Source organism: Hesperophylax consimilis, chromosome 29 (assembly GCF_061612785.1).
Source record: "Hesperophylax consimilis isolate HC1 chromosome 29, BYU_Hcon_1.0, whole genome shotgun sequence".
NCBI lineage: Eukaryota > Metazoa > Arthropoda > Insecta > Trichoptera > Limnephilidae > Hesperophylax > Hesperophylax consimilis.
This window is the reverse complement of record NC_142864.1, coordinates 382,002-655,380: the sequence shown is the minus strand read 5'-3', so window position 1 is coordinate 655,380 and position 273,379 is coordinate 382,002. Positions and strand designations below refer to the sequence as shown.

Genomic DNA, 273,379 nt, shown 5'->3' with positions numbered 1-273,379 from the left:
TGATGGTTTTCTCGCGGAAAAGTGCTATTTCGGATTTACGAGCTAAAAAATGAGTCCGCTTCTAAGTTTAAAAAAGAAGAATGGGTAGTAAAACTTGCATATATAATGAGCTCAACAGAACAATGCAAGCCAGGAATTCTTATGTTTTAACGTCTTTGGACAAAATTGAAAGTTTTCGCGCTAAGTTGGTATTATGGATCAGCCACGCTTTCAATGGTAGTAATGAATTGTTTCCAACTGTCACGGCTGTCGATTCAGAAAAAAGTGCAGGCTTTGATAGTGAAACACTTGGAGCTGTTAGCAGAAAAAATGAACTGTTCTTTTCGTAAGTGTGACCTACAACCTATGGACTGGGTACGAAATCCACTCTCGGGTAATATTTCTCTTGGACACTTGCTGATAAACGAGCAGGAAGAATTCATGGAGTTAAAAACTGATCGGACATTAAAACTAAAATGTTCCAAAGTAGAGCTAGCACATTTTTGGCTGCATAAAAAAATGAGTATCTACTGCTTTCAAAGCGTGCTGTTGAAAATATTATACCATTTGCCAAAACCTACTTCTGCGAATTGGTATTTTCAACTCTCACTACTATTAAATCGAAAAAAAGGGAACGCCCGAGGATGATCAATGAAGAGATGAGAGTAGCCTTATCAACGATTTCTTCAAATTTCGATCGCCTGTGCTCAGTTAAACAGGCTCACATTTCTCACTAAACATCTTTTCATATTAGGTATTTTGATTTTAGTAATAAATAAATATTGCTTTTTTCTTTGGTGTACCTCTAAAATTTCTTGATGGGATAGGTGTACCTTGAATACAAAAAGTTTGCGGAACACTGGGATAAACAATGAAATCAATGTGGATTTATTGGCTTTAAAGCGCAGTAAGCAGTTTGTACGTTTCTGTATTAATATGTTGAGGAAGGATATTAATTAAATCTGTTGCAAAGGTTGAAGACGTGTTGGATGTTGAAATTAAACTACGTAATATTTATAATAGATTTATTTAATTTTGATAATATTTTATATTTCACACAAGTAATTAATCATAGAAATAAACAGACACAGCAAGGATTATTTAAGTAATTGGGGCGTGAAAGGATTAAGTTGTTTTGATTAGCGCGTTAAAGATATGTAAGTAGTAGACTAACGCTGTCGCTTATATAAGATGCGAATGCATCGAGAATCATTCATTGGGTAGGTAGATGGACAGTACATATAGTGTTCGCTAGTAGGTTCCAATGCGATTCAAGTTGCACCTAAGAACCTTTCCGAACATTCTAGTTACTATCGCAAGTTTTTATTTATTTATTTATTATTATTACATTTATTACATACAAGATATACAAATATAAAAGGAAGCTTTGACTGTCCAACTAGGAAGTTTCCCGTTTTAGGACAGTCAAATTGGCAGGTTGCGTGTACATAATTCCAGGTAGGTACATGTAAAATATAACATATAAATGTAAGAAAGAAAAATAGAAAGAAAATATTTTTTTTAGGAAAATACAATTTAGCAGTAATAAACAATAAAATCCAGATAGGTACATGTAAAATATAAAATAAAAATATAATATATCAATGTAAGAAAGAAAAATAAAAAAATATTTTTTAGGTAAATACAAAATACAAAATCGAAGAAATCAACTCAGACTACGTTTTTTAATATTTTTTCGGAATCTGTCCTACCTAAGTCTAATAACCATTTAGTAATTTTAGTACCGAAGGCTGATAATTCACACAGTTTAAATTGATGGGGGATTTTGTTGTATATTTTTGGTCCCAGGTATGAGAAAACTTTTTGATAAGCCGCAGTATTACTAGTTGGAATAGAAAGGTCGTTTCTGCTCTTACTTCTGGTTTGATGATTATGATCGACTGTTATCGTTTTGTTTTTATTTTTGTGGACGCAGATTGTTATTTTTTTTATGTAACACTGTCGAACATCAAGCACATTAAACTCCTTGAAGAGAGCGTCGCTCGAGTATCTGAAGGGTTTCTTCATAATGACGCGTAGAATGGATTTCTGTGCCTTCAGTAGCGGGTATAATATTGTTAATCCTGTTCCACCCCATCCAATGCAACCGTAGGTTATGACGGAGTTACAGAGCCCGTAGTATATTTTTTTAATGTCTTGATTTTTTATAATTTCCCGCAATGCTATAAATATATAAATAAGCTTGCGCACTTTATTAGCTGTGTTTTCAATTTGTTGTTTCCATTTAAGATGGTTATCCACTATTATACCTAAATATTTAATAGATTTAACACATTCAAGGGTTTCGCATTTACAAGTATGGTTATTATTTCCAAGGCTACACTCAGAGGCGGATTTGCCCTTAGGCCTATGTAGGCCCGGGCCTAGGGCGGCCAGATATTAGGGGCGGCCAATCGTGACAAAAAAGTCACAGATGATAACAAGAAATTACTTCCTAAGTACCTAAATATTCTACGTACAAAATAGCGATATGCAAGAGCGTGTTCACACACAGCACACAGCGCGCCCCCACGCCCCGCAGCCGCCCTCGCCACACCTATCATGCTCCGTCGCTCGCCCGCTCGCGTATTTCCAATCCATTCAGTTGCGCTAGTGTGCTAGTGAACCGCGTTAGGTATTGTTATGCATAATAGCGTGATCACACACAGAGCTATAATATGCGTGGGATGGCGTATTTCAGCATATTGTAACTGCCAGATTTTTGTTTTGAGTTCAGTTTTATTTTTATGTTAGATAATGCTTTACGTAAATTTTTTTACCAACGTTTTAATTTGTATTTTAAGTTTAGTTATTATATTCGAATGTGTACCTTAAGTAGATTTTTATTTAAAAGAGGTGCTGATTTCTTTTATTTGTTTGGAGACTTAATAATAACTTTTTATCCAGCCCGTATGTGGCAACCCTAATTGTAACTGTGAAACACTTATATATTATTGTATGAGAATAAACCTGAAACTAGTTAAATAAATTAAACCTAAAATTGTTTTAAATGTTTTATTCAAATCCTTGAAACCTTAGAAAGTATAACAAACTAGCAGCTATTATAGATACCTAAATTTCTGAATCGATTTCGATAAAAGTTGTTAATAAAGTAAATTCATTATGTAGTCTATAGTCTATATCAGGGGTCTCCAAACAACGGCCCGCCAATGTCATCAATCCGGCCTGCGACAATCGACAATTATACAGTAATTGAACTAGCGAATTTAGCAAGCGTATTTTTTTACATTAATTCCACACAGGAGGCTTTGAGGAAAATATTTTCCCTCACGACCTATGTCATCTTAGGTGATGCTGTGTGGAAGGTCTTTTTAAGGAAGGGAAGGATAGGAAGTTCTGAAAAGGAAAATGTATGAGGGGTGGGTAGGAATCTGGGGATTGGTGTGTCTAGGAGTGACATACGTATGAATACATCCCTCCAACAGCAGTGCAAGGCGATGGGTCAAGATAGTCCGGCTGGAAAGGTCAAAAGGCCTCCCTCACCCAGTCTCTCTCGATCTGGCCCGCCACGCAGCAGGTGGGCAGACGTATCCGCCGCCAAGACCTGGACAAATCTCACCCCATGAACCATGAATGATAATGGCAGGAAAATTAAAACGGTTTTGACCCTAGGAACTTACTGAAAAGTTTGGATACTCCTGGTCAATATGATGGGTACTGAGAAAGGGGCGGCTACATGGTCTGGGGCCTTAGGGCCTAGGGCGGCCAAGACTGCAAATCCGCCTCTGGCTACACTTAATATTATGTATTGTGAGGTGATGAGGTGTTTTGGGTTGACCTGCAAGGGTAGCGCTAAATGTGAGATATTTTGTTTTTTGTATGTTTAGTGTAAGCAAATTACTGTCCAGCCACTGTTTTACTCTGTTTATACCTGTGTTCGCAAGGTGGTGTGTTTCTTTCCAATCATCTCCTTCAAACAAAATAACTGTATCGTCAGCGAACGTGATAATTTTGCCATCAATGTGTTGGTTACAAAGTTCGTTTATGTATATAATAAAGAGAAGGGGCGCAAGTGTACTTCCTTGTGGTACCCCAAAAGTGTATTTTAGTGAAGTGCTAATAGCCTCGTTAATTCTGGTTTGTTGAAATCTATTAGATATATAACTTTCTATCCATTGAAAAGCTTTTCCCTTTATTCCTATATTTCTAAGTCTCTGTAAAAGAATTTTATGAGATATTGTGTCAAATGCCTTGGCCAGGTCCAGGAAAAGGGCAATAGTTTTCTTGCCATGGTTCATATTCCCTGCAATAGTTTCAGTGAGACATGCGATGGCATCATCCGTTCCCTTACCCAACCTATTGGTTAGGACTTAGATGTTATGTTTCTCCACATATTCGTTTAACCTAGTTTTGAAAAGCTTTTCAATGATTTTGGATATCGCGCTTAATAGTGATATTGGCCTATAGTTTTCTACAAGAGATTTAGGTCCACTTTTGTGAATTGGGACAAGTTGCACCTAAGAACCTTTCCGAACATTCTAGTTACTATCGCTACAGTAGTTCTGTTATTATATCTATAGGCTAGTTGCTTGACAGAACTGATTAAAAACAGAACTTGAAAAAATCTTTCACAGAACTTGAAAATGAATGTTGAAATTTGATGAATTGTTCAAATTCTCCGAAACTGAATAAACATTGAATTTCGGAAAACAATGCGTAAAGCTCGGGCAACGCCAGGGACTTCACCTAGTTATTTTATATTAATAGTGAATTATTGTGAAATAACACAACTCACATCTGGGCGTGTCCGGCTGTGAAAAGTAAGCTTTATTTTTCCTTACTTCCGGTGAAATTGATGAAATTTAATCAAATATCCCAATTCTTTCGAGAACAGAAGATACTCAATTTCATTGACTTGTCAAAGTAATAAGCCCGCGTATATTTGATTGAGCATAGCGGAGTTATGTTTTAACTCAACGGTTTTGCATTTTGTCGCTCTGTAAATTCGTTTGTACATTCTGTTTCCGTTTCAAGATGGTGACAAATTTAATTGTTCAGTAAAGATTTAATGGTTCAGTAAGGATTTTTAATATTATGTTGTACCTACCTGCCTGAAGAATGTTTGAACAAAGAATTGTCATTATGATAGTGACTTTCTTTGGGAAAAAATTATAATTCCTTATTTGAAATTGAAAAATGTTATGTATGTTTTATAAGTAGGTTGGTATTTAAGTACCTACACAAATCTTACGATTTCAGAGGAGATTTTGGTTTGGATTTATTAAATAACAACCGGACAATGATAATTCAACACAGCGTTGGAGGGTTCTGCTATAATATAGCAGCTATATAATCAATTTACACCGTGATCGCTCGGAAATTTCAAGTGTTTGATTTGGAAATTTCCCGCCCTCTTTAAAAAAATTATATCTCCGAATTTTAATACAAAGACATATAAACTGCTTATAGTGCTAGAGAGCCATTGAATGCTCCTACATTTGATCATTTATCCCATATTTTTATGATTCATGAACAAAAGATTAAAAAATAGTTAAATGTATAAAACGTGAATTCTTCTTAGTAATTACTTTAAAATTGCTATTTGTGGTACCTACTTGGAGCAATATTAAATATTATGACTTCTGAGTGTTGTCTATGGCCTAGGTGATAAGCACTACTATAAATTTAAATTCTAACATGCATTTTTATTATGTAAGCACATGATCAATGATTTGTAAAAAAAAATATTTCATTAATTTCGGTTCATGAAATTTCAATAACAAATAATCTGGTAGTGTTGCGAGACATCTTTTGTTAGAGTGTGAAACTACTAAGTTAGTTTTATGATTAATCGAAGATTCCAACGCGCTGGAGCTTATGAAAGAATTCCAATAAATGTTTTAAAATATCTCTTCAAATTGCCCGCATTTTGGCTAGCGTGAGTTAGCGGGAGTTGAAAAATTGACCAAAATGTGGCCAAACAATGTCCGGTGGATAAAGGCATGAAAAGTAATGAAACAAAAAAAACTAGGTTCAATAGGTGACATAAATTGGGTTTATAGATTAGTTTTTTCATTGCTCTTGATGACTTTATATCAATTTTGAATGGTGTGTTGAATTGTCACTGTGTTACTCGTTCACATAACTACTGGTTTATGTCGAGATTTTGTACTGCCATCTATACTCCAGCTGTATAAGCTTTCACATTATATTATACCACGATCATAGCAGATCTGATCCTCGCTATTTACTCAATTAGTTAATCATTATTTCCGATAGATGGCGTTGTTCCACGAAAAACAAAAAAAGACAATATTATTTTAACTGTATTTTTAGGATTTATGACATACACGTGAAACAGGGCCGTTCTACTAACTAACAATCCAAAACGGCGCGGCGCTTTCGAATAAAAAGCTGGCAATATTTGAATTCCTCCTATTACCATCGTTATAGTGGGAAATTGTTGCTTGTATGATTGAATTGTTGATGGAGGACATATCTAGCATCACTTTTCATGACTTTAAATCACGTTTTAAGAGGAAGTTATAAGTCAAAAGTGTGTATATTCTTGGTATACCTTTTTTCGAAGGTAAAAAAAGGCATTAAAATCGCTTGACAAACGGAGTCAAGAAACGTTCGTTTTCAAGCAAAAAACTGGTTTTTACTTATTTTGTAAATAATTTTATAAGAAAGCAATCAAGTTAATCAAGTGAAACTGTCACAGATAATCTTAGCTATAATTCCGTATTTTTTTTAGTTGTTTTCTTTACGCGTTCATAAATTTCTATTAAAAAAATATTTTTTGTGGTAGTTTGCATTTATATTTTTTATTGAGTAATTTATTTTTTATTTGTATTCTACTCAAGCGAAACGATAGGAAAACCTTCAATTTATCTAAAGCATATTTTTGGTATTCATAATGTACACCAATTCGTTATAAAGATTAATTAAAATAGTGATTTGGAATTAAGCTTCGCCTTAAATGTATATTGTATTGTCACTATGATGAGTTATCCGGTTACTATCCCCGACGCACGCCTGGGTGGGAACCTGAAGCATTTGTCTATCCAGCTTTCGGTTAAATTAATCGAAAGTTAAACAAATAAATTGTTTTCGTTCTCCATTTTTATTTATATTAGCTCCACACAGAAGGCCTTCAGGCCCTATGTCATGGAAAGGAATGGGGGGAAGATCTGGGAAGAAAAAGCTCCCATTGCTGTGCAAGGCGAGGGTTAAGAGAGTCCTGTCAAGCAGTACAGTAGATGGGTGAATACATACGCCTCCAAGACCGAGACAATCCTTATCCCATGAACCCGGGCACCAAACGCAGCGAAACACTTGGGGTGACATATGGCAGAGCTTTGGTTATCCAATGTATGATACCCATGCCCGCCCCCCAAAGCGCATATCTAGATAATCTCTGTTCAGTGGTTGTCACTATACCTACTGGTACATGTATGAAGTGAAATTCACCTGGGAACTGAGAAAGCCGCTTTATCAGCTAAATCGGTTCTGTCAAATACAATTCTTGGCCACCTTTCCTATTTCAATGACAAGTCGTCAAATGACATTTGACCTTATTATCACGACTGCAACTTTTGCAGCAGGATTTACTGCATTGCGATCACTCTAATACATAGACGTGTCATGATATTATTATAATTTCAATTTAAAAATATTATATTACATCGGTATTTTTATTTACTCTTTTTATAAGCCCATAGTGCTTTTACATTGGGTATATTGAAATGTTTTACATTGGGTATATTCAAATGTTTGACATTGGGTGTAATCAAATGTTTTACCATAAACAATAGTTGCAAAAAATAATTACATTAAAGTGGTTTTATATTTTATAATTAAAAATAAATTATAAAAAAAAAAATTATTTTAAGAATTTTTGAATGTGAATACAGTACAAGAGTCCCAACTGCTCCCAACCGTCTGGAGCCAGTGAGTCCATGGCTTCTCCAATTGGGGATGTTGTGAGGCTGAACGTAGTTGACGGCCGGCGTGGTCTAGTGGTATACGCTTTCGACTACAGATCCGAAGGTCGCGGGTTCGAACCCGGCGTGCGCAAATAAATTTTATTTGATTAATTTGTGTTATTTCACAATTAATTCATTTAAAATAATATATAGTATATTTGCGGCACGTTCCAGAGTGGAAGATACTCTCAGTATCGCCCTGGTGTAAGACCACCATTCAGAATTGAAACGTTGCTTGAAATGGCTTTAGCCGTGTTTGGTGACGAGATCTGAATAGCCAGGTACTTCCCCACCTTCCTCTTCCCCATCTCCCTCCCCTCCCCAATACCCTCAGCCTCACAACATACCCCAATTGGGGATGCCATAGTCTCACTGGCTCCAGACGGGAGCAGTTGGGACTCTTGTGCGGTAATACTGTAAAAAAAAAAAAAAAAAAAAAAAAGTGGGGAGGGGAATATTCAGATCTGGCCACCAAACACGGCTAAATCCATTTCAAGCAACTTTTAATACTGAATGGTGGTCTCACACCTGCCTCACACACACACACATCTTCCACTCACTAATAAAATAAATTGTGAAATAACGCAAATTAATCAAATAAAATTTACTCGCGCACGCCAGGATTTGAACCCGCGACCTCCAGCAAAATAAATTGAATTTAAAAATGACACTTAAATTTAAAGCAAATCCGAATTCTATATAACCATAGTTACAGCTTGGCGATACGAAATTAGTATTTTTGATATCACATAAGTCTTAACTGTCCGAATTCAGCCCGGACTACGGCATCCCAGGTTGCAAAGGAATGAGATAGGGAAGATGAAGGTTGCAAAGTTCCTGGCAGATCTGTCACTAAACATAAGCATTCATAATGGTTATGGCCGTGTTTCTTAACCAGATATTGTTATCGTCTCAAATTATCTAGGTAGGTACTTTTTCAAATCTATCTCTTCTCCCTAAGTTTCACGAATCCCTGGTCACGCCTGTACCCCCACTTCAACACCTAATATTAAATTCACCATAGACATTGGATGTCTGTTGGATAATGTTCACCCATAATTTTGTAATATTATTCAAGTTTAGTTGGTATATATTTAGCCCTGATGAAAGAACGGTATTTCCCAAACCGGTCGACTTTTAAAAAAGTAGTTTAAGGTTTAACGCGACGCTCGTTATAATCTACGTGTTCATAGATGGCGTTAATTAATTTATTTATACGTTTTTTTCTAGGTATTGCTTTAAAATAGGAGAGGAGCAACAAACTCGGCTATAGATTACATAGAAATCGCACAGAAAACGATCTTAAGAGGAAACTACAAGCCAAAAATGTGTAAATTATTGGTATACCTTATGTTGTAGGTAATAGACATTAAAATCCGCTTGATAAACGGAGTCTAGAAACGTTCGATTTCAAGCACAGAACTGGTTTTTATTTATTTTGTAAATAATTTCATAAGAAAGCAAAAAAGTTAATCAAGTGAAACTGTCACAGATAATCTTAGCTATAATAGTGTATTTTTTTGAAGTTGTTTCGTTTACGCGTTCATACATTTCTATTTAAATAAAAAATTTTAGTAGTTTACATTTAAATTTTTTATTGAGTAAATTATTGTTTTATTTGTATTCTACTCAAGCAAAGCGATAGGAAAACCTTCAATTTATCTAAAGCATATTTTTTGGTTTTCATAATGTAGACCAATTCGTTATAAAGATTAATCAAAATAGTGATTTGGCATTAAGCTTCGCCTTAAAGGTAATACTAAAAAAACATAGACTGACTGATACAGACCAAATATTCAACAGTTTTGACGTACTAGATATACTCTAATTATACGTTAAAACACTACTAAACTACATTTTTTACTATAAAAACAAATTTAAACATACACAAAATATCACTAACAGACCAGTTAGACAAGCGTACAAAGAAAACATAAAAACTCCGACGGTAAATACAAGCTTTGGACAAAGACACTATCAATACCATGCTATAAAAGCATTCAACAGTCTAACACTTGAAAATAAAATTGAGGAAAACAAAAATAAGTTCAGACACAAAATTACAAAATGGATTAAGGAGCAAAAAAGACAATATTACCAAAATGGCATAACATAAAATAATAAAACCTACACGTAACACACAAAACCAATAAAAAAGCACAGATCACTCACAAACACACAACATATTAGAGTATATAAACAAACCGATTTTAACATTATTTCATTTTTAAAATAATTTTATTTTACTTTAATTTTAAAACTATATTTAAAAAAATATATACATATTAAGACAAATTATTTGTTCGCGCTCGTACATACGCAATATGAATATGAATAAATAGTTTTGTCCGTATAAAAAGTCAATTCTTCAAGAATGGCGTACAAATACAATATTGTACTGCTGATTCAATCCAATATTGTATTAGTATATGCCTTTCTTGAAAGAATTGAGTTTTTATACGGACCAAACTCTTTATTAATATTCGCATTATAATTCATCTTAATATATATGCATAACTTGCAAAAAGTGTTTTTTCCTTAAATAATTACATCACATTATGAAAGCGTAGATTATTTTAAGTATACCCTTAAAGAAAGTTATAGGTTATCCGGGGGTAAAGTGCAACACAACACAACTTTGATGTGATTCTACATGATAGTACAAGTAAAAAAGATAAATAACTTTTTTAGGTAAAAAAAGTTGAATTGTTAGAATGAGAAAATAAATATTTTTTTATGGAAAAACATTTTTGTATGGGAAAATAAATATACTTTAATGGAAAAATATTTTTGTATGGGAAAAATAAATATTATTTTACGGAAAAATATTTTTGTTTGGGAAAAATTGGAATTTTGAAACAAGTTATTTATCTTTTTTACTTCTATCATCATGTAGAATCGCCTCCCGAAGTTAACGCACTTTACCCCCGGACACCCTGTTTTAGATTGTCAAGGCAATTTAAAGTATTATGGTCATTTATTTGTGGGGTATTATGCCGTGTTGCGCTTCCTTCTTTAGCTAACGTTTCGGCCAGCATTACAGTGCCCATCATCAGGTACACATCAGCACACATCTGACACACACACATCTGTAATGCTGTCCGAAACGTTCGATAAAGAAGGAGGTAGCGTAACACGGCATGATACCTCAACAATAAATCACTATAAAAGTTATATTGCTTCATTTAATTATAAAGGCTAGCCACAAAGCGATAGTATATAAAATTTGAAACGATTCAACATACCCCAATTGGGGAAGCCATAATCCCAATTGCTCGAGGCAGTTGGGACTATTGTGCGGTAAAACTCAATAAGTTTGAGTGTTTAGAAGATACGATATTCTTTTGAAAAGTCAGATAGCTCTAGATCTCGCGGTGCAAAGCTTTGTCCCAGAGTTCTTAGAATGCCCCTTCTGGCCGCGCCGTTATCTCAAAATCTCTTCCAATTATAGTACACATCCAAGAGAGGGGCGCTCTAGTAATTCAGCGATATTCTGTGCTTCTCGGGATTCAAACAGTCTAATGTCGCATTACTGCTAATGGCTTATAATAGGCTTCTGAACTGTTTAGTATCAATACCAGACATCCTGGCTAAAATAGGATTCCATGTCCTGCGCGAGGTGCAGAACTAACTTAAGGCGAAGCTTAATGCCAAATCACTATTTTGATTAATCTTTATAACGAATTGGTGTACATTATGAATACCAAATATGCTTTAGTTAAATTGAAGGTTTTACTATCGCTTCGCTTGAGTAGAATACAAATAAATAAATAAATTACTCAGTAAAAAATATAAATGCAAACTACTAAAAAAAATATTTTTTCTACAGAAATGTATGAACGCGTAAAGGAAAAAACTTTAAAAAATACAGTATTATAGCTAAGATTATCAGTGACAGTTTCACTAGATTATTTTTTTTGCTTTCTTACAAAATAAATAAAAAAACAGTTTTTTTGCTTGAAATCGACGATTTCTTGACTCCGTTTGTCATGCGATTTTATTGCCTATTACCTTCAATAGAATATACACATTTTTGGCTTGTAGCTTCCTCTTAACAATAGTGATGCCCCTGGGAAGACTGACCAGGTTAATTAACTGCCTCGCTGGAATCCTTGTGTCCTTCAACAACTAAGAACGAAGTATCCTTTATGTTTTAATTATGTGTACCAAGAAAGAAATTAAACTTTTTTCCTACATTATCTATGTTAACCATAGACTAACATCAATGATGTTAACTATATATGTTTTGTAATTTTTAACCGCTTTTGCAATGTGTTGGTTTTGTCTCTAATAATATTATAAATGCGAAATTCTGTTTGTTTATTTGTCCTTCTTTCACATCCCAAGGGATAGAAATAGGTGGAGGACTGAGAATTGACATAAACTTTCTCGGAAAACATTTAATTCCCGTGGAAAAATTCTTAGTATTGTAATTTACAATTTCAATTAGGGGGCGGGTATGGGTAGCGCCGCCCCGGGAATCAAAGGGGATAAGGTAAGGTGTTGGTTATCATATATTGGATAACATATATTGTTAACATATCTTTTTCCGACCTTATGTCCGGGTCAAATCTTCTCCACAGGAAAAACTAAACCCTTCCACACACTTTTCACACCGTCAATCCACATTATGCAAGTGCATTATATAAGCATATTAAATACAAAAACAACACGTCAACTCACCAGAGATCAAATGGGAAAATAATTCACCGACTCCAGATATTTTCATATCAGAGGGTTCGGCTCGGTAGAACTTCTAACTGGACCTATAAATCCCACTGATCCCTCAATATAAATATTAAAAAAATCTTTCGTAATCCTACATGTATTAAAATGACTGATTTTTGCATTTTTATATATAAATTCTTTGATAGATCTAATACGCCTAAATTTTGAAAGAGAGAGCTAGGTATAATGCCAGTGGCCGAAATAAATAATTGTTTTTATTATTGATAACATATATTTTTATTATCCAACATATGATAAGGTATTGGTTATCATATATTGGAAAAGGTGATGGTTATCATATTATATTGGATAACCAACACCTCTGCCAGATTACCCCGAGTGGTTTGCCACGTTTGTGACTTAGCAGGAGTGCCTGGGTTCATGGGGTGAGGTTTGTCTAGGTCTTGCCCGCGGATACGTTTGCCCACCTACTTGTGACGGGCCAGATAGGGATAGACTGGCTGATGGAGACATATTAACCTCTCCAACCGGACTCTCTCGACCCATCGTCTTGCATAACGTTGGGTGGGATGGATTCATACGTCCGTCACTCCTGGATACATTGACCCCCCGATTCCTATTCACCCCATCATACGGGTTATGAGAAACCGCAAACTATAACTTTGCATTTCTATTTGTTATTTATATATAAATATTTAAAGAAAAACAAATATTCCCGGGTTACGAATAACCTGACAATATTTGAAAATCTCCTACTACCACCACGCTAAGCGGAAAATGTTGCTTGTGTTGTGATGGAGGACTTAGCCAGCCGAGGAATTGAACACACTACGCCTGGGTGGGACCGAAACGCGATGTCAACTCAGCCACCGACCCATATTATTATTTTCTATTGTTATTTTTATTTACTTACGTAATTTGTAAACAAATTTACAATGTACAGACTTATAGTTATAGTTGACAGACTGTGTGATGTTTGGTAATAAGTTGGGTATTCAAGCGGTAGATGGCACTAGTCATAAAGCTTACTCCAGAGTCCGACAGATGTCGCTAGAGTGTAGCAATTGCCTGTGGGATATTATTGACAGACAACAAGCTTCTAGAAACAGTGAATTACCTCCGGTAATGAACAGTGTAGCTAAATCCAGACTTATTTATTGTTACGTGAATAAACACAATTTATAGTAAAATAACCTTTTACTTTATCAAAGAGTTCCCAACACAGAAATCTGCAAGTAAGCAGAGATATAGCAAATGTGTATTAATATTATATTATTATAATAATATTATTATAAAAAAACATATAATTTGTTTTATATTTTCCTTAAATATGTTTATTTTTTTTCTTCTATATTATGTTTTATTTTTTTCTTATTACAACATATGATTTTATTGTAATTTATAGCATTATGACTACCACAACACGGGCATAAGCCTAGTGTGGGAGTTATTAAGTACACAAAAATTGTAATTCATAAAATTCACTGAATAAAAAAAAAAAAATCATTACTATATATTTTTCCTTCCCAGAACATCCTCTCTTCCTTTCTCTGAAAAGATACCCCACACAGCATTCCCAAAGATGATTCAGGGCATCCTGTGTGGAGCTAATGTAAAAAAGTCTTTCTAATTCCACGCAAGCGAAACTGCGGGTAAAAATCTGGAAGTTATATACATTTTTAAAATGCCTTGAATCTATTCGCAAAGCCTACGTTTGAGCCAATCGCCTCTGGGATCTTCCCTCTCCACCGAATTAACCTCCGAGGATGCTCCCGCTCCCTCGACAGAGGAGGGGGTGGGGGTGAGATGGGGAAGAGGAAGAACGTGATCAAGTACCGGAAAGCTGTAGCCGATGCCGCACAGGCGTGTGAATCCACCTTGCCTAGGAACCTCTGCGGCTTGCTCACCTAATGGCGGAGGATGCAGACTAACTATCAAAAGACATAGCACTCTCTTTAGGGTGAATTGCCTAATACAAAAAAAAAAACTATCAAAAGTCACATCAAATAGTCATATGTTGTCATTGAGGTTATAACTACACGCAAGTTATATAGTACACGCATGATACAAATGTATTTATTGTACAATAATTAATACTCATCTTCAAACAGAAGACAAAATAACACAGAACAGAAGCAACTGGCTGTTAGGAGGCTTTGTAGGTGCACGCACAGATGGCGGTGCATGGAGCTTGCGGGGAGGTCCGCAAGATGGAGCCAGTGGTCGGTTGTCGCCATGGACAGTGCGAGGGTTCTCGGACAATCTCACTGGCTCAGATTCCAATTAGCAGGCTTATAGTGAGGTCGACTAACGAGTCACCAATATAATACGCGGGTTATTAATACATCGCTGATGATTAAAGAACCTATTATTTATAAAACTCCTTCCAAGACGAGTTGGAGACTGTTTGTGCGAACACAACACTGGCAGAACGCTTTTTTACTGTAATAATGTTGAGGTACGTTAGACTGGACCGATAACTCAACAATATGGGAACACTGACGAGTTTTTAACACATTCGTGGACGTAATCAACGTTCAATCTTCAAAAGTGGTTTTTCATTATTTCTGACATATTGCGTTGTTCGTCAGAGTTGAACAAAAAGCAGCCTTAGCTATTTGCTATGTTTGCCGCGATGTGTTTCTTAAATACATCTATTTAGAATTTTAGTTTTGTTTTTTTGTAATGAATAAATGCAAATCTTGGAAGCGGAAATTAACCCACTTCCCGACATCCAATCGAGCTGATACTCGGCAGATAGACTCGTTGCCGATGAAAAGGCACGCGGACATATATGAATTTCTCTGAAATTGGTTGACATTACAGCGGTTACTACCCGATCGACATTTGGCGAGGTTGGTGGAGTCGTCGACTCCAATTTCTGGGTGGGAATGTTCGATTCTCAGTCAAAACAAATGTTTTTTCTTCTTAAATTTAAAAAAAAGCATTTAAAAATAGATGTATTAAAGTTAAAAAAAACTTTTTCTTTTGAGGGTGAGCGTTGATTTATGTGTACGCTTGTCTAGCTGGTCAATTCATGATAGTTTGTATGCTTTACTACCTTTACTACTGATAAAATCATGATAGTTTGTATGCTTGTCTAATTGGTCAATTCATGATAGTTTGTATGCTTGTCTAATTGGTCAATTCATAATAGTTTGTATGCTTGTCTAACTAGTCAATTCATGATAGTTTTTATGCTTGTCTAACTGTTCAATTCATGATAGTTTGTATGCTTGTCTAACTGGTCAAATCATGATAGTTTGTGTTTGTTTGACATGGTACGATCATTTAAATCAGATACTTGAGTCGGGCCATGTCAAGAGCCAGAATAATAGAAGAGTATGTATGATACGATGTAAAAATGTGAATGAGGCAAGGAGTGTGTGCCAAGCCCAAGTTTTCTCTGCCCACCCCTGCGGGGAAACGGCGTGATAGTTAGTTAGTGTTTTTTTTCATATTGTCATAGTTAATAATGATAATAATCAACACGTCCTCTTAAGTTTCTGCCCCCCACTTCTTTTCTCCGTGACGCTAGAGATATTAGTTGACAAGCTGCCAATAAATTGAGCCGGCCGAAAGGTGAAAGGTTTAATGCACTATTACTTGCTCTATCACTCCTCTGCAGTTTGCACATTAGCCCACAATGCAGCTTATAACATGAAGGTGGCGTACATGACGTCATACTGGCCTTTTGAACTTCTTGAAAACTCAAGGGATTGTCGCTAGTACCTGCTTGACCAGAGAAAAGATTTTTTAATGAAAGTTTTGATAATAGACTACCAATGGCAGATTCTAGCTTCTTGGCTCCGAGCTCGCGGGCTCAAAACCCATCACGTGGAATTTAGGCCCAGGCAAACTAATGAAATTGATTATCTGCTCAACGGACTCTTCGCCAAACAGACATGTTGTCACTTTGTAGTCCTAAAGATTACTGTGGCAGTTGGATGACTTTCGCATTCTACAAACCAAAGCCATATATTTATTTAAATACAAACACATTAACATAATTGCAGGGTTTTCCAACAAGAGGTGTTATTTTGAATAGCCCGCTATTTCGGTAGACGTTACTTTTAAAGCTGTAATTTTTTGATATTTGACAAGTAGAAACTACGTCATTAATAAAAATGGAACAATACACGCTTCAACAACGCATTAAAATTATTAAAATTCACTTGAGTGAATCAAATGCAAATCATCTTGAGTGATGAGGCCCATTTCCACCTCGGTGGCTTCGTCAACAAGCAAAATTGTCGCATCTGGGGCTCGGAAAACCCAAGAATTATTGTTGAAAAGCCTCTCTATCCTCAAGGTGTGACTGTTTGGTGCGGTTTATGGTCCGGCGGAGTCATTGGACCTTACTTTTTCGAAAATGAGGCTGGAGCAACAGTTACGGTGAATGGATTGCGCTATCGAGAGATGATTAATGATTTTTTATGGCCGGAATTGGATGGTATTGATTTGGAAAACGTTTAATTTCAACAAAACGGCGCTACGTGCCACACAAGCAACGAAACCATTGATCTTTTACGATTGAATATCAAAATAACACCTCTTATTTGAAAACCCTGTATAAAGTGTAAGGTTAAATAAGTCCATGTAATTATAAGCAATAAATTATAAAAAAAACAAGTATAAAAGGTATGAAAAAAAAAATCCTTTGACTTGGAAGAATTATTTGTCAACTATGCCAAACATCAATGATTGTCAATTAACAAAGTAACGATAGTGTAAAAAATAATGTATGCTTAATTACTTATCTTTTGATTCTTGCGAATGTAAAAATATATTTTTATGCATCTTATAACAGACTTCCTTCATCATTGATATCATCGTAGCATTCATTTCCTAATCTATGCAGGCGATATATATCTATTTATAACATTATTAAGGCGATGCCACACGTAGTAATGCAAAATCATGTGTTTTTGGTTTGAAAATTTGGTCGCCTAGAAATGTTCCAGATGCTTTAATTAAATACTGCAAGTAGAATACATCTTGACCTTTGAAATAATCGAGTATTTTTTTGTATAAGTCTTTTTATAAGCCCAGAAAAAAATAATGTATAGGCCTATGACAACTGCTTTAAAGTTCAAAATTTCCTACTTACGAACCCATTTTCGGTTATGATTTTATTGTATAATGTGGTAAATTAAGTTATTTATAAAATGATCGGAAAAAAATTGAATATTTATGCCTGAACATCCACAAATTAAAATAAAGGCACTTTTTGGCCATATTTTTTTCTTGCATAAATTAAAACAGGCGGATGGTGTTAAGCGGGAATTTAAACCTTATCGCCATCTACGTAAGGGTTGTTATTGATAGCAGCTCAATTTAAGATATTTCACGACGTAGTGCATCGCCTTAAAGCATTTTGTTCTGCATATACTCGTATATACCTAATTGAGCGTAGCGATCGTTTTGCAATTCGTCTGTCCATTTTCGTTTTAGAAAGTTTGAAACATCCACTTTATTATCCAAGAAAGCCTTGCTTTGACTCGGTGGTTCAGGTGGATTTGATTCAGTAAAGATTATTTTTCCAAAATGTGAAATTTTCGTGTTTATTTGATTTTTCTTGCCATTTTTTACCTGCCTGAGGAAAGTTTGAAAAAAGAATTGACATTGAGATAGTGAAGTTTCTTTGAACAAATTATTATATATCCTCAGTATGGAAGATTACAGTGCGGATATCATATCAGGGCTGGCTTTGTGCAACTGCAATTGGCGCAGTCCACTCCGGGCGCCGACTTGCCAAGGCGCCACTGAGCCATGGGGCCCAAGGCACTGATAATACATGGGAATAAAGCAACGATACATGGGAATTCGATAAACTAAAAGCAACAGAAGACATAAACAGTCTTAAATACTGGTTTGACATAAACTTACTATCTCTAAATAACCAAAAAAACTCACGTTATACCATTTGCAATAAAATCAAATGACGTCCCACAAAATTTTGACATAATTATACATGACAAAAACATATTAATATAAATTGTCCAATAAACTGTTCCATATTGAAAATTTCAACCAAACCGTCAACAAAATAAGAAAATTAATTTATATATTTTTGAAAATTCGATATTTTCTCTCATTGGAAATTCTAACATCAGTCTACCACGCTTTAGTACAATCAAATCTCCAAAACGCTGTAATCAGCTGGGGAGCTGCATACAAAACAAATCTACTCCCTGTTGAAATAACCAAGAGATTATCCAACACACCTAATTTTTGAAGAATTAAAAGGATTAAAATTTAATGATCTTGTCCGAAAGAACATAATAATTCAAATAATAAAAGAAAAACAAAATCACAGCTTTTTAACTGAAAGTCGTACTCGTCAAAAATACATATTTCCAACACAAAAATGTAACTCCACTTTTGGTCAACATCATTACATATATCTAGGGAAAAAATACTTCAACAGCCTACCTGAAAATATCTGAACAATAGAAAACGATAAACACCTACTAAAAGCAATTAAAGAGAAGTTCAATGTAAAAATACCAAAATGATGAAACTATCTTTTTAATTAATTATAAATTTTAATATTCATAATTACAAACACTAAGGACGGGTTGTTTCGGAGAATTTGAACAATTCATCAAATTTCAACGCTCATTTTCAAGTTCTGTGAATGATTTTTTCAAGTTCTGTTTTTATTTCAGTTTTGTCAAGCAACTAGCCTATAATGATATAATACCAGAACTTGAATAGGACTTTCACAGAACCCGAAAAAGAACGTTGAAATTTGTTGAATTGTTCAAATTCTCCGAAACAACCCGTCCTTAATATTCTTCATCTTGATGCTCACACTCTTCTAGACACAAGCGCCAGCTTCTATAGAAGAGGAACATTACAAAATCAAAAGCAGTGAAAACTAATTGTATGAAGTATTTTAGTTAAAATTAATGATAATAGTCTGTAAATTGATTAATTATTTAATTATTTTATTTTAATTATTTATTTTATTCCAAACTTGACGATAAACAAAATATTATTTCGAATAATAATATTCCGTTGCCACCTGAATCAGATATGCGCGATTTTTGGACTAAAATTTGGAGTAAAGATATAAAACATAACGAGTCAAGTCCCTGGATATAAAATGAAGAACTCAATTTTTCAGGCATTGAACAAATGAGTTTTTCTAATATATCGGTTGAATTGTTAACCAAAATTATTAAAAATACTCATAATTGGAAAGCCACGGGTTGCGATTGGATACATAATTTTTGGTACAAACGTCTAACTACTTTATATCCTCTTTTGGCAAAAAATCTTTCAAAATTTGTCAGTCAACCACAAAATTTTCCAAATTTTCTAACTAAGGGCATTACTTATATGTTGCCCAAAAGCGAAAATATTAATAATCCCTCTCAGTACAGACTAATTACATGTTTACCGACAATATACAAAATATTAACCTCTTGCTTGACAGATTTAATATATACTCATTTAGATGAAAAAAATATTTTATCTGAACAACAAAAAGGTTGTCGCAGAAAACATATGGGATGTAAAGAACAATTAGTTATTGATTCTGTAATTCTAAAACAAATTCAAACTCGAAAACGTAATTTACATAATTGCTATATAGACTACCAAAAGGCTTTCGATAGTGTCCCGCACTCGTGGCTGATCAAAGTATTGAATATATATAAAATTAACCTCATTATTATTAGCTTTCTGGAAAATATTATGTCCTTTTGGAATACCAATTTACTTATCAATTTAAAAGGTAAGAAATTAGTAATACCGGGCATTTCAATTAAAAGAGGAATTTTTCAAGGAGACTCATTGAGTCCTCTTTGGTTTTGTTTAGCATTGAATCCTCTATCTAAAATGTTAATTAAAAGCAAGTTTGGAATAAAAGTTAAGGGTAATACAAGGGAGAGTAGTACAATTTCGCATTTATTATATATGGATGACATAAAATTATTTTCGAATTCTGAACAAAATTTAGAGAAAATGATCGAGGTAGTTAAAAACTTTTCAGATGATATCAAAATGACTTGTGGTTTAGATAAATGTAGAACGATCCATATAGAGAAAGGCAAAATTGTAGATGGGGACGAGAGTATATTTAGAAATTTCCAAATTACTAGTATGAAAAGGGATGAGGTTTATAAGTATTTAGGATACCCACAATCAAATAGATTAGACCATAGTAGTATTAAAAATGATATTAGGATTAAATTTCAAACTAGGATCAGGAAAATTTTAAAATGCAATCTATCTGCTAAAAATTTAGTAAAAGCAATAAATACTTGGGCAATACCTCTATTAACGTACTCATTTGGCATAATTAAATGGTCTAATACAGATTTAGATAACTTAGAAAGATTAATTAGAACTACGCTAACAAAGTTTAATTGCCATCATCCAAATTCAGCTATAGAACGAGTTAATTTACCTAGAAATTTAGGAGGTAGAGGTATAGTCAAAATAACTTCTTTGAAACATAATCAGGTAGAAATGCTAAGAACTTTTTTCCATAGGAAAGCTCATAGCTCAGAAATGCACAAAATAATTTGCAAGGCAGATAGAAATATTACACCTTTAAATTTATACGATGAGAATGCCAACATTTTTATAAATCCCAACCAGGAATTATTAGATTCCTGGTCAAATAAAATTTTACACACAAAACACTTCAATTATCTCAACCAAACGTATGTTGAGAAAATTTCGTCAAACAAATGGTTGAGTATTGGAGAGTTGAGCGCAGAAATAGAAGGATTTATGCTTGCCATTCAGGATAGAGTCATTAATACTAAAAATTATAGAAAGCATATAATCAAAGATACAAATCAAATTGATGATTTGTGTAGAAAATGTTTGACTTTTCCGGAAACTATAGAACATATTATATCGGGATGTTCTATATTAGCACAGTCCGAGTATACATTTAGGCACAATCAAGTTTTAAAAATAATTCACCAAAATTTGGTAATTAAACATAACTTGATTGACTGCCGTAATGTAGTACCATATTATGAATACGAACCAAATTCATTTTTAGAAAACGAATTTTATAAAATATATTATGATAAAACTATACTAACAGACCGAGCGATTAGTCATAATAGACCCGATATAGTTTTACATGACAAAATTAAAAAAAATAACTTATATCATTGATGTCGCTATTCCAAATTCCTGTAATATTCAAAAATCTGTTAGTGAAAAAATAAGAAAATACACAGATTTAGGAAATGAAATAAAAAGAATTTGGCATTCTCAGACTATAAAAATATTACCATTCGTTATTTCGGCTACTGGCATTATACCTAGCTCTCTAATTAAAAATTTAGGCGTATTAGATCTATCAAAAAAATTATATATAAAGATGCAAAAGTCGGTCATTTTGAATACATGTAGGATAACAAAAGATTTTTTAAATATTTATGTTGAGGGATCAGTAGGATTTATAGGCCCTGTTAGAAGTTCTACCGAGCCGAACCCTCTGATATGAAAATATCTGGAGACGGTGAATTATTTTCCCATTTGATCTCTGGTGATTTGACATGTTGTTCTTGTATTGTTTTGTATTTATTTTGCTTATATAATGCACTTACATAATGTTGATTGACTAGATGATCATTTGTGGAAAAGTGAGTGGAAGGGTTAAGTTTTTCCTTTGGGGAAGATTTAACCCGGACCACTAAATCGGAAGTTTAAAAAAAATAATATATATTAAAAAAATACCTGATAACACCTAACACAGCGCCCTTGAAGATTTTACTAGCGCCAGGCGCAGTTTGGCTCAGGGACGGCCCAGAATATCATTATATCTACTTGTAACAAAAAAGAACATAATAAAACGATTATTATTTTTAATTTTCCGACTTTATGTCCGGGTTAAATCTTCCCCATAGGAAAAACTAAACCCTTCCACACACTTTTCCACAAATGATCATCTAGTCAATCAACATTATGCAAGTGCATTATATAAGCATAATAAATACAAGAACAACACATCAAATCACCAGAGATCAAATGGGAAAATAATTCACCGACTCCACATATTTACATATCAGGGGGTTCGGCTTGGTAGAACTTCTAATTGGACCTATAAATCTTACTGATCCCTGAATATAAATATTTAAAAAATCTTTCGTAATCTTACATGTATTTAAAACGACTGATTTTTGCATTTATATATATAATTTTTTTGATAGATTTAATACGCCTAAATTTTGAATAAGAGAGCTAGGTATAATGCCAGTAGCCGAAATAACAAATGGTAATATTTTTATAGTCTGAGAATGCCAAATTCTTTTTATCTCATTTCCTAAATCTGTGTATTTTCTTAATTTTTCATTAACAGATTTTTGAATATTACTAATTATCTATCAAATACACTTCAGTTCAGTGGAAAAACGCAGTTGTTTCGAGGTATATTATCTGCCTACCACCGCGGGCGGGGTTAGTAGGTCCGGCACTGGCCACATTACAGATTATATATTATAGAATGCTAATCTACCATCGAGAGGCCTTTTCTTCATTAAAATACGCGCCTTTACCGAATAATCGATTCTCGACTTCAATAATCGGGTACTAAACAAAGGAAGAAATGTTGTCGAATAGGATAACTAAAGACTCCTTCCCAGGAAGTGAGGATAATTTATTGAGTTCCATGCAAATGCATTTAAAATAGAAACATATAATAATAAATCTTTAATTTTGTAAGCGGGTTTGGGTACCGCCGCCTCGGGAACCATTTATTGGATAACCGACACCTCTGACATAGGTATATGATTTAGCGGGGGTGCCCGGGTTCATCAGGTGAGGTGTGTTTGCTTATTTGGAATTGTAGAATTATTGCAGTAACAAACGATCGATATAATTATGCTTACATCGAATATACATATAATGAGAAAATATAGCATGCATGTAACAATTAATTAGTAGTTTGACGGCCGGCATAGTCCAGTGGTAACGCATTGGACTGCCATTCCGATGGTCGCGGGTTCGAACCCGGCGTGCGCAAATAAATTTTATTTGATTAATTTGTGTTATTTCACAATTAATTAATTAAAATAATATAAAGTATATTTGCGGCACGTTCCAGAGTGGAAGATACTACCAGTATCGCCCTGGTGTAAGACCACCATTCAGAATTGAAACGTTGCTCCAAATGGCTTTAGCCGTGTTTAGTGACTAGATCTGAATAGCCAGGTACTTCCCCACCTTCTTTCCCTTCCCCACTTACCTTCAGCCTCACAACATCTCCCAATTGGGGATGCCATAGTCTCACTGGCTCCAGACGGGAGCAGTTGGGACTCTTGTGAGGTATTCACTATAAAAAAAAAAAAAAAAAGTAATTTGAAACCTTAAATATACAAATTACTAAAATAAAATTAATAAATTAAATAAATACATGTATACATTATTTGGTCGAATACCGTAACTATATAAAATGCAAATAATAACTAAAGAAATCGTTCCCACTCTCGCCAAGCGACTATTAATTACAAGAACTATCGAAGCGGCTATTCATATGTATATATTTTTTTTGTTTTTTTTTTTTGTTTTCACGGTGAAATATTCCTCTCCAAGAATTGGCTTTTAACTTCGTGAACTTTTGAAATGTCTTTTAAAACCTTTTTTTGGTTTGACTGAGGATTGAACCTTCTTCCCCAGGGGCTGGAGTCAACCGTATTAACTACTGAGCCAAATCTTGATTAGGTACTTTGAAGGTACACCCACCCTGTCCCACCCCGGTATAGGTGACTTATGGTCACCCCTTCGGAGCTCTCGCATGAATCTAATTTTTTTGAATAAAAGGCTCTACAATTTATATAAATGAAGCTAGGCCTTCAAAGTCCCCGCATACGGTGTTATGAAGCGGTATGCAAGCGCTTACAAGTACTAAACTAAGGACAACACAGAAAAATAAACAACAAAAAAATCAAGATTAAGTGTCAGGCAGATAGTTGGTGGAGGGGACCCACACTCCAGTACCTGTAAACACATAAAAGTAAAATAAACAAAAGAGTGAAGGGGGAGTTTCGCCGAACCACGACTGGCAGTCCTGTTGAGAAATTGGTGGTGGTTGGGGCGACTGGTGCAGGTCAGGACTTCCACACCCCTTAGCCGACCACCCGGTGGTGCCCTGAAGATAAGTATTGGAAAAAGAGGGATAAAACCCTAAAAAACCTAGGGGAAAGAAGCGTCAGGAGGTCGGAGGCAGGGTGGAGGTTACCCCAGCCCGCACAGTCACCCCTCTGACCACCAACGCTCATCAGGGGTGGCGCAGGTGATTGGCGGAGTCCCCCGGTAAGAAAGAATAATAAGAAGCTCCAGTCGTGCATGCGGGGACGAGGCCCGTTATCCAACCCCTAATGGGGAAAATAAACAAAACAAAATAGACAACGGAGTTCAGTTCTCGCCTGTAAACTCGTTGCTGTTACTAAAAAAAAAAGAAAAGAGAACCGGAAAAAATACATGTAAAAAGAAGAGAAAATAAGAGGAAAAATGAGAAACAATAATCAATCCAAAAAGTGCCACATAAGGGCAACGGTAAATAAGTAAAAACAAAAGTAAAGGTGTAAAAATAAGATCTGCATGGTCTGTAAAGAGGACAGTAAGTATTGAATAAGATAACAAAATAAAGTAAGAGAGATAATTAGTAAACACAGATATATAAGAGTGCTTACAGTGTCTGTAAAAAGAAAAACAGTGTGTTAACCTTAGACAGGGAAAAAGAAACATATGAAAAGAAAACAGAAAATAAGAATTAAAAAGTACAAGACAAGTTAATTAAAAAAAAAAAAACAAAATATAAACGAATGGAAATCATCTGCAACAGCTGGTACAGTAAAAAAAAAGAAATAAGATAAGAATAATAAAATAAGAAAAACAGAATAGCATATACAATAATGAAAGAGTTGTAAAATAATAAGTCATGGAGCAGGAGCAGTACACCGGGGGTTCCCAATTATTACACTAGTCAACGACTCTAAGCACAGGCCATCTCTCAACCCAGATCCTAGTAAACTTCCTCAAACATTCGAAATTCACACTGTTAGAAACAAGATCGGTGTTCCACACCGGTCTAATGGGGACATTCAGACCGTCTATCATTTCGTCTCTGGCATCCTTCAAAATCTCACAGTGCCACAGAATGTGCTCGGCCGACTGGTAATTATTGCCACAAGCGCAATTGGGGTGGGTGGACAGGGCAAGGCTGTGAAGCCTTCCCCTGAATTCCCCATGTCCTGAAAGGAGCTGCGTAACGTGATGGTCCAGTTTGAGGAAGGCCCCTTCCATTCTGAGTTTAACTGAAGGGAAGAAGGAGAAGGTCCATCTTCCCTTGCTCGACCTATCCCAACGGACCTGCCACTCTTTGAGCGACAGGTCCCTCATCGTTCGGAGCAGTCCTGGGAGAGTTCCTGATCCACCCGGTGTCAGGACGACACCAAGGTGGTTGGCCGGGGATCCACGGATTAATCGCTGCTTCGTTAACACCTCCCTAATTTCTAGATCGATTGGTAATATACCAGCCAAAATTGGCAAAGCGTCCGAAGCAACGGTTCGATATGCCCCAGATAGTGCCAGCAGGGGAGTGCGCTGACCCCTAGTGAGAGCAAGAAGTATTAAACAGTTATCCAGGCGATGCTCCCAAACAGAGGCGGCATATGCGACTTGCGCAACATATACCCCCTTGTAGAGAGCGTGCAAAGCCGGTCTGCGAAGTCCCCACTCTGCCGTGGAGATTCTTCGAAGCTTCAGAAACAGCGACTGAGCCCTGCAGGATACATCTTTGACATGAGCCAGAAAGGAGGACGATCGATCTAGAGTGACACCTAAATATTTAACGTTATCCACAAATTTGATATTAGTGTCTCCCATACGGATGGTAGGGTTTCTTGTCTTATTGAAAGAACCCTTCATCAGGAGGCCCATAGTCTTCTGGGGAGCGAAGGTCATTTTATTCCTCTCCCCCCATTTAAGGAGGGTGTCCAAACCTTCACCAGCCTTACATTCGACTTCTCTTCTACTGTCCCCAGAGACAAGATACATTTTATCATCCGCATAGTCGATCATGATACATCCTTCAGGTAAGGGTAACCTAGAGGAGTCATCGAAGGTTATATTCCAAAATTTAGGAGCTAGGACGGAGCCTTGAGGACACCCCACATCGGTCTCGCGTTCAATAACAGTGTCACCATGAGAAATAATGACAGTTCGGCCCGATAAATAGTTGTCTACTGATTTAAATAGGGTTTTTGGGCAGTTCCTATTTTTAACCTTGATACGTATCATGTCCCACCATGCGTAGTCGAAGGCACCAGTAATATCGAGGAAGATTGCAACTACATACCTCTTTGTACAAACCTTCACCCAGTTAAGCGCAAACGAAATGGCGTGCACGGTGGATCTACCGGAGACGAAGCCAAATTGGAGATCACTAGACGGGGAGAGTGATTGTTGTAGCCTATGCCGGATAAGTTTTTCCAGGATCTTGCCAAGCACTGGAAGTAAGGTGATGGGCCGATAGGCCTTGACATCAGTTAGTGGCTTACCATTCCCCTTTGGTATGACCCTGAGCACGCCTCTCTTCCATTCAGAAGGGAAAATTCCTCTTCTCAAACACGTTTCCATCACTTGGAAGAGCTCCTCCCTAGCGTGGATCCAGACTTGCTTCGCTATCACGCCATTAAGTCTGTCATGCCCTGGTGCCTTCTTAGGACCCAAACCCTTAATTATTAGGTCGATTTCTGCTCTAGTGACTGGAATGACTCTATCCTCTTGGGCGAGGTCTCTAGGTGGAAGCCGTGCCAGGAGTCTAACCTGTTTATGGTGGTCACTTTCCCCAATTACTGATTCTACAGGAACTAACTTGCCCAAAAGTGTATTGAGAGTAGAGGCCACATCTATCGTCTCAGCATTCCTACCTTCTGTGATCCCAATGAGACTAGACAAAAACCGATCCGATCCTTTCCCGGATTTTTCAATTGCGCTGTGGATTTCCCACGGGTTGGCGTTTCCCACATTATTAACCCAGTCATGCCAAGCAGCTCGTTTCGCAAGGAGAACCGCCTGTTTGAAAGTTGCCCTGGATCTCCTGAGAGCTGCCTGAAGGGTAGCTGTCTCCTCCTCCGTACAGCATCCCCTCCTGGACAGTCCCAAGGCCCTATAGGCTCCTTTATAGGCCCCCTTTAGCGAAGTCAGCTCAGGTGACCACCACGGCGTTCTAATTTTCGTCTTTGGGATTAGGTACTATCAACGTTTATTGCGTACATTAACTACTGTAATGTAATCCAATTTCAGAGAAATGCGTACGTGTCCGAGTGCATATGCGTGATAGCCACCAAAAGTTGAATGCACTATCATTGACAACAAGTCAATTTGCCGAGTTTCAGCCCAATCCGATGTCGTAAAGTGGGTTAATTTCCACTTCCAAGAATTGCGTCAATTCATTCACGAAAACAAATTCGAAATTCAAATCAATGTATTTTAAAACGTCCTGTAAAAAGAATTTTCAACGGCCCTGTTTCGTGGGACGTAGTGTAAAGGTTATACTCCAACTAATAAGGGTTATGAAACCTTTTTGTAAAATGTAGGTCAGTTTAAAACATACCTCCAAAAGGGCTCAGAAGTTTTGGGTTCAGAAAGATTTAAGTCCACGATAATGACTTTGAAAATAATATTTTCAGCTTCACAACAATTTGATGTTTCCCTTGTTCACTTTTGAAATAATCAGTATAACCCACACCCATTTTATTGAGAATAAAAGTTATTTATGAATTTTAGTACAGCATTAAAAAAATCTAATCCTAGTTCAACCAAAACCACCTCGAGCCAGGCCAGGACATTTATATATTTTTTTTATTCGATGCCATAACTTTACATATTTTTTACATTGTTTGATAATTTGAGCTTCACTGGGTTTTGTACATATTGTGCTAGAATTTTATTATCAGAAGGTGCGCGTTTAATTCCCGTCGGCAGCATTTATTTTTACTCTGGAGATATTTTCAATTTATGAGTCAGGCGAGTAATTATTGCTTATAAAAATTTGTTTAAAAACTTTATGTGTTATTTGTATCATTAAGGCGAAGCTTAATGCGAAATCGCTATTTTGATTAATCTTTATAACGAATCGGTGTACGTGTACATTATGAATACCAAAAAATATGCTTTAGGTAAATTGAAGGTTTTCATATCGTTTCGCTTGAGTAGAATACAAATAAATTACTCAATAAAAAATAAAATGTAAACTAGTAAAATTTTTTTTTCAATATAAATGTATGAACGCGTAAAGGAAACAACTTTTAAAAATACAATACTATAGCTAAGATTATCTGTGACAGTTTCACTTGATTATCTTTTTTGCTTTCTAATAAAATTATTTACAAAATAAATAAAAACCAGTTTTGTGCTTGAAATGGAACGTTTCTAGACTCCGTTTGTCAAGAGATTTGAATGCCTATTACCTAAAATATAAGGTATACCAAGAATATACCCATTTTTGGCTTGTAGCTTCCTCTTAAGGTCAATAAAACAATTAAAATATATATATTTATTACGGTGACCGCATCACAATGATAATTCATCACATCTTTAAAAAGTTATATAAAGTCATGGAAAGTGATGAAACTAAAACTTTATTAACTGGGTTAAGTAGGTTAGGTTAGGTTAAAAAAAAATTTCATCGTTTCTAATGACTTTATATCACTTTTTAAAAATGTGTTGAATTGTCACTGTGTTGAGTTATCATGGAACCATTTATTATTATTCCATTCATAAAAAAACAGTATAAACAAGTTCGGCTGTACAATTATTAGTACGCATAACAGCTGTTTCGCCTTTTTAAGTCATTATCAATCGGTCAAAGGAACTATCTTTTTTATAAATAGTATTACTGAATGCATAAACAAAAAATCCTAAAATCACATAGAGAACCTGCTGCTTTAGGGTCATGAAACTAAAAAGCCCTGGACGGAGCAATTCAATAACAATTGAAGTCGCGGCTGAAGGGGAAGATGTATGAAAAATGCTGAAACCTAATTAAGTTTTTTAATGACGTATCACATTACTTGTCTAATCGAAAACCTTAAAAAATCCTTAGCCTGATGATGGACACTGTAATGATGTCCGAAACGTTGGCTAAGGAAGTAGGTAGCGCAACACGGCATAATACCCCAAAAATAAATCTCTATAAAATTTCAATGTATTTGAAAGAGATAGTATGTAAAAAGAGTGCAATATAGCTGTGAAAGAGGAATACTTGGAGCAGGTGGATGAGTTTGTGTATTTAGGAAGTATGTTCTAGAGCAGGGGTTCCCAACCTTTTGGTACTCTACTTTTGTAGAGCACATTCTAAAATATCGGTAGGGTTGCAACCACCTCCTATTTTTAATCGATAAACTCCTTCCATAACTTCTCATTTTCCAATCATTTATTTTCTTATATTCATAATTTATTAATAAATAATTAACAAACATGTTTCAAAATAGTAAAATTATAATTCAAATTGCATACACACAGATAAATGTAATTACAAAACGTAAACAAAAAACACAAATTCAAAGAAAACATTTTATAAAAAAATATAATATCAATATGTAAATGTGATCTTTGGCATTGCATATCATTGGCCAGTGCCTCATAATAAGGAGAGTACATACGACGATAATCCTGTTAGCAAACAATTATAAAGATGCTCATCGGTGAGTCGAGATCTTTATTTTTTATTTATTTATTATTTTTTTTTATTTAGTAAAAGATTATAAATTTATATACATTCTTTAAGAAATGTTTTGACTGCCCAACTAGGAGGATTCCCGTTTTAGGACTATATCTTAATTTTATTAAGTTCATGTTTGAAAACAATGATTCACATAAATATGTCGAACTGAAAAAAGATTCAATTTTACATGCCGTTTTTTTCTAAAATGGTAATTTTTCTTTGTCCACTGTATTCCAAAAGTCCTCTGATAGTAAGGATTTTAGCGAAATATCATTCTTAAGGTCCAAAATTTCTAACTCTAGTTCTTCTGTCTTACCACGAACAAAATCTGCTATGCATGCGGCCATTTCCATTACATTTATTTGACAAGTAAAAGGATTGATACAGAAGGAAAAAATTGGCTCGATATGAAAGAGAGAAATTTTGAAAGAAGCAATGGTGGCCTTTTTAGAATATTCCACATGTCTAGTCTGTCAGTTAGATTTGATTTTAGGTGACTTTTTTTTTTCTTTCTTACCTCAGATTTAAGTCGATAATTCACATCAAAAGTGGCATTAATTTTCTGAAAGTATCGTTCAACATTATGTTTTTTCGGCACTGCAATACTACTACCACACAACACACAAACGTATTTATTTTTCAAATTAACGAAACAATATGATTCTCCCCAGTCAGTGTTAAAATTATAGGTTCGTTATCTTTTACTCGGTCCACTCATTTTAGGACTAAAAAAGTAAAAAATAAATAGTAATTGAACTACAATATAATATCAATGTTATAGCGCAAGTCTGTTCTACATTATATGCATAAATGTATTACAACAAGGACTATAACTAGCGATTATCGCTTATTAATATAATAATTATAATAGATTACGCACCTCGCTTTTAGCACGTTAAAAATTTTCAGAAGGAATATCAAAACTCCTAATTCGTGTTTCGTCAGACGAAGATGTCTGGAGTGGATGTCCTCTAGCTATGGAGCAGCAATCGCAATCACAACGACAACAACGCGGTTCCATGCGGGGAATGCTATTTGCACATCACTCATGTGAGCACGTGACTACTGTCAGTTTGGCTGTCGGGGCTATGCTTATTGCTTTCACTGACAGAAAAAGCTGTCATGTGCCATGTGTTTTGCGCCTTCGGCGTTCATCGGCTCAGTTCATGGCGTTCGTTCACTTCGGGTTTTCTGCGTGTACAAGGAGTGATATGCAAATAGAACTTCCCGTTCCAGGCTAGCGTGAAGAGTGCACTCTGGCTCGCCGCTAGACAAATTGCGACAGTTACTATCAGCAAAGGAACCACTCATACATACAGTATCGCAAACATACGAAAGTATTTAAAAAACCTAGGCACTCAAAAAAATTAAAACTCTAACCAATAAATAAAAATAATTCACATTTTTTATTAATTTTAATGAAAAAATTCTTTCACTGTCGAATAGTGGCGGGCACATACGAATTGTTGTAGTGGCGGGTACAGGGCACCATGGTGCCCGCGGGCACTGGGTTGGGAACCCCTGTTCTAGAGAGATGGGAAGGCTGACAGAGGTATTGAAAGAAGGGTAAATGCAGGTAAATCCATTCGTTTACGCCAATAATGGCTAATTGTTTATTCATAGAGAATTATTTTACTGGCAATGAATTTTGTTCCAGAACCCCGTTTTCCTCTCCTTCATACCTCTCCCCTGTGTCCGGGATTCAGTCTAGAACCAACAGCCGTGACGCGAAGTGAACATCATTACTTATAAAGCATCGCATACCAATCCGAAAATCATCACAAACGCATCGCAATAAAGAAAATTAGCTTAACCAAAACTATAGTGAAATTAGCTTCCCAACAAGTGAATGTTCCTCCACCTCTGTAAGTACCTTCTACCTTTATAAAACTCATTGCCAAAGTAATATATTAACATAGAATAATTGATTTGTTTATTAAATGGTCCACAGCTTAAACACCATTAATGAACAAAATACTGTTCAAAGAAGCGAAGCTAGCTGTCCACGATAGAATACTAGTACCTACCCTGGTGAATGGCAGTGAGGCATGGACATGGATGGTGAGGGATGGATGGAGGAAGGATGGAAGAATGTAGACTGAATGCTGTAGAAGCGATATCCCTGAGGCGTATGTGTGGTAAATGTGAGAAATGTGGAGATCCGCAGGACGTGCAGAGCGAATGAACTATGAAAAGAGTGTAAGGAGAATATATAACTCAAATGTGAATGGTGAAAGAAGTTGGGAAAAGAAGCCATGTCTTGACATGGCCCGACTCAGAATATCCCCGAGTCAGAATAACAGAAGACTATGTATAAATGTGAATGAGGCAAGGAGTGTGTGCTAAGATATCCGTCCTCTGTGTTTATCCTTGCGGGGAGTTATTGTTAGATGGTTAGTTAGTTATTACATCAATAGTATGTATATAGGAGGATCTTGTAGATATAAAAGGCTGATTTGATTCAGTGTCCTGGCCTGGGTTAAGGTGGTTTTGGTTAAATCCGAGTTGCCGAACATTTAACAACAAAGTTTATCTTGGTAGTACTAATATTCGAAACTAAGTTGTAATTTTGTACAGGGCGTATTAGAACGTAAAAATATCTTTAAAATCCAGGTTCGCTTCCCTTTTCCCCAAAAACACTAAAACCCAACTCCACACAGCACCTCCAAAAATGGCCGATGTGTCCAATTAACATTGAAAAAACCGCACTCTTGAACCAACTGCTCCCAACCAATGAGACTGCAGTATCCCCAATTGGGGTATTTTGTGAGGCTGAATGTAACGGGGAGGGGAAGCACATGGGAAAGAAGAAGGTGGGAAAGTGCCTGGCTATTCAGATCTGGTCACCAAACACGGCCAAAGCCATTTCAAGCAACGTTTCAATTCTGAATGGCGATATTGAGAGTATCTTGACACTCTGGAACTAGGGCTGCCACCTTTCAAAAACAGTAGACCCGGAGATTTTAGAAATATAGTTTTTTTTTATAAAATATTTTTTTAGTATGAATTATTTAATTAAGGCTAAATGTCATGGTAAATTACCATTGGTAATGTTTTTTAAAAATATAAATGACCTAGCTAGTGCTAAGCTGACTTGGATCAGCTTGACACTTAAAACTATATTTTTAATTCTGAAGGGATTGTTTAAGCATCTTTTCTTGCTCAGGTTTCTTCAAAAACTTCAAAAATTCTAGGCAATTCATTTTGTAATTAATCTTCACAATTAACTCTGCCTTCACCATGTCCACTGACAAGCAGTTTCGCTCGTCTGTCCACAAATTTCCCATTAAAGAAAAGACGCGTTCAACAAAAAAATTGCTTATAGGGATTAAAAAAAATTTCCAATTATTTTTGGCAGTTCGGTGAAGGTTGAGGTGACTTTGAATAACTGAACCCATCGTAAATCAACAGGCAATGTTGAATCACTAGATTGTACGAACTGAGGAAATACTTGGTTTAATTTTCGGATCTCGTCATAAAGTTTATCTTCGTCGACATTTTTCAAACCAAGTGATTTGACAGCTTCCACAGTATCTTCGTAACTTACTGCACTTGTTAGATCGAATTTGGAAAAATTTTTGAATACAGAATCCTCAAAATCATAATATTTCTGTATGTATTCAAGAGTTCTCCTGTAAACCTTCTTTTTTATTTGATCCTTGACAGAAGGCCTCAAAAACTTTATGTTTCTCATTATTTTGGCACCGAAACATTCATCATGCGGTCGGCTTTCAACCTTGTCTTTTATGTTTCTCATAATTGGGTTCAACTCAACAGCTGTCACGGAGTTTTTTTCTAGCAATAGTATGGCTTCTGTCAGCATATTCATGTAATGATGAATGAAATATAAATAACATTCCTATAGTGTGATCTTGTAGATAAAGTTCTAGCGTCATTGGATTCGCCTTCGCCACACTCTTTTACGAATTCCCATATTATTTTATGGCATGCTGCTTCACCACGACTTTTAAAATACGCTGATACAGCAGGCCACGACAATATTAATCCCTTAACAGCTCTCCCAAACTTAACCATCTAGTTGGCCCATGTCGTAAAACTTTTCTGTATTCAATTTAGAACTCCTCAAAAAATGTTTGTAATTCTCTTGTGCGTTTTGCACTGTTCGAAAATTCCGCATACACTCCTTCTTTAGCCCACGTTTCGGAAAACGTTACAGAGTCCATAACATAAAGGATAGAGGAATCTATCAAACGGACCGCCCGTTTATGGACAAAGTGAAGGGTTTTTCAAGTATTTTGGAGCTCTAGACCAGAGGTGGCTGCCAAATTCAACAGTGAGCGCAGTTGCGTACTGTCTACAGGATCTGAGGACCCTATAGTACAGTCGGTCCAGCAGTTGTGTAGGTACTGTCTGCAGTATCTTAGAGCCCCATAGTACAGTACGTCCAGCAGTTGTGTACTGTCTGCAGTATCTTAGAGCCCCATAGTACAGTACGTCCAGCAGTTGTTTACTGTCTGCAGTATCTGAGGGCCCTATAGTACAGTACGTCCAGCAGTTGTTTACTGTCTGCAGTATCTGAGGGCCTTTAGTACAGTACGTACAGCAGTTGTGTACTGTCTGCAGTATCTGAGGGCCCTATAGTATACCATGAGGGCCTCTGGTTTCGACGGAGCCCCCGAGCTTTACAATAAGAACAGTCAGTTATTAACTGTTTATAATTTAAAGGAAAATGATATTTCACTCCCGTTGTACACAGTTGGAAGGTGGATAAGGAAAATTACTTTAAGAATGGTCAATGTATCACAGATCATCTTATTTATGACAGGAAGGTTGGCTGACAAACAGTCAATTGCTGTTATGTTTCAATTATAGTACTAGAATATACAAATTGGCTTGACAATTGGCTTCGGGCAGAGTCGAGAGCGAACATATGCCAACTTATAGATAAACAAAATGTTTTGTACTATAGTGATTTGTTTTTGGGGTATTATGCCGTGTTGCGCTACCTCCTTCTTTAGCCAACGTTTCGGACAGCATTACAGTGTCCTTCATCAGGGCAGATGTGTTATCTAAGGTTGTGATGAAATCTCCCTGATGATGAACACTGTAATGCTGTCCGAAACGTTGGCCAAAGAAGGAGGTAGCGCAACACGGCATAATACCCCAAAAACAAATCACTATAATACTTTTGACCGTGAAAATCTCAAATCATACCTAAATGTTTAGTACGTTCATATAATTATTTAATATTACCTAAAATTCCCACCACACTTTAAAATTTCAAATAATACTCTTATGTATTATACTCGTAAACAAGTCTTAATTCAGTTAAAATAATAATTCTTACACATGCATTACACATATAATTACACATCATAGAAACAATGAAAAAAATTAAGATGTTTCCTAACTTATCTTTTATATTGTAAACATGAGAGTAATTTCCACAATGTTTTTAATTTAATATGATGTAAAAAGTAATTTCCACAATGTTATTAATTTAATATGATGTAAAAAGTAATTTCCACAATGTTATTAATTTAATATGATGTAAAAAGTAATTTCCACAATGTCATTAATTTAATATGATGTAAAAAGTAATTTCCACAATATTATTAATTTAATATGATGTAACAAGTAATTTCCACAATGTTATTAATTTAATATGATGTAATTTATAAAGTAATTTCGTCAATGACATGAATTTATTGTAATATATTTGTATTACATTACCTACTTCATATGAACTAAAACTATCAATTCAATTGTACTGAAACTGGAAACCTTCCCAGTTGGACAGTCAAAGGTTCATTATTCTGTAATTAATTTTTTTTAGCATCTAATAATTTAATAAAAGATACTCTCAGTATTTTCCTGGTGTAAGACCACCAATCAGAATTCAAACGATGCGTGAAATAGCTTTAGACGTGTTTAGTGTCTAGATCTGACTAGCCAAGTACCTCCCACCTTCCTCTTCCCCACCTCCGTCCCCTCCCTAATACCTTCAGCCTCATAACATACCCCAATGGGGGATGCCAGAGTCGCACTGGCTCCAGATGTAAGAGAGCAGTAAGGACTCTTGTGCGGTGAAAAAGCCACTACCAGATATTACAACTGCATGATATTATATTATTAAACTATAATAACATTATAATTGTCGATTGCCACGAACAAGACAAGAACGTTTCGAGTTTTGACGTTTTAAAAATCAGTAATTGCGAATTGAAATTACAAATTTTTAGTAAAATAATCATTATCAGAAAAATAAACTTTAAATCTTCCACATGTTTTTAATGGCATTCCTAGACCGTTAATAAATAAAATAAAATAATAATGTCTCCCTGGGGCGTCCCCGACTCCTTCTACCATCTTCTGACGCTGCCATTCTCCGTTCAACCGCTCTGCGTCAAAGTTAACAGATTAAAAATAATTGACTCCTCTCAATAGTATTTTATTTTTATAAATGTGAATGCCACACAAGATATCCAACTGCTCCCCACTAACCAGAGCAGGTGGGATTATGGCATCCTCAAATGGTGTTGAGATGCTGAAGGGATTGGGAAAGGGAACGAGATGGGGAAAAGGGATTTAGGAAGTAGTTCTCTTCAGAACTAGTTAATAACACGTGTAAAGCTATCTCACCGGGGTAATATTGAGAGAATCTACCACTCTGAGATAATAGACTAATGTATTATATTTCTTACGAGTTGAAGTCCCGGCGTTGTACGGGCTTCACACAGATGTTTTCGAAATCAGATGTAGATAGTAATTTTCCATTATTTTCCGAAGAAAATTTATTCTGAAAGCTTATCACTTTGCGATGACATTATTTATTGTATTAAAACACAAATAACTTTGTTTACATCACTTTGATATATAATATTGTAATTCCTGATTCCTGATAATTCTGAAAAACTCCGCCTACTCTTACCCCTCCCCACTCCTTTTACTGTTCAATTGTAATCTATATTTAATTTTTGACTTTAGTATATACTTACTCCTGATGAGGTGAACTTTGTTCATGAAACATGTAGAGGTTTATATTAAATGGATGTAAACAAAGTTATTTGTGTTTTAACACTATATGGTCGGGCATTTTACCGCCAAATTGGGGGAGAAGCGCGTGTGTTTTTTTTAAATTTTAGCGCCAAAATTAGACTTTCCGCAAAATATTCATATCTTATGATCTATTTGATATTTTCCGATGAAACTTTCAGTGTTTTGCTTTATTTATTTACTTAGCAATGTATGTATAATTACTTTTTTTTATGAACAAAAACTTTCTACTTTCTTGGGAATCATAGAAAAAACAGTATTTCACAATCGATATAACATATCGAAATTTATTCATACAAAATTACAAGATTATTTAGAAATTTTCAATTCATATAAAAAAAAATATATAACCTAATAGTGCTTCAATGTGTTCGAAACACTTTCCTTTATGCAGGGGCACATTGCAAAACTTGCACATGTACCGCGTTTCACTGCGTAGTTTGCGAGCGGAACATACGCGACAGCGATTTTATTTTTTGTTGTGTTTCAAACTCATTGTATTGACAGGTAGATAGATCGGGTACCGCCGACAATAGAAAACACATGACCCCGCACCCATTTAGAACCCCTTGTTTACAAGTTTCCCGCTCCTTACCGCTTTGCGCAACAAAACGAGTAAACTCGTCTCCCGCGTCTTACTGTAAAAAGGCGTATGACGAGTTTTCTCGTTTCCCGCAAAGAATGTGTTAATATACATATGCGTAATTTTCCTCTAATTTCAGCAAAAAGTATCAAAATTCTGGATGTGAAAGGGAGATTGGTGTGGTTTTTTGAAATCTTATATAGGCAGTGAGTTTCCTCTGATTTTTAAGGTGAAATGTGTAAAATTTCATCAATGGCGTAATAAAACTGCAGATTCATAAATAGATTTGCTTGTACTACGAGTTTCTAGACACCGTGTATAGATAAGTACATACTTAGATAGATATTAATTTGCTCATTACTTCACATACACATTTGTTAAATAAATACAAGTATCTCTCAATATAAAGCACCCCTCCCTATGGTACCACTCCCACCCTCTCTTTAAACCCCCCCACATTACTTGAGCTCCGCAGAATCTTTCTTAGGGATGATTTCAGCAAACCGCTCCAGTAAGGGCCTGGACATCAACCCTGTTGTACCCTGCCGCCAACCCCTAAATTATTACACGAATGTTTCAAAACCCTTAACAGGATTTACCTGCTAACTTAAATATTCTTACCTTGCAAATTCAGCGTTCAGTACTTTAATAATAATATTTATTTTTCAACAATTTTTTAACGAGTGAAAATTATATCTGGAGTTTTCCTAAGGATTTATAAGAAACTGTAAGTCATTTTTAATTAATAATTGTATAAAAATCATGCTTTAATACTTTGTTTGTGGAAGGAAGCCAGTAGAATTTTATGCTGGAATATAAATAACTTGTAGCAAACACTTTGTGGGTAAACATAATTATAATAATTAAAATAAAATAACTTTGTTTGAATAACACTTTATTATACATGTCTAACCAAGCGGTTTCAGTTCAGTCCGAACCTTCATCAGGGTTTATAAATACAGACTAGTATGGTATACATTCTATTATGTACACCATACTAGTGTAAATAACTAATTAATTAACATGGCAGGACAGAGATGAGATCCTGGGGTCGATTTCCAGTTGAGACCGTTAAACTTTGTATTTGTATGCGTCTTGTTCTACATCATGTTTCTTTTAGATTCGTAAGTAATATCTTCTTTATTTATTTATTCGAGACACAAACAGGATATTTATAAAAATATTAATTATGGATTACAAAATAATAAAAAAATACAATTATAAATATCCCTAGACTAATGTGTCTGCAGCTTCAATGATATATTATCTTCTTCAATGATATATTACTTTGATGGGTATAAAAGGAAACAGCTAGGAAACAAATACTACGATGTTGTTGATATATTTAGTACTTACATCAATTTCAATATATAAGCATACCCTATTGAAGTTTTTTTCATCAAGTAGTGGAATATTTAAATAAAGGTATTTAATTTGACTAACACATAATAATTTTGTCAACTGAAACAGAAAAGAATATTATGGATTTTTTATGTTTTGTGCCTGCATGCTGTGTAGATCAAGTTCAGTGTTATTTTGACTTTTCTGCAATTATTTTAAATAGTCGTTTCCTGCACTATTTTCGTGTATAATTTCGTAAATATTTTTTATATATGTATGTATGTAAAAGCCTTAATAGGCGTGAAATAAATAAATAAATAAATTTAAACGCAGGCGAAGAGGATAGACCGCCATACAACTGTATCTTGGCACAAACTCCTTGCTTAATTTACATTCTTGCTATGACTCGAGTCATGTACAATGGATAATAATTGACAAGTAATTAAAACACTATACCTAGCTTTGTTTTATTCGTCTTTTAGCCTTGATGAAGGCACGTTTGTGTCCGAAACTGTTTCTTCATTATATGCATCCGCTAAAACTGCCAAAGCAGTTTGTCAGTAGGCCATATTCACAATATTAATTAAACGCTAAAACACACATAGCGAGAAGCAACAACATAGATACAAAAGAATAACATTTAAAGTGACTACAATTCAAAGACAGCTAAATATAATTATAACTACATTAAATAATTAAATTGCAATGTATTTATATTTTTTTTCAAAAATTAAAATCCCAGCGTGCGCTTGTAAATTTTATTTGATTTATGTGTTATTTCACAATTTACTCATTTAAAATAATATATAGTATATTTGCGGCTCGTGTAAGACGCCCTGAGGTAAGACCACCATTCGGAATTTAAACTTTGCTTGAAATAGCTTTGGTGACCATATCTGAATTGCCAGGTACTTCCACACCTTCCTCTTCCCTATCTCCTCCCCCTGAGCCTCACAACATACCCCAATTGAGGATGCTACTCACTGGCTTCAGACGATCGGGAGAGGTTTCACTTTAAAAAAAAATACCGGTCGAGTCGAAAATTTTTCAGAAAATAACAAAATATACCAGGGATCTACTGGAAAATTTAGTCCTCAAAGGAAAGGAAGATTTTTTTGTGTATTACAGATTGATTCAATCCTATTACAATACACATGAAATATACAAAGCTTTAAATAAAGATTTTAAAATAATCGATATTTTAAATTCTTGCCTAAAATTACTTTTGAAATCTTCAAGGCCAATGTTGAAAATGTCAAGAGACCTAGAGGTATCATTTAGCAGCACCATACCTCTTGTCATGCTATGCTGGGCCATAATGTCCGTTCAGCCGTGTGGAATAGAGAGCAAATCGTGGCGTCGACACTAACGGTAGTTGTTTGGTACAAAAAAATTATAGCATTCCTGGAGGTATGAGCTGTCAATGTAATAGTTCATGATTTTAAAAGCTGTTACTTGAAAGGTCCCATTTCTCCTAGATTGGAGACTTTCGTAGTGCGTTTCGGAGAGCAAATCTATTTGATGCATAAAAATATGAATTAATATATTAAATGTTATTTAATTGGAGAATTTAAAAATAATATGGATGATTGGAGTCGAATTCAAGCTTCGAAGAGATGCAATGTTGAATGGAGGGGAGGTATTTTTAGATAAGGCTTGATAGAAAAGAGGATATTTGTTTAGATTGGGGTTAACTAAAAAAATTGTGATCTAAAGTTCCCAGTTCTTGATCACAGAAAGTACAACATGGGGAAGTCAAGCACGTGAATTTTATAAATGTAGAAGGAACGGAACAATGTCCAATTCTCATTCGAATAATGGAATTGATGTTTTTATGGAATAGTTCTTTGTATCGAGGCATAGCAGACTCCTTTCGATTGTGCACCAGTGGAAGTTGAAATATTTATATTCTCAGCACACTTTTTTGTGAACAAAGAGAAATGTTCATTTTTTTTTAAAAGTGAAACCGAGTAAGATTTAAAACTGCTCCCAACCGTCTGAAATCTGTGAGATTTTGCCATCCCAAATTGGGGTATGTTGTGAGGCTAAAGATAGTGGGAATGGGAAGGAGATGGGAAAGAGGAAGGTGGGAAAGTACATGGCTATTCAGATCTGATCACTAAACACGGTCAAAACCATTTCGAGTGGTGGTCTTACAGAGTAATACTGAGAGTAACTTCCACTCCGGAACGTGTGGCAAATAAAACACATATAATATTATTTTAAATGAATAAATTGTGAAATATTACTTATTTATTTATATATTGTATATCAACGGTATAAATATACCATACATCATAATTCATGTCACAGAATAACAATTGTCTGTGGCATTTGATCACAAAATTCAACAGAAAGAATAAATAAAATACAAGAAGGAGATACAAGTACATACACAATATTATTAAAAAGTATGAGTAGACTTACATTTTATTGGTCATGATTTAAAAGATATGATATTAAAGCCTTTTTGTACCTAGCTTCTGTGCAGTTAAACAGATCCGCTACATCTGCATACCTATTAATAATAATAATGATTTATTGTCTTCTTTTCTTAGTAACATATAGAGATAATGATCCCGTGCTGAGGATGTCATTTACATATTATAATTTAATTGTAAGAAATTATAAGAAATTAATATTACAACAAAGTAACATATGAATTTAATTATGAACATAAATCAGGTAGTATAATTTTTTTTTAAAAATAATTTTAAAATAAGTAAGATAGTGTTTTTTTATGAGATCTAGTGTTTCTATTGTACGTGTTTGTTGTTATTTCTGGGGTTTTGTACTTATGAATGTAAATGAGTATAGTTTTAGAATATAGTTGTTTAATTGACATGATGTTAAGATTGGTAAAAATTTCGTCAGTGCTAGTTCTTACAGGAACTTTCAGTATAATTTTCATTATGGCTTTTTGAGTTTTAATTAGTGGATTTAGTATATTTTTTATTTGCACTGCTCCATCCGATAATACCGTATTCTAACAGTGATTGGCAGAGAGCCATGTAAATTTTGATTAAGTCTTTTTTAATGATCACATTCCTGATAGTTTTGAAAAAATAACTTAGTTTTTTAATTTTATTATCTAAATAGCTAATGTGTTTGGTCATATTATGGGTCATATATAGGTTATATTATACTAACTTCATGTAATCTAGGTACAAACGGGTGTTTGAAATGCTCAGTCTTGGAATTGTTACAAAATAATCACATAAAATTAGCTTGATTTGAACCCGCGACCTCCGCCTTGCTAGTCGAGAGCCTTACCGTTCGACTACGAAGGCCGTCAGTATGTTTGAATAACCAAAACATATTTTATTCACGCAGTAAAAATATTTTAGGAGTGGATTTATTCGTAAGTTAATATTCAATACTAGTTTGCCAGGGACTTGTACCTAACAACTGGGTGCATTGTATTGTAATAAGTATTTTTAAAGTTTCACTTGATCGTGGCATGTCTTCCTCTTTAACCATTCGCTTCCAAGTCATACATTCTCCTTAGACCTTTTTCTTCGTTCATCATGTACGCATTTTACCACAAATAATTATTTGATTCGGGTCTTCCTCAGGCATCCACGACTTTTTGTACTATTCACTTCATGTAAACGACAAAAAAACAAACATTAAATTTTATATACATAGATTAAATATAGTATACGGACCGTAAACTCAACGATGGGCATTTTTGAATTACGTTTGAGACGAAATTCACATTAAAAGCATTCATTAAATAAATATTTAATTTGTAAAATTCAATGAAAATGTATTAGACTCAAAATGATTTAAAAAAACTAACTAACTAACCATCACGCGCCGTTTCGCGTAGGGTTAGGCAGAGAGGATGGACCGTCACATAATTCTGTCTCGGTTCATATTAGGTCTACCGGTGGCTCGTGTATTGGGTGTACCAGAGTGCTAATATAACTAAAAATGACACTATTGATGTTGTAACTGAAAAATTTTTTTTTTAGTTTTTATCAAGATTTTCAGGAAATTTCAGTTTCACGGATTTCCTGAAACCGACTGTCGTGACACTATTTTTCTACCATTTGTGCACATTAAACTAATTTTGTTTCTTCTTTCCTAGAAAAAAGAAGACAAAGCTTAATGCCAAATCAATATTTTGATTAATCTTTATGACGAATTGGTGTACATTATGAATACCACAAAATATGCTTTAGATAAGTTGAAGGTTTTCCTATCGTTTCGCTTGAGTAGAATACAAATAAAAATATAAATGCAAACTACTAAAACAAATATTAAATCAATAGAAATATACGAACGCATAAAGGAAACAACTTTTTAAAAACACAGTATTATAGCTAAGATTATCTGTGACAGTTTCACTTGATTAAATTTTTTGCTTTCTTATAAAATTATTTACAAAATAAATAAAAAACAGTTTTTTGCTTGAAATCGAACGTTTCTAGACTCCGTTTCTCAAGCGATTTGAATGCCTATTACCTACGATATAAGGTATACCAAAAATATACACATTTTTGTTTGTAGCTTCCTCTTAATATCCTCACTTAATCATTGAAGACAATATTAGCGACTCTCAAATTAAAGATGTATAACAGAAAATGATTCGGTTACCTCTGGGAATTGAACCCAGGACCACAGCACGAAGATCATGAAGATCATGTTGGTAGTTCTTAGTTCAAGAATGATACGGTTAAGGATACCGAAGGGAATATGGTCGAATTAGCTCAGTGGTAGAGCATAGCCCCGGAAAAGCTGAAGTCCTGGGTTTAATTCCTAAATGCGGCCGAATCTTTTCCTGATTTGTCTGTTTCACATCTTTCGTTTGAGAGATGTTAATATAGTATTCAATGATTAATACAATTTGATTTTTTACTCATTGAGTTATTAGAAAAATAAAAATAAAGATATTATTATGCTTGAAAGTTCACACATGATGCAATCTCTGTGAACAAGAATTGTACTTAAAATTTGTGCGCGAAGCAACTACATGAAATGGTGCATGGAACATGGAGTACAAATACAATAAATGGTAGCAGGTCTGCAATTTTCAATTTATGGCGATTATAGCTTAGATTTTTCATTGAATCAGATTTAGCAATTCTTTTATGTGATTTTCGTCATAAAAGCTGCGTAGAAAGCGTCCGAAAATAAGAAGGAGATGATTTAAAAGGGAGATATATAAATACGAATGTTAGAGGGAACGCGCTAATATTAAACGAAAAAATTAAATTAAGATGACTTTTAAAATAGAGCAAAAAATCTTTTGACAAAAGTCTTATGTAGCAAGTATTTTTTCTATACATAACAACATGTTAAATAACAGAATCAGATGTGTTTTTTATAATTTTCGTAGTATACTTTGTGATATTTTACTATCGAGGGATTTTCAGATATTTACTTTTTCAACCCGGCCGATGTATAGAGAATATCTTCTAAAATAATACATATATTTTTAAAAGCTTAAAAACTCAAAGTGTCCAAGGAAAGTATGTTATAAATCGGTAGAAATTCGGAAATTAGAGTCTTAAAAGAAGCAATATATTTTAATACAATTATTGATTTTTTCCACAGAACCACAATTCTTGACTCCTAACTACTAGTCCCAACACAATTATCATTAAAAATGTATTAATTTTTAATGCAGTTACAGTAACAGATCTAAAAAACATTTGCTTTGATGTGGCTGGAAAATTGCGGAAAAATGAGGAGAAAGGAAAAATAATATTGAAGGCACATTAACACTCATCGCTACCTGCTGCTAATGAACAACTTTCAAAGGCGAAACTTTTATTTCATCGAGGAAAAACCTGATTTATTTTTTGCAAATTCCTAAACGTTTAACCGCAAAAGTTTTATTTTAAATTCGGAAGTTTTATTTTTCCTTCTTTTAACCCTTCATGCCTCTGGCATATTGCCCGTTACATTTCTTCAAGATGCTGTCAGAAAGTCGGAGATTTTTTGTGTATATCCGCTTCTGATTGAATTTGTGTGTATATCCGCTTCTCAATAAATTTGTGTGTATATCCTCTTCCAATGATATCCAAATAATTGCGATGTAATAAATAAAAAAAAACTGTTTTTGAAAGATGATGAAGATTGCCTTCAAATTTTATTATTAGAAATGAAGATATATTTTTTTGGGTGTATTTTATATGTCCATTCTCTAATTACTCGGCGCATACTTATGAGTGTGCTTTATCACTATGTTTTGTATCTAGCTTTTTATTTGAGATTTATACATATAACATATTTTAACATTTAAATCTCATTATATATAATAGATAATATAATGACACCAAATATAGACTGAAAAAGAAACCAATCATTATATCTATTTGTTACAAAAAAACAAGATAACAAAACACTTATTATAAGTGATACGACTAATTGATAAGTATAAGTGATAAGGCTATGTGAAACGTCTAAGTGATAAGTTAAAGTGATAAGACTAAGGGATACGGCTAAATGATAAGTCTAAGTAATAAGTCTAATTGATAACTATAAGTGATAAGTCTAAGTGGTAAGTATAAGTGATAAGTCTAAGTGATGAGTCTAAGTGATAAGGTTAAGTGATATGTCTAAGTGATGAGTCTATGTGATACGTATAAGTGACAAGTATATGTGATGAGTCTAAGTGATAAGGCTAACTTATAAGTCAAAGTGAAAAGTTATAGTATTAGTATGTCTTCTAATATTATATTACATTGCTTTCGAACATATATATATATCTCATCTATTGCGAAAATACATAAAGACATTCCAATAGCATTTAAAACTCATAAACAATCTTATTGCAAAATCATATGCATCTTTTCATTCGCATTGTGGTATGTTTCGCTTGTTAATTTAGTTGCATCCTCGATGATAAATTATTTTCCTCACCAAACTAGGTCCAACAAAAACAAAAATATTTACCTTACTATTATTCAGTATATTGTTTATATATATATTTTAATATTGTTAATTCTGTAAACATAACTTTTTTCTCTGATTCTTCCATGAGCCATACCACGAATTTCGACAAACTAACACATTCTCAAAATAGTCTACTCTCCTTCTTCTTAGTATTATTATTATTTAAATCGATTGTTTTTTGTTTTTGTTTTATGAATCACACCACCACCAGGATACCCTACATGAGATATAATGGATTTTTCTTTAATCTATCAAGCTCATCCATTTTTAACACAATTAGTGAGTTTATATTATGTAATCCCATTCTTACAGAAAAACTATATCTAACCAATATAAAACATATTATCATCCAGCTTACTTATGTTGTAATTAGTATATATAACATCACTAGTGCTCTACTTATCACCAACAATTTTTTTTTTTGTAACTTTTAACAAAAAGAAATTGAAGTATATTTACTTTAAATATTTCCATCAATATACTAACTATTCTAATTATTGCTCTCCTAGCTCTATCATAAAAACAACTAAAATATGTATTAAATATCTTATCTTACAGCTAAACCATTCTGAAACACACACAATTACTACCATCCTTATTCCAATCTCAAGTCTTTTAATATCTTTTGAGAATCAAGTATATAATCTAATTATCACTACTTTCCTGGCAACTTTTTATATGAGTCATAGCAATAATAATTATATGTGTACTCAATATAAATTCTTACACTCCGAACTAGATTCCTCTGCTTCTATCATAATAGCCTTAAAAAATGTCTTATTTCATATTGTATTACTCAATATTATCACCATACAAAAAAATAAGAAAACAATTTTTGTCATAAAAAATGAGTGATATTAATATACAAATCGAAAACCATGGTAACATAATAACCTCTGATACCAATGTTGCATCAAATTGTATAGATATATTAAAGCCATATACACGATTAAAATTACTTTCTACAAACATTCGCAGCATAGATAAAAACTTTAATAATCTACTTATAACGCTTGCCGGTTTGAATAATATGTTTGACATAATAATTTTAACTGAATGTTGGATCAAATCAAATTACACTCACAAACAAATTGCAGGATTTACAGTTTCCAATACACTAAATAACAAGACACAGTCGGATGGAGTAATCGTCTATGTTAAAACCGAGTTAGACCCGACTATATCTGAACTATCCATCGAAAATGCCAACTGCCTTAAAATTAAAATAAACCAAACCACCATTCTTGCACTATACAGGTCACCTAAACAACAAAATATTTCAACCTTCCTAAAATCTTTAGACGTGGCCTTATTGAACTGTACATCAAATGAAGAACTAATGGTAATCGGTGACATTAACATAGACTTACTCAAGCCCATGTCAATACAGACACTCGATTATATAAACCTGATGACTCAGCACGGGCTTGTTTCTCACATTAATGCCCCAACTAGAGTAACCGACATGACTAAATCATGTATTGACCACATATTCCTAAGAACGAAAGGAATTGTATATCAATCAACCATAACTGACCACTTCTCAATAGTAATTGGCCTCATGAATAAAAAAACCATTTCCATTTCCTCATGTGAAAATATAATAAAGACTAAGATCAATTTCGAGGAATTCACCTCCAAAATTAAATTGGAAAATTGGCTCTCTACCCTTAATTCGTCAGACGTAAATGTTGCATTTAATACATTTTCTGAAACACTATTGAAACATATTGAGGCTGTTACAGTTGAATCCCCTTTGAATAACTTAAATAATAAAAAACTGAAACCATGGATCACAGATGGCCTAATTTTTTGTATTAAAAAACGGGACAAGCTCCACAAAAATTTACTTAAAAATCCAGATACACAAGCTCAAATATTTTATAAAAAATACAGAAACATATGTAACAATCTCATTAAAATCACCAAAGAAAACTATTATAAACAAAATTGTTCAGAGCCGGCAATAACAATAAAAAAATTTGGCAAATTATTAAAGAAATATCTGACACTAACCAATCAATACCACCAATCAATAAATTAAATATCAACGGACTAGACACCTCCCTAAAAGACGACCCTGACACTGTGACAAATCATATAAATGAATATTTTTGTAATATCGGAAAAAATTTAGCATCACAAATCTTAAATAAGACATCAACCGATGAAAATTCTCTTGCCGACAAAATCAAAAACTCTGCTTGTGAAACAAATAATTCACTCACACTTAACCCCACCAACTCTACTGAAATTATGCAAACTATCAAACAATTAAAGCCCTCCCATTCATGTAATCATGACAAAATATCCTCAAACATACTCAAAATTATTGAACCTTTTATAAATCAACCACTAGTACATATCATTAACCTCAGTCTCAATAAAGGCGTATTTCCGAATAAACTCAAACTTGCTCTGGTTCAACCAATTTTTAAGGCTGGAACTCCAACTGATATTTCAAACTATAGACCTATCTCCATTTTATCATCACTGTCCAAAATTATAGAAAAAATTGTAAAAAAAAGACTTATCAACCATCTTACAAAATACAACATTCTCTCGCCAAACCAGCATGGGTTCAGAGAAGGGCTAAGCACAGACTCAGCTATTCTAGAATTAACATCACACATAACACAAGCCCTAGATAAAGGTGATAAATGTCTGGCAATATTTCTGGACTTGGCTAAGGCATTTGACACAGTCTCTCGTCCAATCCTTCTAGCTAAACTACAGAAAATCGGAATAAAGAATAAGGCATTTGAATGGTTCAAATCATACCTGACAGACAGAAAGCAATGTATTAAGCTACCATCACAAAAATCGTCTCAACCTACCAGAATTAATTTTGGTGTACCACAGGGCAGCGTACTCGGTCCTATACTTTTTCTCATATACATAAATGACTTATGTAGATTACAAATTGATGGCAATATAATCACTTTTGCCGATGATACTGCCTTAGTAATAAAAAGTCAAACATGGGAAGAAACTTTTCATAGAGCAGAACTAATTTTGAAAATTACTAAACAATGGCTGGATAATAATTTACTCACATTAAATATAAGTAAAACAAAATACCTAACATTTAGCACAAATAATCCAAATCAACCCTCAATTAATCATGTACTAAAAATACATTCCTGTAGGGATATATCTAGCTGTCTATGCAACGCACTGGAACGAGTAGATTCAATTAGATACTTGGGCGTAATAATCGACAATAAACTTCGATGGGAAGATCATGTAATTAATGCCACGAGCCGTATAAGGAAACTGGCATATATTTTCAGAGCATTGCGAAATATACTAAACAAAAACACACTAAAAACAGTATACTTTTCCCTGTGTCAATCAATTCTATCGTACGGTATAATTGTCTGGGGAGGATGCTCTAAAACTGTACTAGATCCACTAATAAAAGCCCAAAAATTGATAATACGGACTATCTACAAAGCACATTATATACAACCCACGAAGGACTTATTTAAAGACTTTAAAGTTCTTAATATAAAATCCATATATGTAAAAAATTTTACCTCTTATTTTAAATTCAAATTTACAAAAAAATATATATCCGATTCAAATTATAACACAAGATACTCGAACCAATACAACTATATTATTCCGGCAACAAAAACTTCAATGGCACAGTCCCAGTTTAACTTTCTTGCCCCTAAAATATTTAACAATTTATCAATTGAAATAAAGTCAATAACCAAATATCTCACTTTCAAAAAGGCGCTTGATGACTTTTTGATTAATGATTGTGACAGTGTTAATCACTTGTTTCTCATTCTCAGATAGTGAATAAACAACTATGTACAAGTAGGCATGTGTATATGTGTGTATGTATGTATGCATACATATATATGTGTATGTATGTATGTATACATATATATTTGTATATCTTTGTATGAATATGTATGCATCTATAAATATGAATAAGTGTGTGTGTGGATGTATGCGTGTACACGCGTATTTACGCGCTCATACATGCATGTACACTTACACAACCAGAAAAGAGAGTTATGTATTTGATCTTTTCCTGCATAATAGCATGTCTTAGACTTCTAATTTTTTTATTTTTTTGTTTTTCTTTTATTTTTATTTCTTCTTTATTCTTTTTATTTTCCTTTTTTTGTCTTCTGCTTTCTACTTTAACATTTTTATATTTTCTATTTCCATTATAATTCATTCTATTATAATCTTTCATACTTTAAACATGTATAAATATTTAATTCATATGTTAACACTAGACCTCACATACTAACTATATACCATTGGTCGCCACGAGACAGGCAGTCGCCTAGTGTGGTGATTTAATGTATCACATGTAAGAAAATGTATTATTGTATTATCATGTATTCTATAAATAAATAGAAAAAATAGTGAGAAGACTATAATAATAATAAATAAATAAATAAATGATCGAGTAATAAGTTGTAGAATAATAAATTAAGTTATAAATCACCCTTAAGGTGATTTTACCCAGAAAGTAGCATCGTAGAAGAAAAAACAAACGTTTATAAGTATCAATGATTGATAATTATTTGTTGTGTATTGCAATAGGATTAATATAACCGCAATATACAATACATAATAATAGAAAAATAACAACAACGTAAAGTTATGGTCGTACTGCAATAATTATTGTCAGTTCTACGAACTACAGGGGGCAGCAAAAGAAATAGTGCAGTTTTGAAGGGCCGGTCTCACTTTTTCGGGACCGTTTTCAGTCATTACCATGGTTTGGTCGGAACAACACCAGGGATTCGCCGATTTTTGAAAATGGCCGCTCTTTCGTCAACAACCACCGGGCCTTCCGGCTACAATTTGCGACTTCTTCCTGTCGGGCCTTCTTCTTCTTCTTCAATGGCGCTACAGCCCGTTTCGAGCCTTGGCCTCCTTTAACATGAGCCTCCACCGCCCTCTGTCCTCGGCCGTCGTCTTCCAATCTGCAACATGGAGTAGTCCTCTGGCATCTTTCCTGACATCGTCCTCCCATCTCAGCCTAGGTCTGCCCGCCTTTCGTTTGCCTCCCGGGTGTCCTGTTAGAACCTTCTTTGGTACACGTGTGCTTGGCATTCGGTGCACATGTCCGGCCCATCTTAGTCTTTGGAGCCGTAAATGAGTAGAGAGTCTGGGAGCTTGGTAGATGTCATATAGCTCCTTATCGTGGCGGATTCTCCATGCCTCTCCCTCTCGCACCGCTCCTAAGATTCTTCCAAGTACCTTTCTTTCGAAGGTGTCCAGCTGTTCCGCAGACTTTGCTGTCAGTGTTCCCGCCTCACATCCATAGGCCAAGACCGTTCTAATAATTGTTTTATACAGGGTTATTTTGGTTTTCCTATGGACGTTTCGGGATTTGAACACTGGCAGCAACGCGAAGTAAGTGTTGTTAGCGGCTGTGATGCGCTTTCTTACTTCTACTGGGTCTTCGTTGTCCTGCGTTATGATGGAGCCCAGGTAGGCAAACTCTTCGACCACTTCAAAGTTATAGGAGTTTTTAAAATTCACTTTATCTTTTATTCTGCGGTGTGGGCTTCTGGTTTGCATCATGATTTTAGTTTTGTTCTCATTTATTTGCGCGCCCACCTCTCTTGCTGCAGTCTCCAAAGGGTCAAACACCTCTCTTACAGCCTGTAAGGATCTTCCGACAATGTTAAGGTCGTCTGCATATCCAACTATTTGATTGCTTTTGTAGCAAATGTTTGAGTCGGTAGCAATCATTGTCTTCCTCACGACGTGCTCCAGAACAATATTGAAAAGAGTGGGAGCTAAGCCATCACCTTGTTTCAGCCCCTGGGAGACGTTAAAATCCTCCGTTGTTTCACCTCCTATCCTTACTCGACATCGTGAACCAACCATCGTTGCTTTTACAAGCTTGACTATTTTGGGCGGTATACCAAAATTTAGGAGTATCTCATATATTTTCTCCCTATCTATACTGTCATATGCCTGTTTGAAGTCAACAAATAGTTGATATATGTCTATATCGAATTCCCAGCATTTTGTCAGGATTTGTCGAGTAGTAAAGAGTTGATCAGTGGTGGATCTCCCCTCATTTTCCTGTCGGGCCTACCCGAAGGAAAATGTTTTAAAACATCGGTCTCACACTTTGGAAGAACTCTAGGATTGAATTCGAGAGGAAATCGCCTCTATACCCATCGCTGAATGAATCGCTGCTGGCGGCCATCATCTGTCTGATGTCATCTTCAGGACTTGATTCATAAAACGGCATGATCAGATGATATACCGAATAAAATAAAATATTATTACTCATTTCTATAAGTTGCGCGGTTTTTTTTAATAGCCCTTCAAAACTGCACTGTCTGTTTTGCTGCACCCTGTATTTGAACGCCTTTACGTTCGGCAACAACGATGCAGTGCAGAATTTTGCAATATCTTTGCAATGTAAAATCTCATACTTACGAATCTTTTTTCGCTTAGTTTTTATAATAAAATAAAAGATACTTTTTGGCAATACTATACATGACTAATTTTTATAACCAAATCATAATAATTTCGGTTGTGGGTCTGCCTGCATCATCAGCATATACGTAATTTTTAACAAAGGTGAATCTTTTATTCATGAGTGAAACTAATATTATGTATAATGTTGACCCGATAACTGACCCCTGTGGGACTCCCTTTGACATGTATTTAGCTTTGACGTAAGTTTGGTAGAGTTTCACATTAATTTATCGATTTTTTCAATAGTTATAGTAATTTTCCCCTAATTTCTATCGCCTCTAAAATCTGTAATAGTTTCTCCGGATCAGTAGTATCAAACGCTGTAGAGTTCATTCGGTAAAACTGTTTGAGACAAGATTTTATTAATTAAATCGATAATTACCGGACATAAAATAGTTATATTTTTTAATGTCAAACATTCGAATATTGTCAATCCCTGGGGACTTGGAATTGTTTAGTTGACTAACAATCCTGCGTATATCTTCACAGGTAGCTCAGGCAGGTAGATGCTGAGATTAGATGAGATGAGAAGTACTCAGCGAAACTATTTACAACGGTTTCTTCTATTTGCCCATTACTATCCGTATAACCATTATTATGTTAAATACATACACTTTAAAATAATTTCATCTCAGTTCGTTTTTGCTTTACACCCGAATAATTGGTTTATTTGATCCCACGTTTTTTTAGAATTGCTAAAATAGTTTTTAAATGTTTCACTAAAATACGTGGTTTTATTTTTTACGATTAGTTTGAAAACAGTATTTCGGAATAATTTGTATTTTCCTTCTGTACAAGGAGTCTTTTATTTTATTTTTTTCTAAAATATCATCCGTTATCCATAATTTCAATGCAGATGCTCTTTTTTTGGGTTTTAGTCAGAAAGTGATATTACTTTTTTTTTAAATTTTAAAATTAAAAATGTTTTTAAATTTATTATAATTGTCAACGAAATTTTGTTCCGCAAGCAGATCGTTCCAATTATAGCTACATAGGTTTTTATCAATACGGTTTTATTGAAATACTTTTTCAAAATTTGTTTGTTTTTGTAATTGCAGTACTGTAATGTTAAGTGCTGTCGCAAAGTGATCCGCTATAGTGAAATCACAAATACAAAATGAAAGTACGTCAGCTTGATGCTGTCTGCTGTTAAACCTTATAAAAATGTGATCTATGCATGCGCGTGTGACATTACCGGTTATTAATGCTTCCCTTGTCACACCGTTCATACAAGTTATAAAATAATGGCTAGATAGCATATTTTCGTGTGACATAATAACTGAATTTCGAGGGATTAATAAATCTAAATTAAAATGTCCAAAAAATAACATATTTTCCATCGAGTTAGTACATTTGATAAGATGGATGAGAGTTCATCCAGAAACAACTAAGGTTTGGAGGTCGGTACTTTGCTAAAATGTTTATTGCTATATTATTGGGTATAGTCATGATACCAACATACACGTTCAAAATATTGTTTTCCTAGTGATTTTTGTAAAAAAGTGATTACGTCTCTAACATATTGTAATCCACCACCTCCTGTTTTTTGTTTGTTTCGGTATTAGGAGAGATCGTTATGTCCAGCGGACGTTTTTTTGTGCGATGCATTAAAAAAGTTTTTTTTTAACACTCGTGGAATTATTTATTTACTATTTGATAATGGTTAATTTTATAAGTTTAAAATTTATATTTATTTTGTTTAAATTTCGTAGAGTTAAAGTCAGATTTGTTGATTATTCAAGGGTCTGCGTTTTTTTCCATTTTCAAGAAAGTTTTATTTACTAACAAACTAGATTTACTAAAAACATTCCAAAGGTTAATTTTCAAAAAAAAATTATAATTGTATTTACAAAGAAAATTGTGAATGTTTGTTTTTGTAAGTAATGGGTCCTGAGGCAAATATTTTAAAATCCTACAATAATATTATAATTCCCCGTAATTTTTCACAAGTCTACGCTATTAATGTAATATTTACCACAAATGTATTTAGTGTTGTAAAGCACTAGCCGCCGGTTTATTTATCCAAGAAAAAACATTGCGAAGCTCAGGCACATGTTTTACGATAATTTTGTAAAGAACTTAATTTGCCACATTACACTTTGGAGATGTGGTTAGGACACGAATGAAAGAGGTTGTGAGGTCACAGCGTTTATTGAGTCAGTTTAGTTGCGAGAGATGAATCACGTGGTGGATGTGATCGACGGTGAATTCCCAGGGCTGAAGATCGACACCAGATGTAAGCAGCGATGATGGTGGTGAAGTGGTCGAGGCTATGAAGTCGGCGGCTCGACACCGCGTTGGGGGAGACTGGACTTGTAGATGGTGTTCAGCACTGAGGAAGACTAGTCTTCCTAGTGTAGTAAGAGAGAAGGCAGGGTTGACTTGGTTGGCACATGATGCGAGCGCGGACGAGCTCGCTGCGTGGGAGATGCAAGCCAGCGAAGATTTCGCAGTACATAAGCGCGTAGGGGGAGCAGGCCAAGGATGATATCACAAGGCCAAGGTGCTATTGTAATCCCGCGGAGTTGTTGATATTTGTAGCCTCTCAATTAAGGTCGGGTGACGCCGGGCATAGTAGGTCCGTGGCCCATGGTGGCGCAGTGATGTAAAAGCGGGTAGCTGCGTTGGGGGTCAGCCAAAGCAACCTTGTACAATTATTGACTTAAGTACCTTGACGTAGCCGCTTATATAGGCGTAAATGCGTTCAAGAACAAACCAGCAAATCGCAAGTAGGTAGATGCGCCGCACGCGATATTTGACTAGTTCTAAGGCGATGTGGGTTGCACCTATGAACGTTCCCGAACCTTCTAGTAGCTACCGCTAAAACGTAACCGAAAAGGGGTTCATAAGTAGGAATTTTGAACTTTAAAGCAGTTTTCATAGGCCTGCCTTATTTTTTCTAGACTTATAAAAAGATTCGTAAAACAATTCTCGATCATTTCAAAGGCCAAGATGTGTTCTACTTTCAAAATTTATTAATTAAACAACTCAAATATTTCTAAGCGATCAAATTTTCAAACTAAAAACATATGATTTTGCAATACCTACTACGAAGTGCTATGTCTTAGCTTCGTGTAATCTTACATCATACTATAAAACCTATCATCTTATGGCTTTGATCGTCTTCCATTGTTTTGTTAACGCCTGATCTAACCCTCATTTCCGACTCAAGTTATTGCAGTTGAGTAACTTCGGGAAATTGCCTTTACAATCACTGAAGACTAAACACGATAGAAGCATATTTTAAGCGTTGTGCCTGAAGTAAGGGCGATTTTCCCTTACATTGTGTGAAATTGGAGACAATAGTTTTCTTTCAAATCGGTATAGATCAGAATAATAAATATCTACTCTCAGTATCGCTCTAGTGAAAGACAAACATTCGGTGCAGAAACATTCGTTGAAATGGCTTTAAACGAGCTTGGTGACTAGGTGTCCTAATTATCTAGATATTTCCAAGCTCTTCTCGCCAATCTCCTTTTCCTCCACTGGCTAGGGTTAGTGGGGAGTAGTTGGGACTCTTGTGTGGTATTCACATATCAAAATCCTAGATTTAAATTTTGATTGAAAAATTTATATAATAAATTGAAAAGTATGTTTTACAAATCACGACTGATGACTAATGACTAATGATTAATGACCAAAGATATTAGAAGAACGAGATATGCTATGTTGGCCGCCGGAACGTAGCCGGAGTACTACCTAATTAGGGTACTTTGAACGGTATCGGGACGTGTACGCACAGAAATCTGTTGTATGTATTAGTGCGGATACCTTAGCGCAAGCGAAGGTGTGCAGTAGTATTGGTGAACAAATCCGGCGACACTCGGCAAAACAATTCCACTCAGTACGAACTGCGCATAGCACATCTCGTTCTTCTAATATCTTTGTTAATGACTGATGACGGCTGATGACTAATGACAAATATTAGAACTATGTATATAAAACGGAATGATTCTTTGTTTGGCCCTGTCCGTGTTCCTATAACATGTCAAAGTTTGTTCTTATTGGTGCCAGGAGTGTTTAGATGGTGGTTTAAATGGTAGGAAAAGTCGGGGATGCTCGAGAAAGACTTAACGCATAATCTCCGCACTGGAATGAGATACGGAGTCGAATAAATGTCGACGTAATGTACTTTTTTAACAGTAACAACGTGGATTTCATAATATCACATGAAGTGAATCCTAGAAAAAGTCGAGGATGCCCGAGGAAGATAAGCATTACCTAAATAATTATTTGTGGTAAAATGAGATGTAAGTGATGATCGAAGAAATGAAACGATGAAAGAATGATTGAAGAGGTCGAGCCCGAGGAAGATATGGCACGAACAAGTGAAAAAAATACTTAATACAATAAAATATTATTTTCACCTTAAAATACACCCAGTTGTGAATACACTCTAGAAAAGTCCAAATTCGGCAAAAAAAATCGGTTCTATTTTCAGAGTCGAATATTTCGTTTAAGTATTTAGTTAAGACACTTTTATAAATGTTCATAATTTACTTCCCAGCAACCAACCAGCTTTGTGTTTCGCGTCCAGACGATTCTCGATGTGATAGTATATGTTTCTAAAACTGATCTATATTATACGATGTGAATATGCTTAAAATAAAGTAAAATAATGCTTATATATGGAATGTAATACGATAATTGGGTTTAATCTCTTTTTCACATCTATTTTTACAAGTTTTCATAGTACAAGTCAACATTTTGCCGTGTTATTTCGTAAAATGAACCGATGATGCCTCGACCATAGTTCGCACAAGAATGATGACGTCACGTTTTCAAATTTCACTTGAGGCCATACGCGAGCACAGCCGGCTCCAATGGAACCGGTATGGGGAGTGGGGATAATACGCTTTTAATCACTTAGGGCAGGTCTACTAATATTCATATGTCTATGGGTATTATATATAAATATATATTTAAAATATAAATCATATTTGCAATGAAGATTCTTAAAAGCCTATCTTTTTTATTTAAACAAAAAATCCTTTCGGCTTTATTATTTAAAAAATTTAAATGTAATAAATAAGTATTTAATGTTTTAGATACATTGCAAATATTAATGTCTAGACGTGCCTTTGAGAACCAAGACAAATGTATTATGGAAGCTTTTTACAAATTATATATTAATTTAAAAAAACTTTAACTTTACAATCTTTATTAAAAATGTAATTATTCAGTCACAGTAATTGCAAAACCTACTGACGAGATAAACTGAGATTCTAAAGAATGATACTTGACGAGTAATAACTCAATAGTTTACTTAGAGGTGTTGAAATAACCCATAATTAATTTCACAGTTTTTTTTAAATATCTGGCTTTCCGAATTTCTACCGATTTATAAAATACTTCCCTTAAACACTTTCAGTCTTACTAATAAGAAAACAATTCCCAACCGTTAAACGGTGTTGTTGTTACACATTGTACAAAGAGTGTACAATTTCTATTTAGAATTATTACTAATCAAAATATCTTTGACTGGCTGCAAAAGAACTGGCAACATTGCATTTTCCGGCAAAATGACAATTTCGATTTGTGATTTAAATGATGTTCAAATAATTCAGTGTATTTACTATTATTTTAGTTTTTTTTCGTTAGTTTTAATACATTAATAATGGTATGGTGTTTCTTGTTGTCGCGAATACGAGGTTATTTCAGAATTTTTGTTTTTTTTTTTTACACTGTTACCAATTTTATTTTATTTTATAAAAATTTTATAAAAATTCCATAAATACATCATGCAAGTGTAGGTAAATGTAATTATAAGAAATCAACGTTCATATTCTCCAAAAATGAATCCAAAAGGCAATAAAAACAGCATAAAAAGAGCTTTTTTTTGCAATAACATGCCAGGTCAGTGTGGTATATTTTTTACAGTCAAGAGTCAAAATTAGATTATTTTTAAAAATATATCTTTTTCCAAAGTGTTTTTTTTCAAACTTACTGCTATCAATAGAAGCATTATTCAGGATTGGTTGACAGAAATTAGAATTGTAAAATATAGCAATTTATAGTTGTGGCATTAAAAAACTGACCAAAGGTGTAGATTTTCCCTATTTTCGTAAAAGTGCGAATATCTCGAAAACTAGTGACTTATTATGGAGGATATTTTTAGATATTTTGATTAGTAGTGAGCTAGCCTGTTATGTTATATGTTGAATTTTAGGAAATGTTGTATGAAATTCCTTCGGTAGAAAAAAATCGCAAAGCATGCACCGAAAATTATACAAAATTACCAAGCCGTTCAATGTTTTAATGACACAAGCATTTCCCTGGTTACGAATAAGCTGACAATGTTTGAAAATCTACCTGCTACCACCACAGTAAGCGCAAAATGGTGCTTGTGTTGTAATAGAGGACTTAGCCAGCCGAGGAATTGAACACACAACGCCTGGGTGGAACCCAAACGCCATGTCAACTCAGCCACCGACCCAATCTGGTTCTGTTATTTACATAACGTCATGTTATAGGTATGAAAAAATTCATAGTGTTTCTTTAAATGGTACTTAAGACATTTTTCTAGAGATTTTTGATATTCTTTTTAACATTATCGCGCTCCCTCTAAAATTCGTATTTACATATACGCCTTTCAAAACATCTACTTCTTCTTTTTAAACGCTTACTACGAAGTCTTAAGAATCTCTCATCAGGTTCTGTTCCGTCTTTTTCTCATTATTTCACATTATTGTTGTAATTTACCCTACTTACAAGGAAACTCGCTGAAAATAACAAATAACGTCCTGTATTTGACGTGTAGAATTGTGAGGATCAAAGGAAACAGTCCAAGGTTCCTTCATCTCAAGTAAGATGAATAATTTAGTGAAACGCTCCAAAAGTTAGTACAAATGTTGTCCAAATCATTTAATGTTTGTTGCGATGATTTAAGTTTCGTAATGTATAAAGGACTACAATGGAGGAACAGTCAACAAAAATATAATTATAGTCAAACATCGCTGTTTATATTTTGTTATTTCGCATGTAAGCGCTTTATTTATGAATATGACAAGACTATTGCGGATTTCTTTAGAAATTTATACATTTTATATGTCTACAATTTTTAAGGTATGTAAGCTGATTAGGAGTTTATATGACATAGCATAATAATCCGAGTACGGAAATATAAGCAGGTACAATACAAGTTATCGTTGAGTTTTGTTGTACATTCAAGTTATAGTTGTTGAATAAATAAAATACAAAGAAAAATGTAGTACAAGATAGATACATAAAGTAATATTTAGTAACATTGTTGATGTTAGTTAAATAAATATGAAATGTTTATTGTTAAGCTTGTTAGTATTTAGCAAACCTTTATAATGCCAGATTGGGTATTATACATAACATAGCTTAACATTAGTGTACCGGACAGCAGGTGGATGTACCTAAATAATTAAGGAAATGAATATTTATTTGATATTAAACATTTTAAGATGCCGAATCCTTTGAGGCTTATCACAGGACGCGTATCATGTGTCAAATGGGATTAACCTTAGTAATTAAATTTCGGTTATTTTTCTTGGTTCCTTAATGCTCCTTAATGCATCCTGTTATATATAGATAAGAATAATTGCTGTACATTAACACATGCAGAAAGTGTTGAATTTTAACCCAATAAATATGCAAACAACTGGCCCAATCAGTCAGTTGTCCGAAGACATTCGCGAAGTTGTGTTTCATTGCAAATCCTTCCCTAAGGTACCCCCGAGAGGAAACCGGCATTTTACAGTCAATGGCACTAGCGTAGGTGTCCAGTACAATTAGCATACGCATAAATAAGAAAGGTTTATCGTAAAGCAAATTTGTAATCAACAAAAAATTATTGCGCCCGATTGGGTGTTTTATGGAACACATTGAAAAATTCTGTAAAAGTAAAGTGTGCATGTACGACAAAAGAAAGTTTGTAGATCAGTTACAAATATTCTAATATATTGATTTTTAGTTTGGTCACTCAGTGGTAGCGGTAAGCATCGATTGAACTATAATTATTACCTAGTCTGTGTAGCCTCTGGAAGCGAATTTTCTAAATAATTACTTGTAGACTTTGGAACATTATAAAGAACAGTCTGTCTTGTCTTACGAGTCATGCAAAGTAATAAGGTTCGATCTGTCATTCGCTGTTTTGAAAAGACAATCTAAATCAGTAATTGTGCGCCTTGATAATATCGGTCAAGCTTAGTAAGTCCATTAAATAGGTGTAATTAAGATCTTCAACTTGAATTCCTAATTTATAGTAAATAAATCTCAGAAATGTATTTATTTTTATTTATTTATTTGTTAAGACATACACAGTACAATAAGATACAGTTAGATATTTTTAGTTATTACATAGTTGTAGTACCTATTACGTATGTCCATAAAGTATCATTACGTAATTTCGCCTGAGATTGTAATAAAAGGAAGGAAGTGTGTGGATATATAATAATAAATGAATTGAAAACAAGAATTATAATAAGCTCACGAATTGTAATTGACTGTTAATACATAGGAGTTTTGAAAAATGATGTGAAATTATTTTTGAAATATGTCATGCTAAGAAATTTAATAAGTTAGTTTTGTATGTTAGAAAGGAATCATGAAATATGTCTAAATGTAGTAATTTTTCGTAATGGGTGTATGTTGTGATTGCTCGAGTAATTACTGAGTTGTTTGCTGCATTGGTATTGTTGGCTTCAATGTGAAATAGTGTAGTGTGCCTGGTACGCCTCGTTGGAACATTTAAACCAATGACGGATAGCAATTCGGGACTATCAATTTTATTATTTAGCAGATTATGTAGAAACAACAGGTCTGACAATGTGCGTCTTTTTTGTAAAGTTAACATATTATTTGTAGTTTTGTTGTATTTCTTAAGTAAATGTTTCGAAAATTTATTCTGTATACTTTCTACTAAATCTATGTATACCTTATATTGAGGATTCCATACTGTGGAAGCATACTCCAGTGGACTTCTGACCAATGAACAAAACAAAATTTTCAGAGTCTTAGGACTTTTGAAAACTTTGCATATTCTTAATAAGAAACCTAGCATTCTGTAGGATTTTGAAATAATGTGTTCAATGTGCTTCTCAAAAATTAATTTGCTATCTAAGTAAACACCTAGATCTTTACACGTAGACATAGGTTGTAGAGGTTTGTTATTCAAGTTGTATGGATAGATGATTTTGTTTTTATTTCTAGTAAATGTAATCGAGTGACACTTAGATATGTTTAAGGACAATAAATTTGATTCACAATATACGCACAAATTATCAAGATCGCTTTGCAATTCCATACAATCGGGTAAACACTGTATAGCTTTATAAATTTTCATGTCATCCGCGTATAAAACAAAGTAACTATTTTTAAAGCATACGTAAATGTCATTTATATAAATATTAAATAAGAGTGGTCCAAGATGCGACCCCTGGGGCACACCTGAGACGATTTCCGTTAAACAAGATGCAAAACCATTGACAACCGTGATTTGGTGCCGATTATTGACGTATGATGCGATCCATCTATAGAGGTCACCGTGAATTCCTAGACCTAATAACTTTTGTAAAAGAATATAATGATTAACACGGTCAAATGCTTTAGAATAATCCGTATAAATGGCATCTACCTGGCATCGCATATCCATCTGAGCATGAAGAAAATTTGTAAAAAATGCAAGATTTGAGGTTGTAGAGCGATTTTTCATGAAGCCGTGTTGATTATTTAAGAGTGAGGGTGAGATAGTAGAATATAATTGATCATAAACAATTTTTTCCAATACTTTACTTAGTATCGGTAATTTGGATATAGGTCGATAGTTCGAGACATCATTTTTGGTGCCATTTTTATATATTGGGGTAATCAAGGCTGTTTTCCACTTGTCGGGAAATGTTCCTTCAGATAACGATAGTTTGAAAATAGCAAAAATGGGGGGTGTCAATTGTTTACTACAATAATTTATGAAGATCCCTGGAAGTTGATCATCCCCTGGTCCCTTTTTGATATCAATGGACTTAATGTATTTGAATGTGATGTCTTCATTGATCTCGATTGAGTTGATTATGCTATTTGAATTAGAGCAAAAACTGGCATTGCTTGTATGTGCAGGTTGAGCATTCGAAAATACAGACCCAAAATACTCAGAAAATAAGTTGGCTACTCCTCTACTGTCATTAGCAGTTTTTTCACCGTAAATCATATGATCAGGGATGGCAGGAGATTTTCTTTGAGAATTGACGTAGGACCATATTTTTTTAACATTATGCTGTATTCTCTCGATTTTTATTTGATGAATCTTATACAGTGGAGGCCAGATAGTCGAATTATTCTCTAGATTGCTTCTCACCAACCAAATGAAAGGTAATTTAAATGAATTAATTAATTTAAAATCTTTCGCCGTCCTCAAAGTAAACCTTAAACATTTCATGGCCTTGGTCGTTATTACATTTATATGAAGAAAAAATTTAATTTACTATCACAAAAGGTCCTTAATTTGCTCTTTGACTCTAATTGACTCTTTTTAGATTAATGTTTTTGATGGTATACCATTGAGGTATGGTATACCACCAAAAACATTAATCTAAAAAGAGTCATGATAGGATTTTTGATACGGGCTAATGTTAACGTTTAACATTTTTCAATATTTAGTACATTACTCTTGTAATCTCGCAAGGTTTGATTGTAAAGCAGGGTACTCACTTAGAGTGTAGCATGTAATGTATCTGATACTGTATCAATCTGCAAGTGGGTACGGCTCGTCCACGGTAACCGCGTATCCAGCTACGACCTCCCGGATCCGCCTTTAGTGCTCGCTATGGTGCTCGCAGTGAAACAGGGTCACTGCGAGCACACTGCGCTCCACCCGCGAGCGGCTCGCAGTAGGCTCGTGCCTACGTACTCACTTGATACAGTATCAGATACGTTACAGGTTACACGGTTAGGTGAGTACCCTGCTTAATAAATAACAGTCATTGAGATCAGTCATAGTTTTGTAAATATTAATATCATTATTACTCCTTCCATCAAAAACCATAGTTATGCCGTAGAAAAACAAGGAAAATAAAATTGGTCTCAAATAAGACCCCTGTGGAACACCGGCGAAGACTTCAAACTGGTGTGAAAAGTGTGAATTGAGTTTAGCTGATATTTTTCTTTGGTGCAGATAACTTTCAAACCATCTGAAAATACTAGTCGTCATTCCAAGGGTTCTTTATTTATTAATTAAAATTTTATGTGAGACTTTGTCAAAAGCTTTACTAAAGTCGGTGTAACACTACGTCTGTTTAAAAACGTTTGTTCATAATATTAAATAAATATTCCTGATAAATCATTACGTTTGTTAGATTTATTTGCCATGAAACCATGTTGAAGGTGCGAAATTATTTTATTGATCTCAGGCGAGAGCAGAGCAGATTCAAATAATTTCGGGATTGACTTCTGCATACATATAGGTCTATAGTAATTTTATAGATCCCCGATTTATTACCTTTCTTAAAGATTGGATACAATTTTTTTGTCGGATAGGTGCTGATTTTTAGAGATAAAAAGTTGAGTAAGAGGATAAGACGTCAAGACTGATAAACATTTTGATTGAAGAGGATTGGAGGAATGACATCAGGACCAGCCGATTTGTTAAGATCAAGGGATTTTAATTTAGTTCTAATATCACTTTCTTCGAATATTCATTGATGGAGTGTCTGACAATGGAGAGTCGTTTGTAGTTTCATAGGCTTTACTGAAGAATTCGGCGAAGAGATCAACAACTTTTGGGGATTATCGACCACGGTTCCCAAGTATGTATTATTGTGACATTACGACGGCTTCAGGCTACAATCCTGTTAAAAATAGATTTCACACCACTGGTAACCCTTATGATATATTCGCTGATGTTTTTAACATGCCTTTAATATGTTTTTGTTTCTTCATCATTTTTTCCATTAACTTTGTATTTTTCAATATTGTTTTTATTTTGTCTTGTTTACTAATATAACCTCATAATTTTTAATTTATTTATTCTTTCTGTATTGCATTGTGACTGTCAATAAGTATCATGCATGGAAATGGTTAGTTACAAATCAATAAATAAATGGTCAAACTGCGGCTTTGAGACCCCCGAGAGAATGATTCCTACCTATTTTAGTATTTGCGGCGAAAACCTTTTTCAAAATCACGTAACTCCAACTTGACACCCAAGATCAAAATACAAAGCATTCGGTTCAGACTCGAAACCAATCGAACGCCTTAATATTTTCTGAAAAGTCCAAAACTACAGAATTCTTCATAAAGCACAAGGCATTTCCGGGCGACAATTCCCCGATAATAACTACTGATATACCTTCACAAGTTACAACATAGTACCTAAAATCTTTTTCTTTCGGTGGTTTACGATGAAAATGTTTTGTTGATCTATCCATTTATAGAAATTAAAATAAATTAGAAGTAGGTGGTGGGTGCGGGGGCGGGCGGCGTGGAATCTGTATATATATATATTAATATAAACAAGAAGTAGGTGGCGGGTCTATCTATATATAATAATATCAATGAATTAGCGAATGAAAGAGATGGAATCTTGGGATAGGAAATTAACCCACTTCGATCGAGCTGAAACCTGACAGATAGACTTGTCGTCAATGACAATGCGTTCTATCAACTTTTGGTGCCAATCAAAATATACGAATTGTTTTGAAATTGGATTACATTGAAATAAATGTCCTTCCTACCCATTCAGGGTTTCAGTCTCCGGGAGAAAGGTTAAATCCTCAGTCAAATTAAAACAAATCTTTAATAAAAATAGACGCATTATAGTAAAAAAAAATTGTTTTTAAATTGAAGAATAATAATATTGAATACACAAAAGAAAAACTTGAAACATATTTTGTGTTCCCGAAAATTTTCTCCGTTTTTACTTTTTGTTTTAGGGAAGTTTAAATTCTTTAGGTAATGAGTAAGCAAAGCTATGTCTTGATAAATTGTTTTCAACGCCAACTTTAAAAGTAAAGTTTCAAACCGAAACCAACTTCGTAAACAACCGAGGTTCAAATAAGTTGGCTAAACTCAAATAACCATCGTCACAAGTACTCGTAAGTCGAATAGTCGTACAAATATATTTTATAGCACCACTATTTGTTGGTGTTGCCCCGGTGTTGGCCGAGCTTCATACACTTATTGTTCTCATTTTGTACGTCAAGTGTTGAAGTGTACATAAAGTATAAAAATTCACGTTAGGTTGGCTTTTTGGCATCTCATATGGACAAAACCTTCCCCTGTTTTTATTTTTTTTTTATTATTTATTCTTTAACATATTTGCTAAACAATGGTATTGTATATTGTTAAGAGGAAGCTACAAGCCAAAAATGTGTATATTCTTGGTATACTTATATTTTAGGTATTGGCATTACAATCGCTCGACAAACTGAGTCTAGAAACGTTCGATTTCAAGCCCAAAACTGGTTTTTATTTATTTGTAAATAATTTTATAAGAATACAAAAAAGTTGATCAAGTGAAACTGTCACAGATAATCTTAGCTATAATAATGTATTTTTTGAAAGTTGTTTCCTTTACGCGTTCATAAATTCTATTGAAAAAATATATTTTGTAGTAGTTTACAGTTATATTTTTTATTGAGTAATTTATTTTTTTTATTTGTATTCTACTCAAGCGAAGCGATAGGAAAACCTTCAATTTATCTAAAGCATATTTTTTGATATTCATAATGTACACCAATTTGTTATAAAGATTAATCAAAATAGTGATTTAGCAATAAACTTCGCCTTAAAGGTCAGGTGTGCAAATTTATGTCAATCTTTGAATAAAACTGTAGATTTGTTTAAAAAAATACCACCTCCGTGGTCGATTAATTTGTGTTCTTTCACAAATTGCTCTTTCAAAATAATATACTCCGTAGTCGAAGATACTCTCAGTATCGCCCTGATGTAAGACCACCATTCAGGAATGAAACGTTGTTTGAAATGGCTTTGGTCGTGTTTGGTGACCAGATCTGAGTAGTTAGGTACTTCTCCATCTCCTTCCCCTCCCCACTACCTTCAGCCTCACAAAGGCCATAGTGTCACTGGCTCAAGACGGTTGGGGCAGTTGGGACTTCTCTCTATATTTATAGAGATATTTTATAAGTCATAACAAAATTTTCCTCAGAAATCAAAAGATTCGTAAGTAGGTACTTAAGTACTTCTTATAAACCATATACCTAATGTTAAAATATTCCTAGTGAATTACACAATTTTTCCAAAAAAACCTCACTACCTAAATTACAATTTTTTTCCAAATTTTCATACGGATGGTAGGCATCATTAAAGGCAATATTAAAAAAAGATGCAAATTAGAAAGATGAAATAAACGACCGGACCATCAAGAGATAAACTAACCACCTTTTTTCGATTAGTACCTACTTTGTACTAACGAAGGTCGACTAATCACCGATAAAGTTGATAAAACCTTTATCGTGACAATGTTGACACTTTAAAGACGCCCATGCAAAGGATCATTAGAGAGGTGATTCGGGTTCTTAACCTTAAAATTAAGGAATTGTTCTTAACCTTGAAATTTACAACTTTTTCATTAACTGGAGACAATTATATTCTACTTAAGGATAAGGAATTGTCCCTAACATCATCAAAAAGTCGTTAATTTTAAGGTTAAAGACAATTCCTTATCCTTGTAGAACAGGAATCGCCTCTAAAGATGATTGTTGTATTTTTCATTCACTACCAAATTTCGACTACCCATGGACCGTATGGGCAGGTGAATATTATTTCTCTGTGGGTTTTTACCTTATATTTACCGTAAATTTTGAAGATACGATCACGTAACTTGAAGGTAGCATTGCACTAACCATAGATAGTAGAAACAATGGTAGAAATGGCATGGGAGCCTTCTGACTATCTGCTAATTAGGACCAAACTGGTCGGACTACGCCTTGTGCGTTTAGTGTGTAGCAGAAACAAAGGCTGGGCGCCACTGTCCATAGTCGCGATTTGCATTAGCACGAGTTAACGACACTTGGTTTCATACTAATTTATTTATTTATTTACGCCCTTGTAGGCTTTTATATAAAGTTAGTTGAACACATTCGTATAAACCTTAAATAAACTCGAATATAACCTTTACAGAACTTGTTTTTTCCGCAGGGGTAGGCAGAGAGGACGGTCAAACAATTTGGTCTAATAGTCTCATACCTCGGTTATCTCGAGAGTATTTCCTTCTGGGGTAAAAATAATCTCGTCGAATTTAATGTTTCAAAGACCCAATCCTGTCTGATTACGTCTAAAAGGGATCTAAATGATAATCTAGTCTCCTTCGACGGAAGCAATTTTCCGAACAGGCCTTCCATTGATATGCTTGGTGTAACTATAAGTGACCAGCTCAGGTACGGGGGCTCCATCGAAGCCAGAGTAAAGTTGGCCTCTCAGAAGCTGGGCGTACTGTACAGGGCCCGCAGATACTTTAATAGTACACAACTGCTGACCCTGTACAAATCGCAAGTGCACCCTACTGTCGAATTTGGCAGCCATCTCTGGTCCGGAGCCCCTAAATACCTGAAAAAAACCCTTGACTCTGTGCAAAAACGGGCGGTCCGTTTGATAGATTCCCCAATCTTAACAAACGGACTGCAATCTTTAGAGCACAGGCGTCAGGTAGGTATGCTGTCCTTGTTCTATCGGTATTACAATGGAAGATGCTCTGAGGAACTAGCGTCATTGATCCCTTCGGCACCGGTGCGTAGTCGGGATACACGCCAAACGCGCGCCCAACATTTGTACACGTTTGACATTTGTCACATGAGAACGGGTCGCTTCTACGATTCGTTCTTAAGTTCAACAGCTCGGCTGTGGAACAGGAGATGTGAGATGAGAGACTTCATCTTTGGAGATGCTATGTAAAGGTTTTTTTTAAGGAAATGAATCAAAGGAAGATCTGGAGAGTAAAATGTATGAAGAGTGGGTAGGAATTCGGGGGTCAGTGTGTCCAGGAGTAACGGACGTTTGAATTCATCCTTCCCACTGTGGTCTAAAGCGATGGAGTCCTGCTGAAGAGGTAAAAAGACTTCCCTCAGGATCGCCGCCAAGTCCTAGACAATCCTCCCCTCATGATACCGGGCACCAAACCTAGCGAACCACTTATTGTGACTTATAGCGGAGATATTTTTTTTCCGCAAGTTTTCAGGATTACGTTTCGTTAGGTAAATTTAATATTTAAAAAAAAACTTTACAAATCCTACGATTATAATATCCCATGATTTAGTATTTAAATTATGCTACTTCATTCTGAAATCTGTTACCAAGATAATGCCGTCGATTTGTATATGTGTGAGCCTGATAATTTGTTTTGAAATTGTCGCAGAAAAAGGTAGCATTTTGTCCACAATGGTTCACAGCCCTTGTACGTGTTATCTATGGTACTAACATTTGAACTTATTTCGATAAGGTTCCAGTTCACCTCTGAAATCCTCAATGGGGGGGGGGGCATGTTTGAACCTTTTTAAACGCCTCCAACCCCCCTCCCGTATAATATCTTTGTCCGAGCCCCGCTACAAAGCGCGGTGCGGCGGTGAAACGAAGAACGAGTGGACCTGTAAATAAAGCGAAGTGGTCCGGTAAAAAGTGGCGATTATGGCTGTGAACCGGTGGCCATTGTACCATTGTATGTAGGTACCCATAATTCCATACCCTGACTGAGGCTTGCGACCCCAACTAAAGTCAATATACTAGAGAACTAGAGACTAGAGGCCAGAGTATCTGTAGAAGGGTGAAGAGTGCATTACACTTTGCACCCTTTTGCTAAATATCGTTAAAAATATTTAATAATATATATTACAAAAGAAAATTGGAAAGAAGTTAAGTTAAGTTAAGTTAAAGAAAAAAATTTCTAGAAATACTACAATCACTATTTTCAACTCCATTATTGCTCCACTTTTTAAATTAAGGTTCAACGACTCTTTTCTTAAAACAGAATACAAAGCAAGTTGCAAATTCTCCAAAAAGAGCTATTATAATAATACTTTTTATGTATCGAAATAGATTTTAGGAACTAAATTGGCTGGCAGTGAAACAGATGCTTGACCTTTAACGCGATGATATTTATGCATAAAATAATAAATAACCTATTAACAAAATTATATTCAATAAGAACATTCACAGACATATCACAAGAATGTGCAATGGAATTGAGCTACCAATTGGACAAAGCCAATTCAAAAATAAGTTTACTTACAAACGGATGCAATAAATTCTGCACCAATTGATAGATTCATGCTGGATTGTAGGAGCCATATTAATCAAAAGAAATTGTAATAAATTATACAGATGTATGCAATTTTAAAGGATATTGTAAGGAGACGAATGGATGATGGACGTGCGTGGTATCCTAGCAGCGGCTTTATTGAAGTAGTCGAATTACACAGTCCAAATAAAGTAGTCACAATTGTTGCTGACGACGAACGATGATGCCGTCATCATAGAAGTTGTTGTGCAACACAATGGGATGCTTTAAGGTCAATCACGGTGGGATGTGAATCCGTGGTCCATGAGTCGGCGTCTCGACACTGCGTCGATGGAGACCGGACTTGCAGGTGGTGTTCACCACTGGTACTTCCTGGTACTCCAGTGTGAAGTAAGCCGAAGGTACGGTGGAGCTGGTTGGCTGATGATTGTGAGCTCGAACCGCGGGCGAAGTCGGATACGCTTGTAGGTACCTGCGGTGCGCGTGCACGGCGAAGCGGCCACCTATCGTCGGTTGCAGTTGGGCACTTGCACAAGGCTGATCGACTAAAGACTGACTTCTAGGTACCACGATGTGATATTTGTAAATTTGTGAAACTCACTTTAGGACGAGAGAAACTTACAATACATAGGTGGGAGTTAATAGGTTCAATTTTACATTGGTATTTTGATATCAAAATTATAAGTTTCACATACGAAACAGTACAAAAATAGAATTCCTTTTGTTATTAAGGTCAAGTGTGCAAAATTTCATCATCATCAGAATAAAACTGTAGATTTGTATACAAACCAAATCCGTAAAGTATTTTCACTGGAAAATTCTATAAAAGTGCAACCAATTATAATTGTATGAAATGAGCTGAGTTTGGTGACTAGATCTGAATAAGAGAGATCCCTCAAATATCCCTAAATACCCATAACCAATTTGGGGATGTCATAGTTCCTCTTGGGCTATATCGAAAAAATAAAATCGTATTTCACGATTTTATTTGAAAATTTCTTATTTTTCCTGGAAAAATCTCTAAAAAGAGCAACCAAGGGTAAATGCAGCCAGAAGGCTGAATGAAGTTCAAATGTTAATTATTTTTAATGGAAGCCTTTTGGAACATCAAAACAAGACGGTCTTACAATTTACAATAGTGTCCCCTTTAAGGTTTCGACATGTAGGTCAAAAATAAAATTGACCTTGTGCAAATCTTTTCGAAACATTATTTTTGTTTTTTTATCTGCTTTTTTAACAACTCCCAACTGCTCGCAACCGTCTGGAGCCAGTGAGACTATGGCATCCCCAATTAGGGTATGGTGCGAGGCTGAAGGTTGTGGGGTAGGAGGGATGGAGGTGGGAAAGAGGAAGGTGGGGGAGTACCTGGCTATTACAGATCTGGTCACCAAACACGGCATTTCAAGCAACGTTTCAATTTTGAATTTTGGTCTTACACCAGGGCGATACTGATAGGTATCTTTCACTCTGTAACGTGCCTCAAATATATTATTTTAAATTAATAAATTCTGTGTTTCCTCCTTCCTACAACATTTGGAATAAACCTTAACAGCGTGTTTTTACAAAGGTTCTATTTAAATATATATTTTAAAATTTGAATTCTGTAGAAGACCAGTGACTAGATTTGAATAGCCCGGTACTTCCTAGCCTTCTTCTACACGGACATCCGTACAAGCGACTTGAGTTTTGTGCGCGTAGCATACGCGCCGCTCGCGAGTATCGGCTATACCGGCTATACTATTCTGCTAGTGTTCGTACACGGCGCGACGCGGCGACTACGGGTTTGACGTCAGTTGCACGCTACTGACAATAGTACACGTTTATGTAACTATAATTTACTGGAATATGTTAGAAAGATTTAGCGCAAAAGGCGTCGATTGAGGTTGGACAGAAAAGTCAATTTGACATCATTCTCATGTAGTTCTTTGACGGCGACGAATGCCTTACAATTAACATTTATTTCGTTGTATGAGTGAACCCTTAAAGCGATGCCATACGTAGTAATGCAAAATCATGTGTTTTTGGTTTGAAAATTTGGTCGCCTAGAAATGTTTCAGATGCTTTAATTAAATAATGCGAGTAGAATACATCTTGGCCTTTGAAATAATCTACTATTTTTTAGATAAGTCTTTTTATAATCCCAGAAAAAAATAATGTATAAGGCCTATGAAAACTGCTATAAAGTTCAAAATTTCCTACTTACGAACCAACTTTCGGTTATAATTTTATTGTATAATGTGGCAAATTAAGTTATTTATAAGATGATTGGAAAAAAATTAAATATTTATGCCTGAACATCCACAAAATAAAATAAAAGGCACTTTTTGGCCATGTTTTTTTCTTGCATAAATCAATACAGGCGGATGGTGTTAAGCGTGAATTTAAACCTTATCGCCATCTACGTAAGGGTTGTTATTGATTGCGGCTCAATTTTAAATATTACACGACGTAGTGCATCGCCTTATCTTAATCTTAGATCGTTTTCCACGCTTGTAAATATAAAGAACAATATTATTATCTTCGTCGTTAGAGTCACTTGACATCGCATTAATTCCACGGCTGCACTTGAAAACATTATCAAGTCAGTTAGTATTCGGGTAGCGCGCTACGGAAACCAGCATTAAAAAGTAGTATATCGGTAGGCTACTTGTGGTTACGTCACAGCCACGTGGCTTGTAAGTATCTCTGTATGCGAAGGGCCTAACTCGTCCCCACAGATACTGTCTTTTTTAACCTTTTTATCCTCATTTTTGTTTCATCCATTGTTATTTGGAATTTTTAAAATCAGGATTGTTTAAATACAAAATAATAAATAAATAATTCTTACTAACCTAGTCCCTATTATTTCCATTGTATTTGGTTTTATGTTTTTCATTGTATTCTTACAGAGTCATTAGTAACTAAATTGACAGCCCTGCTATCGTTGCTACTATTAAATTCGATGTGCCGACTAGAAACACAATACAAAATGTAATATTCTTCTGCAATACATACACAACCAACTATCAGACACACTCACTAACCAATAGGATGCATGATCTGGGCAACAGGCTTGGGGGTACTATTGACATATTTACTGACTCTGCGACATTTATAGAACTAAGCGTAATCTATACCAGCACTTTGTTGAATCCTTTGTCCTGTATGTAGTATTGTTCCAGTTTCTATATTATTTTATGTTACTGTTACATGTTTTAATAATATTTTTTCATATTTCGTCAGTTTAACGTTATTTCATGTTTTAAAAACAATGTGTATAATATTCGATATCTCATTAGGTATATTATTAAATCTTATCTTAAAATCCATGTAAAAGCCCGGCAGGGCTTAAAACCAAATAAAATAAATACTTTTTAACTGCACCTATATTCATTTTTATTATTTCATATATAATAATTATATCTTACTGTGTAAACTGTACAATTATATTTCTACTATTTCATGATTCACCGTTATGCGTATAATTAAATAAAATTTCTCAAAAAAATAAGAAATTGAAAAGATGAACTTACCATAAGAATATGGGACACTCGCAAATAATGTCTCTCGACATTTTCATATACGAGTATGTATAATACTCATGTCTGTGAAGATGTAAACAGATACGTGGATACTATTGTACAGGGCCGAACTATATCGGAATCTTGTGCGCCCTCTGCAGTAATTTATACTATCTAACTAGTGCAGACTTGATTTAATTTCAATTTTTAATATAAGTTTTATTTATTTATTTATTTAAACGTCATAAAATGGCTTTTACAATACAGTGATAATCGAATTACAAGCGTACAGTGGTAAACAGGATAAAAAATAGCAATAAATTAAAGAAAAATTAGTGTATACACAAAACACTATTGCAAGTGATGCAGTTATATAAGTGCAGTGAGACAATGCATAATTCATACAGAAATATATACCAGTGTAACAATAGTTGAACTAATTTATCCTAGGCTTGTATGAGACCTGTCGTAAGTCGAAGTATGAGGTGTCTATGATAATAGTCAGTAGTGAGGTTATTTTAATAATAATTTAACTATTTATGATGTATTGTATATACAGATTGTTAAGGGACGTACTCGATACCAACAATTCCTGACATTATATAGAGTAAAATAAAATAACGAAATTTTAATCTCTGGTGACTTTTTTGTTTTTTATTTGGCAATGAAACGGTCCAACCCCTTACATCGACCATAGCTGTCCAATACCTATTGATTTCCAATATTTTATTTATGTCACCAGTTTCTATGTTTTTAGGCATAAATTTCACCGGAGACAAAAATATTATTTCCATTTTATTTTCCAAATAATGTCAGGAATCACTGATTAAAGTACATGAAAACTAGCTGCATTCTGGGTCCGGAATATACAGCTGTGTAGTGACCTTCTTGTCAATCTTGTAAAGCAAAGTATTACGTAGAAATTTGTTATTATAGGAAATTAAATGTTTTCGGCACAATATTCTTTCAATATACGATTTTAAATTTGATTATTTTTCTCTTAAGATTAGTGAGCCAAATTAAAATATACTTACCTAAAAAGAATATGTGACCTGCGAAAAAATTTAAAAATAGTAAAATTTTTGAAAAACCAAAACATATGTATTTTAAAGAGTATTTTGTTCACTTGATACTATGTCTTCCTCGACTTATTCAAGTATTCACAACATTTGTATATATATTAATATATTCTCCTTACACTCCTATCTTCGTTCATTCGCTCTACATGCCCTATTCATCTAAGCGTCTCTTTATTTATCTTACTCATTATGCTTACATTGCCTTTGCATTATTTGCGAATCTCCACTTCTCACACGGTACCTACTTTTTACTGCATTCAGTCTACTTTCATCCTTCCTCTGCCATTTCCATGCCTTAAGTGCCATAAATCAGGGTTGGTACCAGCACTCAATTATGGACTGCCTCGCCTCTTTGAAATTTTTATTTATTAGTGCCAACCTCGTTCAGTCCTTTTCCTGCATTTACCCTTCCTTCAATATCTCTGTCAGCCTTCCAATCTCTCTAGCTAGAACATACTTCTCAAATTCACAAACTCATCCATCTGCTCCAAGTGTTCATATGTAATTCACAACTATATTGCAAACTGTTTTCTGACTTTCTCTTTCAAACACCACGACTCACTTTCATTAATCATTAACTAACTTTTATTTATTTACTAAACGCCATAAAAGGCTTTTACAGTAATGTGAAACATGGGATTATAAGTACACAGTTCAGGGCTGTCAGAGACTTGACAATTAGAAATAGCATTTTTCATTAAAATAATACATCCACAAGCAGTTTTTATTGATGCTATACATATACATTTCACATATATGTATATATGTGGAATGTATATGTATAGAACACCATATATATGTTACACATAAAGAAGAACACAACAGTCAGTATGATGCAGTACAAACAGACATTTAACATTTCACAAACATATCAATTACATTCATAACCAAGTATTTTTGCCTTGATGCAAGACGGTGAGGTTTTGAAAATATCAAAAAGGTCTGTATACGTGTTGGCAGTGCGGTGAAAACGCGCCAACGGTGAATGATACAAATAGTTAGTGCTATGATTGTCACTGTGGAAAAGATGGTGGAGTCGAGTTGATTTAACAGGGACACGAAAATTTATAACACTTAACATTTGAGGGCAGTCTATGAGATTGTTCAGTAATTTAAAAAGTATAATAATGTCATTAATAGTTCGCCGGGTAGAAAGAAGTGGTAGATTTAGACCAGACATTAATGTATTATAGCATATATCAATTACAGGCTGTCTCAATTTGAATTGAACGTATCGAAGAAATTTTCTTTGTACTTTCTCCAAGCGGTGTAAATTACAGGTATAAATCGGAGACCATACAGGAGATGCATATTCTAGGTGCGATCTCACAAGAGAGCAGTAGAGTAATTTAATTGACTCAATGTTTTGAAAAGTCCTTGTGTTACGCATTACAAAACCTAGAATTTGCATGGCCTTATTGGAAATTGTTTCACAGTGACGATCAAAGGTAAGTTTTCTGTCAAAAATAACACCAAGGTCTTTGATAAATGGTACTAATGCAATTTCATTATTGTTAATTGAATACGATATGGTTATTGGAGTCCGTGAACGGTAAAAACACATGTGGAAACACTTTTTTACGTTTAGGAATAATTTGTTTATTTCACACCAGCTAGCAAGTCTATCTATATTATGCTGAAGGATAAGTGTATCATTTAAACATTTTATAATCTTAAAAAGCTTTAGGTCATCTGCAAATAGAATGAATTTGACATTTTCGAAACATAAAGATAAATCATTTATAAACAATACGAAGAGAAGTGGGCCCAGATGAGAGCCTTGAGGAACTCCAGATGTTACTTTAAATTTATATGAGACTTTATTATTTAATTTTACCATCAGTTCGCGGTTACAGAGGTAACTATTCAACCATTTTAGGAATGATCCATGTATACCAAGGGCTTGCAGTTTCGCGAGAAGGATATTAATATTTAACTTATCAAAGGCTTTTGAAAAGTCAGTATATATTGAATCTACTTGTGCACGAGACGTGAAAGCTTCACAGATATAGTGTTCATACAATAGAAGATTGGTTGTGGTAGACCGACCGGTCACAAAACCATGCTGTTCTGGAGTAATAATATGCCTAAACTTAACAGCAATTTTATCTAAGACAATACTTTCAAACATTTTCGGGGTGGTAGACAGTATGCAAATTGGTCTATAATTTAAAACACAATTTTTATCACCTGATTTAAATACAGGTGTCAAGTGATTAAGTTTCCAAGGATCAGGATATATTCCAGTTTGAAGTGACAGATTGAATATGTGTTGAAGTGGAGCTGCTATAAACTGAGCGCATTCCTTTATGAATACCGGTGGAATTTTGTCAGAACCTGACCCCTTCTTACAATCTAGAGATCTGATCTTTGTATAAACATCATCCAGAGAAATGTGGCATGTTGATATGTCAGTTACATTGGTGTATTTAAATTCAGGTATAGTTACATTATCATTTTTCTGTTCATAAACACTTGAGAAATGATCAGCAAAGAGGTCAACTATTTCTTGATCACTGTCAGCATGTTTTCGCCCTGAATACATTGATCGAGGACAGCCGTTGTTGTCTTTAAGAGAATTCACATAATTCCAAAAATGTTTTGGATTTGACTTGATAGTCTGCTCTACATCTGTAATATAATCTGAATAGCATTTTTTAGATAGACTTTTACATTTATTTCGTAAAACAGAAAAAATTTTATAGCAGTCAGTGGAGTTATCGGATTTAAAGTTAATGTGGGCAATTTTTTTACATTGAATGAGTTTTTTTAGTTCAGTACTAACCCATTTTGGGTAACAGTCGTTACGTTTTACAATAGAAGTTGGTATGCAATTTTCAATAGTATCATAAAGGTTTGAGTTGAACACATTTGTTGCTTCTTCTACGTTTGTAGACATAAAAATGCGGGACCAATTGAGCGAAGAAAGATATAACCGCACTTGATTATAATCGGCTTTCTTGTAGTTTAGTTCGTGAACGGGAGGTTGGGGACTAAGGAGTTCAATGGGTGCCAAATAAATGGTCGCTTGTAAAGGGGGATGATGAGAGTCAATGGATACTATTGATTCACGCGATTCGCTGACATTACTATTATTTATGTTTGATATGACAAGGTCAAGAATTCTGTCATTTATATTTTTAACATGATTTAATTGTTTAAGGTTGAGAAAGTTGATGATATCAATGATTAATTGGGCTTTAGCAGAGATGGGATTTGAAGACTCGGTGGGTTGTACCCAGTTTACATTTGGGAGATTAAAATCCCCAAAAATTATTAATTTTGCATCAGGATATTTCAATTTCAAAGATTCAATTTCATCACAATGTTTACAATACACATCAGCACTAACTTGGGGGGGGATATACACACACACAATTATTATTTTTGTTGCTTTGAGTTTCACTAATATAGCTATTTGTTCAATGTTTTTATTTTTTAGTTTTAATAGTTTTGAATGGAACATCTTTCTGATCGATATTAAAACCCCGCCGCCAATAATATTTTCACGATCCAGCCGGTAAATATCGTAGTTGGTGAAGCCTAATTCAGGGGAAGATATATTTTCATGAAGCCAGGTTTCTGTTAGGCAGTACACATCGTTATTTATCGTTGGAATATTACACCTTAGGGTGTTGAGCTTGGTACGCAAACCTCTAACATTTTGGTAGTAAAATGTTAGTTTCGTGGGGAGTTTTTTGTATTTACAATAACAGGTTTATTGTTCTTATATTTGATTGTGAGACCTATTTCACCGTCTCGGGTTCTTTGGTCTAGGGTTAATCGTAAATTGGCGAGATAATTTCTTTGGGCTGGAGTTTGGTCGGAATAAATTTTAATGCCAGGGTACTCTGTTATGCTATTTTTTTTTCGCAAAATATCAATGGCTTGGGTGGGATTGTCAAGCATCACTTTTAGAGGTCTGGGTTTGTCCGTTTTTTTTATCCCCAGACGAAAGGTTGTGATGTTGGCCTTGGTGATGGTTGAGTTTATGGCCGTTAGTGTATTTGATATTTTTGTCGTGTCATCTGTAATTTTGTCAATTTGAGAGCAGGCCAAGCTTTCAGGAAAGTTGAAAATAATAATGTTTTTCGAACGTTTTTTCCTCTCCTCGAGCTCGTCAGCAGCTTCGCACATTGTTAAATTTGGTAAATATGAAGATTCATGTTGTGAGGTTGATTCTATCAATTTTGAGGAGACCATGTGTTCATATGACTTAACCTGTCCCTCGAGGATTCCAACTTTGACACCAACATCCAGCATGGTGCCAGAGAGGTTGGAAAGTTTGTTTAGTAATTTAGTCATCTGATCTTTAGTTAGTTTAAGTGCCGGATCAGTAATATTACTATATAAAGCACTAATTTCCTCCTTAGCCTTGTTGATATATGATAGTGCATCAGTGGTACTCATCTTGCAATTGGATTTTGTATATTAATAATTTATATAAGATGCAGTGACAACCCTGTTCATGCGTTGTCTATGACGAGAAGTGGGTGGGCGTTTCACTTGTACTCTTCGAAACTTTGATTGTATTAGTATTCTTCCTTCTAATCGGCTTTGTATGTGTGTGTCTAATGGAATCCAGTGACAGTTGAAATTTTAATTAATAATAAAGAATTACCGGTTAGGCAGCTGCAACTGTTGGTACACAATGTTAATTTTTGATTATGGTAAAGTACTCGTGGGTGAAAAACACTACTTTAAGCTCTTAATTTTAATATAATTATTAATTTGTGTGGAGCAAAAATTTACGTGTTGACTGTGACACTTAGTATTGTTTTTCATACATACTTTTCATACATACTTGGTTCATCCTAGACACGAGAAACAGATCTTCCAGATGCAGATCTTTCATACGGTTAGAAATCAGTACCACAATGTTCAACATACTTTCGGCACGTCGTTAAAACCTAAATGTATCGGCAATCAATTGCGTAATCATTGTAAATTATTGTAACGATTCACTCCAGGTACCCTAGCGTGAGAGCCACGATAAAAGTCTTAAATCAACAATATTGATTATTAGTCGACACGAGCGAGCATGTTCATTACATTTGAGAGTTGTATACCGTGATCATTCACTCCATAGATATTCAGCGATGTTTGCATGTCAAAAACTTCATGTGTTTGAATAATATTTAACTTGCACTGAATTCGGACAAAAGTTGGACTCGGGGAAACTGAATTTTGATAGTTTTCCGATAGTTAGTCAAATGCCATCGACTATTGGCAAAAAACAATTCGCTATAATCTAACTAAGAGTTTTATCGATTCGTCCGTGTTGTTAGTTGTATTTTACAAATATATTTATTATTTAATAATTGAAGATAATATTAGCACTTCTCAATCAAAAATTTGAAACCGGCGAATCAGAAAAATATATGCTGCTCTACCAACTACGCTAATCCGACCATATATCGTGCTTCGATTAAGAACTTCAAATAAGAATAATAAATAATTTTTCGTTTGAGTATCGCTAATATTTAATAATTAAATTAGAATAATACACAAATAACTTTGTTTACATCACTTCAATATATATAACCTCTACATGTTTCATGAACAATGTTCACCTCATCAGGAGCAAGTATATACTGTATTTTCACCTCATCAGGAGCAAGCGATGAGGTGAACATTGTTCATGAAACATGTAGAGGTTATATATATTAAAGTGATGTAAACAAAGTTATTTGTGTATTATTCTAATAAATAATGACATCACAAAGTGATAAGCATTCATAAGAAATTTTCTTCAAAAAATTAATAATTAAATATTACAATTTGAGGTTGTACTCATTGAGTTATTCCAAAAATATATTTTTATTATTTATTATTGCGCCAATGACCGATCCGGCCCTGCCGCCATACATATATAAAATGGCATTCATAACTGGGTGTGTATATATGTGTTTGGCAGTATTTTGCTCGGATATGTCCTGGCACAATGAATCTTTGTTTCCAGCATACGTTCTGTCGATATGAAGACTATTTTAGCTTGACAACAAAACTACGCCATTTTACCCACCTCATTTTTAATATTAGTTTTCCAGAGATTGTTCGTTAAATGGAACGGCTGCGCGGACTGTTTCATACAAAACTTAAATTTAGGATTGAGGCCAAAATATCCGACTAATAACAAATAATAATAAGCAATAATTAGTCCCACGAAATATTAATACAAATTGAAAATATCTCCCGAGTAAAAATAAATGCCTGTGCATTCTGATGTCCGGTCAGGTGCTCTGTAAGTGCCACTGAGCTATGTCGGCTTATTTCCAAGATATTTACTCAGGAGATATTTTCAATCTGTATTAATATTTCGGGCGACTAATTATTGCTTATAATAATTTGTTATCCTTTGTGCTATGCATAAAACCTTGTCTTATAAACATTAGTTTATCATTAAAAATAATAAATAATTACTTTTTTAATATGGTATTGATATAGCAAATATCTAGTAGGGATATATGATATTCTACTTATTCGTAATTTAAATTATAATTATAAGCCATTAACCCATCGGCGCACTAATTTTAAAATCTAATAATTTTTAAACTCAATTCTCATGTTTATATGGATAAAAATGTTGATGTGTGTTTTTATATACTTATATTATATAGATATAACCTGTGACAGATGAAAACATATTTTTTTGTAAAACAGTGCCATTTTTTGGACGTAAAAGCAACACGCGCCATTGTTCCTCTATCTGCACAGACAGATTGAGCTACAGCAACGCGTGGCGGGGTACAGTTACTTATTTCCAAAACCTTGTTAACTGTTTACCTCTCATTTTATCTATGTACTGCTAGCGTATGAACAAAAAAAAAACGATTTGGGTAATATCGACGGTCAAAAAAACATAAAAGTATGTTTGAGACGATGTATGAAAGTTAATGAAGCAAGAGGGGAAGGAGAGGAAGGTGGGGAAGTACCTGGCTATTCAGATCTGGTCACAAAACACGGCCAAAGTCATTTCAAGCAACACTGAATGGTGGTCTTACACCAGGGCGATACTGAAAGTATTTTCCTGCTTTCCTACTTTCCTACTTGTATACTTCATATTATTTTAAACGAGTAAATTGTGAAATAACACAAATTAATAAAATAAAAAATTACTTGCGCACGCCAGGATTTGAACCCGCGATATCCAGCTAAATAATTGACATCATCACAAATTGCATGCAGCGTAATTTGGATTTTTCCACATCAAATAACGACCCTCAGTAACTGTCCGTGTTTCACCTCAGTGTTTCTCGGTTCGTATCAGGGTTTCATAAAAAAAACATTTATAGGTGTTGTGTTCGTACAAACAGGTCTCCAACTCAACAAAAAAAAATTAAAATCATGAATATACATAAAAACAAACTTAACATCTTTACAGCGGCGAGTAACAGGCGTCCCCGGTGCGGGCCAAAACTGTAGGTAAATTTTGCCAACATTCGCGGCCTGCACACAAATTTAAATTCCGTCCATCACTATCTTTTGTCCCAACGTCCCAACCTTCTTTTCCTATCCGAAACTCAGATAGCCGAGCCGCCAGACTCCTCCTATCTGGGCTGCCCGGGCTTTACCCTCGCAAGCAAATTCCGACTGAAAGGAGGAGTCTGCCTCTATAGTCGAGCTGACGTCAACTGTGTGCGACTATTGAGTCTGGAAAACTCCAGATTCGACGTAATGTGGGTGCGCGTCAATCTTGCCAGTACGGCAAGATTCTACGCATGTCTATACCGCTCACCGAACCATAGCGAATCAAACACTTCCGAGCTCTTCAAACATTTGAGCGATACTATTGATGATCTCTTGCCCCGCTACCCTTCGGCCGAGTTTGTTGTTCTGGGGGACTTCAACGTTCATAACGAACCATGGTTGAAGTTCTCAGGCCCAACGGACTCGGCTGGCCGACAGGCGGAATCCTTTGCCATTTGCTACGGATTAGAGCAATTGGTTCAGGAGCCTACAAGGGTTCCTGATGTCCAGACTCACCGCTCCAATCTGTTAGACCTATTCTTAACTACTGTGCCACACGGTTATAAGATTGACGTCACAGCGCCTCTGGGATCATCTGACCACTGCCTAGTGACGACATCAATCCCCGTTAGCCTCAGACCAACCAATGAGAGGCTGAGGAGAAAAGTGTGGCACTATAGGTCAGCAGATTGGTTCGGTATGCGGGCCCATTTCAATGCTTTTCCGTGGTCAGCTGTTTGTTTTCGGACTTCGGACCCTTCAAGATGTGCCCAGGAGATTGGTGAAGTCATCAATTCGGCGATGGATGGCTTCATACAATCGACTACTAAAGAAACTGGTGTGGGCTCAAAGCCGTGGTTCAGTCGACAATGCTCCGAAGCAGTTCGACGAAAAAACGCGGCTTACCGAGCCTACAACACATCTCGAACGCCCGAAAGCAGATCAGCATACAACAAATCGGCAAAGGAATGCAAAAAAATCATCAATAGGTCAAAATTCGAACACGACCTGCAGATCAGCAAAAAGCTGGCTGCCTGCCCGCATGGCAGCAGAGCATTCTGGTCGCTTGCGGGCTCAATAGGTCGAAATTTTTGCAAACCCAGTTTGCCACCTCTTATCAGACCTGACGGCTCACTAGCAAACACCGCCACCGAAAAGGCAAACCTTTTAGGGAAAATGTTTGCGGAAAACTCGACCCTCGACGACGGGGGTGCTGTTCCGCCGTCGGTTCCTCACTGCGGCTTCTATATGAAAAAACTGAGAATCCGGCATCGGGATGTACTCCACGTCATACGGGGGCTCGATGTTAACAAAGCTAGTGAACCTGATGGAATACCTGCCCTGGTATTGCAGAGGTGTGCTGCGGAAATAGTTCCAGTTTTGACAAAGCTCTTCAAAATGTCCCTGAAGTGTGGCACTGTGCCCTCTGGTTGGAAAAAAGCGGTAATTCACCCTATTCCCAAGAAAGGTGACCGCTCCAACCCGGCCAACTACCGCCCCATAGCGATCACATCAGTTCTGTCCAAAGTGATGGAACGTGTGATCAACGACAAACTGCTCACATACCTCGAGAAGAACAAAATTATCAACGACCGTCAATACGGATTCCGGCGGAACCGCTCGTGCGGTGATCTTCTCGCGTATGTGACGCATGTTTGGGGGCGGTGCCTGGAACGTCACGGTGAGACCCAAACGGTCGCACTAGACATATCCAAGGCCTTTGACCGGGTCTGGCACCGAGGACTTGTCAACAAATTGCATTCTTACGGACTTCCCGCATCCCTGTGTACGTGGATTGCTGACTTTTTAAGGGATAGGTCGATTCAGGCGGTTGCTGACGGTTTCACCTCTTCCTCGCACTCCATAAATGCTGGCGTCCCACAGGGATCGGTTCTGTCTCCAACTTTGTTTTTGTTGCACATCAATGACCTTTTGACATGTGCACCGATTCATTGTTACGCGGATGACAGTACAGTTCATGATAGCTTTTTATTTGACAGGCCCCCAAAGGGCACACAAACTCCAACGGCTCGGAGGGCTTTGAAGCAGAGAATGGACGGTTATCTCGAGAGTATTTCCTCCTGGGGTAAAAATAATCTCGTCGAATTTAATGTTTCAAAGACCCAATCCTGTCTGATTACGTCTAAAAGGGATCCAAATGATAATCTAGTCTCCTTCAACGGAAGCAATCTTCCGAACAGGCCTTCCATTGATATGCTTGGTGTAACTATAAGTGACCAGCTCAGGTACGGGGGCTCCATCGAAGCTAGAGTAAAGTTGGCCTCTCAGAAGCTGGGCGTACTGTACAGGGCCCGCAGATACTTTAATAGTACACAACTGCTCACCCTGTACAAATCGCAAGTGCGCCCTACTGTCGAATTTGGCAGCCATCTCTGGTCTGGAGCCCCAAAATACCTGAAAAAAACCCTTGACTCTGTGCAGAAACGGGCGGTCCGTTTGATAGATTCCCCAATCTTAACAAACGGACTGCAATCTTTAGAGCACAGGCGTCAGGTAGGTATGCTGTCCTTGTTCTATCGGTATTACAATGGAAGATGCTCTGAAGAACTAGCGTCATTGATCCCTTCGGCACCGGTGCGTAGTCGGGATACACGCCAAACGCGCGCCCAACATTTGTACACAGTTGACACTTGTCACATGAGAACGGGTCGCTTCTACGATTCGTTCTTAAGTTCAACAGCTCGGCTGTGGAACGAACTGCCGGCCTCTGTGTTTCCTCCCTCCTACAACATGGGACTCTTCAAGACCCATGTTCACTCCTTCCTCTCCACAAAAAGACCCTCCACACAGCATCCCCAAAGATGACATAGGCCCTGAGGGAAATTATTTTCTTCAGGGCCTCCTGTGTGGAGTAAATATTAAAAATAAAAAAAAAACTCGTCTTGGAAGGAGTTTATAATTAAATGGTTCTTTCAGATTAAACAGGGATTAATTAATACTCCGCGTATTATAAAGGTGACTCGATAGTCGACCTAACTAGAAGCTTGCTAATTGGAATCTTAAACAGTAAGTTTCTCTGAGAGCCTTTCCACTGGCCCTGGCGACTACTGGCCACTGGCTCCATCTTGCGGACTTCCACGCAAGCTCTATGCACTGCCATCTGTGCGTGCATCTATGAAGCTCTTGCTTCCCAACAATAGGTAATCCTCCTATCGAGCATAACTTTATAAAACATAATAAAACTCTGACACAGGCTCTGAATCTGTCTCAGCATTTTAAAAATAATTTATATAAGGCTTAGTGTTACAATATTAATAATTAATATCTACGCTCAAAGAAGACTTTAAAAGTTTTCTGCACTGTTACCCCTTGTGATGCAAAGTAACCCTGGCTTACTTTAGTTTTATCGTAAATTATCCTTTATGTTGAACGTTCTTCTTTACTTTGAATTGCGCTTAATTGCAATGTTAAATTTTTACGGGCTCAAACAATGAGCCACATAAAAAAGATTAAGGATAATAATATATCATATTAATTAGAGCTTTCTCGCAAAGAGAAATATGTTTATTTATTTATTTTATTGATACATGATTTAGAGAGTACATGTGGTTTTTTGTGATATTTAACCCTCCTTGCTAGGGGTGACTCTGTGTTATGGCGGGTGAATTTTACAGTTTGCGGGCATAGAATCTATACATTACTATAATACAAAAAAGAAAAATGATTTATAGCTAGTTTGGGTTGCAAGAAGATGATGGAGAAGTTAGAGAATTACGAGAAGATAAAAAAATTGAGAAATTATTAGTAAATAGATCACACTAATTAATTATGTACATACTATACCACTAATTTAGGAAATAAGGATTTATTATGTTTTGTCTGAAAGGTGATTAAATTGATATAGTGTAGAATGAATGGGTATTGTAGTTGTAATGTATTCCGTGTGTAAGGATCCATTTCTTAATTTGTTTTTTAAAGGAATGGGGTTTACTCACGGTTTTTATGTTTTCAGGGATAAGGTTAAAGATTTTAGTAAGAAAAAAATGTTCAAAAACCTTTTTTTAACAGTTAAATCACTTTGACTTTTGATTGAATTTATTTACAGAGTTCCTAAACATGAGTTTACTGACTCTAGCATATTTGTATTAGATTATCTATAGATACTGGTTTGAATAAGAGCTTAAATTATACTGCAGCTGTTCCGGAGTATTGTCTTTGGTTTTTTTATATTTAAACTTTTAATTTTCACTATATTTTGCAAGTGTATTTATCGTAGGAATAGTGTGGCTGGGAAGGCTGGCACTAAATTTGGTTGCTTGGGGGACAAAGATGTCCTATATCAACGGAATTTTGGAGTCATTAAGGATAGTTGCAATTCTACTCCATTTAGGCGCATTTAACAAGTCTAATGGCTTTGTTTTGAAAGTTTTGAATTGTTTTTATGTGACTTTGAGCAGCGTGCCCCCGAACAGGGCAAGCGTAGGTGAAGCCTGGCCTTATGGTGGTTTTGTATAGCAATAATTTGTTGTCCGTTGATAGACAACTTTTTTTCCCATCATCGGGTACAGTGCTGCTAGACATTTATTTGGTGCTTTTATTTTTTCATCTTCCACGTCTCCTTTCTTTTTGTACTACCTTCAGCCTAACATCATACCCCAATTGGAGATGCCATAGTCTCACTAGCTCCAGACATTTGTAAGAAAAAAAGTCTTAGTAATCAACTAATTCCACTCTAACTTGTTATACCTAGGTACTTAACCTTTCCAGGACCCATGCATAAATTATGACTTTTCTTGTTCTTAACTTACCTCCCTCCATTTCCCCCAATTCTACGCCTTTTCTCCATTAAACTTTCGTAACAAATTTGCAAATGTATTCAACTTTTTTTTTCTTTGTAAATAATATTTTGAGTGACTGGCCATTTTCGCCGAAGTTTTTTCTTTGCGTTTTTGTCCCACGATATATATATATATATATTTTTATTAATATCAATAGCAAAATTTGTACATTATGTAGGTTTAAAGTATAATATAAGTATATTTTTTGTATTTTTTTCACAGTCCTCCTCACTAGGGTTTCCTGTTCTGAGGCGGCCTGTAGTTTTTCTTAAATTTTTGTATTTAGTTTTGAATTGTCTTTAAATTGTCTTCATAATGTTTGTAAGTTGATTATTACTTTGATCTCTAAGCCATGTTTTGACTTTTGTTTTAAATATACTCATTTCGTTTATTTTTTTGGTTTCATTTGGTAGAGCATTGAACAATTTTATAGCATGGAATTTATTATTTCTCTGTCCAAAGGATGTGTTCAAACTGGGAGTAATCAGGATATTTTCGCTTTTTGCCCTGGTTGTGTATTTATGTTGGGCAGTGGAGTATTCGGATATGTTTTTTTTCAGTTTAAATAAAATATTTTTTGAATATAGTTTCTGTACATTGTAAACATTGAAGTTTTTGAATATTTCTTCTGTCGGAGTTCTAAACGGAACTTTCAGTATAGTCTTTAATACTCCTTTTTGTGCTATATTGAGCCGCTCTGTGTGAGTGCTCAAGGCAGACCCCCATCCAGTTATTCCGTACTCTATTTGTGATTGACACAAAGCATAGTATACTTTTTTAATATCGTTTATATTGAGGATATTGCGAATGTTTCTAAAGAAGTATATGTACCTGGTTAGTTTTTTTGTAATTACATCTATATGTGAGTTCCAACGGAGATTATCATCAATTTCAATTCCAAGATATTTGATGCTTTTGGAGTGTGCTATAGTGGGACAGAGGCATGATAAGCCTTGATTTTTTTGATAAATTCCTTGGCATGAATGTAATTTGAGATTAAGGTCCTCTGACGGCTGCCCTCTGGCTGTTTTAGAAAATGTCAGATATTTTGTTTTATTGACATTAAGCGTCAGGGAGTTTCTTTTAAGCCAGTTTTGCAGGAGACCAAGTCCGTGTTCAGCTTCTTTGTAGGTATTTATCCGATCTTTTTCTTTAAATAAAATTACTGTGTCATCAGCAAAACTAATGATTTTTCCTCTTGTTTCTAGGTTACAGATATCATTAATGTATATTAAAAATAATATCGGACCTAGTACGCTTCCTTGTGGTACTCCATGGTTGATTAGGAGAGGTTTGCTTTTTCTCTTGTTAATTTGGACGCTCTGTGTACGCTCCGTCATATAGCTTTTTAGTAAGTTTAGTGTTGTACATGACATACCAATTTTTGAAAGTTTTGAAAAAAGTATTTTGTGATCTATTGTGTCAAAAGCCTTTTGTAAGTCTATGAAGATTGCCAAAGTTTTTTCTCCACTGTCTAAACTTTTAGTGATCATATCGGTAATTTTTTCTATGGCGTCACTAGTACTTAAGTTCTCCCTTAATCCATACTGAGTTTTTGATAATTTTTTACTGTCTTCTAAGTAGGATAAGAGTTGTTTTTTTAGTATTCTTTCCAATATTTTTGAAAATGCATTTAGTAGGCTTATTGGTCGGTAATTTTTTATGTCATTTTTACATCCTTGTTTAAATATTGGTATAACAATCGTTTTTTTGAGGGCTGTAGGGAATATGCTATTCGTTATACGTTATATGCTATTCGTTACACACAATATTGGAGTTATATATTTTTATTTAATACAACTGTCAAACTTGTACATGTTGGTAATTAATTATTTATTTATTGTTTTTACCATGTCCCATTTTTACATCAAATGAAACAAAGTCAAGATTAAGTAAGATTAATTTTGTGGTGTCTTAAATAGCTAACATAATATATTTTTGGAAAATATACAGTTTTCATGTAAATTTGTACCAACATTGAAAAAAACATAGGCTCTATCTGATTTCTCTCTGTCCTGCACCGAGACAACGGCGCGAGTATGCTGCCCTGCAATATTTTAATAAGCAAGTAAGAATTTTATTTCGTTATTGCTTCGAAATCTTACTAACCGTAATCTTTCTCCTCTACATATCTTCCATCTCCTCTCCATGTTAATTTTCTTCGTCTTCACAACAATCCTCTAATTTCGGAAGCATTAGTCCCACTGACTCCAGGCAGTTATATTCGTAAATGTAATTAAACATCCAAATGGTTTTGTATTGATAATGATCTTTCTTTTTTTCCTTTAGTGAAATTGACATGACTCCTGAGTGACCGTTGTAGTGACCGATGGCCTCCACCATGAGATGCGCGTGCCCCAGGTGGTTGTGGATATCCGTCGGACTCTGCGCCAACATCCTCCTGGCGGCCACGGACCTATGCTACGCTCAGTAAGTGTTCATCATATCGTCTCCTTCTTGTCTCTTTACCACAGTGAAGATTGGTTGCTTGGTTGTTTGCCGTGATGTGAAGTAACTGATGACCTCCGCCATGAGAAGTACGTGACCCAGGGGGTTGTGGATATCTGTCGGACTCTACGCCAACATCCTTCTTGTTTACCATGTCGTCTCCATGTCCCTGCACCACAGTGCCATCACGGCTGTTGGTTACATGGTTGGAAAACAATACATGTTCTTAAATCTTTGGTTGTTCACGATTAACTGTATATTTTCGTGTATTGTATTTTTTAATTTTATGTATGTATTTTTTTATCTATTGTTAGTTTATATTTACTGTTTCGTTCTCATTTTCAAAATTATTATTCATGGTAAAGTTATAGTACCAGTATTTATGTGAAAGCCCTCTGGTCGTAAAATAAATACATATTTAAAAAATCAATGGTTGCTCCTTCCTCAGGTCCAGTCTAACCTTCCAGGACATCCTGCCTGAGGACCCGAAGCAGTATGACAAGATGCGGCCACCCAAGAAAGACGAGGGTACTCCCACGGTGGTGTACTTTCACGTCACTGTCATGGGGCTGGACTCTATCGACGAGAACTCAATGGTAAAATTAGATCCATTTACATATTAAGCATATCCAAGTAGCCCGCCTGCAACAAACCCACAAACACTCTCCTTTATTTATATATATATTTATATATTTAATAAAGGAGAGTGAAATAAATATATATTTAAATAAAGGAGAGTGAAATAAAGAATTTTTTATCCATCAATAACATAGCTTTAGAAAGAGTCACGGAAATGAGAGATCTTGGAATTATTTTGGACGAAAAACTAAGTTTCACCAATCATATCCATCAAATTGTGAACAAAGGTATGAAAAAACTAGGCTTCGTATTAAGAACAACTAAAAACTTTAATTCTTTACAAGCCATTAAAATATTATACGTATCTTCTAGTAAGAAGTCTAATTGAATATAACTCAGTAGTTTGGTCTTCATCTAACAAAATTCACATTAACAACATTGAGCGAATACAAAAAAAATTTCTACGTTTCATAAATTTTAAATTAAATATCCCTGTCGAAGACTTAAAATATAATTTCTTATTAAATACTCTAAAAATACATACATTATAAGATAGACGTAAAATAAACGATTTAACGTTCTTATTAAAAATACTTAACTCTAAATTCGACTGTTGTGAACTCCTGCAACTTATAAACACACATACATACAGATACAGATACAACAATACCTATAATCGAGTGACAGCTGTGTTTTGATCTGCTCCCGAAATAAATAGTTAACAATCTGGTACAGCGAGTAAATTTCCCCGTGGATGTGTCAAATCCGATGAGAATTGTTAGTTTTACTAAGTCAGTGTTTGATTTGTCAGTGATTGACCAGTGAATAAATTTTGGTGATCAGGGGTGAAGGCACGAAATGAAAGAAGGTGTTGAAGGTCACATGTGTTTATTGGTGAGTCAGTTGCCGTGACGAGGAGATGATGTAGGACAGAAAAATACACCGGATGCTGGCTGATGATGGCAGGTCAAGCGCGGGTCAGTGAGTCGACGCCGGGCGCTGGTGACCGGGACTCGATAGAGGTCATGCACTGGCGAAGAGCGTAGGTCTTCAGGCACTCCAGTGCTGACGAGACGGCCGAAGGTGCGACGGACCTTGAAGGCGGTTGAGCGGGAACGGCGTGACCAGTGAGGATGCTGCGTGTCCTCGTGGTGGTCATGGTTGCGTGGAAGAAGCGCTGGTCAGAGACGCTGGAACCAGGGCGCTTGTAATCCGAGTAGTGCTTGCCAGGAACGGCGATCTGGACAAGGCACTACGATGATGTCCCGATAGAGTCCATGATGGTACGGGCGAAGCCGGGTTACGTCCTTCGCGCTAGTAATAAGAGCGCGGGTGATCACTCGTGAGATTAGTACATCGTTGGCGGCAGGTTGATGAATAACAGACTGACTGACTCGCTGCGTCGGGCTTATTTATACTACTCGGCCGACGGCGGCAGTAGGTAGGTGGATGGCAACTAAATCCTAGGCACTCGCACAGACTGGATGTTTCAGGAACCTTCGATAGCGTGGCAATTATGCATAGGCGGCAGACTCGTTCCTTCTGGCGAGTTCTCGTATGTGTAAGACGGCTCGTGACGTATTGTCACCTGGTAGACAAGTAGGTGTTTGAAGTACTTAGGTTACTTTGTTTACGTTGCGGTTTGAACTGCAGGTACATAATTCGGGAGTAGATACCAAGTAGGTCGAGCGGTTTATTATTAATTATTCAATGGATTATTCTCGACGCCACAAAATAATTATCAATAGTTTAAAATCGAAAAATTATCAGTACATCGCAAGTCAACCAAAAGGGTAATAGAGGCAGTGTTTGACCCACAGAGTCAACCAAAATGGCAAATTCAGAAAAAAATCTGAGAAGCAAAGGACAATCGACAGCTGCTAACCTTTCATCTGAGCCCTACGTTTTAAACTTCGATAATCTCCTGGAGAAAATGGAGATGAAAATGGAAAAAAATTGGAAGTATTTAAACAAGCAATAATAAAGAAAATAGATGACGAAAATCAAGAAACCAGAAACACAAGGGACTTCATCAGCCGTCAGTACGATGACATTCATCTTAAGATGGAGACCATTATCAAACTGGTTTCGGAAGTTGAATTAATGAGAAAGGAGCTAACGGAAAAAGACAGAATAATAAAGAGCCTGGAAGTCAGACTGGCAGAAGTGGAGCAAGTAACTCATGAAGACACCCTTGAATTTACTGGGATCGAAGTAAAAGAGGGTGAGCAGCCTGCAGAAATGATTAAACGGGTGGCCGCAGTCTCAGGAATCGAATTAAAGAGCGATGACATCCTCGACAACAAGAAAATTCCGGACCGACGACCTGGAGTCCCCCCAAAACTCCACGTCAGATTTACTAACCCCCAAAAAAGACGACAAATTCTACTGAACAAAAGGCAACTTAATACAATTACAACACAAGGAAACGGATTCCAGAAGATTTTTGTTGGTGAAATCCTTGGTCCCTATTTCAAAGATCTTCTGTGGAGGTCTAAAACAAAGGCAAAAGAAATGGGCTTCAAATATGTCTGGTACAAAGACTGTAAAATAATGATTAGGAAAAATGACGGCGACAGGCAAATACACTACATCAAACATTCGGATGATCTTAAAAAAATTGATTAATTTCTTTGATTGAGAGTCCAACTTTTACCGGTCATTCACTGGGTCGTTTCCCCCAATATTGGTGAGTCATATCTTTTATGCTTATTTTCGCACTGTAACAATAATGAACTCCTGCACTAGCAATAAAAGGTTGAAACCCCCAGTGATGGCCAGGGATTAGTGGAGCTCTCATTCAAGGGAACTAAACAATTCTTTTTTTTGTTTATTATAAATTTTATAATGGCTATTAACTTTAATCGCGTACATGCAGAATATGGTGATCAAATCAACCCTTTTACTACTTCAGATGCCAAAATTTGCAAATACCTTATAGCAGAGGTAAAAAACACTACAATTATGCACCAAAATATTAGGTCAATTAATAAAAACTTTAATGAACTCCAGATACAGCTTAACCACTTTAATATAGACTTCGATATAATTATTCTCACGGAATGTTGGTTGTCAAACATTTATACTCCAAAATTAATAAATCACTACTCTTCCTTCAATTCGACAATACATGATAGCCAGAACGATGGAGTCGTCGTATACACAAAAAATGATCTTAACCCCATTGTAACGGAAATAGACATTATTGGCGCGAACTGTTTGCAAATAACATACAATAATGACACTTGCATTCTAGCAATTTACCGCTCTCCTTCGAATCGTAATATCATACCATTTCTAAACAGTCTTAATAGCATATTATCCAATCTTTCCCATACTAAAAATTTGATAATTATGGGAGATTTAAATATCAACATACTCCCAAATAATCCACATCACCAATGTCACGACTACCTGAACATGTTAGAATTCCATGGATTAATTAGTACCATCAATACACCAACAAGAATAGTCAATGAATCAAGTTCATGTATTGATCACATAATGGTCAAAACTAATAAACAAAACAAAAGCATCGTTTACAAATCAACAATTACAGATCATTACACAACAATCTTCACTTTGCAATCCGACACCACACAAAATAGACGAGATCAGTCTCTTATATACAATAATATTAACTTTGAAAATTTAAAAACCTCAATTAAAAATAAATCTTGGCTAGAGCTTTTCCAAATAAAAAACTCAGATGATGCATGGAGATATTTTGTTGACTTTTTGAAAAATGAATTAAGTAATAATACCACAACTTTATCGAAAAAAATTCCAAACAAAATTAAACCCTTGAAATCATGGATAAGTCATTCAATCATCAACTGCATTCGCAGAAGAAATGCACTACACAAAAAAGTGAAAGACAATCCTTACGACGTAATCTCATTAAACATCTATAAAAGATACAGAAATACGTGCGGGGAAGTCATTAGAAAGGCAAAAGAAATCTACCATGGAGACAAAATCAAAGGAAGCAATAACGATCCCAAAAAAATATGGCAAATTCTAAGAGAAACCACAAATACTCAAAATGCCAAAGACAAACAGGACATACAAAAACTCTGCATTGATGGAAAAATTATTGACACCTCAAAAAATCCTAAGGTCGTTGCGGATTACATCAATAATTTCTTTATTAATATTGGTTCAAATCTTGCTTCTCGTCTACCAAATTATGGGAATGTTCAACCTACTGAAACAGGACTTCAATACTCCAACAGAAGACTCAATTTCCAAACGGTGTCAGAAGAAGAGATTCTAAAAATTATCAATTCCCTAAAAATCACTTCTTCAGCCGGGGTTGATGGCATAACAACCAAGATCTTGAAAACGCTGTCTACGGAAATTGCATTGCCCCTAGAACATTTAATAAACCTTAGTATCACTCAGGGCCACTTCCCCTCAAATCTTAAACAAGGTATCGTTATTCCTATACATAAAACAGGAAACAAGACTGATATAAATAATTACCGAACAATAACCCTACTAACAAGCCTATCAAAAGTATTTGAAAAAGTCATCAACTCACAGCTGGTAAGATTCCTCGTGAGCCATAAACTGATCTCAGAAAATCAATACGGGTTTCAAGAAAACAAGAGCACCTCGGACGCTATTGCCGCTGTCACAGATTTCATTGTAAAACACCTTGATAAAAGGAAAAAATGTATTTCAATCTTCTTAGATCTTTCTAAAGCCTTTGATACAATATCACACAGTAAATTAATAAACAAACTTGAACAAATCGGTATTACGGGAAACGAACTTAACTTTTTTAAAAGTAACCTTAATGAGCGCAAGCAACAAGTTAAAATAAATAACATACTTAGCAACACTTGTTCATCTAACTACGGTATACCACAAGGTAGTATATTAGGTCCGTCTTTGTTCCTGTTGTATATTAACGACTTATGCAACATTAATATTCAGGGGAAAATCGTTAGTTTTGCCGATGACACCGTCTTACTGTTTGAAGCTGACACTTGGCTAGCTGTCTACAAAAAAGCTGAAACGGACATAATCATGGTAAAAAAATGGTTGGATATAAACACGCTCACACTGAACACAGAGAAAACTAAATATGTCACACCTAGTATTAATATTACTGGTCAACCTCCTGATGATGCCTCCATCAGAATACACTCGTGTTTGAATTTCGATGAATGTTGTCAGTGCCCCTACATTGAGCGCTCTACTCAGATGAAGTACCTCGGCCTCACCATTGATCCATATCTCAAATGGAACCTTCATACCCAAATAATTGCAAACAAAATTAGAAAAACCATGCACTTTTTTAGAATCATACGAAACTTTCTCGGCTTTCAAGACCTGAAAATGATTTATTTTGCAGTCTGCCAATCTATTATTGAGTATGGTATCATAGCATGGGGAGGCGGCACTTCATCTGCACTAGACCCAATCATAAAGGCTCAGAAAACAATTTTAAAAATAATTCTAAGGCTACCTATAATTACAGACTCGAATCTAATTTTTAATATTATGAATGTATTCGATGTTCGGCAGCTATATGCAAAAACTATCCTAACTCATCTATACTCAAATATAAATAATTACTACATAAAAAGTTCAAATACACGATGTACTCGAAGCAATAACAAAATCTTATTACAAATTCCGAAAACACATACTACGTTTGGTCAACGAAATTTTAAATACTTTGCGACAAGACTCTACAACATTCTTCCAGACAGCATAAAACAAAGTGATTCACAAAAAAATTACAAAGATAATGTAAAAATTTGGATTAAAAATAAGAATAGGGCCTTTACCGGTGCATTCACCCAAATTTGCAGTTATTGAAGTCACCACATTACCACCACATTATTGAGCGAATACTTCTTAATACAAGTATAGGTATATTCAATGGTATTAGGAACTAACACAAATAATTCTGCCTCAACACAGGCTAGCCTAGTGAGGCGGTATTTGAGAAACCACAACTGTGCTTTTATTTTCTATTTACCTTCAAAATATTATGTTTGTATTAATAGTTCTTCATTTTGGTTAAATTTATAACCTTAAATATAAAAGTTACAAATGAATGTACACCATAATATGTATATATAGTTGTAATGTGTAAACTTTCCTAAATAAAGATATTATTATTATATATTATACACCCACAGTAACAACACGACAAAATACAATATTTTACAGCAGCACACATAAGCGTAACTACATTGCCCACTCTCCGATACAACGACTTCACACCATGGGAAATCATTACTTGGGTGATGTTGACATATTTAATACCAACTTGGCAAGTTTTGTGGATCATTTAAAACATTTATTTCAACAATACTCCTAAACACATCATGTAAACCTACAAATAGCTGTAATTTTCTGTTTTTGTTTCTTGTGTTTGTAGGACTTGTTGCATAGCTTTTATCAAATGTAATTTTATTCTTATTTTTTATGTTTCAAAGTATCTGTCAAATTAAAATTATACTACCAACCATGTAAAAGCCCTCTGGATGTTAAATAAATATATACATAATATAACTCTTTATATGAAATTAAGACGTTTTCCACCCCCTGCAGTCAAATGGGGTAATACCACCATAAAACACGTTGTATTATGATAGACCCGTCCCTGCCCTTTCCCGCTAACTGTAGTACGTACAGCATTCACCCAAAATCCATAGATAATCTACTCCCAGCCAAAATCTGCTTGAAATCACCGGAATCTAATTTAAAAGCGCCCTAAGCCCGTCTAAAAGCGAAAAGCCCACGTTTCTTGATTTTTTAAATGAAATCGCAAACGGCTGACTGTTTGTTCGGTCGGGCCGTAATTTGTCTGCTTTACATCCAATTCCGGGAAAGGCTTTTGTCGCCAGTATCCAGCTCCATTCGGCAGTCAATCTCACCGGAAGAAGGAGGAGGGGTCGGGACAGTCATTTGATGGATTAATGTAGGTAGGTGTAGGTAACCCTCTTTTGCAGACTCAAATGTCAGAATTGGGTCAATGAGATCGGTTTTTAGGTTACTACCTTCTGCACTAGTGACCAAATTCGTGTATAAGGGAAGCTATTTTCACAATGAGGGATACTGTTCAAAATTTGTGGAACATTTATCTTACTAAAAATGTGTAGTTATATATATTACCCGTGAAAAATCACGGAATTATGGGAATGCTGTGTGGTGGGTTTTTCAAAGGAGATAAATGAGTAAGCCTATGTCTTGAAGAGACCCGCGTGAACCAAAGTTTCTCTGCCATAAATTAAGAAACTAGTGGAATATGTTTAAGTATCTGTCGGTTTCTTTAAGTCTACGGAGCCTACGGAGTAAGCGTTCAAAAAGAAGAAGAAAATGGTTTTAAAAGGACGTATGTAAATATGAATATTAGAGAAGCGCGCTAATATAAAAAAACTAGTATAATTAATATGCGTTAGCGAAAATATTTAATAAATCCCAATTTATAAAACAAAACAAAAATCTAATTTAAAGAAACACCGAATTTATCCATACCTATAACATGTCACATAAATATACTTTGTCAGCTTAGAAAATAATGTCTAGATATTGTCTTCAGAAATAACCAAAAAATTTAGTTTTTTTAGTTTCTTTCCGTTTCCTTAAGTTTCTTTCAGTTACATTAAGTTACTTTCAGTTTCGTTAAGTTTCATTCAGGTTATTTCCGTATTGTTAAGTTTCATTCAGGTTATTTCCGTTTCCTTAAGTTTCATTCAGGTTATTTCCGTTTCCTTAAGTTTAATTCAGTTTCCTTAAGTTAGTTTAGCAGGGTACTCACCAAGAGTGTAGCACCGTGTAACGTGTAACGTAACTGATACTGTATCAATCTGCAAGTGGGTACGGCTCGTCCACGGTAACCGCGTATCCAGCTACGAGCTCCCGGATTCGCCTTTAGTGCTCGCAGTGTGCTCGCAGTGAAACAGGGTCACTGCGAGCACACTGCGCTCCACCCGCGAGCGGCTCGTAGTAGGCTCGTGCCTACGTACTCACTTGATACAGTATCAGATACGTTACAGGTTACACGGTTAGGTGAGTACCCTGCTTTAAAGTTACATTAAGTTATTTTCCGTTTCGTTAAGTTTCATTCAGGTTATTTCCGTTTCCTTAAGTTCCATTCAGGTTATTTCCGTTTCCTTAAGTTTAATTCAGTTTCCTTAAGTTTCTTTCAGTTACATTAAGTTACTTTCCGTTTCTTTAAGTTTCATTCAGGTTATTTCCGTTTCCTTAAGTTTCATTAAGCTTTTATTACTTTTCTTTTCTTTTATTAAGTTTCTTTCAGTTTACTTAAGTTCCTTTCCGTTTCCTTAAGTTTAAGTATTCTTGTAACGTACCTTAAAAATCACAAATGAAACAAACAATAAACAAGCCTCCCTTTTAAGACGCGGGCATCATTCATCCGAACTCTATGGTTTTTATTTGTAGACAGAATGAAAGCAAACGACCTTGCATACATTTTTACCCACTTTTACATATTTGAATGTCTTGTGTTTGAAAGTTGCCAAATATAAATTATTTACTCAAAAACGGTCCAACTGTTTCCTGCAATGGTGGCTCGTGGCTCGTGGTCGTAACATTTATCTAAAAGGGACAATAGAGCACTTCCTCGGCAAGGATGCGACTGTATCCCTTTCTGTCTTTTCTGTTTTAAAGTTTTCGTCTGAGAATCGTTGATATTTTCTTCCACGATAAAACATTACAATTTGAGGTTTTAATCATTATCTTATTCCATAAAATAAAAATATACATTCTAGACTTGTAGGAAAGTCCGTACAATGCACAGAAAAAGCCTAGCTGTTGAACTCAAGAACGAGTCGTAGAAATGAGTCGTTCTCATATGACGAATAATGTGAACTTTGCACAGATGTTTGGCGCGCGTTTGGTTTTTTCGGACAAGGAAAAAGGACAGCATTCCGACCTGACGCATGTGCTGTAAAGATTGCAATCCGTTTATTTGTTAATCTAAAGCGGCCGCTACACTACTCGCTTCGACGCTTCGACGAAGTCCTCAAAGAAGTTAGCCGAAGTTCGAAGTGCGTGCCCACACACTCGTGCAACTTCGCGAGTAACTCAGTCCAACCAGTCAGTGATTGGTTTATTTATGCCGTGACGCTTCGAGTCCTTTGACTCGGGCGCATTTACCGACAACAATCGGAAGTCGGGCGAAGCGAAGCGAAGTTGCCCGAAGCGAAGCGAAGTTCGTGCCCACACTATCGTATTCGGTCAACTTCGATCAACTTCGCGAGTAGTGTAGCTGGGCTATATCAAGTGTTTCTGCACAGAGTCAAGGGCTTAGAATAGAATGAGTGGTATAAAATTTTAAGTTTTTTCAATTCAATTTGACGAATCAGACGAGACGCCCTTGTGCGTTGCTCAAGACGCTCTGCTGAACTTTATGGGGGCGGGGGTTAATTTCGAACAATCTAATGCCAGCCTTTTTTATATTTACGACTCGTGTCTCTTCTTATTCATAAATATTCTTCTTGAATTTGACTAAATAATACTCAACTTCCCTGTACTTGTACAATGTTGATTAAAGCAGATATACCTACATTATACACGAACAATTTATGCTAATATCGCGTAACTTCAGGTGTATGATTAGGTATATATTAATACGCAACTCAATGAGGAAACTAAAATTACGTCCATTAGAATATTTGTAATAGATCCACATCTTATTTTTGAATTATTATTTTTTTGGTAAACTCATTAGTTTTAACATTTAACATTTTAAAGACAAGATTTTTTTATGCATAGCACAAAGGGTAACAATTATTTTACAAGCAATAATAAAATGTAACAAGCAGTAATTGTTGAATGAAACACTAGTATATATTGAATTATTTCGCGGATAAGAGATAAGCCGCCATAGCTCAGTGGTCAGAGCTGTCGACCGGAAATCGAAGGGACACGGGTTCGAGTCCCGTTGGCATCATGTATCTTTTATCAGGAGATTTTTCAATGTGGATGAGTGTTTCAGGCGAATAATTATTGCTTTTAAAATAATTGTCATTTTTTAATGTTCTGTCAAACAACCAATATTGACGTAATAAAGGTTTTTTGACTTACAAACGTGCTTTAGAACCAACTGTTCATGTTTACTTTTATAAATATCAACATTAGTTTTTACACATTGCTCTGCCACTAATTTCATAGTAGTTATATACAATTATTGAATTTCTTTGTACAAGGAACACTCTATGATAACTTGTATTGTACTTCTGGTAGGGAAGGTAGACGAATGAAAAATGTTTCAGATGCTTTAATTAAATACTGCGAGTAGAATACATCTTGGCCTTTGAAACAATCGACTATTTTTTAGATAAGTCTTTTTATAAGCCCAGAAAAAAAATGTATAGGCCTATGAAAATTGCTTTAAAGTTCAAAATCTCCTACTTACGAACCTATTTTCGGTTATGATTTTATTGTATAATGTGGAAAATTAAGTTATTTATAAAATGATCGAACAAAAATTACATATTTATGCCAGAACATTCACAAAATAAAATAAAAGGCACTTTTTGGCCATGTTTTTTTCTTGCATAAATCAAAACAGGCGGATGGTGTTAAGCGGGAATTGAAACCTTATCGCGATCTACGTAAGGGGTGTTATTGATAGCGGCTCAATTTAAAATATTACACGACGTAGTGCATCGCCATAAACAAATAATAAATTTCGTTGGCCTACGTTGGAACGATATCCAAACTGAGCGATATGTAAACTGCGACATCGACTTTTTTATTTTTATTTATTTTTATTTATTTATTACTTGTAAATTATTTAACATTATAAATGATAACAATATGCAGACTTATATATATAATTTTTTCGTTTTTTTATTCTACTACTCCATAAGTTGAGCTCCAGGAGCTCGTGTTTATGGGAGGAGTATTTTTACCTTGATTGAATGATTTTTTAAACAATAATCAAAAACTTTTGATATAAATACAAACATAATATTAACATAGGTTCACAAATTAGAAAAGTGTGTTTTTAAAGATAATCAAAATAATATATCTTCTTACAGATTAAGTAAGCGTGAGGAAATTAAGGGTACAATATATCAGGTAAACAAATTAGAAAAATAGTTTTTTAAAGGCAATTAAGGGGGGGCTAGGGTTAATTCGTACGAAAAAAGGCATATTTTTGTGAATTTTTTGTGACAACACATTTAAAATTTCTTTATTAAATCTAATAGGACAGTAAAGTATGACATTTTAAAAATGTTGTATAAAATTTTCACGGAGAAATATTAAAAAAAAAACGGCAATGGCAGCAATTATTCGGACGTGTCTCAAAAAAAAGTAGAATGGCGGAGACCCTTATAACTCGGTGCTGGGTCATCTGAAATCAAAAAATCAAAGTTCATTCGTTAGATAATAGTTTTTCCCAGGTAACACTGGGAGGGTTTTTCGAAATTTTAATTTTTCACTTTTTTGGAACACTTTGAAGGGAAAAACGCTATTTTTAGTGAAAAAAATCGGCTAATTTGTTATTGTAAAATAATAATTATTAACAAATTTGAAAAAAACTCTCCAGTGTTACCTCGTAAATTATGTAGAGAAATAGTTTTCAAAATTTCAAAAGGATCGGTGCAGTAGTTTTGAAGTTATGAAGGTCACCGACTTTGAAAACGTGAGTTATGGGAAAAACGCTATAAAGTTTTGAACACTAAAAAATCTGGTATTAAACGTTTATAAGCAAATTTTATCGGCTTACCTCACACTGAATCATCAATGCCAGGTCCATAAAGGATGTTGCTATCATCCATGATGTATAAAGCACCTTTTTGCTCCTGTCTACGACGAATCCTGCCTTCTTTAATTTGTCTCTCAGCTTCCTGCTCTGCTCGGCTTATACGTATGGTCGGGTAGGGATTAAAATCCGACAGTTATAAAAATACTCGTAACTTCGTCAATTTTGCTCCAATCAACTTGAAATTTGAAAAAAATATTCTTAACATATTAAGCATTTATTTTTAAAAAAATTTAAAAAATGCAAAAAAAAAAATTTAAAACCCTAGCCCCCCCTTAAATTAATATATCTATATATTTTTACAAATTGAGTAAGTGTAAGAAAATTAGAGGTACAGAAAATTAGGGGTACAATATATCATTATCCAATTTGAGGGACTTAATTAACTTTTTGAATTGTTCATAATTCACAGTTTCGGTTACACTAATTTTATTTTTGGACAATAATATATTGTACCATCTTACACCTAAATACGAATAGTGGTGTTGAGCCGTGGTCGTCGACATCAGTGCTTTTCTATGTTATTTATATTTAAGATTACTAAAAGCAGGACCATATTATTAAAATATTTTTTATGAAACAGCACCAGGGCCGTTTTTTGTGCACGGCTGCTTCACTTACGTCATTAAGATTCTGAATATATTTTAGGGTGTTGTCTCGTCTTAAGGCAAAGCTTAATGCTAAATCACTATTTTTATTAATCTTTATAACGAATTGGTTTACATTATGAATACAAAAAAAGATGCTTTAGATAAATCGAAGGTTTTTCTATCACTATTTTGCTTGAGTAGAATACAAATTTAAAAAAATAATTGCTCAGTAAAAAATATAAATGCAAACTATTTAAAAATATATATATAGAAAATACAGTATTATAGTTAAGATTATCTGTGACAGTTTCGCTTGATTAACTTTTTTACATTCTTATAAAATTATTTACAAAATAAATAAAAACCAGTTTTGTGCTTGAAATTGAACGATTCTAGACTCCGTTTGTCAAGCGATTTTGATGCCTATTACCTACAATTAGGGAATGCAATCCCGCAAGAAAATGTCAATCCAGGTATTTGCGGGACTGAACAATCTTAGTCCCGCTGAATCCAGGTATTTGCGGGATCCAGCAGAGTGGACTTAGATATCTAATCAATCGTATAATAAAGACCTGATACCTCGATCTACCAACCATGTTTTTAGACTTTTAAATTTATACCTATAATAAAACAAGTTCTTTGGGACATTTTTAATGATTTATTAATAGGTATACCTTTAGTTAGAAATAGGTAAAGTTTAAGTGATAAATTGGCAAAGAATAAGATAAGACATAAATTTACATAACATACCCGCCTCGGAACAGACTTTGTCTAGTGAGGTGGGTAAAAGAAATCTATGTACACAAATGAAAATAAAATAAACGCCCGGATTGCCGGCACTGAAACTGAACTGAAACTTAAATTTAAATAATAACGTTCACACGATAAACAATATTCTTGTACAATGAGCATCATAAGTTTAATTAAACATTATTTTGGAAATAGCTTCGTAAAAAAGTTTAAGTATTAATTATGTCATCTGATAAACGGCTTCTGATATTGGACACAAGGTAGCCAGCGGCTGAAAAAGCTCGTTCAGCTTCCACGCTGGTTGGCACAATAGTCATTAGCGCATTGTAAGTAAATTTAAGGTAATTCTCTGTAATCCCGCCAGTCCAGCGGGATCCCGCAATATTTTCGACCGAGATTAGTCCCGCTAAATGTCTGCGGGATCTCGGTATTTCGGGATCCCGGTATACCGGGATTGCATTCCCTACCTACAATATAAGGCACACCAAGAATATATACATTTTTGGCTTGTAGCTTCCTCTTAAGCGTCTTTTGCGTCGCGTTTTGAGCCTAATTTGCTGTCGGCATTACAATTTACAAAGTGTAGCAAATAGTTTTGTTGTATAATTCGAGCAGCGTGAAACGTGCGGAAACAACCTTTGGACGCTTCAAAGGAAGTCCATGAAATTATTTTTAATTTAATTTACTGGTTCTTTACCACTGCACGTGTTTTACGTGTAAAGGGAACGTATAAAGTTATTAACTTGGATTCCGTTGAAATTCAGGAAAATTTATAATTTGGGAGGCGGGGATGACGACCAACACCTCTGCCATAGGTCATACCAAGTGGTTCGCTACGTTTGCTGATTTAGCAGGGGTGCTCGGGTTCATCGGGTGATGTAAGTTCAGGATGTGCCTATCCACCAGCTGCGTGGTGTGCCAGATCAGAAGAGGCTGTTTTAGGAGACCCCTTGACTTTTCGAACTGGTTTATCGACCAATTGCCTTGCGCCGTAGTGGGAGGGATATATTCATATGTCCGTCATTCCTGGACACAATGATCCCTAGATTCCTACCCAACCCTCATACCTTTTATCTTCCCATTACTTCCTCTCCTTCATTTCCTTAAAAAAGACCCTCCAGGTACTGGGGGAAATTATTTTCCTCTGCGCCTTTAGTGGGTGGTTAAGGCGATGCACTACGTCGTGTAATATTTTAAATTGAGCCGCTATCAATAACAACCCTTACGTAGATGGCGATAGGGTTTTTTTTTTTTTTTCTGGGCTTATAAAAAGACTTATCTAAAAAATACTCGATTATTTCAAAGGCCAAGATATATTGTACTCGTAGTATTTAATTAAAGCATCTGAAACATTTCTAGGCGACCAAATTTTCAAACCAAAAAATACATGATTTTGCATTATTACTGTGGCAGCGATGAGTGTGTGTGTATTTGTAATTTACGGCGGCTGCCCGAACCGTAAATTGTGTTCAGGAGATGGGAGATTGAAATGAGTGTCTGCGGTATTAATTAAATTTATTCGAGAGGACGAATATTACAATTTTACAGAACGCGGAGACGGTGGCAGGAAGAGTTATGATCATTGGCGGTAGAATCGAAGGTTGAAACCGGAATGAAGATTTCTCTTCTCGTGCTCGCTTGCGTCTAGCGGCGGATTAATTCAAGTTAGTTTTGCCACATGTGGGAGGAAATAAAGTAGTCCCACACTACGTATGGCATCGCCTTAAACATAATTATTTCGTTGGTTGGTGCATGGGTAAGTTAGTAATGTGTATTATTCCTGCGTAATGAGTGACAATTAAATGAACTTTTAGTTTTCTAAATTAAAACTACCTATTTATCATATCAATCGAACGATAAAGTGGGTACAAAATTTATTTTATGAATTAATAATTCTTTAATTATCGAAGACAATTATACCGAAAGATGTAAAAAGAAAGAAGCAGAAAAAGATTTGATCGCATCTAGGTACTAATCCCAAGATCTATGTGGAGAAGTCAATAGAAAGATATATAGGGTGTCCGAGAAGTGCACAAACTTCGGGAGGTGATTCTACATGATAGTGCAAGTAAAAAAGATAAATAACTTTTATCTATTATTATTAGAATCACCTCCCGAAGTTTATGCACATTACCCCCGGGTATTTATCCTAGACACGGGTAAGAATCGGGTTCGGGTGCAATCATACATAAAGATAGCAGCCAAAAAAAATATATTTAAAAATAGGCCAGCAATATCCCCGCCCCTACCCCTACCACCGTCAAATCACTTTTAACTCGTGTGCTCCGTCCTAGACATAATAAGAATTGATAAGCACTCACTTAGGTTTTGATTTCAGGATCGAACAGACACAAGAAACAAAAACGAAAAAGACAAAACTCAAGACACAAGGCCTCTGTAGGGTAAATTAAAGGGAGTTTACATCTCTCGAAAATAATGACAACATTACTTTTACCTACATTCATGTGAGACTGGTATCACTGTGAACCTGCGCGCGGTACCTCGCGCGGCAAATAATTTATTCTCTCTCCAGCGGTCTAGCTGCCGGTTTAGTCCTAAATCTCCTCTAGCGTACGCGATCTGTTTTGTTCATAATGTTATTGTAACGTGAGTTTTGTTAAAATAAAAACTAAATTGACAATATCCGAATTCTCATTTGTACACATTGAGAGTAATCACGCAACCTTGGATTCTGCGGATTGGAGAACAACAGAATCATTCAGCCAACAAACCATTTAAATTGGCCATAACAGCTAATCATCCAAACCTCTGAAGATGGACAGTGATCTGTCCGAAACGCCAGGAGTTAAAAAGTCCCCTTAAGGGCCTTCCTTACTAGCGATCTCAATCGTTGTATGAAGAATCATGAATTGTCAGATTCAAACGACAATCTAAGTTATTAATCGTCAAAATATCGATAATGTAGCCACGCTTGGCTATCCTAGGATATTTTATAGGAAAATATCAAGACTGTCTTCGGAACAACAACAAAGATACAGGACTTACTGAGGTCTGCAAAGACTAAGTTTCCTCTGGAAACAGATGGAGTGTATAAACTCAGCTGTTCCGGATGTGACAAGGTCTATGTAGGCCAGACAGAGCGGACTATCTCCAAAAGAATTTCAGAACACTTCAGAGCTTGTAAACTCGGCCACCCTGACAAATCGGCAATTGCCGAGCATTTGATTGACACCGGGCATTACTTTGGATTTGTTCCTGAAATCCTGGGGAGACCGAAAACTTATAGAGCACGGCTGATTACGGAGGCCATTGAAATTCATAAAAATCCCGTAAACATTAATAGAGACGATGGAGCTAAGCTTAATAGTTCTTGGTATCCGGTAATTGACGGATACACCAGAGCTAAACGAAGAAAACCATTTTAAATAAAAAATGATACGTTAATGTTAGCTCAGAGGGTTGGAGCTGGCAACACGGTATCACAACCTCATACTTAAGCTCACATTTTAACACAACCTCAAATAAGACATCTGCCCTGATGATGGACACTGCAATGCTGTCCGAAACGTTGGCTAAAGAAGGAGTTAGCGCAACACGGCATAATACCCCAAAAACAAATAACAAAAAAAGAATTAATATATTGTTAACATTTTTTCGGGTTTATAGGTAATAAACAATTTTATATTATTGAATTAATTTATTGTTAACTTTTTTTCGGGTTTCTAATAAATATAGTAATAAACAATTTGATGTTTTTAAAATATAAAAGTATATAAAATATTCCAGCACTTACAATAAAATAAAAGAAGCACATCGTATAAAAATGTTTCAGTCGAAAAGATCGAATGCCGAAATCACTTCGAAATTATTGCAAAAAACTTAAATCACTGTTAGAAGTATCCCTTAGCATTGAGGAAGATTGTGTCAAGCCGTATTTTACGCCTGAGAACGGCTGTACGTTGTGCAATAACGTACCGGAAGACTATGAATTAGGAAAAATAAAACAGTTTTATTTGAATATATTGAATGGTCCAAAACATGTATTTGGAGACCACTCACTATGCAAGGAACGGGCATACTTTTGCAAACGGGATACTGGCGACACTAATTACGTACCCAATATGACTTCGAGCTTGATAATGTCAAGAAACGCTTTTACAATTTTTGCATGCTACCCGAATTAATTGATCCTCGACATAATCGCTGCATGCCTATTAGAAATCCTGAGTATTTAGAAAAGTGCATAATAGCGAAAAGAAACAAAGTAAAATTGGTTTCAGCTAAAACCAAAACATGTAAAAAGGAATTGTTTCGAAGAAATCAATAACATTTTATTTCATTGAAGTGTCTTCAGAAGAAGTTTCATTTATATTCCTAATGTATGTAGTCCACATTTTTAGAAATAGGGAAAAGGAGGGTTGGAAAGTTCCTGGCTATTCAGATCTAGTCACTAAACAACTAAAGAAACAAACTACCTTAAAAAATTGAAAATTAATAGTATTATTACTTCAATAGAAGAGAGTCCAAATATAATTACTAATCATATAAATTACTTCTTCAGTGACATTGGTCCAAGCTTCGCTAGTAATTTGTGCAGTGCTAATAAAACTATTGAGATGTGTCTGGTGAATGATTTTAAATCTGAACTTCACGTTACAGGGGACAATTTTTACTTTAAACCAACTAGCATTTCTGAAGTCACAAATGTGATAAATGATTTAAAAATGTCTTTCTCGTGCGGTATTGATTCTTTAAGTGTTATGGTGTATAAAATGCATGTATCCGAATTAGCTTGTCTCATATCTCACCTTGTAAATACAGGAGTTTTCCAATAAGAGGTGAAATTTTGATATTTAATCGTAAAATATCAATGGTTTCGTTGCTTGTGTGGCACGTAGCGCCGTCTTGTTGAAAGTAAACGTTGTCCAGATTAATACCATCCGATTCCGGCCATAAAACATCATTCATTTTTTTTCGGTAGCGCAGTCCATTCACTGTTGTCCATTCTATTGCTCCAGCCTCATTTTCAAAAAAGTAAGGTCCAATGACTCCGCCGGACCATAAACCGCACCACACAGTCACACGTTGAGTGTAAAGAGGCTTTTTAACAATAACTCTTGGGTTTTTCGAGCCTCAGATGCGACGATTTTGCTTGTTGACGAAGCCACCGAGGTGGAAATGGGCCTCATCACTCAAAATGATTTGCATTTGATTCACTCAAGTGAATTTTAATAAGTTCAATGCGTTGTTGAAGCGTGTATCGTTCCATTTTATTAATGGCGTTGTTTCTACTTGTCAAATGTCAAAAAATGACTTCAAAAGTAACATCTACCGAAATAGCGGGCTATTCAAAATAACACCTCTTATTGGAAAACACTGTATTAGCTTCGAGAGTGGGATGTTCCCTTCTCATTGTAAGTAATTCCCCTTTTTAAATATGGAGATCGTCTAGATGTTAATAATTACAGACCTATATTCTTACTCAATACTCTTTCAAAAGTAATAGAGAGATTAGCTATGTCGAGATTGGTATCATTCTTAGAAACATATAATATACTCTCTAGCAATCAGTTTGGTTTCAGAGAGAATACAGGAACAAGTGATGTAGTGTTGAGGGTATTGTCCAAAGTCAAAGTCAAACATGAATACAATGTCCTGAAGGAGCTTGCAGAACTAGAAAGCATTACCATAGAAAAGTGTGGTCTTTTCATACATGAAGAGTATCCGTATATGGGTGCGACACCAGATGGAATTTCTTCTGAATACACCGTGATTGAAATTAAATGTCCTTTCGCAGCACGCAGCATGCTCATATAAGAAGCAGTAAAATCCAAAAAAATTATGTTAGCAAAAATGGAGAAATTCTGGTAAATACATCTCACGATTGGTTTTACCAGGTTCAGGGCCAATTACATGTAACAAAAAAAGCTATTTGTATGTTTGTTGTATGGACTGAACTCGGATAAAAATCGAAAAAATTTTACGGGATGACGAATTTCGGCAGACTAATATGGTTGAACAGCTGAATCGCTTTTAAAATTTTTGCATGCTACCCGAATTAATTGATCCTGGACATAATCGCTGCATGCCTATTATAAATCCTGAGTAATTCAAAGTGCATAATACCGAAAAGAAGTAAAGTAAAATTGGTTTCAGCTAAAACCAAAACATGTAAGGATTTTTAAGAAGATCAATAACATTTTCATTGAAGTGTCCTCAAAAGAAATTTCATTTATATTCCTTATGTATGTGGTCTACATTTTTAGAGATAGGGAGGATGGGGGGTTGGAAAGTTCCAGGCTATTCAGATCTAGTCACTAAACATATCTACGCCGTTCTCAAGCAACTTTCAATCCTGAATTATGGTCTCTCACCAGGGTGATACTGAACGTATCTTCCACTTTTGAACGAGGTACAGATTCATTATATGTAACTATATAAAATTTATTTTAATTCTATAATATGACGTACTTATATAAATTAAATTAAATTTGTTTTGTCCTCGCCGGCTTTTGAACCCGTGACCTCAAATTAAACTATACAATTTAGTATTAACAGTGCCCCGCCGCACTGCGAAACCAGTCTGGAACAAAGGGAAGCCTTTTGTAACTCTTTATAATTGTATTTATCAAAAAAAAAATCCAAATAAAAAGTTATATTAAATGTTGTTACTGAGAACCTCCTCCATGAACCAAGCTATTGTAATATTGCATTACATTCTAAAATATATTTTAACATAATTTTCATAATCACAATATCTTTAATTAATAATAATTTGTTTTGCTCTGTGCGTGTCTTGTATTGAATGGAACGCACCGGCCAGCTGCCAGGTGCAGCGAGTTAGATATTCGAATTCGCGCTAGAAACATTTAGTAGCGAGGGCCGTTAAAGACTACGTTACGCGGGCAAACTGAGAAAATTATTACATAGGGAACTATTCAACCTAATTTTTGTTTCATCAATTTTAATGACTCTACATCACTTTTTAAAGGTGTGTTGAATTTTCATTTTGATGAAATATCAAAATGGTACCAGCACTACATTGTTGACTGTTAGCTTCGCTTAATGCTAAATCACTATATTGATTAATCTTTTATAGCGAATTGGTTTACATTATGAATACCAAAAAATATGCTTACATAGATTGAAGGTTTTTCTATCGTTTTGCGTGAGTAGAATACAAATAAAAAAATAAATTACTAAATAAAATATATAAATGTAAACTACTAAAAAATATATTTTTTACGCGTAATGAACCAACATAAAAAAATACATTATTATAGCTAAGATTATCTGTGACAGTTTCACTTGATCAACTTTTTTGCTTTCTCATAAAATTATTTAGAAAATAAATAAAAACCAGCTTTGTGCTTGAAATCGAACGTTTCTAGACTCCGTTTGTCAAGCAATTTTAATTATGCCTATTACCTACAATATAAGGTTTACCAAGAATATTCACATTTTTGGCTTGTAGCTTCCCCTTAACGCCAACCGCGTTCAGTACTCCATTAATGGAAATACCTGCATTTATAGTAAATAGACTGACAAACAATTCGTCAAGAAGTCATTTAATTATCACCCCCACTGATATTATCCTCGTCGATTGTAAATAGATATCTGCAAATAATTCGTGAATCTGAAATTATTGTCAAATGTGAAATCCCTGAGCGAAAAGCTGTCATGGACATAAGCCGGAAGATTGGGGGAAGAATTCTAAATGGATTGGACTTCAGGATGATTATTATTCAGGTAGATTAAGTCGGGACGCCCAAGGAGGACAATGCAGAATAAAGTAACACGTACTTATTTATTTAATTCAGTTTGTAAAAACAATTATAACATTACAGTTTGGGGTCTGGGTCGTTATAATTTTTCCGTTTATACAATGTTTTTGCAGTACCAAAAATCTAATTACATTAATTAATTTTAATTAAATTAATAAATTGAATAATATTTCGGTTTTTAGTATTTCGGATGACTAATTATTGCTTATAATTATTTGTTATCCTTTGTGCTATGCATAAAACCTTGTCTTATAAACGTTAGTTTATCAATAAAAAATAATAATATTTGACAAGTCAAAAATATTTCACCAATAAATGAAGATATCATATGTCTCGACGCCATCTAGTGAGAAATTTAGCACTAACAAAGCCTTTCCTTCAAAAATAAAGTTGGTTGTTTACAGGTGAAAAAAAAAATAATAAGCAGTAATGGTTGATTGGGGTACTAGTACATATTGAATCATTTGGCGGGTTGGAAATAAGCCGACATAGCTCAGTGGTTTCAGAGCACCTGACCGGACATCAGAAGGCACGGGTTCAATTCCCGTTGGCGACATTTATTTTTACTCGGGAGATATTTTCAATTTGTATTAGTATTTCGGATGACTAATTATTGCTCATAATTATTTGTTATTTTTTTTGTTAATTTGTTGGTATATTAATTAATTTTAATCATAACATAGTATATTTATATATGTATAAACAAATAAAAAATGTAAACAGCAAAAAAGAATATACAATCAGAAATAAAGTACAGCGAAAATCAGAGAGAAAAAAAGATTAGTATAAAAATCTCTTTTACGGTAACACTTTTCAGCATGCACCCCCTTCTGAAAATTAGTTTTCACAATTTTTTACGAGCTGAGCAACATATTGTAAATTTTACGGACGTTGTTTTTTAAGGTTCTCTTAATTTCCCTTAAATGCCCAGGTTGGGTTTCACCGCACTAAACACCGAGTTGCAACCGTCTTCTGTTCCAGACATACGCAGCGGACATTTTCTTCGCGCAGACTTGGAAGGACTTCCGTCTCCGGCTGCCGGAGAATATGACGTCGGAGTACAGGTATGTCTACACACAGCCTTATTCTACCGCTTATACACTATACAGCCTCCACACCCCACCTGCGCCAAACAACCACCTCAACATCCCCCAATCGCGTCCAGTAGGACAGGGAGATAAATTGAAGGAACGAATTAAATTAATAAATTCAATCTTGTGACACACATCAGATTATTTATTTCAAACGGAATTGATTCTTCATTCCATACATTTGGTCTTGCAACGCCATACATTTTCATTTCCAGTTTACAGTTAAATTATTTTAATAAATATTGTAATATTAAGGCAATAATGATGTGAACTTATCAGAGATGTGCTTTATTTCAAATAAATCCATTTCAAATGGAAATTTTCTATTTTGCATTTTAAATGCTTTTCTCAATGCATTTTCCATTTTAAATGCTTTTTTTGCAACATTCTTCCTACTATCTCCACTCATCTTTTTTTCATAAGCCCCAAATATCAGTCGGTCCTCAACCTCGCTATGAGAGATAATTTACATTTGTCAAGTTGCCCTGGCAATTGAGTGATAGCATTACAAAAAATACTGAACATGGGGCCATGACGCTGTAATATTAAATGTTAGATAGCAGTTTCTATGTTTTTACGTCCTGCGCAAATTTTTTGTGGTTTCATAATCTGTAGTCGTGGTGTTTTTGGATTTACCATCATGTAATATGTTTGTTCTACATTGATGTCCATTATTAAATGACAAAATTGTTTGAAAATTCTATAATTATTTTAATTGTTTGACCTGAGAAACCATTTTGCATTTTCAATGCATTTTGAAAATAGGTATTTTGCATTTGAAATGCTTTTCTAAAAACCATTTTGCATTTTGCATTTTCAAATGGAAAAGTTTTGACCCATTTTCATTTTGTATTTCAAATGGTTCTGGGTACCCATTTTGCACATATCTGGAACTTATGTACTATAAACGATTTAAATATTGAATAAACAAAACAATAGATAAAGTGGGTCAAAGTCGTCATATTTTTCCGACATTTATTAATTATTAATATTTTTAGCATGGTGGACGTGCCAGCGACAACGATTATATATTATAAATTAATTGACTGCTTAGTTGTCGTTTCGGTTCTGCTTAGTTATCGATATGGCTGCGCTAAGTCCCTTGGTCGGAGTCAGCGGTAAAGAATCGGTCAACTCATCATTATCATCGTTAACTATGTAAATCCCAGGGTATCTGGTACGGTCGATTAATAAAACCCTGCAATCAATCTATGGTCAGTTAGCGATATTTGCGAGCACGGTCAGCATTTAATTCCAACAGTCGGTAGACAAAAGCCGTTTCTTTTAGCGCAGCCTCAAAGTTGTCAGATAAATTTTAGTTAACTGCCAATATACCTACACAAATTTTTGAATAATGTCGTTCGTTATGCAAAATAACTGAATGAATTAATGAATGGGTGTGAACTAACGAAGCTCTTAGAATAGAAAGAAATTGTGTACGCGATCAATTGATTCCGTTCCGGCTTGGAGAAACGAAAGTTCTTCATATACCTATCACTATTCTCGGTCCAAGATTAGAACAACCCGTGGACGCGCATGTCTCCGCCCTTTCACCCCACTCCTAAAAGGACGAGCGTTAACACATTCAGACCCACTATTTTAATAAATTAATTATTTAATTTATTTTCCTACCGATAAATAAAATTAAAAATTAAAACATTTTAATACATTCAAATAATGATGATGATAGTATTACAATACATATTGTACTTTATTAGGCATCAGATTTATCAAATAGGCTAAGAAATCAATCCAAAGTTGAAAATATCATCATTGCCATTAAAAAAAAAAATAATTTTCCTCAGATGATTCATTTGAAATTTCAAAAGCTAACGAATTATCATTATTGTCCTCTAGTTCATCAAAAATGTGATCGATATTCCGAAATTTTTTTTCGATACATATTTATTATCATTGTCCGTTGAGGTTTGTGCACCACCTATAAACATAAAAAAAACCGATCAACACCAACATTCACAAATTTTATACATATATTACCTATCTATATCCTTGAATTATAAAAATGCATTGTTGTAAATCGAATAGTCATACAAATAACACATAAATAATGTTTACCTGTCCTTTTTTGTTTTTCGTAATTGGTGATAATGAATTCGGACATATCGGCTGAACATCCATTTTATAGCAGGGTCTGAATGGGTTAATTTCTCTAAGCGCGGGCATTAACGACTAACGAATTGTCAGCGAAGATTGCCGGAGATAGCCGAGCGATGGCGAAGGAAAGGAGCGGGGGGGTGGTATGCGCAGAACGAACCTAATTTGGTACTCCAACAGGTCGTTCTTATCGTGGACAGAGTATAGTTATGGATAAAGACTTCATTGATTAATTAACTCCCTTGTTAATGTCAAAACGTACATGCGGATTGCCAATGTAGCTAGTATTTCAATTCGACATTGTCAATTTATTTTGCTTCACATTCCATTCACCACTTCTTCAAAGAATCAGTCAACTGATTATGTAAATGAATAAATTATATTTTTGTACTTGGCAGATTGCTGGAGGTAGATTGGTTGAAGCACATGTGGCGGCCGGATTCTTTCTTCAAGAACGCCAAGTCTGTGACCTTCCAGACGATGACCATTCCCAACCACTACCTCTGGCTGTACAAGGACAAGACCATACTCTACATGGTGAAGTTGACCCTCAAGCTGTCTTGCGCGATGAACTTCCTCATATACCCCCACGACACTCAGGAGTGCAAACTACAGATGGAGAGCTGTAAGTACGCTATAAACCTTTCATTTCTCTGTAAATTTGTTTGCTACGTTCCGGTTCCTGTTCAAGATGGTGGCATTGTTCGAGACTACCTTTTCGTCCAGCTGATCTTGAAAATACTATTTAGTTGCTTGTTTGATACCAACACAATACTCTTGAGTTGCTTGTTTGATACCATCACAATACTCTTGAGTTGCTTGTTGGATACCATCACAATACTCTTGAGTTGCTTGTTGGATACCATCACAATAATCTTGAGTTGCTTGTCGGATACCATCACAATACTTTAGTTGCTTGTTGGATACCATCATAATACTCTTGAGTTGTTTGTTGGATACCATCACAATACTCTTGAGTTGCTTGTTGGATACCATCACAATACTCTTGAGTTGCTTGTTGGATACCATCACAATACTCTTGAGTTGCTTGTTGGATACCATCACAATACTCTTGAGTTGCTTGTTGGATACCATCGTAATACTCTTGAGTTGCTTGTTGGATACCATCACAATACTCTTGAGTTGCTTGTTGGACACCATCACAATACTCTTGTTGCACACAATTTCTTTACCGAATTATTCTTCTTCTATAGGCGTCACAAACACAATGTACTGGCTGGAGGATACACATAAAAATTTAATTAAGGCGATGCACTACGTCGTGTAATATTTTGAATTGAGCCGCTATCAATAACAACCCTTACGTAGATGGCGATAAGGTTTAAACTTCCGCTTAAAACCATCCGCCTGTTTTGATCTATGCAAGAAAAAAACATGGCCAAAAAGTGCCTTTTATTTTATTTGGTGGATGTTCAGGCATAAATATTTAATTTTTTTTCTATCATTTTATAAATAACTTAATTTGCCACATTATACAATAAAATCATAACCGAAAATGGGTTCGTAAGTAGGAGATTTTGAACTTTAAAGCAGTTTTCAAAGGCCTTATGCATTATTTTTTTCTTGGCTTACAAAAAGACTTATCTAAAAAATACTCGACTATTTCAAAGGCCAAGATGTATTCTACTCACAGTATTTAATTAAAGCATCTGAAACATTTCTAGGCGACAACATTTTCAAACCAAAAACACATGTTTTTTCATTACTACGTATGGCATCGCCTTAACCATTTTTTCAATGGAACCAATTGACCGAGGGACGAGCCTGTCGAAGGTATCACTCTCTCTCGTATTAGCCTAATAATTAACAACTCAAAAAAACTGACCAGTCGTAAATGTCTTTTGGACAAATGCCAGGGGTTAAATATCTACTAATTAAAGAATTGGGTAGAAAGGAAGGTAGGTAATGAACAAAACGCTCTTAAGGGGTAGTAAAGACGGTCCTACGACAAAGTTTAACGACGTAAGGTCTCCTCAGGAGGTCCGAGGTTCACAGTGAGTTCAGCACTCAAATAAGGGACAGTTTTACTATGTTTTTTTTATTAAAATTATAAAGAAAAGGCACGAATTAATCATAATAATATGTAACATTCTTAATTAACTAATTTTATAACCCTAGTAATAGGGAGCTAGTCTATTTACTTATGCTTAAAAATAATAAAGGTGTATGTACTTAATAGTAGGTATATCTAGTTACAAAAATTTTCCAGTAGGAATTATCTAAAATATTACAAATATATGAAATAGATCACAGAATAGGTCAGGTTGGAATCCCAGCCTAAGACCTAGTTATTTAGCAGAAATTCACGTGTTGATAAACTCATCAAATAGCCATTTTGTTTTTTTGACAGTTGAAAGGTTCCCGTTAAATGCCGATTCGAATTCCGTTTCAGCTTTTGAACAAATTGTGATCAGTAGAAGAGGACACCTATCGTGTTGTTGAGCTTGTCAGCTTTTTGCAATTTGTGTGAACCGGCTTTTAACGGGGACCTTTCAAATGTTAAAAAATAATGGCGTTGAATGCCCATTTGATGACAATGTTACAGTTGAATTTTTGCGAAACAACTGGAAATTAGTGTTTTTTTCGTAGGTATATACCTTGTGGCGTCGAGAAAAATCTAGATTAACTAATTAATAATAAACCGCTCGACCTACTTAGTACCTACTCCGGAATTATGTACCTGCAGTCGAAATCGCATCGTAAACAGAGCAACCTACGTACTTCAAGCACCTACTTGTCTATCGACGACAATAACATCGCAAGTCCGTCTTTCACATTACGAGAACTCGCCAGAAGGTTCGAGTCTACGGCCTATGCATAATTGCCGCGCTGTCGAAGGTTCCTGAAACATACAGTCTGTGCGAGTACCTAGGATTTAGTTGCCATCCATCTACCTACTGCTGCCGTCGGCCGTGTAGTATAAATATGCCCGACGCAGCGAGTCAGTCAGTCAGTCATCAATCTGCCGCCAACGATTTACTAATCTCACGAGTGACAATCGGTGCGCCCCCGCGCCCCCGCGAAGGACGAGATACCCGGCTTCGCCCGTACCATCATGAACTCCATCGGGACATCATCATAGCGCCTTGTCCAGATCGTCGTCCCTGGCAAGCGCTACTCGGATTACAAGCGCCCTGGTTCCAGCGTCTCTGATCAGCGCTTCTTCCACGCAACCATGACCACCACGAGGACACGCAGCATCCTCACTGGTCTACGCCGCTCCCGTTTAACTGCCTACAAGGTCCGCCGCACCTTCGGCCTCCGTCAGCACTGGAGTATTGATTCCCCAGATCGCCAGTGCCTGACAGTCATCGAGTCCCAGTCACCAGCGCCCGGCGTCGACTCACTGACCCGCGCCTGACCAGCACATCATCGCAGCAATCGGAATATTCTACATTTGTCCTACATCATCTCCTCGTTACGGCAACTGACTTAATAAACACAGTGACCTTCACCACACGCCTTTTATTTCGTGCCTCATCCGATCCCCAAATACTTTTTTAATATTAACTCCATAGCTAAATTATTTATTTATCTTAGAGCTTATGTCGTCTTCGCGGAAGTTTTGATGTGAAAGAAAATTTTTGTAGAACGGAACGAGTGAACCCTGTTCTTGAAGAGACTCGTATTATAGGAGAGAGTAAACACAAAAGACGACGAATCATTCCAAGGGTCTAACACAGTGAAATCGATAGCTTTATAGTATCGGCTCGATATGCGTAACTACCGATGATTTTAGGTTGATTTCTCGGGCACGGTCGCGCTGTTGATATAATGCAAATTGACATACGCTGGGAACACTAGCGCATCTCTCTTTGATTTTAGATTCCTAAACGTAAAAGTTAAAAATTCTAATATATTGACAATTTCCAATTGAAATAATAACTTTGATACAAGTTGGAAGGGAATCTATTGACCGCGTCTTAAATGAATTAATGAAGTCTGTGGATCGTATATACGATTTCTTTCAATTCTAAAAGCTTAGTTAGTTCACCTCCATTCGTTAAGAAGCCAATTATTTTGAATAACGAACGGCATTATACAAAAAGTTGTGCATATTGACAAGCATCCGACACCTCAAAGGCCGCGCTAGAACCAGCGACTCTTGTCTACCGACTGTCGGATCATATTCTGACCGTGTTCGCAAATATTGCTAACTGACCATAGATGACTTCGTCAATATCGTATTGATGTGATTGTCCTTGCTAGACCTCCGATTCTGAACTGACAGACGATATAAAATAAAACAAAAAAGAACGAAAATCAAGATGGCGATATTGCGTCAGATTTTTGACATGGTTGAAGTAACCAAATCAAATTAAACCGATTGTTAAAAATAAAATGATTCCATAAACTTTTATTTCGTTTCTTTGTTTTTAAAGAGTAACACAATTAAAGTTAAATATTATGTGCTTAAAAGTTCGAGTCGTAGATGCGATCCGTTCTCATGTGATTAAAGGTTGAACGCGCGTTTACAGATTGTGCTCCGGTGCAAGTTCTTCGGAGCATTTTACATTGAAATACGGGTAGAATAAAGAAAACATTCCACCTAACTTTTCTGATGATTTATAGGTAAAATCTTCTACTAGCTGATAGCTCTGTTGTAATCTCTCCCCTTTTCTCATAAACGACGTTTGTAACATAAAGAGGGTGGTTACAACACCCAATTGATGTCTCCGCGGATGGAAAATGACCTACTTTTGTGTAACCAAAGACGTCATTAAGTTTCCAACGTTTTTCTCCTCTCAGAGCAATATAATTATTGCCATTATTTGAAACTGGAATATCCAGAATTCGAATTTTAAAATCATTAGTGTTGCCCGTTGAAAATCTAGTTGAATTGAATTTTCCCGAAGGATATAATTAAAAACTTCAAGCAGGTACTTTTTGGAAAGGTGCTTAACTTTTTTACGTGAATAATTATATTTTTATTTGCATTTTTGACCGCTGTAATATTGACAACTTCGCAGGGATAATGGCTTCCCCAATTGGAGTATGAAGTGAGACGGAGTGGGGAACTGAAGGAAATGGGGGAAAGGAAGGGTGGGAAGTATCTGATTTATTAAACATACTTTTTTGGACGCGAGGTATACTATTTATAGAACCAATTACGTGATATGAAGAGAGAACGGGGAACCATGCAAACTCTTTTTGTTTCAAACTCTCATGTTTTCTCTTTCATACAAGACTTCAGTCGCACGTTCATTACTCTTTGTAAGTGGGTAGATTCGCCTCCAAAGCCTTCAGGCCGATTTTCCCCAATAATGAACACTCGTGGCCACTCGGCCGAGGACACTTCAGAAGCCCGAGGCGGGGCCACAAGTAACCCAGCTACCAGAGGGCTAAATTACATCCACCAAGACGTTTGAAACTATATCACATGATTTCGTGAAGATTTCTTTAATCTTTTATGTTAGATAATTCATAGCTACTTTAGATACGCCATTGTCTAACACATTTCTGTCAGAAGATGGTCATTAAACATACTAAAGGCAGAACACATTAATTATTTTAACTTGGGAGGCGGGTATGGGTACCACCTCCCCGGAAATCATCGGAAACCCACCAACTCAGCCTTAAATCACCCCAAGTGGTTCGCTGCGATTGGTGAATCTGCAGGTGTGCCTGCTTCCATGGGCTGAGGTTTATCCGCGTCCTGGCGGCGGTTGTGCCTGCCCTACTGCGTGGCGGGCCGGATTGGTAGAGACTGGTTGGAGTCCTTTCGACCGCTCCAGCAGGACCCTCTCGGAATATCGCCGTGCACCGTAGTTGGAGGGATGGATTATTACGTCCGTCATTCCTGGATACACTGACCCCCAGATTCCTATTCATATTATGCCTATATCAATCCCTATAGCTAACCCTATAACAAACGGGTTGCAATCTTTGGATAATTGATATCAGGTAGGTATGCTGTCCTTGTTCTTCCGGTATGACCATGGAAGATGCTACCAGGAATCAGATTTATTGATCCCTTCGGCACCTGTGCGTAGTCCAATATACGTGCACGATTGACAAATTTTGTCACATAAGAACGGGTCGCTTCTACGACTACGACTACGTTGAGGAACGATTTGCCGGCCTCTATGTTTCCTCCCTCCTACAACATGGGTCTCTTCAAGACTCATGTTCACTCCTTCCTCTCATCAAAAAGACCCTACACACAGCATTCCCAAAGATGAAATAACAATATAGGAGGCGATGAGGAAAATATTTTGCCTTAGGACTTCCTCTGTGGCGTTAGTATAAAAAAACACAATCCGACTTGATTTTTATTTAAAAAGTTGTTAATGGTATTATTATAGACAGCCCTGATTTAATAAGTCTAATTACCTTCCATATACCTATAAGATCTAGTCGATCTAAAACTCTTTTTAATTGCAATAAAAATATCAGGACTGATATTTAGATACTCGCTTGTACCTAGATTGCATGCAGTTGGCAATGTTTTCTCAGAAATTGTAGATGTGTTCAACATACCTCAGTAATAATAACAATTAAGTTTATCATAATACCATTCTTCTGTATGGGTTCTGTATAATTTTAAATGAAAATTTTAATTTTGATTACTGTTTCACTGAATTGTTATGTTCATATTATCAAATGTTTGTAAAAGCTCTTGTGGGCGTATAATAAATAAATAAATGATACAGTAGTTTTGTCACAAACTTCACGTTCAAAAATCGTCAGAGATGTACACGAAGTGCGTAAGGGTTCAGCCTTAAAATATGTATGCGCATGCGCATGAAAATTTCAACGGTTCTATTTGAAAATTAGAGATGGCGCCACTTCCGTTTACGACAATCAAAACTGTACAGTCAATAAGATAACATACTCTCATATATTTTACTACATTGTGGCCACTTATACACGAAGCTATATTTACCAGATGTACCTTATATGTTGTTTTGTCTGGTTGTTCTGATGTATGTTGACCCAGAATTCCTGATTAGTCTTTTATAGAGATTGGATTTGGTCCTTCTCAAGAGAACATTCTTAAATGGCCGCTGGGAGTACGGGGACCGTTCGTATGATGTATCGGTCACGGCTATTCCGATGTTAATATCCTGGGAAATGTCGTTTTTCGGAGTGACGGACGTTCTAAGGTAAAAGAATTCACTCATTGCTTCGAATGCATATTCATCAACTTATAGTGGTGACATTGAAGTAAGTAAAACGCGATAAATGGATCTACGCAAGAATAAATGTCCGATTCGCTCTGACTAAAGACCACCTTTCAGATTAGAAAAGTTGCTCGAAACGATTTTTGCCGTGTTTGGTGACCAGATCTACCAGATCCATTCACCGTAACTGTTGCTCCAGCCTCATTTTCGAAAAAGTAAGGTCCAATGACTCCGCCGGACCATAAACCGCACCAAACAGTCACACGTTGAAGATAGAGAGGCTTTTCAACAATAACTGGGTTTTCCGAGCCCCAGATGCGACAATTTTGTTTGTTGACGAAGCCACCGAGGTGGAAATGGGCCTCATCACTCAAGATGATTTGTATTTGATTCACTCAAGTGAATTTTAATAATTTCAATGCGTTGTCGAAGCGTGTATCGTTCCGTTTTTATCAATGGCGTAGTTTCTACTTGTCAAATGTCAAAAAATGACAGCTTCAAAAGTTACATCTACCGAAATAGCGGGCTATTCAAAATAACACCTCTTATTGGAAAACCCTGTATTATTAAATTTGATTTTAATTAAATTAAAAGAAAATAAATTAAATGGAGTTATTCAAATTAAACACATAAACAATAAATAGGTTAATTGAATTTGAAAATAAGTTTTTCGGTCCTACACACAAGCGAACAAATTGAAAAGTGTTATTAAATCTGAGATTCAATCGATGATCTAATTGTATAAAAAATCTTACGTTAGACGCGCTGTAGAGTGGCAAGCAAAGAAACGCTAACTGTGGTGCTTTTTGTTTCGTGGATAAAGTCAAGTGTCTAAAATTTCATACGTTAGTGAAGATCTTATACAACCAGAAAAAACTCGTTCGCATTCCATAGGTATAGAAGAAATATTATGGGGTGAGTATAGAGTGACAAATCACACAACGAGGAAATTATTTATATTTTTTTTTCCAGTGATTTTTTCACATTCTGCGCTAGTTTCGTTATAAAATAACGATTCCCGTGAAAATTCCCGGGTTACGAATAACCTGACGCAATTTGAATTCCTGATACTATCATAATTTTAAATGCTTAGTGGGTAAACGTAGTGCAACTTAGCTAGCGGAGAATTAAACCCGATGCATTTGTCTACTTAACTACTAACTTGTTCGTTCAATAGTTTATTTTTATTTTTTTTATTTGGTACATTATTTTGTTACAATTTATGTTTTCCAGTAATGTAGGCCTCACTGGGTGGCTTGCCCGTGCTGAGGCCTTCATTTTATAATATGAAAATCTTATCTACATATTACATTTAAAGAGAAGATAGTAAATTTGAAAAGAAAATAATAAATTTAAAATTAAAAATAAAAATACATAATAATACATTTAAAATTAAAAAAATAATACAACGAAAATAATCTTGTGTGTTTGTGAGTGATGTGTGTTTATGTTGGTTTTGTGTGTTACGTGTAGGTTTTATTTTTATTTTATGCTATGACATTTTGGTAATATTGTCTTTTTTGTTGTTTAATCCATTTTGTAATTTTGTGTGTGAATTTATTTTTATTTTCCTCAATTTTAATTTCAATTTTTAGACTGTTGAAAGCTTTTATAGCATGGTATTGGTAGTGTCTTTGTCCAAATGTTGAATTTACTGTTGGAGTTTTAATGTTTTCTTTGTACGCTTGTCTAACTGGTCTGTTAGTGTTATTTTGTGTATGTTGAAATTTATTTTTTTTGTTAAAAATGTAGTTTAGTAGTGTTTTAACGTATAATTGGCGTATATCTAGTACGTCACAGCTGTTGAATATTTGGTCTGTATCGGTCAGTCTATGTTTTTTTAGTATTACCTTTAAGATCGTTCCTCATTAACCGACTGATATGCTTTAGAAAATTATCTGGTATAGACAGTAAAGGGAGTTTGGCATAAATTACTTCGGTACAGTTTTACAACTTCGCTCGGCTGTGCGAGTATGCAGCGATAGTCGACCATAGAAGTGGCGCCCTGAATAGATGTGAAGTGCCACTTGTTTAGGCAAATCGCCGTGTCATCAACTCTACTCTACCATCTACTTTCTGCCCTGCTCTATGTTTAAAGGGGCTTCCCGGAATAGCTCCTACTATAATAGGCTGATACAGAAGATCCCCAGTCATGTATTAATTGTTTCATATTGCTTTCCCACAAACGAAGTAAAGGGTTTTCCAATAAGAGGTGTTATTTTGAATAGCACGCTATTTCGGTAGATGTTACTTTTGAAGCTGTCATTTTTTGATATTTGACAAGTAGAAACTACGCCATTGATAAAAACGGAACGATACACGCTTCGACAACGCATTGAAATTTTTAAAATTCACTTTAGTGAATCAAATGCAAATCATCTTGAGTGATGAGGCCCATTTCCACCTCGGTGGCTTCGTCAACAAGCAAAATTGTCGCATCTGGGGCTCGGAAAGCCCAAGAATTATTGTTGAAAAGCCTCTCTATCCTCAACGTGTGACTGTTTGGTGCGGTTTATGGTCCGGCGGAGTCATTGGACCTTACTTTTTCGAAAATGAGGCTGGAGCAACAGTTACGGTGAATAGATTGCTTAATGATTTTTATGGCCGGAATTGGATGGTATTGATTTGGACAACGTTTACTTTTAACAAGATGGCGGTACGTGCCACACAAGCAACAAAACTATTGATCTTTTACGATTGAATATCAAAATAACACCTCTTATTGGAAAACCCCGTATAATAACTAATATACAGGGTGTCCGGAAACTCGTAGTACATGCGGGAAACTGGTGAATCTACATCACATTTGGAGTCGATTTTGTAGTATATATTTTTTTTATTTGAGCTTTCGTTATCGAGTAAATCGAGTTTGAAGTTGATTTTTTTTTTTTTTTTTTTAATCAAATTCTTATAAATTATTACTGAAGATCAAAGTACCTAACTAATTAAAACTATTTGAAAGTAAAACAAATGAAGAAACTCGGATTTGAAGCATTATTTTGAAATCACCCTTCATTTAACCCGGTGTAATCATAAAATATTTCTGCTCTGCAGGGTTAAAACATCTGTTATTCAACCCTAAACACCAGAAAAAACTTTAACCCTAAAATAGCCGAAAAATATTTTTTTTTGTTTTTTTTGAAAATGCTCAAATCAAAAAACTTTATGTTTTTTTGGGTTCCCCATGTGGTGTAGATTCTCCAGTTTCCCGCTTGTACTACGAGTTTCCGGACACCGTGTATAACTTTACAATTGAAACTCCTAGCGTGGAGGACAATATACCATACCAACTACTAATTATAGACCCATTTCACTCTTATCTAATATATCGAAAATTTTTGAAAAAATTGTTAAAAAAAGACTAACTGCATTCTTAAAAAAAAACTCGATTATAAATGAAAATCAATTCGGTTTCACAGAGGGAAAAAGTACCCAAGATGCCATTGCAAAAATTTCACCTAGTATTCAGAGTGCCCTGGACAAATCAAATAAATGTATAGGAATTTTTATTGACTTAAAGAAAGCATTTGACAGCATTTCCCATGAAAGACTTATATTAAAATTAAAAGAAAATGGCATTGACCACTTAGCTCTTAAATGGATAGAAAGCTACTTAACAGAGAGACCTCAAATTGTAAAATTAAACCAAACCTTTAGTACACCACTAACAAGTACATTTGGTATTCCTCAAGGCACGGTCCTCGGACCATTACTATTTCTAATGTATGTAAATGACATTTTCCAACAGAAAATCAAAGGTGAATTAATCTCTTATGCTGATGATACTGTTTTATTAATAAAAGGTCAAACATGGGAACTAGTTAAAAAACTTGCAAATGAATGTATTAATATCTTAAAATCATGGTTTGATAATAACCTACTCACACTTAATGCCAAAAAAACAACATATGTATTATTTTCACTACAAAAAATACCTAAACACAAAGTAAATATCATAATCCATGATGAAAATTGTGACAATGTCAACTGTAAACTACTTAATCCTATTTGTACTGTAATCAACTCTTCTTCTGAAATTAAATATCTTGGTGTGATCATCGATGAAAATTTGAAATGGAAAAGCCATATTACGGAGTTAGTAAAGAGAATAAGGAAATGTATATATATATTTGTTAGGTTAAGAAATATTTTAAATGTGAAAATACTAAAAAATGTATATTATGCTCTTGTCCACTCCCTGCTTATTTACGGAATCATAGGTTGGGGAGGATCTTATAAAAACAACCTAAACTCAGTAAAAGTCTCGCAAAAAATTATTATAAAGGTAATACTTAAAAAAAACTCTACTTTCCCAACAAAATTGCTTTTTAAAATGTTTCCAGTACCAAATATTGATGATATATTTAAGCAAACTTCAATTATAAAAATGTGTAAAGAAAAAAATAACACAGAATATCAAGAATTTTACAAACTGATGAGAAATGGAAATCAATTTATTACGCCAATCTTTAAAACAACTCAAATGCAAAACCATTATATTTACCAAGCCATAAAAAACTACAATAATCTCCCTTCCGAATTGCGCTGTATTACGAACCAACAAGAACAAATCAATAAAATCAATCTTTTTTTCAAAAAAAACTTATATTAAAAAAATATATGGATATATTATATTTATATTTTACACATAACATTGAATCACTGAAGTAAGAATCGTGGCTCCCTTATCAGGCACAAGAGCTCCTCTTTTCTGATAAGGTATACATGACCAATTATGTACCTAAATATTATATTTGCAAAAAAATGTATGTATTAATGTAACTATGATCTAGATTAAAATAATAAAAAAAAAAAAAAAAATTGTATAACAAATATATTAAAGAATAAATATTTAAAAAAAATAGGCCGATACAGAAGATCCCCAGTCGTGTATTAATTGTTTCATATTGCTTTCCCACAAACGAAGTATAAGGAACTCCAGTCCTTAAGTTTATTTTTTTTACCTTCTAAATTAAATACCAGTATTTTTATCAATATTTATTTATTTTTTTAAATGTAATTTTTTGGTTCTCCCGAAAACAGATCAAATCTATAGACGTGAACAGTGACGTCACGAGTCACCAGTCTCAAAAAGCCTACGTTTTTTTTTCAACAGGGACTGTAATTTATAAGCGAGTCGTACGTTTTTTGTTCTTAACATTACCCGCTTTTAACATTGAAGAACACGAGGTAAAATGTTAGCATCTCGTCACAAATGTTATTGTATTGAACCAAAGTGCAAAAATACATCCATGACCCTGTGAATGTGGACCAGGATTGCCAATTCATATGTTCTAAAAGGTGACCGGATAAATCGTCGCAATGATAATTCATCACATCTTTAAAAAGTTATATAAAGTCATGGAAAGTGATGAAACAAAAACTTTATAAACTGGGTTAAGTAGGTTAGGTTAGGTTAGGTTAGGTTTAATTTTTTTTTCATCGTTTATAATTACTTTATATCACTTTTAAAAGTGTGTTGAATTGTCACTGTGTTGAGTTATCATGGGACCGTTCTAAAATACCCACAAGAGATGAAGAGATTTTCAAAATCCCCATAAGCTCCTTTACTTCCAAAGTTAAACAAAAGTCTAATGAAATGAGCCTTTATTTTTATTAATCGTCATTTTCGGATTTTCTCTTAAATCATAGATGTATTACTCATGTAGACTGGTTGTGATTAATCAGCAGATTCAGTCGTACCGACCAAATATAATGTTTTATTCGTTTTTAAATGACAATCTATACATTTTTCGTATAATCTCTAAATAGTATACAACAATGTTACTATCCGTGTCTGTCTGTTTGTGCGCTTAGTTCTTCTAAACTATGCAACGGAGTTTGATAGGGTTTACACTAGTTTTATATATTTAATGCATGGGTATTATATTTTTTGAAAGTAGAGAGAAGTCGAGCTACGCCGGGTATAAATAATAAAACTTATATATTCAGAATCAGTGTTAATCAGGAGTTACTTATTCTGTAAATCTATGCTAAATAAATTAGGAATGGTTTCAGTTAAACGCCTATTCTAGGCCCTTTTTAGCTTTTGAACAAATTATTAAAAACTGACATGTTGTCATGTTTGTCAGCTGATCACAATTTGTTCAGAAGATAAAACGGATCTTGGATCTAAAACACATCTCTCTCATATTCCTCGATTGACTTAATTCATATAAAAAATAGCACTTGTCAATGTTTAATTATTTCTCACATAAAATATTAACTTATTTATATTTATTAAAAATTTTACTAACTATTATGAATATTGTCAAATTCTTCAATCTTTAAAGGGGTAGGGATGCCGGTTTGGATGGCGGTTGAAATAAAATTCAATATCTTTAATCCAATGTAAATTTTCTTTGATATAAAAACAAAAAACCAAGTATTTTATTATTATTATTTAAGTAAACAAAAAATATATTACAATTTAAATAATAGTTATTATTTAGAATAGATCCACTGTCAATTTAAGTGAGAATAAAACCAAATATATCGCACAGAGTTTTGGTGGCCGGGCGGAAAGAATCGACGAGTCACGAGGAATAAAGAATCGTTCCGTGCAAGAGTCGGTTTTACCCCCCTAGGTGCCTAAAAAAGATGTTTCACATCAAAGCTCACTTTTGTACTAAAAATTGACCGTTTCTAGACTTCGCTTACCCCGCGATTTATATGTCTATTACCTATATTCGTAGTGATTTAAGACACACTAAGAATATACTCTTTTTCGGCTTGTAAATTATATTGTAAAGTTCCCGTGTTTCTTCCATTGTATGTTTAGTAGAGCTTCGTCGAGTCGCCGCCACCCATTATTGGCGCCTGCGGAGGGTTTTCTCCACTTTTCCCGCTCTTTTCATTATTTTTTCCTTTTATTTTCCATCCTACTACACATTCTCAATTGCGAAACGGGCCTCGAACCTCAAAGGGCAACGAATAATGAATTATTTCTGTTTATGTAATGAAATCCCTTTATTAGAATAAGATATCAACTTTTACAAGACAAAATACATTCCTAAAAGACAATAATTTGACAATGCTTTTTCGACTTGACCTTTAGTTGTATTAAATTGTTCAATTCCTATACCGGAACGTACCAGGTGAATTGGCTTTTGCAGTTCATTATGGAGTGCTGATGCCAACCCTGATGAATGTAAGTAGTACATGACAGTAGTAGTGAGTGAATACAGTATGCATGAGATCCATGAGGTGTGTGTGTGGACAACTGTTTTACAATTTTGGGTATTCGCAAAGAATTCAACACTGATGTAAGCATAATTAAAAGGTTAGTATCTATAGAGCGGATGAACTAAGAAAGAAGTGTAAGGAGAATATAATGACGCGGAAGTGAATGGTCGATAGAATCGGGGATCCCCCAGGACAACATGGCGCGATCAAGTGAATCAAAAGATTTAATTCAAAGATTTTATATAAGTCCCAATTGCTAAAAATTGAATGTCACCCTATCTGTCTTTATTATCTACTTCAGGGCTGTCCAAACCACGGCCCGCGGTTTAGATTATTGCGGCCCATTGAACCTTTTTTTAACCGACTTCAAAAAAAAGTCCGGTTCGGTTACACCGACTACAAAGAGGTCTGTAGGTGTACCCACTGCATATAATAATACTTTATTAACACGCTTTTATATTAACTTCACTTGTATGTTTGTTTGTTTGCTTGCTTGCTTGCTTGTTTGCTTGCTTGTATGTAACTCTCCTGCTGCCTTCCTCGGCCCTAGTGGTAGCCGTTTCTCAGGCTCCCTCTCCGGAATAAAAGTTACCTGTTAGAACCATAGTCGGTAATAAAGAAACTACCATTCAATAAATATACTTTAAAGAAACTAAAAAACACGCTTTTTTAGCATACGAAACTAAAAAGTGAAAAATAAATATAGTTTAAAAAAACTAAAAAACACGCTTTTAAATAATATCGAACTAAAAACTTCAAAATAATTTTTAAAATAAGCTTAAAGCAATAATGAATGAAAAATGATAGTATTATTGTGAAAAAGCGTCGGGCGCACGATATACGAAAAATATGGCACAAAGCGCCCACGCTTTTTAACAATAATACTATCATTTTCATTCATTATTGCTTTAAGCTTATTTTAAAAATTATTTTGAAGTTTTTAGTTCGATATTATTTAAAAGCGTGTTTTTTAGTTTTTTTAAACTATATTTATTTTAATTAATAATTGCTTTAACTTAGTTACTTTATTTATTTCTTGTCACATTTTGTATGAAAGCAATTATTATTCAGATTTTAGTTCATTATCTTCTTTGTTCGAAGTTTTAAATACATTAATGAGCAAACTATTTTTCTCGCGACGAAATTCAAACGTTTTGGGTATGTTCGATCACGTCGCTCACATCACTATTGACTCGAGAATTGGGGGAATTCCCCGAACTCAAAATAGGTACCTACCGCGCATCGTTCATTGGGCATTTGTTTGTCACTTGTCATTCAACGCAATGAAAGTTTTGATTGCGCAAGGTTACTCTCAGGTTATTGAAGACTTTTACATTATTTTAAAGTTTGGTATTACGTTGTTCGCTTTGTGTTTGAGTATATTGAACTTTTCATCATGTCTACAAAGAAGAGGAAGTTAAGTGAAGAAAATCGTACATTCAATGCGAAATGGGAGTTAGACTACTTTATCTCCAACAATAACAATAAAATTCAGTGTTTGATTTGTATGCAAGTTTTATCTGTAAGTAAAGAATATAATGTTAAGCGACACTATACTTCTTTACATGAAGAAAAGTATAAAAAACATGTCGGTGAAGCAAGAAAAGTTATGGTGGCTGAGTACAAAAAAAAACTAATACAGCAAACAAGTATGTTTTCAAAAGTAAGTACTGAGAATGAACAAAGCTTGGCTGCCTCATATGAAGTTTCATTACAATTAGCCAGAGCAAAAAAACCATTTAGTGATGGAGTTTTAATAAAAAAATGCGCAGTTGAAATGGCTAAACGCTTTATGCAGCCGAAATTAGCGGAAAAGTTTGAATCTGTTGCATTATCTCATCAAACGGTGGCGCGACGAATAGAGGACATGGGTAATTATATTACAAAAAAAATATGTGATTACTTTGTAGATTGCGAATACTATTCAATATGTTTGGATGAAAGTACCGACCAGACCGATGTCAGTCAATTAATAATCTTTATACGTTGCATTTCCAAAGATTTTACAATCACGGAAGAAATGCTGGATTTAATACCATTTCATGGAACAACTAAAGGCAGTGATATATTTGAAGCGGTTAACAAAACTATAGTAGAATATGGAGGATTTCGTAAGTGTTCTTGTATTGTGACCGATGGGGCAAAAGCTATGACCGGGACAGTGACAGGATTCGCGGAACTTCTAACACAAAATGGCATTGATTGCCCGTTGTTGCATTGTATTATACATCAGGAAGCCTTGTGTGGAAAATCTTTGCGTCAAATGAATGCTATGAAAGTTGTTATAAGGATAACCAATTTGATTAGAGGTGGAAACAGGGCATTGACACATAGAAAATTTAGAGACTTTTTAAGTGAAATCGATGCAAACTATGGAGATTTACTATTGCATTCGGAAATCAGATGGCTAAGTGCTGGCCAGTGCTTGCAACGCTTTTTCGCCTTAAGAAAAGAAATACCTTTATTTCTAAAAAATGAGATATCATCTGACACTTCTGAACTACAAGATAAAATGCGAGATCCTCAGTTTCTGGCTGATCTTGCGTTTTTAACTGATATGACGCAACACTTGAATGAATTAAATTTAAAATTGCAAGGTAAAAACCTCAATATAGCCAACATGTACGGAAATGTGAATGGATTCAGAAGTAAACTGAAATTGTTCAAAACGTCTCTACAACAAAATGATTTTTCTTTTTTTTCAAGTTGTAAAGAACATTATTTAGAGATGAAAAATTTTGAAGAATGTAATTTTTTGGACCACCTCAAATACATGGACGAAATAATCGTCGAATTTGAGCGGCGTTTTGCAGATTTAAAAAAAATTGAGAGTGATATAGCTCTCTTTACTCATCCATTAACGATCGCAGTTGCGAGTGTGAAGATTGATTATCAATTGGAACTGTGTGATCTGCAATCAGACCCCTTTTACAAGGGCAGAACAGAAACAGGAATTGATTTTTTTAAGCTCCTCGCTGAACGTTTCCCGAAACTTACGAATTTCGGGCAAAAAATGGGCTCGATGATGGGCAGTACCTACCTTTGTGAAAGTGCATATTCAACAATGAAGTTTATTAAATCGAAATACAGGTCTTCATTGACAGATACTTCACTTAAACATGCACTGCGCCTAGCTACCACTAGTATTGAGGTTGATGTTGACAGAATTGTAAAAGACAAATTAATGAAAAAGTAGATAATAAAATAACGATATTACGTATTATTACCAGTATTTTATTTTTATAAATATTTTGCGGCCCACCAATGTATTTAGTCTTTTTTATTGGCCCTGGGTCCCATCTAGTTTGGACACCCCTGATCTACTTGTTTCTTCTTGGGAATAATAATTAATAAGTAGTTATGGTTAAAATATTGTTACAATATTCTGTCAAATTACACATCTTGTAACTTTTTAAAATATTTAGTATGACTTTATGTTTGTGATGTGTTATACATAACTCTATGTATAATGCAGAAAGGCTAACCGGTAGCGCCAGTGTTATACCGTAACATAGTGTATTCGGTAACATAGCACCACTTTGGTCGCCAGTGTTTTACTTAACCTAAGTATATTCCAGTGTTAAGATATAAAGTAATAAGATTATTGTGTAAAAGTGTAATATACGCTCGCCGCACAAGAGTGCCGGCAGAGGATAGAACTCCATCTCTGGGGGTGGGTTTCGTAGTACAATGTCCAATGAAACAGATAATTTTGGGATGACAGGTTTATTAACAGTGTTGACATGCTGTGAGCGCGTGATTTACATCCGGCCACGTACATAGCTGTATCCATAATTAGATGCGTAGGTAGGTCTGCTAGTATGTATGGGCAACCATAACAGATGACTCTATGTTTACTTCACTCAAGTTCAGTGAGGTTGATTTTTATGAGAAAAGACGTTATTTATGTATAGTGAGATGCAATAAATAGAAAATTCAGACGGGTCATGTCAAGAGTCTGCATAAGAGAAGGTTTGTGTGAGAGAATGTATGAGTGTGAATGAAGCTCAGAGGGTGTTCCGAGACAGAGCTGTCTGGTGGTCTATCCAGCCAGGACCGGCCCTGAGCCAAACGGCGCCTCCTTTCTCGAAAACCAATAGACGCCTGTGTAGGTGATCCCTGTAATTAATAATATTCGGATGATTTGGATTTTTTCAATGGCGAATGGCTACAAATCCTCTCTGCCCACCCCAACGGGTAAACTCGTGATGGTTAGGTTAGGTTATGTTCGACTACCATAACACGGGCAATGAATATATTTTTGGGTTGTAATAAGTTGGGTTAGGTTAGGTTCCTGTAAATAGGATATCCGAAATTCAGCTGGATGACAATAATACGGTGACCGGGAATGTATTCAAAATGACAATTCCACATACCTACACAAAATGATATAAAGTCATGAAACAAAACTAGGTTAAATAGGTTACATACGTAACTATTAAACCTAGTATTTTTTTCATTACTTTTAATGACTCTATATCACTTTTTAAAGGTGTGTTTAATTGTCATTTTAATGAAATATCATGGAACCCAATAATTCTATTATTTATTTCTAAGGAAGCAAATACTAGGGTGTAAAATTATATATTTAATGAAAAAACACACTTTGTAATATACCTCTTTTTTATGGAATCAATAAAAATAGGCTGTCAGTTAATAATTCAATAAAAAATGGTGTATTACATAGTGTGTTTTTCGTTTTATACTATTCGCCATAATATATTCATTAGTTGAGATTAAGAACCGTTTTCATAACTAAGACAACAATGTACAATATAATAGAACTTATCAATCGTAACATAATGCACTGTGTATGTTTAAATAAACAAATAAATAATGATTTATTATGAGCAATAATTAGTCGCCTGGAATATCAATACAAATTGAAAATATCTCCCGAGTAAAAATAAATGCCGCCAACGGGAATTGAAACCACGCCTTCTGATGTCCGGTCAGGTGCTCTGAGACCACTGAGCTACGTCAGCTTATTTCCAACACGCCAAATAATTCAGTATATACTAGTAATGACTTCTATGAACAATTACTGCTTATTATATTTTTTTCACCTGTAAACAACCAACATTATTTTGTAGGAAAGACTTTGTTAGTGCTAAATTTACTACAAGATGGCGTCAAGACACATTATATCTACATTTGTTGGTGAAATATTTGTGAGGCATGGAACTGGCAAAGAAAGGATGAAAGTAGATTAAATGCTGTTGAAATGAGATCCCTGAGGCGTATGTGTGTAAAACCATGTTTGATCGTGTGAGGAATGTGGAGATCTGCAAAGAGTGCAAGGCTGATGTAAGCGTAATGAGTAAGATTAAGAAAGGGTCGCTTAGATGGTTTGGGCATGTAGAACGAATGAGCGAAGATAATGAAGAGTGTAAGGAGGATATATGATGCAAATGCGAATGGTAGCAGAAGTCGAGGACGCCCGAGGAAGACATGGCACGATCAAGTGAATCAGATACTCGAGTCGGGCCATGTCAAGAGTCAGAATAATAGAAGAGTATATATTGGACGATGTATGAATGTGAATGAGGCAAGAAGTGTGTGCCAAGACCGAGTTGTTTGGCGGTCCGTCCTCTCTGCCTACCCCTGCTGGGAAACGGCGTGATTTATTTATTTATTTATTTGTTAAGACATACACAGTACAATTAGATACAATTAGATATTTTTAGTTATTACATAGTTGTAGTACCTATTACGTATGTCCATAAAATATCATTATGTAATTTCGCCTGAGATTGTTATAAAAGGAAGGAAGTGTGTGGATAAAAATAAAAATAATAAATAATAAATGAATTGAAAACAAGAATTATAATAAGCTCACGAATTGTAATTGACTGTTAATAAATAGGAGTTTTGAAAATTGATGTGAAAATATTTTTGAAATATGTCATGCTAAGAAATTTAATAAGTTAGTTTTGTATGTTAGAAAGGAATCATGAAAGATGTCTAAATGTAGTAATTTTTCGTAATGGGTGTATGTTGTGATTGCGCGAGTAATAACTGAATTGTTTGCTGCATTGGTATTGTTGGCTTCAATATGAAATAGTGTAGTGTGCCTGGTACGCCTCGTTGGAACATTTAAACCAATTACGGATAGCAATTCGGGACAATCTATTTTATTATTTAGCAGATTATGTAGAAACAACAGGTCTGACAATGTGCGTCTTTTTTGTAAAGTTAACATATTATTTGTAGTATTGTTGTATTTCTTGAGTAAATGTTTCGAAAATTTATTCTGTATACTTTCTACTAAATCTATGTATACCTTATATTGAGGATTCCATATTGTGGAAGCATACTCCAGTGGACTTCTGACCAATGAACAAAACAACATTTTCAGAGTTTTAGCACTTTTGAAAACTTTGCATATTCTTAATAAGAAACCTAGCATTCTGTAGGATTTTGAAATAATGTGTTCAATGTGCTTGTCAAAAATTAATTTGCTATCTAAGTAAACACCTAGATCTTTACACGTAGACATAGGTTGTAAAGGTTTGTTATTCAAGTTGTATGGATAGATGATTTTGTTTTTATTTCTAGTAAATGTAATCGAGTGACACTTAGATATGTTTAAGGACAATAAATTTGATTCACAGTATATGCACAAATTATCAAGATCGCTTTGCAATTCCATACAATCGGATAAACACTGTATAGCTTTATAAATTTTCATGTCATCCGCGTATAAAACAAAGTAACTATTTTTAAAGCAAACGTAAATGTCATTTATATAAATATTAAATAAGAGTGGTCCAAGATGCGACCCCTGGGGCACACCTGAGACGATTTCCGTTAAGCAAGATGCAAAACCATTGACATCCGTGATTTGGTGCCGATTATTGACGTATGATGCGATCCATCTGTAGAGGTCACCGTGAATTCCTAGACCTAATAACTTTTGTAAAAGAATATAATGATTAACACGGTCAAATGCTTTAGAATAATCCGTATAAATGGCATCTACCTGGCATCGCATATCCATTTGAGCATGAAGAAAATTTGTAAAAAATGCCAGATTTGAAGTTGTGGAGCGATTTTTGATGAAGCCGTGTTGATTATTTAAGAGTGAGGGTGAGATAGTTGAATATAATTGATCGTAAACAATTTTTTCCAATACTTTACTTAGTATTGGTAATTTGGATATAGGTCGATAGTTCGAGACATCATTTTTACTGCCATTTTTATATATTGGGGTAATCAAGGCTGTTTTCCACTTGTCGGGAAATGTTCCTTCAGTTAATGACAGTTTGAAAATAGCAAAAATGGGGGGTGTCAATTGTTTACTACAATAATTTATGAAGATCCCTGGAAGTTGATCGTCCCCTGGTCCCTTTTTGATATCAATGGACTTAAGGTATTTGAATGTGATGTCTTCATTGATCTCGATTGAGTTGATTATGCTATTTGAATTAGAGCAAAAACTGGCATTGCTTGTATGTGCAGGTTGAGCATTAGAAAATACAGATCCAAAATACTCAGAAAATAAGTTGGCTACTCCTCTACTGTCATTAGCAGTTTTTTCACCGTAAATCATATGATCAGGGATGGCAGGAGATTTTCTTTGAGAATTGACGTAGGACCATATTTTTTTAACATTATGCTGTATACCGGATTCTATCGTAGAAATGTAGGTTTTGTAAGCTGCTGAAGCGACTGTTTTTTGCCTTTTGCGAAGCAATGAAAATGAAAGATAATCAAGGGGGTTCCGATGGCGCTTCCATTTTCTAAAGAATTTTAATTTTTCGTTTGTTATTTTTATTAAGGCTGCCGTGTACCATAGTGGGTATTTTCCAGATTTTACAACTTTCTTAGGAATAAACACTTCGATAATCTGTTCAATTATAGCATAAAACGAATTTAACGCTGTATTTACATCCGGTGCATTTATAACGGTTGACCAGTCGGTTTCTTTCAGTCTCTCATTGATCTCTGCATAATCTGCTTTATGGAATAATTTTATTGTTCGAGGAGTTGAGAGGGTTGCAATAGTGGATGGAAATTCTAGTTCTACAATCAATGATTTATGATGAGCATCTTCTTTAACTAATGGGTGGTCGGCAAGCGACACATTAACTGAAGTGTTACAGAAGACGAGGTCCAGAATTCGACCGAATTTGTTAGGTAAATGGTTAAATTGGGTTAAATTTGCAAAAGATAAGCAGTTAAGTAACGCGATTGCACATTGATCTCTATTACTTGGCATTTGTTGATTATTCCATTCGATATTGGGCATGTTATAGTCGCCAATGATTAAAAACTTGTCATTGGGAAAACGGATTGTTAAGTCAGAAATAGTATTGGTATGACTAGTAAATAATGCTAATCTTTCTGATGATGTTAATTTTGGACCGACGCTAGGTAAATACACGCAGCACATATGAATATTATAACAATGACGATTCGATTTTGATGTATTGACAGTTATCCAGATATCCTCAGCGTCTGATTTCCAAGAGCGGGGGGTAACAAAAAAATCTTTTTTAATTCCTATGAGTACGCCTCCGCCAGTTGATTTACTAGTGCGGTGTATATCTCTATCATTTCTGTAAACAGAATAGCGATTATCAAATAATTCCTCATCTCGGATACTATCAACCAACCAACTTTCCGTAATGAAGATCAAGTCATAATTATTGAGCAGTATATTTTGATGAAATTCCTGTGTTTTCGAGCGCAAACCTCTTGAATTTTGATAAAAAATTATTAATGAATCATGCATTGCGAATTTTCGGTAATTACATTATTATGTTCGGTTTCTGTAGAATATATTTGAAGAATATTATATTCTAGAGTTATGTTATTAGTCATGAGTCCACTGGGCTTAGCAAAGCACAACACACTATTATTATGAATTAAAGTGAGTGAGTATATTATAGAATGTAGTAGTGAGCAGTTAGTGTAATTATTAGCATGTGGGGTTAATGTAAAAAGGGTGATATTGAAAAAAATATGAAAAAAAATACGAAAAAAATAGTAGTTATCAGAGGATAGGTGGTTTAACATTGCAATGGTAGTTAGACAAGGTTTTTTAGCTGTAATTCGCATGAGACGTGTATGGGTGGTGATGTTTCGTTTTTCCGTAGGTAGATTTTTGCACTTCTTATCCATAAAAACTGATAGTTGTGTTCGTTTTTAAATGCTTTAGCGCACCTCAATATAGATTTATTCTTCCGCGTGAGATGGTCGTTGATGAAGATCCTCTGGTCAGCTCCAACCATCCCGATGGCCTTGGTAGTGATTCCTTTTCTTTTTTTGATGGCTGCGACGAATTCGTCCTTCTTCTTGCGGGAGGTGAATTTGGCGATTATGTTGCCCGAACGTCCATCTGTCGTGGCTTGTGTACGATGGCGCTTACTGATTCTGCTAACGTATTCAATGTCGCTTTGATGGAGAGGGCATCCAATGACTGTTGCGATATTCGACATCATGGTAGGTAGATTCTCGTTGGTGGTCTCAGGCATTCCATGTATTTCTATATTGTTGGATAGAAGTTCCTGGTCCCTTTCATTGTTTCCCCTCTCTAACATGAAAACTGTTTGTTTTAATTCTGAGACCTCCATTTCTAGCTTATCAATTTTAGCTAATTTTTCGTTTATAGATTTCATATTACTTGAAAAATCTTCCATGACATTATTATTATAAATGATGACTTTTTCGAATTCCGCCATTTTACTGCTCATTTTTTCTATTTGTAGCGCCATTTTTCTAATCTCAACAGTTAGGAGTACGTTGCTTTGATCTGAGGAGCAGGATTGGGTATCTAAATTGTCCAAGGTTTGGATACAATTATTGCACTCCCACGCATCCTTTTTACCTTGCGACATGCGTTTAAAAACACTTGCCGGAATATCAGCGCATTCGAAATGGATGGTGCATTTGCAGGTTGAACACTTTATACACTCAGCCACTTTCAGATGCTTAACGCAATATTTGCATGTTGAATCCATTTTATGTTTGGCTTGTGGCTGCAATAGGTTACAATACTGTGGGTAGCTTGAAGATTTATGAAGAATAACTAAAACTCTAGATTTAGCACTTTTTACACTCCAGACAAGCACTCACTTTCGTATTTTAATGCACTTCTATGAATATTATCAGCTGGTATAAAAATTGTAGGATAAGGGTTGATGTTTTTAGAAGAAAATATAAGATTAATAGGGAGCGAAATGACAAACGTCAGACTTGTGATGATTGTTGGTTGTTAGTTAGTTAGTTAATATTTTGACTTGTCAAATGTATATATATTTTTTTAATGATAAAGAAATGTTTTTAAGACAAGGTTTTTTATGCATAGAATAGAGTATAACAAATTATTATAAGCAATAATTATTCTCTTTAAATATTCACACAAATTAAAAATATCTCCCGAGTAAAAATAAAGAAGATAATAAATAAAAACATTTATTTTTACTCGGGAGATATTTTCAATTTGTATGGATATTTCAGGCGACTAATTATTACTTATAATTATTTGTTATCCTTTGTGCTATGCATGTAAACTTGTCTTTTAAATATTAGTTTATCATTAAATAAATAATGGATGTTACGCGCTTTAATTATCACCTGTCTGAGATACTAAAACTATTCATTACTGTTATTGCAAAGTCGAGTTGTAGCCCATTAAGTACCTGTCGATATCGACATGAGAAGTCCAAATATAGACTGTGGAAAGTGTACGCGGGCTCATGGATATAAAGATTGTGGATCTTGTCAACGCTCAATCCCCTCATTCCCTCTTCTCTCCGTTCGTTCCACTCTCGTCGCCCTCTTGCCGCAGCATCTCTCGAGATCTACCCTCACCATTTCCCTCCTCTCGTTGAGTTCGCACCACTTCATCCTTTTGTCGGTAATCTGTGCAGATCGAGATTTGCGAGAGAGAAAAGATTTACGGTGAAATATTGTGCTTCAAATGAAACAGACAGATTTTTATATTAATTTGATATCCGGACCTTACTTTGCACGAGGAGGTCTAGCACGGACGACGCATAAAGCCCATGTCAATATGATATTGACAAAATCCGTCATCTATGGTCAGTTAACGATATTTGCGAGCACGATCAGAATATGATTCCGATAGTCGGTAGGTCGGTCTTTTTTAATAATGTCGTTCGTTATGCAAAATAACTGAACTAAATAAGCTCTCAGAATTGAAATAAATCGTATACACAATCAATAGACTTAAAGAATTTATCTAAGACGCATTAAATGATTCCGTTCCATATTGGAGGCACAACAGTTGTTATTCTTAACTAATTAACTAAATAACTAACCATCATTCAGTTTCGCCACGGGGGTACGCAGAGAGGACAGACCGCCAAACAACTCGGTCTTGGCACACACTCCTTGCCTCATTCACATTCATACATTGTCTCATACATACTCTTCTATTATTCTGACTGTTGACATGGCCCGAATCAAGTATCTAGTTCACTTGATCGTGCCATGTCTTCCTCTGGCGTCCTCGACTTCATCATTTACAACTATATAACACACTGACTTTAGACTTATTTACATTCATCATTAACTCATTCTTCATTCATCCTAGATACAAGAGACTGTAGATCGTTTATACAATCCAGCATACACCAGGCAACATATTTCAGATTACTCAATTTCGACCCAATCCCACTTCTTACAATTCTTGCATACAGTTATCATCTATAGATTGAATAAGTATCTGATTCACTCGGTCGTGCCATGTCTTCCTCGGGCGTCCCCGACTTTTGCTATCATTCTCCCAACTTCTTGTGCGAATATGAAGATTATATTTCCCCACTGTAGTGGCAAGATTCCAGACATATTCAGCGATAACCTCCAGAACTGTATATATATATCTTGAATCTCTTATTTGAACTTGACTTCACTTGACTCAAACTTTATTTTCTCTTGCTTTTATTGTTGTTGTTGTTATTATTTTACACGCTGTTTTATTGTTATCATATTGTTGTACACCGTTATTGGATAGTTATTATGTATTCTTTGTTATTTCCTTGTAATTTTTTGAAGTGACAACATTCCAGAGTGGATGAAACTCTCAGTGTAAAACCTTAATTCAGTATTGAAACGTTGCTTGAAATGGCTTTGGCCGCGTTTGGTGACCAGATCTGTACGTCCCCACCTTCCTCTTCCCGCTTACATCCCCTCCCCACTACCTTCAGCCTACCCCAATTAGGAATGCCACAGTCTCACAGAAAGAGAGTAAAACCGACTCGTGGTAAGACGGGACTACGCATCACTCGGTCAGCCTCGTGACTCGTCGGCTCTTTTCGCCCGGCCGCCAAAACTCTGTGCGGAATATTTGCTTCTTTTCTCATTAAACTTGGCTAGCGACGGAACCATTCTAAATGGTGATGAATTTTTAATTTGTAATATATTTCTGAGTGCATATTTTAATAATAATAAAATAATAATTGTTTTATCATCAAAAGAATATCGTCTTATTTACTTTCATTTTCAGTTCCCACAATAAAAATCAATTTCGATGTTCATGTTCATTCACATCTGCCATTAATAAACTTTAAATATGCGTCTTATTCATAATAGATAAAACGGAGGGATAGGAAAAGGTTAACTAGGGTATTATAGATCAAACGTTGCCACACACTTGAATTGGCGTTCAATCGTTGTTATCCTAATATATCTTCTACATCACAATATACTCGTAGACCTCATACCTCTGTTCTGATTTTTTTCCATTCTTTTAACTTGCGTTTTATTGATCAAAAAATTACACTTGTGCAGAAGTTCCGGTGGGATGCTACAGTGGTGTTGTAGACCAATTTGCTGGTTCAGTAGTTCAGGTGGGATGCTACAGTGGAGTGGTAGACCAATTTCCTGGTTCAGTAGTTCAGGTGGGATGCTACAGTGGTGTTGTAGACCAATTTCCTGGTTCAGTAGTTCAGGTGGGATGCTACAGTGGAGTTGTAGACCAATTTCCTGGTTCAGTAGTTCAGGTGGGATGCTACAGTGGAGTTGTAGACCAATTTCCTGGTTCAGTAGTTCAGGTGGGATGCTACAGTGGAGTTGTAGACCAATTTCCTGGTTCAGTAGTTCAGGTGGGATGCTACAGTGGAGTTGTAGACCAATTTCCTGGTTCAGTAGTTCAGATGGGATGCTACAGTGGAGTTGTAGACCAATTTCCTTGTGCAGTAGTTCAGGTGGGATGCTACAGTGGAGTTGTAGACCAATTTGCTTGTGCAGTAGTTCAGGTGGGATGCTACAGTGGAGTTGTAGACCAATTTGCTTGTGCAGTAGTTCAGGTGGGATGCTACAGTGGAGTTGTAGACCAATTTCCTTTAATTGTTTAGGGTCTAATTTGTCTGCCGAGTTTCAGCTCGGTCCAATGTTGGGAAGTGGAAAGCAAAAGTGAGATTTAAATAGATGTTAGTATTTAAAAAAACTTCAAAAGGCATTTTCACAAGCAAAATGATGATTTTAAAATACATTTTTCATTCCCACTGTCTAAAAGGTGACACGGAAATATAATGAGACGAACAGCGGTCAAGGACCTCATTTGTGGATTTTTTAATCCTTAGAAAAGAAAAAGTCCTCCGTCACCATTTAGAGTTTTAGAGACCCCTGTTGTCCCCCAAATAATCATGTGAAAAATAAGACAAAGAATTTGTTGAATTCCGAGTCGGGTTTTAAGTTTTACCACTGAACAGGCAAGATCATAGAAATGTAATTTTTAATTCTAATTTTGTGTATTTTATATGAATACCGCACAAGAGTCCCAACTGTATTGGCATCCCCAATCGGAGTATATTTTGAGGATGAATGAATTGGGGAAAGGATAGGAAAGAGATGAGGAGAGGATGGTTCGGAATTATTTGGCTATTTAGATCTGGACACCAAACATGGCAAAAGCCATATCACGCAAGGTTTCGATTTTAAATAGTGCTCTTTCAATAGGGTTGTACTGATCGTCTTGCGTATAATAGATAATACGGGGAGATAAGAAAGTAGAAAACGTTACTCATAACCACGCGGATGCGTACTGCGTATACCGGTCGTAATACGACAGTATAATGCTGCGTATACATTCGCGAGTCGAAATACGAGACAAGCCTCGAATTATGGGAAATTAACGAAGTAACAGCAAATGGCAGAAAACATAAGCCTTGGCTCGCGAAGGCGAAGCTTAATGCCAAGTCACTATTTTGATTATTCTTTATAACGAATTGGTGTACATTATGAAAACCAAAAAATATGCTTTAGTTAAATTGAAGGTTTTTCTATCGCTTCGCTTGAGCGGAATACAACAAAAAAAATTACTCGATAAAAAATATAAATGCAAACTACTACAAAAAATATTTTTTCAATAGAAATGTCAGTAGAAATGTATGAACGCATAAAAGAAACAACTTTTAAAAAATACAGTTTTATAGCTAAGATTATCTGTGACAGTTTCACTTGATTAACTTTTTTACTTTCTTATAAAATTATTTACAAAATAAGTAAAAACCAGTTTTTTTTGCTTGAAATCGAACGTTTCTGGACTCCGTTTGTCAAGAGATTTTAATGCCTAATACCTACAATATAAGGTATACCAAGAATATGATTTAAGATTTTCACGGCCAAAAGTATTTTTGTTATTTGTTTTTGGGGTGTTAAGCCGTGTTGCGCTAACTCCTTCTTTAGCCAACGTTTCGGACAGCATTGCAGTGTCCATCATCAGGGCAGATGTGTTATTTATATAACATATAATAACACATCTGCCCTGATGATGGATACTGCAATGATGTCCGAAACGTTGGCTAAAGAAGGAGTTAGCGCAACACGGCTTAACACCCCAAAAACAAATAACAAAAATATACCAAGAATACTGAAGAATAAGGCCTCAGCACGGGCAAGCCACCCAGTGAGGCCTAAATTACTGGAAAACTTGAATTGTAAAAAATATTTTACCAAATAAAAAAAAATATGTAAACATTTTTGCTTAAGACGGAGATCGCTGACTTTGATGACAATCTGTGATTTGACAAATATTATCGGTCACGCTATGACAATGTATAAATGGGAATATTTAAAACAGATTTAGCAAAAGCAAATACGGAACGCATAACTGGCCGAATTTCGAAGCAATTCAAAACAATCCCGGTCAATGACATCGCAAATGTCATCTGAAGAAACGTGAAGTGAATTAAACGCGAAATGTGAAAATGACCATGTTTTTGAGGATTGGAACAAAGTGGCGCCAGTCTAAAAGAATCTTGCATGAATTATGAGTAAAGATTTTAAACCGAGCTGTATACGGCCCTCTTTATCGTATAGCTACACCAACGCTGCAGCGGCGTATTAGGGAATGTTTATAAGCAAGACATTGACGCAAGTATCTATATGTATGTAATATACTTGTTTTATTTTTAGTGAATTAAATGTGAAATAACACGTATCAATTATTACATGAAATTCATAAATCATTTAAAAAAATTACATATATAGATTTTATTTCTTGAACTGATTTTTTCTAAATTTTCGCTTTAATATTCACGACTAAATCAAAAATATGCCTTTAATTCGTCACACAATTCGACGTTCTGCAATTTTCGATAACCCTACAGTATTAGATCATAAATATGACCTACAACTGACTAAAGGTTTTCACATCACATAATGTGCTAACCTAATCAAAAGCTCTTGACAGAAGATGGATTACTGGATAGAAAATTTACGTAATATTTATAAAGGTAAATGCCTTCAGGTGGAAAATGGGGCTAAAAGGATTGGAGATGGGATTTATTGTGAATAATTAATGTGATGTGAAAATTATATACGTGTATCAAGGATTATAAACCAGAGAGTTCGTTTCAATGGAGTGCGTGGCCATGGATCATTCTTGTCGTTCAGGGGCTAGATAACTTAACAATATCCGACACATATTCCGAAGTTTTATTAATATCTCGAGCACGGTTGCGCCGTCGATACCCGAACCGATATATTTATTTGAACGCCCTAAAATGGCTTTTACAATAGAGTGATTACAGAACAAGTAATGTATACACAAAAATATTATTGCAAATGATACAGTTGTTAATATCTACTAGTGTAGTAATAGTTGAATAATACTAGTTTTGTATAAGACCTGACATAAATCGAAGAGTGAGGTGTTTATGATAATGGATGGTAATTAATATAAAATAAATTCTATTAAGGTATAGAATGTTATAATAACAGAGAATATTTTATTTGAACACAATATTAATATGTATAAAAAATGTCTTGTTAACATGAATAATGTAGTAATATAGTATAATTAGTAGTGAGTTTATTGTTACCTTCAAAATTAATTCTACTTGGAGAGCTGGGCAAGTATCGCAATTTGGCTTTAGTAAAACAGGAAATATAACAATTGTGATGTATGGTAATAAGTTGGGTATTCAAGCGATAGATGGCACTAGTCATAAAGCTTACTCCAGAGTCCGACAGATGTCGCTAGAGTGTAGCAATTGCCTGTGAGGTATTATTGTCAAACTTCAAGCTTCAAGAAACAGAGAATTACCAATCCTCGGGTAATGAAAAGTGTGGCTAAATCCAGACTTAGTTATTGTAACGTAAATAAAACGCAATTATAGTAAAGAACCTTTTATTTGAATTTTATTTATCTTAAATCTTTTAAACTTTTATTTATCTTAAATCTGCTAGTAAGCTGAGATATAACAATAATATAATATTGACACGAAATATAATAGGAAATCATTATACGATGGCAGCACTATCGCGCCTGCCTATGAATTGACAGTCCTAAACATTATACGGCTACGTAAAAGTAAAAAAATACTAATAAATCGACAATGTGGAATTGAAATACATATTAAGTTTAATATATGTATATTAACAGAGCACATGTACTAAAATTGAGTTCATTAGTTTACGAGGTCTTTAGTAACAACTAATAACTTTTTGTTTCTCCAAGTTGGAATGTAATCAATTGGTCGCGTCTTATATTGATTAAGTCTGTGGATCGTGTACACGATTTCTTTCAATTCTAAGAGCTTAGTTAGTTCGCCTCCATTTATTAATAAGTCCGTTATTTTGCATAACGAACGACACTATCCGAAAAGTTGTGTATATTGACAGCTTTTCTGACACCTTGGAGGCCGCCAACCAACTTTTGGAATCATATTCTGACCGTGCTAGAAAATATCGCTAACTAACCATACGATGACGGATTTCGTCAATGTGGTATTGATGTAAGGTTTTATCGATTTACCGTGCTAGATACCTGTTGTGTTCCCACAAACAGTTCTCCAACTCGTCGTAGAAGAAGATTTTAGAGAATAAGTTCTTTATATTAAAACAGGGATTTATTCAATACTTCGCGTATTACAAGAGTGACTTCGATGGTCGACCTAACTAGGAGCTGGCTAAATGAGATCTGCAAACACCATGTTTGTCTGGAAGCAGCCTAACTGGCCCTAGCGACTACTGACTACTAGCTGCCATCTTGCGGACTTCCAAGTAAGCTCTATGCACTGCCCTCTATGAGTGCACCTGTGAAGCTCTTAGCTAACTCACTTCCCAACATACCGAAATGCAGAGCTAATCTAAGTTTTGCAGTTTTGTTTTTTAAAATGCAGAGCTAATCTAATCTAAAATTTGTCGAGGTTTAATTGGCACAGTTTCAAATTAATGTTTCCCGCGAGTGTTGCCAATTCACTTCCTAACATACCGAAATGCAGAGCTAATCTAAGTTGAAGATGAGCGAGGGAGCGACCAAAATCTCCTACGCACGAAGCGGAAGTGTTCCACTAAGCTTGTGTTGTGATGGAGGACTTAGAACTTTGCCAGTCGAGGAATTGAACTCACAGAGTGAGAACTCGGCATCCGACCGGTCCCATCCTTTATATCGCAACACATTTAGACGAAAAATGCAAATAATATTCATGTCCTGGGAATTTTGGACAAAAATTTCAGCGGAGTATTTGAAATTTCCCGAGCCTTTTTTTTTAACTCACTTCATTTAAAAAAATATTCAACGTATTCTGTTCTGTTTTGTAACAGGGTTCAGCGAAAAACTTTAGTCTTTCATCAAAATTTTGAAAAAGCTACCCAAAATGTTTAGTTTGTTGATGCAACCATGTGCATCTTCCTCTATTATATGTTCCTGCATTCCTCCACCTGTCCCTGTCTGACAGTGTGGAGTATCTACATACATACAGTGACATTCCAAAATTTGTACAAACCAGTCTGTTAAGAAAGTCTGTTCCGTGAACATGGTAAGTGCGTGCATAGTATCGAATCTATTACGGAAACTTGTGCAGTGATTAGCACCCACGGTGTCACGCAACAAGACATGTATCAGAAGAGCAGCGGTAAGTTCAGAATCCCTTCCCAATTCTAACTGTTAACCAAAATAGTTGTGCCAAGTTGACACGTTGTAATTATTGATTACAGTCACAATTTGATTGCACCTTTCATGCATTTCAAAGGTTGATATTGTGATAAAATGTATTATGATTTCAAAATCTGTATTACAAAACACCAAGGGGTTTCGTGGCAAACTTTTTTCTGTCTATTTTAAATCAGCCGCCCAAAATGGCAAGTATTTTTCACTACGTTTTTTCAATATTTCAGAGTAAAAATTGAAAGCATTTATTAGTTTGGCCTTGGAGTTAAAATTTTGGAAAAATTTTCGACATAAAAAATAGGTTTTCGACATCACCCACTGTAAAGTCTCAAGCTGTATGTACAATATGTACATATCCCCTGCGGCCCGCGAATATACTGAAAACGGATGAATTGGCCTGGCTTATTTGTTTATTTGCCTATTTGACTCCTTTGATGTAAGTAGAAAACCGACAAGAGCTCCGTAACGCGTATTAGGTATTTGCTATATTTGTTGAATAGGCAAATAGGGCTAATATTTTGTCAAATATACTGTTCAAACATGACAGTTGTTGCCAAATATGCAAAATATAATATAATAGTGAAGTGCCACCATAAGGCCAATATTTTGTCAAATATTCTGTCATGGCGATTGGTTGTCAAATATGCCAAAATACGCGAATGCAATAGGGAAGTTTTTTAAAATTTTTATTTATTTATTTCCTCAAAAAAATTACAGAATATATAATATATCATTAGTAAGTAAAATACCTATATGTAAATTAGTAACAATGACATTGTTGAAAAACTAATGTTACAATAATAGAACAGTTTCTAATAGTAGAAAAAGTAAATATGTAAATAAGAGTGTTATATAGATATGGCATAATATACTATATTTTAAGTTGTGCATAACCTTCCTCACTAGGCGAACCTGTATTGAGGCAGATTTTTTAGTTAATTATTTCTCTCATTTTGTCTATGGTTTACTTATAAATCTTTAATATAGGTTCCTATACAGCAATACATTATTTTCGGTTACATTTTTATTAGCATATACACAATACAAATACAGCAAGTTTTAGCACAATACGTACTACAATAAATATCAATGATAAGGCGCTTGGTTAAGTACATTATTGTTTGCATATACACAATACAAATACAGCAAGTTTTATCACTATACATACTACAATAACTATCAGTGACAAGGAGTTTGGGTGAGGACACCAGTATATGCTCGATCATTTGGATAAATTTTAACATTTTTATTTAAACTTTTTCTGTGTTTGACTCAGTTTAATATTTTCTGGGAGCATGTTGAATATTTTTGTGGCAAAGTATCTAAAGCTACGATGACCAATAGTGAAGTGCCAACGTAAGGCCAATATTTTGACAAATATACTGTCCATACATGGCGATTGGTTGCCAAAAATGCGAAATACGAGTATGCGAATGGCCAGGTGAAGTTCCACCATTAGGATAAGGAATTATCCTTATGGCGGTTCAAAAATGCATCCAATTTCTGCGCTAGTCACATAAGCCACCGTCCTGAGGGTCGATATTGTCATCAACCTTAAAATTAACGATTATGTCCCTGTCATTAATATTTATTTTCAGAATTGTAGGTGGTAGTATAGAGTTGAATTTCATATACCTAAGAGAACTACTCGTTCCAAAATCATGTTTAACCCTTAAATGCATGATTTATTTATTTTTCTGGAAAAAAAAATATTTTGTAGATGCATATGAAAGGAAATATAAAGAATTTTATTTTTTTGTAATTTTTTAATAATATTTGATTAAAAAAAAATTGTTGCAGGTTTACAACACCATGTATTTAATAAAAATTAATATGAATAATTTACGTATGAAAAAAAATAAAAACCTAAAAAAAAATCTCAAAACTAATAAGTGTACCGGAAAAATACGAGCTATTACATATAAGTATTGTGTATTATTGTATCTACTTACCTAAGAAAATCAAAATAATAACAGCAAAACAAAACTGTAATTCTAACCTCCAACCAATTTTCGAGAATCTTCACTTTGTTAAAGAAAAAGTGACATTTGACATTCGCGAAAGAAAAAAAAGGTGATGCCACTCGATAAAATATATTACCGTGAACTTGATAATTCTAAAACGGCATGCATTAAGTATACACCAAAGAGTTAAAGGTGGTTTGAACGGTATGTTGCAGTTTTGCAACAGTATGCATTTAAGGGTTAAATGAAACAACACGAGGACTGAGCATTTCAAACACTCGCGTGTACCTAGATTACATGAAATTAGTAGCACATACGCAGAGGTGGTGGACCTATTTAACTGCACGGAATGTAGATACAAGAAGGCTATACTATCATGTTTTTTCAATCAATACATATATTAAACTATTTGAATCTGCTCTGCTTTCTAAACTCTCGCCTGAGATTAACAAAGTTATTTCACATCGTCAACATGGTTTCATGGCAAAAAGATCTACTTTTACAAACTTGATGATCTATCAGGAATACCTATTTAATACAATGCAAAAGCGTCTTCAAACAGACGTAGTGTATACTGACTTTAGTAAGGCATTCGACAAAGTCTCACATAAAATTCTCATACATAAACTTAGTGCCCTTGGAATAACAGGGAATATTTTGAGATGGTTTGAGAGTTATCTGCATAAAAGAAAAATATGTGTTAAACTCAACTCACACTATTCACACCAGTTCGAAGTCTTTACCGGCGTCCCACAGGGGTCTCATTTAGGACCAGTACTATTTTTATTGTTTATCAATGATATAACTACGGTTTTTGATGGAGTCATGATTCTTTTTTGTTGTTTGTTTTTGGGGTGTTATGCCGTGTTGCGCTAACTCCTTCTTTAGCCGACGTTTCGGACAGCGTTGCAGTGTCCATCATCAGGGCAGATCCGGTAGATCCGAAGATGTGATCGACCGGATCTGCCCTGATGATGGACACTGCAACGCTGTCCGAAACGTCGGCTAAAGAAGGAGTTAGCGCAACACGGCATAACACCCCAAAAACAAACAACAAAAATGCTTTTGGCCGTGAGAATCTAAAAACTTACCTGAGTCATGATTCTCTTATTTGCAGATGATCTCAAAATTTATAAAACCATTACAAATATTCATGACTGTTACGTACTACAATTTAATCTTGTGAGGCTACAAGAGTGGTGCACCCACAATGAACTATTTCTCAATATTGATAAATGTCAAACGATAACTTTTTCCCGAATCAAAAATCCCATTACGCATCAATATAGCATCAACAACATTTTCCTAAAAAGAGTTGAGAATATTAAGGATCTTGGTATTATTTTTGACAGGCAACTAACATTTGTTCCTCATATAAACGAAATAACCAACAAGGCCATGAAATATTTGGGTTTTATATTAAGGACAACGAAAGATTTTAAATTAATAAATTCCTTCAAACTGCTATTCACTGGTTTAGTTATAAGTAATCTAGAGTATAACTCAACAATCTGGTCCTCATTTTATAAGATTCACCAATTAAAAATTGAAAGAGTGCAACATAAATTTCTGCGATTTATTAATTATAAATTAGGAATTCCAAACGAATATCTTAATTACACTTTCCTCATGAACTTACTAAATTTAACCGATTTATCATTGAGACGCACAGTGTGCGACTTAGTATCTCTTTTCAAAATTTCGAATGGCAGACTGGACGCCATTGATTTGACGAGTCTTATATCGCTCCGTGTACCTACGCGCGACACTCGACAGACCGCTCTATATAATGTTCCCATATCTGCTAACAATTATTTTCAAAACTCACCTATTCAAAGACTTCACATACTCGGTAATAAGTATAGCTCAATTGATGTTTATCATCACCAATCAGTATACAAACTAAAATACAGTATACTAGAATGTTTGTAACAGATTCATAATTTTTTTTTCAAACGTATATTTTATTGTTTCATTAACTAAGCTTTGTTTTGTAAAATTCCCAATCGGGCAAAATAAAGATTGATGATTACAAAGATGGTTTACAACAAACTGTAGTGTTTATCTTTATAATAATAATAACAAACTTACTTGTCTTGTGTGTATTACCTACTTACATTATTGTACTCTTGTAACTACACTATATTTATATAAACTTATCGAACTCATTGTCCAAATTCCAATAACACCGTAACTATATACTTGAATTGTATCTACTTAACTACCTACCTATATCTGTTATATTTTTCTCAAGTTTATGTATTAGTTTAACCTATGTTCTGTAAAATATTCAACCGACGTACTTTGTACAATAAACTTTGCTTGCTTATGTTTATAAAATAATAACACCATAACAATAACCCTACACATTGTTATGTAAGTTCATACTCAATTTATTATGCTATGTAATTAAAATATTTTATAATGCTACTGAACAACAAAACCCATAACATGTATATGTAAAAGCCTTCTAAGCGTTAATAAAATGAAATAAAAATAAAATAAAAATATATTAATACTCAGTTTCTTTGTTTTTTTTCGGTGGGCATTTATGCGAAAAGCGACCGCTCTCCCCCTCAATTCGATACGACTCGAGGTTCGTTTAGGCGTGCGAGAAAAAATTTTGCCTTTCATTTGTTTCGGGCTTCAGGCGAAAAGCGACCGAGACGCCTCTCTGTCGGCATAGAATCCGAGGTTCAATTCGGTCTGGAAAAACCGAAAAAACGAGTCAGCCGGAGTTTATATGGAAATAATTCCCGACCGACTCGACCGGATTCGTTCGGGGCTAGATGTCGACAAAAATTTGAGGAACCTCTGGCTGCGGAAACTGGAAGCGCTCGCGGCGCGCTATACTAAAGCACCGCAGTACTCTCTTCGGCCGCCGGGATGGCCTCTCAGGCAAAAATTTGAATTTGTCGAGGTTTAATTGGCACAGTTTCAAATTAATGTTTTCCGCGAGTGTTGCCACAAGCACGGTTTCGAAACGGCCAAATTTTGATGCATTTTCTCAATGTTTTGTTTTCATCGATCACCACCGATCTGTAAAACTTTTTTTTCTTCACCGTTTATATTTTTATTCAATTCCGAACGCACCCCAAACGCGAAATGATCAAAAAAATTTCGTGCGCCTCTTTTGCTCGAAAATGTTTCGTTTTTCGCATTACTCTAACGTAAACTAAAAAGACGATTGATTTTGATCGAGCGTAGGGTCTAATTTAATCAGGTAAGTGACTTAATAAACGAAATTAAAATTAAAAGTGCGTATTTTTCCGTCTCCCCCGACATAATAACTCAAGTTTTGAATTAATAAAGCTAAATCCATTTATTTGAAAGTGAAATATTGCGTTTTACCGTGAAGCGGAATTCGTAACCTTTACCACATTTTTTAATTTAAAAGTTTTTAAATTTTGCGTGTTAATTGAGCAATGCTTTTTCCAAAATAAAACTCCCTGGGACTTTTCAAGAGTGTCGCTGACAAAAACCGTACATACGATATGGGTATCAAATTACGCGTCTCGACCTACACAACCCGAACGGCTCGGTGAAAAAATGATCAGTAAGCTCTTCGGCACATTTTTTTCTTTAATTTTTCTTTCCCACACTCCTGGCTTCATTTACATTCAAACACTACACCACGCACCACATTTTTACCCATTAGTTGCCTGCAACGGGCGAAAAGCTAGTATTGATTAAACCTTAGTTTACTTATAAGTTTTGCATGTATACATTTATAACCTTTCTGTTCATTTTATCCTTTCTGATGGCGTTGTATGATTTATTGTTTTTATTATATTTTACAGTTGACGAAAAAGTCGTAAATTTTAAGGTTATGGACAATATCCCCCCTCAGACGGGTGGCTTGATGACACTTGGGAACCGCCACAGCATGATTTGTAGGAAGGTACTAAATTTACGTCGTTATTTTCAGTATCACACACCACTGATGACATGGTGTTCCAATGGGATCCAGACGTACCGCTGGTGGTGGACGAGAATATAGAACTACCACAGCTGCAGCTGGTGCAGAACAGGACGGCTGACTGCACGCAGGTCTACTCAACCGGTCAGTACACTGCAGGCAGTTGGGCACTCCTGACTCCTGATCACAACACCCAAACCCCCAGCGGAAACCGTTCTGAACGGAGCTTTTAGGCTATTATTATTCCTTCACACAGGAGGCCCTGAGGAAAATAATTGGCATTTTGTAGAATGGAGGTTTCACAGTCGAGCTGTTGAACTCAAGAACGGGTCTTAGAAGCAACCCGTTCTCATGTGACAAATGTCAACTGTGTACATTGTACATAATTGGGCGCGTGTTTGGCGTGTTTCCTGACTATGCACCGGTGCTGAAGGAATAAATAACGCTAGTTAATCACAGCATCTTCCAATTTAATACTACTCTCCCAGAGAAGCATTAACCTGTTCTTGGAAAAGGATTAATTACATTAAAAATAAGAAGATTACTTAAGATGGTTTATATGTAAATATGAACGATTGAGATAGCATGATTATTATAGTTGATATTCAAAAGAAGTTTGTTTAAATTTTTACTTTAATTCATTAATTATAATGTCATCTCGAATTGCAAACCTAATTTAGGAAAACCTTAGAATTTATTTTAAATAATAATAATAAGCGTTTTTTTAGGAAATTTCACGTGCCTTGAGGTGATATTTGTGCTAAAGAGGCGTCTTGGATACCACTTGTTCAACACATACATCCCCACCTGCCTCATCGTCATCATGTCTGTAAGTACTCAAATGACACATTACTTTGTCGGCGGCGTGGCGCTTCAGTCCTTTTAGAGTAAGGGTGGGGAACCTGCGTCCCGCGAGCACTTTCGGTGCGGCCCGCGAGCACTTTCGGTGCGGCCTGCGAACACTTTCGGCGCGCCCCGCTACCACTTTCGGTGCGGCCCGCGAACACTTTCGGCGCGCCCCGCTACCACTTTCGGTGCGGCCCGCGAACACTTTCGGTGCGGCCCGCGAGCACTTTCGGCGCGGCCCGCGAACACTTTCGGCGCGGCCCGCTACCACATTCGGTGCGGCCCGCGAATACTTTCGGTGCGGCCCGCGAACACTTTCGGCGCGGCCCGCTAGCACTTTCGATGCGGATTTCGATTCGACCACAAAATGAAGAGTATAAAAAAATTACTTTCAGAACACGTGAACGGTTTTCTTTCACAGGGTTTCAGATACATTTTAAAGACATTATCACAAAACCAGTTTTGTGTTCAGAATGTAATAATAAAATTACAGTTGTGGATCCATCTGCAGAAGCATTTCAAAAGAAACCATTCTCGTGTTTGAAGTGCAGTTATAAAATTCTAGTTGCAGACTCTGTGCTGCAAAATTAGGAAGGAACCATTTTCGCGTTGTAAGTGTAGTTTTAATTAGAGTTCGGAACTCTCACTAGAATTAACTCAAAACCAGTTAAAACCAGTTTTGTGTTAAGAATGTAACGATAAAATTTCAGTTGTATATTCATCTGCTGATGCATTCTGAAGAAAAAAATCAGTTATAAAATTCGAGATGAACATTGGTGGTGCAAAAATCGGAGGAAACCATTTTCGTGGGGTGGGTGCAGTTTTAATCAAAGCTGGGGACTCACACAAAGATTCAATGTTAAGTTAAAAGCAGTTTTGTTCCCTAATTCCAGTTGCGGATTCATCTGCTGACCCATTTCAAAGGAAACCATTCGAATGTCCCGATCGGAGTTTAAATTCTAGTTTCACACACTATGCTGCAGAATTCCGAGGAAAACCATTTGCTTGTTTCGCAACTCTGTTTCGTTCTGTTCAAGATTGCTCTTCCCACCATGACCATTGGCAAGTTAGACCTGTAGGCTGAGAGATAGAACAGTCTATGGTGTGGGTGACGGAGATAACCACCGGGAACATGGAAATGATGCTCTCCATGATAGTCGAGTTTTAAAATCGTCCACGAATTAGTCTGAAGAAATGTGTACACTTCTTCTGACCCGCAGAAAATATGTGCAAACTAATATTACGCAACATGAAAATGTTCCCAATTATCCTACGAGAAGTTGCCGAGATTTAAGGCTTCCCAAAACTAAACTTAATCTTACCTTCCCACTAACCATTGTGATTCATATGGGACAAAATCTTTATAATAACTTACCAAAAGCATTAAAGACAGCCACAAGTCTTTGGCAATTTTCGTAGTATATGTGCTATATATTCTGCTGAAAAAGATGGTTCATTTTGAGCTTATCCTAGAGAAAGTCAGCAGGATGGAGCCACAGGTATTGACCATACTCTCTTAGGTAGAGAAATCTCCAGGACTCCATTCTAATATGCTAACAGACAGCCCTTCGCTGCCCGCGGGCACCATCAAAGTTTCTGTCTTTCCAAGATCTTTAATAAACGATTGTTCTATTCCAGTGGGTTTCCTTCTGGATAAAGCCAGAAGCCGCTCCAGCACGAGTGACCCTGGGAGTCACCTCGCTCCTGACGCTGTCCACCCAGCATGCCAAGTCCCAGGCCTCGCTGCCGCCAGTCTCCTACCTCAAGGCGGTGGATGCCTTCATGTCCGTCTGCACAGTGTTAGTATTATCAAACTACCGGCTGCGCCAATATTATTTGCTTATTTAGTGAGAACACTTTGATTGATTATAACACCGTTCTTTCTTTTCTTAACACATTCCGAAAAACAGAGGTTCGTTATATGACACATGTCTTTTGTCAACGGACACTTATTTTGTGAAGTCGATAAAATAAGTGAAATACAATAGCACATATCAGTACTACATATTTGCTTAAAAATAATTATTTCCTTTTGATTAAAAAAATAATTTTGCAGTTTGGGTATTTTGGCCTCAAATACAAATTTATGTGAAAAGAGCCGCCCAGCCGTTCCTCTTAAGAAATGACGAAAATCATGGTTTGAGTCCTAGCTGTTAGTTTAATGCAGTGTCTGTTCGTAGCTTATCGCATTGGGAGTCCAATGTTGGTGTTTATATATGCCAACAAAACTTCTGTAAACTGTATATCAAAAATAATATAAATAAATTAATATATATTTTCCCAAAATCATCACATCACTACATCAGAGATTAGCGACCTAGCAAGACGCAATTTGGCGTCTGCGTCTAAATAATATGTGTTGTAAAAAGTTTTTTTAAATGCAAAAATCACAATTTACCCAAGAAACTATTTGTTTTGTTATATAAAAAGGTACCTACAACTAGTAGTTAACTTATTTTATAAAATGCTTTTAGCGTGAAAATAACAGAAAAACATCTAGCGATTCTTGCCAAATACTATTCTGTACAAATCTCATAACACCCAGAAAGCTAACAGATTCCTTGCACGCTTGGACGGTTTACCGCTGAAGCGCCATGGGTGCAGAATTCATAACGCACATATGAGATTAATTTCAGAATAGTTTTCGGGCAGTATTACTACAGACATTAATACAGGCGGATTTTCTAGCACAGAATTTGAATGCACTATTCAATGTGTGATAAAGTGTGGTAAAATAAAATTATAATACAAGTTTGTCTTATTTTCTACATTATTCTTTGAACGTATTTTTGAGAAAACCGCCACTGTTTGATAGATAATTTGTTGTATTTTAGGTTCGTGTTTATGGCCCTGATGGAGTACTGCTTGGTGAACGTAGTCCTTGGAGACTCGGATGCTCCGAAGCCACCTCCTCCAGAACCACCAAAGGTGATTAGCGTTTTACACTTTCTTGGGGCCGATTGTTTAGCCGATATATAAAAAGGTTTCCGTAATCCGTCGATTATTAGTCCGTTTTAGCTTTTGAACGAATTGTGATTGGCCAAAAATTGGCGTTGAATATCAAAAAACAAAATGAAGTTGATTGGCGCCTTGATTACAATGTTACATTTGAATATTGACGAAACAACTGGCCCTTACCGTCGTCCAATTGATGATATCGTAGCTCCCATCGCCAATCCTCATCTCTCACTTTTACCATTTTCAAAACACGTGATCAACATCCTTATTCAGTAGGAGTCATTTGCGACACATAAGCATGGTAGATATTTACTTACATATTTCCAGGGTGGCAGATACTCTCATCACCTCCCTGGTTAATGACCATTCAGAATGGAGATGTTGCTTGAAATGGCTTTAGCTGTGTTTTGTGATCAGATATGAATAGCCAGGTAACAGAAACAGAAAATTACAAATGGGAATGTCACAGTTCCACTGGCTTCCGACAGTTGAGAGGCGTTTGGCTTTATGCGGTAATCACTTTAAAAACACATAAACGGATATTTTTATCCATTTCCCTGTTTTCTAATTAACTGTGCCATAATCCCACACACTTCCGTGGGTAAATTTGTTGTGGTATTCACAAAAAACCCAAATATTCCCTTCTCATCGAAGCTATTGTTTTTAAGTTTAAATTCCAACATGAACCAGTTTCTTTGTGTTCGTTTTCAGTTTTCATTCTTACTCTCACAAGTTTTCCTGTGGTCGTTTCACGTTTTAATTCCAGCATGGACCAATTTCTCTGTGTTCGTTTTAAGTTTTCATTCCTACATTCACCAGTTTCATTGTGCTCGTTTTATGTTTTAATTCCAACATGAACCAGTTTTTTTCTGTTCGTTTTAAGTTTTCATTCCTACATTCATCATTTTCCTTGTGGTCGTTTTATGGTTTATTTCCAACCTGCATCAGTTTCTTTGTGTTCGTTTTCAGTTTTCATTCCTACAGTCAAAAGTTTCCTTGTGGTCGTTTAGTGGTTTATTTCAAACATGCATCATTTTCTTTGTGTTCGTTTTACGTTTTCATTCCTACATTCACCATTTTCCTTGTGGTCATTTTACATTTTAATTCCAACATGAACCAGTTTCTTTGTGTTCGTTTTTAGTTTTTATTCCTACATTCACTAGTTTCCTTGTGGTCGTTTTACGTTTTAATTCCAACATTCACCGTTTTCTTTGTGTTCGTTTTAAGTTTTCATTCGTACATTCACCAGTTTCCTTGTGGTCGTTTTACGTTTTAATTCCAACATGCACTATTTTCTTTGTGTTCTTTTAAGTTTTCATACCTACATTCACCAGTTTTCTTGTGGTCATTTTACGTTTTAAATCCAACATGTACCAGTTGTGTTGTGTTTATTTATGATTTAATTCTAACATTCACTACTTTATTTCTGTTCATTTACGTTTTAATTCCAACACCAGTTTCTTTGTGCGTCTTCTACGTTTTTCAAACGTGTACCGGTTTATTTTTGTTAATTTTCTGTTTTAAAACATTCACCAGTTTCTATGTGTTCACTTAACGTTTTAATTCCTACATTATCCATTCTTTGTGTTCATTTTACGTTATAATTCCAACACTCACCAGTTTCTTTCTGTTGGTTTTAATTCTGACATGCCCAGTTTCTTTGGGTTAGTTGAGAGATTTAATTTCAATAGACAAGTTTCCCTCGGTTCAGTTTCTCAGTTGTAATGTGGGGTTCGTCGTGTTCAAGGAGAACGCGCTGTTCCTGAACCGGCCACCGCCCGAGCCCAAGAAGCCGAAGAAGAAAGGTGTGCCGTTCCACACGCGAAGACGATGGGCGCTCAACATCGACCGCTTTTCCCGGGTTTTCTTCCCGCTGCTCTTCTCCGTGCTGAACCTCACCTATTGGATCATGTTCTCCAAATATATATAGACTTCTGACAGAACATTGCACAAAAGTGAAGAAAAATAACAACAAACCTAACCTATTCTTTTATCATGTTCTGTTTTATCTGGTTACCCTCTATATGTTCCAGTCTTTTGAACATGTGTGAACCGGTCATAGATAATAATAGAAACAAAGGAGATGGGCCAAGAACCGTTATAAGGTTGGAGTGTTTCAAGTAACTGAAATTCAAATGTAACGTTGTCATTAAATGGCCAATCAGCGCCATTTTGTTTTATAGCATTTGAAAGGTCCCCGTTAAACGCCGGTTTAAGGTTCGTTTGATGATTGATTTGCGATCAATAGAAAAACTCAACTGCCATTTTGTTATATCTGTCAGCTGATCCCGATTTGATAGATAGATTTGTGTGTTTTGTAAATAATAATAGAACTCTCAATTCTCAAGCTAGCAAAGGATTGATATTATTTGTATTTTGTTTTCAATATTTTCGTAAATGATACATATCAGATTGAAGTGTTCATTTCATTACGAATATCAAATGATTTTTACTTACATTGAGGTATTTCAATTATTCACATTTGACATCATCACTTTTGACATCGTCACAATTGACCTCGTCACATTTATTTATTGTAATTTAAATAGAAACATCCATGTCCTCATACACTTCTTATACACATGTATTATTAAAACATTTTTAGAATAAATCAATTACATTTTTTCGTAATTTAAGTTAAAAATTGTTTACGTTTTCTTTTAATTTAGTTTCTTCTGGTAATTCGACAAATATATTTATTGCTCCGTACATTAATAACTTTTGACTCTGACTTTGGGTTTTTTTCTAATTTTTCAATTCTTTTCCTCGTCTCATGTGTCTGTTTCTGCTGCAGGTTTCAATTTTTAGTCACATTTGGCATCGTCACATTTGACATTGTAACAATTGGTATCGTCACATTTGACATGATCACATTTGGCAACGTCACAATTCATTGGTTACATTTGATAGGTCCCCGTTAAACGCCGATTCTCGGTGCCTTTTATCTTTTGGACAGATTGCGATCAGCTGACCTTTATGCTTTACATGTGATTACAATGAGTTGAAGTAAGCAAGAATGATGGTTAATGTTCAAGGAGAACGCGTTCAACCGGCCGCCCAAGAAGCCGAAGAAGAAAGGCGCCTCGGCGTACACGCGGCGCGCGAGGGCGCTCAACATCGACCGCTTCTCCCGGGTCTTCTTCCCGCTGCTCTTCTCCGTGCTCAACGCCACCTATTGGATTATGTTCTCCAAATACATCTAATCACATTCGACATCGTCACATTTGGCATCGTCAGATTTGACATCGTCACATTTGACACATTTGACATCGTCACATTTGATACCGTCATATTTGACAACATCAAATGTGACGATTACTCTTTTGAACATTTGACATCGTCATATTTGATATCGTCATATTTGACAATATCAAATGAAATGATTCATCTTCTGAACGTTTGACCTCGTCACATTTAATATCGTCATTAAATTGGACATTATCACATTTGGCGATTCAACTTTTAAACATTTGACATCGTCATATTTGACATCGTCACATTTGATATCCTCATATTTGGCGATTAACCTTTTGAACATTTGACATCCTCACATTTGACATCGTCATATTTGATATCGTCATATTTGACAATATCAAATGACATGATTCATCTTCTGAACGTTTGACCTCGTCACATTTGATATCGTCATTAAATTGGACATTATCACATTTGACGATTCAACTTTTAAACAATCGACATCGTCATATTTGACATCGTCACATTTGATATCCTCATATTTGACGATTAACCTTTTGAACATTTGACATCCTCACATTTGACATCGTCATATTTGACAATATCAAATGTGATGATTCATCTTCTGAACGTTTGACCTCGTCACATTTGATATCATCATTAAATTGGACATTATCACATTTTACGATTCAACTTTTAAACAATCGACATCGTCATATTTGACATCGTCACATTTGATATCCTCATATTTGACGATTAACCTTTTGAACATTTGACATCCTCACATTTGATATTGTCATATTTGACAATATCAAATATGATGATTCATCCTTTTGAACACTTGACATCGTCAAACTTGATATTGTCACATTTGATATCCTATTTGACAAGATAAAATTATTATTATTTGACAATATCAAATGTGATGATTCATCCTTTTGAACACTTGACATCGTCACACTTGATATTGTCACATTTGATATCCTATTTGACAAGATAAAAGTATTATTATTATTTGACAATATCAAATGTGACGATTCATATTTTGAACAGATTTTGTTTTTCTCCGTGCCCAGCTCCACCTATAGGATCATGTTCTCCAAAAATTATATAATATTTTAAATGAGATCACACGCTCCCGAGAATATTCCCTAACCTAATATAAATTCTTTAAAGTCGGGAATTTATTGATTTTAAAATGAATGTATGCAAATAATTGTGTCTGTGTGTTTATTTACGCGTAATCATATATTTTATGAGATAATGTATAGTTTATGATCAAATGGTAATTCATCTTTTGATTCCGATCAAAACTTCGGTTACCAATATGAGTCACAGCGCCCTTGAGGTGATTTTTCACGAAAACGGGGCAATATAAATCAGCCAAATATTATTATTATTATGAAGGGTTAATAAAGAAAGTGAAATTAGCTTTTCGAAATCTCCAAAAATTAATTTTTTTAGTTATTTTTTAGAAGTGAATCACTCCCCTGTTACGAATAACCTGACAATATTTGAAAAACTCCTACTACCACCACAGTAAGCGGAAAATGTTGCTTGTGTTGTGATGGAGGAATTTGGAATTGACGAGGAATTGAACACACAACGCCTGGGTGAGACTCAAACGCGATGTCAACTCGGCCACTGATCTGTCAATAATAGTAAATATATGTTACTTTCTAAGTGAACTTGGGTAAAATGTATACAATTGTAACGCATTAATTCTGCATTGGAATGAGATACGTCGTCGAAATAATGTAGTTATTTTTAACATTAACGATGTGAATTTCACTATACCTACTACTTGAAGTGAATGGTAAATTTGGAGACGCCCAAGGGAGATATGGCATAATCAATTGAATCAATTGTTCCCTATGTGGTGAACGAAGGTAGGAGAATGTATGACGCGAAAGTACATGGTAAAGTCGGTCAAGCGAGACAAATACTTATGTATGGTACAATTAGGCGGATGAAGGAAGAAAGGGTGTAATGGGAATGTATGACGTAGAAATTAATTATAGATGAAGTCGGGATATGATTAAGTTAAACAAGTAACTTTTAAAAAGTGAACTTTTCATTTCTTCAAAATAATATTATTTCCACCTTCTTTTTTTTTTAAAGCGGAGATGGTTTCAACGTAGTTCCCATGAGCACTTAGGCCATAGGCCCATTGTGCTATCTCTCATTATACCTCAATCCTTTAACAACAATTCAGTCCCTTTTATAAAGTTCAGCAGGGTTGTCATTGGGTATGTGGCTATGTCTTCTGGTTCTACTGTATGTCTCCCCAGGTATCTGAGCCTAGTTCCCACCAGGGCAGGACATTGGCACCATAGGTGAATTGGAGTCTCTTCATCCTCTTCACATTTCCATGTGTCTCCTGAGATGGCAGTGTCCCGTTAGTAGCCCTACTAGTTCCCTCAGTGAGTTTCTGTCCATATCGAGTAGTTTATTGGTTCGTCTAGGGTCTGGTCTTTTTATGAGTACTTTGGATTGTCTCATTCGATGTGACCTCTCCCATTCTTTTTTCATTTCCACCTTCAAAATTCACCCAGTTTTCAGGTACACTAGATTTTCAGCCAGCTGCAAATAAAAAAATTCTTCGGTACCTACAATTTGGTATTTTCCAAAAGTTTTGACCTGAGCACGCTGTAATTAATATTACATTTTTTTAAAACTTTATCTCCATGTCATCTTTTAGTACCATGTAGTGGGTCTTTTCGGAGAAAAGAAGGAAAGGAAGTTCTGGGGAGGAAAAAGGTATGAGGGGTGTTTAAGAATCTAGGGATCAATGTCCAGGAGGGACGGACGTATGAATCCATCTCTCCCACTGCGGTGCAAGGTGATGTGTCGAGAGAGTTCGGCCGGAGAGGTCAAAAGGTCTCCCTCAACCAGTCTCTCCCGATCCGGCCCACCACGCGGCAGGTGGGCAAACCTAGGCAAACCTCACCCCACGAACTCGGGCACCCCTGCTAAATCAACAAACGTAGCGAAACTCTTAGGGTTACCATTGGCAGGGGTGTTGGTTATCCAATAAATAGTTCCCGGGGTGGCGGTACCTGAACCCGCCGCCAAAAATGAAAACATTTGTAAATAACGTGAAATTTAATTGTAAGAGACAATATCACGGGGATTTCACCATGTAGATGAAAATTAATTCCATTTAGGCTATTTTATTTAGTCTTTGGAAAATTCTAAGATTATTATATATGCATGGAAGTTTTCCAAATATTATTATATATGTATGGGAGTTTTGAAAACATTATTATATGTGTATGGGAGTTTTCAAATGTATCCATCTAACTAAATATTTCATTCTTATTTATTGTTTTTACACAATGTAAACCGCACATTCCTAAACGGTTGGAACAGACTACTACGTTATAGTGATTTATTTAGCGCTACCTCTTTCTTTAGCCAACGCAGCATTACATCATCAAGGCAGATTTGTAGAATGGGGAGTGGGAAGGATACATCTGCCCCGATGATGGGGATTGTAATGCTGCCCGAAACGGTGGTTAAAGAAGTAATTAATTTTAAATCATTACTACTTGTTGGTTGGATCTTGTAAATATGTAAATATGCACGAAGGAATCATTCCTCTGTGGTGGGAACTCGAAACTTGGAACCTATCAACTTAGCCGGCTTGACGAAAATCTAAAATGGCATATTTTCAATCAATACAGAACATGTATTTATCAACACTTAAAAATCAACCATCTATTTTTCATTAATTTCTTTCGACAGCAAACAATCATTGAAAATATCCCATTATTGAAAAACCTTTTTTTAATTTATTGGATGTAAATTATTGAAAATGATATCAATCATTTACGAAAATAACATCAATAATTTATTGAAAATAATATCAATAATCTATTGGTAATAATATCAATAACATATTGGAAAATAATATATTAAAAATAATATCAAAATCTATTAGAAATGATATCGATAATTTATTGAAAATAATATCAAATATCTATTGGAAATAATATCAATAATTTATTGAAAATAACTTCAATCATTTATTGGTATAAATAAATTATGTCATCAAAATAGAAGGCAAATCAGTGCCAATATATTTTTTCACATTTGAAAGGTCCCAGTCAAACACCGATTATACTCGAAGGTCTAATTCAGTTTTTGAACAAATTGTGATTGGCAAAAAAGCACAAATCTTTTGTTGTTATACTTGTCTCTTGTCAGGTGATCAAAAATTGATAGAAAGCTGAATCAGAGATTAACGGGGAATTTAATTAACGGCGACCGTTCAAATGTAATAAAAAAGTTTTTTCCTCAACAGTTTTTTTAAACTTAAAAAAGCAATTTTAGTTTGATTGAGGATTGAAATTTCCTACCAAGAAACTGGAGTCGACAACTCTAGCAACCGAAACAAATCCGGATTGGATAAAACCGACATTTATTGCGTATATTAACTGCCGTTTGGGTGAATAAAATTGATAGATTGCTCTGGCATCGACAACGAGTATATCTATCGACTTTCAGCTTGATCGGATGTCGGGAAGTGGGTTAATTTCAATTTTCACTGGCAAAAAAATTGCATTAATTCATTCGCAAAAAAAAGCGTGAAATCTAAATAAATGTACTTTTAAAGAAATAACGCTGTCGCCATTAAATAACAAGAAACACCTCAAGCTGTACGAGAATAATCATATAATAATTAGTTTGGTTAAGTATTTAATTGTTAATTAATGATAATAAAACATGTTTATTTTATGTTTATCGCGTGTCCTTAGCTATTTTAATGTGTTATAGTGTAGGAACTATTAATGGTAAACACAATGGACAAAATACTGAAATAAAATACAGGAAGTTTTAATATTTTGTATAATGTTAAGTATGTAAAAGAAAATCTATTCGCTGATAATTTTGCCATTATTTAAAAACTAATATAAATATTATATTTAAATTTCATCATAAATTTTACTGTACACAACTGCTAAAAAAATAATGAAAGAAAAGTAGGTTCCATGATAACTCATCAAAATGACAATTCAACACGCCTTAAATAGTCAATAAAATCGATTAAATCCAACCAACATATAACCTACGTAGTTTTTGTTTCATTACTTTTCATGACTTTATATCAATTTTTATAGGTGTGTTGAACTGTCATTTTGATGATTTATCTGGTCACCAAAGAAATTATTATAAAATGTGTGAAAAATAAAAATTAGAATATCACCAAATATCACTAGTAGATTTCGGCTTTACGTATTATTATTATTATATAAAAAATATTATACTTTGATAAACTCTACATAGATGTCACCATAGTTTGTAAAAATATAATGTTTTTTTCAGACCAGTTTTTCAATTATTATTGTCATTATAAATTAAACCCAGTGTTCCGTGGTACAGACGAAGATGATTGGTTCAAATTCAGTTGCTACTCTGAGTAACACACGCAACATGTATCCTATTTATAACAAAAAACTAAAATTGGCAATCGCTCTAGTAGTATCAAAAAAATTAATCACGGAATGAAAAAAAATCAGGCATACATATTGTAGTGTAAATTATAGGGAGTTTACATCTCCCGAAAATAATAACAACATTACTTTTACCCACATTCATATGAGACTGGTATCACTGTGAACCTACGCGCGATACCTCGCGCGGCAAATATTTCATTTTCTCTCCAGTGGTCTAGCCGCCGGTTTAGCCCTAAATCTCCTCTAACGTACGCATCTGTTTTGTTCATAAAATTATTGTAACGTGAGTTTTGTTAAAATAAAAACTATATTGAAAATATCCGAATTCTCATTTTTACACACTGAGAGTAATCACGCAACCTTGGATTCTGCAGATTGGAGAACCATAGAATCATTCAGCCAATGACCCATTAAAATTGGCGATATTTACAATCCTCCGAAATATTATAAATATGAAAGTGTGTTTGTTTGTTTGTCCTTCTTTCACATCGCAACGGAGCGATCGAGCGACGTGATTTTTTTGTATAGGGATAGTTGGAGGACCAGGAAGTGACATAGGCTACTTTTTATCCAGAAGAAACATTTCATTCCTGTGAGAAAATTTATTTACCTATGCATATTAAACGGTTCCATGATAACTCAACACAGTGACAATTCAACACATCTTTAAAAAGTGATATAAAGTCATTAGAAACAATGAAAAAAAAATTTAAACCTAACCTAACCTACTTAACCCAGTTAATAAAGTTTTTGTTTCATCACTTTCCATGACTTTATATAACTTTTTAAAGATGTGATGAATTATCATTTTGATGATCTATCCGGTCACCGTATTAAACTGCCATATGGGCTTTTAGAAACATGTACATAAAACTTGAAAATAAATAATCACTTGGGATGGGTTGCTTCAGAGGATTTGAACAATTCATCAAATTTCGAAATTGATTTTCAAGTTTTGTAAAGGTTTCGCAAAACTGAAATAATAACTGAACTTGGAAAGAACCTTCATAGAACTTAAAATCAACTTTGAAATTTGATAAATTCTTAAAATTCTCTGAAAAAAACCATCCTTAGTTTTAACCACTTTTTTTGTATTATTTAGGAAACCAACATTGGGGTATCAAGTATACCCTGATGAAGTAAACATTGCTTACGAACCATGTAGGTTTCCTAAACAGTAAAAAAGTGATTAAAACTAAGTGATTATTTATTTTAAATAAAAATAAGTTTGCTGGGTTTGAAAAAATTTATGTACATAATAATTCAGTTGAACAGTAATCATAAGTAAAATTTTCTTTCAAAATTATATAGAACCCATGCAGAAGAAAAGTATTATGCTAACCTTAATTGTAATCATTACTGAGATATGTTATTATAGCCTTCTTGTAACTATATTCCATGCAGTGGAACATATCTACAATTTCTGCGAAAGTGTTGCCAATCTAGGAACAAGTGAGTATCTATATGACTCAGTCCTGATATTGTTGTAGCAATTAAAAAGAATTTTCTATCGAGTAGTCCTAGTTGGTATGTTGAAGGTGATTAGACTCAATAAATCAGGACTGTCTATAATACATTAATAAATCAAAAATAAAAGTCAAGTTGGAAACAAGCGAATCAGAGAATTTTAATTCTTATGAAAGAATTAAAATTCTCTGATTCGCTTGTTTCCAACTTGACTTTTATTTTTGATTTATTAATGTATTATAGACAGTCCTGATTTATTGAGTCTAATCACCTTCAACATACCAACTAGGACTACTCGATAGAAAATTCTTTTTAATTGCTACAACAATATCAGGACTGAGTCATATAGATACTCACTTGTTCCTTATGAAAAGTGGTTGTAATTTATAGTTTCTATATTTAAGCGAGTTTATAGTAATAATATATTTTAGAAATTTATGCTGAATTTTTTCAATGGAATCGGTTTCTATTTTAAAGATAGAAGAATTATTTTGACTTTGAACTAAAGGAGAATACAAGATTTTTAAAGTTAATATGTTTTTAAATGCTCGACTACTACGGAAAAATTAACAATTAAAGTGCGGAAAAATCCATTCTTCGTACAGCAATTTCTTCCTAATAAATACTACGTGAGAGAAGCCGCGCGTAGAAGCTAGAAGTTAATAAATAAGATCTAGTTTCCCACAAGCAAGTTAAATCCGTATAATATAAAAATCAAAAACTCCGCCAAAACTTTCCTTTTCTCCATCGAAGCTTTACAGGTAGTCTTTTTCTCCATCGAAGCTTTACAGGAGCTCGACTTATTTTGTTTCGTGTCTTTGTTCACAGATGGCAGTAGAAAAAATAAATCTTTAAATTTCAGAATTCTACTGAAGGAAAGAAATAATTTCACCCTGGAAATAATTTCACCAATGTACTGTGAGAAAAGGCACATTGTTGGCCGCATCTATTTTGTGCTATGCGAAATGAATTACTTTTGTAAAGGGTTCAATGTAGGATTGATTGTAACCAATTTAATAAATACACATTTAAAAAATTATACGTGTTTTATTTCATAGGTCATAAAAAACAGATAAATCATTATTTCAACATGCAATGTACTTAGCTTATTGATTCTACGCGTATATAATTCAAAAAATATTATAAATATTGATTCTATCTACTGTTATAAAAAAACATAATATCCGGAAAAAAATTACAATAATTGTTACACAATTCAATTCGATTTTAAATTCTGCCCTAATTTTTTAATAATACAGAATAGTGACAAAATGAACACCTTTGAAAAGTTATAATAAAGTCAAGTGTAGAAAAAACCCAATCTTACCTAACCTAAACTAGTTTTTGAGGACAGCTTTCTGTGTTCTGTTTGTTACTCACTCACTGTTCGAGTTAGTCCGGCTACATTTTTTTCAATACCAGATGACATGAATCTGTCGGAAGTTTGTCGCCTCTGTAGCAAGTGTTTTTAAAATATAATATAATGTATTTTATTATGCTAATCAAGTGGAGCATGTTATGCAGAAACCATCCAACCCATAATTTGCAAGCTGAGATAATCGGATTAGAATGTTGGCAGAATGAAAAAAAATAATTACATAGCGATTAAGATTTTTTTAAATGTTACAATAAAGAAGTATTGTTTACCGTGTGTCATTTTCATTTTTTATTATTTCGTCAATAAAGGCTTCCGTTTGGCATTTCGCAGGTTGGATGGTTTCCGAAAAATTAAAAATGTGATTAAAATAAGAATTGACAAAGATTTATTCATAAAAAATATGTATTATAAGTAAATGTGCAAGAAATACTGATAGAAAGTGGCAAACCGTAAAAGAAAATTAAGACATGGTATTCGTGTGATTTTTGTGAATTTTTGTTCATTTATATAATCTACTCTAACCATCTTAAAAGGTTTCACTGAAAGTGATTTTTTTTCTAGTTTAAAGTGGAACACATCCAAACCACGTGAATTTATTTGTTATTTTTTTATGTATAATTTTTTTTTTTGTGAAAAAACACTGAAGGCTGTCAACTAATATGGATGATTCGAACGGCATTTTTTTCATTCATTAATTGGTTGTGGGTTAGAAAATACTTCTCCAAAAAAATGATGGTAATCTTTTGGGTTAGATGTCTACAGCAAATGAAAAATATCACTACTGATTAAGTACTTAGGTTTCATCATAAAGTCAAATAGTGAAAATTGTTGGTTGGATGATTTTTGCATAACGTGATCCAAATAATATTTAGTATCAGTGTAAGTTAACAATCGACCCCGGTTGCTTTGGATATAATCCAATCAAGCCAGTACTTAACTGTAAGCCGTAAAGCTTTCTATGGAAAGGGCTAATTCCACATCTGAAATTTAGTAGCAATTTCTATGGTTTCGCCAAAATGGCGTCTTCGGCGGAGACATACTGTCTTTGCGGGCAGCCTTATAATGTTGGACAATTCATGATTGAATGTGACTGCTGCCGTGAATGGTTCCATGGCAGGTAAACAAACACAATAGCGAGGTTCTGAGCCAAAAACATCCCCTACAATGGCCGTATTACATTCACGGCACGTGATTATAAATGTGGGCCCCTCCTCCGAACATAGCTGCGCGTTTTACGCTCCTTCTAAATGAAATAATGTCCAATAATTAAATAGCCACGCTCTAATGACGCGGAAAACATGTCTTTTTCTTATGATTAACTCAAAATTTTAATTTTACGCGAGTTTCGTCGGTTTTAGACGCGACATTGTTGATTGTTTACGTTCCGTTGCTATGGACAGTTTACCTCCAAACGTCAGTCAGATGCCGCGATAACAAAGAATTTCGAATGTTTGCTCGGGTTTTAACAATTATATGTCATGAAATAAGATAAACTAACTGCGCCTTTAACCCTGTGTTTGTTTTTCAGTTGTGTTAACGTTAAAGTATATCAATCGGAGGACATCGACAAATACCATTGTCCAAAATGCGTCCCAACTTATGGACCCTCGATATGTAAGTAAAAATACATTAAACCAAACTTTATTAATATTGATAACAGTTATTTAATGTTAAGCTAAATAAAAAATCTATAAAATAATCAATTCGTCCCATCAAAACACTCTCACGACACTTTTTAACGATTGACAAAAAGTAAGGGTTATTTTTAAAGTTTTTACAAAAAATACTGAAAACAACAGTAAAACATCAATATTTTTCTTTAAAATTGTATCATTGACGTTCTTTAAATTATCGCGTCTTGTTATGTAAGAGTTTTTAATGAATAAAAACGCATTTAAGCAGCGTTAAAACAGTTTTTGGTAAAACACTCACAAATCTCTATTCAAAACAAAACAAGTGGTTGGTACACCTTTGTTGTCATTTTGGACATTTGTCTCTTTTTTTATTTTATCCTTCAATATTTTGAAATTAAGTTTGGATGTCATTGATAAGTAAATATTATGCACTCTATACAAGTCAATAATGTTGTCAAAGTGACATCCACAGTTTGAAATTGTTTTACCCATGTTTAGTGACCAAATCCAAATAGCCAGGTACTTCCCAACACATTTTATGACATTTAAAATATTCTTAGGCTCCAAGTTTAAATTATTTCTTTGTTCCACAACTAAGATAAATTATTATTTTATTTTTTTGGAATAACTTAACGAGTAAAACCTCACATTGTAATATTTAATAGTTGAAGACAATATTATGGACTCTCAAACGAATATTTGAAACAGAAAATCAGAGCCCCGCAAGGCTCGACTGAATCTTTTTACGTATCTAATTTTCGTCTGAGAGTCGTTAATATTGATTTCAATGATTAACTAATAATAATAGTTTTCAATTTAATTTTTATCATAAATGGTTTTTATTGGCGTGCGAAATTTTATGAACAACCGCAATTAATTTGAATCGAAATCCTCAATTAGTTAAGGACAATATGTAAAATGGTAAAAGTTATTATAACAACAAATTTTAACCCATTGCCATTCGAATTGTTGATTTTAGAAATGGCCCTCACCTACGAATTAATTTTTTACCAAGATTTTTAAATCTGCAGTGGTTCACTAAATCTGATATAAATTTTAAACAATATGTTTAAATATAATGTACTATACGAACAATCCCAAGCTTCATAGTCTTGTAGATCACAGTTACGCAACAAGGCTAAGATCAGAACAAAGGATGATAGTACCAAAAATGAATACATCGTTTGGACAACTTTTCCACGTATTCCTGGCTCCTAAGGTGTAAAATGGGTTCAAGCAGCAATGCAGTAAGGTTAAAACAGACCCTCTTCAAAAGCAAATTGTCGTATGGCTGATAGAAAGTGGCAGAACGAAATCGGAAAGCTTCCTCAATGAAATTATTGGTTCAATGATATTTCATCAAAATGAAAATTCAACACACCTTTAAAAAGTGATATAGAGTCATTCAAAGTGATGAAACAATAACTAGGTTTAATAGTTACCTATGCAACCTATTTAACCTAGTTTTTGTTTCATCACTTTTCATGACTTTCTATCACTTTTTGCAGATGTGTTGAATTGTCATTTTGATGATATACCTACCCGGTCACCGAAATTATTGTATGACTGAAGAAAGACCCTTAAGTGACTTTATCCCTACTATCGTATATATTTATATTTTTAATTTTTGGTTTTGTATTTACATTTGTATTACGATATATGTACAACATTGTATTAATGTTTATATAAGTTCTTATTTATGTTATCACCATAATACAAGTATTTGCCTAGTTTAAAAAATATAAAAAAATCTATTTCTGAAAAAATAAGAAAATTCACAGATTTAGGAAATGAAATTAAAAGAATTTGGCATTCTCAGACTATAAAAATATTACCATTTGTTATTTCGGCTACTGGCATTATACCTAGCTCTCTCATTCAAAATTTAGGCGTATTAGATCTGTCAAAGAATTTATATATAAAAATGCAAAAATCAGTCATTTTAAATACATGTAGAATTACGAAAGATTTTTAAAATATTTATATTGAGGGATCAGAAAGATTTATAGGTCCAGTTAAAAGTTCTACCTAGCCGAACCCTCTGATATATGGAGTCGGTGAATTATTTTCCCATTTGATCTATGGTGATTTGACGTGTTCTTCTTGTATTGTTTTGTATTTATTATGCTTATATAATGCACTTGCATAATGTGGATTGACTAGATGATCATTTGTGGAAGGGTTTAGTTTTTCCTGTGGGGAAGAAGATTTAACCCAGACATAAAGTTGGAAAAAAAAAATAACTTCAGTATTGGATCAAGTTATGTAGAAATTATTTTGAGTTTAAAAAAAAAACAATAATGTGAGTGAATGTGGATATAAAAATAACTTTACAAATATTTTTTTTTACTTAGATACAAAAAAGTTGAACATTGGTAAATCTCATTGCCATAATTTTTATTTACGTATTATATGTATAATGAAAAATTTAATTTGATATGATACTCCTCAAATAATCTACCGCGTTCATTTTTCGAGCAACGTTAACGATATCAGAACCACTCGCCATTTTGAAAAATCACTTTGACTCGGATTGCCAACAAAACTTAATTTGCAATTTTCAAGGAAAAACTTTACCGACGTATTATTGCCGACACTACGAAATGAATGCTTCATAATCTGTAGAGCGATTGGCATTTAAAATTTGAAACCCAGATGTTGCACGAGTGTCAAAACAATAAGTCACATTGCTCTTGCCCTATTATAACAAAGGCAAAAAGTATTAAGTATCTAGGAGTGGAAATAGATGAAAACCTTAGATGGGACATACACATAAATGGAATCACTAAAAAGCTTACGAGACTTGTATATTTCTTCAAAAACCTAAGAAACATACTACCTAGGAAAGACATCAAAAAAGTATTTTATGCTTTAGTTCATTCCCGTCTTGAGTACGGAATTCTAGTATGGGGATCTGCTACAGCAAATAATATTAACCACTTAGATATTGCTCAGAAGAGGATTATAAAAACCATACTAAAATTACCCATCAGAACCCCCTCAAAAGATATTTTCAAGTGTTTTGACATTCTAAATTTAAAACAAATATATGCCAAGAATATTTTAATACATCATTTTAAAAACAGAAAATCTCCTAATGAAACTCGGATACATGATACAAGAGCCTCAAAAAGGGATATACGAGATGTTCCAAAATTCAAGACAAGTTTTGGCCAAAGAAACCACATATATCTGGCAACCAAACTTTACAACATCCTTCCTCCAAGTTTGAAAAAGATAGAAAAGATAAATAAGCTTAAGGAAAAACTCAAAACATGGGTGAAAGAAATTAATTCAGACATACTAGAAAATGTATTAAAAACATCATAGAAACTAAATAACAGAAAATCAAAGAAATCTACCAGTCCGCCTCAGCACAGGACTACCTAGTGAGGAGGACTAAGGAGAAACTATATGAATGAAATATTATAGATTTTTATATAATGTAACTCTCATCAAACCTTATTAAATAGATACTAATAAAAAAAATAAAATTAAAAAAAAAACTGTATGTCCGTTTTTCGTTTTTCGCCGGTGATGTTTGATGCCAATGGGTCAAGTGTCTATTTTTAATTTGTGCAAATTTCAAGTAAAATAAACTATTAACTGTACTTAGCTATTCCCTATAGATAATAGAAACAAAGGGAGACGTAGCGTGGCGACTGTCGACGACTGTCATCCAATTGTGCCACAGATTGTAGATACGATTTGCAGTATTATGGGTGAATAGTGTTGTCACTTTTGGCTATGTATTTTCATACTTATTATATCCAGTCTTCTATCTATTCATTTCTATTATCTATGGTTTAGGGATTTATAATGTAGTGCTTATAATTTGGTGTCCGAGGTGATTTATTCCCAGAAGGTGGTTTATTATGTTTATTTATAGAGCGGAGAAGGTTTACACGTAGTTCCCGTGAGCACTGAATTGTGAATTGTGCTATCCTTTAACAACAACCCAGTCTCTTTAATAAAGTCCACCAGGGTTGTCATTGGATATGTGGCTATGTCTTCTGGTTCCACAATGTGTGTTCCCAGGTCTCATCTCTCCTCTCCAATCTCCCTTGGTTTATTATGGTAAATACAGTATTCTTTCAGTAATTCACCGCTCTAGTATCCGAAAACTACTATAATCTGCCGTTATTTTTACTAGTTGAAAGCACGGAATCAAGCTCTATAATTGACCGGTATTCGTAGTCCACCGAGCGCCAAGTTTTCATCGACAGGTTGGGTTATCTCACTCTTACACACTCAGTTATTATAGCACCACCATCTAGCTTGCTAAAGCTGAGCATTTTGCCAGTCACCAGGGTTAATTATTGTTGTTTAGGACATTGCCGTTAGTCCTCTGTGAATTCTAGTAACTTTCGCACTTGTTTCTGTTAGTTTCGTTCTGCCACGTTTTTTGGTTGGAATAAGTTTACAAAATGGAGTCTTCTTGAAAGCGTAAACACTCCTATACTTTAACCCTTAGGGGCCGGTGCACTGCATTTGCAGTGTTGAAGAATCGTGCCCATGCACTGTACGAAGCACTGCAATTGCAGTCTCGAACTTATACATTCATTTTGCTTTCAGATATTACCTCTAACTTGGTTAGTTAAAAGACAAAAATAAAAATGTCACTTTATCAAGTACGTATGGCGACGTATTGGCTTGAACAAAAAAAGTTTTTATATATTGAATTTTTTTTTGCCTGCCCCTACGGGTTAACCCATCTGCATACCTGCCGTCAAGATTGGGGGCTGCACTTTTGTCGCATTGAGGCGGCTAAAACTTTTCCCACATACTTAGATAGTTCATAATAAAATTAAAATCTATAAAAAAGCATAAAAAAGTTTAATTTGAGGAAATATGGTGTGCAATACTGCACAGTAATAATAATCCTTCTCAAGTATGCACAGATGTCACAAATAAAAATTAGTATTCCGATGGGTTAAATGATAAATGGAAATTTTACGAAACATTGATAGCGGTTTGTTTTTAAGAAATGTTTAAAAATTTTAGCCTTTTCTTCATATTTTTTAGCATACATATTATGCACTATAATCCGCCGCTTCCACTAATGGGTCACTTGCCCAGTTTTCAGTGTGGCGGATTAGTGAGAAAGTACCATATATTGTTTATTTATTACATTTTATATTTAAGATATTGAATAAACGATACACGAGAAAGAAAAGAAGGTGAAGAGATGCGGCCCGTCAAAAGTTGCGAATGCCATTGCTTTTGATGAAGCATCCCAAACAGTTTTCTGCTAGCGGCGCTATTGTTTGTTTGTTGGATGTTTTTGCCAGAACCTTTTTTTTCATGACCAGGAGTGGCTAAAATAGTTTCTGCATTTGCAATAACTTGTTTGGTCTGCAGACAGGGTTCCCACCAACGACCACCGGCAAGATCGCTACGAGCTGAACGCAGACCGCAAGCCCCTGCAGGCGGGCAGTCGCGCCTTCGTGGCCGGCCTGAGCCAGCGGCGCTTCTCGCAGGACAAGCACGTCATCGTCCTGCACGGCCACCAGTTCACCGAGCTCTACTTGAAGGACACGGGTGAGTTCAAACCGGAATTGACTGTTGAAATAACATTCGTTTAGCAGTAAGGTACGAATTAGAGTTTTTATTTATTTAATCCCCGGAGGGATTTTAAATGTGGGTAGTGTTTTTAAGTTGAAGGTCTCTTCAATAAAAATTCACTGAGTTTTTCTGATCAATTCACTGAGTTTTATTTTACATGATGATTTTTAATATCTTTATTAAAAAAAATTTTAGCGAGTGTGTTGCAAAAAAAGTTAATTTTGGACAAAGTCCCACCCTCCCCACAGCATCCCCAAAGATGGAAAGAGAAACAGGTAAACCTTAGGGCCTTCTGTTATGATTGTTAGCTATTATAAAAATCATGTTTTTTGTTCTTTTGTAGGCTTCAACAAGCCTCTCCAATTCGAGAACTCTGCCGGCCTGGACCTCCGAGTGCCGCCCGCCAATGCGTTCAGCGTGCGCACTGTGGCACGCCACTGCGGTGCCGGCAAGGAGATTGACGTCATCGACGTGACACGCCAGACCAACTTCAAGATGGCACTCGGTGACTTTGTCGACTACTTCACGTCGCCGCCCGAGGAGCGCGGCGATAAAGTGCTCAATGTTCTGTCGCTCGAGTTTAGCGATACACCGTGAGTATTTAATTATTAAACTGACTAACTGTAACCCCGTTTCTCCGAATGGGTAAGTAGAGAAGTTGGACCTCCACACAACTCTGTCTCAACAATGTACCTAGTATCTAATATAGGTGTAGCAAATTAATTAATGGGGATACCGCATTTCGTTCACTCCGCTAAGTTACATTTGTAAAATAATTGAATAAATAATACTCTTCTGTCAGCGCCTGCAATATCATCTCAATAGTAAAGGATTAACCGCTAAAATCTCCCGAAACCATTGAAATTCACCGAGCGCCAGTGCCAATGTGTGAATGTTAGAGTGCTACATTGTAAATTAGCATTCCTTAACAGATTCCTTCCTGAAGTATTGGATTACGCATGACCAAAGTCGTGCAAAATTCAGTTGCCTTTAGGGCACTTCGCGTATGTGTCGATGATGCTCGGGATGAGTTATATATCTGCTCTGCTCCAACATGTGATTTGCTGTTATGAGTGTAATCTGTCTCGCTCATGGCACCGTTTTGGCGTGGACAGAGCTGTCACGATATCGCCCAATGCTGTTCCCGTGTAGTAAGGTAAAACAAAGTTTTGGGCATAACGAAATATGCACAACTCATTTGCGCGGGAGTCTTATACTAAAGGATAGCTCAAATTATTATTCGAGATTACAATTGAACAGTGGAAGAAGAAGTCACTGTTCAATTGTAATCTATATTTAATTTTTGACTTTAGTATATACTTGCTCCTGATGAGGTGAACATTGTTAATGAAACATGTAGAGGTTATACATATTAAAGTGATGTAAAAAAAGTTATTTGTGTTTTAATGTAATAAATAATGACATCACAAAGTGATAAGCTTTCAGAAAAAAATTTCTTTGAAAAATTAAGTAAATTCAAATGGGGTTGATGATCCTGGTGTGTCTGCGTGGATGTCGATCTCTGTCCATCCATCTAAATCGAAAGGCCGGCTGGGATGTGCTTCTTCTGATGATGCGGAACCCCTAATTGACGAAGAGGAATCACTTTCGGAATGTTCAATATCAATATTTTCATATTCACTATCAATATCTTCATATCACTCTCCATTTGGAATCTTATTTGAAAAAAAGTTCTAATTCAAATTGATACGATATGATAAATATATTTTTTAAAACGATGCATTCATACATACACGAAAATGTGAAAACAATATAGTAAAAACGAAATAAGCAGCTCAAAAACACGACCGATCTCTAAGGCAAACTGCGTAAAATACATCGCTAATTTTGACGAGCCTTACTGGTGTTAGCTAAAAATAGAAAGCTCGAAACCGGCGTGCGTCACTCGCTATTAGAACGCATTTAGCGCGCTAGTGTGACTCGTTCAAAAGCATGAAGCAGTTAATCATTTAAACAGATCTTTAAAATTAAACAAGAACTGTTGCGGCGTGAATGGACTGTAATTGCGGTATTTTGTGAATTTGTTTGATTTGACTTACCAATATCTCCAAGCTGTCGGCACCTTCCACTTTGCTCCGCGGCAATCACCGGTAGGGTAATTGTTAGTATTGGAAGAGAGGTCAGGAAAGGGAATAGTGATATTGGATTTGCGAAATGGTCAATGCGTTAAAGATTGCTATTTTTATGCACTTTTTCAATGCGATCTTTTGCGGTATAACATTTGCTGTTTACAGCGCGGCGCGGTGGTTTTACTACCTCAAGATAGGTTATGCGGAAGCGGTAGGTCGGTTGAACCTTGCGGGCGGCTCGGTAATTTTAACACAACTGACTTGATGTAGGTAAAAGCGCGGAACGCGGGCGGGAAACAACAGAACCAAAAATTATATGCAACAATTATAACTGGCCCGAGCAAGAACCCTGGCAATTTAATAGTCCTGTTATCCTTACGGTGATTGTGATTGAAGTCAATAATTGTATGATAATAATAATAACTAAAGTGATAATGTTTCAGAATGTGTAGTGTTGTTTGGCCGCCCCTGATGGCCCGGCAGCTGGACTGGGTGCGAGTGGTGTGGCCCCCGGAAGCTGCGCCCCAGTCCCCGCTGGTGCAGCGCTACTGCATCATGTCACCCAGCGGTGCCTACACTGACTTCCACGTGGACTTCGGGGGCACCACGGTGTGGTACCACGTGCTGCACGGCCAGAAGGTACACAATTGTATTCCATTCTTCTACTATTCTAAATTTGCATTTTCCGATGAGTCAGTCGCAAAGGTTGTGCAAAGCATGAGTGAAGACTGGCGGAACATTCCGGATGATCTCTGCAGGTTGCTGAGGTTTCCTGTAGCAGCATTCATTGGATTTTGACAGAAAAGTTGCAATATCGGAAGGTGTGCACAAGAGGGCTCCTTCAATGACAAATGAGGTTCAACGCTTTCCCAATGACATGGCGGCGAGTTGGTATTTATTTATTTATTAACGGACATCGTCCAAATTACATAATAATAACACGAATACAGTAAAATGAAAAATACAGGATTAGACGAAGGTACATGAAAGCAAAGACATAAGGCAGATATGATATAAGAAAATGAAGTGACAAGTCGAATCAAGTCAAGACTACGCCGTGGGTCAGGACCACGGGACACTTATAATATTCCGTCACTTGTTTAGCGACCGGCAATCAGACTTATCCCAAAAAAGTTAAGGTTTTGACTTGAGTTGACCAGCCTACACATTAATATCCATAATTTGTCGAATGATGGTTGAGGAAGAGCAGTTCATTATTTCTGTGTGAGGGGATATTGAAGGGAATGAGTTGCAGTAGAGTAGGTGAATCAATAATACCATTTATAATTTTGAAGAAGCAAATGAGGTCATTTCTTTCCCGACGGACTTCCAAAGGAGAGAGGTTTAGAGTTAGTTCAATTTCATCATATGAGTATTTGCCTTTTTCTATCAATCCCTCTTAAGAACCGATGTTGAACAGATTCAATGCGTCGAATGTGGACAGCATAAAAAGGAGACCAGATAACACAAGCATATTCAAGATGGGGGCGAACCAAGGAGCAGTAAAAAGTTCTAAGGATATTTACGTTTTTGAAGTCCGAAGTGATTCTAGTGATGAAACGATTGATATGATTATTGCAGTTGGATAATATATTGTACGCTGTTTTTCCACATAAGGGCTCAATTAGTGTTTTTATTTTTCAGGTGTTCTACTTCATTCCTCCGACTCCCACCAATTTGAATCTCTACCAGCAGTGGTCCTCTTCTCCCAACCAGAGTGAAGTCTTCTTCGGTGATTTGGTAATATTTTACGCGTTGAATTCTTTATTCTGCTCTGGGCGCATTTCCAAAACCAAGTAAAAATAAAAGTCTGACCAATTGGCCTTAAATTTCATCATCATTATGAAATTAAAATGTCACAATATCAGTCAAGTGTCAATGTGCCATCTATGAACGCGTAGATTATGACGTACGTCACGTGTACACATAAGGGTAAACTTAAAATTATTGATTTACTGCTCTTTCATAGATGGCGCTAATTTAATTATTACTTCTAAATATTAACACACTTTGGACTGGAAAGGTAGTTCTACCCGTTCCGTCGATTGATGCTTAACACCGGGAAGGGGAGTTCTACCTTTTGCGCCGGCCTCATTTCAATGGCAGAAAAGATGGAATTATTCAATGTTTTTATATTAATATTATATACCAATCTCTTTGTAAAGGCCCAACTATGTGTACATAATTATTTAATCGTAATGCAAGTCTTCATTTTATATTTATCTTCGTACCTTTCGTTTAATCGGTATTTCAACTAAAAGATAGTATATTATTTGTTATTTTACTAATTCAATTCCTGGAATGAGGGTTTTTATGACGGTGAAACCCAATTCGAATCTCTATCTCTGTTCCATACAATATTGTATGCCTTTCTTAAAAGAATTGAGTTTGTTTATGGACAACACTATTTATTCATATTGCATATGTACGGCGCAAACAAATAGTTCATCTTAATATATTGAAGCATAATTTGAAAAAAGTGTTTTTTTCTGAAAATATTCAAATTAGCGCCATCTGTGAACAAGCAGTTTATACATAATTTAAAGTTTTCCCTTAGTGGCATGTATTTAGTTTTATCGAAAATTGTGCAGGTACTTGATAATTCAATGTTTCCCTACGTTTTTCATTTCCCATCATTACGCATTTTTGTCATCATTCTATAAAAAGAGGTTTCAGGCTAATTTGTTGGCTTTTGGGAACAATACATATGATCTTGGGTACATCGTTATATCTCCCTTAATGTTGTGGTGAGAAATATGGTATAAACGGTGCTATAAAGAGAATATACCACGCTTTATATTCATATCTTTCTAATAATAAATTTTGAAAGCGTATTTCATTGCTTATGAAAAACAGTTTTTAGTTTTGGGATACGTTTACAAATCTTCCATTTATTTGGATTTGATTGCAAAGCGGAAATACTCTTGACTTTCTGACAGAATAAGCCTCAGGTCTGAGGAGAAAGTAGGCTGGTCGTGTTAATTTTGCATTACAGCAATAATTTCTCCAACAGAGAGTCATCGATGAAGACTTTTTATCATGCTAAATTCTTCCATAATTTTCTTCTTTCTCACAAGTACTGCATGAAAACGATGGCTTACCCCGGATCTACTATATTTATGGTATCTTATGTGGGTTTAAGGTGGAATCCTGCACGTGCTGCACACTCAAGCGTGGCCAGACTTTGTTCATCCCCACGGGATGGATCCACGCCGTGTGGACCCCCGAGGACTCGCTGGTCTTCGGCGGAAACTTCCTGCACAGCCTCAATATCGAACTGCAGCTGCAGTGAGTACTTTTTTACATTCTATACTATGGGGTTTTATTTCACCACCTCTGTGTAAACTGTTGAGTAACTACTCGTCGAGTAAATTTAATTGTAGATTTAACATGGCTGTGAAAACAGACAGGTAGTGTTACTTAGCAGTGGTAAAACAGATGTTATACACTAGAGAAAGATTGTATGTAATGTCATCCTTCAAGTATCTTTCATACAAGATGTATGAGAAAGAAGAAGATGATCGTCGATGATGTATGTACGAGTTCTCTCTGGGACTATTTTAATGGATGCTGTTATCTTGCTATCTAAAATCATTTGTGTTAACTTACAAATTCCACACAGCTGTAAAAATTTCATAGTACCAAAGCTCACCATTTAGAATTTTAGCAGCTTTGGACTTTTTGTTTGCCCGTTGCTAAATCAATTCCCTTTTCGTTCCAGGGTCAACGAGATAGAGAAGCAGATTGACACTCCGACTATCTTCAGGTTTCCCGGATTCGAGACCATTCACTGGTACGCCGGTGCGCACCTGCTGCAGCAGCTCAGGAGGATAAATGAGGAGCAGCAGGTGAACACAACAACCTAAAATTTTTATACAGAAAACTTACAATTACAGCTCCCACCATAGACAGCCAAATTGTCTCCCTTTCTGTGATTTGTCAATAAATTAATCTGGCAGTATACAGGCAACTCGCATTGTAATATCACTATTTAGTCTTTGAAAATAAAATTTGCGTACAAATTACTAGTCCTTTTTACAATGGGACCCAAATTGCTGGCTGACTAAAAAATTTAACTGCAAATCCCAAATTGGGTATAAAAAGTTAGGGGTTTGTTTCCAAAATTGAATATTTTGTTACATTATTTAGTTGGACACTTTTACTAATGTGTTATAATTTACACCTTGCTCATTTTTAGCGTCGCTACGCCAGGCGGTTTGGTTAAAAACGAACATTCAAATACTATGCAGAAAAGTTACCTTACTTTAGTGAACATTACTTTTCTGTGCACGGTCTGGTTATTTCAATGTGTGCTCTACGGCGGTCAAAGTTGAGTTTGTTCAAAGCATTCTTGAACCCTGGTAGGTGCTCAAAAGACGGTTACGTGGTTTGCTTCCAGTTCTTCGAAAAGATACTCAGATTTTTTTTGTGATGTCTATGGCTAAAATCATGATTTACTTATTTGTCGTCCAGGATAAAGACTTCATTATCGGTAACGAGGGGATCAAGGATGGTTTGGAAGTGCAGAAGAAGTCAGCGCTGGACTTGCCGCCCTATCTGGTTCGGGGTGTTCGCATTTTGGCCGCGGCGCTTAAGGAATGGAACGCTTGTAAATCTGTGAGTATATTTTGTTTGATTCCCCGCCCCACCTCTGTTCCTACCTACACACAAAACACATAACTTTCTTTGCGCATAGTCGCTTTGTTAATCCGTGCAGTTTGGTTGTAGCTCGGCGATAGTCGGCATGCTTCCATGCCATATTTCGTAGTTTTTCTTATCCTATTGTTATTGCAACAACGAAGGTAAGTCAATAATTAAAAATACTAATTTTGGTGTGTATCTGTACTGTGTAAGGTCCTGTTCTCACTTCCGTTTAAAAAACAGAATTTAAATGGGTTGTTGGCTAAATGATTCTGTGGTTCTCCAATCCGCAGAATCCAAGGTTGCGTGATTACTCTCGGTGTGCAATAATGAGAATTCGGATATTTCCGATTTAGTTTTTATTTTAACAAAACTCACGTTACAATAATTTTACGAACAAAAATAGATCACGTACATTAGAGGAGATTTAGGATTAAACCGACGGCTAGACTGCTGGAGACAGAATGAATTATTTGCCGTGCGAGGTATCGCGCGCAGGTTTACAATGATACCAGCCTCACAAGAATGTGGGTAAAAGTAATGTTGTCATTATTTTCGGGAGATGTAAACTCCCTATAATTTACCCTACAATAGCAATAAATTAAAGAACAATTAATGTGTTTACAAAAACATTTTTGCAAGTAATGCAGTTATTAATATAAGTGCTGTAAGACAATGCATAATTCAAAAGAAATATATACCAGTGTAACAATAGTTGAACTAATTTATACTAGGCTTGTATAAGACATGTCATAAGTCAAAGTATTAGGTGTCTATGATAATAGTCAGTAGTGAGTTTATTGTTACCCACAAAATTAATTGTACTCGGAATAGCTGAATAGGCATCGCAACTTGGCATTAACAATTAGTATTGTAGTGGGTCGCATGTTGGAACAACAAGGTGACAAGTACAAACAGTTCCATACAAATCTAGGAGTGTGCGAGTTCGGACACGATTTTTAAATGGATGCACTGCGCTGGCCATCCATCTGACAAAAAGTGCCGGAGACGATTTTTAACTGTGTCGGATAAGTGTGAACAGCTCCATATAACCTCTACAGCCACTAGGGCATCCGATTTTTAAACGGAAGTGGGAACGTGCCTTAACTCTGGAATTCAGATTTGTTTTGAATTTAAATGTCATTTTCAAAATTGGAACTGATTATGTGAAGAATTCAGACAAGCAGTAAAGTACCTACCTATAATATAATATTTTAGGTAACCGGACAACTCAACACAATGACAATTCAAACACCCCTTTAAAAAGTTATATAAAGTGATGAAACAAAAACTAGGTTAAATAGGTTAAAAAAAATATATATATTGGATGATTTATATAGCACCGTTTTTGTGCAAAATCACCTCAAGGGCGCTGTACAAATATATAATACACTTCTACAATGATCTACTAACTATATATGGAGATAATTGTTACCGGCCATATTTTATATTAAATGCCATCCCGAACTTTGCAGATTTTCTGCGCGCCAATACTCGGTCCTCGAGTAATGTTCGGGATGGGCAGAGCATGAAACTGTCGCCAAGGCATGGGCACACAAAGGATTACAGGTTCTACTGATTGTTGTGAAATGAAAGCAGTAGTTTTGTTTTTGCACATTATAAAACATGGAGAATATATTTAAGTAAACATGTTACATATTATGACTCGGCACTTACCCCCAGGGATCAAAAATTGGTTCTTAATTCTATCTAAAACTGATTAACCACTTAATTACGGAAAGTGAGCGGGGAGCTTCCATACGGCCGGCGGTGGTCTGTCCCAGACAGATCGAGCTGGCACCATCAGGGCTTTGGTCCAGGAGACGGGTCCAGCGTCTCCGACAAGGTGGCTGATAAGCGGTTCTGGAGCGTATCGGGTCTATCGTTTATGTAACATTAATGGAGCGAATCCATCCATTGAGCTGATCGGCAGATTACTTGAGCGGGTGCCGTCCGGGCTTGTGATTTTATTATCCGTATCTTATTAAGAAAAATACGGCTTGTATCGCGCCACTTGAGGTGAATGCTTCATTTCCCGGAGTCCGCGGAATAACGATTTACAAGGGATCGCGTATATAAACTTCAGTAGAACATTATTTGTGATCTTCACGAACACACACACGGTCATCCATTATACGGACGTTTATTTAATAGAGCCTGCACCGACTTGGTTTTTGTAAAAAAAGAACCGAATAACCCGCATCAGGAATACTGATGTACACTTTTTTAATACGATCGCCCATCCAGGGTAAAAATGAATTATAATCTAATTGACTGTGCGATCATTACACGGCCGTCCCGCTCGTGTAACAATTCCAGAGTACCCCGCGAAAGGAAACGGAAACAAACAATAGACTGCCCGGCGGTCTATTTGTTGCCAGACCGTGCTCTCTATAATTTTAATCAAAATTAATGCTATGAATGGTACTTGTTCTGAAGAGGTGTTTTAAATAATTACTTTTAAATAAGACTTAACACCGCTTCATAACATTACCCCCCGCGCCACACAAATGTTTGTCCCCAAACATTAATACAACTCTAAAAAAAACTACAACTGCAATAACTAAGCTTGAAAAGATCCTCTGGGTTTCTAAAAAAACAATCAACAATTATACATGAGCATCATAATTTGTAAGATAAGTAAGGAATAAGACAAAATCTACGATTTGGATAGCAAAACTTATGATGAATGGGTGTGCCGCAGCTTCAATCGCACCCATCGAGCGTGCAGCCGGATGGTTGAGCCTGCGATTCATCCATTCTAGAACTTAAAGATAACTTAAGATTAATGTAACTTAATTACAAATTTTAGAAGATATTACGTGAACGGAGTCTGCAAGCACCCACAGTATCGGAATACCGGGTGATGATAAATTGACGATTGTCGAAGACTGCCGTTAGCGTTACATCTGTGACGGAAAATATTCTTAAACAAAATTGTAGGTAAACCTGTAGGTATATAAAAAAATATTATTGTTCTTCTCAACACATCTAAACAACTTAAGCGTTAAAGCTTCACTGGCCCTTTAATAGGGCGATAAGCCACTCAGGCAACACTTTTTTTATAGGGAGGTAAACCAACCCTCACTTTTCACTGAGTCTACTTCTCCGTTGGAGATAAAACACACTTCGAAGAAATTCTATCTACTCTACCTGACCTGGTTATTGGGTAAGTCTTTCGAAGAGAATTTATACAATAAGACAAAATAATCATCCTTGGAAAGCATTATTTCGTAATATGAGAAAAAACTTTTAACCTTTACACACACGCAGGTGTGTAAGGTGGTTTAATCGAGTGGAACTGTCAACAACCAATCTTATAGATGTGGTGCAATTAGTAGTAGTATACATCCATTGTTGTAAATGGAGTCATTGGTCGAAGATTGTATACATCCATTGTTGTAAATGGTGCAATTGGTAGAAAATTGTATTATTGTACTAATTTATAGATAAAACTTACTTTTACTAAATATAACTAAAGTTATAGAAGGAATTTAAGGAAAAGACATATGCTGAACCAGCTCTTATAATTGTATCATTAATTACTATGAAATTATTAAACAAAATATCAAGAGTACTAACATAAGTATACCATTTCCAAACATGACAAGATAATTATAATAAAGTAAACAAAAATATATTTGGTAAAATTCAATTCTTAATAATAAAATTTTTAAAACTGCTTAGAAAACAAAGATGTACTGGACCGGTACATCTTCACTTTCTAAGTAACGGGCGAACGTATACAATATGAACATAAGTATATATTAAGAAACCTAGAATATACGGGGATAGTGGAAAAGTATCACCGTGCATTCCAAGATTTGGGCAGTTTATATATCCCATGCTACCTAACTTTCACTTGTTTAGTCAAAGCCATATTTCAAGTCGTTTTTTTTTTTTTTTTTTTTTAAATTATTTTCCTATAAGCTTATCTGAACAACATCATTGTCGTGTAACAAACTCGAGTAGGATACTAGAGTATTATACTAAATTTATTATGTTTCTTTCTATTATTTACCGATTATACTAACCATTTTACGAAATTTCTATATTTTCTAAAAGAAAATTAACTAGGACAGGACTAAGGACTGTCATAATGCTGGGTCGCTCCAACTCGGGTGATCAAGCCGCTTTGTGCTCCCGTGCATTGAAAAATATTTGAAATATTAATTAATTGAGAGTACTTGGTAGGGTGGCCAGACCCACCAAAGCACTATCAGAAACATATTAATCCGGTATATTTTCTGACTTGACGATGTCTTTCACGTGAAAGTTACCAGTTTCCTTACCTTTGAGGTCTGCTAATGTATAGATTAAGTCTGATTTTTTCTTCACGACTATATTTTGCACAAAGCGTGGAGCTAGTTTCTGTGCAAAGTAATTTAAAGCGTTTGATTGGACGAAATTTCTACGCCAAACCCTGTCTCCGACTTGAAAACTAACATGTTTTCTCCGCAGGTTATAATGGTTTGCTCCTTTTTGATAAGCTTTTAGTAAAGCATCTGAGACTTGCTCATAAACTGATGACAGTTCTTCTAATTTTTGTGCGTAGATTCTCTGACTAGTACAATTTTGTGAATTAGATTCCGTATCAGCTATAGGGTTACGATGCAAGTCACCGTCTAATATTTGCTCCCGACCATGCATTAGAAAATAAGGTGTAAAACCCGTAGCGCAATTTACGGAATTGTTCATAGCTGATTGTATTTGTGGTAAAAATTTTGACCAATTACGGTGGTCTGATTCAACTAATATCGATAATGCGGTGCCCAAAGTTTGGTTATATCTCTCTACCACATTATTTTGAGGGGTATAATAAGAGTTATAAAACGGAGGAGGTATATTATAATTATTTAATAAGTCCTTAAATTCTTTGGATACAAACTGACGGCCGTTATCACAAACAATGGTGCGCGGTACGCCATGTACAAGAAAGATACTTTCTTCTAAACTCTTCACAATGCTTCGCGCGGTACCTTTGCGCAACGGGAACAGCCAGGTAAACTTTGAAAAAACATCGACACAGGATAAAATAACGGTAAAACCAGAGTAACTTCTCGGTAATGGACCTACCAAATCCAACGATAACATTTGCATTGGACGTGTAACTTTTTTTGGATGTGATGAAATACCGTTAGGTGAGGCCGTACTGATTTTGTGGGCCTTACAGACCGTACAGCGATTTACAAATTGTTTAATGTCTCTGTACATATTTGGCCAAAAATACCGTAATTGTGCTTTTTTATAAGTTTTAAAAACGCCGGGGTGACAAGATCGAATAGACTCGTGAACACTACTTAAAATGTCTAATCTTTTTTCTTGAGGAATTACTTTTTTCCACGCAGTGTCTTCACACAGTGCTAAACGAGTTTTCGTGTGACGAAATAGTTCGTTTTCCCGAATTTGGAAGTTCTGAAAACGTTGGGGAAATTCTTGACAACCCTTCCAAATATTTTGATACCACTCATCTTGAATATTTCCTGAATCTATAATGGAGATTTCGGCAAGATCCATTCGCGAAAGGACATCTGGGACTATGTGTTGAGTACCTTTACGATGGATTACATCAAACGAGAATTGGGATAGGCGTGAACTCCAACGCGCGAGACGACCGCTGGGGTTGGACAGAGAACCTAACCATTTTAGGCTTGAGTGGTCGGTTACAACTGTAAAATGAGTTCCTTCAATGTATGGTCTAAAGTGTGTAACGGAGTCTAGTACGGCTAAAAGTTCGCGCTCAGTTATTCCATAATTACGTTCGTGAACGTTTAAGCATCTCGAAAAATAAGCAATAGGGTGCTCCTGTCCATCTATAGTTTGAATTAATACCCCCCCAATGCCTACGGAGCTTGCGTCACAGTGTATAGCGAAGGGTTTCGAAAAATCTGGACAACTTAAGACTGGGGCAGAAGTAAGTGCTTGCTTTAGTGCAATAAATGCGGATTCAGCTTCCGGTGACCATTTAAAATTACTAATTCCCTTTTTTGAACCAGTAATACTTGTTAAAGGAGCTGCAATGCTTGAAAATCCCTTGATAAACCGTCTAAAGTAACCGCACAGGCCAACAAATGCCCGAATTTGTTTAGCATTTTTCGGTATAGGAAAATCTTTAATACTATCTATCTTACTTGGATCAGTGCGAAGTCCCTGGGAATCTACCATATAGCCCAAGTATTTAAGCTCGGCTTTACAAAATTCTGACTTTTTTAAGTTAATGGTGAGACCCGCGTCTCGTAGACGTTCGTACACCCGATTTAACAAGTTTAAATGTGATTTCAAGTCTTCCGATACTAATATAAGGTCATCTAAATAGCAAAAAACATTATCATCGAAATCAGGTCCAAACAATGCATCCGCTAGTCTTTGTAATTCGCTAGGAGCATTTTTCAAACCAAACGGCATGCGAGTGAACTCAAAGAGGCCCCGCCCAGGAACAACAAATGCTGTCTTTTCACATGATTTTTTGTCCAAGGCTATTTGCCAAAATGCCTTGGAGAGGTCAATCGAGGAAACATATCTGGCACCGCCCAGTTTATCTAGGATACGCGCAATATAGGGAAGAGGGTAACTATCACGTACCGTGACGTTATTAATTTTTCGAGAATCAAGGCAAAATCTAGCTGTTCCGTCTTTTTTTGTTACAATTATTACTGGACTGGACCATGGTGAACGAGAAGGTTGAATAACCCCTAATTTTAGCATTTCATCAACTTCTGTTTCTAATTGTTTCTGCCGTGCGGGTGAAAGAGGGTAATACCGCTGTTTGATGGGTGGTCCTGTTGTAATTATTTTGTGTTTAACTAAGTGTGTTAGACCTAACCCCTTTTTTTCAAAAGAAATTGACTCGAATTTTTTAACTATTTTAGAGAGTTCCCTGTTCTCTTCAATAGTTAGGGATGAGGCTGGCCGAATAGCCCGCAACCCACTAATATTTCCTTCCGAAACAGGAAGAGTAGCTTTCGAAAACAGTTCCGGTGCGATGTGGAACTCCTTCCAAAAGTTAACTCCTAGAATAATTGAAGGCGACAATGTCGGGATGACGTAGAAAAGAATTTCCTTTGTGGATGATTTATACGTGACCGGCAATGACATTGTCCCTAAGACTGGTTGGTTTGAACCGTCCGCTGTATAAACACTAAACTTAACTTTAACTAACTTAATACCTAATTCCTTAAAAATTTTATAACTATTGCCTCCTAGACATGACAATGAAGCGCCGCTGTCTAGCATTCCGCTGTAGAAATTATTTATAATATGTACATTAGTATAAGGACGGTTATCATTTTCAATAGCCATCTCCCGTGGCAGCGGGCCCACTGTTCCGGTTGATGGGGATGAAAGAAATTTATCAACTATTCGGAGCCAACTCTCCCACTCGCTTTTCCTCTGCGCCAAGGACGGCTTGTAGCAAGAGAGACTCCGACCTAGTTTTTTGACTTTTTATGAGCTTTGTCATTGATAGCTCCCACTTTAGGATTGTTAGACCTTGAATTTTTCTTCCTGCAATCTTCTATAACGTGTCCCGATAGTTTACAATATGAACAGAATGGTTTATTGTAAAACGTTCTAGAATTTTCGTGTGCAGTTTTTGTATATGTGTTAGAAGTAGAAGAAGACGGTTTATTGTATTTATAATTATTATCTCTGTTTCCAAGACTAACTTTAGTATAGTTGTTGGAATAATTGTTGTTATTTGGTTTTCTGTACTGATTTTGGTTATAACCTTGGTGTCTATGCATATTATTATTATTAAAATTAGGTGTTTGTCTAGCAGTACTATCAAATTTCTCCGGTTTATTAGTGACAGGTAAGTCTACTTTTGGTTGAGAAACGTTGAAAGATACGAAATCATCCGACAGTGATGCATAAGATTCCAAGTTGCCTGCATGAGTAGTCAATTGCTCGAATGTCGATATATCTCTTGAGACTAGTAAATTTGTATACATAGGCAATAAAGCTTTTTTTGCCAACCGCAAAAGTTCTAATTCCGGTAGTTTAGCTTCAAGCATATTGTTTAATGATTTCATTCTGAGAGTGAATTCTAGCACTGACATACCTTTAGGTTGTGTCATGTTAAATAGTTTTACCTTAAGATCTGTTTGAAGGTCGTTTGCTTCAAATTGTCTTATCAAAAGTTTTGAAAGATCGTCCCATTTCAAATCCTGAGTGTAAATAGACCTGAACCACAGGAGTGCTAAACCTTCTAAAAGATCAGGAAAAACGCGTACAAGATGATCCTGGTTAAAATTTTTTGTCCTACATTTCTCCTCAATTAATAGTAAGAATTCCCTTACACTACTTTTTCCGTCATATTTCAGTTTCCAACCGTCTACGTTATTTGAGTGTGAGTCTCTATAAATAATCTTCGTTTGTTTAATTATGTGGGCTTTCTTAATGGTTGTGTCGTCTAATTCAGAATCCGATGATTCAGAATTCACTTCACTTATAGCAGGTATTTTAATCTCTTTATTATAAGCGCGCGCCTGTAAACGTAACTCATGAGAAGTCGACGATGGATCAATATTCCTGTCTTTAAGTTCTTTAATGAGAACCTCCTTCGAAGCCCCATTGATATTTGGTATTGGTATTGGTGAAGACATGATTACGTTCTTTGATGTTCAGATAGAAAGAAAGAAGTAAAAGAAGAGAAAAATAAATATTTAATTTTTTTTGTTTATAAAACAAAAGAAACTCTTCATTGACGGCTGTAGTATCATTAGACGTAATATTAGCTCAACTTCTATTGTACAATTGTGAAAAAAAACAAAAAAAAATTGTTAAAAAAAATATGCTCCACCCTAATGAGAATTGCGAAAAATGGACCACCCTATTATATTGTGAAACGTTATTAAACGTCGGCCTAATGTAATTGTCAATCAAAGATATCATTTAATTTGGGCGAAAAAAAATGACGTAGGTATGTATATAAATAATATTGAGTGTTTGTTGACTTACGAGTAATTAAAACGCATATCGATTGTAATGTGGACTTACAATTTGTATTGTAGAACGCCGACATAAATGTTTTTAATATTATGTATATTAGCGTAAAAATCTAATAATATTATAAAACGCAAATATGCCTTGATCAAACAAGTGAATGACATCGTAAAATAATCGTAAATAATTATGAATTAGACAGTTTGACATAACCTCCCATATAATCATCTTGTTTACCAATTAGTGTTGACATAAAATTTGACAGCTACAAAAGCATAGATAAATCATAGATTTCATGAAAGATGAAAGTTTACGCAAGATTTTACCATAGAATAACGCAAATTATGAATTATCGTTACAAGAATACTGAGTGTATTTGAGGTTATGAAACAATATTCAAATCACTTGACATATGTGATACAATATTATGTCAATTAATCATGAAACATTTCACCAAAATCAGCACAACATGCAATCACCACGAGCCAAAACACGTTGAGGCGCCAATTGTTACCGGCCATATTTTATATTAAATGCCATCCCGAACTTTGCAGATTTTCTGCGCGCCAATACTCGGTCCTCGAGTAATGTTCGGGATGGGCAGAGCATGAAACTGTCGCCAAGGCATGGGCACACAAAGGATTACAGGTTCTACTGATTGTTGTGAAATGAAAGCAGTAGTTTTGTTTTTGCACATTATAAAACATGGAGAATATATTTAAGTAAACATGTTACATATTATGACTCGGCACTTACCCCCAGGGATCAAAAATTGGTTCTTAATTCTATCTAAAACTGATTAACCACTTAATTACGGAAAGTGAGCGGGGAGCTTCCATACGGCCGGCGGTGGTCTGTCCCAGACAGATCGAGCTGGCACCATCAGGGCTTTGGTCCAGGAGACGGGTCCAGCGTCTCCGACAAGGTGGCTGATAAGCGGTTCTGGAGCGTATCGGGTCTATCGTTTATGTAACATTAATGGAGCGAATCCATCCATTGAGCTGATCGGCAGATTACTTGAGCGGGTGCCGTCCGGGCTTGTGATTTTATTATCCGTATCTTATTAAGAAAAATACGGCTTGTATCGCGCCACTTGAGGTGAATGCTTCATTTCCCGGAGTCCGCGGAATAACGATTTACAAGGGATCGCGTATATAAACTTCAGTAGAACATTATTTGTGATCTTCACGAACACACACACGGTCATCCATTATACGGACGTTTATTTAATAGAGCCTGCACCGACTTGGTTTTTGTAAAAAAAGAACCGAATAACCCGCATCAGGAATACTGATGTACACTTTTTTAATACGATCGCCCATCCAGGGTAAAAATGAATTATAATCTAATTGACTGTGCGATCATTACACGGCCGTCCCGCTCGTGTAACAATTCCAGAGTACCCCGCGAAAGGAAACGGAAACAAACAATAGACTGCCCGGCGGTCTATTTGTTGCCAGACCGTGCTCTCTATAATTTTAATCAAAATTAATGCTATGAATGGTACTTGTTCTGAAGAGGTGTTTTAAATAATTACTTTTAAATAAGACTTAACACCGCTTCATAACATAATATACAGTACCATACTAATAATATTTAGATTATGTATTTGTATAGCGCCGTTTTTGTGCAAAATCACCTCAAGCTCGCTGTAAAATATATAATACACTTCTACAGTGATCTATGTTATTACTTAACTATTTATGGAGATAATATACAGTACAATACTTACCTGGTAGGTCACTTGAGATTAACTGAAAGATCGGGAGGCGGAATTATTGTATACGGGAAGGATCATCTTACATTTGAAAAAATAAATATAGTAACAACTAAATTTGAATGGGTTTACGGAACTATATCTATCTACAAACATAAACGTATACATCTATTGGCAATGTATAGACCACCAAATACAAATAAAAAATTATTTCTCCATGAGCTGGAAACTGTATTGGGCAATATTGACATTAAAGAATCCATTTTAATACTTGGTGATATGAACATAAACATATTAAATGAACTCAAACCGATAGTAATCCAATATGAAAACCTAATGGCTCATTTGGGAATGATTAAAACTATAAACGATGTGACACGAGAAGCAGTATTGTCAAACTATGTAACGGCTTCTTGTCTAGATCATATCTATATAAGAGAGAGGGAGACCGTTGAAATCAGTTCATGCGTATGTGAATCAATAATAGCTGACCACTACCTAATTGCGACGACGATTTATTTCTCTACCTACGATAAACACACTTCAGACAAATCGCACGCTGAGTACTATACTGCACTCTCAGAAAAAAAGGTTGAACTATTTATCTCAATCACCGACTGGAATGAAATGCTTAAATTATCAGAACCAAACGTTTTGTATGAAGTAATTAAATCAAAATTTAAAAAAATTTATGAAATAAGTAGCTTCACAAAATTAAAAACTAATAACCATCGGAATTACCAAAAAAAATGGATGAATGAGGGCCTCATTGAAAATATACAAACACGAGATACTCTTTGGAGGAAATGGAAAAACTCACCTAACAAAAAAAAGTATGAAATCGAATTCAAGAAATACAGAAATAAATTATATAAACTAATATTAAACACAAAAAAATACTATAACAATAAGTTTAATCACTGTTTCAAAGACATTAAAAAAACATGGAATAAAATTTTAGGAAAGAAAGATAAATCCGGTTGTGATGAAGTCATATCAAAATATTTCTTAAAGTCTAATTCAACAGATATAGTGGCAGAAAATTTTGCAGACTTCTTTGATGAGGGAGTAAATAAGTTAGTACATGAATGTAATGTCCGAGCGTCTAAATACGTGCAAGAATATTTACCTCATTCAATGTACCTACCAAGAGCTAATGCAAAGCAAATTGAATTAATAATCGGAGGTATGAAAAATTCCAAGACACCAGGCGTAGATTTAATTTGTATGTATGATTTAAAAAAGTATGTAAAATTATTTAGTCCTGTAATTACCCACTTAATTAACAGAATAATTGACACGAGCCACATTCCTGATGAATTAAAATATAGCATTGTAAGGCCTATCTTTAAAAATGGAAATCACTCCTTAATAAATAATTACAGACCGATTTCTATACTACCTGCATTAGAAAAAATCTTGGAAAAATATATATCTATAAATTTAGATAAATATTTAAAAAATCTGAGTATTATTGATGAATGCCAGTATGGTTTTCAAAAAGTTGCGATAAATTGCTTGAAAATTTTTCTAATTATATAAATTCCCAACTTAACTCTAAACAACATGTACTGGTTCTATTTATTGATTTCTCAAAAGCTTTCGATACACTCAGCCATATACAAATAATTAAAGTACTTGAAATTATAGGAATCCGGGGTAAACTCCTCTTATTCTTCAAAAACTATTTATCAAATAGAAAAATGAGTGTGAAAATTTTAAATATAATTAGTAAATCAAGATATATCAAATCAGGAGTACCGCAAGGGTCAATTCTAGGTCCAAAATTATATATTATATATGTTATTGCCTTGTGTAAGATTTTCAAAAATGCTCGTAGATTAATTTTTGCTGATGATACTGCTCTTGTAGTATCAAATGAAAACCCCTTAATAGCTATACAAGAATTACAAAGAGACTTTAACGAGCTTCTCAAATGGACCCATGATGTAGGACTAATTATTAATGTTAAAAAAACTAAATGCATGTATATAAGATCACCGAGTTTGAAAATGTGGAATATACCTAAAATAACCGCTCATAGCTTTGACTGTATACATAGAAAAATTGTTAATATTTGCGACTGTGAAAAAATTGATTTCATAAATGAATATACTTATCTGGGAATAATTGTTGATAATAGTTTTAAGTGGGATAAACAAGTGGCAAAAATTTGTAACCAGCTCAGATCCTGACAAATTTACAATTTAAAATTTATTTTACCTCATTGCACTCTTAAACTCTTATATTTTTCTATGGTCGAATCCATCCTAAGATACGGAATTCGAACTTGGGGACACGCAAGCACTATTTACATTAAATATATTCAAAATTTACAAACTGCCATAGTAAAAAACATTGTCACATCTAATATTTACAATCAGAGACATAACTTAAAAGTACTATATGGATCAGAGAGCCTGCTTACAATAAAAGGTCTCTTATGGTTCACTATTATTATGGATAACATGGGGGAAAGCTCATACAAACACCCACTGGTACACAAACATACCACAAGATTTAAAGAAGGAAAGGGTCTAATTACTCCTCGAATATTAAATAAATATGGAAGCCGTACTCTTCAATATGTAATTCCAGTGATTTTCAATAAAATCAATAAAAATCTTAAATTTGAAAAAAATGAGAGACTGTGTCCAAAAATGGTAAAGCTGTGGCTAATGTATGAAAATTTCATGTATCCTTGAACTTATTTTGATGTATCTATCTATATGTATAACTTGTTTTTAGTAGAATGTTTAATTGGTAAAACCTACAGACAAGCTGCCATATGACAGCTTTGTGGGACTACCTTAATTTTGTACAAAAATTGTTTCTATTTACTTAATAAATAAAAAAAAACACTTAATTAACATTATCTAATTGTTAGGTTAGGTTTATAGGTTAGTTTTTAATGACTTTTTAAAGGTGTGTTGAATTATCACTGTGTTGAGTTATCATGAATCCACTATTTTAACAGAAAAATATTTTCAAAAGTGGAACTGATATGTCTAGATTTCAGACAGGCAATAAAGTACCTATTTTTAAATAAGTACACATTTGTGATCATTCTGCTGCAATTGTCTCTTTTCTGATGTGTTTTTCCAATGTGTTTTTCCCCAATTATTTCTGGCTTTCACCCTTAAAGGGTGTTCTTGGCCATCATTTAAATTTATGGAAAAGCGAAAGGTTGGTTCTAATTTTTCTGTACAAAACTCTTTTTTTTATTTTTTACTCTTCTATTTCAAAACTACCAATTGGCGATCCCTTAATGAGTTTGATAACTCATGGGAGTGCAACATTGTTTGTTGTATGTTTAAAAAAAAAAAAAAAAAAATTTAAATATTAATTTTATTTTAATTATTTTTTTTTTTTTAGGCAAATTTCAAAATTATAACGAAAATTGGAGTCCAGTTCAGATTTAGAAGAGATGAGATGTTGAATGGAGGGGAGGCAATATTAGATAAGGCTTGATAGAAGAGAGGATATTTGTTTAGAGAGGGACAAACAAAAAATATGCGATCTAAAGTTCCCACTTCTAGACCACAGAATGTACAATCTGTGGAGTGGGACGTGAATTTTAAAAAGGTGGGAAGGAACGGAACAATGTCCGATCCTCATTCAAATAAGTGAAGAAATTTCTTTCTGATGCGTTCTTTAAAATAATTTTCAGCTTATGTAATTCTATAGAAGAGAGATAAAAAGTTAATTCACTTATTATGCATTGTATTGTGCCTACAGTATGACCAGTCCAAAAAGGATAACATCCCCGACACCATCAACAGCAACCAGCTGGTGCGGGAGCTGGCCAAGGAGTTGCGCCGGCTGGAGAAGCTACTCCCGCAGGCTCAGCCCGTGGTCCAGCGGTCCCCCCTTCCCAAGAGTTAATTCACTTATTATGCATTGTATTGTGCCTACAGTATGACCAGTCCAAAAAGGATAACATCCCCGACACCATCAACAGCAACCAGCTGGTGCGGGAGCTGGCCAAGGAGTTGCGCCGGCTGGAGAAGCTACTCCCGCAGGCTCAGCCCGTGGTCCAGCGGTCCCCCCTTCCCAAGAGTTAATTCACTTATTATGCATTGTATTGTGCCTACAGTATGACCAGTCCAAAAAGGATAACATCCCCGACACCATCAACAGCAACCAGCTGGTGCGGGAGCTGGCCAAGGAGTTGCGCCGGCTGGAGAAGCTACTCCCGCAGGCTCAGCCCGTGGTCCAGCGGTCCCCCCTTCCCAAGAGTTAATTCACTTATTATGCATTGTATTGTGCCTACAGTATGACCAGTCCAAAAAGGATAACATCCCCGACACCATCAACAGCAACCAGCTGGTGCGGGAGCTGGCCAAGGAGTTGCGCCGGCTGGAGAAGCTACTCCCGCAGGCTCAGCCCGTGGTCCAGCGGTCCCCCCTTCCCAAGAGTTAATTCACTTATTATGCATTGTATTGTGCCTACAGTATGACCAGTCCAAAAAGGATAACATCCCCGACACCATCAACAGCAACCAGCTGGTGCGGGAGCTGGCCAAGGAGTTGCGCCGGCTGGAGAAGCTACTCCCGCAGGCTCAGCCCGTGGTCCAGCGGTCCCCCCTTCCCAAGAGTTAATTCACTTATTATGCATTGTATTGTGCCTACAGTATGACCAGTCCAAAAAGGATAACATCCCCGACACCATCAACAGCAACCAGCTGGTGCGGGAGCTGGCCAAGGAGTTGCGCCGGCTGGAGAAGCTACTCCCGCAGGCTCAGCCCGTGGTCCAGCGGTCCCCCCTTCCCAAGAGTTAATTCACTTATTATGCATTGTATTGTGCCTACAGTATGACCAGTCCAAAAAGGATAACATCCCCGACACCATCAACAGCAACCAGCTGGTGCGGGAGCTGGCCAAGGAGTTGCGCCGGCTGGAGAAGCTACTCCCGCAGGCTCAGCCCGTGGTCCAGCGGTCCCCCCTTCCCAAGAGTTAATTCACTTATTATGCATTGTATTGTGCCTACAGTATGACCAGTCCAAAAAGGATAACATCCCCGACACCATCAACAGCAACCAGCTGGTGCGGGAGCTGGCCAAGGAGTTGCGCCGGCTGGAGAAGCTACTCCCGCAGGCTCAGCCCGTGGTCCAGCGGTCCCCCCTTCCCAAGAGTTAATTCACTTATTATGCATTGTATTGTGCCTACAGTATGACCAGTCCAAAAAGGATAACATCCCCGACACCATCAACAGCAACCAGCTGGTGCGGGAGCTGGCCAAGGAGTTGCGCCGGCTGGAGAAGCTACTCCCGCAGGCTCAGCCCGTGGTCCAGCGGTCCCCCCTTCCCAAGAGTTAATTCACTTATTATGCATTGTATTGTGCCTACAGTATGACCAGTCCAAAAAGGATAACATCCCCGACACCATCAACAGCAACCAGCTGGTGCGGGAGCTGGCCAAGGAGTTGCGCCGGCTGGAGAAGCTACTCCCGCAGGCTCAGCCCGTGGTCCAGCGGTCCCCCCTTCCCAAGAGGAAGAAGAAGAAGCCTAAACTGGTAAGACGTCTTATTATTATACTTATTAAGAAATATTCCCAGTTGACATTCAATTTCCCTTCATATTGAAACATTGTTTTTGACATATGCAATTAAAAATATTTAGAGGTTTTTTATTAAAATCGCTTTCCGATAAATTTTTTCTTGTAAAAATAGCACTTTATACAGAACTAAAAAACATTTAATAACAGAAAGGTAACCGTCACTTCAGTTTTTTTCATTTCATATAAAAATAAGAAAAAATTTACAAACTTCGACATGCAAAAGTTTGCAGTTGATGACTTTTAGAATATATCACAATTATTTGTAAACATTTAAATGCAATTACAAAACGTGGTGTTGCCTCTTTCTTACTAGTGGTGAGTCCTAAAACGACAAACACGTTTGCACAACATGTTTGGAGTTAAAAAATGCCCAAACTGTTACTTATAATCCGCACAAACAGTTTGTCCGTTTTGTCGACTCTTCTAACTTATATCAAGAAAGCACGAGTATGAATGAAAAAGAACTATTCCAAACGAATAACATTATCTTACTCTCTCGCACTAACGTCGTAATAATATGTAAGAGTGAGATAGGTCTGTTGCAGGCGACGGGAAAAAACACTATCTTAACGTTTCACACTTAAGGCCCATTACCGGCAAAGAGTGAGAAGGCAATCCTTTTATTTTTAAAACTGGTTGAAATTGAAATCACTTAAATAAGGGGCTGTTTTCCGTTTTCCATTCAGTTGTTTATTATTACAAAACGAGAACGAGAGTAACGAGAAAAACGAACAGACCTCACCAAACGGCCCGTATACTGAGTGTTGATAGTGTAAAGTTGTTTATTTTCTGAATTCTTGGTTTTGTGTTGTGCTGTGCGTTAACTACGTTATAATAAATAAAGTTGAAGTGTTTTTTAAAGAAAATTAAATATGGCGAATAGACAAAAAAGTGGAGTATGGAACCATTTTAATAAGTCTGATAACAATATGTATGTAACATGGCGTATGTATGGTAAAACCATGTATGATCGTGTGAGGAATGTGGACTATTTAGCGACAATATCCCCAAACTTGACATATCCTCTATAGCTTCATCGTCATTTAACTCTTTACCTGTACAAATTCATGAAATTAACGATGACGATATTATTACAGCTTTCCATAAGCTAAAACCTAAATACTCCGTCGGCCCAGACTGTATTCCACCTATAATCCTCAAAAGATATGCAAGTTATTTTGTTCAACCTCTAAAACATATTTTTAATCTATCACTTCGCAAAAATATCTTTCCGGAAATGTGGAAACTAACGAAAGTAACGCCTATACATAAAAAAGGAAAAAAGTCAGAAATAGATAATTACAGACCTGTAGCTGTGTTGTCAGCACCCGCAAAACTTTTAGAAACCATAATTTATTCACAGATATATAACCAAACAAAACACACACTCACCGAAAATCAGCACGGATTTCGTCCCACACTGTCACCTTCAACGAATCTTATGAATCTCATTACCTATATTAATAATTCATTTGAAAATTTTGTACCTGTTGATGTGATTTATACAGACTTCGAGAAAGCATTTGATAAAGTCGACCATGATATTTTATTAAAAAAATTAAGTGACATCGGATTCTCTCAGAATTTCCTCGCTTTTGTGGCTAGCTACTTACGCAATCGTCGTCAGTATGTCAGTTACGGACACCATATCTCTCACGAATACAAAACTAACTCCGGGATTCCCCAGGGATCGAATCTAGGACCCCTTCTCTTTCTCTTATTCATCAATGACATTGGCAACACTATAAACCACTCAAAATATCTCCTTTTTGCTGACGATATAAAACTTTTCAAAGCAATCAAAAGTTACATCGATTCCATTCTTCTGCAGAACGATCTTGATTCTCTTGTCAAATGGTCGGAACTGAACAACTTACCCTTCAGTATTCAGAAATGCAGTGTCGTTACATTTACAAGGTCCAAAGATACATTCCTGTTCCCCTACCACATTAATAAACATGAATTAACACGTAAAAATGAGATTCGAGACCTTGGCGTAATTTTTGAAGCAAATCTCTCTTTCAAATCCCATATATCTGATATTGTCTCCCGTGCCAACAAAATGCTTGGATTTGTTCTTCGTAATTCAAGATCATTTACCAGCGGAATCGCAATCCGAAGAACGTATGAAGCACTTGTTCGCAGTATCTTGGAATATAGCTCCATTATTTGGGCCCCTTCTGAGCAAAACCATATTCTCGAAATAGAAAAAGTACAAAAGAGATTCATGCGTTACCTATATATGAGGGAATATATGTACTACCCTTTCCTGTATCCATCCTTATTCTTAGCAGGAATGCTCGATCTTAATACATTAGAAGCCCGCCGAAAAATATTTTTAGGAAAACATTTTTTTAAGATAATCTCTGGAACTATACATAATCCACCTATTTTGAAAGAGATTAACTTATATGTCCCAGACAAGTATACTCGTGGAAGGTCCCATACCCTTTTTTATGCTCCAAAAGCGAGGACTTCTGCCTATCAGAACGCCCCAGTCAACAGAGCGACTGAACTGCTCAACGAGTCTGCATTGACCATCGACATTTTTAACGTAACCTACAGGCAGTTTAACAATTATCTTTTGACGTATGTCACAAAGTAGTGAAACTGACCTTTTTATGTGTTTTGCTATACTTTTTGTCTAATTTGTAATCTTCTCCATAATGTATTGGTGAATAACCGTTTTACGGAGAACATGAAAAATAAATAAATAAATAAATAAATAATCCGCAAAGAGTGCAAGGCTGATGTAAGCGTAATGAGTAAGATCAAGAAAGGGACGCTTAGATGGTTTGGGCATGTAGAGCGAATGAGCGAAGAAAGGAGTGTAAGGAGAATATACGATGCAAATGTGAATGGTAGCAGAAGTCGGGGACGCCCGAGGAAGACATGGCACGACCAAGTGAATCAGATACTTGAGTCGGGCCATGTCAAGAGTCAGAAAAATAGAAGAGTATGTATGAGACGATGTATGAATGTGAATGAGGCAAGGAGTGTGTGCCAGGACCGAGTTGTTTGGCGGTCCGTCCTCACTGCCTACCCCTGCGGAGAAACGGCGTGATGGTTAGTTAGTTAGTTAGTTAGTTAGCATAATTTGTAATCAGGCCGTGTCATATAAATCGACAATATCAAATTTAAAGGGGCATTTACAAAGAAAACACATATCTATTCATCTGGAGATGACGTCAAATAATATTCGAGAACCAATACAGGAAGAAACACAACCTCAGCCTGTTCTTCAGCAACCAAGTTGCTCTTCCCAAGAACCAGGCTGTTCCAGAAGACAAGAAACAGGCAGTACAGCTGTTTCTCTGGAAACGGTTCATCTCAACAAGCGACAAAGAACGCTGAGCTCTTTTGTTTCAAAAAGGTCACGCCGGATCAGAAGAAGAAAATCGACAATGACTTGTTGGATCTCTTTATTGAGGACTTTCAGCCATTCAGTATCGTCGAGGACAGAGGATTTCGAAAATATTCTAAATGGATTCCAGGATATGATCTTCCCAGTAGGAAAACCATATCTTCAGTCATGATACCTGCGTTATATCATAAATCCATATCGACCGTTAAAGACATTGGTTTTTTTTTATTTTTTTTTTTTTTATTATTGAATTTTTTTTTAATACATACATGGTTACATAAAATATTGAAAAATGTATAAAAAATATTGAAATAAATGTACATAATTAAAAAGAATCCCACGAAGGCGAAGCCTGAGTGTGGGTATTATAAGTATTTTTATCTTATTTATATGGTTTAAGTGGAGATACAATATCAAATATAAATTTAAGTTATTTTAAAAGAGTTACTGTGGAGATGCAATACAAGAAACTAAATCATGAAATATGCAAAATGCTGCTAATGCTGTTAGCATTTGTGTCACGACAGACATGTGGACTTCCAGGACTACGGAGAGCTACCTTGCTATAACAGGACATTATATTGACAACGACTTTAATTTCAGGAGCGTTTTATTACAGTGTACAAGTTTTCCTGGAAGCCACGCCGCAGTTCGTTTGGCCGAAGAACTCAGAAAAGGTTTAACGGTGTGGAAATTGATCGGCTTAGTAAATTTCTCCGTATCAGATAATGCAAGTAACATCACCAACGCACTCGAAGAAATTTTACAGTGGAAGCATTTCGGCTGTTTTGCGCATAAATTAAATTTAATAGTGCAGAATGTTTTAAAAAGTTTTGAAAATACCATCGAAAAAATTAAAATAATCGTTGCCCATTTCAAAAGGAGCACCCTGTTGTGCGAGAAACTTTTAAAATATCAGTCATCACAGGGTATCCAGGATCCTAAACGTCTGATCCAGCAAGTTCCAACAAGGTGGAACTCTGTGTTTTATATGCTGCGCAGATTCACAGAATTGGAAGAAGCCGTTAAAGCAACCATGGCATTAATTAACAAAGATTTGCCTTTAATCAGAGGTCATGCATGGAAAGCCTGCAAAGAGCTGTGCGAGGTTTTGGAACCATTCGATGACAGAGATGACAGCTTCAATGAGCGGTGAAAACAGTGACATGACGGGAAGCTCTGTAATCGTAGTTACTAGATGTTTACTGGGTGTATGCAGTCAATTTGAAAGATCGGATAAGTTCTGCGACCCTGTTAAAAACATAATTCTTCAACTGCAAAACGGATTAAAAGAAAGGTTCAGAAATATAGAATTCAGCACTACATTTGCTTTGTGTACTTTTCTGGATCCGAGGTACAAGTTGCACGTTTTTTCAGATGTCCACCGCTGCCAACAAAATCAAAACCCATGTTCGAGACTTGGTAGCGGCGATGATAAGTAAAAATACTGAAGTGAGACCCATTACAGCTGAATCGGTTACCACGGGCACCACGGCATCATCCGCGACATCTAAAAAAATTTCGGCCTGGAATATTTTTGATGATATTTTAGCAGAGAAATGCGTGCGGGGGAAAAGCACTCCATTATCCTAGGCAATAAAAGAATCGGATATGTATATTTTTGATAATATGCTGCCCCTGAGAAATGAAGCTGGTTTAATGAATTGCCCTCTGGATTGGTGGAAAAGACACCAACATGTGTATCCGAATCTTGCTGAAATATTTAAAAGTAAATGTAATAATGTTGGTACTTCGGTTCCATGCGAGAGGATGTTTTCAAAAACAGGAATTTTAATCAGTGAAAGGAGAGCTAGATTAACATCAAAAAAGGTCGAAATGCTCATGTTTTTGAATGTTAACAAAAGAGAATAAAAAAATATGTGTATATATTTATAATATAAATCGGTACATCGTCTGAAAACAATTGTGTGGTGATATCATTGTATGGATTATCTGACAAGTTTATTTATTAAATTTTGTTTCTGATTCTGCCTAGAAATGATATTTGTTTTACTTTGTATATTCTGTACTCGCGTAAACGGTTCTATATAAATAATGTTAAGTTAAATAGGTTAAACCCTCACTGTAAACAATATAAGATTGTAAATTTTCGTAATGTTTAGAGATACGTACCTACCTACTCGTATAATAAGAAGAATGACATGAAAATTATGTTTCCAAGAACATACTCGTAATTACTTGTCCAGGTAAATCGGGTAAACTGCCTACCAAATTAATAATAAATGACTGCAGTTTCCCCGGAATCCGGCTGCTTTGAAAAATATTTATAAATCAATTTATGTACTTAATGTATGTAATTATAACAACACTAACCATATTACCTATAAATACGACCTATTAAGAGGAACGGCTGCGGTGCCTGTTTCATACAAAATTTTAATTTGGATTTACGGCTGAAATACTAGAGTAAACTGTTTTTTTTTTTTTTTAGTTAAAAGACATGGTATATATAAAGTACGCATATGGATCAGATTTTCGATTTTTGCCTTAAATTATAGAATATAGGCCCCAAAAGATGACGATTTTACATGATTTTACGAGGCATCTTTGGCAATTTTTTGTGACCAAATGAAAGCTATTTTTTGAATAAATCTCACATATCCCGTCTCAGGCATATAATGAACTATACAATAAAATTTGAATCTTCACTGAAAAAAGTTTTATTTGCTTCAAAAGCCGAATTTGGTGGCCACAAATTCAACGTATATTTAACTAGCTTTTTTGTTATTGTCTCATTCGCACTTTCTTGAGTCGGGCTGGCTAGGGTAGGTAAGGGGGGCCGGGGGGCAGGGGCTCGGGTGAGATCGCCCGCCTAACAAATACATGCATACATACCTACGTCAATCGTCCTTAGAGTCATTTTTTATTATTATTGCTAGTGTATGTATATGTGTTAGTCGGACATTCGCAGTCAGCCCGCGCGGACATATAATTGACGAATTTGTTACTTTGTTTACGAATAATATTATTTTTAAACTCCACAGTTTTTAACCGAAGCATCCCCAAATAATTTATTTCATTCAACATGGGTAAGTAATCATTATTTGAGCATTTTTAACAATGATAATTAGGTAATGAATTAGGGTACTTACGTTATTGATTTTTATAAAATGTTATTTGTGTTTTAGGTCGAAAGTGGATACGTGGTAAGCCACCCAGTATGCACCGGAAAAAGAGGAAGTGCAATGTCAAAAAGACAGAAAGAACTCGGAACAGGTGAAAATTAAATGCAATATTTAAATCAATATTTATTATAAGTATTTATTTTTTACGGTAAAAATGTAATGTTTTTTTGTTGTTTTCAGTTCCGTAAATGATGTTGAAGATTGTCAGGCTAAATTTGCCAACAAGGATTTTTTCGATGCTAACATCGATGTGAATTGTGGGATTTTGAGCAAACGGTAAGCAAATAATTTTATTTTCACAAGAACAAACTCTCGAGAATGTACACAATAACATCAAGATACCATCTTTTGGTTAGTAGTGAGAGTTTCATTTTATTGCCGTTCAGCTTTTAGTTCTGATGACAGTGTTTTTACACATTGGTACAATTCAATATTACACCGACGATCTTTAATTAAAAGTGATTAAATTTAAGAATAAAAACCGTCCTCCATTTTTGCCTATAATTGCTTGTACTATTTTGTCGAATTTGTAAGTATAATCACTACACATATTGATCATACCTTGACAGTATAATATGCGGTCTTTTGTTTTCACGGTTTGATGCCTGATTTTTTTTCTTTTAGTACCGATGTGATTGAACCCGAAATATCGTTGCAGAAAATGTCAGACGTATCACCCGACATTGAATTCAACTGTTCATCCGATTCCAGTGACTCTTTTGAGTTAGAGGTTGAGGAAGAAGATGATCCGAACCACATCGTTACATCGAATTTAGTTGGCAGAAGAATTGTCAACATAGAATTTTTATTTGACTCTTTGTCCAAAATTGATCATTCTCCATTTGATTGCATTTTTTCACATTTTTGTTTTCAAAGGGAAATCAGGAATGGATTATACAGCGAATTTCATTTTTTATGTAAGCTTTGTGGAAAAATAGAAATTATAAAATCTGACATGCCTAAGCAAGTTGGCGGTATGCCTATCAATAATGCGATGGTTGAAGGTATTGTATGTACTGGCAACGGTTATTCCCAATTACGGGAAATATGCAGCACTATAAATATGCCTTGTATGTCGTCTTCCTTATTCTATAAACATCTGATTCAGTTGGGGGGACACTTGGAAAATTTGGCACTCGAAAAAATGATTGAAGCAGGAAAGGAAGAAAACCGATTAGCTGTGGAGAACAATGAAGTCGATGATGACGGTGTGCCACAAATCACCGTGGTTGCAGATGGTTCATGGGCAAAGCGATCGTACAAAACCAACTATAATTCGCATTCTGGTGCAGCATGCATTATTGGCTTCCGCACCAGAAAGGTCCTTTTCTGTGGTGTCCGTAATAACACTTGCTCAATTTGTGCAAAAGCGCAGAATAATGGACAAACGGTCGATGTTCCACAACATAAATGTTTTAAAAATTGGTCGGGTAGTTCTACCGCGATGGAAGCCGACATTATTGCAGAAGGCTTCCTCAAGAGCATTGAAATGCATGGGCTTAAATATTCTAAGTTGATTGGTGACGGTGGGTGATAGCAGTATCACCAGTAAGCTTAGAATGTTGATGCCATACGGTCCTAAACAGTTGATTGAGAAAATTGAATGCAAAAATCACCTACTTCGTAATTTTTGCAGTAAAATGAACTCATTGGAAAAAAAAACTAACAACTTCAAGGGGTTCGTACCAGTGATAATAAGGCAAAGGGTCTCCAGCAACAGTACGCGGCTTAGAAAAGCCATAGTTGGTGCCATGAATTACAGAAAATGCGAAAAAGACGTCATCCAAACTCAGCGGGTTCAAAATTTGCGCAACGATATCAGAAATTGTGCAAGTCATGTATTCGGCAGCCACCAAAAATGCGCTGATTATTTTTGCAAGAGGAAAAATGACTCCAATGAAATAAATTATGTTCCTGAGCTCCAAGAATGTGGCATTTGGACAGACATACAGCAACATCTATCTTACCTGGCGAACAAATCGGAAAGTCTGATTTTGAACCTCAATAATAACTATGCCGAGCAATTCAATTCTATTATTGCTAAATTCATAGGCGGCAAACGGGTCAACTTCACGTCTAGAGGATCATACCAGGCTAGGTGTTTTGGTGCTGTTATATCGTTTAATACAGATGCTGGAACTCATCAACAATTACAAAAAAAAATAACAGGCTGTAGTCCTGGCAAGTACACAAAGTCTTTGACAGAATCACGTCAAAGAGATCAAAAAAGTTCCCGCAAAAGAAAGTTAGTATATGAAAAAAAAAAACGAATCGAAAAGGAGTTGTGGTCCAGATAGACATTACGGATTGATGGAATTAGAAGAAGATATGCCACCCTCCATATTTGAAAATAAAAAAGAAATATTTTTTTCTGAATTGTATAAAGACCCCAAAGCGATTGTGGAAATGGAGCGAAAGACACTTGGTCAAAGTTGCAACACTGTTTGGCGTGTAGAAAGGCGTCAGCGTGTTACGGCTTCAGTTTTTGGAAAAATATGTAAAATGCGAATCACCACCTCATGTTTGTCCACCATTAAATCACTGTTATACTCAGATTTTGCTGGATCTGCAGCTACAAGATATGGAAAGGAAAGTGAACCTTTGGCAATATCTGCATTTGAGGCTGCTACCGATTTAAAGGTGGAAGCCTGTGGTCTTTTTATAGACGAAGAAAAATGTTTCCTTGCCGCTAGTCCGGACGGAATTGTGGACAACGATACCATTATAGAAGTTAAATGTCCATTTACTGCAGCAAGGTTAACGCCTATCGAGGCAATACTTTGCGGAAAAATAAAGTATTGCGAGTTGCGTGAAGGCAATCTATTTTTGAAAAGAATGCACAATTACTTCTTTCAAATTCAGGGGCAGCTTCACGTAACTCGCAGATTATTTTGTTATTTTGTCGTCTGGACACCGTTAGGAGTGATGTTTGAAAGAATTGAACGTGACGACCAGTTCTGGCAGAATAAAATGGATAAGCCACTGGAGACATTTTATATGGAATGTATTTTGCCAGAATTGGTCGATCCAAGATATCATCGGAAGATGCCACTTCGCGAAAGATGTTCATATTCCGAGAAACAGCTAAAGTCATAGTTTTGTTTAGATATTAGTGTTAGTTTTGTTAGATTCTACACAGTATACATTTTGTAATAATTAGTCTATCTGACGGGGTATTAGGGTACTTCACTACTATACAGCTTGTTGACAACTTATTGAGAGATTGCTAGTGAAATACGTCCTAATTGTAATTGTATTATTATATACCCGTGATTAATATCCACTTTAATTCCGTGATGTTTTAAAGATATTTTAAAGAAACTTGTATTATTTTGCTTGAACAGTTTGTGTCTTCGAAAATGCAATTTCTTTTAAACACATACGATGGTCCTCTTTGATTGTGTGATAATTTTCTGATATTTTTGTAATTATTTATTTGCTTATTTATATTGGAGTCTGTTCTTACTATACAACTACTACCTGTCCGACTTTTTTTTTATTTTTCACCTTGTGCACATGTATTGTGTAGATTATAAAATAGGATTTTTTTCAGTATAAAAAATCTGGGACTAACTACCATAAATGTATTCCTCACTGCCTAGAATGGACGGAAATAATTATACCGATTCATTGAACATTTTTAATAAAATATGCTTGATGCTATTATTCTTGCTGTTATTGTTTTATTATTGTGCTGCTATTTTATGGTTATTTTTATTTATAGTTGTATTACTTAATTTTGTTGTTCACATAATATTCTTCTTACACAACACTTAAAAATAATCTCGACCAAAATCCCAGTGAAAAAGTCAGTGCGTGTTCGGAATTATATATACAGCGACACGACTTTATAACATTCTTCCAGATAAAATAAAAAAAATGTGATTCACAAAAAAATTTCAAAGGTAATGTAAAAATTTCAAAGGTAATGTAAAAATTAAAAAATAAAAGATTATGTCAACAGTAACGGTAAGGCGTTTACCGGTGCACTTACACAAATTTTAAGTAAGTGTATATTTCTATTCTCTACAATTATATTACTTACTGTTCATATATTATTTACTGCTGTTAATTCTATGTACTTATCTAATTTATAAACTTATACACCTATTATTACTATTATTATAATTTCGTCTGTGGCTACATGTACAATGCACGTGTACAATTTCCGTATCTCCTACAATAATACACGTATCTGCTAATTTAAATGAACTAAACAAAAGGGTGATTCCCCGTTTTGATGCAAATATATTCACGCACAAAAGAAAAAAAGCATTTCTCTTTTACTGGGCTTCAATGCGTGATATTGTCAGTGCCTAACGTGTACATGCGCATATACCAATACTATTAAAGAATAGGTCGGAAGCCCTTGTATGCTGTGTCTGCTAATGGAATGAACTAAACGAAAGGGACATTTCACCGACTTCGTGCAAATATTCAAGCATTGAACTTAATTTCTTTTTTATTTAATCTCATATTATCTAACTTTTTTTGATCGCTTGCAACGTCAGCCGTACTAAAAGCCAGGTACTCCCTCTCCGTTCCCCGCTGCACGCTCCGTTAGAGAGGGACACAGGACAATAATTATTTTTGCGGGAGTCGAAATTTCGTCCGCGAAAACAACGCTCTTAAGAATGATATTTAAATAGTAAAGTTTCCACGTTTCCAACAACTCTTAATTACATGTCCAGGTAAATCTGGTAAACTGATTATTAATCCTATTATAATAAACGAGTCCGCAAAGTTTTGATAAATATTTTGAAAACCCATTTATGTACTTAATCACATAACTTCATTTTAATGATACCTAGCTATCTCGCCCCTATAGATAGCAGGGTTTTATTACTTTTATTGTTATGGACGGTAACTTACAGTTACGCTACTAACCCATTACTAATTCACACAAATAACCTCAAAAACGGCTCGTTTTTTTTCAACAGTTTGGGCAAACAGTTGACGTTTTACAAATAACAGTTCCTTTTCGTTTTTTAAAAAGAACAAAAACGCCCACCACTATTTCTTACACTGCTTAAATCATATATCTCCTCGTAATACAAAATGAGACGACTTTTATGATTCCGTCTCAGTATGTGCCACAAAAATAATAATTACTAAAAGGCACAAAAATACCCGACTACTTACTGCTGACCCTGTACAAATCTTAAATGCGCCCACTTTAGAATTTGGTAGCCATCTGAAGTATGTCTGAAGTCCCAAAATACCTAAAAAAAAACCCTTGCCTCTGCAGAAACAGGTGGTCTATTTGATTCCCCCATCTTAATAAACGGATTGTAATGTTCAGAGCACAGACGGTAGGCGAGAATGCTGTCCTTATTCTTCCAGTATTTCAATGGAAGATGCTCCGAGGAACTAGCGTCATTGATCCCTTTGGCACCGGTGCACAGTCAGGAAACAATACATGATATGGTTGACATTTGTCACATGCTTCTACAACTCATTCTTCAACTCGTTCAACAGCTCGGCTGTGGGATGATTTGCCTGCCTCTGCGTTTCCACCCTATAACATGGGTCTCTTCAAGACTCTGTGGAGTTAAATTAAATAAATGAAAACATTTCGATTGCTGTTAAAACCCAACTGCTTTGGTTTTTCTAGGAAGCGAAGCCTCTGAAAGTATCTCCCCAACAAGACCGCCATTTCGCTTCCGTGTCCAACTCGAAACACCTCCCCGAACCCCCGATGAACTACGACCTGACAAACCCGCGGACTTTGTACAACCAGCATTCTGCGAGCCTCCCGCCGATGCCGAAAAAATCTCTCAAACTCACGTTGCCGAAGCCGATAATGCACGTGCCGGACTCGAACCACATGTTCTCCAACTCGAGCCAGGATTCCGAGGATGCCGAACTCAACAACATAGCGAACTTGGCGTGCCGATCGGGCATGGCGAGCTACAGCCAGGGCTACGACAGTCAGGATTCGTTCGGGGGTGAGAATGACTATCGAGGGGAGAATGACTATCGCGTGCCCGGAGAAAGTATGGAACACGACGGCAGACAGAAAAAGAATCCGTACACCGAATTGACGAGTAATGAAAGAGGGGGCGCCGTATTGAAGATCAAATTAGGGTAAGCTTATATTTTTTAAATTATTTATAGTAACTAACCAACCATCGTACCTTTTGACCGCAGGGGTAAGCAGATAGGATGGACCGTCACACAACTCTGTCTTGGAACACACTCCTTTTTTCATTCATATTTATACATCGTCTCATACATACTTGTCTTTTATCCTGACCCCTGACCTGGCCATGGCATATTATATAATAGTTATTATTATTTATTTCTAATACATATACCTAACATTCAAATATTATTTGATACGTATTGTAGTATTATATTAACTCCTACTGTGTGGATGGCTATATTTGCAGTCCAGTGAAATTATAAATAATTATAAGCAATATTTAGTCGCCTGAAATATCAATAAATATCAGAGCACCTGACCGGACATCGGAAGGCACGCGTTCAATTCCCGTTGGCGGCATTTATTTTTACTCGGGAGATATTTTCAAGTTGTATTGATATTTCAGGCGACTAATTATTGTTTATAATTTTTATTTATTTATTTTATTTATAAATAAATTACAAACAATACAAAACAAAATGAACCTTTGTCTGTCCAACTGGGAAGGATTCCCATTTCAGGACAGCCAAATTGTGTATTTAGTACATAATATTCTTACAATGGAATGGCGATGCTGTCAAAACAACTTTTGAGGACATTGTTGATTGCATTCGAAGTGACAGGATGGTTTCTTTATCCTTGAAAGAATCGCAAAGATATAATTTATTACCAGGGTCAATTTGGATAACATTAGTAATTGCATTCAGAACAGATGAATGGTTTCTTTGGTGACATCACAAGTCTGAGATTCTTTCCAGGGCATTTTGGAGAACATTTACAATTGTATAGTTAGAATTTCCACATTTATAAATCAGTATAAGACACAGTGGTGGCTGGTCGCATAGTGCGTTCGTGTGCAGCACTATCTAAATTGTAATGGCTAAAATTAATTTATAATATCTTACTGAAGACTATAAAATCTATAAAAATCATTTAAAAATATTACTTACCAATACAATGCAATGAATATTATCAAGGAGAGCGATTTTAATCTCTCCAAGTATAAAGTATGTCCGCCGCGCGGCGCTCAAATCCCCCGTGTGCACAGATTTGCAAACGAACGAAAATACGTTTTTGTATGTATTTTTTAAAAGACTGCAAGCTCGTCAATCTACCCATTTGTACCAGGAATTCACTGATTTTCGTGTGTCACACGCCGCCGACATAACCCGATGATTGCCGAGGATTACAGATTGATGAACCTTGACCCGAGGTTACACGAAAACATCCGAAGTTCGTCGAACTTGGAACTTCATCGATAGTGGACAAAATGGATCACAGATCAGCTAACGTCGTTATCGCGAGCCGTGACGTAATTATTGTGATTGTTTTGGTATTGATTTATCGAGTAATTTAATCAAGCTAAATGCTGAACTTAATCCTTTTAATTTGTAAGTTCATAAGAAATAAAAATGAGTGTAATCAGTGTCAAATATATAAGAAATAATAACATATTTATAATAATTAAAATAAAATAACTTTGTTTAAATACCACTTTATTGTATATATTTATAACCAACCGGTTTCAGTTCAGCCCGAACCTTCATCAGGGTTAATAAAAACATATTAAATTAATTACAGAGGTGTATGGGTACTTATAGTTAAGCTGGAAGAGGGAGAGAGAACATCAACTTTGGTGGGGGTGGAAGACTTAGGTAGGAGAGAGGGGGTAAACATAGGTGCAGGAAATGGAAATATATTTAAAATGGGGCTGTTTGTTAAATCTAATTGTTTATTTAGTAAATTGATTTTATTTACTTTAAGGGATTTTTTTATCTCGAGTGCTTCTAAATTGTTGAGGCGTAGACCTATCCCGTTTCTATGTAATACTTCTACACCTGAAGGCTTATGAAATGAGTGATCTTTATCTATTAAATGTGTTGCAAATTCCGAAAAACCTATGTTGTTTAAGCATCTCAAGTGCTCAACTACCCGCGTTTGAACATTTCTTGCAGTTTTACCAATGTAAAATGCTTCGCAGTCGTTACATTTAAGTTTATAGATGCCAGAATGACTTAAATTATTTTCTTTATCTTTTGAGTTAATTAAAACTAGGTAAACTTTTAATTAACTCAAAAGATAAAGAAAATAATTTAAGTCATTCTGGCATCTATAAACTTAAATGTAACGACTGCGAAGCATTTTACATTGGTAAAACTGCAAGAAATGTTCAAACGCGGGTAGTTGAGCACTTGAGATGCTTAAACAACATAGGTTTTTCGGAATTTGCAACACATTTAATAGATAAAGATCACTCATTTCATAAGCCTTCAGGTGTAGAAGTATTACATAGAAACGGGATAGGTCTACGCCTCAACAATTTAGAAGCACTCGAGATAAAAAAATCCCTTAAAGTAAATAAAATCAATTTACTAAATAAACAATTAGATTTAACAAACAGCCCCATTTTAAATATATTTCCATTTCCTGCACCTATGTTTACCCCCTCTCTCCTACCTAAGTCTTCCACCCCCACCAAAGTTGATGTTCTCTCTCCCTCTTCCAGCTTAACTATAAGTACCCATACACCTCTGTAATTAATTTAATATGTTTTTATTAACCCTGATGAAGGTTCGGGCTGAACTGAAACCGGTTGGTTATAAATATATACAATAAAGTGGTATTTAAACAAAGTTATTTTATTTTAATTATTATAATTATGTATACCCACAAAGTGTTTGCTACAAGTGAAAAAAAAAAAAAAAAAAAAAAAAAAGAAATAATAACAGTTTGTTTGAAAATAAATTATTAATTAAAAAATTCCGGTCCACCTCGCCCAGTGCTCGTGATTAAGCAAGAGTGTAAATCTAAATCAAGAGCTTTTACTCGAGTGTTTGACAAAAAAAAACTTAATGATAAAGCTTTTTGGTTGTGTGGTTGTGACATAGTTAATCGTTTTTTTTTGTTTTTCGTGTCTTGTGTTTGGTGGAGATGCAACTTGGAGGTTGAGTGGGATTAATGATTTAACGCATCTATCAGAGAAGTCGAAAAAGCACAATTCATCTACTTTACATTTACATATGTTTGTCATATTGTTTTTATTTTGGATTGTCAGTGAACCACCACCTTTTTAGGGCAGCGGCCGCCACTGATAAGACATATGAATCCTGAATTATTCGTTATCCTTTATGCTATGCATAAAAACCTTGTCTTAACATTAGTTTATCATTAAAAATAAAATAACAGTGAACTTATGACTATCTTGAGGTGCACTGCAGTGTGCAGTGTACAAAGCTAGGTTTTTAACGCATTGAATTCTTGTTCAAGCTAATTTTGTACAAGTGTTTCTACTAATTTTCAATATTAAATTTGGTTTTGAGATATTTTCAAAATTTTGCCAGACTCATTGGGGATAAATTATGTTTGATCGTCACTTAATCGTGCCGTGTCTTCCTCAGGCATCCCTGACTTCTTCTGCCACTCGCATTCATAACATATATTCTTATACTCCTTTCTCTTTTCATCCGCTCTACATGCCCAATGCTCAGTCCTGGGGCTCTATTCCTGAATCGAGGGCGCTCGTAATCGCCGTCGAAAGTACGTACGTTGGTCGTCGTTGCTATTCCCCAAATTGGTTGAAGGTACATACTTCGACGCCAAACGTCAAAAGTCATTCCACACGACAACTACTGGGTATAACCAGTAGAAACAGGGCAGCGAGTGGTAGGTTGTTGGCGTTTCTATGGAATTGGCTGTCAAAATCTAGTCTAGCTGTCAATTTTTGTTTTACCGCGCGGATTCCGCAAATGTAAAAGTGGGTGAAAATTTCCCACTTACTAAGTCTTTATCGGAGCTTACAAGCTCAATTAACCTTCCAGCGGGCGCGTTGAGAAATTTCCCTTGAGCGGGCGCTTGTCGTAAATTTTACGTCATCGAGTTTTCTCCATGTAAGTGGTGTTTTCTTTACAAAAATGTTGGTGAATTTCTTTAAGGTTATGAAAAATGATAATAGGCAGCACTTAAAAACATAAATTTGTTGACTTTCTCAAAAAAAAAAAAAACGAAGCAACACTCTAAACATGTTAATGTTTCAAAACAAATATTTTATCGACTTATTTAGTCAGAATCAAAATTCTCATCCTTTCAATTGTTACAAAGCACCTCATCTGAAGAATGGTTCTTGCATGTAAAGGAAGGCAACGGCAACACTTCATTGATGCTGAGGATCTTTTCTTATCCAGTGCACATAACCGACAAACACCGCATTTTGGAAAGCTTCTATTTTCTTCTTCTGTTATCGGTTCAACTGCCCGACCGTAATTCACTTTGATCCCGTAATTCAGCACTTATATATTGCGGTAAATGATTGAAGTTTGATTTGATTTGATTTGACTCTAGCATATCTCGAAGCTTGATGCTTATGACTAAGTGGTAAGAGTGGGGGAAGCGATAAGGCGCGTTTGTCGTAAATTTTACGACAGCGCGCCCGCTGGAAGGTTAAGAGTTGCTTTTGGCAATTTGTAATATGTCCCGCAGCCATTTCTGTTTTGAATAACGAATAACTGTTGTCTGTTTGACAGTCACACCATAGAAATCTCAAAAACATCAGGAACATAGACAATATTCACAGGGGTGCCAATATAATCATCTCTTCTACCAACTTCGACCGTTCGACGCTCAAGAATACGTAAAATTGAAACATTCGAAAAAGTTAGTCGCGACGACTAGTAGTTTTTCACTTGAAGACGGCGCATACGAAAACAGTTGATCGTTTAACTCCAGAATCGCAGGCCAGGCCATGGTAAACAGAGTATGTAAATGTAGCATGGAGTATGTGTTGCAACAGAGTTGTGTGGCAGCCTACCCTCTCTGCCTACCTCTGTAGACATTAAAAGTGTAAGATACTCAAATTGTTTCCAGTTGAGGTTTGTGCTGTTGCTTCATTCGCGATGCTCACCTCTACAGGCTTCTGTACAAATTGTATTGGAAGTTGGTTAAGGAAGGGGCTATAAGAACATTTGTCAATGCAAGGTTTGCGCTCTTGAAGTGATATTTTGCCCTGTAAACAAAATTATTTTATCCAAGCATTAGGAGATGGTAATCGATTCGTTGCAAATACGACAATGCATTGTTATATGTAATTAGCAGACTCGTGCAAAATCACAATATATTTTAAGGCGATGCAATACGTAGTAATGCAAAATCATGTGTTTTTGGTTTGAAAATTTGGTCGCTTAGAAATGTTTCAGATGCTTTAATTAAATACTGCAAGTAGAATACATCTCGGCCTTTGAAATAATCGAGTATTTTTTAGATAAGTCTTTTTATAACCTCAGAAAAAAATAATGTATAAGGCCTATGAAAACTGCTTTAAAGGTCAAAATATCCTACTTACGAACCCATTTTCGGTTATGATTTTATTGTATAATGTGGCAAATTAAGCTATTTATAAAATGATCGAAAAAAAATGAAATATTTATGCCTGAACATCCACAAAATAAAATAAAAGGCACTTTTTTGCCATGTTTTTTTCTTGCATAAATCAAAACAGGCGGATGGTGTTAAGCGGGAATTTAAACCTTATCGCCATCTACGTAAGGGTTGTTATTGATAGCGGCTTAATTTAAAATACTACACGACGTAGTGCATCGCCTTAATTGTAAGATTTGTGAAGCTGAAAGTATTTATAAAATACTAGTGTACCCCGCAATGCTTCACTTTTGCTAATGTCTTTTTCTGGCGTCTCCGACTCCTTCCACCATTCACAACTGTATAACACAATGTTACTGTTAAAAAACTACATTACATGGACTTTAATTCTACTCCATATCTTATTCCCGTGCAGAGATATTGCTACAAGTATTCCTCACACTTTTGATAAACTTGAAAAATTAAATCAGGAATATTTCATAGCATATCAACACAGTTAAACGAAATTAGTATCTTTGATGAAATTAAAATATTAATAAGTTTAATATTTATTTTCAGCTCCCCCCCTTCAACATCAATGGATGGTTCCCCCCGCCCCCCTCCAAACCACGGCCCTCCCCCCGACTATGCCACCACCGAGCATTCTATCCTCAAATCCCACCTCATCGGCAATTCATCCACCAGTCAACTACGGCAACAACAAAAACCCTCCAACCATTGGACCATATCAAAGAGCCAAGTCAAAAACAACATAAACGACTCAACAGACGAACAAATCCTATTCACAAATGAAAATTTAACCATGCCAGGCACCTCGCATTCGACGGTAACCTCGTATGTCAGTGCGCAAATCCCGTACGACGGAAACGGGATGTTGTACGGACCGGGAATGTACGCAAACGAAGACATACACAACAACACTACCACGCAAATCGTGCAACAAGACAACAATTATGACCCAGAATACGTCATAGATCGCAAAAACAACGGAATTTTGCCGGACTATTCCCCGACGAAATCCATCAATGAATATAATACCGTCCAAAATAAAGTGGTTCCGTTTGCCGATCAGGTCAAGATAGAAGATGTTAAGACCCAATTTCACTTGGCAAGCTCTTTTGCGAACAATTCCGATCCTTATTCGCAGGGGATGAGAGCGCAGGACGGCGCGTCGCCGTTCAGCGGAGACGATTCTACCGTTTTGACCGGAACCGAGGGATACCGGTTGATGCAGGACGACGTCAAGTCCGGGAATACTGCACAAGGGAGGATGGAGATGACGGAATACGTAAGCGAGAGTCAGGTGTACGATTACGTCGATCTCAAGGGGAATTTGTACAAGTCTGAACACCTTTTGGACGTGAAAAAAGAGAATGTTGATCGCAGCGGAAGGATTTTGGGACAAGAACACGTGCAGAATATATTGGTTTATGACACTGTCAATACGCACGTTATGGAGACAAGCTTACCACCACCGGCTTATGTAAGTTATAATTTTATTTTTACTTGTTGATTGTAGGATTTATGAAGCTGAAAGTATTTATATTTTATTTTTACTTGTTGATTGTAGGATTTATGAAGCTGAAAGTATTTATATTTTATTTTTACTTGTTGATTGTAGGATTTATGAAGCTGAAAGTATTTATATTTTATTTTTACTTGTTGATTGTAGGATTTATGAAGCTGAAAGTATTTAAATTTTATAAAATGTTTTACTCAGTATCATTGCCTTTTAGAAACAAATCTTGTTAATTTTTTTTATATACAGTCGAACTTGGTTATAACGATCACGGTAATAGCGAGTTCACGGCTATAATGAGCAATTACAAAACCATATTTTAGTTCAGGCTTATCTTCATATAATTGTTGAATGTTATAGCGAGGTAGATTCACTGATATACTGAGTAAATAATTTTGTCAACACAATTTCTGAATACATGAATGGGTCGCTGGGTCTAAAAAGTAGTAGGAAATTATTCAAGAATTATTCTGGAAGTAAGTAGTAACAAACAAAGGGGCGGGAATTTCCTATCCCGTTAGGGACGGATTCATAATTTTTATGGCACTACCTGTGTAAGATTGTCGGTTATGTGAACCGTTTGCTATCCATCGGGCACAATGTAAAATTGTCATAAAATCTGCGAAATTTGAGCTTCGCACGTTGGTTCCCTTTTTACATCTTCTTTTGTATTACAACTCATCGTCAATTTTGTTTTAAAAACCAATAAATATGTTTGTGAAGGTACCTAGTTACGAGTACATCCCTGCACGGGGTAAATTTATGCCAGTGATGCACAACTTTTTCAACTTTAAGGTTTCTGTTGATCTTTGTGTTTTAAAAACCGGTTCTTCAAATTTGGTTCCATTTAGGAAATGCAGCATAAATTAACCAAAATTCTATAAAAAATGTTCTCAGCCAGGGTTTTCAAGAATTACCCCAAACATTGAGATATTTCTCTACAGCCAAGTAGAGAAATATCGGTATACCAAGTAGAGAATACGGGCCATACGGCCCGTATGAAATTGACACGCGGGCCGCAAGAATGGGGCTGCGGGTTGTGCATCACTGGTTTGTGACAAATAATTTTTTACAGCCGAAAACCAAAACAATCCCGCATTTATGACGAGTGCAATTTTACAAGCGGTAGGTAGTAGGTACAGCGCGCACAAACTAGTGATAAAAAGATATACAATTTAGTGATATTTTTCTTGGAAGCCTTGAACCAGGTAATGATAGTTATAATGTGTTGATTATTTTGAAGAGGAAATTGAGAAGCATGAAAGCAAAATCTTAAAAAAATCATTGATAATAAATTTGAGTAATATAAGTGTATTTTTCCAAATTATTTTGTTAATAGGTAATACCTACTCGTATTTTGAAAATATACTGCACATTTGCGAATATATTGATAGTAGAGGCATTTAGGTAGGTACATACGACTTTAAAAAAACCTATTTGGATATAAAGATTAACGGCTATATGGAGCAAATTTAGTTGGTCCCCTCGTGCTCGTTATAACCAAGTTTGACTGTAATTATATACGAAGACATCAGAAATTTACCTTTAGAATGAACTCATTGTCATTAGTATACTTGAAAATTCATTTGTCAAAAATTTAAACAAAAGTAATACACATTTCAAATATAAAATTACTAATTAAATAATTTTCTTAATTGTTACACACTTTATTGCTTGTATGAATTCACACAATCATCAGTTCCGATTTTGAAAATTTCTATGCAAATTTACGCAGGAATATTTCACATCACAGATAACCGAAATTAATATGTTTGATTATAATTACTCTTGATGTTAAATATTAAAACAGCTAATCCCTACTACAGGTGTGATCTAAACCGATTTATGAGGCCTTTCGGCTCCTAGGCCCCAGACAGGCTGATGATGGCGTGCCTTGTGACATTGATCTTTCGAACCCTTCATTGATTACCTGTTCAAGAACCGATATTTCCAGTTAGTTGCTGAGAGGACAATTGCTACTGGTCGTCATTTAGGCAACTCAATCTTCTGCTAATTAATTAACTTAATCCTCCATCATTGCATAAGCAACATTATCCAAGATGAAGAGGATAGTTAGATAGTTAGTTTAGTAGTTAGAACAAGATTGCATAGTCATAAAATGGAACGCAGCTAACTTCACCTCGATCCCTAGTTATTTGATAACCAGGGAATAATATATATATTATATGTACTAATCTAGTATTGTTTGTAGAATCCCCCCACCACCCCCGTGACTCCCCGCCGCACGGAGCGCCCCACCCGGCGCCGCACAGACCCCCGCCAGTCCATCTACGACTACGAGGATCTGGACGACTCGGGGGCGCTGTACATAGACGAGGCCACCCCGCCGCCACCCCCCTCGGCCAACAAGGGGCGCAGGAAGCCAAAGGAGGCTAAGGGCATCAAGATCACAATTCCAGGTGGGTGTTACACCTCATTCGGTTCTTTATTATCAGTTTGAACGGTTCCATGACAAAACAAAATACAGAAGAAAAGTGATGATAAACAAAAACCCACCTAACCTAACTAACAAAACATCATACAACCAAAACCTCTATCTCCAGGCGTGGTAGTTCATTTGAAAAAAAATGTGTGACTAGTCTTTATTAGATATTGTGAAAAATGCCCATATATTATTATCTATATCAATTTGTAGGTAGGTACGTCATGTGATACGCGACTCAAAATACATATTGTGTTAATATATTACATTGGAAATAAGTACACAATCCATGTACTTACGGGAAATTATTTTAAGGAGATTACGTTTTAATGTAGTTGTGCACAATATTAAAGTAAATAAAATAAGAGTTTGAAACGCCCGTCCGCAGTATCCAAAGATACTGGGTGCAAAGCTAAGAGTATGGTGGTTCCGTGGTGCGAAGCGACGTGATGTTTATCAATTCTATTTAAATTTAAACTTGCGATTCTATTTAACAATCATCTTTTACGTTTTTTGTTGTGTTTTATTCTTCAGCTTTATTCTACATCGATGACAACATAAGTAATTATTCCAAACCTTTCCCGAACTGCAATTGAAAAACCACCATTGTTCCACACACGACAAGCGTGTAAAATGAAAAACCGACATATGTTTATGTCACCATCTCTTTAAAACATGTAATATTCATCGTGCTGTCTCCCTCACGGCCATACCTAAGCGTTCCTAAGCTTTCTTCTGTACCTAATTTTTAGTTAGATGAAAGACGTAGTGCCATCTCGTTTATTCTATGGTGCGCATAGAGACAGCAGATGCCAAAGTCGGGGACATTCTTTAAATTGACCCAGCGAATCGAATGGACTTGCGAATGAAAGCTTCAATTAGAGACAATAGATGTCACAGCTCGCACTCGCGCTGCCGCTCGCGGCTCTGCTGTTTCGTGGTACATTTCAAATAAATTAAGAATAAGACTAGTTGTTTTGACGCACATAATTTATTATTATTGTTGTCTTATAATTTTGGGGGGTACAATTGACCTAAGAGAACCAATTGACCCTGCTCACAACGCTCCGCTTATTAACACAATTCAGACCCATAGGTACACATACACGCACTCAGCCCAACTGCTCTCAACCGCCTTTAGACTATGGCCTCCCCAAAGGTAGTGGGGAGAGGAATTGGAGATTGGAAAGATTAAGGTGGGGAAGTACCTGGCTATTCAGATTTGGTCACCAAACATGGCAAAAGCAATTTCAAGCAACGTTTCAAATCTGAATGGTGGTCTTACACCAGGTCGATACTGGGAGTATCTTCCACTCCTGAATGTGTCGCAAGTATATACAGGGTTTTCCAATAAGAGGTGTTATTTTGAATAGCCCGCTATTTCGGTAGATGTTACTTTTGGAACTGTCATTTTTTAACATTTGACAAGTAGAAACTACGCCATTAATAAAAATGGAACGATACACGCTTCAACAACGCATTAAAATTATTAAAATTCACTCGAGTGAATCAAATGCAAATCATCTTGAGTGATGATGCCCATTTCCACCTCGGTGGCTTCGTCAACAAGCAAAATTGTCACATTTGGGGCTCGGAAAACCCAAGAGTTATTGTTGAAAAGCCTCTTTATCCTCAACGTGTGACTGTTTGGTGCGGTTTATGGTCCGGCGGAGTCATTGGACCTTACTTTTTTGAAAATGAGGCTGGAGCAACAGTTACGGTGAATGGATTGCGCTATCGAGAGATGATTAATGATTTTTTATGGCCGGAATTGGATGGTATTGATCTGGACAACGTTTACTTTCAACAAGACGGCGCTACGTGCCACACAAGCAACGAAACCATTGATCTTTTACGATTGAATATCAAAATAATACCTCTTATTGGAAAACCCTTTATATTATTTTTAATGAATGAATTGTGAAATAACACAAATTAATCAAATAAAATTAATTTGCGCACGCCGGGATTTAAAGCCCTGATGTTGATGCTGACACTGTAATGATGTCCGAAACGTTACCTAAGAAAAGAGTAAGCGCGACACGGCAGAATACCCAAAAAACCATGATAATACTTTTGGCCTTGATAGTTTCAAATCATGTATGCACATAAATATAGATTACTTATTGGTGTATAATTTTGTTGTTATTCCAGCGCACGTGTTCAGACAAGAGGAGAAGCCCGTTATTCCTGGAAACTTCTTGGCTCCGAAAAATGGCATCGAATCCCTGCTGCAGGCATCCGTCTTCACCGGGTCTTCCGATAACCAGTAAGTTGACACTTACAACAGTGGGATTGCGGCATCCCAAGTTGGGGTATGTTATGAGGCTGAAGGCAGAAGGGAGGGGAAGGTTTAGATGTACTCTGCTTTTTACATCTGGTCACCAAACACGGCGAAAGCCATTTCAGAAGCTGGACGCGGATACTTTAATAGTACACAACTGCTGACCAAATAAGCGTGTGTTTTTATATTCCTATATTATATAGTTGTCACCTGTGACAGGTAAAAGCATGCATTTTTTTGAAAAACAGCGCCAAATTTTTGACAAACATTCTTTTTTTGAAAAACAGCAATGTTTGTTGGACGTAAAAGCAACACGTGCCATTGTTTCTCTATCCGCACAGACAGACTGAGCCATAGCGACGCGTGGCGGGGCAGCTAGTACCTGAAATAAACACTTTAAGTCAGTCCTTCTGATTCCCTTTTCCCAGATTCCCCTGTCTTAACACACGGATTGCAATTTTAGAGCACAGGTGTCAGGTGGGAATGCTGTCCTTGTTCCTTATGGAAGATGGTCTGAGGATCTAGGCTCATTGATCCCTTCGGCACCGGTGCATAGTCGGAAAACACTGTTGACATTTCGTCTCTCTAGTTCGTTTTTGTCCAACAGACCATTTTTGACGAAATTGAGTTAAGAATGCAGTTTTTCTCAGAAAGCATTTATTTATACGATACAAGTGAAAAAAAAAAGTGTTTACAAGACAAAGTTTGTCTTAAGTTCACCAAAATTAAACAACATTCCGAGCGTGTTTATCCAACACTTTGTCCTACATCCAAATTAAAAACGTATTTTCGGCGTAATTTTAAACATTTGGAACGAATTTTACTTAAAAATAATAATTTTAAATCACTTTAAATCATTTTAGTAAGCTTAGAATTGAGCTAATTTCATTGTATATGCGTTTTTGGTAAAAAAAACTTTGAAGCGCTATTTCTCCCGATTTACGTTTTGGTCTGTTGGATAAAACCGAACTGGAGCTACGATTTGTCACGTAAAAACGGGACGTTTCTACGACTCATTCTTGAGTTCAACAGCTCGGCTTTGGAACAATTTGACGGCTTCTGTGTTTCCTCCCTCTTACAACATGGGTCTCTTCAATACCCACGTTCACTCCTTCCTTTCCTCAAAAAGACCATCCACACAGCATCCCCAAATGACATGTGTGGAGTGTCAATTCTGAATGGCCTTTTCAGGACCGGGACGCAACTTGAACTATCTGCCATTTTGTATAATAATAAATTTAGTATATAATTGTGTAATATGCGTATAATGAAACCTAAATTTTAAAATGTATTTATTTGTTATAAGAGACTCGTGTTTCAATAGCGGAGAAGTTGATCTGCAGCCGAGCATAAGAGTCCTGAAGACAGTAATATGTAGATAAAAAGATACACATATAATTATGTTTATATCACAACTCATGAACTTTATCAGGGAACGCGACGCAGTAGCCGGAATGCTGTCCATTGGCCAGAGTTACGGGTTAGCCAGAGCGGATCCCCTACCCTCTCGGAGGTCCGTGCCCGCCACCGAAGCACCACCCATTAGAGCGGTCCACCGAGACGATGAATACGGTAAATCTTATAATTATGCCGTTAGATTATATTGTGAGTGATTACGAGTAATAGGATGCATCAGAATCATTATCATTATCAGATGCATTAGTAAAACATGTAACAGTAACATAAAACAATATACATATATCGCACTTTAAGTGAAATGACACTAAACTGCGCTATATAAATGCCATGTTATTATTATATAAAAAATAAGACAAATCACTAAAACTACATTACCAACGCTGCTTTAATTTGTAGAATTCAACAAAGTGGAAAGGTATAGATTACACTTAATTCTATAAATGGAGTCAATAAATAAATCAATAGTACCCCCAAACTTGTTGCCTATATCATGCTTCCTATTGGTTAGTGAGTGTGTCTGATAGTTGGTTGTGTATGTATTGCAGAAGAATGTCTTGTGTTCCTAGTCGTCACATGGAATTTAATTGTGGCAATGATGGCAGGACTGTCAATTAAGTTGTTTGATTCTGTGTAACACAACCAAGTCTGACATAATTCTCCTTTCAAACAGTGTTGTTAGATGCAATTGATTCATCAAACTGACCTAATTAATGTATTCAATCGGAATTTTGAGCTTAAAATTTACGTACCTGTAGAAAGTTGGATGCTTCTCTACGCCAAAGAGAATAGTCAGGAAACTCAGCAGAAGATTTAACAGATTTATTGTTGAAACAAATTAATTACAAACAGAATAACGTTATGCCGTATCGGACTTGTTGGGTGGAATGATGCAAGTACTTAGGTCCTCCTCTGCTTATATAAGTGATGATTCCTTTGTTCTTGTCTTACACGGGTTGTAGCAAAGCGTCTGGACATCGAACCCGCAGGATCGCTGACTCGGTTCATTGTATGAATGTTTTGCATCACCCTGCATTCCTTCAGATTCGTCTTATCAGCAGTTTTCGTATCGCAGTATTAATGGTCGATATTTCAATTTGTGTTTCGTAATACATTGTAGTCTGATTGTTGATTCAGCTATTCTTTGCCTTCGAAGTAGAACAAATGTAATAAACCAATATAATGCATTATACAAGTATATATGTGTTTATAAGTATACAGGGCGGATGTGGGTGGGAGTGAGAGACAGGTTTTGGCGTTGTAGCGGGAAGAAAGGGATGAGGGAACTGAAATTAATAAATAATAAATTAGCAATTTAAATAAGGCACAATGTTTAATCATCATGATTTTGTGCTATTCATTAGTAACTAGCAGTGAATATGTCAGCATGTATGTCTATATGTGCAAGTTTTTTGTTGTACCAGTTGCAGGTTCTGTTCATAAATTCGTTTTGACTTCCACTTGACTTCTGACTAATGAAATATAGAGGGTTCTCATACAACCTAAGGACTTAAAATCAGTTGAAGTTCTGCAACGGAAGCCAAGCATCTTTAAAGCCTTATTAGTTGTATAGTTAATGTGTGCAATTAATGACTTTGGTCGTACGTCATGCTAGGACCCCGGGTGGTAGTGTACATTGTATGTGTTTGGTTGCTCGTGAATAACATTGGAATATTGAACATTGCAGTGTACCCCTCTCTGGACATGTCTTCTGATGAAGAAGATGAGCTGAATGCCTCCTCCTCCAGGAAGACTCCGCTCAACAGATCTCACAAGAAGAAGTATCCTCACTCCGCCCTCGGACTTGACAGGACTGACAGGTGAGAGATATCGCATCACATTCCATTATTGGCTATATATATATATTGGCTGTCTTTGAATGTATTTCAAAATAAAATACCATTCTTGAAAGCAGAAGAAAGACTCTTTCTTTTCATATGCAATTATTATGTCGCTTACTGTTATATCTGCCTTACTTTGTAGATTTAAGTGTTGGGAACTCTTTGTTAAAAAGTAAAAGGTTCTACTTATAATTGTGTTTATTTACGTTACAAATAATAGGTCTGGATTTAGCTACACTGTTCATTACCCGAGGGTTGGTAATTCTCTGGTTCGAGAAGCTTGTTCCCTGTCAATATTATCTCACAAGTAATTGTTACACTCTAGCGACACCTGTCGGACTCTGGAGTAAGCTTTATGACTAGCGCCATCTATCGCTTAAATACTCAACCGTATTACCATACATCACACTTACCGATGGTTTTCATTGTGTAAAATGTAAATACGAATACGTAACACACGAAACTAAAAACAGTATAAAAGTCATTGTCACTACACTTTTTTTCGTTTTATATAAAAATATTTATTAAAAAATTTGCAAACTTGACAAATATTTTTCAAATGCTAAAAATTGTTTCATAGAATTATTTCAAATTTTCTAAAGCCACTACGGTAAACTTTAAATGAAAATACAATGCGTGATGTTTTTTTCTTTTTAACACTGTTTAAATCATGTATCTCACCGTAATACAAAATGAGATAGCATGACTTTTGTGAGTAGGCTGGAAGATATATCTCTCAAAAAGTCTCTAAGGGTGTTTGACGTCTTGGAGAAATACCTCCCAAAATTGTTCTATCAGTTAAATCCATATTTTAAAAAATCCATTTCATTTACGTAATTTGACAGTTACCTGACAGCCGTCTCTATTAAAAAAAATGAAATGGTCGTTAGAACAACAAAAATTTATACTTTTTATGATGAAAATATATGTATAAATATGTATCACCATCCGAGGTGGGCTTAAAGAGAAATATTACTATGTAACTTTTTCTTTAGTTTTGCATTAATTTAGAATAATTTTGTGAATATTTTTAGGGAGGATGAATCGTGGTCTCCCCGCGGTCGCCTCGGCCGATTGCTGCCGCGGCTGAACCGCCCCGCGCGGAGGGGATCGCGGCGCGAGGCCGTCCAGGCCGCCCTCCGCGCAGCCAGGTTGCGCGGTGTACATCAGGAGGAGACCGCACAGGTTTGTGCCTGAATGTGAACCTCAGCTATACCTTTGAAAGAAATACAAACATTGTCGAAAGAAGCGAAACTAGCAGCAGTTCACAATGGAGTGCTGATACCAACCCTAAAGTATGGCAGAGGAAGGATGGAAGTAAACTGAATGTTGTACAAATGAGATCACTGAGGCCTCATGTGGGTATTACCGTGTCAATGTGGAGATCCGTAAAGAATGCAAGACAGATGTAAGTGTAATGAATAAGATTGAGAAATAATGGTAGAATAGTCGGGGACGCCCGAGGAAGAGACGACACAATCAAGCAAACCAAAAACTCAATTTCTCAAGAGTCGAGAGAATAACAGAAGAGTAGATATGTATGAATGTAAATCAAATGCAGTTTTACAGTAAACTTTTCAAATTAATGTTTTTATTTTGATTGAAAATCAATTCGAGGTACTGGAAAATTCAATTATTCCATTCATTTTTCATTTCCTCAGTTTTAAAAATGTTAAAAAAATAACCTTGTGATGTTAGTTTAAATACCATGAAATAATTAACTCAATAATATAAAATAACCTTCTGATGTGAGTTAAATACCATAAAATAACTATGTAACTCAATAATATAAAATAACCTTGTGATGTTAGTTTAAATACCATGAAATAACTAACTCAATAATATAAAATCAACCCGTAAAAACCAATGTTTTTTCTTTGCTCTGAAATTTTAAAATGTTTTTCAAAACTTTAAAATTATTATTTTTTTTGGTTTTTGACTGAGAATTGAACCTTCCTGCCTAGGGATTGAGTGAACACCCTAACAGCTAAGCCAAATCATAGGACCAAGCTTTATTCTATATATTAACTGCTGTATATTTTGAAATATAATGTCATCCAATTTCAGAGAAATGCGTATATGTGTATGCGTGATTGCCATCATGCGTTGATTGAATGGATTGTTATCCACAGTGAGCCTATCTGCCGAGTTTCAGCTCGATCGGATGTCGGGAAGTGGGTTAATTTCCACTTGCAAGATTCCATTCTATTGATTTATCCAATCAAGAATCATCTCATCTCTACATTATACATTTCATATTCCACACAAAATTTTTATTTTATGTTATCTTTTTATTTAATTATAACCATAATTTTTTACTTTCCAGGTTCCCCCCGTCGTGGTTACCCCCTCTCCCATCGCCCCCCTTCTCGCCTCCCCCCCTGCCAGCGCCATTCCCCAACTGCCCCCCACCCCCTCGCACCACCTACCCGTGCCCCACACTCCCCCCACCCCCCTCAGGGCGGCGACGCTTGCGCCCATGCTAACCTCCACACCACTCAGAGAACCTGCTGTGAGTTACCATACAATTTTTTTTAGGGATGCTGTTGTATTGAGTATTTGCAAATCATTCCATAGCCTAACTGTTCAACAGAATAACGAGTCATAGAAAGCTACATGTTCTCATGTGACAAATGTCAACTGTGTCCATATGCTGGGATACACGTTTAGTGTGTTTCCTGACTGTGCTGAAGAAATTAATGACTCTGGTTCCTCGGAGCATCTTCCATTGAAATACTGGTGGAACAAGTACAGCATTCGCACCTGCAAGTGGGACTCTCTAATTCAACAGTGGGCGCACTTGTGATTTGGACAGGGTCAGCAGTTGTGCACTATTAAAGTAACTTTTTTTTATTTTTTATATTAACTCCACACAGGAGGCCCTGAAGAAAATAATTTCCCTCAGGGCCTATGTCATCTTTGGGGATGCTGTGTGGAGGGTCTTTTTGTGGAGAGGAAGGAGTGAACATGGGTCTTGAAGAGTCCCATGTTGTAGGAGGGAGGAAACACAGAGGCCGGCAGTTCGTTCCACAGCCGAGCTGTTGAACTTAAGAACGAATCGTAGAAGCGACCCGTTCTCATGTGACAAATGTCAACCGTGTACAAATGTTGGGCGCGCGTTTGGCGTGTATCCCAACTACGCACCGGTGCCGAATGGATCAATGACGCTAGTTCCTCAGAGCATCTTCCATTGTAATACCGATAGAACAAGGACAGCATACCTACCCGACGCCTGTGCTCTAAAGATTGCAGTCCGTTTGTTAAGATTGGGGAATCTATCAAACGGACCGCCCGTTTCTGCACAGAGTCAAGGGTTTTTTTTAGGTATTTTGGGGCTCCGGACCAGAGATGGCTGCCAAATTCAAAATTCAAATTCTGGGTGTACTGTACAGGCCCTATACAGTACACCCAGCTTCTGAGAGCCCCGGTGTCAATGGAAAGCTTGTTGGGAAGATGGCTTCCGTTAAAGGAGACTAAATTGTCATTTAAATTCCTTTTATATAGTCCTACTGAGACACAAATGGGTATCTATAATAATTTGATAATTTGTCTAGACCCATTTATGTGAAAAATCCACATTTAAGTTTCTGCTAATATAATAACCTAGCGCAGACCCGTCAACAATCACATTGTAGGATTTACGAAGCTGGAAAAAGTATTTACATATTAAAAAAATATTTCCAATAACATTATAAAAATACAAGACACGTTACATTTGTATCATTTGAAGAAAAACTGTAGCAACGCTAATGAAAAGAATAGCCATTCAAAGAATGTGTATTTGAACAGGCCGCTAAAGAATGTCCCCCGGACCTAGTTCAGTATCGTATCTTCACTATATTTATTCATTTAAGCATCTGTCAAACATTTTATACAAAATAAATTCGCATTTCGAATAAAGAATTATTAATTCATAAAATAATGTTTGTATGTATTTACCACAGACATAGGAATTAATAGACGAGAAGATAATGGCGAGGGGTAAAATCAACTGTTGAAGAACGAAGGGAGTGAAGCTGACTGTGATTCGTCAATAAATCAATCTGACAGTAAATAGGCATCTCGCATTATAATATCACCATTTACTTCTTAAAAGTAAAATCTGCTTTTGAATGAATAGACATTTTTACATGGGAGCGCAAATTACTCGCCACGTTATGAACTAATTTGCGAAGTCCAAATTCGGCAAAGTAAATTTCTTCTGTTTGCAGAGTCGTAGTTAGTTTCAGAGTATTTAGTTAAGACACTTTTACAAATGTTTCATAATTTACTTACCCCAGTAAACAACGATGAGCACACTTGAGAATCGCTACATTGTGATGTGATAGTATATGTTTCTAAAACTGATCCATATAATACGGTGTGAATAAGCTTAAAATAAAGTAAAATAATGCTTACTTATGGAATGTAATACGACAATTGGGTTTATTCTCTTTTTCACATCTATTTTTACAAGTTTTCATATCACAAGTCAACATTTTGCCGTGTTATTTCGTAAAATGAACCGATGATGCCTCGACCATAGTTCGCACAAGAATGATGACTTCACGTTTTCAAATTTCACTTGAGGCCATACGCGAGCTCAGCCGGCTCCAATGGAACCGGTATGGGGAGTGGGGATACAGGGTGGCCACAGACCTGGAAAACCGGGAAAACCGGGAATTATCAGGGAATTTTACCGAACCGGGAATTATCAGGGAAATGTCAGGGAATTTTGAAATATTCTTAAAATATCAGGGAATTCCAAAAATAAAACGAAATTCGTTATTTACGATTTGTGAAGTCCCAAAGTTGTGTTTTATTACTTTTACTTGCGGCGTATGTAACAAAAGATATGCCGACAAAGACAAACTAGATAAGTAGGTATTTTTTTATTATTATTTTCGTAAATAGCCCTTGCAACACAATCATGTCGTAAACCACCCGCCTTGGTTTTTCCCCTATACTATGTAGGTGCGAAATCTGTAAAGAAAAACCTAGCAAAGTTACAAAAAAGTGTCAAAAGGGTCGGACACCCAGTACGGTCGTAATAAAATTTAAAGATCATCATTATCAACATTTTTACAAAGTGTCAATACAGTAGAACCTCGTTAATTTGAAATCCACGGGACATCAAAAATCAAATTTCGAATTAACGAATTCCCACGTAATTCAAATTTTTATGAAAAAAAAAATATATACGCCGAACATCGATTTTCTCGTCCGCCTCTTCAAATCCGGGTGGTATTTTAGCTATAAATTCGTATTAATACCTATTATTTCTTTATTTTCGCGGCCGATTACCGTAGCGGCGGGCCCTTTAAATTCAGATATTCGCAATAAATTCGTAAAAATGCTATATATTCACGCGTAAATCGAGATTTCGCTTCCGATTTCGGTCGGGGCCTACCCTTTAAATTGAGATATTCGTAAAAATACGATATATTTCCGCGTAAATCGAGATTTCGCGGTAATTTTCCGTCGCAGCCGGCCCATTATTTCAAATATCTGAATTTAAATTCGTAAAAATACGATATATTTCCTCGTTAAACGAGAATTCGCGGCCGTATTCCGTCGTGGCCGGCTCTTTAAATTCAGATTCGAAAAAAATACGATATATTTCCGTGTAAATCGAGAATGCGCGGCCGATTTCCGTCGCGGCCGACCCTTTAAATTAAGATATTTGATGTAAATTCGTAAAAATATGAAATATTTCCGCGTAAATCGAATTTTATCGGCAGTTTTTCGTCGCGGCCGGCCTTTTAAGTTCAGATATTTGAAGTAAATTCGTAAAAATATGTCATATTTCGGCGTGAATCGAAATTTTTCGGCCGATTTCCGTCGCGCCGTATTTTTTAACTCGGATATTCGAAGTAAAGTTAGTAAAAATAAGATATATTTCCGCGTAAATTGAAATTTCGCGTCCGATTTCCGTCGCGGCGGGCTATTTAAATTCAAATATACGATACATTTACGCGTAAATCGAAATTTCGCGGCCGAGTTTCGTCGCGGCCGACCCTTTAAATACAGATATTTGGCGTAAACTCGTAAAACTACGACATATATCCGCGTAAAACGTATTTTCTCGGCCCTTCAAACTCGGATATTCGAAATAAATTTGAAAAAATACAACATTCCAGTGTAAATCGATTCAGATTTACAAAATAATAATACTAATTAGGACGATGTATAACCACGTAGAAATACATTTTTCGGCGTTTTTTTTAGATCAGTTTTACGAAATATTATGATTTATTTTCGCAAAAATCAAATTTTTTCGAATTTCACGAACAAATTTTCGTGCGCGGACAAAAATAAATTTCGAATTACGAATTAACGAATTTCGAATTAAAAAAATTCTTGTATGAAAAAATTTTTCTGCGTAAATTTTTTTAGCGAAAATTTCGAATTACGCGTTTTTTCGAATTATCGGGGTTCTACTGTACTTACTTTTGTTTATTTGTCTATTTTTGTCTGGTCTTTTCATTTGTACACAAATTGTCTTCAGGCGAAATATCATAAATTTGTAATAAGTGTATTTTGTTTTGAATAGATCATTGTGGTGCAAGGAAATAATAAATGCTTTAGATGACGGAATTCCCTTTATTTAAAATCGTGTTTCAAAAATAAAATTTTGAACGATATGTCCTTATACCAAATAAAACATATCAGGGAAAAATATAGAAACTGCCCTGGAAAACCTGGAATTATCAGGGAATTTTGAAATCCGTTTTTTGTGGCCACCCTGGGATAATACGCTTTTAATCACTTAGGGCCGGTCTACTAATATTCATATGTCTATGGTATTTACCTATTTTATCGATAAGTAGTTCATTGAAATTGAATAATGTTACGCATTACGCGGAAAAATTTCACATTTCTTACCAACTTACCCATGCACAACAATCGAAATTAGAATGTTTAATTGTGGTTTTTTTTGCAGGCGCTTACCAGTCTCAAGAAACCTTACAGAAAGAAGAGATCTCTCAAACCATTAAGGCCCGTTCCGGTACAGCACATTCTCCCGTCTCCCACCACACCCAAAGGTCTGTTACAACACATTCATCCGTATATGTATAGACTTGAACACCTACTCTTGAAATACTTCTAAAATAAACGCAGCATTCCCACTTGACATCGATGACCCAGAGATGTCTTTTGTGGGAATCTTATTCACTCGAGCGATAGCTACCCAAATTTGGGTTGCACCGTTAAATGCCCTTGAGCGATAACTTCCCGAATTTGGGTAGCTGTAGGTGATTTTTATCAATTAAAACGAATTATTTTGAACTTACCGCAATCAGCTGATATGTTTAGTCGCTAGGTTGATTAGCTTCTATCGAATACTGAAAGATGTCACTAATGTTCCTCTCCTGGAATATTCTAGATAATGTTTTGTATTGTGTAGTCTGAGTGTTAACATTTCTTAACCAGTGGACTGCCGATGGGTCTCCGGAGAATAATAATAATAATACTTGGATGACTTGTATAGCGCCGTTTTTGTGCAAAAACACCTCAAGGGCGCTGAACATGCGAGCATTCTAATATTATCCTTGTTAGAATTATTTGTGATGCGATTTTGACCTTAATGCTTCGATACACAAAAGCAGCATTGTTTTTGCTAATAAAACTTTATTTTCCACTTTTCTATTTTATGCTCTGGTCTTCAACAGGTTAAATATCTGTGACTATAGACATTTCCAGTTGACCATAGACAATATATAGAAATAGTAATATTCAATATTGCCTCAAACAAGTATGTACCAGGTAGGGCAATGTCGGTAACTGAAAGCTAAAAGCATGGGAAAAAATGGTGAAATACATAATGGTGGATTCGGCGGTTTTACAGCATTTTATATTTTGTCTCGTCGGTATATGAGTGTACGAAGGCATCATAAGGATGCACTATTCCTGTATAAAGTAGTTAACAATAATATTCAATGCCCAGAGTTGCTAAACAAGATTCCATTCAATGTACCTGCGCGTTCAACACGCTCTTGTGTCCTGTTCAGGGTTGATCAAAGCAAAACGAACTCTAAGCAGAATTCTTGCCTGAACAGACTATGCAATAATTACAATAGCGTATTATCCAAGGTTGATATTTTCAGTTGCGAATTTACCAAATACAAGAAGTCCATAAAAGAATATTTCTCTGATGGTTTGTGAATAATGTTTATGTCTCTATTGTTTATATCTCTATTATGATTTGATTTATATCTACAACCTCTCTCCATGGCTATAAATGTATTGTTTTGTAAATTTTTCGTTTTATATAATTTTTGTTTTGTATAAATTTTTTAATTCATATTCCTTTCTCACAAATTTAAATAACTTATTCCATATTATGCTGTCTCAGTAGAGGTAAAGTCACAAGGAGGAAATCCATAATTGGTTTTATTTTACTATAATAAACTGTCGATTTTCCGAAAATGAATAAATAAATAAATATATTTTTAAAATAAATATTTATATCTTTTTCAGTTGTCAAATTCAAGAAGGGAATGAAGACGGCCAAGCAGCGGCTCGGCAAAATCCTGAAAATTCACAAAATGATGTGTTAAGTGCCGAGTTAAGTGTATTACCACAAAACACTGAACGGTGAAATTAAACTTATTAACACGGGCTTAGTGAGCATAAAAGTGAACATATTAGAAGAACAAAAAATTTAAATAAAAATAATAGGTAATAGTAATTCAATTTTGTTTTAAAATAAATATTTATTTTATTTTGGCGAAAAAATGACATGATGCAAAAATACATACATAAAAATCGATTAAATTTTCAAGACATATAATTTTTGGCTATTTTTAATGCCAATTAGTAAAATGTAAGTTTATTATTATTATTATTTCTTGAAAATACAGTGAAACTCGTTTAAGAAGTTCCCTCTTAAGAAGTTTTCACACTTAAGAAGTTTTGTTTTTCGGTCCCTTGAAATTCCATACAAAACTGCAAAAAACATGATTTTTTTCCACATAAGATGTTTAAGCTAAAACTGTTTCCCGCCTTCCAAAAAGTTTTAAAATTTTGGCGGCGAATCCATCACAAACGAAAACCATTTGCCAAATATTCCTGAAAATGTCCCTTTGTTATAATTGTCTGCATCACATTTAAGGGGTTTTAGAAGTTGGACAGTAAAAACAGTATAAACTGAAACTAGTGATAGGTACCTAAAATGAACCCCTTTTCAACAGTCATAAAATGTACTTTGTTGTCTGCATCACATTTAAGAGGTTTTAGAAGTTAGACAGTAAAAACAGTATAAACTGAAACTAGTGATAGGTACCTAAAATGAACCCCTTTTCAACAGTCATAAAATGTACAACTTTGTTGTCTGCATCACATATAAGAGGTTTTAAAAGTTGGACAGTAAAAACAGGATAAACTGAAACTAGTGATAGGTACCTAAAATGAACCCCTTTTCAACAGTCATAAAATGTACAACTTTGTTGTCTGCATCACATTTAAGAGGTTTTAGAAGTTGGACAGTAAAAACAGTATAAACCAAAACTAGTGATAGGTACCTAAAATGGACCCCTTTTCAACAGTCATAAAATGTACTTTGTTGTCTGCATCACATTTAAGAGGTTTTAGAAGTCTGGACAGTAAAATCAGTATAAACCGAAACTAGTGTGGACCCCTTTTCAACAGTCATAAAATGTACAACTTTGCTGTCTGCATCACATTTAAGAGGTTTTAGAAGTTGGACAGTAAAAACAGTATAAACTGAAACTAGTGATAGGTACCTAAAATGGACCCCTTTTCAACAGTCATAAAATGTACTTTGTTGTCTGCATCACATTTAAGAGGTTTTAGAAGTCTGGACAGTAAAATCAGTATAAACCGAAACTAGTGTGGACCCCTTTTCAACAGTCATAAAATGTACAACTTTGCTGTCTGCATCACATTTAAGAGGTTTTAGAAGTTGGACAGTAAAAACAGTATAAACTGAAACTAGTGATAGGTACCTAAAATGGACCCCTTTTCAACAGTCATAAAATGTACTTTGTTGTCTGCATCACATTTAAGAGGTTTTAGAAGTTGGACAGTAAAAACAATATAAACTGAAACTAGTGATAGGTACCTAAAATGAACCCCTTTTCAACAGTCAATGTACAACTTTGTTGTCTGCATCACATTTAAGAGGTTTTAGAAGTCGGACAGTAAAATCAGTATAAACCGAAAATAGTGATAGGTACCTAAAATGAACCCCTTTTCAACAGTCATAAAATGTACAACTTTGTTGTCTGCATCACATTTAAGAGGTTTTAGAAGTTGGACAGTAAAAAAAGTATAAACCGAAACTAGTGATAGGTACCTAAAATGAACCCCTTTTCAACAGTCATAAAATATACTTTGTTGTCTGCATCACATTTAAGAGGTTTTAGAAGTTGGACAGTAAAAACAGTATAAACCGAAAATAGTGATAGGTACCTAAAATGAACCCCTTTTCAACAGTCATAAAATGTACAACTTTGTTGTCTGCATCACATTTAAGAGGTTTTAGAAGTTGGACAGTAAAAACAGTATAAATAGAAACTAGTGATAGGTACCTAAAATGAACCCCTTTTCAACAGTCATAAAATGTACAACTTTGTTGTCTGCATCACATTTAAGAGGTTTTAGAAGTTGGACAGTAAAAACAGTATAAATAGAAACTAGTGATAGGTACCTAAAATGAACCCCTTTTCAACAGTCATAAAGTGTATAACTTTGTTGTTTGCATCACATTTAAGAGGTTTTAGAAGTTGGACAGTAAAAACAGTATAAACAGAAACTAGTGTCACAACATAGGTACCTAAAATGAACCCCTTTTCAACAGTCATAAAATGTATAACTTTGTTGTCTGCAAAAATTTTTGAAAAAAATACAAATGTATAAATACAAATGAAATTTAAAAATACGTAATAATGTGTACAATACTAGAAATCAAATGTTTGTTAAAAAAATTGCCAAATTTGAATCCCACTTATGAAGTTTTTTGTTGTCCTGTCCCTTGGAAAATTTCTTAAGAGGCTATCACTGTATTGTGTTTGTTTTGGGACATTTTTGTTTTTTCAATGATTATTTATAAATTATATTAATACCAAATACATAAAAATTATATCATTAATTTAAATAATCATTTTTGTCTATAATTATTTATATTCATAGATAAAACAATACCCGATCCCAGAGCAGTAAGGGTCGATGCGTATCATGTGGTACAAGCGTGACGGTACTAATTTCTTGTCGGTGGCAATATTTGGTACACCCTGTATATAATAGTTTAGGAACTTAATTGCGTTCGTACAAACGGGATGTTTTATAGTTTGACGAGGGCCCAAGGAATTACTGATCCGAATATTGCCTTAAATAATGTGAATACATACTTGTACTGTACATTACTTAATCATTATCATAATCAATATGTTCTGTTATTCCATGGCCCACTCTCCATCTGTTATTATATACGATTGGGACGATTATAAAACCTGCAACTAAAAATAATCTCGAAAACAATGTTTTGAAAAGTGAAAAGAAATATCTCATTTGTATGTTTTAATTGTTGTCAAATATTACAATGTATTCTAGATGTAAATATTTAGGAACGACCAGAGTGGAAAATACTCTCGATATCGCCCTGGTGGAAGGCCATCATTTAGAATCCTAACTTTGCTTGAAATGACTTTATCGGTGTTTGGTGACCAGATTTTTTAATAGCTAGGTACTTCACAACCTTTCTCTTTTTCATCTCCTTCCATTCCCACTACGCTCAGCCTCACCCCAATTGGGGATGCCGTAGTCCCACTGACTCCAAACAGTGGGGAGCAATTGGTACTCTTGTGCGGTATTCAATTAAATTATAAAACTTTTGTAACTTTAATTTCGTTAGCACAAACCTGTGTTAATTTTGAGGTTAGTTATTTTCATCAGGTATGATAATCGGGAGAATGAATCTTTACGAATATAATCATTCTTTATTTGATGTCTTTTGTGAGAGAGACAAAAAAATAGATATATAAGAGATAGGTTGTCCAGTGTCTCTTCATTACCACCTGTTAATAATACATTGCGTTCATTTATTAGTCTGTTGACTAATGTTCCTCCATCCAAATACCGTGGTAAAAACATAATGTAAAAGATCATAATAAAAAAAGACGTTACATTTTTTAAGAGGAATGGCTGCCTGGCATTTTTCATAGAAAACTAAAACACCCAACCAAACTGAATACGTTTATGCGAGCTATTTTATTTATTTGTTTTAAATTATAAAATATAGGCTATCAACCTTTTGAGCACCTTTGGTCCCGTAACCTAAAACCGCGGTAATGTACCGAGATTAGAAAAACCACACAAACGGAATGTATTAATGTCATATTACCAATTGTAATTTGTTGGTGCTTAACATATATACATTTTTCATATCCGGTAGGTACTTTTGGCACTTGAGAAGTTAATTAATTTAGTTTTTCATGAATTAGAAGCTAACGATAGTAATTTTGCCCTACCCACCATGTAAAGATGTGATTGCCACCAAAAGTTGATTTTGCCACCATGAAGTATTTTTAAAATTTGAATGGTACCCGTTAAACGTCGATCCTTGGCTCATTCCAGCCATTGTTCAAATTCGGCAAGCATAACAACATGACTTACGTTTGATAGTTGATCGCGATTTCGTAAATATCTGAAACTAAATAGAGAATTGGCGTCTAACGGGGACTATCTAAATGTAGAAAATTCAAAATGGCGCTGATTGTTGATATGATAGTCATCAAATGTGACGAGAGTTTTAAACAACCCAAACCAATTGAAATATTTTTCGAGGGATTTTTAAAACCTAAATAAAAGTCTTTTTTGTTTGTTTTTTTATAAAAATTGTATTATTGTATTTCACCCTTTACATAAATTAAATTAATTATTATGTATTTTTATTTGAAATACGAGGTGAAAATATTATTTGTATTAAATATATAACTTCTTAGTTTTAAGCATTTCTATATATTTGTATATAATAATTATACCAATCAAATTTATATAATATTTATAAGTTGTCATTTAATTTGAAAATGTAAACAATTTTGTTAAGTACGTAATATTACCTTCCACGGTCGTTTGCAAAAACCAATAAGTTTGTATTTAATGTTTATTTGAATAAAACTAGGTGAAATTGACATTTAATGTAGAAAGTGACCTTTTTGTTTTGACGGTTAAGTGTGCAAAATTTCATTAATCTCGGAATAAAACTGTAGATTTGTATACAAATCAAATCCACATCACCCGCCCATTGTCTACCACAAACACTCTTCTATATATAAGTATATATTTTCGAAAATACAATATAAATATAGGTAGGAGTGTTCCACAAAAATTCAAATTTCAAATCAGCGCCATTAGCGTCAATTGTTTCGCAGGAATTCACATGTGACAAAGTCATCAAGTTCCCCATTAATCGCCGATTCTAGGTGCGTTTCAGCTTTCTATCAAATTGTACTAAGCTGACAAGCTTAACAACATCATAGTGAAATCAAAATGGCCATTTGACGACAATGTTACATTTGTATTTCTGTGAAGCAACTCATCCTAAGGTTTTTTGACATTCGAATGGTCCCCCTTTAAACGTCAATTCTAGGTCCATTTCAGTTTTTGAACAAATTGTGAACAGCAAAAAGGAGTGCTGGCACCTACCCTGAAGTAAGGCAGTGAGGCATGGAACTGGCAGAGGAAGGATGAAAATAGACTGAATGCTGTAGAAATAAGATCCCTGAGGCGCAAGTGTGGTAAAACTGATGTATGATCGTGTGAGAAAACCGTAAAGAATGCAAGACTGATGTAAGCGTAATGAGTAGGATTAAGAAAGGAACACTTAGATGGTTTCGGCAGGAGAATATATGACGCACATGTGAAAGGTAAAGTCCAAAGCAGAAACGGAATTAGATACTGCGTTTGAGGGACCATTCAAATGTAAAAAAAAAAAACAAAATGGCTCTGATTTGCCATTTGATGACAAATGAATTTAATGTTACATTCATTTGAATTTTAAAACACCCCAACCTATAATTATTATGAACTTTAAAAACAAAAAAATCTGGTTTTGGAGTAAATGTGAAATTAGATTAGGTAAATATTATTTTAGGAAAAAAAAATATATGCCTGAACTTTGATGACAATTTGGTCTTGCAAATTAAAATTAACATAAAGAACCCTCAAACCTTCCGAGGGGGAATCCAGTTCGACTTATTACTAGAATATTCATTTCATCAAATTAATATGTAATGGGGGTAAAGTGCACTAACTTCGGGAGGTGATTCTACGTGACAGGTATAAGTAAAATATAATAAATAACTTTTTTTAGAAATTCTGTTGCTTTTTCCCATACAAAAATATTATTTTCTCCATAAAAAAATATTATTTTATCCATACAAAAATATTATTTTCTCCATACAAAAATATTGTTATTCAATACAAAAATATTATTTTCTCCATACAAAAATATTATTTTCTCCAAACAAAAATATTATTTTCTCCATACAAAAATAATATTTTCTCCATACAAAAATATTATTTTCTCCATACAAAAATATTATTTTCTCCATACAAATTTTTTATTTTCTCCATACGAACAATTCAACTTTTGTACCTGTACCTTAAAGTACCTTAAAAAGTTGAAATTTCTAAAAAAATTATTCAAATTTTTTACTTGGACTATCATGTAGAATCCCCTCCCGAAGTTAGTGCACTTTACCCCCAGACCCCCGTATTAAATATTTTTCATGTGATTACCGCACAGGTGTCCAGACTATCCGAAGGACTATGGCATCTCCCAATTTGGGTATGTTTAGGGGCTGAAGGTACTGAGATGGGGTAGATGAAGGTTTGAAGTTACCTGGCTATTTACATCCCGTCACTTGACATTATATGTACCTACTTGTACCAGTTTGACGTAGAATAAATTGATTGTTTTAGTTTTGTATGAATTACTGCACACCATACGTTACATGTCATAGTTAATAGACACAGAACGGAAGACACAAAAATTTGTATATACAATTTTTACTATTAAATGACTAGATATAATTTTCTTTGTTTTATTTTTCTATTCGCTTTTGTACCCAGCTTATTAAATATGTACAGGGTTTTCCAATAAGAGGTGTTATTTTGATATTCAATCGTAAAAGATCAATGGTTTCGTTGCTTGTGTGGCACGTAGCGCTGTCTTGTTGAAAGTAAACGTTGTCCAGATCAATACCATCCAATTCCGGCCATAAAAAATCATTAATCATCTCTCGATAGCGCAATCCCTTCACCGTAACTGTTGCTCCAGCCTCATTTTCGAAAAAGTAAGGTACAATGACTTCGCCGGACCATAAACCGCACCAAACAGTCACACGTTGAGGATAGAGATACTTTTCAACAATAACTCTTGGGTTTTCCGAGCCCCAGATGCGACAATTTTGCTTGTTGACGAAGCCACCGAGGTGGAAATGGGCCTCATCACTCAAAGATGATTTGCATTTGATTCAATCAAGTGAATTTTAATAATTTAAATGCGTTGTTGAAGCGTGTATCGTTACATTTTTATTAATGGCGTTGTTTCTACTTGTCAAATGTCGAAAAATGACAGCTTTAAAAGTAACATCCAGAGAAATAGCGGGCTATTCAAAATAACACCTCTTATTGGAAAACCCTGTACTAAGCAAGCAGAATTCTTGACACATCAGTTCCAATTTTGAAAATGACACAGCCTGTTGTACCATGGGTTGGTAAGGGTATAAGGAAAGGGTAAGGAATATCGACATAAACCATAAAGCTGAAAAGTATCACAATGGCTGCTCTGCAAACCGTCACCTTACTTTAGTGAAGTTTACTTTTCTGCACGGGGTTTACATCGATTCCTTACCGGCGGACTGTGAGACAGCCGGCTAAAATTCAAAACAAATCTGAGTTCATTGAACCAGAGTTACAATCACTCGCAGAATGACAGATTCACAACTGAAATTAGTATGTTTAATTATATATAGGAAACTACTATTTAACTTTAGGATGAATGGAACTGCCAGAAAACTAAAGTCTCCCTCGGAAGACGTGGACCTCACTAAACCGCATCCAGCGCAGTCACAGTGGCATACGTGACATATTCAAACAACAAAACACACTGTGGAAGCCTTCACCAGTTTCTCCGTGGCGCATCTGTACCGAACCAAGTGACTTCCGATGCAGTCGGCTGGCTGCTAAACTTCAGTATCCCACTTTGACCTCCACCAACTCTCCTCTACCAAAACTTCAGTATCCCACTTTGACCTCCACCAACTCTCCTCTACCAAAACTTCAGTATCCCACTTTGACCTCCACCAACTCTCCTCTACCAAAACTTCAGTATCCCACTTTGACCTCCACCAACTCTCCTCTACCAAAACTTCAGTATCCCACTTTGACCTCCACCAACTCTCCTCTACCATATTATGGAGAAGAAAAACCATTGTCTGGTAGAGCCACCTGCTGTTTATTGTTGCACTGTTGTGCAAGTTACTTGAAGGAAGGTTAGTGGTAAAAAGACCCAGTAACAAAGCAGACATACCCTTTTATATGTCGGCCTAATCATGCGATCTCTTTCATACATTTAGACATAATGTTCATTACACTTTTTATGTTGGAAACCCCTTTCCAGATGAGATATCAAGAGGTTGCAAACATTTTGCTAGGGTTCATCATCGCCACTGAAGAGATGAACCGATTGAAGTGTGGTGTGCTGAAAGTAAGATCAATTTTTCCTTACTTACATCAAGTGAAATTGATCAAACTTGAAATATCGAAAACGAAGTAACTTTAATTGTCTAGGAGTTGAAAGGTCAATTTTGCGCGGTTTCTCACAGTCTCTCTTAGTCATCACCTGACATTTAGGATAGTGCACTGTGTTAATTACAGTCGCTTGACTATTATTCCACCATCCCAATATCATAGTAAAATCATAAATGTAAAAGGACATCATACATAGGTAAATACTTTGAAGTTAGTTCCTCTTTCGACCACCAAAAGCATGTTAATCAGTACATGAGTTTTGACAATTTCTTCAAGTGATGTCAGTTATAGCCCTCTCAATATTGGTAAATGTTGTCCTGACGGAAGGTTGTCCTGATAATAGCCAACCTCCGATAGGAGAGTGCACCAGAAGAATAGGTGAAAATAAAGTAGGGAAGGAATAAATCAAGGTAGAGATTATTTATTATTACAACTGTGTACATTAAAGGCTACATTGGCCACACAATGTTATTTACATTTTTACCAGAAGCTGTGATTTTTTGTATGTAGACATTTTTGCCAAAGTTTGTACATTGCATTTTGACATGTTCCACAATTTTGATAGGACTTTTCGTAGTTTTGTGTTATAAAACATTGGAAAGTTATATATTTTTAACTCAGTTAACCTATCCCGTCTGAGCCGCCACAATTTAGGGCGGGTATCTTAGAAAGCCTTCCCTCCGACCTGCCATAATTTAATATTATTACTAAGAAATGGACATTAAATTAATAAATTTATGTTGGGGTGTTTTGCTGAAAGTCAAATGTAACATTGTCATCAAATAGCCAATCAGTGCCATTGTGATCAGCTGACAAGCAAAACCAGTTGTGCATTTTTGCTAATCACAATTTGTTCAAAACCTGAAAATGTATGGCGTATCTAACATTCAAATTTACCAAAGGAATTCAAATTTTTAAAATAATTTATCTTTAAATATTGGTTTATTGAGATACAATAGCTAAGTATTACAATTTCTTCAAATATTGGTTTATGGAGATGCAATAACTTAGCAATACAATTTCTGAACAAGTTTATTACAATATATTAAAGCTTTACAAAGGTGATAGAAGAGTATTGCTATTATTCTGTTTTTACTAGGCAATTTACAATATTATTACGTAACCTTAAAAACCTTTTTGTAAAAGTGATTGTTTGATTGAAAACGGCAGCGCTAAGATGATTCAAAGGAGAAAGTATTACATCAAATTCAACAAAATTGTTGTTTTATCACTTCGAACCACGTAACGCTATCGAAGTGAGAGTCATCGTACTCCATCTGCCAGAAAACCTTTACGAAAAAAAATTGAAAATCGCATTAATCAAGTGGTGATAAATAAATAAGATAAACAATTATATGTAGGGACACTACATCATTCTGAACCCAATAAAAGGAAGGTTTCCGTGCAGGCAGCGCTCCCTATCACGTCAAAAAAATTCTAACGACGGATCTGGAAAATGCTGGTACCAGAAATTTGTCTGTCAGGGTCTCCGGCGAAAGTTCGGTACAGGCTGACAGCTCCAGGATAGGACACTCTGTATAGAGTACTGGATGACCTGCCTTTGCGGAAGTACATAATATCATACAGTGGATAGTATTATTAAAATCCTATTAGTAGCTAAGTTTAGGTCGAGTGTCGCTCTTTTCAGGAGAAATGGACAAATGAACATTTTTTGTTGAAGTAGCATGTTGGCGAACCTGTGTATCTATTTGTGGCGATGCTTTTGAAACACCCCAAGCTCAGTGAATTGGGAGGCTAGAAACGTTTAGATAAAATCAATGCTCTTCAGTGCACTTTGGAATCTCAACAACCCCACCGTGATCAAGACTGGGTGTATGTATAGTAAAGCCTCAGGTATGGAGAATTTGTGAACGAATCCACGGTGGCTGTTGGCGAACAAAGTAAAATATTTTCAAAGTATTTGTTAGTAAATCTGAGTAACGCTGACCGTATGCGCTTTGAGAACTGTTCGCGAAACCTCCACGAGCAGAACCTACAACCCTGTCAGTAAAAGGGTCAAGTAAGGTCAGATCACCCAATCAAATCAGACTTCAGATGTAGTGTGATGTAAATGCAATGACGCTTCCACAAACAGACCGTATATCGTAGAAATTAGGTACCTATTCGCGAAACAAATTATTGCACAACTGAATATCGTCACCTTAAAGCAATAGTGGGATATCTTGAAAAATGCTGTTCTGAGATAATAGGACTTTTAGGTTTGCGTGAGCTCTAGCAGCATCAAATTAACTAATCTTGCAGATTAATTATATAGTATAAGAGAGGTAAATTATTTAACATCAACACAAAATTGTAATAATAGAAAAATAATTAATTTTTTCATACTAATTTTGACAAAGTATAGGTAAATCTGTAAATATCTCACTGTTGCGTGGAGTGTTTGGTAATCATCTCAAATTATCTCAGTGTAGCATAATAATAATATTACGAGTTTAGATGTATAATTGAATTAATAATTATTCCTCGGGAGATTTTTTCAATGTGTACGACTGTTTCAGGCTAATAATTGCTTTAAATAATTAATAATTGCTCAAAATAATTAATAATTCTTATTTCTGCATGTTTTTCCATGATGTTTATAATCATAAATACATTTTCAACAGTACACTCCCACTCACTCCTATAGTTTGTCAATACGACAATTGACGATAGTAAGGTGGAATAAAAATGAAAAAAATATATATTTGTGCTTATAAATTTATTTATGAGAAGCTTTTTATAATGTATGTAACAAAAATAACAGAAAAACTTTAAGGATAAAAGTATGTAACAAAATTAACAGAAAACCAAGAATAAAAAGTAGGTATGTATCAAAAATAACAGAAAACCTTTAGAATAAAAAGTATGTAATTTTTTTTACAGAAAACTTTAAGAACAAAAAAATAAAACAAATATGTGTTGATTCCCTGGAAACCTACAATGAACCTTCATCGTTATTTTCTTCTTGTACATCGCAGTCTGTATTAGCAGTATTAATTAATTCAAAACAAATTATGAGGTTTTTTTTGGTATAACACCACTTTGGCAAACAAATAAGAAATCACGATTTTTATTCGGTGGAATTGTAGGTGGAACTGTATAAGCTGGTCCTAGAATTATACTATTCTCATTCCGAACATTCTTTAGTCGCTCTCTCACATTAATGCTCTGATTAAATGGATCCTCGGTGTAGGTGCTTTTGTATTTGATAACTAACGATTCGTCTTTAGTGATCTGTAAAATCTTAACTTTATTCCAAATACATTTATTTTTGTCCATGTTTATTGAGAAGTTTTTTCCAGTCTTCTCACATACCTTCTTCCAGTCAATGAAGTCCGTTGTTTCCATTTCTGTTAACTTATAACTTATAACGAGGTTCATTCTTCTTGGAACACTTTATGATCATCGCTAACTCCGTTGGAATAAATATTAGGCCTTTTTTTAAAACCCTGACCTTTTCTCTGTCGATGCAATAATGAATGGAGTCTCCTTTGTTCTCTGAGTGCCCAACAATTAGGTATATATGGGTAATGATTTGAATATCAAGTGTTCATAGTGCATGCATGTACATAGAAAATAAATAAAATTGTTTTTATTCTGTGCCACACAGTTATCAGAATAAAAGATCACTTCCCGTTTCCCTTGGCAAAGGTCTTTTAAAAATGTGTACACGCAGGTAGATATTTCAATTGCGCATCTTTTAGCTACACCCTCATGCCGCATGTAACAATGGCCCTGTCGTGTTTGGTATTGTAAATACAGAAGTTATAACGTTTAACTTGCTCTTATAAAAAAATAGATATATTGCCATTTGGCAACGGCATAACAGCTTGAAAGTCATAAATGGCAACTACAGTATCATCAGTGGTTTTGGTAATGTTTTTATCTTTTTCTTGTCGAGATAGCTTTACATTCTGAATGTGTTCAGAATATTATTATTTTTTCTAATATCTCATTTGCAGTACTATAGTTGTATTATACACAAAATCCACAAAGGTTCTTTTTTGGTTAAAAATATATTGAATTTGGTATTGAATTGTATGTAGAGTGTGTAACATAGAGATTACCTACCGAGACACACTTCTATTTGTACAAATTGTACATCTTTTGGATATTTGGAGATCCGAGATGATCCTGCACGATAATAGTGCGATTCCACTCTACTAAAGCTGTTGATGTGTTCGTAACACCATCAACTAAATCATCCTTTTGCAGGAAGCTGTCTGTTTTCTTTTTTAATGCAGTGCTTATGGTATTATTGCTTATATCTAAGGTTGCCATAAAAAAATCTTTCACATACGTATGTTATGTCCATCTCTCTCAAAATAATAACCACTATTAGCTAGGATTCATGGAATCATAAATATTAAAATATTTTAATCGATCAACTTCCAAAACAGATTCAGAACATTTGTATTTACAATTAGTACACAGTACAGGCTTAATTTGTTTTGCTCTGCGTATTTTTCCTGACTTTGCTACATACTCCTGACCAGTATTCACCTTCAGTTTATTTATGTTTCTCTTCCAAGATCACCCAACATGTTGAAAACTATAGAGCTACAATGAGACAATAAATTTATTTCAGTATTTTAAACGACCTTTTGAAAGCAACAGTGGGACAACATCAATATCTCAGTGTTGCTCTGAGTGACCGAACATTTCAATACTGAGATTTTACTTGTAACACTGGCAATTTTTTTTTTACAAAATATCCCAGTAATGCATCATGTAGAACTCAAAATTTTACATCGAACTGCATACTTATCTCAAAAGTGTATTTTTCGAAGATATCCCACTATTGCTTTAAGGTGACGATATGCTGGGTCTGTTTGACTGCTATCCACGGTGGTCACTGCTAGCTGAGACGTTATTTCATTGTGGACAATTTAAAAGCTTTTATTTATTGCGCAAGGGTTCCAACTGCCCTAAGCCAGTTGGACTACGGTATTGTAAGTTATATACTTTTCCACACGCGCAATTGATTAGCAATTATAATATATCTTTTACTTTTGACTTTGACGCATTTTAACGAGTTCAATGCACTGTGTCTGTTTTACTGATATTCTCAGTGGACAATGCCAGCTGAGAGAGACAGGTTGCAGAGAACTGGTCTGGTAAGGTCGGCGGTGCAAACTTAGTCATTGTTCGCGAAACCTTCATGAGCAGATCCTACAACCCTGTCAGTATAAGGGTCAAGTAAGGTCAGTACACGCAATCAAATCACACAATTCTGGTGCATCAACCAAATGAGAGAGCCAACACAGGGACGCGTAATTCGAAATTTTCACCAAAAAAATAAACCCAGAAAAAAATTTCATACAAAATAGTTTTTTTATTCGAAATTCGTATTTATTTTTGTCCGCGCACGAAAATTTCTTCGTGTATATTACTAAATTAAAATAATTTTTTGCACTGTACGATAGGTTATTAATCCATTTACAGTACAATCTTCTCATTTTGAAACACTTAACATCCGCATCATATACCATTGCTGATTTTTCCTTTTTAAGATATAGATAGACATTATTTTAATGTCATCCCAAAAATAACAGTCAAACTTCTCGGGCATTTTAGATATGGACTTTTCGTAAAGTCAAATAAATAGGACTGTAAGCACCGGTTTTTATCAACTAAGACAACTCAAGTCTTTCCGAAGAAACCTTCCTGCATAGGCAACAATACTACTTATCAACTCTTACGTCTCGATTACTGCAACGGCATTTATGCCAACCTTCCAAAATATCAAATTGACAAACTTCAATCAGTGTTTAATGCAGCAGCACGGCTCATAACCGGGGACTCCAAATATTCGAACACCTTCAAAACCTTCACTGGCTCACGTGCCCTGAAAGAATCCAGTACAAATTGTGCTGGATGGTGTTTAAATCCATCAATGAGATGGCCTCACCCTACATATCTGAACTATGCGTCCCGGAAAACACCGGTCTGAGGCAGTCAACATCATCAGTTACAGGCAGACTAATGGAACCTAAGCGCAAGCCAAATACTAAGTTTGGTGATCGCGCTTTCGGAGTATCTGGGCCGAAGGCTTGGAATAAACTCCCACCGGAACTAAGATCCACAACAAGTTCAACAGAAGTCAGGTCGAAACTAAAAACGTACCTATCTAAGCTCTCATACCCTTAGTTAAATATACCTGCTGAAAGTAGCATTCTTGTATTGCCCATAATACATTCTAATGACACTTTTCTTATTGGATTTACATTATTCGAAATCTGTCTTATATACCGAGGGACGAATTACGATTAGGAAGATGAATTCTGATCAAAACCTTGTACTGTAGTACCGCCCAGCATAAAATTAGTTAAAACCCAAGAAAGCAATGAATGACTAATTGCAAGAAAACTTTTATACTTTACATCAGTAATATTATAATGTCTAAACATTGTTTTGACGAAATACACGATTCATTCAATATCATATTTTTTTATTTATTTTTTTTATTTTTTTATTAATATCAATAGCAAAATTTGTACATTATGTAGGTTTAAAGTATAATATAAGTATATTTTTTGTATTTTTTTCACAGTCCTCCTCACTAGGGTTATTAGTTTCAGTGTTTTCCAGCCCTGATGAATGTGATCCTATATACAGAAGTAATTATTTGTTTATCATACGGCACAACATACGCCAGGATGTAGTTAAAAGAACAAAGTATAAAGTGATGATAAAGATATTTGCAGGACTAATGCCGTTATTTTTACTTATCTCGTCCCTTCTAAATATTACTTAATTACATTTTAATGGTGTTAATTCTGGTAGTTAGTAGCTAAATTAACTTTCATTTTAGATAATAATAGTTATGTTGTCGGAATTATCTCCAGTAAAGGGAATCGTATTGTATTCTTAGCTTACCTGAAACTGTTCCCATTAAAAGGCAATAAAAGTTCGACGAGATTACAAGGAAAGTGCACATTTCTCCCTGGCTAATGTTGTTATGGAAATACCAATAATAAGTATAACCTTTGAATAAAAAAAAGTATATCGGTCTCATATCAAAAAATAAGTTTTATGTGAAAAGAGTTGCGCAGCCGTCACTTTTAAAATATTGCGTTGTCAAGTTATTTGACTACGTATTACGTGATTCTGAAAGAGAATAAACTGGAACCTGCTGTGATGTTCAAACTCTATTTTCTATTTCATACATTGGTTCCTGCCCTTATATGTAATTACTGCACAAGAGTCCCAACTGCATCTCCAAATAGGGTAAGTTGTAAGGGTATTGGAGAGGGAAAGAAGATAGTAAAGAGGAGGGTTCGTGAGGCCTTCCGATAAACGGATACATTTAACTTTAAGGAGTGTTTTGTGAGTTCCGATTAGTTACGAAATATAGTTTGAATATGATGAAGAATTTCGTATCTACTATCATTGGTGGCAAAATTTAAACACACGTTACATTGCGAATTATTGACAATTCTTAATTCGTGATTAAAGGCTTGTACCGAGTTGTTGCAAGTTCCAATTCCGTATAGTTACAGTAATTTGGAATGTGATGTTTTATAATCAAGTCTTAAAAATATATTTTCGGACATTGTTAAATAATGTACCACGGAAAGAGATTGACCTTCAAAGGTGATAACGACAGGTTGGGAGGGCTCCCAGGAAATTGTACCCTCAGAGGAGTCTTTGTAATTTAGCCTCCTGGCTTTTATGGGATTGCCAATGTGTTGGGGGGTTGAAAGTGAAGACAGAATTTCTGCGATGGACAGATCGGTCGAGATACCTCTGACCAGGCCCATGCGAGTGACATTGAAAGTAGGGATAAATGCCTTGAACTTTGAATTAGATGAAATGAGAATGTTTTTGATGAAACTGTTGGCAGCTGACCCTGAGAGGAATTCGCGGAGATTAAGAAGAGACCCTCGGCTTTTACACCTTCAGGCTTGATCGAAAGATTCTTGCTGTTTGATAGGAATTTATCAAATTCAAGAGGGTGGATGTTTTTTCCTTGCTCAGTTTTTTGGGTGTGTACTATGAACGGGCCACGGGAATGAGGAGAATAAAAGTTTTGTTGGAGGAAGTTGAGAAAGTGCTGGTGGGGACTGTGAAGTCGAAGGCGAGTCAACTTTTATTGGGAAAGAGGGAGTAAATTTCCCTCCATTCCATTCTTAAACAACTACAACAATAGTAGGGAAAATGACAGAAGAAAAAAAAATTATAAATATCTGGAAATCAGCAGCGAAAAGTGAGACACTTTGAGCGATATAAGTTATAAAATATGCATAAAGTAGCATTTCTGAGAAAATCATCATTCTTATGGGCGAAATTATGGGAGACTGAATTCAAATGCCATTTTGTCAGGCTCTATGGTACCAAATGGCTGAAATTTCGGAATACCTATCAGAATAATGGTTCAAACCGAAATCACTCTTAAAATCTGAAAAAAGTTGCATTTCTGGAAAAATCATATTTTTATGGCGCTAATTTGAGACTTGGGTTTCGACTTTAAAACCAATTTTTTCTGGCTCTATGTTACCAAACAGTTTGATGAGAAGGAAGTTAGAAGAAAACTAAGGTCACAACATAATACTGTTTTTGGCCAGAAAAACCTTTATATACCTATATAGCCTCAAATACCCGTGTTGGGGAGGCCATAGATCCCGGAATTGAGACTCTTGTGCGGTAGATAGAAATATATTTTATTGAAGAAGAAAATAGTACTAATAAATCTAAATTAAACATGAAACAGAACAAGACACAGAAAAAACAACTAGGAATTGAACCCAGGTTCTCTCACCGGGACATGCGTTTTTGGAAGTTGTTCCGCAAAAGAATTTATTTTTTTATTAAAAATATCATACTGGGCAAATGCCCGTATTGTGAAGAATACATTTATATGCAAAAAATATTTAACTACCATTTTATATTTAAAAGATATATTTATTTGGTTTTAAACCTCTAAAGTGGGAGTTGCAAAGTTACTACTTTCAATTTCCTTAATTCCTTCAAATCTACAAAAGCATCCCAAGGGCTACTAGTCCAGTCAGTGGGGAGTTTTACCTTGCAAAAGGTTAGGTAGTAGCGATTTTGATATATGTTGTTAAGATTGGGACTCTAAGGAAAAAAAAAAGTTTTCGACCTTGGGAGGGTCGAGCTCGACCCGCCATCTTGGATTGAAGGTGCCAAAATTTGTTTTTTTCATAATAATTGTGAAGTGGTCGTTTTTACAACCACATTGTTGAAGGCAAACTTAAAGACAACTAAATTACCTACATTTTTTGATTAGAGTTTTTTTTTGTTAGTCTAATAGGTAACGAGTTACAGTGGCGGAAATGTGAATATTTTTCTAAAAAATGATGAAATTCCCAACTTGGTGATTTTTTCGCATTTTTTTTTATTGTGGTATCCCCAGTAGGTCTACTCCAAAGATATACCAGCGATGGTAGATTTCGAAATTATGTTACATTTGAATGAATTATGTTACTATAAATTATGTTACTTAATAACAGTCTTCGTCATCAATGTCATCATCTAACTCATTGCCTGTGATACTGAGATTCTGGGCTTCCATTGACAAAATCTCTTCTTCTTCGTCATCGACATCGATGTGAACCTCTGGCGAATTTCGGCATGTTTGACCATTACAGCACCCACATACAATAGAACACTTCAATCCAGCTTTCCTGCAGCTACATGCAACGCCGCATCCTTTTTTACAATTGCATGAAATAAATTTTAATAAAGTCTCGGGTGCTGGTTTCTTTGTCATTCTTACTGGAACAAGCCCGTTGGTGTCACGTTTCCAGCCCCAGTTTTCTGGATTTTTTTGGATTCCATACCATTTTTGGACTTGATGGTACGTTCTAAATGCATGGTACCGTGCAGCGTCGTTCGTTGGTGGCAAAGAGGCAAGATCGAATTTGCTTTTTGTTGTCGACTTTGCGAAACGTTTGTAGCGGACTTCTTCCAAGGTTTCCTTATCCATGTCACCCCCGTACAAAGCAACAAGAAAGCGTGTTCCTGCAACTGCTATGTCTTCTGGTGTTGCATCATGTTGTTTGAAGATTACTATCATGGCATTGAGTCTTGTGTCGTTTTGCACAAGCGAACAAAATTTTGTTTTTCCTTGGTTGAAGAAGGACGATGTTGTATCGCAGCCGCTAAAGGCATGAAGAAACAGAATATTCTCAGCCGCCTCTTTGTATTTCACACTATTCGCGGAATACAGTCTTTCAAATGTTTTGCCTCTCCCGGGTTTGCGAAGATATATACTACTTTTGGGTGGTGCTAATGCTGTCAGCAGAACTAGGAGATCAACGTCTTCGCCAATAATGAAAACAGCGTCATATGATGAACTGAGTGACCGAGCAACGGCATCCAGGCAACGTCCTGTAACCAGGACTCAATCAGTGTTGCCAAGTCAGCTGTAGACTAGGATCCCACTATAACAAATCAACGTCATCGAGCACACGGATGATGCTATATAAGTATATTGTAACGTAGAAATACGTTAAAATGATATTGTGTAATATGTTCCTACAAAATTTATCAAGAAAACTGGAGTTTTACAATTTTTTGTCAAAATTTTCTTCTTTCAACCGCTGTAACTCGTTACTTATTAGACTTACAAAAAAAACTTTCTACAAAAAATGTAGGTAATTTAGTTGTCTTTAAGTTTGCTTTCAACAATTTGGTTGTAAAATCAACCACTTAATAATATTTTGAAAAAAACAAATTTTGGCACCTTCAATCCAAGATGGCGGGTCGAGCTCGACCCCCCCAAGGTCGAAAACTTTTTTTTTTCTTTAGAGTCCCAATCTTAACAACATATGTGAAAATCGCTACTACCTAACCTTTTGCAAGGTGGAGCCCTTTTTTATCCCCCACTGACTGGACTATACGGGGTACAATTAAGGTTTAAACAACATAGAAATAAGGAACATCATTTAGAAAGGTGCACATATTATATTCAATAAAATTGACCACATTAATACACCATAGTTTAGTTATACTAACATAACAATATATAAATAAATAACACATAATACATTTTAACAATATTTATTTATACTTCAAATAAATATATTGCTAGGTATTTGGTAACCTGGGAATTGTCTTTCTTTAAAAAAATAATTAAATGTGAAAATTCATAATTAGAGGAATAAAATTAAGCAATAACTAAATCTGTAATAATAAGGCTCTTAACAAAAAATAAATTAACACTTATTTACAAAATAGAATGCAGTTTGGAAATATGGATAATTATTTTAAATAATAATAATGGATATTGAAAAATAACAAAAGGTCAAAACAAAACAGTAAGAATTTTTTAGAAACATTATGATAAACATAAAAAACTAATGTTAAATATATACATGTATAATTTCAATCGTTTTTTTTTTCGGGTGGAGACTTGTTGGTGGCCCTCTTGTTGAAGGTATAGGGCCTTGTAGCCCCTAGCCTGGCGCGGGCCCGGCTCATGCGGCAAGCCGCGTTCCGCCGGTCCTGTCTAGCCTGCTCCCAGGGGCTCCGCGGCCCCACACCCATATCCCTTACCATATTCCGCTGGTAGGGCAGACGGCTTTCCGTCCCACCATGCCTCACCACGATCGTGCCGTCATCGCACATCTCAAAAGTAGGAGCTTCTTCGACGTCTTCCACATTGTCAACATCGTCAACGTCATCGGTAACTTCAGCGGAATCAGTTGTCTCCCCTGCATCAGAGGATTCAGCTGCGTGTGATGCTTCCGTTGGATCCGTTTCTTTAAAAGTATCACTTGCCACAGCTGCGTGTGATGCTTCCATTTGTTTCGTTTCTTCAGCGGCATCACTTGCTACAGCTGCGTGTGATGCTTCCATTTGTTTCGTTTCTTCAGCGGCATCACTTGCCACAGCTGCGTGTGATGCTTCCATTTGTTTCGTTTCTTCAGCGGCATCACTTGCAACAGCTGCGTGTGATGCTTCTATTTGTTTCGTTTCTTCAGCGGCATCACTTGCCACAGCTGCGTGTGATGCTTCCGTTGGGTCCGTTTCTTTAGATGCCACAGCTGCGTAGATGGCAAAAAAATCCTTAACCCTCTCTTCTTCTTTGGCTGGTATAACATCTTCCACGTTCATGTTGCAGGTATGCTTTAAGCAATCAGCTCTCAGCCTCTCCTGTTCCTGGTACATATTATCCAGGAACGGAGTTGCCAGATGCAATTTTGGCAGCTCTGCCTGTCTCTGAGGAATCCTCGTTAACTGGTAAAATCTCAATGGATCTTCGGTGATGTCATAACTGGGAAGTTGAAAATATTGCAGAAAAGCTCCAGTTTTCAGAAACTGCCGGTATGCCTCGAACATGGGCAGTTCTCTATCTGCCTCTCTGGCAGGGGAGGCTGGAAGGTCGCAGAACGTGTGGGAGACTCCAATCTTCATTGCTGACTCCATCGCTTATATGACACTTTCCACAACAGTTGTTTTTTTGTAGAAAATTGCGGAGCACTTCACACTTTGGATATAAATAAACTGTAACTGTAAATAATCCTTATAAAACTATTTAATGTAATAAAAAAACACGAAAATTGACTGTTTAACTGTGATGTTGACTCGAGCGCGTTACGATCGATATTAACTATAGATCCTGGAAAATACATTATTTATACCCTTCACTTCACCCCTCCCTCTCACAGGGCGGTTAGGGGCGGGAGGCTCGGTGTCAAAAGGCGCCCGGATTATTAAATGTTATTTTAAATAGTACATTCGATTTTTTAAAACTTGATTATGTATTTATTATAGAACGTTTGTCACTACTTTGATAGATAAAACGAGGAAAGGCAATCATTCCTCAGAGAATTTGATAAATTCTCAGCGATTGAATAGTTAATTGACTAATTATTAATAAACTTAACTAACCATCACACCGTGTCCCGGTGTGTTCCGGAGGGGTAGGCGAGAGGACAGACCGCCACATAACTATGTATTGGCACACGCTACTTGCTTCATTCACATTCATGCATTATCTCATACACGCCTTATTTCTGACAAGTATTTGATTTACTTTAATTTTTAATCAAATGCCAGCTAGAGTTGTTGAACATATTCTTTTCAGTACGATTTGACCACCAAATCAAATAAATTATGGGTGCCTACTTAAACTTACAACGCGACAGAACAGATATTACATATATAATATAGCAACATTAAAGGTTGAATAACATTACCTAATTTATCGTTAATTTACCGTTGATATATTTCGTTTGTAGTGCATAAAATGTAAAGTATGCATGAGATGTTTATGAATGTGAATGAGGCAAGTAGTGTGTGGTGTGACCGAGTTGTTTGGCGGTCCGTTCTCTCTGCCCACCCCTGCGGGAACTGGCGTGATGGTGAGTAACTTTGTTAACTAAATGATAACATATTACATTATATATAATGCAGCACGATCATAACTCAAATGCAGTACATAAAATAATATACGCAGATGGTGTTGTATTATTTTTTGATAAGCTTGGGAATGAATTCTGTTAATTATCTGTAATATAGTCAGTACTAAGATAGGAATGAGAAACAGTTGAAGCGAGTTTTCACAAAAACGGCGCTACACAAATTATCCAAATAGGGTTATTATTACTTAGTACATTGTGTTGATTTATACGGAACAAATTGAAAACAACAATTTACGAATTAACTGCAATAACCATTATTATATTATTTAGTGACCAGATCGGAATAGCCAGATTCTTCCCCACCTTTCTCTCCCCATCTCCTTACCCTAACGACTACCTTAAACATTCCGGAGTGGTAGACCATTTCCGTATCGCCCTTGAGAAAGACCACCTTCCAGAATAGAAATGTTATGATTTTTCACAAAAACGGTGCTCTACAAATTATCCAATTATTATTATTATTATTGTTACTTTAGATGTATTTAGTGAACACATCGGAATAGCCTGGTTCTTCCCCACCCTCCTCTACCCCATCTCCTTACCCTCCCGACTTCCTTAAGCTACACAACGTATCCAAGTTGGGGATTCCATAGTCCCACAGTATTCACTTTAAGAGGAAGCTACAAGCCAAAATGTGTATATTCTTGTTATACCTTATATCGTAAGTAATAAACATTAAAATCGCTCGAAAAACGGAGTCTAGAAACGTTCGATTTTAAGCAAAAAACTGGTTCTTATTAATTTTGAAAATAATTTTATAAGAAAACAAAAAAATTAATCAAGTGTCACAGATAATTTTTATAATAATAATGTACATTTCAGTTGAAAAAATATTTTTTTAGTAGTTTGCATTTATGTTTTTAATTGATTAATTTAATTTTTTATTTGTATTCTACTCAAGCGAAGCGATAGGAAAACTTTCAATTTATCTAAAGCATATTTTTTGGTATTCGTAATGTCCACCAATTCGTTATAAAGATTAATCAAAATAGTGATTTGGCATTAAGCTTCGCCTTAACAACCCGATACTAATCCGGAGGTCGCGGTAAGATAACCGTATAATATTGAATGCAATTTTAGCAAATTTTCGTATTATTTTATTTGCAGCAACGCCGTTTTAACATACATTTCGTAAATTCTACATAAAATCAAGAGATTTGCTTTGTACTGAGGTGGAATCATTAACTTATGTTTATTAATTTGTTATCCTTTTCTTAGAATTTAGAATACGGGCCCTATTGACTATTGTAGTCCTTATTTGCAAAAACAATCTTTTTATTGCTTTTTAATTAGTACTTTCTTGTAAAACTAAGGCTGCACAATACATAATGACTCACACTTCCGTGAACGGGAGGTAATCCCGTCAAATCTATTATATCTAATAGAAATAAAAGTTAATTTGTTGAAGAAATAAATCTCCTCATTAAAAAGCAATAAAATTATTTTAAAAGGATGCATTTAAGGTTTTAATGAACCCCAAACCGTATACATGACTCACACATATCCCAACTGCGAATCACAATGTTATTTCATGAATAAATCATTTAAACGATAATATTGACACAAGATATTTGGGGCATGTTTCAAAGTGGAAGATACTCGCAACACCAAAGCCATAGTCCATAGTCCTACTGGTTCCCGGCAGTTGGGGCTATTGCAGTATGCAGAAACAAAAAAGGGCTGTTCAAGTTAATGGAAAAGGATAAAGTTATGAAAAAAATACTTAAATTTATTTATAACTTGAGGTTTACACAAGAATTCCAAATTTTATATGTAAAATTAATTAAGGCGATGCACTACGTCGTGTAATATTTTAAATCGAGCCGCTATCAATAACACCCCTTACGTAGATGGCGATAAGGTTTAAATTCAAGAAAAAAACATGGTCAAAAAGTGCATTTTATTTTATTTTGTGGATGTTTAGGCACAAATATTTAGATTTTTCCTATCATTTTATAAATAACTTAATTTTCCACACTATACAATAAAATCATAACCGAAAATGGGTTCGTAGGTAGGAGATTTTGAACTTTAAAGTCGTTTTCATAGCCCTTTTACATTATTTTTTTCTGGGCTTATAAAAAGATTTATCTAAAAAATACTCGATTATTTCAAAGGCCAAGATGTATTCTATTCGCAGTATTTAATTAAAGCATCTGAAACATTTTATAGGCGACCAAATTTTCAAACCAAAAATACATGATTTTGCATTACAACGTAGTGCATCGCCTTAAATAATATAATTAATCCACCATGTAAAATTGAAAGGGTATAGCTTATAGGCACATTCTATTTGTTAAAATTAACTAAATAACCATCACGCCGTTTCCACGCAGGGGTAGGCAGAGAGGGCGGAACGTCAAACAACTCGGTCTTGGCGCACACTTCTTGCCTCATTCACATTCATACATCGTCTCATACATACTCTTATAATTATTCCGATTCTTGACATGGCCCGACTCGAGTATCTGATTCACTTGATCGTGCCATGTCTTCATCGGGCGTCCCCGACTTCTGCTACCATTCGCATCCGCATTTGAAAATTAACCCAATTGTTATATTATTGATAGCTATAAATACTTAATTCTTAATGTGGATATTGTTATAGTTAAGTAGCTGACATGTACCCGGTGTTGCTGAGGGTTATCCTTAGGAGATAGACTTATAATATATCGTCGTGGACTTTTCTATATGCCTTTTTAAGATATACAATTATATATATACGCTATACAAAAGGGTTTGAACACTCGGTTCAATGTGATACTAGCCTTTAAAATGTATATATGCGTGGTTGAAGCAAAGAATTGTTAATAATTCGCAATCCAACGTGTGTTTAAATTTTGCCACAAATGATAGTAGATACGAAATTCTTCATAATATTCCAAAAGACTGTAACTACACGGAATTGGAACTCGCAAAATACTCCTAAAAGTTAAATGTAACCGTTTATCGGAAGGCCTCACCAACTTCCTCTTTTCTATCTCCTTCCCCTCTCCAATAGCCTTGGCCACACAGCGTACCCTGATTGGAGATGCAGTTGGGACTCTTGTGCAGTCATTACATAACCAATGTAGGAAATAGAAACTAGAGTTTGAATATTACAGCGGGTACCAGTTTATTCTCTTTCAAAATCATGTAATATGTTGTATAATAACTTGACAAAGCAATATTTTAAAAGTGACGGCTGTGCAGCCCTTTTCATACAAGACTTAATTTCAGATATGAGGCCGAAATATTTCAGAGATTATACTTATTATTGGTATTTCCATAACAACATAAACCAGGTAGAAATGTGCACTTTCCTTGTGATCTCGTCGAACTTTTATTGCCTTTTAATGGGAACAGTTTCAGGTAAACTAAGAATACAATACGATTCCCTTTACTGGAAGTAATTCCGACAACATAACTATTATTATCTTAAATGGAAGTTAATTTAGCTACTAAATACCAGAAAAAACACCATTAAAATGTAATGAACTTTTTTATTTTTATTTTTTATTTTATTAAATATCAAAAATAATATACAAAAATCAAAAAGTCCCAATAAACTACTTTAAAGTAGTTTGTCATTGGGTGCTTTTAACTTAAACAGATTATATCAAATGTATACATTCATATCATGAGAGGTGTAATACAATAAAAATAAAAACAAAAAACAATTAAAGCGTATGCAGTTAGAAATAGTTTGTATTAGAGTCTAGTACAAACTATTTCTTTCAGCTAGCCAATTTTTCAACAAAAAATTTCTTTTTATATTTGTACATTTTTTGATTTCTGCAGGTAACATATTTAAACAATTTGGTATCATGTAGTCTAGCGTTCTTTTTCCATATTTGTTTACATGCTTTGGTACGATTAGTCCTTCATTTAATGTAAATCGAGTATTGTAAGTGTGTTCCAGTCTATTTATGTACATAGGGCTATTTATGTGCTGAAAAATTATTTTATACCACATAATTGCTCTTACCGAGAGGATTTTCAGATTTTGATAAAGGTGTGGAACATTATGCCTTTGTTCATATAAACTTTTATGAGCTAATAATTTAACAAGAGAATTTTGAACTGCTTGAACATGATTTATATTTGTTTTAGAGGAAAATCCCCAAGCTGTAATTCCATACCTTATGATAGATTCAGCTAGTGATAAATAAATTATTCGAAGTGTGCATATTGGAACATAAAATTTTAATTTATATAATCTACTAATAATAGATCTCAGTCGTTCACAGACTTTATTTATCTGTAAATCCCATTTGAAAAAACAATCAATAATAACACCTAAATAAACATATTTTTTAACCAGTTCAATATTTTCACATGTACACAACGCAGGGATACCAACATGTAGGCAATCTGAATTGTGTGTTTTAATTTCGGGTATAATAGTATTTACCTTGGCATTGGGTGATCTAATGTGTATCAATTTAGTTTTTTTTGCATTTATGATTAGGCCAGAGTCGTGAGACCATTTTAAAAGTTCAATGTAATCTTTTTGTAAAAGTTCAATACATAATTGCAAATCACTGCAAGAAAACACCAATGCAGTATCATCCGCGTACACAAAGTGTTTTACATGTTTAAAAATAAATTTAATAAAAGATACATAAATTATATATAAAATAGGACCTAATATGGAACCTTGAGGAACACCTGCTAAGATTTTTCTTTTTTTACTTAAAGTGTTCAAAAGCTTTATTTGCATGCACCTGTTGTTCAAATAATTTTCAAATAGCTTTAGAAGTTTCCCTCTTATTCCTATGATTTCTAGTATTTTCAACAATTTTTTATGGTTAATAGTGTCAAATGCCTTGGAATAATCTATAAATAAGACTAATACATGATGTTTATTATTTAAATTATTATTTATCAAGCTGGCAAACTTTTGAAGTAGCACTTCAGTGCCCTTTTTTTTTGGAATCCATATTGGTTAGTATCAATAATAGAAAAATCTTCCAAATATTTTATTAATTTAATTTGAATGTATTTTTCAAGGATTTTTTCGAGGGATGGCAAAATACTGATTGGTCTATAATTACCCAAAATGGTGTGATCACCTCCTTTATAAATGGGTCTGATAATACTACATTTTAAATCATCTGGAATTTTTGCTTCAAATAAGATTCTGTTTACAAAATGGGTTATAATTGGACCTAATGTTAATATATGTTTTTTAATATCGCTCATTCTGATATTATCGATTCCAGGTATATAATATTTAGAGATAAGTAAAAATAACGGAATTGATCCTGCAAATATCTTTATCATCACTTTATACTTTGTTCTTTTAACTACGATGTTGTGGCGTATGTTTTTTAAAATAAATAAATAACTACTTCTGTATATAGGTTCACATCCATCAGGGGCGGAAAACACTGAAACTAATATGATGTTGCATGAATCATGTATTTCGTCAAAACAATGTTTAGAAATTATAATATTGCTGATATAACGTCTAAAAGTTTTCGTGCAATTAGTCATTCATTTCTTTCTTGGGTTGTAGCAAATTTAATGCTGGGCAGTAATAAAGTACAAGGTTTTGATCAGAATTCATCTTCCTAAACGTGATTCGTCCCTCGGGATAAAACAGATTTCGAATAATGTAAATCCAATAAGAAAAGTGTCATTAGGATGTATTATAGGCAATACAAGAATGCTACTCTCAGGAGAGCTTAGAGAGATAAGTTTACAGTTTCGACCTGAATTCTGTTGGACTTGCTATGGATCTTAGTTCCGGAGGGAGTTTATTCCAAGCCTTCGGCCGATATGCTCCGAAAGCGCGATCACCAATCTTAGTATTTGGCTTGCGCTTAGGTTCCATCAGTCTGCCTGCAACTGCTGATATTGCTGATTTAATAGTTGACTGCCTCAGACCAGTGTTTTCCGGGACGCATAGTTCAGAGATGTAGGGTGGGGCCATTTCATTGATGGATTTAAACATCATCCAGCACAATTTGTACTGGATTATTTCAGGGCACTTAAGCCAGTGAAGGTTACGAAGGTGTTATGAGATGTGCGAATATTTGGAGACCCCGGTTATGAGCCGTGCTGCTGCATTAAACACTGATTGATGTTTGTCAATTTGATATTTTGGAAGGTTGGCATAAATGCCGTTGCAGTAATCGAGACGTGAGACAACGTAATAGTTGAAAGGTAGTATTGTTGCCTCTGCATTAAGGTTTCTTCGGACAGATTTGAGTTGTCTTAGTTGAAAAAACCGGTGCTTATAGTCCTATTTATTTTATTTTAAACGAAAAGTCTAAATCTAAATTGACACCGAGAAGTTTGACTCTTATTTTTGGGATGACATCAAAATAATGTACTACGGAATTGTTTATCTTAAAAAAGTCGTCAGAAAAATCAGCAATGGTATACGATGCGGATGTTAAGAGTATGAGAATGAGAAGATTGTACTGTAAATGGGTTAATAACCTATCGTCCAAAGCAAAAAAAAAACAACAACAACAACAACAATCATCACAAGTCTGACGTTTGTCATTTCGCTCCCTATTAATCTTATATTTTCTTCTAAAAACATCGACCCTTATCGTACAATTTTTATACCAGCTGATAATATTCGTAGAAGTGCGTTAAAATACGAAAGTGAGTTAGTCTGGAGTGTAAAAAGTGCTAAATCAAGTCAAGTTGATAGACCATCACGCAGGGGTAGGCAGAGAGGACGGACCGCCATACAACTCTGTCTTATCCCTATCATAGCGATCACGGAGTCAAGTTGACTGACCATCACGCAGGGGTAGGCAGAGAGGATGGACCGCCATACAACTCTGTCTTATCCCTATCATAGCGATCACGGAGTCAAGTTGACTGACCATCACGCAGGGATAGGCAGAGAGGATGGACCGCCATACAACTCTGTCTTATCCCTATCATAGCGATCACGGAGTCAAGTTGACTGACCATCACGCAGGGGTAGGCAGAGAGGACGGACCGCCATACAACTCTGTCTTATCCCTATCATAGCGATCACGGAGTCAAGTTGACTGACCATCACGCAGGGGTAGGCAGAGAGGATGGACCGCCATACAACTCTGTCTTATCCCTATCATAGCGATCACGGAGTCAAGTTGACTGACCATCACGCAGGGGTAGGCAGAGAGGATGGACCGCCATACAACTCTGTCTTATCCCTATCATAGCGATCACGGAGTCAAGTTGACTGACCATCACGCAGGGATAGGCAGAGAGGATGGACCGCCATACAACTCTGTCTTATCCCTATCATAGCGATCACGGAGTCAAGTTGACTGACCATCACGCAGGGGTAGGCAGAGAGGATGGACCGCCATACAACTCTGTCTTATCCCTATCATAGCGATCACGGAGTCAAGTTGACTGACCATCACGCAGGGATAGGCAGAGAGGATGGACCGCCATACAACTCTGTCTTATCCCTATCATAGCGATCACGGAGTCAAGTTGACTGACCATCACGCAGGGGTAGGCAGAGAGGACGGACCGCCATACAACTCTGTCTTATCCCTATCATAGCGATCACGGAGTCAAGTTGACTGACCATCACGCAGGGGTAGGCAGAGAGGATGGACCGCCATACAACTCTGTCTTATCCCTATCATAGCGATCACGGAGTCAAGTTGACTGACCATCACGCAGGGATAGGCAGAGAGGATGGACCGCCATACAACTCTGTCTTATCCCTATTATAGCGATCACGGAGTCAAGTTGACTGACCATCACGCTTCCGCGCAGGGGTAGGCAGAGAGGACGGACCGCCATACAACTCTGTCTTATCCCTATCATAGCGACCACGGAGTGAAGTTGACTGACCATCACGCTTCCTCGCAGGGGTAGGCAGAGAGGACGGACCGCCCTACAACTCTGTCTTATCCCTATCATAGCGACCACGGAGTGAAGTTGACTGACCATCACGCTTCCTCGCAGGGGTAGGCAGAGAGGACGGACCGCCCTACAACTCTGTCTTATCCCTATCATAGCGACCACGGAGTCAAGTTGACTGACCATCACGTTTCCGCGCAGGGGCAGGCAGAGAGGACGGACCGACATACAACTCTGTCTTATCCCTATCATAGCGATCACGGAGTCAAGTTGACTGACCATCACGTTTCCGCGCAGGGGTAGGCAGAGAGGACGGACCGCCATACAACTCTGTCTTATCCCTATCATAGCGATCACGGAGTCAAGTTGACTGACCATCACGTTTCCGCGCAGGGGTAGGCAGAGAGGACGGACCGCCATACAACTCTGTCTTATCCCTATTATAGCGATCACGGAGTCAAGTTGACTGACAATCACGTTTCCGCGCAGGGGTAGGCAGAGAGGACGGACCGCCATACAACTCTGTCTTATCCCTATCATAGCGACCACGGAGTCAAGTTGACTGACCATCACGTTTCCGCGCAGGGGTAGGCAGAGAGGACGGACCGCCATACAACTCTGTCTTATCCCTATCATAGCGACCACGGAGTCAAGTTGACTGACCATCACGCAGGGGTAGGCAGAGAGGACGGACCGCCATACAACTCTGTCTTATACCTATCATAGCGATCACGGAGTCAAGTTGACCGCCATACAACTCACACACTCTTTGCTTGAGAGGAAGCTACAAGCCAAAAGTGTGTAAATTCTTGGTATAATAATAATAATCGGATGACTTGTATAGCGCCGTTTTTGTGCAAAATCACCTCAAGGGCGCTGTACAAACTTATAATACATTTCTACAGTGATCTATGTTATTACTTAACTATTTATGGAGATAATATACAGTACAATACTTACCTGGTAGGTCACTTGAGATTAACACTTAATTAACATTACTTATCGAATTGTTTATTAACGAAATTTATATACAGGATTTAGGACATAATTGGAAAATTGAATATAACTGTACTTTCTCTTAGGAATGGTATATTTATGTTGTAAAATTAGACTAACCAAGTGTTAAGCGATATATTCTTACAATCAGAGATGTGCTAAATGGGTACCCAAAACCATTTGAAATGCAAAATGGAAATGGGTTAAAACTTTTCCATTTGAAAATGCAAAATGCAAAATGGGTTTTAGAAAAGCATTTCAAATGCAAAATGCAAAATACCTATTTTCAAAATGCATTGAAAATGCAAAATGGTTTCTCAGGTCAAATAATTAAAATAATTATAGAATTTTTAAATAATTTTGTCATTTAATAATGGACATCAATGTAAAACAAACATATTACATGGTGGTAAATCCATAAACACCACGACATAAAAACATAGAAACTGCTATCTAACATTTAATATTACAGCGTCATGGCCCCATGTTCAGTATTTGAATCAGTATTTTTTTTTAATGGGATCACTCAAATGCCAGGGCTCCTACCAGAGAGCAACTTGACAAATGTAAATTATCTCTCATAGCGAGGTTGAGGACCGACTGATATTTGAGGCTTATGAAAAAAAGATGAGTAGAGATAGTAGGAAGAATGTTGCAAAAAAACATTTAAAATGGAAAATACATTGAGAAAAGCATTTAAATGCAAAATGCAAAATGGTTTTTAGAAAAACATTTAAAATGCAAAATGTAAAATACCCATTTTGCATTTCCATTTGAAATGGATTTATTTGAAATAAAGCACATCTCTGCTTACAATAAATAAGCACCAATTAAGGAGTTTAGATGTAACTTAGTCAATATAACTAGAACCTACTTACGTAAAGGCGAAGTGCGGTGGTCACTTCCAAAGCGTTGAAGAAACGTCACTAGAAAATTAGCTTGAAATGTGTTGGTTATTGAAATAATCTCAAGTGACAAACATTTAACACCATTATTGTCTTGTTCGCGAGAAATTACTTTTGAAGGACGGTGCAATAATATTTACTGGCGACAAGAAAGTAGAGGAGACGTGACGAAGACACTGAATACCGCACAAATAAACCACTCACATTCACCGACTCCCTTATATTTTAGGTAATAGGCATTAAAATCGCTTGACAAACGGAGTCTAGAAACGTTTGATTTCAAGCAAAAAACTGTTTTTTATTTATTTTGTTAATAATTTTATAAGAAAGAAAAAAGTTAATCAAGTGAAACTGTCACAAATAATTTTAGCTGTAAGGGCCCGTTCCCACTACCGTTTTCAAATCGGAGGCGGGTCCCGTTTTAAAAACGGATGCCCTAGTGGCTGTAGTGGATGTATGGAGCTGTTCACACTTGTCCGACACGATTTGAAAACGGATCCGACATTTTTTGTCGGATGGCTCGCCTACGCAGCGCGTCCGTTTTCAAATCGTGTCGGAACACGCTCGCTCATAGTGTTGTATGGAGCTGTTCACACTTGTCGTCCAGTCGTTCCGGCAGAGTCCCCGCCAAACCCCGACCCCTCCCCGCTCGCGCCCTGTCGCAAGGAAGCAGGCACGCTGCGTGCTTGTATTTGGTTATTTTTTTAAGTAAATAAATCAAAACTACAATAATGGATAAGGAAATGGTAAATTTTGGATAGGGCCTGACACGCTTATTACGAATAATTTTTAGAAAAAAACTTTATATTCGCCTTAATTACAATAAAAGAAAACTTTTTGCATTTCGGGCGGCGGAAAATTATGCATTTTGATTTTCAATTGCGTAAAACCAAAATTCACTCCGCGAATCGATGTGGCGACATTAGGAACGCACTGTTATGTTGGTATCACTGATGCATTAACAAGAGCTAAATACGACCGTTGCTATCTTCGTGGGATACCTAGGTTTGTGTAACATGGTTTGTGATACAAAGGAAAGTGCCCCTTAATAACGCCTGCTCGCGTCAAGGCAAGAAAAACATCCCAGTTTTCAACTAGTTTACCGGCTACGCTAGGTTTGTGTAACATGGTTTGTGATACAAATCCATTTGTCTTCCACGAAGTTAGCCATAGTCGTATCTACGCAATGTATCAGGGATACCAACATAACAGTGACGTACCTAATGGCAGCTGATTGCCGCCGCATCGATTCGCGAAGTAAATTTTGGTTAACGCAATTGAAAATTTAAATTCATAATTTTCCGCCGCCCGAAATGCAAAAAGTCTTCTTTTATAGTAATTAAGGCGAATATAAAGTTTTTTTCTAAAAAATATTCGTAATAAGCGTGTCAGGCCCTATCCAAAAATTACCAAGGAAATAAATCCCGAAAATTTAATACCGCTGGTCGAAGAAAGAGTATGGTAATATTTTATCTTTAACCAAATAAAAACAAAACACTTGGTGTACACAACTTTTGTACATCAAAATTTTTATTTTTATTTTTTTAAGTTTACTTTTTTTAAATTTTAAAGCTTTAATGAGATGCACGGAAGAGCTTATTATTTTAATAAACACATAATAAAAAATATTTGAGTTATTATTGTTTTCTTACTTTAAAATATCGATAGCCTTTCTTCAGGACAAATGCACTTTCTCAATTTTGTATTTTGATATGTTAAGTTCTCTGAAACTCATTCCAGTAGATGGTTAAAGGAAGTGATAGACATTCTCTTAAGCCATTAAGCGCCCTTGAGGTGATTTTTCATGGTGAAAACGGCGCTATATAAATAATCCAATCATTATTATTCTAAAATAATTAAAGAACTTTAGTTCATCACTTCTCAACTCACCAATTAACACTTGGAAAATTCCTACAGAAAATCATTCGGCTATGATTGGGTGTACCCAAAATTTTCTTTTCACTTTTTTCCTTCTTTTTAATAAGTACAACATGACAACAAGAGCTTCATCGTCGTTCATTACGCACCATTACTGAAGAATGAGCAAATAACATGTTTTTGTTGAATCGACAATTATTTTTTTTCGTAGAGTATGGTCCGTTTTTAAAACGGTAGTGTGAACAGGGCCATTGGCCATCCGTTTTTAAAACGGGACACGCCTCCGATTTGAAAACGGAAGTGGGAAATGCTGTATTTTTAAAGTTGTTTTCTTTACGCGTTCTCATACATTTCTAATGAAAAATGTTTTTTTTTTGTAGTTTACATTTATATTTTTATTGAGTAATTTATTTTATTATTTGTATTCCACTCAAGCGAAACGATAGTTTAACCCTCAATTTATCCAAAGCATATTTTTTGGTATTCTTCATGTACACCAATTCCTTATAAAGCTTAATCAAAATAGTTATTTAGCATTAAGCTTAGCCTTAACTCGTGGTTTGGCTTATCTCAGCATATAATATAATCAAACAACTTTTAGATAAACCCAACGGTAATCACAAGTTTTAATTTCATTGGATACATTTTTCAAATAATTGTTTATATAAACTCATTTGAAATTTTTATTGATTCAAATTTCCTAAATTCACGTTATGAATTTAGGAAAATTGATTAATGATTAATAAAAAAATATATAAAACATAATTTAATATTTAAAAAAAATACATATCCTCTGAAGTTATATTATCCGCTTCCTGAAATGTGCTAATATGCGTTTATTGTTGTTGCATTTTATTAAGTACCCATTATCATACAAAATTGCCAACTCGGTCTTTGAACAATTTACTACCAGTACTGTACCTACCTACTATTATTTCGTACCTAATAAGTACATTTTTATTTTTATATCTTATTTTTTCTAAGTTTTTTTTTAAATATTTTTAACTGCCGATTTAGTTGTCCGGGTTAAATCTTCCCCAAAGGAAAAACTTAACCCTTCCACTCACTTTTCCACAAATGATCATCTAGTCAATCAACATTATGTAAGGGCATTATATAAGCAAAATAAATACAAAACAATACAAGAACAACACGTCAACTCACCAGAGATCAAATGGGAAAATAATTCACCGACTCCAGATATTTTCATATCAGAGGGTTCGGCTCGGTAGAACTTCTAACAGGGCCTATAAACCCTACTGATCCCTCAACATAAATATTTAAAAAATCTTTTGTTATCCTACATGTATTCAAAATGACCGACTTTTGCATCTTTATGTATATTTTTTTTGATAGATCTAATACGCCTAAATTTTTAATTAGAGAGCTAGGTATAATGCCAGTAGCCGAAATAACGAATGGTAATATTTTTATAGTCTGAGAATGCCAAATTCTTTTTATTTCATTTCCTAAATCTGTGTATTTTCTTATTTTTTCACTAACAGATTTTTGAATATTACAGGAATTTGGAATAGCGACATCAATGATATAAGTTATTTTTTTAATTTTGTCATGTAAAACTATATCGGGTCTATTATGACTAATCGCTCGTTCTGTTATTATAGTTTTATCATAATATATTTTATAAAATTCGTTTTCTAAAAATGAATTTGGTTCGTATTCATAATATGGTACTACATTACGGCAGTCAATCAAGTTATGTTTAATTACCAAATTTTGGTGAATTATTTTTAAAACTTGATTGTGCCTAAATGTATACTCGGACGGTGCTAATATAGAACATCCCGATATAATATGTTCTATAGTTTCCGGAAAAGCCAAACATTTTCTACACAAATCATCAATTTGATTTGTTTCTTTGATTATATGCTTTCTATAATTTTTAGTATTAATGACTCTATCCTGAATGGCAAGCATAAATCCTTCTATTTCTGCGCTCAACTCTCCAATACTCAACCATTTGTTTGACGAAATTTTGTCAACATACGTTTGGTTGAGATAATTGAAGTGTTTTGCGTGTAAAATTTTATTTGACCAGGAATCTAATAGTTCCTGGTTGGGATTTATAAAAATGTTGGCATTCTCATCGTATAAATTTAAAGGTGTAATATTTCTATCTGCCTTGCAAATTATTTTGTGCATTTCTGAGCTATGAGCTTTCCTATGGAAAAAATTTCTTAGCATTTCTACCTGATTATGTTTCAAAGAAGTTATTTTGACTATACCTCTACCTCCTAAATTTCTACGTAAATTAACTCGTTTTATAGCTGAATTTGGATGATGGCAATTAAACTTTGTTAGCGTAGTTCTAATTAATCTTTCTAAGTTATCTAAATCTGTATTAGACCATTTAATTATGCCAAATGAGTACGTTAATAGAGGTATTGCCCAAGTATTTATTGCTTTTACTAAATTTTTAGCAGATAGATTGCATTTTAAAATTTTCCTGATCCTAGTTTGAAATTTAATCCTTATATCATTTTTAATACTACTATGGTCTAATCTATTTGATTGTGGGTATCCTAAATACTTATAAACCTCATCCCTTTTCATACTAGTAATTTGGAAATTTCTAAATATACTCTCGTCCCCATCTACAATTTTGCCTTTCTCTATATGGATCGTTCTACATTTATCTAAACCAAAAGTCATTTTGATATCATCTGAAAAGTTTTTAACTACCTCGATCATTTTCTCTAAATTTTGTTCAGAATTCGAAAATAATTTTATGTAATCCATATATAATAAATGCGAAATTGTACTACTCTCCCTTGTATTACCCTTAACTTTTATTCCAAACTTGCTTTTAATTAACATTTTATTTTTATTTTATTTATTTATTTATAATGTATTACAAAAAACATGGTAAGTAACACATTATTCCCAATGAGTTGAGATAAAACTCATTACGGGAAGTACAGATACCTAAAATACATTTTACAAGGATATTACACTTTTAAAAAAATACAACATATTGAAAAGGAAAAGAAAAATAAATAAAAAAGGAAAAATACATTGTTAAGATTAGAGATTTTAGAAATACTGAGAGACATCTATACACATGAAACATAGTAAACCAACATATGAAAGCGAGCGAAAATTCACTGGTTTAAAAACATTTTCAGGAAATAATCTTTAAGCGTTTTAACTAATATTTTTTTGTTAGTTACTGATTGCTTTATTTCATTAGGTAATGCATTGTATTGTCTATATGCAATATATTGTAATGAGTTAATACCAAATTTTGTTGTGTGGGTAGACGATGCTAGGTGTATTAGATTTTGGGACCGTGTTTTGTGCTGGTGTATGTCTGAATTAAATGCTGGTTTGATGTTAGTGTGTGAGGATCTATGTATGATTTGTAATATTGTACAAGTGATATTGTATTTAGGTAGAACCGTAAAAGGAAGTATGTTTGTCTTTAAATATATATCTTTGATATGTATATCCCACGGTAGACGGTAGATATTCCTCATTGCTCGATTTTGAATCACTTGTATTTCTGATATTTGTTTTTTAGTAATAGTGCCCCAGATACTAACTAAATAACTCAGATGGGAGTGAATCATCGCATAGTATGTGGCCCGTAGTAGAGATGTAGAGAGAAGACCTTGGAGTCGGTACAGTACGCCGGTTATTGGGGATATTTTAGATTTCACATGCTCAACATGGGAATTCCACGAAAGTTTAGAGTCTATTAATAGCCCTAAATATTTCGTGACTTCTATATTTTGGAGCTTCTCAGTTCCAAGTGTGATATTCATGGGCACATAATCCTTATTACCGAAAGTTAGGTAGTGCGTTTTTTTTTATATTGAGGCTCAATTTATTAATACGCAGCCAATTAGCTAGAATTGAGACATCTACATTCATTTGAGACTCCAGGTCACTCAGGCTTGTACTGTGATAATAGATTACAGTGTCATCCGCATAAAGTTGGAGGTTTCCAGAGATACCACATTTAGTTATGTCATTGACATATAGCAAGAAAAGCAGAGGCCCAAGAATTGATCCCTGTGGCACTCCACATGTGATTTTACCTAAGCCACTCGAGAACCCTTTGACTTCAACAAGACAAAATCTATCATCTAAGTAGCTTCGGAGGAGATTTAGGGGCTTCCCAACAATTCCCAAATATTCCAATTTCTTTAAGAGTATTTCATGATCGACCGTATCAAAGGCTTTTTTGAGATCTATAAATATGGCTGCCACATATTCACCCTGGTCTATATACTGTTGAAGGTTGGAGATAAAATCAAAAGCGGCACATTGAGTACTAGAATTTTTCCGAAAGCCATATTGTTGTGGTGTAAGGATATTATTCGCAGATATGTATTTTAGGAGTCTATCTTTGATTATGGTCTCAAATACTTTTGAAAAAACCGATAGAAGTGATATAGGACGGTAGTTAGAGATACATGTTTTACAGTCTCCTTTGTGTATAGGTATTATCTTCGCTAACTTTAATTCATTTGGAAACTTTCCCGAGGACAGTGACCAATTAAAAAGTTCTGTAAGGTGACCCGCTAATTCTTCTTTACAAGTCTTAAGAACTGATGGTGTTACTCCATCGAGTCCCGGTGCTGCTTTCAGCTTAGTTTTAGAGATGATCCTCAGTACCTCATCTTTGTTTGTCCTAGCCATGTACAAGGATTGGCAAGCCTTCGGTTCCACAAATACGGTATTACAGTCATCCGGGAATGACGGAATGGTAGCTGCTAGCTTTTTTCCTATTGAGAGAAAAAACTCATTAAATGCGGATGCTATTTGGCTCGGATCCTTAATTACGCAGTCATTTACCACGAGGGATTCTATTTCGTTAGTTGGTTTATGTGTTCGGTTTGATAGAATAGAGTTTATGATTTTCCAGGTTTTAGTGGGGTTATTTTGGTTTTGTTGAAAGCTGTTCGCATAATATTTGTGTTTTAGATTTCGCCTATAATTAGTAATGGTATTTCTCAATCTCTTTTTAAGTGTTACAAGAGTAAGATTACCAGGGTCTTGTTTCCACTGCTTGTGAATCTGGTTTCGTTCTTTGATTAATGTATTTAATTTGGAATCAAACCACGGAGTATTCAGTTGTACCCGACTTCTTAATCCTGTTTTTGGTGTAGTTGTACCTGATTCTATTGCCTTTTTAATGTGATAATTGAAACTTTTAAAAGGGTCTTCTGAGTTGCTTAAGTTGATCGTGAAATTGTTATCAAGAAGATAGGATTTTACTGACATACTGTTGATGATAGGTCTCGTAATCCGGGATTTGGTTCTATTATTAAAACATTTTTTAAAATTGTTCTTATAATCAACAATAAGTATATTATGGTCACTAAGTGGATCATCAATATTCGATATAGTAGTCTGAATGTTTTGCCTATTTGATAAGATGTGATCTATTAAGGTGCAGCTTGTATCAGTGACTCTCGTGGGAAATGTTTTGTTATGTATTGAAAAATTGTAAGATTGTAAGATGTTGCAAAAATTTAATGAAGAGTGTGTGGATATGGATATGTCAATGTTAAAGTCTCCGAATATTAATGTATCTTGTCTACTTTCGTTCAGTATTTTTTCTAGATGTATTAGAAAATCCTGCATATTTGTGTTGGGTTTTCGATAGATAGCATAGATGTTAACTGGTTTCCTATCACTGCTACTAAGCTTTATACCTAAAAAGGAATTTTCATTTGAGAAATTTTCAATAATTGCACACTTCATAGTATCAATCACATATATTGCTACGCCGCCTCCTCCTTCGTTGGGGCGAGAAGCAAAAACACTTTTGTAACCATTCAGGGAGTAAAACTTTTCCTCTCCAATCTTAAGCCACGTTTCCGTAATGACGAGCACGTGTACAATGTACCGCGAACTTCTTACTTTTTCTTCGATCTCATCAAACTTATTACGGATGCTTCTCGCGTTCATATACATTATTCGTAGGCAGTTCGTCACGGGATTATAATTCTCGATGGTGAGGCACTTATGCTCATGTATGTTACACTCCATAATCTATAGTTGCAAGGTCGTTCTTGAGTGCAGCGATGTAGGCCGGGCAGTTGTCCCTATCTCCAGTTGAGTGATCAGCAGGCTTACCAAATCTGGTGCATGTCGCGCAAACTGGTTTGATGGTGGAATTTGGGCAGGACTCACCAGTATGATTCTGTTGAGCACAATGTCCACATGTGGGTTTGGTATCTCTGCAATACTTGTATGAGTGACCAATCATGTAGCATTTGGTGCAGACAGTAAGGCCAATAAAATCTCGGACGCGGCAAATAGTC

The 273,379-nt window shown here is 35.5% G+C and overlaps 2 protein-coding genes and 1 long non-coding RNA gene across 4 annotated transcripts; all 3 read left to right on the top strand.

Moving 5' to 3' along the window:
• The first annotated feature begins 32,045 nt into the window (after nucleotides 1–32,045).
• ort (glycine receptor ora transientless) lies at nucleotides 32,046–165,224 on the top strand. Of its 2 annotated transcripts, none has more exons than XM_089649207.1 (10): nucleotides 32,046–32,189; nucleotides 88,995–89,135; nucleotides 89,602–89,749; nucleotides 111,560–111,642; nucleotides 114,183–114,409; nucleotides 152,374–152,508; nucleotides 153,093–153,193; nucleotides 154,849–155,009; nucleotides 156,045–156,138; nucleotides 159,204–165,224. In XM_089649207.1, the coding sequence occupies exons 2-10, from the start codon at nucleotides 89,035–89,037 to the stop codon at nucleotides 159,369–159,371; spliced, it is 1,218 nt and encodes a 405-aa protein (XP_089505333.1). In that variant the 5' UTR covers nucleotides 32,046–32,189; nucleotides 88,995–89,034; the 3' UTR covers nucleotides 159,372–165,224. The 2 variants fall into 2 exon arrangements, with proteins under 2 accessions (XP_089505333.1, XP_089505332.1); XM_089649206.1 differs by lacking the exon at nucleotides 159,204–165,224 and adding an exon at nucleotides 157,916–158,722.
• Nucleotides 165,225–168,683: 3,459 nt separating this feature from the next.
• Nucleotides 168,684–238,738, top strand: LOC149409752 (uncharacterized). The gene is made up of 20 exons (XM_089649303.1): nucleotides 168,684–168,784; nucleotides 169,196–169,281; nucleotides 174,663–174,842; nucleotides 175,210–175,459; nucleotides 177,400–177,595; nucleotides 178,601–178,696; nucleotides 180,099–180,244; nucleotides 180,678–180,804; nucleotides 181,430–181,573; nucleotides 197,607–197,771; nucleotides 209,940–210,412; nucleotides 216,399–217,323; nucleotides 219,572–219,779; nucleotides 221,957–222,071; nucleotides 223,519–223,658; nucleotides 225,190–225,322; nucleotides 226,378–226,528; nucleotides 227,670–227,855; nucleotides 232,266–232,368; nucleotides 233,804–238,738. Exons 1-20 carry the CDS (start codon nucleotides 168,684–168,686, stop codon nucleotides 233,881–233,883), a joined length of 4,005 nt encoding a protein of 1,334 aa, XP_089505429.1. The 3' UTR covers nucleotides 233,884–238,738.
• On the top strand, nucleotides 204,034–204,967 carry LOC149409753 (uncharacterized). The gene is made up of 3 exons (XR_016305101.1): nucleotides 204,034–204,229; nucleotides 204,329–204,416; nucleotides 204,506–204,967. It is a non-coding gene; the product is annotated as an uncharacterized LOC149409753 (long non-coding RNA).
• Nucleotides 238,739–273,379: the final 34,641 nt, after the last annotated feature.

Excerpts from the sequence above, each read along its gene's own strand:
- ort (XM_089649206.1), top strand. The coding sequence starts at position 89,035 with ATGGCCTCCACCATGAGATGCGCGTGCCCCAGGTGGTTGTGGATATCC. Across the intron at positions 89,136-89,601 it reads ACGGACCTATGCTACGCTCA|GTCCAGTCTAACCTTCCAGG; the intron begins GTAAGTGTTCAT and ends CTCCTTCCTCAG. Across the intron at positions 89,750-111,559 it reads CTATCGACGAGAACTCAATG|ACATACGCAGCGGACATTTT; the intron begins GTAAAATTAGAT and ends CTTCTGTTCCAG.
- LOC149409752 (XM_089649303.1), top strand. The coding sequence starts at position 168,684 with ATGGCGTCTTCGGCGGAGACATACTGTCTTTGCGGGCAGCCTTATAAT. Across the intron at positions 223,659-225,189 it reads CCACCGAGACGATGAATACG|TGTACCCCTCTCTGGACATG; the intron begins GTAAATCTTATA and ends TGAACATTGCAG. Across the intron at positions 225,323-226,377 it reads GGACTTGACAGGACTGACAG|GGAGGATGAATCGTGGTCTC; the intron begins GTGAGAGATATC and ends GAATATTTTTAG.